The sequence below is a fragment of the Antechinus flavipes genome, chromosome 1, assembly GCF_016432865.1.
Source record: "Antechinus flavipes isolate AdamAnt ecotype Samford, QLD, Australia chromosome 1, AdamAnt_v2, whole genome shotgun sequence".
In the NCBI taxonomy this organism is placed as follows: Eukaryota; Metazoa; Chordata; class Mammalia; order Dasyuromorphia; family Dasyuridae; genus Antechinus; species Antechinus flavipes.
Window position 1 is genome coordinate 669550512 of NC_067398.1, and position 288358 is coordinate 669838869.

A 288358-nucleotide genomic window follows, 5' to 3' on the forward strand; every position below is an offset into this window, starting at 1 on the left:
GTGCTGGCCCTGCTGCTGCCTGCTGAGCTTGGGCCAGGGCCTTCGCTCCCTGATGCAGACCGAGGGGTCGGTGCTGGCTTTGGGAGGGAGATGGAGGGGCAGTCCTTGTCTGGAAGTGAAGTGAAGGTCTCCATGGTGCACCTGGCCGTTCCTGGGCACGGCCTGGCAATGTCCCTCCCAAGGGGTGGCCATCAGCTCTCCCGAAAAGCACTCAGCAAATGAGACTTTAAGAGCGTGGCTACCTGGGGAAGGGTTCTAAGCCAAGCCCGGAGAGACTTAGGATTTATGGACAGTATTAGACACGGGAAAGACCTCCAGGCAAGGTAAAAGATGGGACTGGAACCCAGAAAGGGGCCGTGCTTTCTTGGATTCGGGGTGGTGGGCAGGCCGAGGACCCGCTTCATCCAGGACCCGCCCCACTCACTGCCTCCTGCCCGCATCCCGACCATCTGAGGTGGGAACCTCGGTCCCAGAGGGGCCTGAAGCTTCCTCCAGGCATCTTTCCCAGTCTTTGCACGAGACTACAACGTGAGCCCCATCCGGCTCAGGGGAGCTGATCATGAGACATGATTCACTGACACAGCTCCTCGAGATAACCCGCCTTGCACTCCCTAGGGCTGGGAGTTCGCCACTCCCGGGAAGCTAACGCCTTCTCTTGCAGCAATGTCATGCTTGCTCCTTGCAGGACCTTTTCGCCCTAGATTTCTTCACCACTTCCTCTTGTCAGCGTTATTGGGCAGCATCCTGGCCTTCCGCCGGGCGGCCTGTGCCCCGTCTCCTGCTCCCCATCACCGCCTGGGAGGCGTGGCTCCCGGGATCTCCCCCTTTGTCTCAGACTTGCCTCCATCACTCCCCGTCCCCTCCGTGTCCCTCTGCACTCTCCCCCTCCCGCTGCTTTTCCAGCACACCTTAGCCTCTTCCATTCCCGTGACCGACACTTTGTTCTGGCTCGGTCCTCTAGGGTCGTCCCTCCTCCCCGAAGACCTCACACTTCTGCCTCAGCTGCTCTGAACCTCCTCACCCTCTCGGAGGACCCCCCGACAGAAAATGAAGTGATGGTTCCCCCTTGGCCAGACTCCCACCCCAGAAGCCCTAACCTCATCTATCCTCTCTCCCTCTGTCCCAGTCTTTGAGGGAATGGGGGCAATCCCATCCCACCGGGATTCTACAGGATCTCATCCCCGGGAGCATTCTCTCCTCATTCTTTCAGTCTCTTTGCCAACCCCACTGCCCACAACCAGGCCCAGATCTTCCTATCACTGACAAACAGACTCCCGAAAGAGCCCAGACAGCCCTTATCATCCATTGCTCCCATCCACCCACGTGTTCCTGCTCCCTTCCACTGCCAAGCTCCTCGCCGCCCTGCTTCCTCACCATCGCTTCTCCACCCCTTGCAGTCAGACTTGAGACCCCACGCCCTTCTTGGAGACCACGTTTTCCAACACTGGGAATCTCTTCACCTCTAGATCCGATGGTCTTTCCTTAGCCCTCCTCCTCAGGCTCCTTACAGCTTCTCTCCCATGATCACCCCCCCTCCTGCCCACCTTTCTTCTTCCATGGCTGCCATACCACGGCCTTCCTCTAATTCTGACTTCAGACTTCTTTCCTGATTTGTCAGCCATTTTCCATTGCCAAAATATGGGTGTCCCTCAAGGCTCTGCCTCGTGCCCTGCTCTCACTCGTGACGATTTCCTCAACTCTCGTGGGTCCAATTATCATCTCTGTCAATAATTCCAATATCTATACGTCCAGCCCTAATTTCTCTTCTGAGCGCTAACCTGCCTTACCAACTGGTTCCTATGACGTCTCAAAATAAAACAAGCCCCAAACAAACTCATTGTCTTTTCTGCTACAGCCATCTCTCTCTCAAAGTTTCCTTTTATTCAAGGGTATTTCACGACCTTCCTATTCATCCCTGGCAAACATGGAGTCATTTTGACCGTTCTTAGCCTGATAATGAAGATTCTCCATCATCTGCGGGCAATAGACTTTCCCAGCCTTCTCTCCCATTAATCCCTCTTTCACTCTTCCTGTTCCAACACCTCCCCGTTTTGTCCCGTTCTGTGTTCCAGACTTCCCTCTGGGCAGTTGCTCCTTTGCTTAGGTCTGAAGCGCGCTCCTCCCGCCTCTCAGAAAGCCTTCCACGATCCCTTCTCAGCGTCCCGCCCTTGCTCATTACCTCGCATTCATCAGTCTTGCCGTTCCATCTCCCCAGTGGAACGAACGTAAGCTCACCGAGGGCAGCCCTCCCTGAGTTTTTGTCTCTGCAGCTCTCACACCACAGTGTCCTACACCTGATGGTGCTTTTTTGAAATGAGATGAAAAGATCTACTGTCAGTCACTTTTTTTTTTTTTTTTTGCTGAGACAATTGGGGTTAAGTGACTTGCCCAGGGTCACACAACCAGGAAGTGTTAAGTGTCTGAGGTCTGATTTGAACTCATTTCCTCCTGACTTCAGGGCTGGTGCTCTGTCCACTACGCCCCCTAGCTGCCCCTCCTAGTCACTCTTGTTAAGAAATTCTATCTCTGGCTTGGAGTCTTCCCCACTAACCCTTTATCTTCATACTTGGGAACTTCCGTATCCGTGCTGATGTCTCCTTGAACACTTCAGCCTCCCTATGGATCAGTCTCTTAAACAGCAAGGACTCCATTCTACCCCAGCCATCCACAGAAGGGGGTCCCCCTCTCAACTCCCCCTCTCCCCATCTGTGCCATCTCCATGGCTATAAACTCTGAAATTCCCTTCTGGGATCACAATCACTTGCTCTCCTGGTCTCTTAGGCCCCCATTTTTCCCCATTTCTATCTCTTCCTTCCTCCCTCCCTGTTCTCCTACTCTTTTCATTTCTCTTCTGACCTCATTGTGTTTTCACCACCTTGGACATGTTCAGCTGTCAAAGACCAATTCAGCTGCACATTGTGCTGCCCCCTTCATTCCCTCGTCCCTCCCCCATTTCCTTTGGCCGTTCCACCTGTCGACTCTCAACCCTAGATCCCTTGGCCTTTGCGCCACCAGCTCCAGGACTGTTCGAAACCATCTGGCTCAATCAATCCACTATAGACCGATGTGCCCGAATCTCACCGAATGTTCTCTGCTACAGACTATTTTCATGCACTGGCTGATTTTCCCACGCACTCCCTGCAGTATTTGTTCCAACTCTGCTGCAAGAATCCTTTGCCTTAATTGTGTTGTATTCGTTCTCTGCTACCTCTGACTTCCCGCATCTATACTTATCTTAAAAACCCAGTTGCTTGGTGAGATCCTTGGGTGTCCATCTACCTGGTTCTCTTTTGTTGGAATCCTTACTAACTGCTAAGTAATTAGAGTTGATCTAATCTTACAAGAAGTTGTTTTGGCCAGAACCTGAAACAAGGTACTAAGTAGAACTAATCAAGACAAGGCTTGTGTTCCCACCTTTACTCAAAGTCCACACCTTAAAGCTCTTTGGGCCAGAGAGCACTATGGGAGAAAACCCATAATCCCATTCTCTCAGAAGGTTCACATGTAAGGCGAGACAGCCATTCCAGAATACACTTTTTTCCTCTTGGCTGGCTGATCGCGCTAGACTCGAGAGGAACGACTCTGCTGCAGAGAACACTTTTGACGGACTTCAGTGGAGCTACGCCAGAAGCCCTCTCTCCGCGGCAAATTACAATTGGTCGAGGATTTGACGTCACATACCAGCTGCTTTCGAAAATTTGTCCATTGATGATTTCTCGAAACCACTGTGGCACAGCATCTTATGATTTCTTCTAAAGGAGCATTTTTGTCTAGCCCCCATATAATTCTCTTGCAAATCTCATTGGCATTTTCCTTAGCCAAATGTCTAGTCATTATTTCTGTTGCTGCATTGTCTCCAATGGTTCTTATTACAGCTGTTTGTAAACGTCCCACAAAATCTGTAAAAGGTTCATTGGGACCTTGCTCTATTTTTGTGAAAACATTATTTCCATCTTTCTGTCCAGGGAGAGAATTCCAAGCTTTTATTGCAGCCTTAGAAATTTGCTCATACACTGTTATGGGATAATAAATCTGTTCTGAACTCTCTGCATACTGACCTTCACCAGCTAATTGGTCAAAAGCAACTTGTACGATAGCTCCTGTTTGCCTATTGCGTTGGGCTTGAATCCTACATAATTCATGAAACTCCGAAAGCCACAATAAATTTTGTCCCGGTTCTAGACAAGTTTTCGTTATGGATTTCCAGTCATTCGGGGTTAGGATTTCATAAGACAAATTATCTAGTAACATCTTCACATAAGATGATGTAGCCCCATAAAGAGTGCAACCCTTTTTCAAATCTTTAATTTTTCCCAAATTAAAAGCAGTGTATTTTCTCTCTTTTTGACCTGAGGAGTTGAGCTCTTCAATCACAGGATATGCATTTATAAAATCAGATATATCTTCTTCATTTTTTGCTTTAATTAATGCTTTTTCTAATCTTGTTAAATTCTGCTTTACAGGAGAAACTGACTGTGTTTCTGTCTCTCTCCCTCCCCCTTGTTCCACCCATGAAGGGTTAATTGCGGGGGGAGGGTCATGAGATGTGGAATCACCTAATTCCTCCTGCTGTGAAGTATCATACTCAGAATTGTAATTAACTCCATTCTCATCTGATTCGTCCTCCTTTTCACCTAGTAAAGTTGGCATTTCTTCCTCCTGTACTTTCCTTTTCATCATTCTATCACTTAAATAACTTCTTATAGCCAATTGTATTACATTATATGTATTAATTATTGAGTTAGGCCCATTTTTGTCATAGAATTGACAAAGATCCTCTCCAACCAATTTCCATTCATTTAGATCTAATTCCTTATCAAGAGAGAAACAAGGACATATGTCCTTTACAGTTTGTAAAAGTTCAGTGATTTGCTGTAAACTTATAATTAAACCTTGGCTTTCCATAATTTTGACAATGCTCTCTAAACATTTTCCTTGAACAGAAACAGGCTGTTTTCTAAATATCTGTCCCATCTTAGATGAAATTCTACTTTAACTCTTCTAACAAAATTTCTTTGTTGCACTCACCCTAATTTCTGGGTTGAAGTTTTTTCCACTGGATCAGGATCAGAGGCTTTTCCACTTGAATCAGGATCGGAGCTTTTCCACTGAAATCCACTGAGGGGTCTGTTTGGACATTTCAGCTTTTCCACAGGACTTTCCTGACTGCTCACGCTACAAGTCGAGATTTCAGCGGAATGACATGAAGAGTTGGAGCTGGCTGGAGGCTGAAGAAAGCAGAGGCAGAGGCTGAAGGACCAGACCTTTGGATTTGGTGACATTCGGAGAGAGCTCTTGGAACCAAGCAGAGAGACAGGCCTCTAAGCTAACCGGGCTATATTGGGATAATAAAAGATCTGAACTTTTATCACCTGGTTGCGTTTTGAGAAGAAAAAGCTCACCACACTCTTTGGACATCAGCCTTTTTTTCCTCCTCAAGATCGTTTCCCTTTGTGTTGTCAGAATTTCATAAAGTTCTCCATCCTTCCCGAGTTGAGTTGTTTTTTCTCTTCATTGTTTGAAACCTATCCCCCAAATCTAGGGTGTGCATCAGACCATCTTGCTCAGCTTTTCTGTCAGAAGCTCCAGGCCGGGAGTGAGTGCTTCCTCCCCATTTTGCCAGGTATCTCCTAATTTTCATCATAGTAACAATTTTCTCCTTTAATGGAGAGAGAGAGAGAGAGACAGAGACAGAGACAGAGATGAGAAGAAAGAGGAGAGAGAGATGGAGAAAGAGAGAGAGAGAGATGGAGAGAGAGAGAGAGAGACGGAGAGATGAGAAGAGAGAAAGAGGAGAGAGAAAGAGGAGAGAGAGAGAGAGAGAGAGAGAGAGAGAGAGGAGAGAGAGAGAGAGAGAGAGAGAGAAAGGGAGAGATGAGAAGAGAGAAAGAGGAGTGTTGGAATCCTTACTAACTGCTAACTAATTAGAGTTGATCTAATCTTACAAGAAGATGTTTTGGGCAGAACCTGAAACAAGGTACTAAGTAGAACTAATTAGTACAATGCTTGTGTTTGCACCTTTACTCATTGGAGTTCACAAGTATGCCAGCTTCACAAAGTAAACTTTGTAACTTTGTGAGTTCACACCTCCCTTGAAGCTCTTTGGGCCAGAGAGCACTATGGGAAAAAACCCATAATCCCTCTCTCTCGTATCCCACAATTCCTCCCTCTTGGATAAAAGAAACAGACAGAGGCTCTCGGTCAGATTTCAGCAGAATTACGCCAGAAGCCCTCTCTCCGAGTCGAGGCAAGAAAGAATATATTTTCCACTTGGCTGGCTGGTCGCAGAAGAGAGTTCAGCTGGACTGGAGAGGAGTACTCTGGTACAGACACAGAGCACTTTGAGAGATTTCACCGGAATGACATGAAGAGTGGTGCTGGCTCTGGAGGCTGAAGAAAGCAGAGGCAAAAGCAAAGGACAAAGCTGCAAGAGCTCTTGGAACCAAGCAGAGAGATAGGCCTCTAAGCAAACCGGGCTATATTGGAGATAATAAAAGATCTGAACTTTTATCACCTGGCTGCATTTTGAAAAGAAAAAGCTCACCACAGAGGAGAAAGAGAGATGGAGAGATGAGAAGAAAGAAAGAGGAGAAAGAGAGAGAGACGGAGAGATGAGAAGAAAGAAAGAGGAGAGAGAGAGAGAGAGAGACGGAGAGATGAGAAGAGAGAGAGGCGGAGAGATGAGAAGAAAAAGAGAGAGAGAGAGAGATGGAGAGATGAGAAGAGAGAGAGAGACAGAGAGATGAGAAGAAAGAAAGAGGAGAGAGAGAGAGATGGAGAGATGAGAAGAGAGAGAGAGAGATGGAGAGATGAGGAGAAAGAGAGAGAGAGAGAGAAGAAGGTGGAGGAAGAAGAGGAGGAGGAGGAAGGAGAGAGGGAGGGCGGGATAGGGAGAGACAGACAGACAAATAGAGAGATAGACAGAGACAGAGAGACAGAGCACGAGCTCTCCAGGCAGCAGCAGGTAGCTGAGGTCTCCCACCATCATGCTTTGGCATTAGGCTTCTGAGATGTTTCCTAAGCTCGTTCCCTATTCCCTCCCTCTGACTGGGGGCCTGTGACACCCATCCTTGTGCTCCGACACAGCGGTTTCCTTTGTGATCCTCCGTATTTTATTCTGTGCATTTAAAAACAGTTTTGAGAAGAAACTTGGCCAACCTGACTGCCAGAGAAGGCCTGGGATGCCCACTCTTGGGCGTCTGTCACATACTCTGGGTCTCCATCCACCGATCATGACCCAAACGTCCTCCACACCATCCTCCACCACCTGAAACATGATGAGGTCCCTCCTTTCCCCAAACCCCCTCCCCCCCAAACAGCCATTTCCCCAGGCTACCCCCGTCTCTTCCCGCGTAGAACCAATGTCCCAGAGCGACAGTCTCCGTGACCGGCACTTCCACCCCAGCCACTCTTTGTCCTCAGATTTCTGGTCTCAGTGCTCAAAATGCCGCTTCCAGAGCGACTGATGACATCAACTAGAGCTGGCCCTTTTTCTTATTCTTCAGGCCCCAACTCTGGCCTCTGCAGCTTTGGACGGGACTGACGACCGCTTTCTCCTGCCTCCCCTTTCCCCTGTTGGGTGGCTCTTTATGAATTTTCTCCCCACTGCAATCCACCACTCAGCTGCCAACCGGTCTGAAAGTGCAAGTCTAGCTGTGTCACTCACCTACTCAATAAACTGCAGTGGCTCCCTATCGTCTCCAGTATACAAGACCGGCCTTTCAGGCCCCTCATGATCTGGCTCCTCCCTCTCTTTCCAGTTTTCTTACCCTTTCCTGCCCTCCACAGCTTTGCAGTTCAGCAGCACTGGTTTTTCTTGGTCACTCTCTTCTTCCCTCTCTCCCTCCTTCCCTTTCTCTTTCCATCTCCCTCCCTCCCTCCCTATCTCTGCCTCTCTTCTCTCTGTCTCTCCATCTGTCTCTGTCTGTCTCTTCCCTCTGACTGTTTCACACTCCACACAGAGAACGCTGTCTCTCTAACCTTGGATACTCTCTGTGCTGTGTACCTGCAATGTCCTCTCTCTCTTTACCTCTGCCTCTTTGATTCCCTTCCCCACTTCCAACCCACTAGTGTCTCCTCTCTGACATAATTTCTAACTTATTATAATGTAATATAACATTTATTGTATATAAATAACAATTTAGAATTTATTATAAATACTTATATTTTTATATTCAAATTATATCCCATTTAGCCAATATATCCCGTATATTTAAAATCATATCCCATAATTTTCCCACATGCATCTCATTTGTACACAGCTGTTTGCGTGTTGTTTTTCCTTTTAGTTTGTGATTTCCTTGAGAGCAGACACTATTTCTTGCCTTTCTTTGTATGTCTCACTTAGCACAGTATCTGGTGCATAGTAGGCTCCTAACAAATGTTTGGTGATGGTGATCCATCGATTTCTTGCCTTCTAAGTATGGGGTCTAGGAGGTCTTTAAAAAATATGTATGTGTTATATAAATCGCACATATATATGATGTTCACATAATGATGTTCTTTTTTTTTTGTTATGTGTTGTTTTTTTCTGAGGCAATTGGGGTTAAATGACTTGTCCAGGGTCACACAGCCAGGAAGTGTCTGAGATCAGATTTGAACTCAGGTCCTCCTGACTTCAGGGCTGGTGGTCTATCCCCTGCGCCACTGAGCTGCCCCAATGCTGTTCTTTAAAAAAAAAAAAAAAAAAAAAAATATATATATATATATATATATATATATAGAGAGAGAGAGAGAGAGAGAGAGAGAGAGAGAGAGAGAGAGAGAGAGAGAGTTCCCAGAGATTTCTTCTATCTTCATCCCACAGCTTCCTCTTCTCCCAGTAATCTCTTGATAATCTTTCCTACTTGTACAGGTTCCATGTCTGCGTACAAGTGACTTTCAGACCTGTGACGAGAGCCCTGAGCTCTCTCCTGTGAGCTCCAGTCCAGTTTACTGGGACATTCCCCCCTAGACCTCACATTGGTACCTCAAGCTCAACTTGAGGAGACGTCGTCATCTTTTCTCTCCCCCCCTTCCCATCCGTCCTCCCCTCTGCCCCCTGCCCCACTTCTTCCATACGTCACCGTTTCCATCCAAGGCTGTGAAGTCTCAAGTCACGCAGGTGCCTGGCGTGAGGCTGTTTCCGCTGCTGATTTCAGTGAGATAGTATTTGCAGGTACTCAGCACAGCGTCTGACACACAGCAGGAGCTTAGTGTTTATTCCCTTCCCCTTCCTTATTCCACACCAAATGTATTTCGTTCTCTCTCTCCACTGATGGTGAGGCGGTCCTCGCCTCTCCCTTGGACTACTGTCGCTGCCGCCCCCTGGCCCCCACACTTGTGGGATTCCCCCTCCAATCTATCATCGACAAACTGCTAAAAACAATAATAATCCTCCTTCAGGTCCAGAGCTGGCCTGCTCAAAAACCTTCAGTGGCTCCCTAGTGCCTTGAAGATAAAAGGAAAAGTCCTTGAACTAGACCCAAAGGATTTCTCGGATTTGCCTTTACCTACTTTTCCCCTCAGACTCTGGGGAGCAGCGCTGTGGAAGAGCCATGAGCTAAAGGAGATCCCCCCACAGACTTTTACCCTCCCCGCTGCCTCCTTGTTCCCCAGTTCCCTGCCACTTTTTGTTATTTACGGGAGCCGCGGGGCCTCAGGTCTAACAGCAGCAGCCCCTGCCCCCCAGTTGTGAGCCCCGCAAAGTTTGGAAAGCGCCTGCTATCCCAAGGCTGCAATCATTGTCGCCCTCACATCACTTCCCAGGTCCCCCTCTCCTAGATCAGCGCCGCTCCTGCTCCGGCTTTGGGCGCCTCCTTTTTCACTAGCTCAGTCCTATGTCGCCTTGTATCTTGGAACCCCTCTCCCCACCTCTTCCCCTTCCCTCTAAGGGTTACTTTTCTTCTTTTCTCTCTAATTTTCTTTCTTGCTTAATTTCTTTTTCTTTTTTCCCCTGAGGCAGTTGGGGGTAAGTGCCTTGCCCAGGGTCGCACAGCCGGGAAGGGTTAAGTGTCTGAGGGCAGATTGGACCTCGGGTCCTCCTGACTCCAGGGCCGGGGCTCCGCCCACCGCGCCACAGCTGCCCCTCGTGGACGTCTCCTCTGCCCCGATCATCGGCTGCTGAATGCGCCTGGAGAAAGGCCGCCCCCCAACTGAATGAGCCCACTAAATACTAAGGTTATCTGAAGTGGGCCCTCAGCGCAGCGCGGTGCCCTCTCCTCCGGCCGTCCATCACCTTCCTGCTCGTTCTCCGGCTCTCTCACTCCGGGACTCCTAAAGCCGAGGGGCAGGTTGCGGAGCGCCCCGAGGCTGTCAGCTCCTCCTGCTCTCCCGCCTTCCACTGCAGAACCCGGACTCCGGTTCCTCCTTGGTTCCCGGCCCGCTCCCCCGCGTGGTCCTCCCCGTCTGACTGTCACCGCTGCAGGGCTCTGGCTTGGAAACCTTCCCCGCGGTGTCACACTTAAAGATTTCGGCGCAGAGGACTCGGCCCTCGGTGGGGCCGGGAAGTGGACGCCCGCAGGCGCCTCAAGCTCATGAAGTCCGAGGCAGTCATTGTGGGGGCTCGCCCTCCCCCGCCCGCTCCGGTCCGGCCTCGATCCTTTCTGTGGGGACAAGACGCCCGCGCCCCGCTGGCACAGGCTTTCCAGCTCGGGCTTACTTGGGGCCTTGCTGATTCTGCCTCTCGAACCCATCCCTTGTCTCCACTCACTCTGCGCCCTCCTCCCGACGGCCCCTAAACGGTCTCTTCGCTCTTCAGCCGGTCACCCACACAGCCGAGCTGCCTCCCCCGCGGTTGGGTCCATCTGAGCGACCCCCTTCCCTCCAAGACAAACTCCTCCGCTGCCCGGCGCCTCAGACCGGGCTCCGACTCCCCTGCCCGGTTTTGTTTTCTCCTCCCGCTATTTCCTGGTCTTGCTGCTGTTCCTGCCCCGGCCCTGTCTGTCTCTGGTCCCCGCCGTCTCGCGAGGAACGCCTTCTCTCCCATACCCCTTAGACTCCCTCATTTCCTTCAAGCTCAGCTCAAAACAGCGTTTACAAGTTGCCTTTCTGACTCCCTCTGTTTATTTTTGCTGAGGCAGTTGGGCTAAGTGACTTGCCCGGGGTCGCCCAGTTAGGTGTTTAAGGTCAGATTTGAACTCGGGTCCTTTGGACTTCAGGGCCGGTGCTCTCTCCACCGCGCCCCCTAGCTGCCCCACCTAGTATTTACCCTTTCTTTTCCCCGGCGGGTAAGTTTTCTGACCCCAGGAACTATCGTTTCACTTTGGACTTTGTATTGCCCCCTCCTAACCCCCGGGCTGGCTCACAAGAGCTGCTTAAAGCAGACTGATAGTGCCACCCTTGCCTCCATCTCCCGTGTGTCTAATAAACGTGGAAATGGGGGGAGGGGACGGAGTCGGCAAGGCAGCTGGGTTAAGTTCTTACCGATGGGGTCAGATCCTTTAAAATTCACAGGGGCAGCGAGGGGGCGCTGACGTCGGGAGGGCCCCAGTTCCGAGCTAGTCTCAGACACTTAACACATCCTGGGCGGTCCTGAGCAAGGTACAGTTGCTTCAGGGAGAAAAAAACTAGAGCCTTTCGGACTAAATTTGGAAGACTTGTGGGAAATACCTTTGTACCCCTCCCTTGTAGGTGCCCTTTGCCTCCGGCCAAGAGCCGAGGATGCCTGCACAGTTTCACTGACACAACTGCTGTGAGCCGCCCTCTTTTTAACCAGTCTCCGCCACTGACCCGGATGGGAGGCGGGTCCATCATCCCCTAGTACTGAGGCGATCTAGCCCGAGTTACTGTGATGGCCAAACCCAGCGGCCTTTCCTCAGCCCTCACCCTCTGGCCTGCCTGCCGCCCTTCTCTCCTCCACTTGCTTCTCCCTGGACACGGCTTTTCAGCGCTGGCCACATGGGGGGCCCCCAAAGCTCTGTCCTTGGCCCTCCTCTATGTTGTCTGGAGCCCTGCGTTAGGTGCTGGGGATACAGGACAAAAGGCAGGCCAGACCCTTCACCCCGGCCCAAACCGAACTCGGCGTTGCTCCCCGCTTCCCAACCTCCCATCCCCCGGAGGGCACTGCCCAGTACAGACGCTCACCAGCCCGGTACCCTTCTTGACTCCTCACTCCCCCACCCCCCAATAACAGATACGTTCCAAGTTCTGTTGACTCGTCACATCCCTGTTTGCTCCTCTTCTTCCTGGCCCCCAGGCCGAGCCCTCACCACTCTCTCAGCTAGAACGATCTTGGCGGGGCAGGGCTGAGGGTGCCGCGGCGTTCCCCATCGCCTCCAGGATCGAACGTAGAACCCTGCCTAGCTTCTCATTTATAACCCAGCCCCTTCCTACCTTTCTGGTCTTCTTCACCTTACAGAAAGGTGCCCCCCCCCGACCCATCTAGAGACTTGGGGACCTTCAGACCCTACGCTCTCTCCTCACAACTGCCTCCTGGCTCCTTTCAAGTCCCAGCTAAGACCCCCCCCTCTTCTCCAGGAAGCCTTTCTTGAACCCTTTCAGTTCTGGGGCCTTCCCTCGGCTCCTTATTCCCGATTTATCCGGCTGTAGCTTGTCTGTTCCCCTATTAGAATGAGAGCTTCTTGAGGGCAGGACATCACATGTAAGAGAGCATTGAGAAGGGGAGGGGGAGGCATCTAATTGGTTGTTGCTATTTGGGGAGATTGGAATGGAAGGTTTCTGTTTCCCTGAAATCTCCTGATTTCTGGGAAACAGAAAGTCAGGCCTTCAGGCTTAATCAAGCAGACAGTGGTCCAGCTAATAGACTAAATATCGATAAATGTCAAATACCAATAAATGTCATCAGCTCAGGTAAGTAAATATGTTTCTAGCTGGCCAAGGCTCAAGTAGATATGAGCCTGCACATATTATACAGGTCACAGGGGAGACACAGAAATAATAAAATACAGAAAAAGAATTCATACATTCCTGTAAGTTCTCAAGCCTGCGGCATCCTAGTCCCAACTGCCACTGACCTTCTAGGTGACCTTCAACAAGGCCATTTCCCAACTTCTTTTCCTTCTGTAAAACGGGGACCCGCTAGTCCTTGTGTACTTTGGATTTGGGAAGTTAGGCTGCAGTTGTCCAAAGAAAGCCTCTAACCAATGAAAAAACCAAAGGGACAGGGATCCCCAGACCTGCCCTCTCGCTGTCCCTCCCAGAATCCCTAGCAGGGAAGTTGGGGACAGGAGGGACTCCCGACTGGACAAACAGCACAGGGTGGCCCGAGTTTCCATCTTTACTGAGCAGAATGAATGCAAAATTATTCTTCAAGGTAAGGTACAAGTAGAAAATTTAGGAATTAGTCAAAAGGCACATGTTCTAAAAAAAAATCTTTACATATATACATTTCAATTAATTATAAATACACATAGAAATCCAAGAAGGCCCAACATAACAAGCAGATTCCAAAGTGCACAGAGGGAGGGGTGACACGAGGCGCTCTCGCTCGCACACTCACACGTACACACTCACACACGACACGCCATCAGCAGGACCGAGGCAATAACTTAGGGGCGAGATCCCCAGTGACGGATATTTGACCCTGCCTGTCCTGGGGTCAGGGGATGAAGGTGCTATACGGTTAGAGGAGAGAATTGCATATATTAAAAGGCGGCGGTGGTGGGGTTCACCCATGAAAAGCATCCTGCTCGTGGGGGTGGGGCAGGGCGGAGGCAGTGAGAGGGGGAGAGAGCACCTTCGGTTTTTCCTGAGTTTATAGCTCCCACAGTTCTGGGGGGGTCTGGCGGCCGCGCCAGATTTCCCCAATGCTGGGGAGGGGACATCATAAATAGAGAGGGAGGAGGAAGAGGAGGAGCAGAATGGTGCTGCCCTGGAAGAAAAGAGGAGGCAAGGTCCCTTTGCTACCCTTTGGGCACAAGGGCAGGGGAAGGGGTGGGCACCCAGGGAAGAGAAATCCGGATCAAACCCGGCCACTGCTCCCTGAAACTCATTCACTCAGCACCCCCGGAGGCCGTCCTTCCTCCCCCTGAAAAAGTGAGGAGGAAGCAGTGGTGAAAGTGAGTCAGCCAGGATAAGCCACCTGTCAGCCCTAGAAAATGGGGTGCAGACTAGAAGGGGGATTTGTCATCACTGTCTGCTGTCTGCTTCCTACCCCTTCCTCTCTCTGGGGCCAGCTGGGGTCAGCTGCACCCCGATTCCTCGAGAGAAGGCAAAAATGGAGCAGTTGGTAAAGGGAGGCAGAAAGCCAATCGTGGGGCAGGGAGAGCCCCGAGCCTCAGTTTCCCTGTCTATAAAGGAAGGGGGCCTGATCAGATGATATTTAAGCTCTTTTCTAGCACTGAGATCCCACGATTCTTTTTAGGGAAAATGAGATCCCCTTTAGAAGGGGAGAGAAAACCTGAAGCTCGGCTTCCCTGGCAGACAGTTCCTGACAGCATCCGACCCAGAGATCTCAGGGAATGGGAAGGGGCTCCAGGAACCTGAGGGGACCCTGGGCAGGCAGAGGAGCTGCCAGGATGCCCAGGGGGCAAAAGGAGAGGGGCTGGGGATGATGCTGCCGCTGAGGATGTCCTCCCTCTCCTCTGGCTGATCAAACCCAACCAGAGGGTTCCCTAGCTTTTTGGGGGGCAGGGAATCAGAAAAGTGCCAAGACTCCTGAGTGGGGACACAGGACCCCCAGGTTCTGGCCCTGGCTCCCTCTAGCCTTTCCGAAGAGAGGGAGCTGGGCACGATGGCAGTCCTGCCTCTCAGATCTCTGTTGGGGATTCTCAGCTCTTTCTGCAGAGGGCACACCTGGGAGGAGGGGGGTGAGCCTGGGCTCGGGCCCTGGGAAGTCAGTGTGGGATAACTGGGCGGGATGGCCCTTCCCTGTGCCCCCTGCTCCCAAGTGTTCTGGGGGAGGGGGGGTGTGGGGAGGTGTGAGGGTGCCCTCGCCTTGACCCTTCCCCCTCAGTAGTCTACCTGACAGTGGAGAATGGGATGGGTGGGAGGTCAGGTCATTTATCCCTGCCACCCCAAACCCGGGCAATGACTTAACAACGGCGTGACTGGAGAAGGGGGAGGGGTAATCACAGAGTTGGGAGGCCTCAGCCATTGGATGCCAATCCATCCAGTCCCCTACCCTTAATATATAACATAAAAAATTTATATTTATATAGATGTGTGAATGTATATTATATATAAATAAATTTTTGTTTTGTTTTAAAAGGAACTCTATAGTTTCCTAGTCACCTGTCCACTCCTTCCTGCTCCCGCCCTAACACTCCCGGAGAAGCAGGGCTCCTGCCCCCCTTCAGCCCCCTGGGGGATAAAGGGCTGTCTGGGGAGGGAGGGAGGGCGCCAGCTCCCAGCCCTAGGAGTTTGTGAAGGGAGGGCTGAACTGGATGACACTCTGGCGCTCCAGGCCCAGGGGGGCCTCAGGGGGGACCACGTTCAAGGACCTCAACATGTCTTCCAGGATCTCCTTGAAATTGATGTCCCCCTGGGAGGTGAGGTCATCCGGAGGGGGCCGAAGCTGCAGGAGAGGCAAGGGTTCATGGGGGGGTAGTGGGTGGCTGCTGGGCAGGCTGGGCCCCGATCTGTCCAGAGGCGGGGGGAAGGCGAACCTGGGCGGAGGCAGGCTCAGCTGAGGGGCCTGGGGGGAGAAAGGTAGGCCTGTGGAGTCCAGGCCCAGGAGCCCGCTGGGGAGGCCATCGTCCAGGGGACTGGAGGTCAGGTCCAAGACCTCGGTGGGGTTGGAGTGCATGGAGAGGGGGGGCCAGGAGCCCAGTAGAGCCGCCTGGAAGGGCGGGGGCAGGGGGTCCGGGAGCCCCACGGGCTGGGCGGCGCGGGCCTGTTTCCGCTTCACGTCGGCATCCATCTGCTTCAGCTCCTCCAGCACCTTGGGCACGCAGCTCTCGGGGATCTTGATACCTGCCAGAGACCCGTACCCAGGCTCAGTGCCAGCTGTGCCCAGCTCCGCCCCGGCCCCTCCCTTCCCAGCTCCACCCCGGGCCCCTCCCTATTCAGCTCCGCCCGGGGCCCTTCCCTCCCAGCTCCGCCCCGGGCCCCTCCCCTCCCAGCTCCGCCCCGGGCCCCTCCCCTCCCAGCTCCGCCCCGGGCCCCTCCCCTCCCAGAAGATGCCCGGCTCACCAACTTGCTTCTTCTTGTCCTTGGTCTTGAGCCTCACGATCTGCAGGTAGCTGCTGCTGGTGACCTCTGCGATGATGCTGGCGATGCGGCTCCACACGCGGAGCAGGGCCCCGCATAGCATGTGGTAGTGCCGCAGGCGGGCACCCTGCAGGCACTCCTTGCCCTCCTGGACCACTTTGCAGTGCCGGTTCCTGGTGCGAGCGGGCAGAGTCAGGCGGACGGACAGAGCCCCGTTCTCTGCCCTAAGGATCACCCCCTCCAGCCCTGGCTCATTCTCTGTTCTAAGGGCCCATCACCTACTCTCCCCCAGCCCCAACCTCTCTCACGCCCTCTGAGGCCGCTTTCCTTTTCAGAGATTGCTCTGACCTCGAGCCAGCTTCCCCCTGCTGCTCCTGGGGGGCCCTCTGGGGCCGGGGGGTTTCCTGGAGGAAGGGTCTGCAGGGGGGAGGGGCTCCCATGCCATGTCCCCCTGACTTACCAGACAACATGGCTACAGTGCTTCAGAGAGAAGGTGTAGTTGTTCTCCCAGTGCTCTTTGGCGTCTTCAGCTGTCACCTGCAGAGGAAGGCACGAGGGAGCTTCACTCATGCTCTGGGGATCCCAGGACCGCTCTCAGCATTGTAGGGAAAGCTGTGGCCATTCAAGGAGTCCCAGCCCTGCCCCTGACTCACTGCAGGCCCCTCCCCCTCAGGGTCTCCCCATGCTTTGGGCCCGCCGGCCTCCCAAAGTGAGGGTGTGAATGGCGGAAACACCGCAGTTCCAGTCACCCATATGAGCTGATGACCGAAGGCAGCTTCATTCCGGGCAGGGACCCTGACCCCCTGGCCCTGGCCCTGCCAGCAGGGTGCACAAGGATTTGAACCTGTGGCTTCAGGTCCAGGAGGGGGCAAAGGGTGGGGGGGAGCTGTACCAGCAGCAGAGTGGGGAAGGGGCAGACAGTCTCATCATCCCCCAGTGGGGGACATGGGCCCCTGGAGGCCAAGGAGGTTTCAGCTTTGTCCCTGGCGCTCTGCTGCCCAAGGCTGGGCCTGGCCCGCAGCAGCCATGCTCACTGACTTACGGAATGCAGACTTAAGGCCCTCCCCTCCCCAGGAAGTGATCCTGGCTCTTGCTGCTTCCAACCCACCCAGACCCAGAGACCCAGAACAGGCAGGGCTTTGTGTCTGGGGGGCTCCGAGAGGTCCCCAACCTCTCCTTGCCTGTGAGTATCTCCCCCTTTCTCCTTTCCTTTGGGAAGGCAAGGTGCAGGTCTGGGGACCGGGGCCCTCGGCCCATCACTCACCCGCCGGAACTTCCTGCACAGACTGTCCAGGCTCTCGGGCTGGCTCTGCTTGCCAATGTTGGGTTTGTACAGGATGAAGTGCTTCCCGTGGCTCTGCTCGGCCAGCAGGCAGGTCTTCCTGTTGCCTCGCACCTAGAAGCAGGGAACGTCAAAGGAGGGGGTGGGCAGAGCTCCAGCACTCTTGGGGTAGATAAGCAAACTCAGGCCGAGAGGGAAAAGGAAGTCCTGGCAGAGCCCAGCCAGCCCCAGACAGATTTGGAATGGAAAGGTGCTTGGAGATCACCAAGTTTGGCCCCTTCCCCCATAATTCTACACATGAAGAAACTGAGACCCGGAGAGCCTGGGGGCCCAAGACCCTCTCCCTGGCTGCTCCCATCCCCCTATCTGGTGCAGACGAGGCAGCCCTGAGCTGGGGGCCCTTCCTTCTCTGACCCTCGCTTTCTGGTGAGAGTCCTAAGATGGGCTTTGCCCCACTCTGTGCTGCTGCTGGAAAGCGACATAGCCCACCACCCTCTCTCACTTTGGAAGAAACGGGGGCTCCAATGAGAAGTGACTTGTCTGAGCAAGGGTCCAGGGAGGGGCCCCTGGGGGCCGTGTGTGAGCTGGGGGACCGAGCAGGCCAGGCTGCCTCTGAGCCAGGGGCAGGATGGGCAGGATGGTCTCTGAGAATCGGCCCCGCACGTTCCCCGGGCAGAGAGGTCGGCGTTCCGGCTCACCTTGTAGGACAGGTAAAAGCCATCATAAGGGCCAGTCATCTTGAGCGATTTCCCATAGGCCTCTTCCCACTTCAAGCCCCGGTCGACACTGATCTGTGAGGAGCAGACAGGGCAACAATGACGCCCCATCACCAGCCCGCCACCTTCCACATCACCCTGCCCCTCCCAGGAGCGGCGGTCAGGACTGTCCCAGTCTAGGACACCTAGGGAGGTCGTGGAGTGGAGGCTCGGGGGCTGAAGGCACCTGCCCAAGGTTCATTGGGGGCAGAGCTAAGGAAGCAGGCCAGGCCTCTGGGCTCCGGGGCCTCAGCCTCACCTGTGTGACCTCTAGGTGGAGCTGGACAGCCCTTCAGACAAGGTGGGCAGCACAAAGGGTGCTTTGGGAAAGGCCTTTTTTAAAATTTGTGAAACAACCTGATGAGGTTCTCCACATTTACAAATGAGGAAACTGAGGGTCACAAAGACCACGTGGTCTGCTCTGGCTCACTGATCTGGTGGGACTTGGACCCGGGCCCAGCAGCTGAGCCTCCCCCTGCAGGCTAGGCCCCTCGGATGGGGGGGCCGGCCAGAGCGAGGGGCAGGCGGACTGGAGACAGATGGGGGCTCAGGACATCCCAGCCGAGGCTGTGGGGAAGAGGCCGAGTCTGGGGCTCCTGGGGAGTGGGTGCCCGGGCAGGCCGCAGCTACCTTGTGGTAGTTTAGGCAGTTGGGGTTCAGGGACTTGATCAGGGTCACACAGCTAGGAAGTATTAAGTGCCCACCCGACGGCCCCCTATTACCTTGTAAAACACGACCTGCCCATCCTGGGGGTGGCCAGGGGTTTGGAACTCCTGTTGGCTTTCCTCATAGATCTCATCAATGCCCGGGGCCAGGTCTAAGAGAAGGAGTGAGATACAAATGAGGGCTTTGGGGGTCACAGCGCGGACGTCAGGGCCAGTCCCTGGGCCCCCTCCCCGTGGCTGCCCAGAGAGGCCAGCTCCTCTCAAAGGCCAGGAGCCACAAGACTGGGCTCCTTAACGAGCATGACCCTTAATGAGCATTACCAGCTCACTCCCTGCCCAGTCAGCCTACTGCGCAAACACGCAGGGACGGTTTTATGGCAATGTCTGCTACCGGACACCTCACCTGGCTACTCCTCCCACTGTCCTGGGCTGTGGTTAAGGCAAGAAGGGAAGGGGCCAATGGGGAAAAGCACGCTTGTATCACATTTCTCTAAGAAGGGTTTGGTACTCAAGAAATAAACACAATAAAGAAAGACTACAAGAGTGGTCACAGGATAGGAGCAAATATTGTCTCTCTCTCTCTCTCTTTTTTTTTTTTTTTTTAAAGGAAAAAGATCCCTTATCTAAAGAATGAGATAGAGAGGGAGGTCATGAAGGAAATAAACAAGATCAGAAAACATAGAATTCATAAACAAAGGAAAATCTAAGGTAACAAAAGAGTTTTTTTCTTATTTGTTGCTCTATTTTTTAAAAATTTTAAGACCAGTTTTTTATTTTCAAAATACAGAGTTGTCAAAAGGAAAACTGCAAAGTATTCACAACCACATTGGAAAAAAATGCTCCAAATCACTAAAAATATAAAAAACGCAAATCAAAACAACCCAGAGGTTTTACCTCACATCCTGCAAATCGGTAAAAATGATCCCCAAAAAGGTAATAGTCAATGCTGGAGTGGCTGTGAAAAAACATTGTTGGTGGAGCTATGAAATGCTATAGTTGTTGTGGAAAGTAATTTGGAACTATACAAATTAAGTGACTAAAATGTCCATTACTTTTGAACTAAAAACTTCATTACAAAGCCCAGTATACCAAAAGAAGCCACTGACAAGAAGAAAGTCCCTATACACTACTCTGATATAATCAAAATATTTATCGAAAGAACTGGAAACAAAATGGACATCCATTAACTGGGGAATGACCATCCAAATTGTGGTTTATGAATGTAATGGAACATAAAAGAATGATGCATGTGATAATAGAGAAAACCAGGAAAAGAGCATTCGAACTCCATGCAGTACAAAACAAGCTGAGCTAAGAAAGCAGCATATATAGTGACTACAACAATGTAAATGGAAGGATCTCCGCCCCCCCAAAACACACCCACAGACTCCCAAAGGGAATTCTAATCATCAAACAGAACTGAAATGAGGAGATACATGAGTTTATTCCCAAGCCACCGTCCTCTGGGGAGGTGGAACCTCGACAGGTATTGCATGGTGCTTAGATTTTTCTTAATCACTGGGCTGTTTTTTTTCCTCTTTAAACATATTATCTGTGATATGGGATGGAGAGGGATAAATGAGATAACTATGTTTCTCTGAAGCACAGGCCACATCAAAAATTTGCAAAAATAATAACAATCATAAAATAAACCTACTCAATTTTACCAAATGTAAGATTCTATGTTTATTGCCATTCAGTTTCATCTTATTAGATGTTCTGGCCTGTCAGACTGTCTGGATTGGGACTCTGTAGCTGAATGGGACAGCTATCCCTCCTGGATGGGCAACATTTGTATATTAATGAGTTCACACCGTGGACATCACTCTCCACAGGAGAGCCGTCCCTTGCAGAACAATGCTTCACGAGGTCGTCTACTTTGGGGACTTTTTGTTTTGGCCTGGCCCTGGGATTCAGGGAAGTCCATGACGTTTCTCAGGAAGGTGTGAGTGGGGATATCAGCTATTCCACTGCCTGGATGCTCTTTCCCCATAAAGGGAGGGAAGGTGGGTTGCTCCCCCAGTCCCACCTGCTGGGGCCCCAACAATGCAATCTCTCCCCTTACCCAAGATGCCCATGTCATATTTGCCCTCTTTCTTGTCCTTCTCGATCAGATAGTCAAAGGTGTCGGAGAAGTACTGGAAGAGAGTGTTCTGCTTGTGCACCTCCAAGCCCAGGATGCGGTTCAGAAACTTGGTGATGGAGCAGTCTAAGAGGGGGTGGGCGAGAGGAGGCAGCTCAGACCCAGAGCATGGGGCAGCCATCCCCCTCCAGCCCCTGCTCCATCTGGAGCACTCATGCAGAGCCTGGAAACCCCAGAGACACCCTCCCCCCAGATGTGGTCCGGGCCTCCCACGGGTGCCAGCAAGGATGGGTGGGGTCACTCGGTGGAGGGGGAACGACAGCCATCCCAAAGGCTCTGAGATGGTGAAGGGGCACATCCGCGGGCACCGCCAGGCTCATCTCTTCCTTGGCACTCACCCTTCTCAATAGCGATACAGCCAAACTTCATCTCCCTGCAGCAGATCCCCACGGAGAGCAGGCCCTGTTTCATCTCTGCAACGACAGGCCTGAGGGGATTAGCAGCAGCCCACCCCCACCCCAATGGCGAACGAGGCCCTGACCCAGCCTCGTCCGAGGCCTCTCTGGAAAGAGTCAGAGTCCCGTCCTCTCCTCACCAAGCCCAGCCTCCAGGGCTGTCTCCTCCAGAAGTCTTCCTTGACTATGACCTCATTCTACCTAGGCCAGAACTGAGCCCAGCCTCAGTGCTTCACTGTCCCTGATTCCCCTAGGCTGGAGGAGCCCCTCCAAGAGGCTGCCTTCCAGAGCCGCCGTTCTCCACCCGGGGCCAGCCTCTCTACCCACTAACCAGGCTGGTTCTTGTACAACTCCCCCTCCCCCCCGTCGCCAGACTCTTACCTAAGCTTGGGCTCAACAATCACAGCTCCTTGGGGAGCTCAGAGTCCCCCTCCACACCACAGTGTGACCTCAGAGGGGGACAGTTTTGTGATTGGAAGAACGAAATAAACTCCACCTCTGGTCCTTTTAGTCTCTTGGCTTTGTCTCTTGTCTCCCCTTCTCTGTCTCTGTCTCTCTCTTGCCTCTCAGGCGGAGCTCTAAGTCCCTGGCAGACTGGCCCGGTTCTGGGATTCTCTCCCTGGCCCAGAGGTAGCAGGCCCAGCTCCCCTCTGCCCCTGCCCCGGCCCTCTCCCTACACTAGGCAGAGGGGAGAGTTTTTTTCACCAATACCGCCGGCGGCCCGGCTCCGGGTGGCCCCACAGCCCCCAGGAGCTGCTTTGCTTGGCAAATGAATCCCCACTGACACACACAGCACTTCACAGACACTGTCTCATCCCAGTCTCACAGCAAACCCTGAGGGGGAGGGGCTGGTACTGGCTCCATTTACAGAGGAAACTAAAGCGGGCAGTCAAGACTCCCTGGGTCTTGCCGGCTGCGGGCCTGGCACTGTGGCCCCCCAGTGCCTGACAGTGGAAAGCCCCTGAAGGATGGGAGCGGCTTCTAAGCTGGCTGTGGCCCCCTCCCTGGAGGTTACCCCACAGTGGGAGCTCCACCTGACCCAGTAACGTGAATGTTATACGAACATAGACTGAATAAACTGATCTCTGATATGGGATGGAGAGGGATAAATGAGATAACTATGTTTCTCTGAAGCACAGGCCACATCAAAAATTTGCAAAAATAATAACAATCATAAAATAAACCTACTCAATTTTACCAAATGTAAGATTCTATGTTTATTGCCATTCAGTTTCATCTTATTAGATGTTCTGGCCTGTCAGACTGTCTGGATTGGGACTCTGTAGCTGAATGGGACAGCTATCCCTCCTGGATGGGCAACATTTGTATATTAATGAGTTCACACCGTGGACATCACTCTCCACAGGAGAGCCGTCCCTTGCAGAACAATGCTTCACGAGGTCGTCTACTTTGGGGACTTTTTGTTTTGGCCTGGCCCTGGGATTCAGGGAAGTCCATGACGTTTCTCAGGAAGGTGTGAGTGGGGATATCAGCTATTCCACTGCCTGGATGCTCTTTCCCCATAAAGGGAGGGAAGGTGGGTTGCTCCCCCAGTCCCACCTGCTGGGGCCCCAACAATGCAATCTCTCCCCTTACCCAAGATGCCCATGTCATATTTGCCCTCTTTCTTGTCCTTCTCGATCAGATAGTCAAAGGTGTCGGAGAAGTACTGGAAGAGAGTGTTCTGCTTGTGCACCTCCAAGCCCAGGATGCGGTTCAGAAACTTGGTGATGGAGCAGTCTAAGAGGGGGTGGGCGAGAGGAGGCAGCTCAGACCCAGAGCATGGGGCAGCCATCCCCTTCCAGCCCCTGCTCCATCTGGAGCACTCATGCAGAGCCTGAAAACCCCAGAGACACCCTCCCCCCAGATGTGGTCCGGGCCTCCCACGGGTGCCAGCAAGGATGGGTGGGGTCACTCGGTGGAGGGGGAACGACAGCCATCCCAAAGGCTCTGAGATGGTGAAGGGGCACATCTGCGGGCACCGCCAGGCTCATCTCTTCCTTGGCACTCACCCTTCTCAATAGCGATACAGCCAAACTTCATCTCCCTGCAGCAGATCCCCACGGAGAGCAGGCCCTGTTTCATCTCTGCAACGACAGGCCTGAGGGGATTAGCAGCAGCCCACCCCCACCCCAATGGCGAACGAGGCCCTGACCCAGCCTCGTCCGAGGCCTCTCTGGAAAGAGTCAGAGTCCCGTCCTCTCCTCACCAAGCCCAGCCTCCAGGGCTGTCTCCTCCAGAAGTCTTCCTTGACTGACCTCATTCTACCTAGGCCAGAACTGAGCCCAGCCTCAGTGCTTCACTGTCCCTGATTCCCCTAGGCTGGAGGAGCCCCTCCAAGAGGCTGCCTTCCAGAGCCGCCGTTCTCCACCCGGGGCCAGCCTCTCTACCCACTAACCAGGCTGGTTCTTGTACAACTTCCCCCCCTCCCCCCCGTCGCCAGACTCTTACCTAAGCTTGGGCTCAACAATCACAGCTCCTTGGGGAGCTCAGAGTCCCCCTCCACACCACAGTGTGACCTCAGAGGGGGACAGTTTTGTGATTGGAAGAACGAAATAAACTCCACCTCTGGTCCTTTTAGTCTCTTGGCTTTGTCTCTTGTCTCCCCTTCTCTGTCTCTGTCTCTCTCTTGCCTCTCAGGCGGAGCTCTAAGTCCCTGGCAGACTGGCCCGGTTCTGGGATTCTCTCCCTGGCCCAGAGGTAGCAGGCCCAGCTCCCCTCTGCCCCTGCCCCGCCCTCTCCCTACACTAGGCAGAGGGGAGAGTTTTTTTCACCAATACCGCCGGCGGCCCGGCTCCGGGTGGCCCCACAGCCCCCAGGAGCTGCTTTGCTTGGCAAATGAATCCCCACTGACACACACAGCACTTCAAGACACTGTCTCATCCCAGTCTCACAGCAAACCCTGAGGGGGAGGGGGTGGTACCGGCTCCATTTACAGAGGAAACTAAAGCGGGCAGTCAAGACTCCCTGGGTCTTGCCGGCTGCGGGCCTGGCACTGTGGCCCCCCAGTGCCTGACAGTGGAAAGCCCCTGAAGGATGGGAGCGGCTTCTAAGCTGGCTGTGGCCCCCTCCCTGGAGGTTACCCCACAGTGGGAGCTCCACCTGACCCAGTAACGTGAATGTTATACGAACATAGACTGAATAAACTGATCTCTGGGGGTGGGACACGAACTCTCAGGTCCCCCGGAGGCCCAGGCTGGTCGCCCGCTTTCTGGGGGCCCCCTCTTGAGAGGCAGGCCTTGCACGAAGCCTGGTGTCTCCTGCTCCAGCCCCTTCCTCCCCTCCCCCCAGGCTCACCTCGGAAGAAGGCGGCGTCTCCTCCTGGATAGTGCTTGGGCAGCGGGACTTTGTTCTCGGACTGGTTCAGGATGGCGGACAGGACTCTGTCCAGGGCTCGGGCTCCGTACTGTCGGGAGATGGCAGTGATCAGGCCTCGGCCCCACGGGCAGCAGGAGGGAAGGGGGCTGCAGCTGGGGTGGGGCCCTACTCGAGGGGGGCAGGAAGGGTCAGTCCAGACCCATGTTTGTGAAACATTACAAGCCCACTCTCTGTGGCGGGGGGCCAGAACTAGGAACTTTATTTTATTTTTGTGGAAAATGAGACTTGGGGCTGAAGCGTTTAAGATAAGCCTCCGAGCCATCATCTGGAGGCGACTGCTGTGACTTGAGCCACAGAGGCCTGGGCCACCAGCTGTCCCCCTTTCAAGCCTCCTGCCACGAGACTGCCTGCCTTACCTTGTTCTCAAAGTTGTATTTGCTGAGGTCCCTGGATTCAGTGGCTCTTCTGTCCCCATGGGTCAAGGCCCCCTGTGTGAGAGAGCGGGAGGCTGTTTGTCAAGGGAACCTTCTTCTGGGGGACTACGAGAGGACGGGAGGCTCATGGGACTTCAGAGAAGGGGCTTCCGAGGTGCAGCGGCCAAGGGGACACAGGAGGAGAGCGGTCCCATGACGAGCGGCCGGGCCCAAATTGCCCCGGTCAGTCATTCCGGCCTGAATCGGCCTCCCTGGGTAAGGTGACTCTGGGGAGGGTAGGTGGGGCCCTTACCAGGCTCTCCAGACGCTTGGCCACGATGGAGGCAAACCTCCTCTCGCCCGCGAGTTCTGAGATCAGGAAGACATACTCGGGAGCCGAGATCTGGTTCGATCGGTGTGTGCGACCTGGAAGGGAAACCGCACAGATGGTGGAGGCGAGTATTAGATGGGAAGCCGGTAATAGGCAGGGAGACGTGGGAGGATTTTATTTCCCAAGAATGAGGGGATCATTCCTCTGCTCGGCCGAGGGTAGAGAAAGGGGAAAACGGAGGGAGAGGTGTCGGGCGGCCTGTCTGTCACCCAGGTGAGAGGGTGGGAGAGGTGGACAGTCTTGGGGAGGGAGATCTGACTGCCCAGGCCTTATCCTCTGCTCCCAATCCCCTGGGGGTCCTCATCAACTTTGATCCCCTTTGCCTTATCCAGACCACTGCCCCCTGGGCACTCCAGGTAGTCCCTGAGGCTTGCACACTGCCCCCCCCCCACCCTCGTCACTCTCTGAATTCTTCCTAATTCTCTTTTAAAACCCAATTCAAGTGACAAGAGTCTCCAAAAAGCCTTCCCAGACCCCTCTGGGGATCAGTGACCTTCTCCCAAGACCTCCCACACTGATCTGTCAGCAGAGACACGGTGCCATCCTCCCACAAAGGACGTACTCTGGCTCTGCTTAACGATAAATGTGGAAATATGCATTGAAGAACTGCCCATGTTTAACCTATCTTAGATTACTTGCAGTCTAGGGGAGGAGAGCGACGGAGAAAGGAGGGAACAAAATCTGGAACCCAAGGTTTTGCAAAGGGTGAATGTTGAAAACTATCTCTGCATGTATTTGGAAAATAAAAAGCTATTGTTTAACCCCACCCCACCCCCACCAAAAAAAAAAAAAAAAAAGCAATGCCTGCTGAGTGAACAACTAAACCCTCCCTCATTTTTCTTTCCCAAGCTTACAAATGTCACTAGCATTGCCCCCGTCCCTGCTACGGCCCCAGCCGGCCCCTCTTGACCATCCCTCTGCCTCCTTGTGATTCTGTCCATTACAGGTGCCCATCTTTCTGCCTTAGCCCCGAGACCATGGATTCTAGAGAAGAAGGACCAAGGAGAGAAGCTAGAGATGAGGCTCTCAGGGAAAAGCTGAAAACCAGGGCACAGAGCGGGGACCGAGAGGGAATGCAGACCTCCCTCTCTCCTTTGTCTCCGTCTCTCTCCATGCTCCTGTTTCTCTCAGTCTCTGTTTCTTTCTTTTAAACCACTTAGGCTTATGTCCCCGTTAGGACCAAAAGCAGCCTCTCATGGACTGGAAGCTTCGTGAGAACAGACTCTCTCCTGGCTATCCTGTGTCAAGTCTCCGGCCCTGGGCCCTGTGCTCTGGGCTCTTAATACATCTGAAGTGAAGTCCTCTACCAGACTGCAGGGACCATGGAGTCGTTTTTATTTTCCCAAGCACCAAGCACCGCACACAGCAGATGCTTAATAAATGTCTGAACAAATGAACACAAGAGAAGAGGGAAGCACAAAGGATCACCAAGAAAATCCTAAGATTTCAACTTTAGTAACTGGGAAGAAGATGACGCCATCAACAGAAATGGGGAGGTGAGAGGGGGGCAAGTTTAGGGGGCAGATTATGATCAGCATTTCCCTTCTCTCATAACCAGGAATGAAGTTGGGGACCCCTTCCCGGCACTGCTTCGGCCCCAGGATGTGGGGTCCCTAAGAAGCGTAAGCCTCTCCCCCAGTGCTCACCAAACTGCTGGATGGCCCGGTCAGCGCTCCAGGGTAACTCCAGCGTCATGTGCACGCGGCGCTTCTGATTCTTTACCCGCCTGTCTGCTTGCAGGGAGATCCCTGAACTGGAGGCCTCTGAGATGATGGCAACGAGCTGAGGGAGAGGCAGAGAGGGCACATGAGAAGAAGCCGGGGCAGCGGAGACTCCCCGGGCAGGGCCAGCCTCCACCACAGCCCACCATTCTGGCCCAATAGCAGCTTTCCGGGGTGCTGCCCGCGGAGCCCGCCACCATTGGCCGCCCATGTCATCCGCCCCCTGGGGCTGCAGTACCACAAGTCAGGGTCAGATTCCCAGTGTTAATCATCAGAGATCACAGGGCTCCCTGAGCGCTGAAGGGGATTCCTTAAATTGCCCAAATCACAGAATCTCGTCATGCTCAGAACCCACAAAGTTTGGCCCAGTCCAGACAAAATGACAGATGACCATCCGGCTCATGGTCACCAACTAGGGCCTAGGGCTATCTGTGCAGCCCCGCGTCTGGCTGCTGTCCAGCTCGGGTCCCAGGCCTTGGCCTGCCAGCCCAACTCAAAGCCCTCAAAGAGGATGCATCCCCTCTCCAGGTGCTCGTCCATGTCTGGTTCTTGGGAAGTGATTTTTAACACTGGGACTAAAGCCGTCACTGTCCCCGTTCTGCCCTTGGGGCCAAGGACAGCCGGTGCTCCTTGGGTGTGGCCCCGAGGCCCTTCCCTCTCTGGGCCCCAGACCCTCCTGGCGGCTCCGTGTCATCTTCTCCCTGTCCGCACTCGGACTCTGGGCAGGCGCCTGCAGCCAAAGCCCCCATTTGCTCCTCGGGCCTTCACGCTCTCACTGAGCCTGTGGACACTCAACGGCCCGGTTCTTTTTCTGAACTGCTCTCTAGGCCTGCTCCCCCTTTCTGTCCTTGTGAAGCTGACTTCTCACATTTATCTCTGTCAAACCTCGCCTGCTAGGTCGGACCCAGCCCCACCGGGCACCTTCTGGAGTCTGAGTGAGCCATCCAGGGCTGTGGCCTATTCCCCTTAGCTTCAGGTCACTTCCAAATTCAGAGCATGTCACCACTTCTCACAGATTTAGAGCCGGAAGGGACCGAGAGACCGAAACATGAGTCACTGCTCTTTGGATCCTGGTGTCTAACCAAGCCTGATACATTTCCCCAAAGACTTCATGAGAAATACCATGAAAGGAGCTGAACTACCAGCAGGAGGGTGAGTGGCTATCGGTTAAGTCCAGCTTCCCTGGCCTGCCATCCATCAAGAATGAATGAATGGACAAATCCAATCGTTGGTTAAACACTTATGACCTTTCTCTTAAGGAGATGAATGGTTTGGTGGTAAGAGTAAAGTACTGGCCCTGCCACACCTTTCTCTGTGTCACAGTTTGCTCATCTGGGAAATGGGAATCAATGCAACCACTCTGCTAACTCTTTGAGAGTCAAATAAAGTGAATGCATTGTAAGTATAAAGAAGGTCCTACAGACATCCAAATAGTCATGTTGTCACAAAAAACTGGACACAGTGACTCCCTCCCCCACTGGGGACTGACTGAAGAAATTGCAGTAAATGAGTGTAAAGAGTCACTGTTGTCCTGAGAGAAATGAAAAATATGAAAGATTCAGAAAGCCTGGAAAAACTCATGTGAACTCAAGCAAAGGGAAAGAAAGAAAACCAAAGGAATGAGACACACAGCACCTACGATAATGTAAAGAAAAACACTAATTGGCAGCAGAAATCAGATCATCCCCAATGGCTCAATGAGATTTGAGAGAATAGATGATGAAATAGGATGTCTCTTTTTAGTCAGAGAAGCCCAGGGGCAGAGGGCTTCGATCAGCTGCAGCTGCTGTGCTGTTTGTGGGGCTGAATTATCTTAGTTAGGGCAGCTAGGTGGTTCAGCGCATAGAGCACCAGCCCTGAAGTCAGGAGGACCGTCTAACCTCAGACACTTAACACTTCCTAGCTGTGTGACCCTGGGCAAATCACTTAACCCCAACTGCCTCAGGGAAAAAAAAGAATTATTATCTTGGTTATAAAGGGTTTCTCTGAGAAGTACCCAAGGCATAGAGCCCTCAAAGCACCAACAAAAATCATAACAAGAAAAAAAGAAAGTGTGAAGGGGAGTGAGTGGGTGGAAAAAGTAAAGGCAGTTAGCTCCCGGGGATCAGTGGCCCAGCGAGATGAGGCCTTCAGAATGAAACATAATTCTGTAACAAATGGAGCCACCCAATGATGATGTGGGTCAGCTTGAAGGGGATGGGGATGAGGGACAGCTAGATAATGTGGTAGATACCAGCTCTGGAATCAGGAGGACCTGGGTTCAAATCCAGCCTCAGACACAGAACACCTCCTAGCTTTGTGACCCTGGGCAGGTTACTTAACCTTAATTGCCTGGTCAATAAAATAAACAGAGGGGGAATTGCCATTTGAGCACTGCCCAAGCTTGCCCAGAAGTCTTCTCTAGGCCCTTCTAGCTCGGAGAGTCTTGTAGATCCCACTTCAGAGCTGGAAGGGGCATCCATGGCCATCTAGTCCAGGCCAGCCCTAGATCTGTGCTGACATGGCTGAGAGGTGGTCCTTTCTTCTGGCACAAAGGCCTCCAGGGAGAGAGAACTCAGCATTTCCTGAGACAGCCCCATCAGCAATAATTAGCAGCAAGGTTTCCTTCTATCTCAAGCCTACATTTGCTTCTTTATGACTTCCAGGATCAACTCACCTTCTCCCCACTCATGAAACGCTCCTTCTCCTTCAGGTTCACGTGGTCGATGGAGAGGCCCTGTTCTGCACGGGACTCAAAAGTGACCGTCCCGTCTGGTCTGGACACAACCCGGCCTTTCCTTCCAGTCATCTGTATCCCGGGGGAGGGAAGAGACTGTTAGCAAGGTGGACATGCACACGGTGGGCTAGAGGAGGAAGAGGAGGTCCTGAAACAGCCACCTCTAATGTCGTGCAGGACTTTCTTTCCCCATTGCAAGCTTTCTATAACACCCTTATACAAGTATTACTACAGAGGAGAAACCTGAGGCTGGGGAAGCGGCCCCCTTGGGGCTGACCTCGGGTGTTTTTTCCTGGAGAGACGAGTGGCCCCAGGCTCCGCATCCATTTAGCATGACTTGAGACAGTTGGGAATGCCTGGATTTGAATCCCATCTCTGAAACTTACAGGCAGTGGGACCCGGACAAGGTCCTGAGTGCGAGCCTCAGCTGTGAAAGGCTGGGCTCAGTGGGAGGGAGAGCCCGGGAGCATCGAGGGGCTGACTGTCACCCAACACCCCACCCCACATCCCAAACGCTGCCAGCGCCCAGATGCCTCTAAGGCGGTTCTGAAGCTGGTGGGCTCCCTGACCCCTGGCAGGGCTGGGCTACGTGTGAGGAAGGAGCCGTTCGGCGGGGTCTCCCTCTGACTGCCCACGCGCATTCTTTGTGCACCCCCATGGAGGAGAGGGGGCTGAGTTCCTCCCAGGGAGCTCGTGCCTCATTCGGGAGGCCCTGCAGTGTCGTTCCGGGCCTTGATGCAGCCAGCACGGAGAGCTTTCTGCGTCAGACACTGGGGGTGTGCGTGGGCTCGGGCCCTCGGGGGTCTTGGCCACTCTTGGGGGAGAGGGAGGGGGTGGGGCTGCTGTCTGGCTTTCTCTGGTAGAGGAAGGTCCTCAGCAGGAGCTCCCATAGCTGGTGAAGCCAAAGGTCCGGCCAGTAACGAAATCACCAAATAAAACCAGAGGGTCCACAAGGGCCTTGTCCCGAAATTCTGCCCTTGTGTGAGCCCAGCTGGCTGCCATTCCTGCTTCTCCTGCTGAGCGGAAGGACCGTGCTACAAGGGAAAAGCCGTTTCTGCCCGAGCCTTTGACCGCCTTTTAGAGGCCGGGAGGCTCAGGAGGCAGGGCCATGCGGGTCTCACGCTAAGCTTTTCCTCTGCCCCCCAAGGTGACAGTCACTGGTACTTCGAGCTCCTTGGCTCAGCTGCTCCTGGCCTGGCTCCCCGAAGGCCAGGACTGACCAGCAGAGGGCATCAGCCTTTAGGCCCCTTCAAGCCTGTGGCAGGGCTGGAGCCCCCTCCGCTTTGAAGGCGCCCCTCTGCCTATTGTTTGACCCAAGTGCCCTGCTTTAGCAGCACTGCTGACAGTATGGAGGGCATTCAGGAGCCGACCAGGAAGCAGGGGGCCCAGGAAGTAGGCCTGGAGGAATACTGCAGAAGTAAAGACTTAGGAGGCCATGATGGGACCGATGACTCAGGCCCATCTGATCTGCCTTCTCATTTCCTGAGCCAGCCCTGTGCAGATTCTGGCCAATCAGGCCGAGGTGCCATCAGGAATCCACACCGGGCCGTAGCAGGCTCTTCTTCCCTCCTGGCTAGACCGGAAGGCGTGGCCAGAACCAGCACCCAGCCCAAGCCCTTAAGCTTTAAGCACTGGCTCATGTGATGAATACCATGGGAAGAAATCATTAAGGGGTTACTTAGAACCAGGGACTCTGGTCTGGGCTGGAGCCAGGCGAGGGATCCCCCGTGCAAGAGCCCTGCCACTAACTATGCTGGAGAAGACAGCCCCCAGAGGCAGAGGGTACCAGGCCCGGTCGATGGGATCCTTACCTCTGCTACGTGCTCCGGGCCTCCAAACTTGTGGATGAGTTCATCCAGGGTATTGAGAGGTAGATCTCTGCCCAGTGCTCTGACTTTGGCCAAAAGGTCCTGTTTCAGTTTCTCGACTTTTTCCAGCACGCCAGGGCCATGGATATCCCTCTGGGACCCATAATAGTGCAAAGGACCTGGAGGAGGAACATGTAAAAAGCCAGAGTGAATGAGGCTGGCGGTGAGGGGTAGGAAGCCCAGAGGAGGAAGACTTAGGAGGGATACGACCACTGTTTTCAAATATTTCAAAAGTTATCATTCACAAGATTTAGCTTTAGAAAAGCTTTAAAAGATCATCTCATTGAAGTGCAATAGTGTAAATTATCTGTCATAAAAGAGGCAAGAAAAAGTTTTTACAATGGAAGGGAAGATGGGGAGGGAAGGGAAGGGGGCATGAGTGAAGCTTGCTCTCATCAGAATTGGCTCAAAGAGAAAATAAAGTACACACTCAATACTGGTATAGAAATCTATCTTGTCCTGCAGAAAAGTAGGAGAGGAAGGTAATATGGGAGGGGGGAAGGTGATAGAAGTGAGGGCATATTGGGGGAGGGAGTGGTCAGTAGCAAAACACTTTGGAGGAGGGACACAGTGAAAAGAGAGGGAGAATAAAATAAGTGGAAGGAAATACAGTTAGCAAGAATAATTGTAAAAAGAATTTTGGAGCAAGTTTCTCTTATAAAGGGTCTCATTTCTCAAAAATATAGGGAACCAAGTCAAATTTATAAAAAAGTAAGAGCCTTGTCCCAATTGATAAATGATTAAAAGATATGATCTATGCCCAAAGGACTATAAAATCAAATATGACTTCTGAACTAACAGTAACACTATTAGACATGAATTCCAAAATATTTTTTTAAAAGGAAAAGGATCTATCTATACAAAAATATTCATAGCAGCTCTTTTCTCAGGGCAAAACCTGGAAACCAAGGGGACGACCCTCAATTGTGGAATGGCTGAATAAAATGTGGTAGGTGATTATGATGGAATGTTATTGTTCCATGGAAATGATGAGCAGGATGCTCTCAGAAAAACCTGCCAAGTCCTCCAAGAACTCAAGAAAAGTAAAATGTAATGTGAACAAAGTAATAGCAATGTTTGGGATAATCGGTTTTTCTCAAAAAAACAATGAAAAACAAATGAAAAATGTAATTAGGAAACATGAAAATAATAAATGAATTTTTTAAAATAATAAAAAAATTTGCATCAAATTCCCTCATTTTACAGAGGAGGCAATTGAGGCTAAGAGATGCCAAATGACTTGCCCAAAGTCACAATGCCAGTTACAACATCAACACTGGGATGTACAGCCTCCTCCCTGACTCCAGAGCCAGGGCTCTTTTCCCAGGGTTCAGACCAGAACCACGAAGAGGAAGCTCCAGGAAGGCAGGCCTGGGTCCACCCTCAGAAGGCTGCAGCCAGACACAGGGGGCCCATGAAAGCTAGACGGTCACTGGAGCAGCAGCAGGGACTCACACTTGGGGCAGGGGCAAGGCAAAATGCCCTCTGCAACCCCCGGGATTCCAGGAGGGGGAGGCCCTCTGGCCCAGGACCTGGAGCATCGGGGAAGGGCTCTCTGCTCTCCAGGTTACACAGACAGGAGAACCATTCTAATGGGATGGGGCCATCTCCTGGGGCAAGGCACCAGACCCACGCAGACCCCAGAGGGGAGCAGTCTTTTCCCAGAAGCAAGCTGCAGAGACAAGGATCCCTGGGAGAGGAAAGGTCTGAACTGGGTCTTAAAAGATGTGAGCAGGCTGAGAGACAGAAGGCTGACAGGAGAGCCAGCTGGCTTCCCTATGGCGTTCCGGGCCTGCTGGGTGGGGCAAGGACCCCTAGCTACACTCTGCTGCTGCACTCCTTTGGTGCAGGAGCCAAAAGGACCTCGGAGGTCCTCAAGCCTGACTTCTCCGGGTGACAGAGGAGGAGCCTGAGGCCCCGTGACGGGCACAAAGCCCCCTCCGCGGAGGCCCCTGGGACCCAGGGGAAGGGTCCGGAAGACCGAGGGGTCCCGCCTCCCTCGAGCCTACCTCTGTCATCGGCAGAGGGGTTATCGATGATGACGACGTCGTCATCGATGAGGGACTCCGGGGAGGAGTTGAAGTCGCTATCGAGGCCGAGGTCGGAGTCCGTGCTGCTGTCGTCACTGATCTTGATGACTCCCGGGAACTCGCACACCACCTTGGAGCTCTTGCTGGGCCGGCCTTTGGGCTTCCCTGTGGAGGAACGTGGAGTGACGGTGTCACCAGCGGGCGGGCGGGCCCTCTGGCAGCGGGCAGGGCAGGCGCAGAGGCAGACAGAGAAGTCACCAGAAAGCCAAGGGTTCCCCAAATAAAAAATGGCCAGAGACCGAAGCAGGAAACAGAGAGAGGAAGATCTGCCCGCTGACTCTGCTCCCGGGGGGCCGCAGCCCTCCCTGTGCTCAGCTCCCCGTGGCCCAGGGACAGGAGGAGTGACTGCAGGCCTGTGGGCCCCCTGCTGCCTGGAGAGCGCGGCCCGCTGACGGGGCCCAGGAAGTGCCTGAGCAGGGGCGCAGTGCCAGGCACGCTGCTCACATGCGGTGCTTTCTGGGGGAGCGAGGGCATCTCTGGAGGCTCGGCTCCTGCCCCCTCCCTTGGGGATGGACAGGACCTCCAGAGTTGGGGCCCAGCTGGCAGAAAATGAGCTGAAGTAACACGGGTGGGGATGAGAAACCAGGCTCTTACCTTGCAGGAAGCCAGGCAAAGGGGCTGGAGGGGTGGTGGTAAAACACAGGGGCCTGAGCCTAGCCTCCTGCTCCCGGCACCGGGATCTGCCTCCCCAAGGACTCTAGCAGGCACCCAGTCCCCTCATTTCTGGGCTCTGCTTTGGGAATTCAGATCAGAACCAGGGTAGGAGCCACGGAGGAAAATCTGTTTATGACTTGGCCCCAAGTCCTGAGTGGTGGGCTCTGGTCTGACCCCCCAAAGGTGATTTCAGGGATCTCTAGCTATTTCCCGAAAGAACAAACCCAACACTGCTGGGCTTGACATGTGCAGGGCGTCCTGGGGGAACAGCTCTGTAATGGAGGACGTGTCCTTGGATGTGTGTGTAGGTTCTGGAGGATTTGCCTGTCCAAGAGGGTCTGTCCTCTCCCACTAAAGCCCTCACATCAGCTCAGGGTCCCTGATATCTATATATGAGTCCTGGAGAAGGGATGGCCAGGCCAGGCCAGGCCACTGGTTGTCTGCCCGGGCGAGGAAGGGGGAGCCCTTCCCTCCTCGGATGGGGGCTCTCCCAGGCTAGCCCACCCTAGCACCTGGCTCAGGCAGGTCCAGCCCCCTCAGAGCTGGAGGGAAGGGGAGAGGAGGGAAGGTCAGGGCAAGGGCGGAGAGACAAGGGCTTGGGCGTGGAACAGAAGCAGACTTCTCCGGCAGGCGAGGGGAGGACAGGGAAGCGGGGGGAGGAGGAAATCGGAAGGCAGGTAGGCTCCACATCTCGGTGAACGCTGGCGGATGGTTTCACAAAGAAAAGCTGGCCGAAATCAAGAGGAGGAAGCAGCAGAAGCGTGACAAGGGGGTGCGGCGGGGGCGGGCTGGGGGAGGGGACCAGTCAAGAAAGGCAGAGGTGGTTGGGAGACAGCAAGCAAGCCACAGTCGCTGGGCAGGAGTTCAGAGTTTGCTGGGGAACAGGGTCTTACGTTTTCTTTTAATGCCAGTTCCTTTGTCTCTCTTTCTTTTGGTTGAAGGAAAGTGCTTCTGAATTAGTGATAGAAAGACGCCTCTGAAAGTAAGATGCACAATTTATTCTCCCTGGTAGCAGCAGGAACATCTTCTCAAAGAAGGTAGAGATAAACTCACTGAATCATTTCTTAAAGTGAAAAGGGGGGGATTCTGCCTCCTGCAGCTTGCATGTTGACCATTAGTGAGTCCAAACAACTAGGGATTAGTATGTATTGTAGGAAAGGGATCTAATTAGTTCAGTGGATCCCGAGTCGTTCTCTCTGATTGGGGTATGGGGCAGACGAGGGGTGCATCTGTTAAAACAAAAGTCCCAATTCATGCTACTGTTTGTCTGTGGAGGACAAAATGACATAGGCAACGAGCCATCGCTACATCCATCCCATTCTCCAAAAGTGGGTTGGGGACCTGCCCAGCTGCGGGTCAGCTAAAGGGCAAGGGCCTCCCTCTCCGGTCACCGAGTGACACAAAAAAAGGAACTCACAGAGTCCTGCTGGGAAGGAGGAGAAAGACATTAGGATCTCCTGAGTAGAGAGGGCTAACACGTGGAGAACGCCAGAGAATACTGGGATTTTGGTCCCCATGAGGGGCAAGGCCTTTGGGGAACGGGTGGCAGAGCAAATGACATTTAAGACAAATACTTATAAGGGGCTCCGTGCTTGGCAGAAAGAATTTTAAGGACACACACTTACACCAAGACACAGACACAGACACACAGAATGGGCAAAGGGGCGTCTAATGAATAATAAGAAAAATTAATGATCACAGTTCATGTTTCTCAATGATCAAATGCTGGTTCATAAGGTACTTTCCTCATAACAACTTGGGGAATTTTATAGATGTGGAAACTGAGACCAAGAGAATTAACTGACTTGTCTGTGGCTCCACAGGGGGATTTGAACTCAAGGCTTTTGACGCTAAGTCTAGAATTCCTCCTGCTTCTTTCACAAGCAGGAGGGGTCCTGGGGGTCTTTCTGAAGGAGGAGTTCCTGTTGGGTCTGGGCGCTGAATCTATGTCTTTGGTGACCTCTCCATGGGATATAAGGCCAGAGGCGGTTTAGTTCTCCCCTGGTCGCATGGAAGTGATGGTCTGTGTCCATAAAACAGGAAACACATCACTCTGATCTCGGGCAGAGGACTGCTTGCTTTCAACGTAACAAAGGAAGGATGACAAAACATGGGCAGTGTCACAGAATCGGTCACAGATGGTAACTCAGGAAGGTGAACAGGAGACAGGGCATTACGGCAAACAAAAGAGCAAACACTTCAATGCGGGATGTCTGCAATGGAGCCCTGGTGGGGAGATGAGAAGGCAGGGAAGGACGTGGGGAAAAGCGGCAGCTGAGATTTAGGTTTGGGCTCTCCTGGGACAGGCCGGGTGGGAGGGCTGGAAAAGGAGGTGGCTTTATATAGCCTTTGAGATCATTGGTGCTTTGAGGAATCAGCACATGATGGAGTTAAATATTCCCTAGAAGGAACTGGCTTTTTGGGCTTAAAAAGCCTTTGCCTGACCCTGGGCAAGGAAGAAAGCTCTCTCTATGCCTGTCCCTTCCTGGCCTTGGTGTGGGTTGCCCCAAGCCTTCTGGGGGACCGGAGAAGTCTGAACCAGGATTTGAGTGCTGGGGGCTTCACTAATTGAGTTGCTGCTCCCACCAGAAAGGCCTCCGTGCCATACGACGTGTGGCCCGGGCCCCTGTGGAACTCATTTCTCGGCTCCCTCCCTGAATCTCATGCACTCACCCCTCCTCTGAGCTCAGATAATCTGCCATGGACGCTCAGAGCAAAAATGGAGTCCCACACCCTAGCCGGCCTTCAGTGAAAAATCTGCCTCCTCCAATGAGGCAGGAGAGGGGCCAGCACTGGCGCACTGGGACAAGCCTGCCGGACTCAGCCAGCCTCGGCAGCGGGCTCAGCATTCTGGGAGCACCGCTCACTCCCTGGGAGGGCAGGGAGAAAGGCCGCGGGGAAAGGTAATCCTGAGGCCAAACTAGGTGAGAGCGGCCGGGAGGACCATCTAGAATTAGGGACCACAGTACGGTGAAGCTAAAAGTGGGGAGGAGGAGGCAGAGAGGGAGAAAGATGGAGACCCAAGCCCATCCTCTCCTCCGCCCTTCCCTGCGGTGCACTCTTAGGTAAGCGAGGCCCTGGGCCCTCACAGGGAAGCCAGGTAAGACAGGTGCAGCTCCCAGGCAGGAGGCAGCAGGCACGGAGGGGAGCAGGATGAAGGCGCCGGCCTCCCCTTCCTCTCCTCTTCTATTAAAAAGGGAGGGCTGAGACGTGGAAGGATCTCTAAGGTCTCTTCCAGCTCTGACTGTTGGACTCTGATTCATTCAGTTCAATCCTTTCATTTTGTGGGTAGAAAACAAGATCTAGAGAAGGGGTAACTTGCTGAAACGCATGGTGAGCTGGGAGAGCCGAGCCACCATCCCCAGGGGTACGGGCCTTCTCGACTCCACGCCTTTGTCTGTGGCCTGGGAGGCAGCATGGCAGCCGGAGCCCCCTTTGGATTCAGAGACCTGGAGGGGGATCCTGGCTCAGGGCCTTGGGGGTCCCAGATGACTCCCTTTTCTCTCCCTGGGCCTCAGTTTCCTCATCTGTAAAAGGGGAGTTGGGTTCGAGGACTAAGGGGCCTCCTAGTTGTACCCCAGGATCTACACTCAGTTTTAGACCATAAGCTCCTTGATGGCGGGGACTGGCTTTTGCCTCTCTTCTCTCTAGCACTTGACCCAGCACCTGGCACAGAGGAGGGGCTTGACAATGACTGATTACTTAACCACCTGAATCAGTAGCAATGGATAAAAATTATCCAGTCCTGTGGGTCACATTCCTCCAACCCTAAGTGTCCCAAGCCAGGCCGGAGGTGAAAGCTCATTTCCTTGGATCACTGAGGCAGAGGAGCCGCCAGGCTTTGGGGAAGGGGATTCCAGTTGCAATGGGTACACATGGAGTTCCAGGACCGAGGCTGGGGGAGGGGGGCTTTTACAGATTCCAGTGGCCATGGAATCGGTCACATCAGCCCCACGCAGGCTGCTCTGGGATGACGGCCTGCTGTTGAGCCAAAGAGCCAGAATCCACGTCTGCTTTGAGACTGGGGAGTATGACCTGGAGTATGGGAAAGTCCACCATACGCCCAGGCCTTGATGTTAACAACATTCATATGGATGGTTAAATGTTCTTTAGCTTAAAAATGAAATAGCTTCTTGTTGGCTCAGAACATGGCTCCTTGGTGGGTTGGAGTAAAGGCTCCAGCTCCTGCCCCTCGGCGGCTCCCTGGCCCTGTTCCTCTTTCTCCTCCTCCTCCTCCTCCTCCTCCTCTTCCCCCTTCACTGCCCAACAACTCCTACTCACTCTGCAGCAGAGACAAAGCAGTTCAAGTGCCCATCATTCTCATCCAGGACCTCTCGGGTTCGAGCTTCTCCTGTAGACTGCAGCCCAATGACTATGCACTGTGCAAGAAAGGAAGGGGAGGGTGTGAGCCAGAAGGCAGGGAACCTCAGGGGTACCCTGGGCCAGGTGGCCCCTACGAAATGGCTAACTAGTGGTCAGCCAAGCTCTGCTTGCATACAGCTGACCTGAACCAAGAGCTTGCCAAGAGCTGCCACGGGGGCCGACTTATCCCTCAATAACATTAATAATGATGATAACAGTTAACATCGTATGGCCCTTAGGTTTACAAAGCACTTTCCTCATAAAGAGCTTCAGCGTAATGGGAGAACTATTACACTCATTTTACAGATGAGGAAGCTGAGATCCAAGCAAGTTAAGTGACTGCCCCAGCACTCACAGGGTGGTGGAACTCAGGTGAGCACTTCTTGATTCCTCCTGATTCTGTGTCCGCCCATTCTACAACCTGCACAGAGGGTATCACTGTCCCACAGTCCCCTGCAGCAATCCTACCAACTCTCACTAAGAGAACTAAGAAGTTACCACCAAAAGGTTCATGAGGAAATATACTAAATATCTAATGGCTTCTTTTTACTTAGCAAAACTGCTTTTAATGCAAGTTGGAATCTTTCAGATTCTAAGAGGAAGAAGGATTTTTCTCTCTTGTTCAGGCCGGGGCCCTAAGTATATCCCAGAGACAACTGGTGGCAAGAGAGAGCAAACTGGCTGGACTGGTGCAGATGGACTTCATGTCTATTTTAGAGGAAGCTTGGTCTGAGTGGGTGCCATCTCCATCTCTTCTGGGTTCTTTCTTTCTTTTTCCTTCTTATTTAATATTTTATTTTTTTCCCAATTACAGATAAAGACAATTTTACCTTTTTTTCTCCAAATTTTGAGTTCCAAATTCTTTCCCTCCATCCTCTCCTTCTTTCATTGAGAAGGCAAGCAATTTGACATAGATTATACATGCATAGTCATGCAAATCACATTTCCATTTAAGTCACATTTCATCCCATGAAAGAAAATACAGACAACCCCAAGAAAACCTCTCCTCAAAAATGAAGAAAAAGTATCTTTAATCTGCATATTCTGGGCTTTTCTTTAAAAAGGTCTATCCCTGGAATTGTAAACTGATTTAGCGATCCTGGAGAGTAATTTGGAACTATGCCCAAAAGGCTATCAAACTGTGCATATTTTATGACCCAGGAGTGTCACCACTAGGCCTGTATTCCAAAGAGATCATAAAAAAGGGAAAAGGACCCACAAGTGCAAAAATGTTTCTTTTTGTAGTGGCAGGGTACTGGAAAGTGAGTGGATGCCTATCAGTTGGAAAATGGCTGAATAAGTTATGGTTTATGAAAGTAATGGAATATTATTGAGAAAAAATGAGCAGGCTGATGTCAGAAAGGCCTGGAAAGGCTCACATGAATTGTCACTGAGTAAAGTGAGCAGAAGCAGGAGATCATTGTACATGGCAACAAGAAGATTATATCACGATCATCTGTGTTGGACTTGGTTCTTTTCAACAATGAGGTGATTCAAAACAATTCCTTAGACTTGGGATGGAAAATGCTATCCATATCTGGAGAAAGAACTATGGAAACTAAATGCAAATCAAAGCTTACTATTTTCATCCTCCCCTCCCCTTCTCGTGGTTTTTTCCTTTTGTTTTGAATTTTCTTTCACAACATGACTACTATGAAAATATGTCTCCGTATAACCTATATCAGATTGCTTGTTATCTTGGGAATGGGAGGAGAGGAAGGAAAGGAGAAAAAAACTGGAATTCAAAATCTCATAAAAGTGAATGCTTAATGATAAATGTAGAAATATATAGAGAAGAATTGCACATGTTTAACATATATTGGATTGGTTTGCTGTCTAGGGGAGGGGATAGAAGGAAAGGAGGGAGAAAAATTTGGAACACAAAGTTTTGCAAGGGTGAATGTTGAAAATTATCTATACATGTAATTGGGGGAAAAAAATCCTATTACGTTTAAGAAAAAAAAAAAGGCCAGTCCATTCCATCATCTGAAGGGATAGAAACAGTACAATATTTATAGACAGGAAACCTAGGTTTGAACTGAATTTTCATTTATTACTTATGGAGAAATTATTCTCTACTTGTTTGGGCTTGTTTTCCTATCAATAAAAAAGGCAAAACAGTGACGTCAGCCTGAGAGATGTCTCAAGTCCCTTTCAATCCTAATCCTAAAAATCTGTGACTATACCTTGCCCTTTGCCAGCTCCTCTGTTGCAAGCTCAACCAAGCGACGGACTTTGGCGGCGATGCAGAGATATTTGAAGAAGCGCTGATGGGCGGACCAGAACTGACCCCAGAGGGACTTGCGGGATTCCAGGCCAATCCACTCTGCTGCCCGCTGGAACACCACTAATGCCTCTGCCCACTGAAACAGAGAAGGAAGGTGATAACAGGACATGGCCCCTTGTTCTTAACCACCTCAGGCTGGCTTTTCTCCAGGTCCCAACGGCTATTTAAACAGGGATTCCTTTGAGTGGCTCCTGAGAGCTACCAAATAAAGCTTAGTCTTGCACTCAGGGCACACCATGGTTTGGCACTGACTTGTTTTTGCGGCCTGTCTTATGTCATGGCACTTCATTTATTCCCAGCACAATTAGACCACTAATTGTTTGCTAACTTCCTTCATGCTTTTGGACATCTACCTCTTCCTTTCCCTACACCATATCTGGAATTGATTTTCTAGTTCCACCCCCACCCCGCCTCCAATCTGATAAACACAATTCAATAGACATTTATTAAGCACTAGATGTGCAAAAAAATATCACAGGGGAAGTTGCAGGCTAGGAAGAACTAGTGAAATCCTCTCCTCTATTTTTAGGAATCTTGCCAGGTTCTTCCCTGATCACCTGATCCTTCTTTTTGTCCATGTTATCTTGTTTGGATTTCTCCTTTACACATGCAATAGAGGCTTTTCTGTGAAGGTCTTTGAGCTCTCTTAAGTGCAGAGACCAGGTCTGACCCTTTCCATCCCTAGGGCACGGGTTCTGAATAAACAGAATCTTACTGTTTTTAACTGCTGTAGAAAACTATATCCCATAAGGTGAAGGTAATCCAGTGGGTAAAAGGGGGTAGGGCTTTGGGCCAACCAATTAAGTAGGGGAAATCAAGTTTCATTAGGGAATTCATTTTCATATAAAGCAACCAGAGAAGGAAGAAGACCAGAGAAGAAGGATTTCCTTTTTTTGCCAAGGTGAGGAGAACTGAGGGATGCACCAGGGAGAGATGGATAAGAGAAAGTCTCGCAAGGCTACTGTTTCAGAGGAAATCAGTTTCAGTCTTATTTGGGAATGAAGAAAACTTCCTGGAGATGGCCTGGAGTTTAGAGATATTAAGAGACACACTCAAAGGCTTTCTATTTCCCTGAAATTCATTCCATTGTGACTGAACACAGAAAAATATATGTGTTGTTCTTTGTTAAAGAAAAAAAAATTGCAACAACACAGATGCACAAAGAATTTCCATTCCCTCACACTATTTAATGAGGGATTGTCTTTTGGGTACTGAATTTCTAAATTCTGAAGGGCTAAAATGTGTTCTTTTTTCCTCTTTTAAATCTTTATTCCTATGAAGAACTTGTTTCATATCCTACCTGAAAGTTTACAGAATGATTTACTTATATTATAGTCAAACCTTGATTGGTGCAAATAAAGAATCCTTAAAGTGGTCTCATTGTGTCTGCACTGCATGTTTCCACTGGGCTGGAACCAAAAACCATATTTTACATGATTAAAACTTTAGTGTAAATGTGAACACATGCAAACACACCACTAAACTCTTTATTTGTACTAACCAGGACCAAGCTGTATTTCATTTGATGACTAACAATAGGCAACACTTGCAAGGCAGGTGCCATTATTATCCCCATTTTAGAGAAGAGGAAACGGAGGCTGTGAGAAACAAAATGAGCCATCCAGGCTAGTAAGCGTGTGAGGTAGGGTTCAAATCCAACTGTCTCTTTCTTCATTCTAAGTATTAACTCACCTATTACAATGATTACTGATTTGCCATCTGACTTTTTTCTAAACTAACCATCTTCAATTCCATTCTCTCTCTACACTAAGGGGCCCAGGAAGATAACAAGCCATTCTTACGTCAGAGCCAAAATGTTTAGATGTGAAAGCAGACCACACGTGCACACACACACAGCACGCACACACACACAACAAGCCTATCCTGACTGACTTCCTTGCCGAGTGCAGACAGAAGCCAGTTCTGCCTCCTGTCCTCCTTATCTAAGCCACATTGGCCGGGGCAATCCCTATATCAGTAAAATTGGGAAAAGAAGCACTGGGCCCCACTGCCTGACAGAAAGAACCTGGACGCTAGGGGCAGAAAGCAGAGGGGATTTGGACTGAAAGGACGGGGCTCAAAGCCTGCCTCTGCCTCCTACAAAGGCCTCTGAGCAGGCCTCGAGATGCTCACAGACAAGCACAGTGGGTTGGTCTGGCCGGCCCTCAGTTACAGAAGGGCAGCCTCTGCCTCTCTGCAGGTGCTGAGTCTAAAAAAGGCAGATAACTCCTACCCTGAGGCTGTCAGCGCCTCACAAATCTGGGAAGGCCCAAGGGAAGGGGAGTGACTGTCAGTCTCTGCCTCTGACACCTGGGGCAGCTTCCACAGCGTACCTGCAGGCTGGGAAGTGATGCTGATAGAGGCAGGGGTCGCCTCCCAAGAACCTGCCCGCAGAGAGTTTAGCTTCCAGGGCTCTTGCAGCCTGCTTCGCTCAGCAAGGCTGGAGAGGCGACTGTCTGCACTGGTAGAGGGAAAGAATGACCCTAACCCCACTGGTCACCTTCATGCTCTTGAGGGTCCCGTGCGCTCGTCATGATCGAGTAGCCTCAGTCCAAAAAACCTGGGTTGTTCCTATTTAACTATGGAAGGAATCTTTTAAAACAATTCTCTCTAACGGGAGTTTGTTCAGCTAAGCACCAGACAGACCTGAGCAAGACCCCGGTGATGCAGAAAGGGGAGTCCCAGGGGGCACCCAGCCCACTACCCCTTCAACAAGGAGCAAGGCAAGGGTTGCCCCAGCTTCTCTACCAGCAGAGGAGATTCTGTTGAGAAAGACGGAGCGTAGGGCCTGGGTCCATCTTGTTCGGGGGGGGGAGGGCCGAGGCCCTCACCAGTGCTCACCAGCTGGGCTGCTCTGTTGTAGATGCATTCATATGACGGGTCGAGAGGGATCTCTTCTATCCGGAAGGTGACTCCGGAGAAGCTGAGCTGCCGGGCAATGTACATGCCGCTGACTTTCATGTCCATCGCCACGATCTCCATGGCACCAACACCCCTGCGGGCAACACAGAAGGGGAAGAGAGTTGTCATTGTTTCTAAAGCCAGGGACCCGTCTCTAGAGAAGAGCCCAAGGAGCTGGTCGCTGCCAACGAAGGGCTGGGCATCCCTGCTGCTGATGGGCACCAGAGGGCACTAGCCTCTCACCTATGGGAATCTCAAACTAGGATTCCATGCTCCCGGTCTCAGGAGCATGCAGTTCCAATGCTCCAACACCCACGAAGCCTGCTCCTCAGGGTGCAGACCCTTTCAGCCCAGACTTCCCACATGGTGGTGAGAATGTTAACCAGGCAGAGATGATTTTTTAGTAGTGAAACAAATCAAGACCAGCATGTTTTCCGGATCCCCATTAACAGCACGATAGAGAATTCCTATCTCTAAGAGGGTTAATTCTTTCCACTGTCTCTTCTTAACATGAATCCAATCCCCCAGGTGGTAGGGAAAATGCATCTTACCGCTTTTCAATGGCATGAAGGAACTCCTCAAAAGATCTGAAGGGGGTTCCTTTTCCCCAGATCCCCAGACGGCTCATGTAAATCATATTTTTTGGCTCAGAGGCACCTATGGAGTCAGAAAGCAAACAGCCTTTCTTTCCATCACAGCAAGGAAACTGGGAAGTGGGCTAACAAATTTAGACTGGGCCGGGGATTTGAATGAAATCTGGTGATCCTGACAATCTCACAGAAAAGACCACAAAACACTTTTCAAACCAAATGATAATGAGAGAGAGAGCAGAAGTGGAGACATTTCAGGCACAACTGTTGATTTTAAGAAGACTGACAACAAGAAGGCTACGACCATTTTTCTTGTTTGGACATTTTTGGGGGGAGGGGAACTCCACAAAATCTCCCCTTCAGGGAGCACATGTTTGTATGTGTGAAACACAATATCACTAAATAAGGGTATAAGTCTTGCACTGGCAAAAAAAAAAATTAGCAAAGAGACAGCTAGACAGAGAAGGGCTTGAAAAGAGGAAGTTTCTGGTTCAATTATAAAGGACAATTTTCCAGGCTGGAGCTATCCAAGAATGCAAGAGAATTCCATGAAATGGGAGGCATTCTATAACACAAGGGAGGGGAAGAATCAAGCAGAAGCCTGTTTGATTTTTTTTTTTTTTTTTTTTGGCCACCAATGAGAGATTCTTGGATGGTTACAGAGGCTCTGAAATCCCATCTGCTACTGGGTCACCTTTCTGAGCCTCAATTTCAACTGTGTCAAGGGCAGGCCAAGTTTGATTACTGGGCTGCCTTTCAGTTCTAATGATCATTATATTTACTACCTAAAGCCATCACCAGTGCGAATGCAGGACCAGCCTTCTTGGCTCACTTGCATATTTTCATCACCAGGGGGCACCCAGCTCCTGCTTTCTCTGCCAACCAACTGCAAATGAACTACAACTCTCCCTGTTCTGCTGACGTGACATTTTATTTACCTGAGAATTCACTGACTGTACAAGTGAAGCTCACAAGAGGAAAAAAAATTCCAAACACATGAGTGACATTCAGCAAAGTACAGAGTCTGGTCTTAACCTAATCTTCCAGGGTCCCATTCTGATGCTCTCCCAAATAGAGCCCCAGGCTCAGAGCAAAATAAGCCAATGGAGGTCTTCCACATTTGGAAGACCCTCCTTTCTGTCTCCCTATGTCTGCCAATGTTTTCGTAGCCACGTGTGGCACAGAATTTAGCCTCAAGTGCTTGCTCATACACAAGCTTTCTATCTGGCTTTGTGTGAGCTGCTTCCCACATCCTCTGCCTCGGTCTCCCATTTGTATGATGAGACTGGATCTTGGTCTTTTGTGTCTGTCATGGATCCCCTTCACAATCTGGTGCACAATGAAAAGAAATGCTAAATTCCAGTTTGCAGTTGGGGAAAATACAGATGAATTTTTGTTTTCCTGTATAAGTTCATGAACCTCCTAAAATCTGTTCATGACATCCCACATCAATGCTGTAAGGCCATTTTAGTGGTGAGATTTGGGGTTCTGATGGAGTCTAAGAAACAGGTCTGCCAAAAAAAGATATCAGCTCCATCAGAAACAAGCCACAGTTTCTTTAGCTGGGAAAGGAGGCTCCCAATTTTTCGACCTCCCTTCTCTGGGCTCCTACTAAAAGATAATGTATAAGAAGCTTTAGAAGTCCTCCTGAGCATGAAAGGGCAATGGCACTGTCACAGCTCAGCTTTTCCAAGATGGCACAAGCTTCAAGGTTATCTCATGCTGCTGAGGTTCATGCCGAGGACCTGATGAGGGGCCCTAGGTGGGATTTCTCAGCATCATTTTCACAGGGTGCAGAAATCCTTTATCAGCAGGAAGCTGGTTGAAGGGGATGATATTTTTTTTGCCTTTCTGTGTTGATGGAGAAACTAGCCACATTCGTGAATCAAGGCAGACTATGAGTGCAGGAAGCAACCTTATGAAGGTGAGACTGTGGCCCAGGAAGGGCAGTGACTCCACCAACGGGCACATAGCAAGGAAGCAGTGGAGTCAGGACTCACCCCCAGGGCTTCCAACTCCCATTTCAGTGCTCTTTGAATTGAATAGTACTGACTGGAGACTAGACGTACTGGCATGGCATTCAGGGTCACCAAGGCTTCCATTCTCTCAAACCAAATATTAATAATATTAAGGGAATAGCTGAGGCTCTCCTGGCAAAGTAGCTGTTCTTACCTGTGGCACTGGCATAGACAACCCTGGCAAGGGGCATCTTGTTCTGAAGGTCCAATACTGCTTTGCCCATTTTGGTGGAGCTGGCATTTTTGGCTTTGTGGCATTCATCGAAAATTATCTAAAGGAGTCAAGTCAAGGAGGTATGGATCAAGGTTGAAAGCCATTCATTTTTTCCAAATGCTGCTTAAGCACCGAGTAGGCCTGAGGCCTGTGCTTGGAGCTAGAAGAGATTCAGCCAACTGGCATCATCCCTCCCAGCCCAGGGGAAGCCGAAGTCTAGGAAGCAGGGGTAAAGAGATATGAGAGCAGAGGCAAGTGCAGTTGCCCCGGCCTGAGGAAGATTGGAGCGGGCCTCCTTACTTCAGCTTCTCAGGCATATTTTTGCTCTGTCCTTGCCAGTGCCAGGATGATTCTCCTTGGCAGAGACAACATGCCAAGTTCAAAGAAGTGGGCAGGTTTTCTTTCTAGTCTGTTCTCATCATTCTATCTATCTTGAGAAATGAACCTTCTTTAATTCTTCCTTCTTTTGAATATTCTGAAAATTCTGAATAGACAATAAAAACCAACCTAAATCAAAACAGTGCTCTTAGTCCTTGGGTTTCTGTGGCAGCTGTAGCTCATCCTAATCATTTTTTAATGTTCTCCCCCCAGTCCTAGTCCTGACTTCTAAACCTTCTTATCTTCCTATGAGACTTGCCTTAACTTTATGCCCAGTAATGGCTCTGTCTTTTCCTGTTCAAAACCTAGCAATGGCTTCCTATTACTAAGATGCTCCAGCTATCCTGTACACAACTGCTACTTGGAAAAGAGTCTCCAGTTTTCCTATCTTCACACCTTTGCTTAACTTGCTCCTATACCTGGCCCATCTGTTAAATCCTACTTATACTTTATATCCTAACTTAAATGCCATCTCCTCCAGAAAGTCTTCTCTGATATCCCCTCCATCTGTACTCCCTTTGCCATGAGACCTCACATGGCATTTTTCTTACCCAAATTTTATGCATTTACATATTATTGAATATTATATTTATGTGTGTATGTGTCATATTAGCTTCTGACAGCAGGAAGAATGCTGTACCTAAATATCCCATCTCTGCTCGTGCTAAGCAAATGCTCTATTGATTCAAATTAGGGCAAAAAGAAGGGTTGAACTACATGATAGAGGGCATGGAATGCTAGGAGAAAGACCTTATTTAGGAGACAAGGGGAACCCACTGAAAGTGCTGGAACTCAAAGTTGGCCAATAGGAAACTTAAGTCTGGCACCATGTGAAAAGTGGATCAGAGGGGACCGAGGGCAGAAGCAGGAAGATTATGGAATAAACTGCAGGTGACAGCAATAGGAATGACAATGAGACATACATGACTAAATGTGACTTGATTTCCACAGGGGTGGTTAAGGAAGGGGAGGAGTCCCTGATGATGGTGAAGTTATGGACCTTATGCGTTGGGAGAATAACCTCAAACTATAAAGTCATTTGGTTTAAAGTCAGGACTGTAATACAAAAATGCTAACAGATCTATCAGTTTTCACAAATGTACACAAGGACTGAGAAGAAATGAGAAATTGGCACAACAGGGGGGTAAAAGCTGGGGGAGAGAAGTCACGTCTCAATTCCAGGTACTTTTCTGCTGCACATGGGAAACTTTTGGATTCTGACTGTACTTAGTGCTGTTAGACTAATGAATCACCCCATAAAAGGCTATTTAAAGCAAGTGCCGCCCCCATAGAGCTGCTATTCCAAGCAGTCACATGCAGGTGATCATCCAGAGAGTAGACTCATGGGTAAATGAGGGGAGAGCCTCCCAAAAGACTGCTTTTCCCGACTTCATTTGATTTAATCATTATTGAGTATGTGTTTGGTGGTCCTTTTATGGCAGAAAGCCTTTTTTCAAAGCATTTCCACAGAGGAGGTAAGCCCTCCTATGAAAAGTCCAGATTGTTGGTGGAGGGTGAACTAATCCAACTTTTCTGAAGAGCAATTTGGAACTATGCCCAAAAGGCTATCAAACTATGCATACCCTTTGAATATCACTACTGGGGTATGTATCCCAAAGAGAGCTTAAAAAAGGGAAAAGGACTCACATGTGCAAAAATATTTACAGTAGACCTTTTTGTAGTGGCAAGGAATTAGAAACTAAATGGATGCCCATCAGGTGAGGAATGGCTGAATAAGTTATGGTATTTGCATATAATGAAATATTATTGTTCTACAAGAAATGATGAGCAGACTGATTACAGAAAAGCCTGGAAAGAATTACATGAATTGAGTAGATGCTGAGTGAAGTGAGCAGAACCAAGAGAACCTTGTACCCAGTAACAAGACTATGTGATGATCAACTGTGATGGACTTGGCTCTTCTCAGCAATGCAGTCTTTTAAGACAACTTCAATAGCTGGGATGGTAAATGTCATCTGCATCCAGAGAAAAAACTATGAAATCTCAATGCAGATCGAAGCATATATTCTCTTTTTTCTTTCCCTCTCTCATAAATTTTCTTTTGTTCTGATTCTTCTTTCAAAACATGACTAATATGGAAATATGTTTAGCTAACTGTACGTGTGTAACCTATATCAGACAGCTTACTGTCTTGGGAAGGGAGAAAAATTTGGAACTCAAAGTCTTATAACAATGAATGTTGAAAAAGAAAATGAAAAGTAAACCAGGCACTTAACCTCCAAAGTCATGTAAACAGGAGACAGGAGCAGAGATGCAAACCCAGATCCTCAGACTCCAACTCCAATTCTCCTTCAGATATACCATACCACGACCTGGTTTACCACAATTGAGTGAATAAAATATAACTTCCCTCCACAAAATCAGACAAAGCCTAACTATAGACCAACCAACTTTCTACATATTGGGCACAGCCTGCACTCTCCTTTCTAAGAAAGAGAATGACTAGGAAGGTAGAGAAGCCCAGGAGGCCTGGCCATTGCAGCCTTTGGAACGTACTTTGGACAGACTGTTTCATGACTCAGCACCTCCCCTTTTCCCTACCCTCCTCCCTCTCCCCTCCCAGCTTAGGAGTACCCCGCCCTTCCATTTCCTGGAAGGCTTCTTTCCTGAGCCTGCATTCCTCATCTATTCCAGATAAGATAACCCCTTTTCTGCCTCCTTTGGAGGAGAAAGATGTTTGCAATATCCAGACCACCTCACATTTGCTTTGTGCCTTTGACCATTTATATGTAACATGAATCCAAGAAGTTGGTCCCAATCTGATAGAGCCTACTTGGTGAACTCTCAAGTCTTTGCTCCTTAACTGAAATATCTTCTCCTCTGGAATGGTAATGGAAAAGGCTAATAGCTCCAGTACTTTTGCTGATTCATAATACTAGAAACTATATTAAAACCTACATTCTCAACGAGCCCACCAGTTCACCTCCTCTTGGACAGAAGACTCTGGAGCCAGATAAGGTTAGAGAAGAATCAATAGAAGGCTCTCTGGACTAAGCTATCGGATTCTGCTCAGGGCTGTGGTGTCCCTGAGAACTGTCACCTAGAGCAATAAACACCACCTACCAACTACCCAATTAAGTCTTCTGCCCTTTCCCAGAAGACCAGCTCCAGCTAGAGGCAGTGACACACCCCAGTATGTCCGGGAATCTAGGGGTCAGGAGAGACGCACATGTCCCTGTCAAGTCTCGTTGCCAAGAAATAGCCTTGACCAACCGAGGGGTGAGTGTGGATTCTTTCCTTGGCTCAAAGCCTTTCAAAACTGGAGCAAAAGTCCAATGGGACAAGCATTACTGACCCTGTCAGAATGGGAGAGAGAATCTGTCAAAACAGCAGCTTTCAGAGCAGGGCTTGGAGTCAAGACCAGCTGAATCTAATCGCCTAAATCCCTGACATCTTACATTCTGGGCAGCGGCCATCACTGACATTCAGAATGACGACCAGCTCATGGACCACTCTGAGCTGTCAAATCAGGATTCAGTGAGGCGCCTGCCCTTCTGCCCTCAAGCCCTCCTGGCCTATCAAAAGCTGGGTCAATGGAGTACAATGCTGGCAGATGCTTGCTAGTCTGAAAAATCTTTGTGTTTGGGCCTGGCAGTATCATACAGGGGGCAGTCTAAACACATAAGGACAAGTTCAACCTTGGAGGCAGGCTCTTACACCAAGAACAGGTTTTTTTGGGGGTTGCTTCAGAAACTCCTGAGTAAAGGGGTGGAGGGGTCTTTGAAGTCAGTAACAGTGACTAAAAGAGGATTTGAGAGCATTTACAGAGCTCTTCACTACTAGGGGACATTTCTGCCCTAGGACATCCTTCGAGGAGTGGGATCTCTCCCCTTCTTTCAGTCCCCAAGTGATCTTTTCCCTCTGATCTCAAGGTACTTTCAATTTCTCTTCTTCTAACTAGTATTGAAGCATCCATCTCCCCTAAAAGAACATTAAGGCTTTAAGGACCAGGTCTAAAAGCAGGGCCCCAGCAATCAGTGTTAATTATCCCTTCGTTGACCAAAAGAATCCAATTAGTCAGAGTCTGTTATGGGACCTTATTTCTAGCTCCCACAAACAGTCTATCCATGAAAACCCCAGATGTGTGGTGAGAGGGCCCATGAACAAAAACTGAGATGGCTGAGAGATGACGATATTCTAGGACAGCCTCTGAACTTTCAAACTCCAGACCAGATCACCCACCCCATTCTCAAAGCGTTGGGGGGACTTCCCTGACTCCAGGCCAGCCCTGGGGGCTCACATCAAGGATACAACTCCATCAAAGTTTTCTCCACACCAGTCAAGAATCTGCCTGATTCTGGTCCGGTGTTGTCCGCCTGCTTGGCTCTCCCCAATTAGGGCAGAGTAAGTGGCAAAAAGGACTCCTTCCGAGGTAGTTGTGTCACCATACTTGATCTAGAGGGAGAAAGTCACAAGAGCATAAAGAGGAATATTTATACTCAGCCAAATCTTTCATCTATCCTGTCCCGGGGGGGCTTCCTTCAAAGAAAGAATCTGTGAGCAAGCCCTATCTTCCATGACATTAACTTATAAGGTAAAGGAAGTCAATCTGGACATTCATTTTCCCTTAGGAACATTTCATTGGCTAGAACAATTATCGTTGCCCCATTTTCAGGTGAGGATAACTGAGGTCTAGAAAGGAGAAATAAGTCCAATTTACACACTGAGTAAATAATGGAGCAGAGAAGAGAATTTCTTGAACTCTTCAGTGCTTGCTCTCTTTAGTTAAAAGGAAGAAAAAAATTTTTTTAAAAAAGAGAAAAGGAAGGAAATAAAGAGATGATTATGGTGAGGAGTGGTAGAGAATAATACGGGTGCTTTTCTTTTTTAAAGAAACAAAATCCCATTGCCTAGAGGGCATATCTCAAAGAATTTCCGCTATTCCAAGTAATTCAACAAGAGGCTGCCTGTTGATTGATGAAATTCCCTGTTATCTGAAATGACCAAATATTCTGATAAGAGAACAGATGACTTCATATGCGTGAGCATGTGTATGAATACATACACCCCCCCTGCTCCCCTCCATGTGTATCCCCACTGAACTTTTTTCTCCTCTTAATCCTGATTTTGAGTGAGCTTCTAGGGGATGTCAGAAGCGGCCTGATCTTTAAGACCCCACTCCACTGCTGCTATGTAAGAATGTGGGTGCAGAAATCCAAGTCCCTTTGATTCCCTGGAGCATGGCACCCTTTAAAAAAAATGACCTCTATCCAACAAGGTTTGCTTTGGTTCATCCAAAAATAAACAGACATGCCAGGAATATATATACAACGACTGGAGGATGTGGCCCTGAGTGTGCTGGCCCCGGCTCTACTTGGCACATGAGAGGAGTCAGTAGTCTAATATGAGGAATTAAAAGGACCAGCCCAATTAATCACTGCATAAGAGCCCCTCAACAACACACTGCACGCACAAAGTCATTTGGGAAACAGCCAGTCCTAGGAGGTACGTATGGGACAGTGACAAAAGCAATGGGTTTATTGGCAGAGGCCTGATTTGGCCACTTACTATGAAGTGTGAATTTGAGCAAACCATTTTACTTCTTGGGGACTCATTTTCTCATCTGTAAAATGGGTAAATTCCCAAGACCCTTCCAACTCTCAATCTGTTATCTGATAAGCTACTGGCCGCCCATTCCTCTTGGGGATATTGTGTTAATAGCTAGGAAGATTTTCCTTACATCAAGCCCCTACCTCTTCCAAACTTCCACCCATTACTTCCAGTTTTGGCCCCTCTACCCAAAGGTGGTTATCATATATGTCACACACACAAATATACACCCAGAGCGGGAGAGAGCAGGCGTGTGGAGACACCCAATGGGATGCGGAGATGGTCATTAAGTCTTTCTCTGGCTCAAAGCTAAGGAGTACCTGGCTACGATACAGAGCACGTCTCCTCCTTTCCTCATCCTGGGGCTCCATGACTTCAGGACTACAACAAATAAATAACCACACGTGTGTAGCTGTGTTATGACATCCATATAGGCTGTGGTTTATATGGAGACAATAATGCAAAGTGACTTGCCCTTTGCTTCTTGTGGTGTCCCCAGGGCAGAATCCAGCCCTCGGAGGCTCACCATGTGCTGATGATAATCCCCGAGGGGCGCGCTGCAAGAGCAGCTCTTGTCCGGAGCACTCACCTCTGCTCCCAGCCTCACACTGCCTGGGACATGGGGCAAGGCTGCTGCTAACACGTGCCTGCTAAGAGTGGAAGGGACAGAGCTGGCGACTACTCAGTCAATTTACCTTAGACTTCAAGACAATCAGTCCTGGAATTGAGGCTCCTTGACCCCAACCCATCTGACTCAGTAAGGGCAGAGGAAATGGCCGTAAGAATGCCGGCCGCTTCTGGACAGGCCCTCCTCACCCCAGAGGGATGAGACCTTGAGAGGAGAGCACAATGAGACTTGTTCCCCTTCCGTCACAATGGAGAAAGGGAACCCTGGCTCTCCGGGACTGGAGGAGGGCAACAGCAGAAGCTTCACGGAGGAGCTGGGTCCCTCCGAGGTCGGTGCAGGCCAGCCTCCTCCGGCTCTGCTCACCTTGTTTAAAGCGTGCACTGGAATGTGAGGTGCGTTGATATCCTTCAGGTCTCGCTCAGCATCGTACTTGAGGTCGTTAGAGACGCTGAACCTGCAGGTGCCAATGCAGCAGAGTTACCTTTTCCCAATGGCTCTCCCCTCCCCTGGAGCCACCCTCCCTCTCTGATGGGAGATGGAACGGAGGAGAGACTGGTGGTGACCGGACATCGGCCAAAGCCCACTGCTGGCATAGACAAGAGGCCGCAGCCCAGAAGGATTGCCAGCCAAAGGGAGGATCATAGCCAGGGGACACCCCCCCCCCCCTCACTGAAGGAGGAAGGAGGAATACTAACCACAGGGATTTCTTTCTGCCCTTCAGGAAGTTCTCAAAGATAATCCCGGCCACCGTCCTGCCCTTCCCAACACCGGCACCGTCCCCGATGAGGAAGCCGGCTCGCTGTCCGTTGGGCAGCACGACTTCGTGTTGCTGCCGATCACAAGAAGGGTTAGCACTTGACAACTGCCTGTGACTGGGGCGCATCCGGGCCCGGTGGCCCGGGAACGGCCCTGTCAGGCTAAAGGGTGATGGGGAATGAGGCAGTGGGAGGATGGGGACCACTGTACCCTCCACTCTGAGCGCTGCTTCCCAAGATAAAAAGGAAACTAAAGACACCAGCTGAAAGCTTAGGCTGGTCTCCTGCCTGGAAAATGTCACCAAAGTAGGGGAGGCAAGAGGGAAGAGGACAAGTCTGGAGTCTTCCCAGCGAGTGTTGATCCAAAGCAAGCCTTCAAACTTTTTTGTTTGTACTAAGTTTGTTTTTAATACACATTGCTTTATGAATCATATTGAGAGAGAAAAATCAGAGCAAAAGGGAAAAACCACGAGAGAGACGAGAAAACAGAAAAACGAAGTGAACATAGCATGTTAGAGCTTTTTCTGGATGCACATGGCATTTTCTGTCCAAAGTCTATTGGGATTGCTTCAAACCTGCAAACTTCTGATCGTGACAGTGGGTCTCCAAGCCCAGGCGTACATGCAGGTGAGTCCCCTCCCCCCAACTCCGAGATTCTATGAGTCATTCACACTTCTGGTGTTAAAAACCGGCAAATGACAAACAAGAACTTAAGACCCAGCAGAGACTTTCCCACACCCAAGGGCACGAGAACATGCTCCTACCTGGCAGGCGTAAGTGATGGCTTCTAACTGTAGTGCTGACAAGGACCCGCTGTCGGCCGCGGAGGTGGGCAACGAGAGGGTGTAAGTGATGTCAGGAGGAGGAACGCTGGAGAGAGTGCTCGTCTCAACCACACGGTCTGGATGATGTTTCCCAATCTTAGCTGGAAGGAATACATACGCAGTCAGAAGAAACCATGTGCGCTCTCTCTCAGAGCACCATGTTGTAGCATGGCTTTCCTCTGCCCTCAACCACGAGGTTCCAACTGCCTCTCTACTCAAGGAAAGAAGCAAAGGACAAAGTGGTATCTTGGAAAGCGCACAAGGGATCCCGAGCCAGAGGATGGGGCTGTCAAACACAGGCGTGGCTACGCAATATCTGTATCACTATGGGAAAGCTCTCCAGAGCTCAGTTTACTTATCTGTAACATGAACAAACTGAACTAGGGTTTCCTAGCTAAGACTCTTAAGTCTTATAATCCTATCAAAGTGACAAACACTCTGGATTGGTGATTCAAAATAATCTAATTCTAAAAATGTTACCGCCATGGTTTTAGGGTCTTTCTAAACTCCTGAGTTCTCAAAAACTCCCTTCAAGGTACAGGAAGAGGAAGGAGGGGGGACCCTGGAGGTGTGAGGAGGAGTATAAATTTAGCTGTGTGGGCCCCAACATCCATCAGCAGTACTAATAATGAGCTTTTAACAAGCTCCTACAGACTCCCTTGAATGCTGGAGGCAGAGGATAACAAGCAATGAAAAGAGCCCAGGTGTTGGTATAGAAGACAGACGAGATTGGAAGGCCTAGATACGGGGATACCAATCCTGTTTCTGCCACTTAGGAGTTGTGTGACCTAAAGCAAGCCACGTTACTCTTCTAAACAGGAACAGTGGCTCCATCTCATTGATAAAGGTAAGATGCATATCAAGTGTTTTGTGAATCAGAAGCAGGCTTATTAGTTATCACAACTCAGGCCAGGCCTCCAGAACTGCCTCAGACTCTCTCAACAGCCTCCCTTCCCCTCTCTGACTTCTTCCTGCCTTCCTTTGCTTCTGCTTTGTATGTTTGCTGCGTTTCCTTATCAGTATGTTCCCTGGTCCCCCACCCCTTCCTTCCCCCCGTAAAATGTAAGCAGACTGAGGGCAGGGATAATTTCATTGATAGTTTGTACCCACGTGGCTTAACAGAATGCCTGACACAAAGTGGAAGATGACCTGGGCTTTCCAATATAAGAGTCTATGGAGCCCTCCAAGACCCCCAGCAGAGAGAATGAAAACCAAAGCAAGAGCATCAAGAGGACCAGCCATATAGCAAAGTCCAGGCTCTCCAGGCTGCTCACATTTGGATGGGATGTAATCAGCATAGGTTTCTGCATGGCCCAGCTCTTCTGCCTCCTCTTCATCCCCCTCATCATCATCCTCTGGCTGCGTCTGTGACTGGAAGAAAAGAAAGCCTTGAGGATGGCCAAATGGTATGGCCATGGGACAAGGAGGTAGGAATATAGATTGTCTAGACGGTGTGGTCCTAGACCACATCACAACCCCCCTCTGGATTGCTTTTTTATCACTTGTAAAAATGAGTGAGTTATATTAATCTCTAAAGTCCCTCCTAACTCTGATACCTTGTGTCCTAAGGCACCTCCCAGCTCTGATGTTCTATTCCAAGGGCCCTTCCAGCTGTGACTGAGGTCCCTCTTAGCTCTGAAATTCCATAGTCTAACTATTCATAACGATTTCCACTTCTAATATATTTCCAACTATCACAATGTTCAAAGGTTCCTCTCAGCTCTGATAATGAGACATTAAATTCCATTAGAATTTCCAACAAAGGGGGACAATGAGAAGAAAAATTCACACCATGGATACACTTCTACAATGGATGAGGAATGAGGTTAAGACTCTCTGCTTGAATCTTAATGAACTTTGGGTTGTCTCCCAATAAACGAGATAGCTGAAAGTTGTCTGAACCATAACTGCCACCGAGGATGTCATAATCTTTTAGGGCCGGACTTTCCTAAATCAAGTGTGTTCTCAGGAAATGGAACTGATAGGGAGTTTTCCAGGGTGTGGGTACACATACTCCTCTTAAAAAGAAACATTATGCATCTGTAAAACTCTATACTGGCATAATACCTTGGAACTGGGGGGGGGGGGGGGGAGATGGGAGAAGAAGGGAGGGGAGGAGGGTCAGTGGAGGAAGGAAAGTGTAACTCACCTGGTAGCTCACAAGCAGTGGAGTGTTTGGGATAGCAGCAACTGAGTCATCCAGACCTAGAAACTGTCCTGCAGATGAGAACAGCTGGAAGACAGCAGAAAACAAGCTATTCAAATAAAGGGTGCTTTGCAATCACCCATGTTTCAATTCCCTTATTTAACAACAGCTAAGGACTGCTATGGGATTGGGGCTGATTCTGGAGACAAGAGGCCAAGGCCTTTGGGCAACAGGTCAGCCTAGAGGTTTCTCTGGAGAGTTTCTAAGGTTAAAGAGGCTGATTAGCTTGCCCCAATTTCCAAGAGTTGTCTTGTGAAAAGTAGAGTAGCTGATGCCTCAGTCACATATTCCTATTTTAGCAAAACATAAAGCAACTTATCATGAAAAGATTTCAAAGATGATACAGAGGAAGCCTAAGATATCTCCACTCTGGTGTACCTTTGCATTAAGTATTTAACTATCAATTTCTTCATCTGAAAATTGTCTGTTCATATCCTTTGACCATTTATCAACTGGAGAATGGCTTGATTTCTTATAAATTAGAGTCAATTCTCTGTATGTTTTGGAGATGAGGCCTTTATCAGAACCTTTAGCTATAAAAATGTTTTGCCAGTTTATTGCTTCCCTTCTAATCCTGTCCACATTAGTTTTATTTGTACAAAAGCTTTTTAACTTAATATAATTGAAATTTTCTATTTTGTGGCCAATAGTGATCTCTAGTTCTTCTTTGGTCATAAATTCCTTCCTCTTCCACAGGTCTGCGAGGTAAACTATCCTATGCTCTTCCAATTTATTTATAATCTCATTCTTTATGCCTAGGTCATGAACCCATTTTGACTTTATCTTGGTGTAACAGTGTTAAATGTAGGTCAATGCCTAGTTTCTGCCATACTAATTTCCAATTTTCCCAGCAGTTTTTGTCAAATAATGAATTCTTATCCCAAAGGCTGGGGTCATCTTAAAGGCTTCTTTCTCTACAGAGGGATGGACCAGGTAATCGATAAGGGCCTTCCTAGGGCTGACATTCTGTGTCTTAAGGGCCCTGTCTGTCCTCCCACCCAATTCCGCACCATGGATAGTTCATGTTCTACTCTGAAAAGCTCTTTCCAACTCAGAGAACCAGAGGGTTTTTATAAATGATGAGGTCTGGAGAGATTATCCTTTCATTTTACAGGAGAAACATACCCAGAGAAAGGAACTGACACGCCCCACAACATTATACTGAGAGTAACTAGCAAAGTCAGTATCTGAATCCAGGTCCCTGAAGGCCAAACCCAGTATTTTGTTCCTTTTTCATATGGACTTAAACATTAATATACATGAACATTTCAATCACATAAGAACAGAGGACTGGGGTTTATGAAAGGCCTTCTAAAAGCCTTTGAAGTCTGACAGGAGGCCAGCGGGCCCAGGCTCTCCCCGGCTGGACTCTGGCCACTCTAGGTGATCCTGGTCCCTGACGCTCCCTGACAAAAGAGGAAGAGCAGGTGTGCTGGGGCAGGAAGACTAGGATCCAAGCACATCTGTGGCACACAGTTCACACTGGGAACAGTCACCCAGAGTGACGAGGCTGGAGAATACATGTCTGTGGGTGTGCCCGGCCCCCCAGCGTGTGGCTCCCCCGAGGTTCATTTCTGTGGGGCTCAGAGGTGCCAGGACTTCTCCCAACCACACCAGGAGGCTGGCACCCTCATTTTTACAGGTGAGGAAACTAAGGCTCGAAGCAATCAGTCCACAAGCATTTACTACATGGCTGCTACATGTCAGGAATTGGCATAGAGGCTGGGGACATATGAAATTCTACTATGTCAGAAGAAAGGTGTATTCATGTATCAGAATACAAAATGTATCAGAATATCAAAAAGCCACAGAATAAATTAAAATCCAAGGCCCTTTGAGAGAGGGCATTAGCAGCTGGAGGGTCTGGAAAAAGCTTTGGGTAGAAGCTGAAGGGAAGGAAGGATGTCATGAGACCAAGGTGAGGAGGGAAGACCCAGAGACAAGAGGAAAGTTATGTGTGAGGAAGCAAGAGGAGGCCGGTTTGGCTAGATTGCTGAGTGTGGGAAGAAGAGGGATACACAATGAGAACAGAAAGACTAGTGAAGGCTTGAAAGGAATTTCTACTCGATCCTAGAGACAATGGGGGAATTAGTGGAGTTTTCTGAGAAGAGAGACACGCTCTGATCTAGAATGAAAAGGAGGGAAAAAGGCCTGACTCGTTATCAGGGAGAACACTGAATCACATAGAGGGTTTAGGAGAAGAAGGAGCTCGGGGAGAATGGCTGCCACATCCCATCGGCTGGGGGGAAGGAGGGCTGGGAGGCTGGAGAAAAGAAGAGAATAGTGTCTGTGGAGAGTTAGGTGAGAATCAGCTAAGGAGGACTAAAGGGAATGCTTCATTGCAGTGGAGGCCAGAAGACTCAAGAACATTCACTGGTAGGGTCTCCATGCTTTCCTCAGGCTCTATTGAGCACTGTGAAAGGAGGGGTGGAAGAGGCAGGTGGTGAGAATAATCTGGGTCAGGTTGGACAAAAGATGAGGGTCAAGGTCTTCAAGTGTGAAGCTGAACTAGTTAAGTGTCCAGACTGAGAAAGGGAGAAGTGAATTTGTTGTCTGTTGAATCGCTTCAGTCATGTCTGACTCTTCATGACCCATTTTGGAGTTTTCTTGGCAAAGATACTGGAGTGGTTTGCCCTTACCTTCTCCCAGAGCTCACTTTACAGATGAGGAAACTGAAGCACAGTGCAATGACTTGCCCAGGGTCCCACAGCCAGTGGTTTCCTGATTCTAAGCTTGGCACTGTACCACCCAGCTGCCTTGACATGAATTCAGAGGATGGGCTAATAGTCTGAGACAGTCCTGAGAGGCTGAGGGATTGGAGACCAGGGGGAGAGGAAAGAAGAGACAAAAGAAAAGACTGAACAATAGGAGGCTAGGGTCAGAGAGAGAGGCTTTGGAGGGTCTGATTAGGGGAGGAGGACACTAGTGAGTAAAGATGAGATTCAGGGTGTGATTATCCCAGTGTACAACTGTACTGAAGGAGAAAGTCATGGGGTTTGGGGCAGACAAAAGTCCCACCACTGATATGTACAAAACGGAGCTGGGCCTCCCTTGTTTCTCAGTTCAAGCTATTTCTCAATAAGAGAGAGAAAAAAGACTCCAAGCCTATTCCTCTCTCTTTGTGACTCAGATTCAGGAGAACAGCAACCCTCACTGGCTATTCTGCTGCTAGCTGTCAAGAAACTTGGGCATTCCAAATGAATGGGGATTCTATCAGGGAGCCTCCCTCCCTCAAGCAGACCACGGAGTGCCCCATCTTGCCTCTGCTCATAGCAGTTTCCAAACTAGGTCCCCTGTCCTCAAATCCAGCTCTGTCTGCTTTATTCAAAGTTTCCCTAAGAAACAGGAGCAAGAGGGGACAAGGAGCTGTTTGGAAGATTTCCTTTCTTTACTGAGTACAGCTTCTGGCACCCCATCAAGCCCCTAGAACGGGGATGAGGACAAGGTCCATGTCACATCCAGGAAGCAGCAGGGAGCCTGGCCTCTGGATAAAGGCAAACAGGGAGGACAGTGCTGGGCGGCTTCCCCTTGTCCCAGCTCTTTCAATAAAGGCTCAGAAGAAAGCTACAACATGTGACTGCTCTATGAGCTGCAGACAGCACAATCTATGTCTGGGAGACAGCACAACACCATTTGGATGGGATTACGTGCCAAGATCTGTCTCCCCTATCAAAAGAGGAGTGTGTTAACACTTATAGCTGTGAAGAAGCCTGAAAGGATGAGACTCGGAACTGATGGAATTGGGTTTTCACAAACAAACAGAAATAGGCTCATCTGAATCAGGCAAGGAAGTCAGGTAACATGGCTATTTGGCTATCAAATTCATTTACAGAATCTCAGAGTAAAATAGGACTAAGGAGCTCCAAATCCTGCCTAATATTGGAATATCTCTACAGCATCTACAGGATCTTTTCAAGGGACACCCAGGAGCTTACCATTTCACAAAGCACACTATACATTTTTAGATAGAAAGCTTTTTGAAAGTTGTTCTTCATATGGAGTGAATTAAGATTATAAAGCTTATGCAAAAAATTAAAGCTTTTGGGAACCCGGTAGGCTTTCCTCATTGTTGCCAGCTGAAGATAAGGGCTTCAAAAGACAGAGTCAACTTTGGAATGTAGACAGCTGGTTAAGAAGATGGTATTTGATAGTGAAATTTAGGTTTTTTAATTGTTATATCACAAAGAGAAGTAATTCTGAGGAGGGAGACAAAGAAGAAGGGGAGACAGGTTTAAATAGGTTAATGTGGACATGAATAGAAGGTTCTGCCAATAATAGGGTATGACTGCAAAAGCATCATGGGGCCTGATAAGAACAGCAGAAACATTCAAGCTCAGAATAAGCTGAGGTTAGTGAAAGAAAATTAAAAGTTTAAAAATGACTGAGTGAATAAAGCATTTATTAACCTTTACCACCTCCAAAGCACTGTGCTTAGTGTTGGACATAGAAAAAGACAGTCCCTGAGCCCAGGGGAGCTTACATTCTAATGTTGAGGAGAAGATCTGCTACCCACTGTAGAGGAGATGATAATAAAGTTTGATGGACAGAAGGCAGAATTGCTCAATTCCAATTTTACTTCTGCTGTTTGTGTCAAGGAGAATAACTGATAGACTGGAAAGGTCGGAGCAGAAGTGGCTAATTGCGGGCTGATCCCCAAGAACAGCAGGGAGGTAACTGCTTTAGGGCAGCCCAAGTCACCAGGTCTAGAGGAACAACATTCCTGGAGGCAGAAAAAAAAACAGCAGATGTGACTAACAAGTTAGCCACCTGGGAAAGATCATGGAGAACAGGCAAGACTCCCCAGGACTGGCTACCGGCCAATGCTGCAGAAGGGCAGACACAGGCTTGAAGTAGGGACAAAGTCAGAGCTGTCTTAATGCCTTGAGCCTTTGAGAGAAAAGTGTCCCTTCTGAATCAGCGTTTTGAATCTAGGTCCACTGGCTTCAAATCAAATACCCTTTGTACGATATCATGCTACACTAACTTTTGTCAGAGCTTAACGAACAAGTCTTTCTTCTCCAGAAGAATCTGATCACAGCTCTCTCATTTCATTTTCTTCTTTAGGGAAAACAAGTCCAATTCTTTTAGTGAACCATGAGCCATGATCAGGTTTGATGGAAATCCTCCTGAAAGGCAGGGTTTGGGCCTGAGCACAGTACTCCAGAATGGGGCCAGACCTTGGGAAGTGGGGCTATCATTGTTCTTATCATGGGCACTGGGCTTGTCTTTTCATTCCTACAGCTTAGGGCTAAAAAAAAGGGTGGCTCACTCTAGAGTCATCAACCCTATCAAAAGGCAGGAGAAATATGAGAAGTAAAGTATATATCCAAAAATCTCCTTCTCTCTTAAAAAAAGAAAAACAAACAAACAAAACAAAACAAAACAAAACAAAACAAAACAAAACAAAACAAAAAAAAAAAACCACCCATTACTGGAAGACTGAGTCATGATTACCGGAGCAGCTTACTAGAGGGAAAAAAACTTGTGGGTACTTTTTCTTTGTTTGTTTTAAATGCCATTATATCTGACCATAAGGTTAAAGTGTGGGGCTCTCTGGGCCCTCATGTTAAATCAAGTGGCTCAAATTAGGATGACTTCTAAGGATTGATTCCTTCTGGAATCTCTGGCTCCCTATAAGGGCCATTCCTGAGCCCCCCCCCCTACCCATGCTTAGGAGTCAGTGCCTTCCCAGTTGCATATGAATTTCTTTACACTTCTATTATATACATTTTGTTTTTATTTACTGTCAAGAATGTTATTTTGCCTCAGAAGAATATAAATTTCTTGAGGACAAGCCCTATTTCATGGGTACCCCTGCATTCCTATGGCCTAGCACAGTGCCTGACAAGGTAGCAGGTATTCAATAAATGCCCGTTATTAGGATAAAGGCTCGAGTTGGAAGCCATCATTTTCATTTGATGGATATGGAAAACCTTGGAAGGTGTGTGGGTGCAGAGGTTGGGGAGAATTTGCCCAGGGTCATGAAATATATTATTATACCCATTTTACAGACAAGAAAACAGACATAGAGGGTAAGGAACTTGCCTAGAAATTCTGCCAGGTCAAAACTAAGACTCAGATTTTTTGACTTCATATTACAAAGTTAGCATGTCATAGGTATAAGACTTGAACTCAGGTTTCCTCAGAGTTGAAAGCTTTCCCCAACATGACATGGCTTCTTCTAATACTTATTTCTGACCATACTTAAGAAAATCAACCAATAATATAACAAAAAAGAAAAATGTTGCATGTTGGAGGGGATGGGGGAAAACTGGGACATTAATGAACTGTTGATAGAGTTGTAAACTGATCCAACCATTCAGGAGAGCAATTTGGAACTATGTCCAAAGGGTTACTGTGAATACCCTCTGATCAATCAATACCACTGCTAAGTCTGTATCCCAAAGAGATTATAAAAAAGGGGAAAAGACCCACATGTACAAAAATATTTATAGCAGCTCTTTTTGTGGGGCCTATGAATTTGAAATTGAAGAGATGCTTATCAATTGGAGAACAGCTAAATAAGCTGTGGTATAGGATTGAAATGAAATATTGTATGCTATAAGAAAGGACAAGCAGGATGATTTCAGAAAAAGCTGGAAAAGACATATCAACTGATGCATAATGAAAAGGACCAAGAAAATGTTGTCAAGAGTAACAGCAATATTGCTCAATAAAGAATTGTGAATGACTTAGCTTTTCTCAGCAATACAATGATCTAAGGCAATCCCAAAGGATTAATGATGAACCATACAATCTACTTCCAGATAAAGAACTGACTGAGTACAGATTGAAGCATACTAGTTCCTCCTTTTCATCCTCCCTTCCTCGCTCTCCCTTTCTCCTTCCCTCTCTCACACCCTCCCACCTTTGCCCCACCTCTGGTCTTTTTGTACAAAATGACTAATATGGAAATGTTTTACATAATTGCACATGTATAAGCTACATCTGATTGCTTACTGACTCAGGAAGGGAGGAGAGGAGGCAGGAATAGAGTTTGGAATTCAAAAATTGGGATGGGAAAAGCCAACTAATATCATCAGACAACCTCAAATCTCCACATTTTCTAGGTTCCTCAAGAAAAGCTGAGTAGGTCTGACAAAAACCACAAATGTATTTGCAAAGAGATAAGCCAGTCCTCTAAATAAGTAGCTCAATTCCCCCTCAAGTCCCTAGTGTAGAAAGCGAACAACACGAAGTTACTCATCTGCAAAAGAAAATGGAGGAAAAGGTGAACAAGTGTGGAACAAGTTTCCACACATCAGCAAGAAGTGATCACAATCAAATTCTCAAGTGACCTTGGACAAGTAAACCCTTTCTCTAGGCCTAAGTTTCCTCATCTAATGAGGGGATAAAATTAGATGATCTCAAAAATCTCTTCTTACTCCAAAAAAGTATAAATTTCTAAGTCATTTTGTTACAAAAAAAGATATGACCAAAATAACTATGTTCCATACAGGGAAAAGTGGGAAAGAAATTTGCATCAAGGAACAATTGTGAAAGATGACAATAAAAAAAAAAAAAAAAAGGAACAATTGTGAAAAAGGTCATTAGACTGAGTCTGCACAGCTGTAGAAGCAGAGTTTTTTCAGCGTTCCAAATCTACCCAACTGCACCACTACCCAGCCCCCACTGTGTTCACAAAGAAGCTGTCGATGATGTTGATCAATGCCTTGCTGAAATCCATTCACACTAGGTCTTCTATCATTTTATTCTTGTAATCTATCAATCTGGTGATTGTCAGAATAGAAAACCGGGCTCGCCTGTCTGGCCTTATTTTACGTGATCCCTTGCTAGTTCGCAATGCTCACTCCCCACTAGCCACTGACCTCTTCTTGGTTTTGTGATGGAGTGTTCACATCCCAGAGAGTCTGGTTGAGGTTTTCAGCAGGCTGGAAATCTGTCGAGTCAGCGATATCCGAGAGGGAGCCAACAGGTGATGAGAAAAGGGAAGTGTCATCGAGGTATGAGGAATCCTGGAAAAAAACAACAAAAAAGACATCAGAATGGATCCGATAATTTGCATTCCATATGTGTGCACTTACATTTCACATCAGCCATTCAGTGGGCACCACAAGCACTGGAAGCCTGGCATCACACTGCCTACCACAGGGCACACAGTTCTGCCCTTCGGAAATGTCAATCATGGATGAGGGGAAAGGACAAATATAAAGAAGGCAGGGCGGCTGTAGGTCTCTTTTGGTGGGAAAGAGAGTGGACCTTTTTGGCACAGGATCTCCTAATAAGGAAAATTAGTCTACCAATGCAAGATTTGGGCTCCGAAACTTCCAGGCTTAGAGAGCCACAGTACTTGTCTTCTTTTGTCTAGGGCAAAGCTCATTAAATTGTGGGTTGTGATTCCATGTGAGGTTGTGTGACTGAATGTGGGGGTCATGAAAAATTTGGCAACAGTAAAAGGTTTTCAAATAGTCTTCCAAGATTTAATTTTCTATGTTAAAAATAAGCACATCAATCTTATTAGTATGCAAATTTACTTTTATTTTAAAATAAATTACATGTATACCAAAGAATTTTTAAAATAAATTTCTTTACGATTTATTATCAGTAAATTTTGACTTATATACTTCTTTTATATACTTATACACCTGGGGTCACATAAAAATTGCTCGGGTGAAAAGTGGTACCAAGTAGAAAAAGTTGTCTTGGAGCAATTTGAAGCAAAGACACTTGTGCAAATAGAACGAGTCAGAGGGGGGGCTATGAGGCCCAAAGTCTCTCCACCATGCAATCAAGTCACCCACATGACGGATCTGTACTGAGGGAGATAAAGAAAGGAAATCACCTATCCAGGGAAAGATCAGTGATAGAAGGCTTCTGGGGACAGATGAATTTGAAGCCAAGTCTCAAAGACACTGATAAATAGATTCATGGGGTAGAGAAGAGGGAAATTCTACAGCAGAAGCAAAGAAATTAGAATAATAAGCAATCAACAAGCATTTATTAAGTAAATCATACTTATCAGGACAATTCTCTAGCACATCAACAACCGACAGAACATATTCTTTGCAACAATCCTGGGAGGTAAGGAGGAAGGGTAATATTCTCCTCATTTCAGAAAAGCAAACTGATATTCGGAATTAGTAAATTCAGACAGCTAGGAAGGTGCCGAACCTGGCATTTGCATGTGAGTCTCTGGACTAGACCAAGGCTCTTCCCACCACATATGTTGATAGCTTTTAAGTTTGCGAAGTACTTTACAAATTGTATCTCTTTTGATCTTTGCAACACATTAAGGGACTATTATGTGCTAGATATTATACAAGGGAGGCACTGGGGATATAAAGACAAAAATGGAACCATCTCTACCCTTGAGGAGTTTCGAGGATATGTCTAATAAATAAGAGGCAGCATTTAGATGGCACTTGGGGGCTCTCAATGTGCTTTACATTTCATCTTTGATCTTCACAACCACCATGGAAAGTGTTATTATCCCCATTTTATACATGGGGAAACTGAAGCAGAAAGCAGTAACTGACCCAGGGCCACATGACTCATAAGTACCTGAGGCTGGATCTGAACTCAAGCCTATCTGACTTCATGTTTGGAGTTCTGTCTCTGTGCAGTTCAGAGGCCTACTGTGACTATAAGTATATTTCAAAATGAGGCTGGATAGGGATGGGGAAGGATGGCAGCCCTTGAATGCCAGGCTGAATTTGGTGAGGAGTGCAGCAGGTTTGGAATGAAGATATAAAATGTAAGAGAGAATTGTTCTGTGGGCAATCGGGTTGAGAGGCAGGGACAATTAGGAGAACACTGTGAATTCCTACTGTGGTATTCTCTCTGTGAAGCCTGGGGGGCGCTGGTGGGATTATTCCCATTTTACACTTGAGGATACAAAGACTCACGAATTTAAATGGCTTCTAAGGAAGGACTGCGGGGGCTGGTGTTGATGCAGTGTCGTAAGGGGAACAGGCCGAGCAAGGGAGAACAGCAAACAGTCGGTCTGAAATCCTGAGGACATCCTGAACCAGACCCAAGAAAGCTCTCCCAATGTGTGGAAGGGCCTGGGCCATCAAGCAGTTTGACAGCCGCCCTATCAGCTGTCTGCGATGGGCTAGACACTAGTACACCCACTGGTATTGACTGAAAAGGAAACAAAGCCACACAATCCCTGCCCTGTCCCAGCTGCTCTGGTTAGCCCCGGGGACTCCAACACCACAAAGGCCAGGGTGGGCTACACTGTGACCCTCCTTTCCACGCCAACAGAACTGGCTCCATGGCCTGGGGGACAAGGAGACTCGCCCAGCCCCATCAGGAAGATTAAGAAGCAGGCCCTCTCCCCATCACAGCTCACTCTTCCATAAAGCTTTACACGGCATGAGTCAGGGCACAGAAATCTCTCCATTTTGCAGATAGGCAAACAGACTCAGAGAGGTCACCTGCTTACGTCACTTCCAGAGCCAGGCCACAAAGCTAAGCTCTAGACTCCAATTTCAGCTGCCCTGCCGCTGTTGTCTCAGCCACTCCAGGGAGGTCGGCCTGACCTGAGCTGTTGCCCAATCAATGAGTAGCCCTGGGAAGAATGAGCTTGCCTTTCCCCTTGGTGTGTCTTACAGTAAAAACCCAGTTTCCCAGCAAACGCTTACAGAAAAGGCCCATCACAGCATTTCCAAGGCATCTGCCTTCGGCATAAAGTAATAACCAACCACGCCAGGGAAAGTGAGATCTTCAGTTCTCAGTAAACCCTTGTCAATCAGAGCCCTGGACTCCAGTTGTGCAAATGTCCAGGGAGCTGGATGAATGTGTCTTTAAAATTAGATGAGTTTTCCTTAAGAATTAATTAAAAGCTCCAGCCAACTGCTTTGGAAAGGACAGGTCACTATCTGTTAGGACCGTTAGGACTGAATGGTCCAGGGAGGTATCCTGAACGAAACATGCTCCATCCCCAACCCCTGCACAAACTTGTAGGGGACAAGTCAAAGGCCTACAAAGGTCAAAGAGTTTACATTCTAATGGGGTAGGAGGGCTGCACAAAAACATGCCCATCTATGAAGCACGCGAGGAGCAGACAGAAAAGCCTCATGCAACAGTGACATCTGACCTGGGTCTTAAGGAAGTCAAGGCTTCTAAGAGGCTGAGGTGAGGGAGGGGGGAGAATGTTCCAGAGAGGGGAGAGCCAAGGCAGAGAGATGAGCAATAGAGAGAACTGGGTGTGAAAACCAGCAAGTCCATCTGGCTGGAATGGCAGAGTGCACAGAAAGACACCTTAGAGCTGGGTCACTCAAATGGCCCCACCAGCTCTTGTATGTTTACAATATCCAAAAGGTAACTAATTAAGTGGAGAAAATGGACCTATCCCCTGGGTCTACAAGGCCACCTTCCTGATGGGATGGGATGGATTCTGCAGAAAGGTCTTCTTAACTTCCAAGTGTCTCTCTCCCAAGTCCAGAGCCCTCCCACCAGAGCACCAATCAGCAGGATTATAGGATGAAGAGCTGGGAGAGAACTTAAAGAGACCTTCTAATCCATGGCATCACTTTTGCAGAGGAAGAGGCAGTCACCCAGTGAAGGGAGAAGGAGCGGGGCCAGAATCCAAACCCCACCTTGCTGATTCTAGATTCTGGGTTCTCATACTATCCCATGATGGACTCAGCTTAAAGCAATTTGAACCCGATCTTTATTAAATATCTCCTCTGAAGGGGAAGCTTGGAGAGAGGCAGGGTCATGGGAGTGGCGGGGTGGGAAGAGGCAGGATGATGTGGATTCATCTTTGCTTCTGACAACCTGATTGTGTGACTCTGGGCCAATTAGTTCACCTTTCTGTGCCTCAGGCAACTTTCAGAATATAAATTTTGAAATTACCCATCATCTCCATCAGCAGAGGGAGTTTCCATCTTGATAAAATCTCAGCAAAGCCTCACTCCCCCAATGTGCCTTGAGGAGCTTACAATTAAAAAGAGGGGGAAACCACAGTTACACAGAGGGCAAAGGGATGACCAGACAGAGGTTATCAAAAGCACTTTTTATAAAAAGCTTTAACACTGCTTTTTATTTTTCTATCAGACATTTGGAGATCTACTCTGTGAGTTTTCCCTTCTAAAAAAGGAGAGAGGTACATTATTTCCTTGTCTTATCTTCCTCTTTCCCCCACCCAAAGAGCTATCACTAATAAAAACAAAATTAAAAAGAAAAAAAATTTTCAGCAAAACTAACCAACATATCAACAAAACCTGACATTGTATGTAATGATCCTTTATTCATAATCCCTTATTTCTACAAAGAAGGGAAAAGAATACATTTTATAAATTCTAAAGGGAAAGAGAATTACAACGGGGTTAGTTTTGCTGGATGGAGGGACCAAGTTAGGGAGGAAAGATGGCTAAGTGTGAAGTATGGGGCCCTTGGCAGTGAGTAGCAGACTCTCCATTGGGGTGTTCCATGGATTCAGTGGGAAAGGGTCAAGGGGTTCGCATATAGGGCTCAGAAAAGGGAGATAGGAGGTTCTAAGAATTAAAACATGAACACTGATTTTAAGGAGAGCCAATCTTAGAAACTGAGTCACACATTTCCAGGGAGTTTCTCTCTAATACTGAGACTAGATTTAAAAAAAAAAAAAAAAAAGGCCAAACAATCCCAGTAGTGAGATCTTTCTCAATTTAGTCTCTGACTCTCATCAGTAGCCTTGTCATGAGTGTGGACTGCTCCCCTACCCTGGGCTTTTTCTCATTCTCCCCATAGGCATCTTCTCCTTCAACTTGCCCCCACAATAGCAAGTCAGGGTTCTAGGTAACTCTGATAGGTGACTATCTCCTCCTACTCTATACTGTAGTTTCTAGGGTGTTTCCCATTCAACAACTCAGTGGGTGACTAGATTCTTTAAAACAGATTTAGAAATTTATCTTTCCCACAGAAAAATCCCTTATGACAAATAACTTTTTAAGGGTGAGGAGAGAAGGTAAAGGGAAGAGGATAACAAAAATCCAGCAAAACTGATCAATACTTTGGGGAAAAAAACCCCAGATCTGATATTCTACGCAGTGTTCCACACCTGTGGATCCCCCACTTCTGCTGAAGAGTGGGAGGGGCCCAGGCATCTCCTCATATCTCTTCCTTGGGGTCAACTTTGCTTTTCATAATTCTACAACACTGTTTTTAGATTATTTTATGGGTTTTGTTCTCTTAATTTACATTGATGTGACCACTTTATATTTTTTCCTTGGCTCTGCTTACTTCACACTGAATCAGAACATGTCAATTTTTTAATGCTACATTCATTATATTTGCCATTTCTTACACAGCACAATCAGAAGATCCAAGTTTACATCTAGGCCCAGAAACTTCTTACTTAGGTGATTATGGGCAAGTCATCTTGCCTCTGTTTGCCCCAGTTTCCTCAACTGTAGAATGGGGATAATAACACTTTACCTCCTAGGGTTGTTGTAAGGATCAGAAGAGATAATATTTGTAAAGAGCTTAGGATTATCTATCAATCTATTATTATTCTTATTACCACTTTACATTCACGAAACACAGTCCCAATCAAGAGTCATTTACTTTGTTTCCAAGTCTTTGCTACCACATAAAATGCTGCTCTAAATATCTTGGTGTATGTGGGGACCTTTTAGCACTGGCCTCCCTGGGATACATGGGCAGCAGCAGAACTTTGGGTTAAAGTTTTTAGTCACTTTATTTGCAAACTGAAAGTACTTCTGTCGAGTTGTGTGTGGAGGCTCCCCAGGGTACCAAGGCCCCTCACAGCTCTGACCTGCTGGACTCTGAAGTCCTTTTGTTCCCTCAGGAATGGCTGTCAATGGGCACAAAATGGGTATCAGATGGGTAGCTCTGGGGCAATGCAGTCACTCCCCTGCTAAGCTGGGCATCCCCTCGTCCCCTCTGTGGAGCAAAACTGTAGCAATAGGAAAGGTACATCTCCTAGGGATTCAGAATTGAAGGGGACACTACAACTCAGCTAACAACTTTCTCATTTTTCAGAAATTGAAAAAAGAAGCTGTAAGGGGAGGAAAGCCACCTAACACCAGGCGGGTCGGGCAGTCAGGCTGAATGCCCCAGGCTAGGAAGCTTTCTTGGTGTCATGCCTCAGTGCAATGATTTAATCTTCTCTCAATCCCAAGAATCCTCTGAGAAATCCACTTTTATTCAAATAATTTCTGAACTGGAAGAGCTAGTTAATCTAAACTCTACTCAAAGCAAGACTTTCCTCTAAAAGACACTATACTAGTAGTATCCAACCTCCATCGGAAGACAGCCAGTGGTGGGGATCTCAATCCTGGAATCTCCCATTTCTGCCAAAGAAGGAACTGAAAATAATGTCACTAATAATAAGAGCTAACTTCCAGATGCTGATTGTTAATGTTTTCATAGTATGTACAATATATCATTAGACCTCATAAGAATCTCACAACTTTCTGAATTAAGTTCTACAGACATCCCCAGTTGCAAATACAAAAGTGAGATTCAGGAAAAGGAAGTCTTTTGGGCCTGATCACTTAGTTTAATAAAGGAGTTGGGAGTAGGATTAAAACGCAGTACTTTACTAATTTTAAATCCAGCTTCTTTATACTATACCATGTTGCCGCCATCAAGAACAAAACTACCCAGAGGTAGATGAATGGCTTTTGCCAGGCTGCCAAGTGCTTGAAATAGTTATGAAAGAAAAACATCTCTCTGGACCCACACAAAGCCTTCCTAAGGATGGTGCTGCCCATGCCAGGACAGATGAACAGTCCCCTCCAGCAAGCATTCTGCATAGCTCATGGGAAGCAAAGGGGAGAAGCAGGAAGAAATCAAGGTCTCAGGGAGGTGGGATTCCAGAAGCATCATGCTCTTTAAAAAGGACATGAAAGGTCAGGGTTTGCAACTGGCAACTTTCCCTATTTTCCACAAGTAGGCTGATAACGTGAGAGGCACTAGGGAAGTTTTCAAAAAATAACTCAATAAGCAGGGGCAGCTAGGTGGGGTAGTAGATTAGCACACCAGCCCTGAAGTCGGGAGGACCCGAGTTCAAATGTGACCTCAGACACTTAAGGCATCCCAGCTATGTGACCTTGGTTAAGTCACAACCCCCCAACTGCCTCAGCAAAAAGCAATAATAATAATAATTCAATAAGCACAAATTGGGAAGCACTATGATACAATCTAATAAGGAAGATAACAGAAGGTACCTGGCATGAGGGGCAAGAAATTTTCTGGAAGAGAGACCAAGCCAAGAGAAAATGGAGATTTACCTGCACAATGAAACCCCTGGTCAGAAGACCCTGGTTCTAGAGCTGACTCTGCCTCTTACTAGCCTTCCCATAAAATAAATACTGGAATTGTCTCTATTTCCTAAGGCTGTAATATTCCAATGAAACAGGTCTGTAAGAGCACCATATAAATGAAAATTACTATTATAATAAATAGGACAGCTAGGTGATACAGAGGATGGAGAGCTAGATTTGGAATCAGGAAGACTTGAGTTGAATTCAGCCTTAGACACTTACTAGCTCTTTGAGCCTAGGCAAAACATTTCACCTTATTTGTCTCAGTTTCCTCACATGTAAAATGAGCTGGAGAAGGAAATGGCAAATGACTCCAGTTTCAGAACCAAGAAAACCCCAAATAGGAAGAGTGAGACACAATTAAAATGACTGAACAATACTGTAATAACTATTCACCAAACCTAAAATACCAAAAGAACATAAAAAGTTTCCTCATAATAACACTTATCACAAGTAGTGCAAGGATCATTTTTACCACTTCAAAGATAGAAGACTGAGGCTGAGCGAAGTGAAAAGGTTTGTTCAGGGACAAATAGCTACTAAGCAGCAGAATTGGCAGCAAGCCTCAAGTGGTTCATTCTGATTTGAGGAAGAAGAATATAACCAAAGCCATCCCAAAGATCAGCTCTTCTAATGATGCAGAATGATTGGATAAAGCCCTTTACCTCAGGAGAATCAGAGGGATTATTAGACAGATATGTATCTGTGAGCCCTGATATCAAAATAATTCTATGACTTGTGAATGAGGTACAAAGAGACCGCTTACCATTCACTGATTTCAAAGAGACAAGAATATCCTTTGTCTATCTCTACAGAAAACCAACCAACCCCTAACATCTACCAGAGATCTGCTGGTTGGGCTAACGTTTAGAATGAACCAACTATAAGACATCTGAAGTCAGGGCAGTAAAGTAGAACTGACCATGTCTTCTTTTCCATTAAATTGGTTTGTTTGTCCTCAATAAACTCTATACTCAGAACAACTAAATATGAATTTTGGCTTATGTTCCTAACAATTGCAAACATTTAATCTGCATACCTATATCAAGTACAAATTTTTTTTCTTATAAATTTTTTTCTTAAAGCTTTTTATTTTCAAAACACATGCATAGATAATTTTCAACATTGACCGTTGCAAAACCTTATCAAGTGTAATTTTTAAAAATCATAACTCACATTTATACAATGTTTCCACATCTAAAGACAGGTAGGCCATAACAGTGCAAGGGAGTACTATATGTTCACTGGATTTCATAGGATTTCATAGGATGTCCATAGTTTTTAGAGAAAAAAAATATCGTGAAGTTGTACAGACAAAAGATGTGTTGCACACTTGGATAACTCCCAAACTGATAAGATCACAGAATCATTTGAGCACGGTGGGAAAAGAATGTTGACCTGGAAGTCAAGAGGACAGGTGGAACCCACTTTGCCTTCCCTAACCCACTCTTCATGGTGCTATAGCAACCTGGGTTTGTTCTTTATTCTCCAACTAGACTGAGCTTCAAGGAGGTGGAGACTAATTTTAGCTCACTTTAAATAGCTCTCAGGGACTCAGACAGAAGTCTGAACATAGTAAGTGCCTAGTAAAACTTGGCTAATTCGTTTAAAGACCAGCTCTAACAAAAACTACTTATGCAAGAATAGGCAAGTAACTTGACCTCTTCGGAGTCTGTCTTTTCATCTGGAAAACAGGGGTAATAATACCCTGTAGGTATTGTCCTCACAGAATTATTGAGCAAAGTGCTTTGTAAACTTTAAAGTGTTACAGAAATGGAAATAAAGTTGTTATATTCCCCACAGAGCCCAGACCCACATAGCAGATGATTAGGAAATGGTTGTCCAATGAATGCATGGACATATTCACCACATTTCCGACCAACAACAAGGATCTGGGTAAGACCATGCTTTTTTATCTCAACTCCTTTCTTTGGATGTAGAATTAAAGAACATTAGAGTAGCCAAAAACTAGACATAAAGTAAGGGCCTACTTACTGGGAAATGACTAAATAAACTGTGATGCAGGAATGTAATGCAATATTATAGCACTGTCAGAAGCAACAAATAACGAAGAATTCTGAAAAGCAAAGGAAAACTTGAGCTGATGCAAAACAAAGTAAGAAGAACCAGGAAAACAGTAAACACAAGAGCTCCTATGATGTAAATACAAAGAACACTATCCTTTCTACCTTCCTCTCTCAACACCCCCCCCCCATTTCATGAAAATGATCTTGTGATACTGATGCTAATTAATAAACATTATTAAATGCTACTACTATGCCTAATGTCACCAGGCTTAACCAGCCTTAGTGAAGACGTGAGAAAATGCACTTCCAGCCCCTCTATGCAAAGAGAAGGGGTATACTACATATACTGTTAGACATAGTGAACTCTTGGCTGGTTTTGCTGAACTCTTTTTTCCCCCCATTTTAATCTTTGTTTGGTTTGCTGGGGAGGGGAAAAGGAAAAGGTATATTCCCAAATGAAAATAAACAAAAACTAGAACTCTAAAAAAGAACCAAGAATACTAGAGTTTCCATATACACTTCAAAGATCTGTGATTATGTCATTCAGGTACTACAAGTAGGGGTATAATCAGTCAAAAAACATTTCTCCAAGGGTTCCATGCCAAGCTTTGGATGCAGACACATAGTTCAACACCAGACCCATAACCTAAACTTGTCCAGTTTGGCAGAATCTTGTTCTTCTGTTCTTCTGCCACAGGCACTGAGACCCTTAGGGCTACCTCCACAACACTGTAGTGGAGGGGAAAAGGCTCACCTCAGAGATACTGTAGAGCCAACTTCTCCCTCCTTTTGCAGAAGGGAAACTAAGGCCCATAGAAAAGAGGAGGTTCCAAGGTGACCCAGTAACACTGTGGTGGTGCCAGGACTGGAACATAGATCTCCCCCCTGAGTCTCTAGGGCCCCCTTGGTACCAGGCTATAATTTCCTGGATTCTATCTCTGGGGGAAGTTGAGCAACTTAATTAAGAGACTAGACAGACTCAGACAATCAAATGCTGTAGCATTTACCCAGTTAGTGTTGGGTTAATCGTTCCCCTACAGGGAAAACTCTGTCCAGTTAGGCTAAAAGTGTCTCAAGTGACAGGGCTGGTTCTATTTAAAAATCCCAGTGCAATCTCATAAAACAGTGAGAAATGAGACAAAGGTCAAGTTACCAAGGAAAGGAGCCCTCTGGGACAGACCCTGAATGAATAATGGGTCTAAAAGCCCCTGTTCTCACTTCCCCCAGCTCACTTATTAACCTATCTGGAGACTGAGCATTTCTTCTCATTTTAAATGATGGAGCTGGGTAGAAACAGAATTGAATTTGTAAGGGTGGCAGAGTACCAAGAATACTGGTCTGGGACTTGGGGAAGCTGGGGCTGAATCCTGGCACTGCTATTTATCATTGGGTCATCTCAGGAAAGCTATGTCCCATCCTTAAGCCTTTGTTCGCTCGTCTTTAAAATTAAAGGGTCAGATCAGATAACGACTAAGATCCCTTTCTTAATTATGATCTTAAGAATACTAATTTTGTCACTTTACTAATCTTAACTGGGCAAGTTACTCTCCAGTTTTGTGATCTGTAAAACAGGAAATATAGTCCCTCCCCCCATTTCACAGAGAAAGGGTGAGGATTAAATAATAACAATTAAGCACTTTGGAAGGCCGGGTGCTAGAGAAATGTCAGCTATTATTAACAATCCAGAGATTTTTGCTTTCTTATCTGAGAAAGATCATGAAAAGACTAAGTAGGAGCAGAAATGATCAGAATGGAAGGAATATGATATATGCCCACATAAGACTGACATTTCAACTAATCAATCAATATATATTTATTAAGAGCCTGCTATGTGGCAGATACTGTACCAGGCACTGGGAATATATTGAAAAAAATGAAACAGTCCTTTGCCCTCGAGAAGCTTGCAGTCAATAATTATAGCTAGCACTTATTTAGATAGTTTTCTAAGATTTGCAAAGTGCTGCATAAATATCCCATTTAAGCCTCATGACAACCTTAAGATCCCCATTTTATAAATGAGGACACTAGGGAGCCCATGGTAAAGTGACTTGCTCAGGGTCACACAGCTGAAAGTGTCTATCCATTGCACTAACAAGCTGCCTCATACTGTAATCAGGATAGAGGTTTACTAGAAAAGCTAGAGCTTGGGATGAAGTTTAAAGGAATCGAGGGATTTTGAGAATCAGAGAAGAGGATAGGCACAGAGATGGGAGATGGGGTATCTTATGTGTGAAGAACAGCAAACAACTCAGTTGGACTTAACAGTAATGTGTACGGACTTGGAAAAGACATGGTAACAATAGCAGCACTATATGGGTGGCAGCTATGTGGAAGATGGATTGGGGTGGGGGAAACTGATTCCTTTCTTTCAGAAAGGTTGGGTGCCAAGGATTGCCTTGGCTTACAAGATCAGAATGAAGGGGGTGTGTAACACGAGGCTAAAAAAAAAGGCCAAAAAAACCCATTTTTTTAGAATTGTCCACACCAGATAGGAAAATCCTAAACCTCAACTAAAGATGATAATTAGGAACTCAAGGTTAGAGAGGAGATGTCAGGGTTCAGAATGATTTGATTCCATTTAAATAATATATATGTATGGGTGTATAAAGTACCTACTATAAATATTTGTTAAAAGGGATATCACTAAGCCAAGGTAAGTAGTTTAAAGATACAAGGTACATGTACACAAGAGTACTCAATGACATTATGGAAAGAACCTTAGAATCAGGAACTAATAGTAGAGCTGGCTCCAAAAGCTTTGACTTTGAAAAAGAAAATTGCTCTTTGTCCTGTTTCCTCATCTATAAAATCAGGGAGTTGGACCACAGTCTTTGCCAGTTTTGACAATCTGTGATGCTAGGTGTCTCTGTCCTGAGGAGATTACCTACTGTTTATCCATATAATGTGGTTTCTTAGGTGATGCGCTGCCCCTAAGAGAGCATGAGCTTGGGGTTGTCACTGGTCAAAATGAATTTCCTCCTTGGCCTCATATAGATCAATCTTCAATGCAAAAGAGATTTAGGAAAGCTATTTGGTGTCTATTTTGGGAATTGGTGTTCTACAAAACTCTCTATAGGCACTTGAGGAAAACAGGATATACTTGTTTAGATTCGAGATTCTATGCTCTTTTAAATGGAGGGACCAAACACACTAGGAAGTTAGGAATCCATCAAAATACTCTTTAAGGTTACTTCCAGCTCCAGTAATGGATAACTCTAGGACTTGGTCACAAAACTATGTAGAGCACTTTATAAATCTTAAATGTACTATTCAAATTCAACCCAACTCAACAAACATTTAAAAAATAAAATGTTGTTATCTTTATGTAACCTATATTTCCAAATGTACCCCTCCCTACCCCACAGTCAATGAGTCATTCTTTATAACAAAAAATTTTAAAGGGGGGGAAAAAATCCTAGTTTTGCAAAACCAACAAACATGCAGAAAAAGTCTAACATTATTTAGTCAATAGACCACACCCAATAGTTCTCCACCTTTGCCAAGAGGAACAAAGATGCCTTTTCATACTTCCATTGGCTCAAGCTTTATCATTATACTTTCAAAACATCCAGTTTCTATTACAACAGCAACATTTATTATGGTATGAATTTTATGAGCTCACTATATTGCAGTGTGTAAGATGTTGGTCTGAAGCAACTAGCTCTCAAACTATTCTTCAGTTTTCCTAGAAATTCTTGTCAAATAGAGAATTCTTCCCTCAAGAAATTATTGTTTTGGGGCTTATCAAACACTATGGCAATTGTGGCTGATGTACTTCACACCATATTTTGTTGATCTCCTTTTCTGCTTTTTAGACTTTATTTTTACATATTTTTATAATTTCCCTTGAGATTCTAGACTTTTTGTTCTTCCAAATATAATTTTAGAAATGAAATCTCATTCTATAATTAGATAATATTCCAGTAGTATTCCTGGTTACCCTGACTTAAAGCACTAAATCTTTAAATTGATTTAGGTAGTATTATTGTTATTTGTAGCATATTCATGCATCACAGCCATGAGCAATGAATACCGTTACATTTTTGATATCTGTAAAGAATATTTTGTCATTGTATTGTTTTGAAATTACTTTCCTATATTACCTTCCCAAGGTCTTATACATTCTACAGCCATTTTTAACTTTTTAAGAACTCATTTTGATTTTTAAAAATTCCTTCCTAGATTTGTTGCTGCTATAGAGAAATGCTTCAACAAGCAATTATTGAGTGCATACTGTAGTAGGAATAAAAAGAAAAAAAAATAAAAATAAAAGCCTGTCTTCAAGGAGCTTCCATTTTCTTCTCATGTAAACTATTAATGTTTAGATATATACTCCCCCCATTTATTTATTTTTAGCCTTATTTTTTAAAAATTACAAATTCTTTTCTTGCCTTCAATCCCTTTCCCACCCATTGAGAAGGCAATATGATATCAATTATATATATATATATACATGTGTGTGAAATCACATAAAACATTTCCATATTAGCCATAAATACGGTATATTTTTAATAGATTTATTGCCTTACCATCTACTTAGCAAAAATAAACCTATTAAGCTCAGATTCCAACATACTACAGACATATAATTTGTTAAACTCCCAGCTTACTCAGTGCCATGTGAGTTTAAACCTGATCTCTTTGCACAAATGCAATCCATTGTGTCTCAGAAGACTCATAGATTCTATGAGGTCTACAATACCAGAAGGATGACTCAGTTCAACAGTGACAGGGAAAGAGTAGGACTATCCTAATCTCACCTCTCTCATTCCTAACATGGTACAGTGATACCCACCATCAATTCAGAACATATCTACTTATTCACTGACAGTGTTATAAGATGAGAATTTTTTAAATTTCAGAAATGCATCAGTTATGGCAGCTTAGTCACTCACTCATACAATGACTTCTACTGCTATAGTTCTTTAAGGCTTATAAAGCACTTTGTTCAAATCTGCTTTGTAAGGGCAGACTGTCAACCAGTCAATATTTATTATGTGCCTAGTATGTGACAGGCATTGTGGTAAGTGAGGTCTACAGGTCAGGTCAAGCATTATTATTCTTAATTAGGAGAAGAGGTCATAGGACATGTGCCCTGCCAAGTAAGAGACAGTCTGATAATAGTTAATGCCTAAGTCAGGAATATAACCCAGATCTCCTGTAAGAGGAAGCATGATAATAGAAAGAGCACTTGATTCTAGAATCAGAGAACCTTGGTTCACATGAACCGCTGACCTTTACTAGAAGTGAGAACTTAGGCAAGTGACTTCAATTCTCTGTGCATCAATCAGATTCCTCATTTATAAAATTTCATCTCATTTGAACCTCACAATGCCCTTGGGAAGTAGTAACATAGTTCTTCACATTCTCATCTTGTAGATGAGAGGATAATGAGGTTTGAAGAAGGAAGGCACCTACTGAGACTCACAGACCTTATAAGTAAGTGGTAGGCCCAGGCCTGGATCTCAGGTCTCTCGGCTCTAAGTTCAGGCCTCTACAATACTACAGAACTGCAAGTCTTTTCTAGCTCTAAGATCTGATCATTCCACCCCCTATTAGAGATATTAATAATTAACAAGCAACTAGCAAGGAGATCTGCTTGAGGGAAGAAGAATGCCTCTGCCTATAACACCAAGATAGTATAGAAGAAAGTGTCTTGGCATTTGGACCTTAATAAATAAGACCCAAATTTGGGTTCTGACACCCAGCCACAAAGAGAGGCAACACAGTGTAAGGCGCCGACTCACCTGGGTTCTAATTCTAATATTGCTCCTTATTCCTACAATGTGACTTCGGGCAATTCATTTTAGTTCTCTGGGCCTCGGTTATTCTTCTATGAAAGGAGAGGGCTAGATTATATGACCACTTCAAGATGCTATCTAAAATTTAAAAATAATAACTAAAACCTATGATGCCACAACCTACCTGAACCTCAATTTTAATAAAACAAGGATAACAAATCTCATGAGACTTCCCTGACTCATGGCACTGAGACAGAAATACTTTATTAAAGTGCTCCAGAAATATGGATTATTATTATTTCCTTTGAAAAAAACAAAATACAAGCAACAAAAGGTGAAGTTTTGTGTGTTTCTGGCACAGAAATTTGATGCCAAGATCATTTTTCTTCCAAACTGCAGCTGCTGAAGCTATTTCAGTTTTTCCAAACTAAGCAACATGTTATTCAAAAATAGCATGTGAAAATAAAGAAACACTAAATTTGGAAAGTTTGCACCCTGAAACAAGAAACATTCTTTGGAAAGATGGGGGAAGAAAAGGAGCTGAGATTTCTAACCCACAGTGAGAACTGAGGTAGTTTGATCAACCAATGAACCAACAGGGATTTTCTGAGATCTACTACGTGCCTAGGCTTGGGGGGTGGGAGGGCAGATAAAGAAGAATGTCTTCTGTCTAATGCAGTTTGACAGCTTAGTAGCTGGAAATTTAAGAGGAGACTGTAGCAAATTCATATTATTCTGAGGTTCAGAGAAGCATGAAGAACTTTCTGAGTCCAAGTGCTAATTTCAAAACAGTGGCCCTTACACTTTTTTTTTTTTAAATAGTGCCTTTTGCTTGATAGAGAGATTTCAAATCTTTCAGAATCAGAATATTAGATCCTAAATCCTAAAGGCAACCAAGTCCAATTCTTAGAAGGAATCTCCCTCATGATTTATCTAACAAGTTTTTTTGTGTGCGTCCCCTCAGCTTACCACAGTACCTTGGCACACAATAAGTGCTTGTTGACTTGATCTGACACATTTCTGATAGAAAATGTCTAATGATGAGGACTTCACTATTCCATTTCACTGCTGCAGCTCTGAATAAAACATTTTCCTTTATAATCTCCTCCCTGTGAGAATCCTCAGCCTGAAGTTCCTAATTCTAGAGCCAAGTAAAACAAAGATAATCCTTCTTCTCTGATTTAAAGAGAACAATTGTGGCAGCTTTTTATACCCTCACTTCTTCAAGTGATCCATATTCTATAGTTTAAAGATCCTTTTCTAGGACTTCAGCAGACTAAAATTTGCCAAAGATTCTAACTCAATTCTCAATTTGTGGAGCTCCTCTCAAGCCCCCTACGCTTCTCTCCTTTGGGCTGAAGATGATCCTGCAGTTCTACAATGCTTAGAAAGACCATAGGCCCAGCCACATAATCTGGTAGATGAGGTCAAGTCACATTAAATATAAAAGGGCTCATCACCAAGAAGAATTCAGGGAGAACTGTTCCAGTCACTTGACCTCCTAAATCATGGAAGACCTGCAACAGCAGTTGGGAGAGATGGTAGGTATGTGGATGACTGAGTGTTTATAAAGTGCTTTCAAAAAATCCAATTTGATCCTCACAAAAAGCTCTGTGCCATAGGCAAGAGTAAGAGGCATCATGGTCTGGTAGAAAGTGCTGGCTACCTCTAGAGGCCAAGATTTTGCATTCCCTCCATAGCTTCAAGCAAGCCAATCTCCTGGAAACCTGATTTTCTTCAGCTGTAAAATGAAGGCTTTGAATGAGATGTCCTCTATGTTCCTTTGCAACTTTCTAGCTATATTTTGCGTACACAGGATTATTTGAGATAGATGAGAAAGCTAGACCTGGAGGGAAAGTGATTTATTTCAAGCCACATAACTAGTCCACTAGATCTAAAAAAATGCATGGGATGATGAGTTCTCTTGATTTTTGTGTTCTCTTTCAACTATATCAGGCAGAATCCTTACAAGTCCAGGTACAGTTGGTCCTACAAAGTTCTGTTCTTCCAGATCTATGTGTCTCTTTAAGCTCCTGCCAAACTCAGACAATCTTTTTTAAAGAATCAATTCAAGAGTAATACCATTAATCAAAGGAGTTTGAAAGGCAAGGAAGGGGGCAAAGAGGGATGAAAAGAGCAGAGCAGACTCACAGAACAGTTAGTCAGAAGTAGAGGGTAGCTTAGAACACACAACAAAGAACCTTAGAGACCACCTACTTCAATGACCTCATTTTAGCAAACAGATGTAGAAACTGAGGCACCCACTGAAAGGGAAAGTGATTTGTACAGAGTTGCAAAGCAAAAGCCAGAGGTAGAATCCACGTTTCTAGCCTCCATGTCATCTCACATGCAATCCTGCCTTTTCTGAAAGTTTCTAAGACTAGCAAAAAGGAGTTTCAAGTTGCCACTGTACAGTGTTAAGTGCAGTGGGATACCTTCCAGGGACTGCAACCTTTCTAGCATTGCCAAAATGCCCTGATGGTCCATATCCTACTCCCAGAAACCAAACACTTATTTCCAAGTCCAAGGAGAGACAGGAACATGCACAGGATTACCTGGTTAAGTGCTGAGAACTGTAGCCAAAACTGCATTTGGGCCATGCTACACGGACACTGGGCTCAGAGTAGCCCACAGGACAGGCCCCCCTTTCACAGCCAAGCAGGGGAAAAGATACATTCATGACAGCAGCAGCAACATCAGCCTTCACTTGCCAAGGGCCGGGCAAGCAACAGAGAGAAAACAGACGGGAAGAGAGAGGAGCCTGAGGTGGCAGCCCTGCTTGGGAGGGGACAGAGGCAAGGCTGCTCTCCCACAAGCACGGAGATTTGCATAGGCTGTTTAGTCATGAAGCCTCAGAGCTTACTTCCTCTAAGACCAGGGCTGACTTTCAGGAAATGATGTGTGCTTGGTAAGTCAGTGAAATTACCGGCAGTGTGATGAGAATTACTGTATGTGGTGTAATTGAGCTGCCGAGACACTGTAAACAAAGCTGACCTCTCCAATGGGCTTTGATTTCATGTGGGACAGAAATGAAGCCTCCAGCTACCTGGCCCCTGCTGGCACAGGCAGCCCTTTCCCCTTCATCTTTCTCTTCCAGGTAGTCAACGCCCCAGACTTTGGCCTCCAGTTTCCTTTGGGGGAGAAAGAGAAAGAAAGCCAGAGAGAGCAAGAGAGAGAGAGAGAGAGAGAGAGAGCGCGCGCCAGAGAGGAGGAGGGAGACAGATAGAGACAGAGACATAGAAAGATAGAGAGGAGACAGAAAAAGAGAGAGAGAGACATAGAAAGACACACACAGAGAGAGATACAGACAAACAGACAGAAGAGAGAGCCAGAGAAAAAGAGACAAACTGAGAAACAGAGACAGACCCAGAGAGACAGAGACAGAGATAATGAAAAAGACAGAGAAAGATACAGAGACATAGAGACAGAAACAAAAAAAGAGATAAACTGAAACAGAGAGAGGGAGAGAGACAGAGAGAAACAAAGATACACAAAAAGAGTGTGAAAGTTGGCACTTTTTAAAAAAAAATGAGATCGACAGAAGACAAATATTGAAACAAGCACTTTAAGTGACAGTACAGAAGTGGATGATTTAGAAATCTTACAATCCAATTCTGACAGACATCCCTAACTTAATGCCTGAATTTGAGCTAGTCACATGAATGCTGGAAAGGGACCTTTTATATCTGGGGAAAATGAGGTTCACTAGGGTAATTAAGTGTCAGAGGAGTCCTGGATTCCTAACCTCTATTCCACGTCCCCCTGCCTGCCCACCCCTACTGCTTCCCAGCCTCCCCCTCCTGGCCTCAGTTTCTTTGACCGGATGGATTAGAAGTCTTCTGGAAGGTCACTCTGACTTGAATGTTCAAGGACTCAAAAGCTGCCTGCATACTTCGGCTCTAGGGTGCCACAAGTACCACTCCTATTGTCTTAGTACCATTCCTTCTCTAACCAAACCACAAATACAGAAACAAATCTGGCTATCTAGCTAACCTCTCAAAATCTCTGTGTACAATGAGCTCTTTAAATTCTTCCTTCAAATCAGATCATCTGTCTAATCTCCTAGGGAAGGCAGGAAGCACTTGGACTCATGTTGAGGGAAGGTTAATTCTGAAGTTAATTTCTGGACAATTGAGATAATAAAGTCTTGGTCAAGCTTCTGCCCTTCCCAAAAAAGGGGACATTTGTTTAGTGTGAGGAACAAAGAAAGGTGTGCGCAGCAGGAGACTGGCCATACGTCCCTAAGTCTCAATCTGAATTCTGTAAACCTAGAGTCTTGGAAGTCAAGGGGATCATCTGGTCTTCTTGTTGTTTAGTCATTTTTCAGTAGCGTCCAATTCTTCATGATCCCCTTTGAGAGTTTTCTTAGGAAAAGATACTGGAGTGATTTACTATTTTCTTCTCCAGCTTATTTTACAGATGAGGAAACTGAGGCATTAAGTGACTCAACCAAGGTCTTTCAGCTAGTAAGTATCTGAGATTTGTATTCAGGTCTTCCTGACTCCAGACCTGGTGCTTTATTCAGTCCATCACCTAGCTGGTCTTACTGTCGTTTAATAGAGATGGAAACTGAGGCCCAGAGAGGTGAAACAAGTTGATAATAATTCTCTTCAAATCTTAGCTAAAGTCCCATCTTCACCAAGAAACTTCTCAGGCCTCCTTAATTTTTGTGTCCTCCCCTTGAGATGATCCTCAATTTATTGTCTCTATCTTCTTTGTACATAGTTGTTTGTCTTTCCCACTGTATTGTAATCGCTTACAAAGCAGGGACTGTTTTTTGCCTTTCTTTGTACCCTAGAACTCAGCACAGTGCCTGGTATATAATTAACAATATATGCTTGTTGACTGACTGAAATAGTAAAACTGGATAATTCAAATTTAAATCTTTCACTCTTCTGTAAAATGAGCAGGCTGGACTAATATTGGTATACCATTCTTCCCCTAATAATACAATGGTACTCAGAGATGAGTCATTCTTACTTTCCTAGGGCTGGGCCCATGCAGGGACCCACCCTTAGTGATATTGTCCTACTAGAAGGAAGTTTCCAAGTAGGAAGGTGAAGGAAGGCCCTTAGATTGTGGAGTAAAAAGAATTGGAAGAGATTTCTGAAAGCAATTGGAATAACCCCTTTATCACATCCCCAACAATGGAAAATCCAGTCTTGGCAAGAATACTTCCATAAATAAACAGCTTACTGGCTATAAAATCAATACTTCCACTTTTGCACATTCAAGTTGTTAATAAGTTCTTTCCTAGGCAGTTTAGTGGCCCAGTGAAAAGAGCGCTGGGACTAGAGTCCAGCCTCAGACACTTAATAGCTGTGGGATTCTTGGGCAAGTTATTTAACCTGCCTGCCTTGGTTTTCTCCTATAGAAAATGGGGACCACAGCACCACTTTCCTCGCAGGACTGCTGTGAGGATCAAATGAGATAATATTTCCAAAGTGCCTGCACAAAATAGGCATTTAATAAATGTTTATTCCTTTTTTAATTCTCCATGTTGATCTGAAAATCGACTGCTTTAGACGGGCTCAAAATTCTCCAGGCAAAACCCATGCCAAATGGCAAGAAAACTTGGCTTTGGGCAAAGAAAGCAAAGTGCAAATCAAAAGCTTCTAGTTCTACTGTGCACTGCATTCCCCAGCATAATTCCATGAAACAAGCAAGTACATCATTATCCTCTTTTAACAAATGACTAAAATAAGTGCAGAAAGTTATTAAGACATCTAGACCTGAAAGCAACCCCAAAGGCCGTCTAGTTCAAACCTCTCATTTTACAGATAAGGAAACTGAGATCCAGGGAAGTGAAATGACTTGCTCAGTTATTACATGGGTAAAAAGAACTAAAGGCAAGATTTGAACTTGGCACCAATGAGTCCAGAGCCAGTACTCTTCCCACTGTACCAGACTGTTCCTTGAGAGCCAAATCCTTCTTTCTTCCTTTGGGGAAGTCAGTACTGAGATGCAAGACCACAACCTGTAGAAGCTGACCCAAAGAGCCTCTCCTGCCTTGGTGGGCAGTATGCCTACTGCCATCCCTGTTCATGGTGAGAATGAAGCTGCCAGACTTAAATCAGCAGAGCTTTTGCTCCAAGCCTAGTACCCTCAGATTGCCTCTATAACGGATGCACCCATAATGGCAAATGCTAAGCATGAAACCAAGGAAGAAGTAATTAGGAAAAAAACCCATTTGGACCCAAACTGAAGTTGGGATGTGTTGCAGAATTCTCAAGTCAGGAAATCTGTTGGGTCAGCTTTGTGGAGGCCCCCTGGGATTGGCCAGGACAGCCAGAGCTGGTAGAACAAAGACCACCTTGCAAAAGTCCCCTAAAGTACCATCCAGGAAACTTTTGTAAAACTTTCTTTCCCTGCACCAAAAGCTATCCATCCCATGAAACACAGTCCCACTAAATGTGGAGCAGTTTTTATGGGATGGTCCAATACGGGCTACCCTCGCTTGTCCTTTATATTCTTGTGAGCAAGAACAGCAGGCCCAGAACTAGGGCTCAGGGAGGTCACCACATTACCTTGGTCCAAGCTGCGAAAGCTGCAAGCAGACTGTGGGTTACCCTCCTCTCCATTCCCATCACTCCATAAAGCTCTGAAGAGGAGAAACAGTCAGAAAGAATAAAGCCCTGCAAGTTCAAGCTCAATGCCAGGCCGGGGCCTGCCCTGCAACTCTGCTACAGCTGCTGCTCCTGCAGTAGCCAATAAAGGGGTAGCAAAGGGGAAAAAAAAAAAAAACCCTTGATTTTTTTCTTCCTCTGGCAAGCTGCCACGAGAGACGTCTGTCTTCCCGTCAGGAGGGCTGGCCATCCGAGAACTCAAGGAGGCCAGCTGTCACCGTGGCTTCTGTCTGGGGGATGGGAGGGAGTCCTCCTCCTCCCCGGGCCTCCCGAGACAGCTAATAGAGACTTCTTGGACCACAAAGACCAAGGCTGCTCTGATCCCTGTTCTCAGGATCCTTTTTCTAACAGAATCATACAATTCTGGAATTGGAAGGGATTTCAGAATCCATCTAGTTCAATCCAAGTCTAAAAAGAAGCCCCTCCACAAGAGAGTTGACAAGTATCCAGCCAGTTTTTGCCTGAGGGTCTCCAGGAAGTACCCAAGGAGGCTAGGGATCCCCAGACTACTTACGACGACAGGGTCCAGAGTACTGTGTCCCAGATAAATAAATGACTTAATGGGGTAGGAAGCCCTTCAATGATTTCTTATCTGAAATGGAGATAATCTTCCTAGTTATTTGAGGCTGGTGTTTGGGAATGTGCTTTAGGTTAGGCAACCTTTGGCAGTTTGGCACAGAAAGAACACTGGTCCCAGAGTCAAGATCCCTGCATTTGGGCTTGGTGCCGGCATTCACCAGCTGTGTGACCTCCTGGAACAAGGCACTTAACAGCAAAGATGCTGCTTCGGGGACCTCATTCATAAGATGAATAAATAAAATAATGCTTAACTTCCTCCCTCAAAGGATGGATGTGAGGAAAGCATTTTGTAAACATGGAAGCTTTGTGGGAATGGTTTCGTATTTTTAACTGCTAGTGCAGAGGTCTTTTATCCTCCCCTCCTCAAGTCTAAGAATGGTTGAGTACCACGGCCCTCGTGTTCTTAAGTTACAAATAAACACAAGACAGTCAGGAATCAATCTTGTTTCTTTTTTTTTTAAAGTATTGAAAAGGGCATGTGTATAAAACTCCACTGTAATAGAATGAAAATCTTTTAAAATGAGAGGGTAGTAAAAGTCTTGACATTGGGCTCCCTCACAATGGGCCAGGGAAGGGAAGTGACTTAAGCAGTTTCAGAAGTTAAGATCAGAGCAGGGATCATTTCTGAGAAGACTTTCCTGTATTTAGTAATCATCCTCAGGACTGGGAAATCTTTCCTTAAAACCAGTTGAAATCTCATCTCTTTTACAACAAAATTCCTTATCTTCTCATAGACTCAGGAAACTAATAGTTAAATTAAAAGTTAATCAGAGGAAGTTTCTCACTGGAAACTCATTCTACTTTTGAGACCATACTCTGGGAGAGGAAAATCAGGACTATGAAGGGATTCAGGATGTTAGCTGTAGGGGAGATTTAATCATCACTTTTTAGAATCTGAAAAGCTTTTCATGGGTAAGAAATTTAATTAGCTTTGTTCTGTCTGGCCAGATAGTAGTAGTACTAGTAGTGGTAACTAACATTTATATAGTGCTTACTATTTGCCTGGCACTGTGCTGAGTACTTTACAAATTATTTATATTTATATTACCTGATCCTCACAATAACTCTGGAAGGTAGATGTTATTATTATCCTTATTTTACAAATGAGAAAACTGAGGCAGAATTAAGTGATTTACCTAGGGTCACATAGCTAATAAGCTAGTATGAGACTACACGTGAACTCATATTTCCTGACATCAGGCTCTACCAGCCTCTATCAATGAACATTAAATGTCTAGTGTGTACCAAGCATGGTGCTAGGAGCCCAACTCATAAAAACAGTCTCCAATATCCAAGAGCAGTGGTTCTCAAAGTATGGTCTAGAGAATCCTGGGGATCTCTGAAATCCTTTTAGAGGGTCTACAAATTCAAAAATAGTTTTTATTTCCAATATGGTAAATGTCTATAAATATAATCCAGATAAACAAAAACGCTTTGGAGAGATCCTCAATAATTTTTAATAGGGTAAAGATACTGAAAACAAAAATTTGAGAACCACTGTCTAAGAGCTTGCATTCTATACATGAAAAAGGTAAAGTCACACACAAGTATAGTTGATGGAGGTGAGAAAACCTAACTATTATGAAGAACAATTTGGAATCACATCCCAAAGACATTAAAGTGTAAGCACCACTAAATAGATACTCTAAGGAGGTAAAAAATCACTAAGTACAAAAATTACATATAGATAGATAGTTTGTAGAAACAAACAAAAAATGTAAACGAAGTAAAGGTCTATTGATTGGAGAATGGCTGAATAATTTGGGGTAAAAAAATATGCTCAAATATCGGTGTCTAGTGTATAGCAAGGTCTAATAAATGTTTACTGACTGACCACAGTAGATTCAGAGAAACTTGGCAAGAGTTATATGAAATGAAACAGAGTAAAATAGGCAGAATTAGGACAACAATTTACGTGGTGAAATTAATAGATAAATACCTCAATAACTAATCAAAGCAGTGACCAATCAGAAATTTAAAAGACTAATAATAAAGCATGCAGAAGTGTGGAACTAGAGGGATGTAATAAGATATAAGTCTGCAGATGTGATCTTTATATATTACTTTTATTTTTGACTTTTCTACACTCACTTACTAGAAGGAAAAGTAGAATTGGTTTATTGTGAGAGAGAGGGATGCAATTACATTTTATCTTATTTTGTTTGTTTATCTCATTATCTCATTAAACATTTCCCAACTGCATGTAAAATTTTTCTGAATAATCTTTTTTCCCCCTTTTTTCGAATTTCAAGTTCCAGAACCTCCCTCCTGGAGAAGATAAGCATTAGATTGATTTAGATTATACATGTTTAGTCATATCAAATATATTTCTATATTGTAAAATATTCTAAAAACAAAGAGAACATTGATAAGACATTTTAAAATACATGAAAAAAAAGAAATTCAGGAAGTAGCACAAAAGGAGTAATTTTGCAATTACTTTGTTTAATTTAATATACCTTTTAAAAAATCACATAAGAAATTCAAAACTTTGGAACCATCATCTTTACTATTTTTTTCTGCATCCTAAAATTTTTGTTTCTGTTGATGATTGTGTAGGTTTAAAAAAATTTTTTTAAAGAAAATTATAGGGAGCAGATTTCAGCTAAAAATTAAGGAAAAACATCCTAATAACTGGGGTTCCAAAATATGGATCAGGTTATCTCAACTCCTTCCCTATCAACAACAATATTCGAGAGCAGATGGATGACCACTCCTAGGGGGACTTTAGTAAAGGGTCTGGTTCTGTTAATACACTGGATCAGAAATTTTCTGATCTCAAAGTCCTGTTTAACTAGGATTCTATGATTCCAGAAAAACCCTCCCTGGGATATACTCCCCGAGGGAGTGTATAATTCAAACCTTTGGGAGGGACAGTTTTGTGCCCATGGTAGAGCATCACTGAAACTGATTATTGGACTTAAGAGTCAGAAGCTGTGGGTTCAAATCCCAGGATTCCAACTAACTACTTGTGTAATTATAGGCAAGTCATTGTACTTTTTTATCCTCAGCTTCCTCATCAATAAAATGGGGGTAATAAGGCTACTATCTTACAGGATTGTGAAAAACAACTAAAATAAGTTAAAAAACAAACCCTATAACGAGATGTTCTCTAAACTTGGAAGTCAGTTGTTATTAGCTGTTGGGGACAAATCATCTCACCTCGTTGAACCTAGGGTGGGAAACCCTATGAAAACAGAGATCACACAATCATGACCTAATTCCTCAGAGGTATTTGGAGGGAAGGGCTTGTGCAAACCTTAAAAAGCTATAAAAGGGGGAATTTATTTTTTATTGTTATTACTGGCATTTTTCTCAACCTTTTGGGAAATTTTTAATCTTTTTAAATTCTAAAAAATGTTTCAAAAATTTTAATATTTTTAAATTTTCAAAAATCTTTTAAATTCTTTTCATCTTTAATTTTTAAAAAATTCAATATTTTTGTCATTTTTTTAAAAATTTCTTATAGTAATAGTCTTGGAACAAGTCACTTTCCTGTTAGTAATCCTTTCTATTAATGTCCCGTGAGCTACTGCCCAGTTGAGAAAATAGCTGCTTCCTGAAGTTGAATAAAAGCATTATTAGCTCACTAGCTCATCTGCTGAAGGCTTCTTCAAGGAAGCCAAAAGGCCTGAGCAAGGATAATACAAGTCTCTAGGCCTGTTCTCAGTAATTTTCATCTCCTTAATCATGTCTCTATACAATGAAAGCTTTTTATTCCATGTAAAGTGAAGATTATGAGCATATGGGATGGCACCATCTATCAAAATGTTATTCTTAGGTTTTTATTGATCAATGTGATATCCAGGTGTCTGTGGGAAAGTTTAGTTGGCTAAATTCATGGGAATGTTGCCTGTGCAGGGCTTTTTAATTCTATTCTTGGATTTGGTCTCTGATGATGGTCCAATTCTAGTATAGTTTATTGGTTACCTCAGATATTTTGAGCTCTCTATTTGTAGAATGAGGATTTGCCATGTGTCAGTTCCTAGAAGATGAATATTTTGATGTTGGTCAGTCTAACATTTATTAACAATCTATGTTGTGCTGGGCACTGTACTAAGCACTGACACAAAGAAAGGCATAAACCACATCTGTCTTCAAGAAATCCAATGAAAGGGACCACAGGCAAACAGCTCCATGAATAAGATATGTACATATGATAAACTGGGGGAAATCTGGGAGGGAAAGCACTAAGATTAAGGATGATGGGAAAAGCCTTCTTGCAGAAGCTGAGAATAGCTGAGATTTTCAGGAAGCCAGGAAACTGGGAGGTAAAGAAGAGGAAAAGGGGATGGAGAGAAAATGCTCTGCCTGAGATAAGGAGGTCATTACCTGGGCTGCAGAGTACTAACAGGACACACCTTGCAAGGCCTGTAGTAGGGCCTGAACTTTGGCAGGATAAGGTGACAGATATGTTGCTCTTACTCTTGCTTGTATAATCTATGTACCTCACTAAGGCTGAGTTCCTTATGACAAATCTGCATAGTGTGATCATTTTTTTGATGCTTCCTGGTCAATGTACAATTGGCTCAAGTCATATGCATGTAGCTCACAGCAGGATTTTTGACTCTACTCTTGGATCTTAATGGCTTCACAGGCACCACTAGGAGGAAAGTCATTTAGTACACTTAACCAATCCAAGGGCACGGACCTGTTTTTACCACCAGCCAGGAAGACTCTATCTTCTTGAGTTCCAATACAGCCTCAGACACTGACTAGTTGTTTGATGCAGGACAGGTCACTTGACTCTATTTGTCTCAGTTTTCTCATCTGTAAAATGAGCTGGAAAAGGAAATGGCAGACCACTCCAGCATTTCTGCCAAGAAAACCCCAAAGGAGGTCACAAAGTTTCACAACTGAAATAAGTGTAACAATGTGAAATGATGCCTGCTTATTCAAAAAAGTATTTCACCAATTTTTTTTTAACTTTTCTATCGCACTCTTAAGCACATTTATCAATTTTCCTCCTTTTTAGTAAAGAACAATTCATCTTTCTGTCAGGAGGATGAGCACTATGTTCTGTTAATATTGTAAAGCTTTTTATTAAGTTACTTTCCAAATTTTTTACAATTCATTTTATAGTTCCAAAGAGACAGAGTAAACCTGATTTTGTACAAATTTTGTTTCTTCTTCTTACTGCTATCATCATTATTACTATTATGCCACCTGGAAGAACAGGAAGAACTTGTCAATGATTTCAACCAAATCTAGTCCCCATCTATGGAGGCCAAAGACAGCTGGCACTTAACCCTGCCCTGTTCATTCCATTACTTGCTTACTTCCTTGAAAATATCGCAGCAGTAGAACTTGCTCTTATGCCCTTCCTAAGAGAAGTTTTCCATCCTGTCTCATGATATGGTGAAGGGCAACAAAGCAATAAGCAGCCTAAGCTGAAAGGTGAAGTTCTGTCAGGGCTGGAAAAGAAAAAACAAGATGGGTCTAAATTCCACAACAGCAGCCTCCATGTGAATACTCTGAAGAATCTCAGTCTTAGCTATGTGGGCATTCCCTTTGAGGCAGAGAGGACCTCAGCCAGGGTGACATTGTCCACCTCTTCCTATCAGTCCTCCTGTGGGGGTACCTGTTATGTTGGGTGTTTTTTTCTGAAGCTGACACAATCACAGAAGGACCGACAGAAAGTGTGCGCACGTGCGCACGCACACACACACACACACACACACACACACACACACAGTCTGGGATTGACCCTTGTCCTTTTCCAGTCGTGCCTTATATGATATATTTTGTGGCCATTGCTTGGGCATGATTCTTGGATGGCAGCATGTGGTATACATTTTATGACCATAGTGCATCTCTATTGTCCTTCAGGACAACTTGAAAAAAAAATTTTTTTGGGGGGGGGAGACCAAGGCAATTGGGGTTGCGTGGCTTGCCTAGTATATGTTAAATGTCTGAGGCCATTTTTGAACGCAGGCCCTCTAGCTATTCAAGAAATAGATAGGCACTCATGCATTGGGTGTGGGGGCTGCCATCCACCTGCACTTCACCTTCTGGACAATGGTAGTCTTCGACAGAAGCATGCAAGCTCCTGGAGGACAGAGACCACTTTATTTCTGCTTCTGAATCCCAAGCAAAGTTCTGGCAGAGAGTAAATGACGACTGAATGAATGAATGAATTCCCTAGTTCCAATAAGGTAAGGTGATGAAGAATTCTAAGAGCCCAAATGAGTACTTCACTGATTCATGAAATTTTTAAGAAATTAAAAAACCAAAAGGAAAGGCCTCCATTGTGGGTCATTTATAGAAAAACATGGCCAAGAATCATATAGATAAAAAAGCATGGGTGGATAACCACCAGCATCAGTAATACCCACATGAATGAAATCACACATCTACCAAAAAAAATTTCTGCAATTTTTTTTTTGGGGGGGGGGAAGCACTAGGATAATATCTATAAGTTTGTTTGCATTCTTCCCTCTCTCAAATAGACCTTGTTTGAAGAATAAAGGTTCTGCTTCCTATGTGGGTGGGAACCCACTTAGGATAACTACAATTGCCACATGTAGTTTCTGCTATGAACTCCAATGTAACCTATTCAGCAAAACATTATATTAAAAAAAAAAAAAAGATAAACTTATTTGAGAGAAGCCTCTCATTTCTTTTTCTGAAGGTAGGGAAAATTTAAAAAATAGATTGTACTCGTGTGATCCTCTTTTGCTTCACTGTGGTAGGGAGGTGACCCTAGGTCCTTGAAGGCCAGTCAAGGAATAGACAAGTTCTGCCAGATCCTACCAAGTGGGAGCAGCGAGGATTCTAGGAGTAAGGGCAAGGAGGGCAAAAGGTGTGACAAAAGCCAGGACAAAGGTGCGGAGACAGGATATTGGAGCACTGTGAGTGAGAAAGAGACAGAAGGCAGTGGGCACAATCAAAAAGCTTGTATGGCAGAGGAAGTAACATCCAGTGAAAAAGTAGGTGGCTGGCATTAGGTTGTGAGGAGTTTTAAAAGATAAACAGAGAAGTTTACATGTGATCTTAAGGTTTTACAAATGAGACCATTTTCAGGTGCCATGATGCCAACATAAAGCACCCAATCATACAAAAGAGAACAAGAACTTATCTCATCCTAAGAAGCAACCACACTTTTCAAACTAAAGCAACTAACCACCTCACCTCTGCTTAAATACACCCAGAGAGAAGGAGCTCATTTTCTTCTCCACTGATTTTTTTCCCTGTAATTTCCCCACATTTCTCCAACTCCTGATTTGCAGAGCCACCCAACAAGTTTCCCTCTTAGACATGACAGCATCCCCACCTTATTCTCTTTCCCGGGTTACATAACCCTGACTCCCTGGTGTTCCATCCCTCCTCTCCATCCTGACTGTCCTCTTCTGCCATAAATGATTGAAAGGACCAGTACTGAGGGAGGAGGCAAAAACAAGAACTACAAACTCAAAAGAATGGACTCGTAGGCAGAGGAATAAAGCCCCCAATTAGTTGCTTTTCCTGTTTTTTTTTTTTTAACCTCTTCATCAATTCACACTTAGCTCCTGCTTGGGCATAAGCCTAAATCTTTCTGGGAAATTGCTAGATGGCCTACTGGTCCCAGGAATACCCCCTCTCTCATCCTAACCATAGGGCGTTAGGTGATCTCTAGCGCTATAAATCCCCGGTTCTGAGCAGAGACAAGTCTCTACCACATGCTGGTCCTTCTGACAGGATGCAGCTCCTCCTTCCAGACTGAGACCACCCCTGCATGGAAGGCCGTCTGGAGCAGCCAAAGGGGGACAAAGGGAATGGACCTGAGAATGCTTGAATTGGAGTTTGAAGCCGCGTCAGAGGCATCTAATCCAACCTTCCACCCCATGAAGGAACCCCTGGCACAGGGCTCCAGTTTCTACAGAGCAACTGACATCTATTATTCATCTGAGCTTCGCACCAACTCTATGAGATAAACACTGTATGTAACTGTCTCAAAATCTCCCCCCACCACACGAATTTACCCTGAGACTGAATTTGCTTACCTAGGCCTAGCTGACTCCAATGTGGGCACTCTGAAATGCTTCTTCCAGTTTCCCAAATCTACAGGCTCCCTTACCCAGCAACAACACCCTTGAGATAAGGAATATGTTTATGACTCCCACTTTACAACTGGGGAAACTGAGGCCCAAAGTCAAACAAATAGCTTACATCAGAGCTGGAACTCAAATTCTTGTCTCCTAACTTTAAGACCAATGCTTTTGATGCCATAAAGAAATGCCTTTCCTCTTTTCACCATAGGGTTGAAAGAGCCATGGTTTTTCCACCTTCCCAATATTCGATCCAGGATTCACAGCCCTACAGCCCCTTCTTACCCTATATGTTACCATGCCATCTGATGTTAAGCATCAATGAGTCCAGCAAGATGCTTCCAGCAATGGTTAAACGTGTTGACTTTTCTCCCTCCCACCACTTGCCAGCATTGCCAAGCTCCATGTGCCCTAAATTGAGCAAAGCTATCCCCTCCCTGCTACTCCCTTCTCCTCCAGAATCTGGAGTTCCAGTGCTCGAAGCAGAAATTTCCTGAGCTTGTCTGAAGCAAAGGAATCAAAGACTCTCAAGAATGGAAGGAGAGCTCAGAAATGATTTTTTATTTAAAGAGGAAGAGCTAGATTCAATTCTGGACTTTGACTACTAGATGTATTACTACAGGGCAGTCAATTAGACTCAGTTTCCTCTCCTATAAAATAATATCTGGATAGACTACCTAGTTACCTCACAGGAATACTAAGGCTCAAGTAAAGAAGTGTATGGAAAGCACTTTTGTAAACCATATAAAGGGGGAGAAATGTCCAACAATATTACTGTTATTCAGATTCTCCCAAATTCAATAGACTAACTAGCTGAGGAAGAGGTTAAAAAGGTAAGTCCTAACTGAACCCTTCCCAATTTTCCTACCTTTACTTTTTTCAGTTATTTCCCATTTATCCTGTAGAGAACTTCTTTGTCCATATTCTTTTTGCTTGTTGTCTTCCTCATTAGATTGTGAGCCTCTTCAGCACAAGGACTGTCTTTTGCTTCTATTTTTAACCCCAAAGTTTAATACAGTGTCTGGCAGATAGCAGGTGCTTTTACTAACTGATCAACTAACATCAAAATTGAAAGGGACCCCTTGCCATCATGCAACTAAATAAAAATTCTTTTCATAAGATCCTTAAAAAGAGGTTCTTTAGCCTTTGCTAAAAGACTTCCTGTGAAGGACAGCCCATTACTTTGTAGGGAAATCCATTTCACATGTCAATAGTTCTGATTGTTAGAGAAAGTCTTCCTTAAAATAAACTAGTTGGCCTCTGGCACATAGTAGGTGCCATATAAATGATTATTACTTCCTTCATTCCAACCAGCCCCACACACTCACACTCACTACTTCTGTCTGTCATTTCTACCCTCTAAAGCCAACAAAACAAGTCTTCACTCCAGAGTCAATGTGTTCCAAACCCCTCCTTATCGTGGTGTGTTCTACTGATCACAGTCACTGATCACAGATAAGTAAATGAGTAGCAATTATAGGAAGAAGGGACAGTAAAAACTGGAGGAAATCACCGAGGAAGTGCAACTGAGATGATCCCTGGAGTGAAGTAAGTTAAGGCGAGGAAGAAGTATAATCAAAGCACAGAGGACAGTTTGTGCAGAAGCACAGAAATGAGTGACAGAATGTAGCCTTTAGTCACTCAGTCAACAAGTATTTATTAAGCATTTACTATGTGCCAGGTACTATATTAGGGCAAAAACAGTTCTATTCTCAAGGAGTTTCCTTTCTAAGTGGGAGGATATAAAAAAAGATATACAAGTATATATCGTATACATGAGAGAGAATCTCAGAACTAAGACCTTAGCATTAAGGGAGAATCTGCAACAGCTTTTAGCAGAAAGTAGAATTTTAGTGAAGCCTTCAAGAAGACAGGAAGACCAAGAGGCAGAGCTGAGGAGGAAGAGAATTCCAGGTCCAGAGGAGAGCCGGTAAAAATGCCCCTGACTCAAGAGATGGAGTGCTACGTGTGGGGAGGAGGCCAGTGTCTCTAGACCTTCAAGCACGTGTGCAAGGGAAGAAGTAGGAAGGTTGATGAGAGATATTAAAAGGCAGACTGGGAAAGAGTTAGTAGAACCACATGAAATGAGTTTAGAAAGTACAGTGGGGTCAGGTTGTGGTGGCCCATGCCTACATAGCTAAGAAATTTGTATCCTCGTCTAGAGAATAATGCTCCACTGATTATTTTTGAGTTAGGGATGGAAAATGGTCAGCTCTATGGGCGACCTCTGAAATGACCCCCACTCCCAGTAGGAGCTATGGGGAAGAGAGTTAAATCTATGTAGGAAACAAAAAAGAAGACAGAAAGGAAAGGCCATAGATGCAAGGGATGACAGACAGACAGTCTTTTCCATTGAAGTTGAAAGCTCTCTGATCTAAGATCTGGATGCAGGCTAGCATTCCCCCTAACCCAGCAGAAGCAAGTATATTTGGCCTTGGAAAAATAGCCCTAGGCTAAAAAGCAGAGCAAAAACAATCTTTGAAAGCTGAAGCCATTTTCATTGCAATTACATAATTCAGCTGGCTATATTTTCACAAGGCTGTGAACCTACCAGTAAACAGCCCAAGCCTGTTTGCATTCCAGGTTGGGCTTTTTAAAATTATTATTATCATTATTCCCTCAGAGGGATTCATGGACATTTCACACAATATGACTGCCACAATCAGATTCAAGCCACATCATTCACTCCAACTAGTTTGAGAAAAAAGGAGGTCAATTACAATCATCAAAATCCAAAAGCAGGACACAACAAGGATGGGGAGGGAATGGAAAAGGGAAGGAGCAATGATGGCGTGGAAGGCAGGTCTAGGCTCTACATTTGGGTCAGCCACTAACTCACTATGTGCCTTTCAGCACCAAGTCCCACATATCCTTTCCATTTATACCCTCAGTTTAGTCCAAGTTCAAGTCCTTGTCTTAAAGACCCTTGACTGGGTTTCACCAACAGTGTCAAAGGGAGAAGAGATAATCCTTCCCATCTCCACCAGTCAGAGGTGACCAGCTGCCCCACAAATTTCCATCCTCCATCCCTCTAAGAAGTTCCCAACAACTGAGATTTCATTTCTCAACTAGAGGCCAAATAAGCAAGAGGAGTTCAAGAGGGGGCCAGGTACCCAGTGGAATGTATTCTTGCTGCCAGGGGGCAAGCCTTCTAACCCTGCAGCATCTTTATTTGTTTCAATTCATCAAGCCTTCTTGGGGAACTGTCAGGAAGGAAAATCGGCCCTACCAGAGAGAAGACCTGTATAAGATGATTCCATGGCAAGCTATCCACCCACTGGCAGAGTGGGTCACTGCCACTGTTCCTGATGTTGCTCTATGGAGGATTCATGCCTAACTCTTCCCTATGCCAGGGTTGAGGAGCTCACAATTTAAGGAGGCAGCTCTTCCCCGCTTTGGATGACCTTCCCAGGTCATGGGATTGCAAGTTAGGGGAAATAGGTTCAAATTGTAGCCCTGCTACTTCATGATATGTCACTTTGGCCAAGTCACTGACCTTGATGAGAATCAGCTCTGCTATAAGATGATAGGAACAGACAAGGATCACAAATCTTGAGCTGGAGGACCCCCTGAAGCCATCTACAACAACCCCGATGTTTCAGAGAAACAAACCCAAGTTCCACAAGGTTACAGCAGCCCGTGGTCATGCAGTGGAACTAAAAGCCGGGCACACAGTTGGCCTTAGGGCCAGCATTCCTTTGGCTGGACCAGGCTGCTCACCTTAGATGAGAGTTAGCTTTGACAACATCCACTGGGCGACCTGCAAACTCCCGGTTCCAGATCCAATCCAACCAGCATTTGTTAAGTAGTTGGGCCCCAGGCAAGAGCAAGAGGAAAGACAGACCTTGCCTTCAGAGAGACCTTGGGAAGGTCCTCTGCCAAAGGAAGGGTTTGGACCTGACAATCTCTCGAGATCTCGCCAGCTGGACCATGACATGAGTACGTCTAGTTGGTGAAGCACATAATTCAGAGTGAGCAAGAGAGGAAGGTGGCCAGAAGTCACTTGGGGGAGAGCAAAGAGGCTGACCACAGGCTCTGTAGGCATCTGAAGACCTGAAACCCACTTCTTTTCTACTTCCGATCATTTACAGCTCAACCTTGGCGGGACCAAGTGATTAAGGCACAGCTCACTATCAAAACATAGCAACGTGCAGCACACTATGCAAGAAAGCAAACTGTGGGTCCAGTGGGGGGGTGGGGGTGGGGGGCTCGTTCTCTGGGGAGCGTGTCTGCTCTGCATCTGCAGGAGGCTGGGCCTCTTCTCCCAGCTGTGTGCTCTGTGGCTCTGGACACCCCGTGTGGCCACCACCAACTCCAGCCTGGTTTTTGTCCCAGAACTTCCAGCACCAGCAGTGCCCGGCGCACAGGACGCACTCACTGGTGTTTGCCGAATTGAACCAAATCTTTTAAAGCCTTCCTAAGACACATTGCCTATGCATTCCCTCAACAGAATTTATCACCAGCATCTCTGGACAGAGAGTCACGCTCGTTGCAGCAGGCGAATCCAAAACAAGGGCTCGCTCACTTCTGGCCTTCAGGAAGCTCATGGTTTAGTTACATCCAAAGTCACCAAGGTAAGGAAACACTTCTTAGTTCCTTTGATCAGGGGCTGAAAGGAAAGGTGGCTGTAACTGCTCCAGACCCTTCAGCCACAACATGCCTCTTTTTCCCTCATCTGGGGAAGACACAGCTGCTCTCCATCCCTGAAGAGAGACAGCCCCCAAAAGAGAAGTGACTGGAAGTCAAGCCTTCCTGCCTTCAGAACCATCTTGCTGGCCCCTATTCCATACTGCTCTTTCTATCTAGGGTCAGGCAGCTGGTAAATGGCAAGATTTGAACCCAGGCTTTCTGACCTGCCAATACAATGGTAAGTAGAAGGAATGGAGAATGTCGATCCTAGAGAAGGGAAAGAAGAGACCAATCCTTGGGTTCCAATTTTCACACAGAGGAGGAATTCTGCTTGTTTGGCCTGACTTCAAAGGGCAGAGCTAAAAGGGAGAGCTAGGTGACTCAGGGAGACAAAACTAGACTTTATGGGAAAAACAAGAGTCCTATCCCAAATAGGCAGGAGCTCCTCCTCCTCCTCAGCGGTCCACACAGAGGCCAGAGGACCTGGGGGATAGGAAGGAGACCACAGAGAAGCCTCTGGCTCAGCCACGGGACGGGTCAGATGGTTTCCTCATTGAGAGTCTGCAGTGCCAAAGCCAGTTCTCTTAGTACAATATTAATAAGGCTGCCTCTTGAAGCCAAAATCTGCTTTCCATGCAGATACTTCCCTCGAGGGATGGTTCTTTTCTGCCTGTCATTTAGGGCAAACCTCAGGACTAGAGTGGGGCCCAGAGTCCAGAAAAAACTGTTTTAAAAAGAGATGCCAATCTAGTGATCTGGTTACAAATGGATTTCAACTGATATCTGTGACCCCTCAGACCTTGGGGGCTCAGAACAGCCTCAGAAAATAACTGCTTCCAGGAAGCCCTTTGATTCATACAACTGCAGGGCCAGGAGAGTCTGCAAACAAATCCATTGATCTGCTTCAAGTTGCAATGATTCCAAAGAGGGGAAGGGAGGAATGAGACAGGAGGGAAAAGGTATTTTTGAGCCTTTGGCTAAGGCACAATGGCATATTACTCAAATATTAGTATAAGTGACAAGTATTAGAGTTAGAAGGACCCAAGTTCAAATCCTAGCCTACCCATTAATATCTATTTAAGCCAGGATAAGTCACTTTCACCTGTCTAGGTCCCACTTTCCTTGTCCATAAGATGAATAAACTATGGCAGATGATCCCTAAGAAGTCTGCCAGCTCTAAAGTCTCATAGCTATAGCTCTATTTTTAAAGGCAATACAGCAAACTGAAATGCAGCAATTAGTGAACAACACTGGATCAATTTCATTTATGAACAAACACTTATCAAGCACCGTATCACCTAGTGATAGGGAGACAAAGATAAAAAATGATAGTACCCACCTTCGAGATACTTACAATCTGCTAAAAGGGAAATGACAGATACAAAAAATAATTAAGACACAAGATAGAGAATGATAGAGGCAAAGGAGAGAACCACTTAAAATTCAGTGGAATTCTTAAAAGGAGAATTAGAAATGGTGAATAAGAACATGAAAGAATGCTCCACATCACTGAAAAGAAAAACACATCAAAATAATCTTGAGATTTTATCTTATGCTCTGCAAATTGGGAAAAAGATGAAAGATGGGAATAGAAAATGCTGAAGGAGTTGTGGGAATATAAGCACACCAGTGCATTGCTGGTGGAACTGTGAACCAGTACAACCATTCTACAGATTATAAACCATATTCTTTGACCTAGAGACTCTACTGTTAATTTTATGCCTCAAGGAGACTAATGATAAAAAGAAAGTCCCCATATAAACCAAAATTTTTATCAAAACGTTTATCTTTTTTTATCATAGGAAATAATAGGAAAAAGTAGATCCCCATCAAATGACAAGTGGCTAAACTATGACATAAGAATGTAATGGAATATTCCTGTGCTGTAAAAAATGATGAATAAGATAAAAGAGCATATAAAAAGAACTACATGAGATGATGCAGAATGAAGCAAGAAGTATCAATAAAATTACATATGCAAAGAATACAATTAAAAGGAAAAACCACAAAAAAAATCAGAAGCGAATGTTGTAAAATTATAAAGAAGCATGGCTCCATGTACCTAGACAGAGAGAGGTAGCAGAGTGAGTAAAAGCACTGTTATTGTTTTTGTTGTTTGTTTTTCATTCTCCAAGATGACCATGACATCAGGAAGGTGATGTTATGACTTGAAAGTGAGTTGAATTTAAGTGAGGGAGGGCTGTGCAAGGTCACTTGTCTCACTTTCTCCTATAGAATCATCTGGGTCCAGCAGCCAGATATAGATCAGGATGAGTGGAGATGGCCTTGGATACAGAGGGAGACCTTGGCCTTTTAAAATTAAGGTCTTCAATAGGTTTCAGAGTGACAGAGACAACACCTATTCAATGATACAAGCTAGGTAAGAAATAAAGCAAAGAATGGTCTCTGACCTAATTTTTTAAAAAAATCAGTCTTAGAAGGGAAAACCCTCAGGGTTTCTGGTCCAAAGAGAAACAATTGCTATTTACATTCATTCTGAGCCAATCAGGGCCCAAACAATGACCAAGTGAGGCAACAGGGTAAAACATAAAGCCTGAAGAAAGCCCCGAGTTCAAATCAGACACTGACCAAATGTATGTCCAACATAAGTCATTTAGCCTCTGTCAGTCTCAGTTTTTTCAATTGTAAGAAGGAAATAATAATAATAACTGCCCAGGTTGAGCATCAAGTGAAATAATATTTACAAAAGGCACTTAGCACAGTTCCCATCACATAGCAGGCACTTAATAAATGTCTGTTTGCCCCTTCCCCCCCCCCCCAAAAAAAAAGAAGAGATAAGAGAAGAAACACTGATTCCATCCCTTCACAGAGGTAGAAGACCTTGGGAATCTTTTCAGTCTTTCCCCGCCCCTGATTATTTTTCCCATGAGGAGAAGAGTCTTTAAAAATATTATTTGCTATAAGATGATGGGGGGGAGGGAGGGTAGATTAAAAAAAATAAGAGACATCAATAAAAATTAACATATTTCTTTAAAGTGCTATGGGAAAATTAGAGGAGGGAGAAATTGCTTGGCTTTGAGTGACAAAAAGCAAGAACACTGACTTTGTTTTAATCCCAGCTGTCCTACTTTAGGCAGCCCAGTGCAGATTCCTAACCTTCTCTACCTTTTGGCTTCATTTGTAAAATATGGGGTTTGGATTTCTATGGGACTATTTCCATCTCCAAATTAAGGGGAAAAATAAGGAAAGATTTCCTGCAGAATGAGCTGTCCAGGTGGGACCCTCAAAGAAAGACTGTTGCTAACAACTTTAGTATTTGCATCTGCAGTGCCTAAGACAGTGCCTGACACCTAATAGGTATTTTAAAAAATACTTGCTGATTGAGAACTTCAATAGGTAGAGAGAGAAGGAAGAAAAGCAGGGCCTAATTAAATTAATTAATTTGAATTGCATCAATTACCTCTCTAAATTCTATCAATTTATAACCCTATACATGTTTAATGAATTGAATTACATGATGCCGAGCACAGCTTCATCACTAAAAAAGTAGGAAATTAGTCTAGGACTTGTCTTGGAAAACAAAGCTAAGGGGGATGGTGAGGCAGAAGAAGACTCAGGGGCCTGGGGAAACAGGAATCATGAAAGTCTGGCACTGTCAAAGTATGCTGTGTGAAGTTGAGCAAGTCATTCCTTCCTGCTGAGCCTGTTCCCACATCTGTAAAATGATCAATAAGGTCATTCCTAGCTCCAACATTCTGTATTTTATGAGAGGTAATTCAGTATAGTAGCTGGTTCTGCACCTAGGGGCATCTTTCTAGCTTTTAGGCAAATCTCTTACTACGCTTGTCCTCATCTGTATCGTGAGGATAATAATAATACCCATCTCCCAAGGATTACATATGGAAAATGTTTGGGGGGAAAGTGTTATATAAATGTTTCCTGTTGCTGTGTTCTGTCCAGCTCTGAGATTATGATTGAACATAATTTATGGTACTACCAAGAAGGCCAGTACTGCTGAGCCATGTCTGGTTCACCTGCTGTCCTAGAGGTATCTATGTGATGTCAAGAGTAAGGGGCAGAGAGCCAAACACCCTTGCCCATCAGCAGATTCTGCTGCTACTGAAAGACTGACACTTCTTTCCTCCTTCAGAACTTGTTTTTTCAAGAAGCACTGACTTCACAGCTCCTCTGGACTTGTATTGAGCGAAATCAAACCTATTTGTACCCAAGGGGTTGAAAATCCAGTTGGAGTGAGAGCACAAAGTAACTAGTCAAACATATAAATTTAAAGAAAATTGGAATGTCCCAAGCATATAAGCTCCTCCTCCATAACTTCAAGACATTTGGGGAATTTGCAAACTGTTGCTGAAGTTTAATTGTACCAACCATTCCAGAATTTACACAACTGATTAGGGGAGTGCACATAAACACACAAATACAAGGAAATCAGAAGCAGCTTTAAAAACAGAGGTAGTAACCTACTTTTCTTTATATGTATAGATTCCTAGCAAGAAAGAAGTTTTAAACAAAATCCAGATTTAGAGCTGCAAGGGACTTAGTTTAAATTCTTCGATTTGTAGATGAAGAAAGGGAACATAAGAATCCTGCCCTAAAGACATATACACAGCTAGTCCCTGGCAGTCATGATTTGAACACAAACTCACCATATTCAAACAGTGCCCTGTTCTGTTAGTCACACTGTCTCTCCAAAACAACTGGGATACATGTGTCACACATGCAGACACACAGACACACACAAATATTCTTTGGTAGGAGATTAACATAGAAAAAAGACAAGGCACAATGCTATCTGAAGGCAGGAATTCTGCACAGAATATTGCATTAGACTTTTTAACTATTGCAAGAAGGAAGTAAACAGTTTTTAAAAAGTATATGTCAATCCCCAAAAGGATTCAATAGAATTTCTGATCAATTTCCCATACAGACAAAACCCAGTGGTTGGTATTTCCATCAATAGCTGGCAAGAAGAAATTCTTAGGTGGGCAGCAGCAGGGAGCAAGGGCAGCACACTTTCAAACTGGGCCCAGACTGGCTCTGCTGACCCCACTCTGGATCACTTGTGCAGCCTCCTAGCTGGTTTATCTGCCTCTCCTAGATTATGCCCAGGCCAACAGAGATACCTTTCCACAATCCAGCTCTTCTGTTCAAGAGTTCTGCTCCCTTCCTGTGTCTCAGCTCTGTTTCCCAGAATGGGAAGAACAGCCCCTTTCCCTTCTCCCCTATTCATCCTCCTCATCCAAACTCTTACAGAGAAGCATCCCTTTAGCATCCTGACGCAGGGTTAGCACCCCGGGTAGATCCTTTAAGATCTATTATTTATGTTCTACTCAGCCTCAGAGGAAGAAACAGGACTAGGTAAAGGAAGTCATGGTCAGTCTGTAATCAGCATTTGTGACATGTTTACTAAGTGCCAAAGACTGTGCTAAGTACTAGTGGTACTTCAGTTGTTCAGCCATTTTCAATCAAGTCAGTCTTTTTAATCCCATTTGGGATTTTCTTACCAAAGATATTGGAGTAGCTTGTTATCTCCTTCTCCAGCTCATTCACGAATGAGGAAACTGAGGTAAACTGCATTAAGTGACTTATAATCAGGGTCACACAGCCAGTAAGTGTCTGGTGATAGTCCTGGCCTTCAAGGAATTCCATTCTAACTGAGTTCACAACAGACAAATAACTTGGTACATAAAAGAAAATGCTGAGCAAATGAAAGGTCACTCTGAAAGGAAAACACTGGGAGCAGTTGGGACTGGAGCTGAGTCTTGAAGGACACTAAAAGACAGGGGTAAGAAGTAAGGGATTTCCAGATATGGGGACAGCTTGCTCTTTAAAAGTATATGGTAGAAATAATCCACACTTTTAGCAAAGATGCAAGATATAAAATAAACCCACATAAGTCTTATATTTCACTAACAAAATCCAACAGAGTTATAAAGAGAAATTCCATTTAAAGTAACTGCAGATAGTATAAATTATTTGGGAATCTATCTGCCAAGGGAAAGTCAGGAACTATATGAGCATAAAAACTACAAAACAACTTTCCACACAAATAAAGTCAGGTCTAACCAATTGGAAAAATATTAAATGTTCTTGGATAGGTCGAGCAAATATAATAATGATGACATTACCTAAACTAATATATTTATTTAGTGCTATACCAATCAGACTCCCAAAAAACTATTTTAATGACCTAGAAAAAATAACAATAAAATTCACCTGGAAGAACAAAAGGCAAGACTTTCAAGGGAATTAAAAAAAAAAATCAAATGAAGGTGGCCTACCTGGACCAGATCTAAAACTATATTATAAAGCAGTGGTCACCAAAACCATTTGGTATTGGCTAAGAAATAGACTATTTGATCAGTGGAATAGGTTAGGTTCAAAGGACAAAACAGTCAATAACTTTAATAATCTAGTATTTAACAAACCCAAAGATCCCAACTTTTGGGATAAGTATTCACTGTTTGACAAAAATTGCTGGGAAAATTGGAAACTAGTATGGCAGAAACTAGGCATTGACCCACACTTAACACTGTACACCAGAATAAAGTCAAAATGGGTTAGGGTTAGGGTTAGAATGAGATTATAAATAAATTAGAAGAACATAGGATAGTTTACCTCTCAGACCTATGGAGGAGGAAGGAATCTGTGATCAAAGAAGAATTAAAGATCATTATTAATCACAAAATAAAATATTTTGATTATGTCAAATTGAAAAGCTTTTGTACAAACAAAACTAATGCAGATAAGATTAGAAAGGAAACAATAAAATGGGAAAATATTTTTACAGTCAAAGGTTCTAACAAAGGCCTCATCTCCAAAATATATAGAGAATGAATTAAGCCATTCTTCAATTGATGAATGGTCAAAGGATATGAACAGACAATTCTCAGATGAAGAAATTGAAACTATTTCTAGCCATATGAAAAGATGCTCCAAAACATTATTAATCAGAGAAATGCAAATTAAGATCACTCTGAGATATCACACACACCTGTCAGATTGGTTAGAGTGACAGGGAAAGATAATGCAGAATGTTGGAGGGGATGTGGGAAAAATGGGACACTGATGCATTGTTGGTGGAATTGTGAATATATCCAGCCATTCTGGAGAGCAATTTGGAACTATGCTCAAAAAGTTATCAAACTGTGCATACCCTTTGACCCAGCAGAATATACTAGGCTTTGTAATGTTCTCTTCTCTAAAATATAATGTTCTCCAGGAGCTAGTTTCTTGGGGAGTTTCTGGAGGCAGCCTTAGTTTCAGTTCAGTATAATAACCCCAAATGCAGGCAGGGATTAAAAGTTCAATCCTTTATTGTCTCCTTTAAAATGTTGCAGTTAGCTTTCTTAGAGGCCTATCTCTCCCCTTGGTTCGGATAGCTCTTGCCACTAATCCTCTCCAGCCAGCACAAAGGTCGAATATGGAATGATTCTGTCTTGCTCCTCCTTTATTGGGCGTGTCCTTCTGACTTGTGAGTCTCCTGGACTTGTGAATCTCACACTGAATCCTGGCTCTGAATCTCCCAAAAGTCTCTAATGAGCTTGTCCTTTTATATGCTCTCTTAAAGGTGTGAACTCTAAAGGTGTGAACTAAGTACATAAGCAGTGTCTCTATCCATTCCAGTGACTTAGCATCTTATTTCAAGTTCTGACCCATAACAAGGTTTATATCCCAAAGAGATTTTAAAGAAGGGAAAGGGGCCTATATGTACAAAAATGTTTGTGGCAGCCCTGTTTGTAGTGGCCAGAAACTGGAAACTGAGTGGATGCCCATCAATGAGAGAATGGCTGAATAAATTGTGGTATATGAATGTGATGGAATATTATTGTTCTGTAAGAAACGATCAGTAGGAAGATTTCAGAGAGGCCTGGAGAGACTTACATGAACTGATGCTGAGTGAAATGAGCAAGGCCAGGAGATCCTTATATACTTCAACAACAATACTATATGATGATCAATTCTGATGGACATGGCCCTCTTCAATAATGAGATGAACCAAATCAGTTCCATTTGTTCAGTAATGAATAGAACCAGCTACACCCAGGGAAAGAACACTGGGAGATGACTATGAACCACTACATAGAATTCCCAATCCCTCTATTTTTGTCTGCTTGCATTTTTTATTTCCTTCACAGGTTAATTGTTTCACTATTTCACTATTTCAAAGTCTGATTCTGTTTGAGCAGCAAAATAACTATTTAGACATGTATATATATTGTATTTAATTTATACTTTAATATATTTAACATGTATTGGTCTACCTGCCGTCTGGGGGAGGGGATGGGAAGGAGGGGAAAAATTGGAACAGAAGGTTTTGCAATTGTCAATGCTGAAAAATTACCCATGCATATAACTTGTAAATAAAAACCTATAATAATAAAAATAAATAAATAAAAGGATATGGAATCACTGTGTGCCAAGACCAGGAAGTGGGCCAGAGCCTCTGAAATTTAAAGCTTAGGGATCAGGCATAGAGAAAAGGTAGAAAAGGGCTGGGCTGTGTGAGGAGGCTGATATTGACTGGCTAGGTAGAAGGAAAAGCATCCTAAGAGGAGAGTCATCCAAGAGAAAATCAACTACTCTGGCAGCTGGTATACTAACACTAATACAACAACTCACATCTTTATACAAAAAGGCTTTTTTAAAGGATATAACTTACAACAGCCCGGTAGGGTAGCTAGAATAACTACTGCCACACCTATTTCACAGGTGAGGAAAGTGAATCTAGCTCAGTAAAGAGGCATGGCTACAAGTCAGGCCACGCTAACTGCAAGGGCAGCCTGGCCCCACTCCTCCCATGGCTCCCAAATCCAATGCTCCTCCATCACACACTATGCCTTCCAGGACAAGAGAAGCACCCTCATAGAGGCGGGAGTGCAGAAGAACGAGCAGGGGGCAGGGCGAATGTAAGGAAGGAAGCTGGATGAAACAACTTCTTATATTCCTCAAGTTTTGGATGGTCTAAGGGTGCACAAATAGGTAATAAGAATTAACATTTTTCTCATGCTTTAAGATCGGCAAATATTACTCTATCTTATTTTAGCTATAAGTATAGAGAAGGAAACTAAGACTCAGAGGGGTCCCTTACTCTGATCACAGAGCATTTGAACTGAGGACTCCAGGTCCGGTTCTTAGTGCGCACAAGGTCACTATTTAATAAATATTTCTTGATTGATTTCAGCAGAACAGGAGCATTTTGGACATTGTCACCAGTGACAAATGAGGGGGCAGGAAGGCCACTGGTATCACAATCACTTAATAGGTGACAGACCAAGATGAATAATGTAGTGCCGCACCCCCCCCCCCCCCCCCCCCCCCCCCCCCCCCGAGAAGCTGGTGTCATAATGCTGGCTTATGAAAAGCAGGCTTGTTCTGGCAGGGGCCGAGCATAGCAGTGGAGACTGCCTGGTGGAGAAAGGGCAAACGGAGAGGAACACAATGTGTTATGAGAGGTGGCAGGGTGGTGGGTGAGGCAAGAAAATACAGTGTTATCTTACCTTCTGTGACATATAAAACAGAGCTTTGTCAATATTTTCAAAGAGCAAAAGCACAGGCAAAGCCTCCAGACAGCTGGTCAGCTCCTCCCAATGGTACCCAGGTCATGTCACAGAGTGGGAAAAAAAGTCAGAACTGGAGCCCTCTATAGCTTGATGTTCATTTTCTTGGACCTTCCTCTAAACTGCCCAATGTTTAATCTCCTTAGGACTCAGGGACATGCATTTTCTGGTCTCTGTACAAATAGTGTTTGTCTCCAGGGAATCTACAGAGAAGGGAATCTTTACCTAGAGTAAACTTTCATACAAGAGAATTAGAAAGCAAGACAGTTGCTGCCGCTTTGAAGATTTTGGGGACAGAAAGCCTAGGACCTAAAGGGGATAAAGCCTAGGAAAGGCTCAAGAAATGGCTCCTGGACTATTAATCATATAAAAGCAAGAAATGAATCAGAATTTCAAAAGCAAACAACACCACAGTCTCACTGAGATGCAGACAGACAGACCCTCCAGAAGAACCAGAGCTATAAGGTACCTGATCATGGAGCTGGAAAAGGCCTGAAAACACAAAACCCAAGATTTCAGAGCTGGAAGGAATACAGATAGCCTGTTGTCTCTGGACTGCACGCTAGCAATCATTTCATCCTGTACGCTCATTTTACAGAGTTGGAAAACTTTGCCCCAGAGGTTCTGTGGGATTAGCCCAAGGTCACAGAGTGAACTAATGGTAGAGCCAAAACTAGTCCCCAATCCAGGGTTATTTCCATTATCCCTAGGGATGCCTTATCTGCATTTCCCACAAAGCCTAGCATAGGATCTGAACAGAAAAGCTACTCAGGAAATACCTGTCAAATACAATTCATCCTATGCCAATGCAGAGCGTCCCAAACCCACACTCTCTAATCACAAAGTTCTAGATTTAGCCTTAAGACTGAACAGGGAGCTGTTGCCCAAAAAATAGGGGGAGCCTGCACAAAAACCCTTTGGGCCTCAGTCCACAATGCTGGGCAATGCAACAAGACCCCGGAGAAAGCAGAATGAATCACCCAGTTTTCTCAGCACTCTCGAGGCTTCCCTTTTTGATGAAAAGTTCTTTTTGTCCACACCCTCTAGGGGATTCTAGCCCCTGAGTCAGCTAAAACCAAGCATTCTAACCAGGCCTCAACAACAGCATGGGGAGAGTTGGTTGGAAAGTTGGTTTATGGGAAGGTCAGTGATTCGTACTTTTAAATTCCACCAAGAGTAGCGATTATTTCTCTAGGCTACTGACATTTCCCACAGTTCAGAAAGGCCACTTTAATTCTGGATAAAATGGAATTTCATCGTCTCCCAGAGCCCACAGCTCTTGAGTAAAATACATGATGGGAGCTGATGAGTCATTCATTCCTGTTCTTGGAAAAAGAAGGAATGAGAAACAACAGTAAGGCAATGAGAAATGCAAACATAGAGAGAGGAGAGAAGGAAAAAGGGGGGAGAAAGAAATACATGCTCAAATGGGAAGACACAAAGATTAAAGGAGAGAGATGCCCAAAAAGGAGAATCATTAGAGTATTATTAAGCACTTAGGGTATGTTAGGACCTCAGCTAAGCAGTAGGAATGCAAATATAAGCAAGTCCCTGCTCTCAAGAAGCCTACATCTTAATGGGGGAGAGGTGCCAGAAGATAGGCAAGGAGGACAAGGAGATAAGCAAGAAGTGACTTTAGAGGCTTGGGCTCCAGCAAGATGAGGTGAAAGAGGAAGTTTAAGTGGATCAGACTGGATCAAATCCTGTAAGGATCTTTTCTGGTTCTCAGCTCTGTCATCAAGGATGTTGAGCATCCTTCCTCCCAATTGGGTGGACTTGCACATCTGAGACCATACAGGCCACTCATACCTTTGTCTAAGTCACTAAAAATACTTGACAGTCTATAAGCAAAGACAGAGGCTTTCCATTAGAGACACTTTGCTAAGATAACATCAAATTATTAACCATTCTTTGGGTCCAGTTATTCAAACAAATCAATCTAATGGAATCACTGTCTAATTAGCTCAGATATGAACTTTTTAAAAATTTTAATGATATATTAAATTTCCAATTACAAATAAAAATGGTTTTCAATATACATTTTTGTAAAATTTTGAGTTCCAATTTTTTTCTCTCCCTCCTTTACCTTCCTCAGTCCTAAGAAAGCAAACAATCTGACTTATTATACATATACAATCAATTTCTAACATGTTTTCATACAAGTCATGGTGGGGAAAAAAAAATCAAAACAAAAGGGAAAAATTACGACAGGAAAAAAAAAGTGTGAAAATAGTGTATTTTGATCCACATTCAGTTTCCAGAACTTTTCTTCTGGCTGCAGATAGCATTTACCACCCAAAGTTCATTAGAACTGTCTTGGATCACTTTAAAGCTGAGAAGAGCTAAGTCTCATCATAGTTGATTATCACACAATATGACCTGCTCTTGAGGAACCAGCAAAAACCGATGGTCTTTTTTTTTTTTTAAACCACTTTTTATAGATGGTGAGAAACTATCACTTTAAGAAGGGACTGGGATTTCAAAAACAGAAAACTCCTGAGATGAGAATTCCCAGTCATCTAGAACCTGGTGGACAGGACCTGCTGACTGACCTGAGGGAAGGACACAGAGTTTATTTTTTTCTATTTGTTTTAAAATGCCTTTATCTACAAATGTTTATTATTCCATTTTTCACATCCTACCAGTCAATCAGGTTTGTAATCTTGGTTTTATTCTGACCTCCTCATTCTTCATCATTCTACATATTTAATCAGTTTCTAAATCTTGATGTTCCTCTTCCCATGAGTTCTTTCAAACCTGTGTCCTTCTCTCCTCTCATAAACTACCACCATGAGCATTCATTCATATGAGATGAGATTGCAGACTCTCACCACCCTATTATTTATACTACTGCATTAGCTTTTAAACTGGTCCTCCTCTTTGAAATCTCCCTCCTCTTTTTTTTTTTCTTTTATCTTTTTTCTTTTGTGAAGCATTTGGGATTAAATGACTAGATCACACAGACAGGAAATGTTAAGTCTCTGAGGCTGCACTTGAACTCAGGACCAGTGTTCTATCCATTGTGCCCTCTAACTGCCCTGATCTCCTTCCTCTTTAATCCATCCTCTGCACAGCTGTCAAGTGATGTTCCTATAGGGCAGGGACCATGAACCTCTGCTTCTCAATTAACTCTCACAAAGAAAATGGAGCGATAATGTCCCTACTAATTTTTCCAAGGTTTGATAAAGGGAAAACAGCCCTCTTCAAAACAGTGGGGCTGTCTGAAATAGATCACCTCCTCTTGTCACAAGAGCAGCACACAACACCTAGGAAGTGACATTTTAGCTCTGCGCCTCATCCCATAAGCAATGCACAGAGAAGCACTGCTCCCTATGGGCTTCAGTTTCCCACTCATAAAATGAGTCTGATCCTTTCTAGTTTGATCACACTCATGACAAAGAAGTAGGGATGAAATCAGGGGTGACACCAGAGGGTCAGTTCTTAAGATTTAAAAGTGACCCCTCCCCCCCTTAATCCTGTCATTGATGTACTTTCATTATTGCTATTATATCACAGATCAAAAAGACATTGCCATCTATCTATCCCCACATCCTTATTCTGCTGGGCCCAGAGAGGGAAGAGAGGACTTTTATAATATCCACACAAGCAAGAACTTCAGACCAAAAGAATACGAACAGACAATTTTCAGGTGAAAAAATTGAAACTATTTCTACTCATATGAAAAGGTGCTCTGAATCACTATTGATCGGAGAAATACAAATTAAGACAACTTTGAGACACACCTCTCAGATTGGCTAAAATGACAGGAAAAGATAATGACTAATGTTGGAGGGGATGTGGGGAAACTGGGACACTGATACATTGTTGGTGGAGCTGTGAACAATTCTGGAGAGCAATTTGGAACTATGCTCAAAGGGATAGCAAACTGTGATACCCTTTGATCCAGCAGTGTTTCTACTGGACCTTTATCCCAAGGAAATCATAAAAAAGTGAAAGAGACCCACATGTACAAAAATGTTTGTGGCAGTGCTTTTTGTAGTGGCAAGTAACTGGAAACTGAATGGACGGATCACCACTCAACTGGAGAATGGCTGAATAAATTATGGTATATGAATGTTATGGAATATTATTGTTCTGTAATAAAGGACCAGCAGGATGATTTCAGAGAGATCTGGAGAGACCTACATGAACTGATGCTGAGTGAAGTGAGCTGGACCAGATCATTATACACGGCAACAATAAGACTATATGATGATGAATTCTGATGGACATGGCCCTCTTCAACAATGAATTGATTCAGGCCAGTCCTAATTGTTTATCAATGAAGAGAGCCATCAACATCCAGGGAGAGGACTATGGGAATGGAATGTGAGCATAACATAGCATTTTCACTCTTTTTGTTGTTGTTTGCTTGCATTTTACTTTGCTTCTCTTTTATTTCTTGTGAGCCATGGTAATTGTATAAACACGTATGTATATATTTGATTTAACATATATTTCTACCATGTTTAACATGTATTATACTACTTGCCATCTAAGAGAGGGCATAGAGGAAGGGGGTGGAAATTGGAACATAGGGTTTTGCAAGGGCTAATGTTGAAGAATTGTCCATGTATATGTTTTGAAAAATAAAAAGCTTTAATAAAAAATGTTTTTAAATGAACTTCAAAACAAATGGAAGAGATAGGATTCACTATATTGGCCATGGGGTGCCCAGTCAATGGGAATTAATGAGGGAAGGATGGAAGCCAGGACTGGTACCAAAGGAAAAAGTGGTTGGACTATTCCTAGAACAAGACTCTCCATCTCTGGGCTCAGGGCTGTCCCCAGACCTGGAAGGCCTTCCCTCTGCTTCTCTATCCCTGGCTTCCTTCAAGTCCCAGCTAACTTCTCACCTTCTACAGGAAGGGTCCAGCTCTGCTTAGTTCTAGTGCTTCCTCTCGCTGATTATTTCCAATCTGTCCTGAAAATAGCTTGCTTGCTTGCTTATCTATCTATCTATCTATCTATCTATTCATTCATTCATTCATTCATTTATTTAAATAACTTTTTATTGATAGAACCCATGCCAGGGTAATTTTTTACAACATTATCCCTTGCACTCACTTCTATTGCGATTTTTCCCCTCCCTTCCTCCACCCTCTCCCCCAGATGGCAAGCATCCTATGCATGTTAAATAGGTTACAGTATATCCTAGATACAATATATGTGTGCAGAACTGAACAGTTTTCTTGTTGCACAGGGAGAATTGAATTCAGAAGGTATAAATAACCGGGGAAGAAAAACAAAAATGCAAGCAGTTTATATTCATTTCCCAGTGTTCTTTCTCTGGGTGTAGCTGCTTCTGTCCATCTTTGATCAATTAAGGCTCTCTTTATCGAAGAGATCCACTTCCATCAGAATACATCCTCAAACAGTATCATTGTTGAGGTATATAATGATCTCCTGGTTCTGCTCACTTCACTCAGCATCAGTTCATGTAAGTCTCACCAGTCCTCTCTATATTCATCCTGCTGGTCATTTCTTATAGAATATTCCATAACATTCATATACCACAATTTACCCAGCCATTCTCCAATTGATAGGCATCCTTTCATTTTCCAGCTTCTAGCCACTACAAACAGGGCTGCCACAAACATTTTGGCACATACAGGTCCCTTTCCCTTCTTTAGTGTCTCTTTAGGATTTAAGCCCAATAGAAACACTGCTGGATCAAAGGGTATGCACAGTTTGATAACTTTTTGAGCATAGTTCCAGATTGCTCTCCAGAATGGCTGGATGTGTTCACAATTCCACCAACAATGCATCAGTGTCCCAGTTTTCCCACATCCCCTCCAACATTCTGCATTATCTTTCCCTGTCACTCTAGCCAATCTGACAGGTGTGTGTGTGATATCTCAGAGTTGTTTTAATTTGCATTCTCTGATTAATAATGATTTGGAGCATATTTTCATATGTCTATAAATAGTTTCAATTTCTTCATCTGAGAATTGTCTGTTCATATCCTTTGACCATTTATCCATTGGAGAATGGCTTGATTTCTTATAAATTAGAGTCAATTCTCTATATGTTTTGGAAATGAGGCCTTTATAAGAACCTTTGACTGTAAAAATGTTTTCCCAGTTTATTGTTTCCCTTCTAATCTTGTCTGCAGAAAATAGCTTTAGACGTTATTATTTGCATGTTGTTTCCCTCAATAGATTGTGAGCTACTCCAGTACTTAGCAGTGCCTGGCACACAGCAGGTGCTTAATAAATGCTTTCTTGGTTTGTTTTTTGCTGTTATGCCAAACTTTAAGATGGAGAAAGGGGATAGTGGAAAGGGAAATACATGGTGATGACATCTAAAGTAAAGAAAGACAAATTTAGTTGAAGTTAAAGATAGCTGACCTGTGACACTAGTGAAAAGAAGTAGGAATCTAGGTCTGTGCATGGGCCTGGGCAATAGGACTCAGAACACAGATAAAAAAGTTTAAAGGGAACTGAAAGTCCCAAAAGAAGATGAAATGAATCAGTTTGGTGTTCGTGGTATAGACACTAGCAAGGCAGGGGGCTCCCCCTCATTGAGGCATTACAAGAAGCAGCTAAAAGCTACTCAGTGGGCTTGCTGGAGCGACAATTGTAGCTCAGGACACTGAGAGGTCTGTACTGTCCAGGAGGCCCCTGAGCTCAGCCTCCCTTTACCGCTCACTCAGCTGGGCCACAGCTAATCTTTCTCATTCCATGATCCAGAAACATTAAGCAACCAGGAAATTAATGAATGTTCAGAAAATTATCCCGCTTTTACTCCCTGATGTTTTCCACAGTCCTGCTGTAGCATTCCGCCCCACGACCTCCTGCAGCAGGGGATTACCTTACTAATCTCAAATGACCCAATAGACTGCCTGACTTCTATTCTGGTCTGTCTGTCACTTGAGGGAGGACCCTCCGTCTGTGGGCCTTGCTGGTGGACTCTATTCCAAGGCAAACCTCAGGATTCAGAGGAAGGAGGACTACAGCGAGAGTCCTGTAAAACAGGGACCAGAATGCTTATACTTCCTAGCTCACATGGATGCACTTTAAGGCCGAAGGTATTATACTTGCAAGGGATCTTGGAAAAACAGTTCAACCCCCTTTATTTAACGGAGCAGGAAGATCCCAGGAAGCAAAATGTTTGCCAAAGTCTTGAATCTTGGTCTTGTGCCTGGCCCCATGGAAGCACCTCCAACTGTCTGGTGGCTATCTGGGAATAGTTCTGGGCAGGGCATATAACTGCTCTGGTCCTTAGGATCCTTAGGGACTGGATGTCCTGGAAGGACCTTTCCCAGCTGCAGTTGGGACTGACTGATGCCAATAGATAGAACAATGACCTTCAATCTTATTCCTCTGCTCATTCTGGGCAAAGGAGTCCTAGGCCAGTTGTGAAGAGAGCAGTACGCAGTCAGAGGTGAGAGTACCAGTGCTCTGAGAGGAGTCCTCCTGCGTCCCCACAACTGACACACCTCCCTTCACACGCAAAAAGCGAAGCTTTCCAAAATGAATTTAACCAATAAGGGGTGGGGGAGGAGAGAAGAGCTGACAGACAGCACACTTCAGAGAAGAGGAGAATGATAAATTACAAAACCAAGAAATCTGATGCTAAGATAGTTCAAGTGCACTCAAAGGAACCATATTCCCAGGTCCCTTTTCCATGAGCATTTACAACCAGCCTCATCAGGGCCACCATCCCCTGACCACATTCCCTTAAAGGAGGAAACTCCCCTTAAGTCAGATCCAGAGTAAAGTCTCTATCCTACCTACATCAGGCAGGCAGGTGCTAGGATTTTAGGGAAGAAGGGAATAAACATGTATATAGAGCTACTATGTGCTGGGCACTGTGCTAAGAGCCCTCTACAAACAGAATCTACTTGGTCCTCACAACAATCCTACAAACTAAGTGCTGTAAAGTGTCAATAAATCCCCATTTTACAGTTGAACCAACTGAGACGGATAGAAGTTAAATGTTGTCAGGTCCCTGCCAAGTCACAACCAGCAAGTGTCTGAGGCCACCTCTGACCCCAGGCCTTCCTCCCCGTAGCACACTGCCCACTGGACCCGCTATTTGCCTATCAGGGCCAAGCATATGAGGTGGAGGTCAGGGAGCGTTAACGAGGAGGTCAGGAGTGGGAACGCCCAAAGGCACAGGAACCCCTGGGATCAGGAGCCAGAGCTCAGTCAGGACAAGCCAATGGGTCAAGGAAGCAGAGAGCAAAAGACGCCACGCAGCGTGTGGCCTGACGGCAGGACGACAGTTGGACAAGCCCGACGCACCGGCGCGAAGTCCGCTCCCCATCCCCTTCGGCCCCAAAAGGGAAGTGCCGTCTGGAGCCGGTTCACCCACAGCTAGGCCCTTCTGCCGATAGGCAGCTGAATAAACGGCAGGGGCGACGTGATGGTGGGACCCGACTCACAGCAAAACAACTACGGGGGTGAGGAAGACGCTGGTAACCCAGCGCAAAAGGGACCGGCCGGGGAGACAGGAAGCTCTCTGCAGGATGAACTGAATAGACTCCACAAGGGGAAGGCGCTGGAACAGAGGGGCATGGGGAAAGGCTTCCTGGAGAGGAAGGAGGCTGGGGAAGCCAGGAGCAGAGGTGAGGAGGGAGAGCATTCCAGGCATAGGGGCAACCCAGGAAAAGGCAGGGAGAAAAAAGAAAGGTCAAGAAAACGACACAATAACTGACACAGACTGGCTACTGTGGGGGTAACAGAGAGCGGGAGCTTGGGAAGGAGCTGAGGGACCTCTCTACCTTGTGGTTTACAGCCTTGTGGATCGAGAACTGGAAGAGACCTCAGAGATCACCTTGCTGTTCCATCTAGAATAGAAGCTCCTTGAAGACAGGGCTTGTTTTGCCTTTGCATTGCCCAGTAAAATACATACCCCTCCATATAAAACTGACAGGGGAACTGAAATGTGCTCTTGTCCGAAGTCACCGAGGCAATATGGAAAAGAGCCAGTCTGCAATCTAGTCCTTTTAAGCGAAACCCAGCACACCGTCTCTCAGGGTTGTTGGTGCGACTCCAATGAGAGAAGTATTTCAACATTTTGCAAGCTTTCAAGCACTATAAAAATGTCTGCTCCTATGATTGTCGCTATTATTAGCCCAACCTGATTTTACAGATGAGCAAACACAGTCTCAGAGAGGTTATGTGAGTTGCCAATTGATTGTCACAGAACTATTAAGTGTCAGAGCAGTCATTCAAATCCATGCATCCTGGATGAGTACCTCGTTGAAAACACCCTGCTGCCACTTCACTGGCTCAGAAGAAAGGCAAAAGGAACTGACAAACAATTAAGTATTATGGAAATGTATGAATTAAATGAATGAATGAAAAAGCATTTGTTTATTAAGTGCTTTCTATGTGCCCAGCATTGTGCTAAAAATAGAGGATCCAGAGAAAAAAGGGTACACACTGTTCTTCTCAAGAAATACTCTAATTCAGATTAAATTGGGAAATGTTTGACAAAATAAATAAAAATATAAAACAACAAAAATAATGTTATTATCATCATGTTAAGATAAAGTCTGCAAGGTTGATACCACTAGAAGGGAGGAATAACTTGTCAGATGCTAGAGATACAAGATTTTTAAAAATGATACAATTCTTGCTCCAAAGAAGCTTATACTAGGAGGAGAGTGAATATGTGTACAAATAGCTATGATAACCTCACATAGAAAAAGTCAAATAGAGAAGGGAAAGGGAAAACTTCTGAGAAGGATTCAAGGAAGGCTTTATGGGAGCGGTATCACTTGAGCTGGGCCATGAAAGTAGACAAAGGGAAGAGGGGCTCTCCTCACAAGGGAAATGTAGGAGATGTCAAAATAACTAATTCTAGATTTGGAAGCAGTCCATTTTAGGCATGCACAAATGAAGGCAAAATAGGAAACAATGAAGTAATCAGCTTGGCTAATGTATATAGGACATAAATAGGAGTAGTTTGAGAAAAATCTAGATAGTATGGAGACAAATTACAGAGGACCTTGAATGCCGACTAAGGAACTTATAGCTGAAATTATAGTCATCATAGAATTATTGAAGGTTTCTGAGCTGGAAAGCAAGGTATTAAGAAGATTCCTTTGACAGAATTTGGAAGATGGATTGAACAGAGAAGAAACTAGTGGTATGAAGATCCATGTCGCAGTTTTCAGTCCAGGCTAGATAGATGTCACGAGGTGTTAAAATACAATGACAGTGAGAATGAACAGGGAGAGAAATGAGATATATTATAGAGAGAAACCTTAGGAAATCATGGAATTAAACCTTCAGTTGGCCAAGAAAACTCCAAAGGGATAAGTGATTTGTTAAATGTCACATAACTGATAAGGCAGAGAAGTTTTTTATATTCTACAGGCAGTACTCTTCCCAGAAAAGTGCCCTCCCAATTCTAAGTGTTGGGATGGGACACTGGGGCCTTGATTCAAAATTCCAAGTTCAGTTACCACGACAACGTGAAACTACGTGATACTCCTCTGGGTCTAGCCTATAGCACGGGCTTCCAGAGAAGATTTCACAACTGGGAAAAGCCATTTCCTCCATCTAAAACTAGAGGACTTTGAACTCTCTGAAGGACTTTGACAAGCAAAACAATCACTTCAGGACATGACTAGGTAATGGAGGTCATGCTGATGTCTTGCCCAGGCACCCTACAAAGTCGACCAAACCAGGCCTCTGCATATGGAAGCCATGGTACTCTGACAGAAGAGGAAAGCTTCAGAAGCAGCTAAAGCCTGCTGAACACCCTAGCTACAGGATCTCTGCTGAAGAAAATGTCTCATATACCCTTTCAAAAGCATCACCACCAACTAAAATCACCCAGCAAAGAGTAAAAAAAAACAAGATCCCAAAAGACAAGTTGGTAAAGGGAATGGTTGAGGGTGCCTTCAGGTTCCCTAGGAGGCATTCCAAAAAGACCATTCAAATCTGTTCCAAAAGCAAGTCTGGTTTAAAGCCCCAAATAATCCTGGGGCATACATATTAGGGCAGGAGGAACTTACCTGAGGAAAATCACCATTTTTTGGTAAGAAGCTGGCAGAGCCCACAGGTGCATAGTTGGTGTCCAGGCAATGTTGTCTGTTGATGGAATCTGGGTAAGGGTAGGAAGGGGCAGTCATATATGGCCTGGGAAAAGAAAAGAAAACAGGTGACTATGATGGCCTCCCTGAAGGTCCTCCTTTCAGAATTACCAGAGACCAAGGCACTCTATATACAATGAGCAATGCCCAATACTGCTTTAAAGGGGACATACACAAGTTAAGGTGAATTCAAAAGGGTGACCAGCATGGGAAAGATCAGCTGGGATCACCAACTCAAAGCCTAGAGTAGAAATTATTTAACCTTCCTATTTTGCCACCCATATCCAGCTACAAAAGTCTATCAATTTTACTGTCTGTTGTTTAGTTGTTTTTTGCTCATGCCCAATTCTTTATGCCCTATTTGGTGTTTTTTAAACAGAGATACTGTAATGGTTTGCCATTTCCTTCTCCAGCTTATTTTACAGATGAGGAAATTGAGACAAAGAGGGTTAAAGGACTTGCTCAGGAGAAACCAATTAGTAAGTATCTGATGGAAGTTCTGGAGTCAGGCTTAGCACTTTACCCACTGTGCCACCTAGCTGCCCATTATCAATTCTCCCTACAAAACAAAACTTATCTTACACTGCAATTCATCCTACTTTGAGTTTTTACTTCTCCTAAAGAACTGAAACCACATCCTAATGAATATTCCAGGCTCCAATCTCTTCCTCAGCAAATCCATCCTCCCTATGCTGCTTGATTAATCTTCAGGAAGAACAAGTCCTCTGAATACATCCTCTTCTATTCAAAAATATCCAGTGGCTTTCCAATGTCTATCAAATACAAGATAAACTCCCAATCCCAGAATTCAAGGTTCTCTACAATCTGACAACCAGCTCCCCTTGCCTACTTCTACAATCTGGTTCCTTTAAAGAATCACCTCTAAAGGCTCCAAAAACAGAAACATTCCTTGTCCCTGATTTCTGGTCTTGCCCTTTCCAATTTCTATACCTTTGCTCACATGATTTGAGCAACCAATTAGTCAAAAAACATTGACAAACTGTTTATGTGCCATACGCTAAATTGAGTACTAGGGAATATTTAAAAATGATCTTGTGATGACGAGAGCCATCTACACCCAGAGAGAGGGCTGTGGGAACTGAAGGTGGATCATAACATAACATTTTCACCCTTTTTGTTGTGGTTTGCTTGAATTTTATTCTTTCTCTCTCTTACTTTTTGATCTGATTTTTCTTGTGCAGCAAGATAGTTGTATGCCTACATTGGATTTAACACATATTTTTACCTCGTCTAACATATATTGGATTACATGCCATATAGGGGAGGCGATGGGGGAAAAGGGCGGGGGGTGGGGGGCGGGAATTGGAACACAAAGTTTTTCAAGGGTCAATGTTGAAAATTTATCCTTGCATATGTTTTGAAAACAAAAAACTTCAATTAAAAAAAAGAAAGTCCAATTTCCCCATCAATGAAAAAATATTGTATTATATATAAATATTATAATATAAATATTATATATTATATTGTATTATAAAATATAATCAAAATTTTCTATTTTGTGATCAGTAATGGTCTCTAGTTCCTCTTGGGTCACAAATTTCTTTCTCCTTCACAAGTCTGAGAGATAAACTATCCTATGTTCCTCTAATTTATTTATAATCTTGTTCTTTATGCCTAGATTATGGACCCATTTTGATCTTATCTTGGTATATGGTGTTAAGTGTGGGTCTATGCCTAATTTCTGCCATACTAATTTCCAGTTATCCCAGCAGTTTTTATGAAATTATGAATTCTTATCCCAAAAGTTAGGATCTTTGGGTTTGTCAAACAACTAGATTGTTATAGTTGACTATTCTGTCTTGTGAACCTAACCTATTCCACTGATCATCTAATCTATTTCTTAGCCAATACCAAATGATTTTGGTGACTGCTGCTTTATAATATAGTTTTAGATCAGGTACAGCAAGGCCACCTTCATTTGATTTTTTTTCATTATATTTATTATATTTATATTTATAAATATAAATATAAAATATTATATTATATTTGATTATATCAAATTAAAAAGACTTTGTACAAACAAAACTAATGCAAACAAGATTAGAAGGGAAGCAACGAACTGGGAAAACATCTTCACAGTTAAAGGTTCTGATAAAGGCCTCATTTCCAAAATATATAGAGAATTGACTCTAATTTATAAGAAATCAAGCCATTCTCCAATTGATAAATGGTCAAAGGATATGAACAGACAATTTTAGATGATGAAATTGAAACTATTACCACTCATATGAAAGAGTGTTCCAAATCACTACTGATCAGAGAGCAAATTAAGACAACTCTGAGATACCACTACACACCTGTCAGATTGGCTAAGATGACAGAAAAAAATAATGATGAATGTTGGAGGGGATACGGGAAAACTAGGACACTGATGCATTGTTGGTGGAATAGTGAACAGATCCAACTATTCTGGAGAGCAATCTGGAATTATGCCCAAAAAGTTATCAAACTGTGCATACCCTTTGATCCAGCAGTGTTACTTCTGGGCTTATATCCCAAAGAAATACTAAAGAAGGGAAAGGGACCTGTATGTGCCAAAATGTTTGTGGCAGCCCTGTTTGTAGTGGCTAGAAACTGGAAAATGAATGGATGCCCATCAATTGGAGAATGGCTGGGTAAATTGTGGTATATGAATATTATGGAATATTATTGTTCTGTAAGAAATGACCAGCAAGATGAATACAGAGAGGACTGGCGAGACTTACATGAACTGATGCTGAGTGAAATGAGCAGAACCAGGAGATCATTATATACATCAACAATGATACTGTATGAGGATGTATTCTGATGGAAGTGGATTTCTTTGACAAAGAGACCTAACTCAGTTTCAATTGATAAATAATGGACAGAAGCAGCTACACCCAAAGAAAGAACACTGGGAAATGAATGTGAACTATTTGCATTTTTGTTTTTCTTCCCAGGTTATTTTTACCTTCTGAATCCAATTCTCCCTGTGCAACAAGAGAACTGTTCGGTTCTGCAAACATATATTGTATCTAGGATATACTGCAACATATTTAACATATATAGGACTGCTTGCCATCTAGGGGAAAGGGTGGAGGGAGGGAGGGGAAAATCGGAACAGAAGCAAGTGCAAGGGATAATGTAAAAAATTATTCTGGAATGGGTTCTGTCAATAAAAAGTTGTTATAAAATAAAGGAAAAGGAAAAAAAAAAAGAAAAAACAACAGCAACAACAACAAAAAGAAGTGAACACAGCATGTATTGATTTACATTGAGTCTCCTTAATTCTTGGGCTGGCTGCAGATGACATTTTCTGTCCAAAGTCTATTGGAATTGTTTTGGATCACTGAACTACTGAGAAGAACCAAGCTTTTCATAGTTTATCATTGCACCTTCTTGCTGTTATTGTGTTCAATGTATTCCTGGTTCTGCTTGTTTTGATATTTTTCATATTTGGTATGTATTAGAAGAGCATATAAACAGAGGAAAAAATGAGGGTAGCAGAGGTATAAGATAAGCCCATTCATCTGACATAGACAAAGGAAGACTAAACAACACACACAGAAATACACATTTAATTTGATGTGAAAACACATCAAATGGGGAAAGAGCGGGGAATGGTTCCCAACAAAAATAAAAATACCTAGGAGGAAAAAATTGAAAAACAGCAACAATATTGTTTCTACAACCTGATCTTAAAAAGAAATTAAAAGAAAAGGAAAAGAACTGGAAGGTATAAAGTGTCAATCAATTGGGGAATGGCTAAATAAATCATGGTATAAAAATATAATGGAAATTTATTGCTCTTTAGTAACTGATGAGACCTTTTCAAAGACTCCTGGGGAGTAGGAACTGAAACTGAGAGAAGTAAGCAGAGCCAGAAGTATAATTTATACATTGACAACATAGTCAAGAAAAACAACTTTGAAAGATTTAAGAACTCTGAACAAAGTTAAAACAAATCTTACCTCCATGGGACCTAAAATGAAGCATAGTATCTTTTCCCAGACAAAGATTTATGATGCAGAAAGAAACATACACTTTTGTGAATGGTTACTATGTGAATGAATTTTGCTTAACTATGCTTATTTATTACCAGGAATTTTTCTTCTGTTTTGTTTCGGGAGAAAGCAAGTTAGCAATAGCAATACTGCTCCCAAACAAATTTCAAAAGATGAACAGAGAGTACAAAGTTATGAAAATAATGTATGGGGTATATAACTTTTTTCCAAACACATTTCCCTTTTTTTCGATTCCACTGTGTGAATGGAAATGTTCATTGTGAGGACTGTCAACTTGATCAGAACTGGCCCCTAAACTATGGTTGGCCAGAATCGAAGAGAGCGGACTAGAGATGGGAGAGTCAGGGATCCAACAGATGTTTAATTAATTTCAAAATGAAGAAAGCACTTACTAGTAGAAGTACCCCTTCCTAAGGAGGAGAGCTTATCTTGAGGCAGAGCCAGTGCCTTATAGACATGCCCCGTGACCCAATCATTCTCAGGCCTTGAGTAGCATTTCCTATAGCAGACTCATACATGGACAATGCAGGCATTCCTGAGTCCTGCCTTTGTTTATTGTCCACAGTGAGTACAGAAGCAGTGGGAATAGGAGTGATACCTGGTATGGTTCCCTTAGAAGTTACAAAGAACAGGGATTGTGAGCATGTCAAGAGGTATGACAGAGGTTGGCTCTCAGGCTCCTGGGAAATAGGGGGAGCTAAAATCACGAATCCTTCAGTGAACACCAAGTACTGGTCAAAGCAATACATCTCATAGGGCACGATCATCCAGAGTGCAGATTGTTTTTATGCCCAACTCAGGGCACAGCCAGCTTGCTGGGCCTTAGCTCTGGGGAAAAGGATGTACCTAAAATATTTTGACAGGGCATGTAAATTCAGAATTAATAAAATAAATTTAAAAGACAAAAGGGAAATAGCCGTCAATTAGGGAATCGTTAAATAAATTTTTACTTGTTACTTCTGTGTAACAAAATAGCATTATGCAATAACAATTAATGAAAATGAAAACTACAAAGAAGCACAGGAAGTTATACAACAAATACAAAGAAAAGAAAGTTAAAAACAGTATGCATGAGGATTATAAAAATGGAAATGGTAAGAAAAACAACAAAAATCCTAAAACCGAGCGCTGTAAAATTATACTAAGAAAAGCTATGAGAATGCACCTCTCTCAGTTTTCTGAAAGAGTGCTGACAATGGATGTGAAATGCAACACCTTATATGGAGAACTTGTTATCAGTTACTGACTGATATTGCCAAAAATCCTTCTCTGCTCCCACCCCTAATCCCACTTCAGTCTTTGTTATAAAAGTTGTTTTCTGAAAGGGAGGGATAAACTGAGAAATGAAGGTTATGTAAAAACAAAAGACATCAGTAAAAATTGACATTTAAAAAGATAAAATCCTGGAGACAAAAATTGGTGTTTTGGTTTTTAGCTAGCAAAAAAAAAAAAAAAAAAAAAGGCATTTAATAAAGGGACAGAATTGTCTTGTCTTTCAATATACAAAATCCCTTTATGTGAATGACAAATTACAGCTTTATAAGGTTCTTATATTTGCACGGGCAGGATCTGAAACAATGGATATAAGCCAAATGCTTTTTTCATAATAAAAAATGCTGTGTTAAAACCTAATAGGATCATGTATTGTCTACACCTCTAAGGCTAATGTGTAATAGAGAAGGTGTAGTAGGCTGTGGAATCACTTTGAAAGCAGGTGTGTGGGTCCTCTCCAAACCAGTAAATATCCTTTTGATAAAAAATTAGAAAAATGAAAAAGCAGAGATATCAATTAGTTGATCCTGCTGTTTTCTTAGGTTTTGTTCTGGGGTAGAAGGTTGAGGTTATTAATAACATCCATGCATAAGGTAGATTTGTAATAGGGAAGCCAGGAAGTAGAAGAGGGGGACCATTCTAGACATGGGGAATAGTTAGTGAAAAAGCATCAAGTCAGGAGGATGGATTGTGTGATGAAGTGAGGAATCATGTCAACCTAAAATAAAAAAGATTACAAAAGCAGCAAGAACAGAATCTTTACCCAGGGCAGGAGACTTTCCATTCGGAACACCACATAGCACAGAAGTCCCTAGAATGCCCAAGAAGGGCAAAGGGGGCAGGGTTTAAATAGTCTCAAGGAAAGCCCAGTCCTGCCAAGCTGTAACATAAATTGCTTTGCATACCAACAGAAGGAGGCTGGGGATGGTGAATCTGGTCAGAAAGCAGAATCCAAATGTAGCAACAAGGAGTTTCCAGAGATATCCCAAGACTGGCTGCAACCAGAGGGTCAGTGTCAGGTTGTCCCTGGTAGCTACATTCAACAGCAGCAATTCTCATATCCCTAATACTTAGCATCGTGCCTGATTGGCACACAAATAGTGCTTGATAAATGCTGACTGACTTACTCCCCAAGAACAAAGCCTAATCATGGAAAAACAGGAAGGGACAAGATTATGAAAAGAGCATTGAATGCTGGAGTATTTAATATGTGATCTTGTAATTAACAGGGAATCACTGACATTAACTGAGTAGGTCAGACATGTTACAGAAATGCTGATAGGTCCATTCCATTTTGTGTCCACTTGCTGTCCTTCCAGGTTCTTCTTCAAATCCTTTTAGGGTTAAAACAACAAAACTAAATCTTATGTCAAGTTTTTTGAGGTTGATTTCCTTATTATTGCTTTTCACTGTTTCTGAGGCCAGACCACTGTAATCCTCCACAAATCACCTCTTGAACACTTGACAAATAAGCTTGCATACTAAATTGATTTTTTCCCTAATTCTCCTTTGGGTGAGGTAGTGATAATCAGAATCAATGTCTTTAGTTTTACCCAGTTAGCAACTTGTTTAAAGAGACAGAATTTCAGCTTTTAACTATTCCAGTATTATCATTTCAACCCTATCCTTCTCTGATATTGATTTTGGCCTTTGATCTAACAGGTCAACATTGCAAGTATACAGAGATAGCTGATTCTGAAATGGCTCCCACATAATAATCTTACATTTTCTATCTTTTAAAACAATCAATTTTATTTTTTATGACGCTATTCAGGCTCAGTATGTTTAAGACTTCCTAATTATCCTCTGGAAAAAAGTAGAAGGCCATCACACTGGGCTGGGCCACTTTGTAATTTTATCTTTTTAATGGATTGCTATGGCCAAAGAATGAATCACCCAACTGACCACTATAGTGGTATGTGCCCTGTAATAAGCTAGACTCAAACCTTTTAGCCAACAGAACAGTATCCTAAGTCTTGACCATGTGGTGTGAATAAATGAATAAAAAGTATATTAAACTTCTAAGTAGTAAGCTATAGTAGAGACACAAATACAAAAGCTAAATAATTCTTGCCCTAAAGGATCACATCTTTTATTGGGAAAGGCAATACTCCGGGAATGGGAGAATTCACCATAGAACAACAGGGCAGTCAACAGTTGTGTCTTTCCCAGAGGCAATGGTAGTGCTTATGACTAATACACACAAATACAAACCTTTGTTTTGGTATACGTCACTAAATGACAGGCTTATAAGGGTATTATTATACTTACATGTTATATAAAAATTATTTAAATTACGTAATAAAATGTTTGTAATTGCATAATAAAGTTTCCCAATTTTATATTAAGCAATGAATTATTCCAAACTGTCGAACAGTTCATATCTTGATATGAAATAACATTCCATATCTTTTATATAGTTATGCCAGCATGGCAGTATACTTTCGTCAAAAGTTGTTTTTTTTTTTTTTTAATCTTTTTAATCTAAACATTATAACATATAGTAGAAAATCATATAAATTTGATGGAATTATAACTATAAATACAGTTTAAAGGAAATAAAATTGTAACAGTTATGAAGCTTAATGTTTAAAAAAGTAAAACTAAAAATTTTTTTAGTTTTTTGGATATTACATGATTTAGCAAACTAAAACATGTCACCTTGCTATGTACATCAATCAGTAGCACCTTTAAAACTACTCTCCAAATTAAAGGCCACTTAGTGATCCATTTTCCACATAAGGATGACCTTTTTTTTTTCATTGACAATTTCTTCAACAAATTCAGTAAGAATTGTTATGGGGGGGGGGAATGGATACCCCTTCAAATAAAAAACATCACAAAACAAAAGAAAATCCTACTGTGTGATTAAAGACTCTGCCTTAGCATACTGGTATCAAAACATAGTCACACAATATTTTGAAAATCCTACAAATGCTTGCTTATCAGAGCCATAGCCTTAAAACTTAACAATATACCAGTATCTCCTTAGGATCAAAAATAAAAGTGAAAATCCAGTTTAAAAAAAGTCTCTTCCACTGAACAATTTATTCCTGAAGCTATGGAAAAGATAGAAATCAAGGAAAGTTTACATTCATGCTCCCTGGGTATAAAATAGCTAGGGAAAAGGGCTCTTGGGAGGATAGAGATGCAAAGTACTAGAGAGAACAGTCAAATGGATTAGTTCTTCCTTAGCATGGTCTTCTGGTGGTCCCATGTGGATCCCTGAGCAACAACAGCAGGAGAGAAAATGACCAGAGGGAAAATAATGACTCAAATTCTCAGAGAGTGCCAAGATGAATGGCTTAAGGTCTTTCAAGTTACACTTGCGTAAAAATATCCTAGTCTCTCATCTAAGCAACTTGCAGGGATAGCAAATTTTCCTGAGCAAGGGATAAAAAAAGATGTTTCCCTTTCAAACTGTCAAATCTGTAAGCTATGACAACAGAAGCAAATAAACAGAGACCACAAGATGAGGAACTTTTAGATTTATGTGGATAATTTTGCATCTTATAAAGATACTATATGAGGGATATGATACTATGAGATTTCATTTGCAAATGAAAAGGGCCAGGAAAGTAGCTGAGTAGCCAGGAGAGATTACCAATTTACCCCCAGACAGAGATTGGCACAAAAATTTACTTACTCATTTACACGGATCACTAGGAGACACCAGTTAGTAATTAGGGCAAATGACCAGTGTCTATTTATGGTTAACAGCAATCAAACTTTGAAAAATATAGTTAATAACCCCCATAAATTTAGGGTTAGGCATCTCAGTGCGGGGACTCAAGCCTTATACTAGAAAAAGTTGTGGAAAGCAAAGCCTAACACTGTCCTACTTCCTTCCTGAGAGGTGACAAACCAGAAGTGAGACCCTGAACTAGCAAAACTAAGGGACGCTTTTGCCAGTTATAAGTGAAGGTCTTTACCCTTTCTGAAAGAACAGTAACCCAGCAGAGGATTACGGATGAGGCTGCAATCAAAGACAATGGAGTATACTGCTAACCAGTGAAAAGTAAGCCCAGGATATCCAGTGCACAGACTTGCTGAGAAAAATAAGCAAACAAAGAAAAACAGCATGTCCTAGGAAGAACAAGTCCAGTCTAGCAGCGGAGGAAACCATACAGCAGAGAAGTAGCATGGGGGAAAAAAGTAAAAAAGCTGATAAAAATTTTAAAAAGTAGGAAGATCTTGAATTCCTGCAATACCAGAATTATGAATTGTCTTATATGTGAGTTGCATATATGTTCTTTTCAGGGATCCCTCACATTAGCTGTATTTTAAGTTTGGTGCCCATTCTCCCCACGGATGCTAAATTTATAGGAAAGTATGTTCAGATTTTTCAGAATGATTTTTAGCTACTCTTTGACTATGACATTTTAGGAAAAGTCTTTCTTTAAGTTCATTAATTCTACAGTGTCTGATGTTAATGGAAAGCATACTGGTGGGGGCTTACAAACCTGTGCACACCATGTTGAAGAGGTATCCCAAAGTGGGTATTACATTTCCCAGGGCTCACCCTCCACTAGTATAGCCTTCAAGAATCCTGAATCATTTTCATGCCTCAATGAGACATCAGCAATATTTTGAGATGAAATTAAAAACAACCACCACCACCCTGAAAAAAGAACACTTGCATCAGCACAGATCAGATTCTACAACAAAAGCAGCTAGTACCAGACTAAAACTTTTGATTAGCTTTAGTTTCACACATCATTCAGATATCCAGTTATCCAGGCAGGCCCTCTCAGCTCTTCTTGCTGCTGCTGACCTGCTCCTCTCACCTGGCCCATACCAAGGTCTTCCTGAATCCACACCCTCACAATGGAGAAGTTATTTCACTCACTGGAGAGCTCCCTTTCTACAATCTATTTCAGATGATTGCTGAGCATATATGTATAAACTAGCTCACTTAGCCCACTATATTTGGCTGACCCTAAACATCAGTCTATGTTTCAGTTTCCCATCCCATCAGCTCTCCTGGCCACATGCTACCTAATAAGGGCATATTCAACCCCACATCACTCCAGCTTGCTATTTCCCCAAACAAAAGTGCCTTCCCTGGTTACCTCTTGCCTGTATGTGGTCTTTCCTTACTAGAATAAGCTCTTTGAGGACAAATACTGTCTTTAAAAACACTTGACACTTAAGAACACTTGACAGTGCATAGCATAAAGTAAAGTGTATAATAAATGCTTTTTCATTCACTCATCAATTCATTCAATAAAATTAAATCGATAATCCAGTACTGGAACAAAACCAGGAGAACAAAAACATGCAATTCTTGGGTCTGATCAACTCCATATTGTAAATCACTAGGGAAAAGCATCATTATTCATGTTCCAACCCTCTAAGCTATCTGCAAGTAACATCAGCTAATAAAATAAACCAGCTAAGCACTCCTGTGAACTAGCAATGTACACACCCAGAAATAAGTTCAAGAAATGGTTAATACTATAAGCACTCTGAGGTAAGATAGCTTGACTTCTTTCTCCCAACGACAGTCTTCAACTCAAGACCAAGAAACAGATCCTTTCAGTTTCAATTACCAGAAAACACCTATTAACTCTTTACCTGACAGAAAGAAAATCTACATGGATATTTTGCAGCAAGTCTAAATATTTGCACGTTAACCAAAAGCTTATGTTATAATTATGAGTGGAAAAGCTCTTGGAAGAATATCCTAGGGACAGATGTTTGTTATAGCTCAAAATCACATAGTAAATTTACAATTGACGAAGCAGTTTTCTCCTATCCACATTACAAAGGACACAGCCCTAGGATTACTAACTCCATTTTACAGAGATTAAAAGAAGTGAAATGACTAGTCCATATTGCTAATAAATAGCCATCCGAGGTCTAGAACTCCAAGGCTTCCTAGATTCCAAGGCTACTGCTGTTTCTTTCCTTTGCAGTGAGAAGCCAAGGCCAAAGACTTCAAAAACCTCATAAATTTTCCAGATTGACACTATGGAAGGCCAAGCAAACAGCTCAGTTTCCCCTATAACATGGTAATAGCACCCACCTCCCAGAACCACTATGAAGACAGTACTTATAAACTGTGAGGCATTCTACCATCACAAGCTGCCATTATTGCTATTTGTCCCCCAGGATTCCTTCTTATGGGATCTTAATCTTAAAAGCAAAACACAGCTGATAGCTGTGAAGATGAGCCTTTTTAAATCTTGAAGCTAAAAAAGAAATATTATTATGTGAGAACCATTAACAATGCTTTATAGGTAAGGCAGAGAAATAAGAATGACCTCAGAGGCAATTGGGTCCAACTGCAGATCTAAGAGCTGAATCCCCTCTATAAAGAGATTGAATGCTTACCAATAAAAAGCTTGAAATCCTAGGCTGCAAGTAATCCCCACCCAACTTAGTAATTATCAAGTTCTTGATCACACTTAAGGAAAATCAGCTACTGCAATCAACCCCATCCGTCCTAGACCTGTCCTCCAGAAGCCCCCACAACTAATCCTGCTCTCTTTCCTCTGACTTGTCTTCAAATATCCTTCACACAGACACTGGAAGACCCAGCTTATACTCTTCCACCCCAAGTCAAATCTGTGCAAGGATAAATCTTGCAAGGGAAAATGGGACACACCTACAGGTCTTGAGCACACTAGAAAATTCTGATTCAAGCAGATTTGAGGAAGAGATAGCTTACACCACAGTGGGATCTCCCAACAAGACACTGCAAAGCAACAACTTCTTAAGGTTGTTTTTGACCAAAGCCCATTGTAAGACATAGGGAACAAGGAAAAGCTACAAAATGAACACTAAGATATGATAGGCAAATATGATAGATAGATAGATATGAATAGCTGAATGTGAGAACAGGTAACATATTACTAATGTTCATTTCCTAAAAAGAATCATCAGACCAAGACATTGTTATGCCATTTTAAGGGTGGCATCTAAAGCTGCAGCTGTGTGACCTTAGGGAAGTCACCCCAATCAGTGAAACATGGAACACATATGGGGCAGGTGCTGGAGAACATCATCTGTGACATTCTCTGTTTGAAGGATCCTCCCTACTCTAGAATCCTATAGCATTTATTTTTTTATTTTCTTTTTTTTTTTATTTTTTGTAACTTTTTATTGACAGAGCCCATGCCTGGGTAATTTTTTTACAACATTATCCCTTGCACTCACTTCTATTCTGACTTTGCCCCTCCCTCCCTTCATCCCCTCCCCCTGAAGACAAGCAGTCCTATACATGTTGAATATGTCACCGTATATCCTAGATACAATAGTGTGCAGAACTGAACAGTTCTCTTGTTGCACAAGACCTATTGCATTTAAATAAAGAAATTCTAACACTCTCATACTTGTGGCAACAGAAAAGTTGGCATGCTTAATAGTGACATGGCAGGTCTTTCTGTAATATTACCTCCAAAATATTATTACCAAAATTCAAATTATTCATGATGGTTTTTATTGAGAGGAGTGCAGCACAACAGAAAGTACATTGGGGACCTGGCATCAGAAGACCTAGGATGGAGTATTGCTACTACCATTTCCTCACTATGTGGCTCTGGACAAGCCATTAACTTCTCTTGGCCTCCATTTCCTCCCTTGTACAATGGGTACAATGACCATGCTCTACCTGATACATCATATTAGAGTGGATCTGGAGTCAAAGGAGAGTCGTTCACGGACTCATTCTACCTTGATGTACCTTTTGGCAGAGCACTTAAATTCTCAGAGTCTCAATTTCCTCATCCATAAAATAAGGAAGTTGAACTTCTAAGGTTGTTTCAATCTAACAAACCATTCATTAACTGACTACCACATACAAAACATTGTACAAAACTACATTTTAGAAATATAAACACAAAAGGAGTAACAGTCCCTACCCTCAAGGGCTTTACATTCTCTGGGAAGAGTACAGTATGCAAACAGATAAATACATACAAGATTTTTGAGAAATAGAAAAAGGAGAAGTAGATAAATTTTCCCATAGAGGATGGCACACGATCTAGGCCTTAAAGGAAGTCAGAAATTCTAAGAGTGTGAGGCAAGGGTCATTTTGAGGGAAGCATTTTGTAAGATGCAATGCAAAAATGTCCCAACATGATTCATAAAGCAATGTGAATTAAAAATAAATAAATATTTTTTTTTTAAATGGGAGCCATGTGCCAGTTAGTCTGGAACAGCCTGAGAGTTTCTTCTCGGAATCACGCTATTAAACACATAAAATAAAATAGAGAATTGTAAAGGAAAAATGATATTAAAATACAATAACTATAATATTTTAAAAAACAAGTTCATGAATGATGAGCAGGCAGATTTCAGGAAAACCTGGGGAAAAAAAGACTGACATGAACTGGAACAAAGTGAAATGAGCAGAATCAGGAAAACACTGTATATGGAAACAACATCATGATGTTATTGATGTGTGATGATAAATTATGAATGATTTTGCTCTTCTCAGCAATACAATGATACAAGACAATAACAAAGGGCTCATGATAGAAAATACTATCCATAATAAGGGAAAGAAATGATAGACTAAATGCAAATGGAAGCATTCTACTTGCACTTTTTTTTTTGGTGGGCTTTTTCTTTTAGCCTGTTTCTTCTTTTACAATTACAAAAACTTACAATTTTACAACAGAAATACATTTTACATGATTGCACATGTAAAATCTGGATCAAATTGCTTAGTCATTTTAAGAACAGGGGAGAGGAGGCAGAAAAGTTTGTAACTCAAAATTTTGCAAAAATGAATGTTAAACATATATTGGTCAACCTGCCATCTGGGGAAGGGGGAAGAGGGAAAAAGTTGGAACAAAAGGATTTGCAACTGTCAATGTTGAAAAATTACCTATGCATATATCTTGTAAATAAAAAGCTATAATAAAAAAAGAATGAAAAAATGCATGTTAAAAATTGTTTTAATAGTTGAGAAAAAAATAAAATACTATTAAAACTTTTTTTTTTTTTAAGTTCACACAGGACCCCTGAAATCTATCCATGAACACCAGTTTAGGAAGTCCTGTCCTAGACACAAAGGACAGAAAACTGCAGGCCTATTTTCTATGGCTGATCTTTCAGCTTCACAAAAGGGCTCAGATGATGAGCTTAGATGAGCGCAAAGAAACAAGGGATCTCTGTTTTCCAACACTGTGCTGGACAATTTGGACATAGATTGTCAAAGTCCATCAGAGTTTAGAGAAGACTCTAAACTTGTGTAAGCTCTAATGTGTACTGTACTCTTCCCCCTGTTTTACCTCTGAATGCCTAGAGCCAGGAAGCTGATCCAGCTCCTATAGGTGGAATCAGTCTCCTCCCTGCCCAGCACTCCTGTCGGCAGTGTCACAAAAAAATCAACAACAACAAGCCAGTAAGAAAGAATAAAATGAATGCTGGTCATCTGCCAAGAAGAAAAGGCAGAAGCTTGTTCCCGCAGTTGGCTGGCTCCCAATCCTTAGAAGCTACTAGGGCAAACCTGGTAAGCCATGCCTGCTAAGGATGCCCAAATCTCTTAATTGAAGCTTACTACCCTGCCTACACCTGGGATGCTGAAGTGTGTACAATGGCACATTGTAAATATGAACCCTCTGACAAAAAAATTAGTGTTTCTTGAAAAAAGGAAATTGTATGTTAGAAAAGTTGCACCTCTAGTAAGCCAGGGAAGGACAAAGACAAAAGACTTGAGAAGCTTAAATTCTCACTTCCTAAATTCTTCCTTCCCCAAACAAACCTCTGGTGATGGTTATAAATTCATTCATTCATTCATCCATTCAATTCATTCTACAAAAATTCACCAAGGACCTACTAAGTGCAGAGGGCTGGTCTTGGCCTTGGAGGATGTAAGAGACAAGTCAGACACAGTCCTTGTTCTCAAATCAGCCAATAAATAAGCTTTTATTAAGTGCCTACTATATACATGGTATTGTGCTAAGCAAAAGGAAGGTAAAAGACAGCCCCAGTTCTCAAGGATCTCACAGGCTTATAAGGGAGGGAGCATGCAAAAAATCACATATAAACAAGCTGTACACAAGATAGGATGGAAATGATGACTAGAGGGAAAGCCCTAGAATTAAAGTGGATTGGGGGAAAAGTTTCTGGAGAAGGTGAAATTGTAGCTGGAGCTGAAGAAGCTAGGAGGTGGGGATGAGCAAGGAGAGCTTTCCAGTCATGAGGGATGGCCAGAGGAAGGCCTGGAATGAGGATATATGTGGAAAGTCTAATGGAAGGTATAATAAAGAGGGCAGGTCATTCAAACAGCTCCCAGACTGAGAAGGGAATCAGGCACATACATGCATAGGCAAGGAGAGTAGCCTAGTACCTAAGAGGAACTATATTGTTAAGCAAACTGGACTTGAGTCAGAAGACCTGGATTTGAACTCCACTTCGGCCACTGTGCTCAATGACACCAGAAAGTCAGTTCTTACTGGGTCTCATTTACTCCTCTGTAAAATGAGATTAGACAAGAAGACCTCTTAGTCTCTCAAAATCTTTTTACTCCAGAAGTCCAAAATGAGTATTGTGAGATCAGGTGAGAATGAGACAGTGCTGCCAAAGGCAGAGCCCTTTGGTGGAGGTTTTCAGGTAGCTCACTCCCCATGGATCTCATAGAATACATAGCATTCTGAACCTCCAAGATCATTAGAGCTATAAGAGGACAGGGAAAGCTTCATGGAAGACATACCATTTAATCAGAATCCTTGAAGAACAAGGAACACATCCACAGGTAAGATTGTAAGGGAGGATGTGGAGGAATCAGAAGAGTAAAGATGCAAGGGTGAAAAAATAGAGAGCATGCTCACAAGGAAAGCAGTTAGTCTAGGAGACAAAAAAAAAAAAAAAAAAAAAACAAAAAGCCACATTCTTAAAGCCAGCATGGACTTACAAGGTCCAGTCCAATTCTCATTTTCCTAATGAAGAAATAGAGGGCCAGACCAGTGAAATGCCCTGCCTCCAGATCCCATTTGAGTGAGTGGTGGAGCAAATTACAAAAAAGTTTTCTGACTCCATATCCAGGAAGCAGGAAGTGAGAAGCTATCTGTGCCCTGGAAGGAGGCTGCCAGCATGAGAACTTGCATTTCATGAGTCAGGACAGACCATCTACTCCCTGACTGAGGAGAGTGGAGGAAATGTGAGTGTACAGAATCTCCAGCTGGCACTCAGTGACTTCCCAATCAGCTGCCAGTGACTTCCCAATCAGCTGCCAGGTTTCCTCCATCTATCTCCCCTCTATGTGCTTTCCATTCCAGCCAAACGGAACTGACAAGCTCAACCTCAAACAGAACACCTCCCTGCCTCCCTGCCTCCCTGCCTCCCTGCTTCCCTGCCTTCCCACATCTCTAGAATTGCAAGGGAATCTCTCGGTCACCTCCAGTAATGAAACACAGCATTGAACCTGCACTGAGGAGACAGCTCAGATCCTCATTCTCAAACTAACTAGCATAGGAACCTAGGCAAGTCACTTAATCTGAGTATTAAGTACTCAGTACCTTCATCTGTAAAATGGGAATATTTTCATTTCCTACCTACCAGGGTTGCTGGGAGGTTCAAATGAGAATTGTGTGAATTGCTCTACAAGGTGATAAGCTCTCTATAAATATAAACTATTATTTTATGTCTTTGATTGTTATTCAAGGTACAACTCAGGCCCCTTTTTCTTTATGAAATACTTCCTAGTTTCCTTAACCAAAGATAAGCTATCCCAATTGCTCCAATTACATTCTCCAGCATGCTCACTGTGTATATACAAATTCCTTGAAGACAGAGTCTGTGACATCTTTGGCACCCTCAGCTCCAAATGAGACACTGCACAGAGTAGATGCCCAATAAGTGAATGAAGTTATACGAGGAGGGGGAATTTTGAACAAGTAGGATAAGTTTTCTGTATTTAAGATACGGAGTCAAACTATGAAGAATTTCAGCAGGTTTTACAGAGTTTGATCAATGGATTAATGCCAGCCTGGCCTGGGCCTCGTGCTATTTAGTGTCTACGTGTAAAACAGAATAAGTAGGTGTGTTTATCAAACCTGCCAATGAATTGAAACTAATAAGACTGGTGAGACTTGAGATTTCAAAAGATCTTCCTTAACAGGTTGAAATAACTTCCCCTAAAAAGGGCAAAATGAAACAATCAGGGTATGTAAAATTCTATATTTTGATTTAAAGCCAACAAACAAAAACCAGGGATTTGATTTTAAGATATAGAAGGCATGGGTTACCATGAATTGATCTTAGAATAGCCCAGAAGGAAAAGATCCTAGGCTCTCTAATGCAGGAAGGTGTAGACAAAGGAGGCCATCTTGGTCCTCCATTCTTATTGAGCCTCTCATTACTGAATGGTTATTGTCTCAGACAAACTGAGGCCTGAAAAAGAACTTAGTTTAAGAAGGCTCCCACTGCATCCAGGGCCATCTCCAGTTGTCTTGATTTATGTCTTGCCACTGGACTTGGACTGACCGTGAAAGAGAGAGGGAGGCTGATGACCTTGCACTGCCTCCCTCACTTAAATCCAATTCACTCAAGTCAAGACATCGTCTTCCTGATGTCATTGAAAACAAAGAACAAATAATAACAGATTATTGTCCATGGAGTGGACATGGCCATCAATCACCTATAATCAGGCTGCTTTGGGGAGGACATCAAGGAAGTTAGTGGGAAAGCAGGTCGGGGAAAACAATGTGAGACCACCTCCCCACAAGTAACTATGTTAATGTGCTTTCCCAAACTAACAGAGCTGCAGTTAGGAGACATGACTGCAGTTCATGGGCAGGTAGAAAAGCAATTGCAGGCATTTTGTTATTGTGGTGGTTTCTCATGGTTGAGAGGGATGTTAAAGGCATTAATGGAAGCAGGAAGGAATTAACTGTAACCTGAATCTGGTGGTAAAAGAAAGGACCATACCTGCTGCTGATCTTCCTGCCCCACCCCGCCCCACCAAAAAAAGCCCTAACAACTAGAAAACAGGAAGGGAAGACAACTGAGTATATCATTCACCAGAGATCACAGAGGTGAGGCTGAAACTTGGAACATATCAGGAACTACCTTTAACAGTAAAAAGGGAAGGAGGAGACAGAGAAAACAGAATGAAAAGAAAAGTGAACAATGAAACCAAAGCAAAAACACAATCCCCAAGATCAATAAATCCCACTCTCAACCTGTGGTTCAATAAAAAGAAGGCAAAACTCTCAAGGCTCTCTGGGGATACCACATTTCTGATCAGAAAGGGCAATTTCCAGGAATCTTTGCCTGAAAGCACACCCTTGTACCCTCTTCCTCCATCCTCCCCATCAGTCCAGAAAAACAGAAGGCTCAGCAAAAGCAAGAGAAACTCTATAGAGAAACCAATTAAAATCATTTTCAATTCAATTCTACTAATAAGAATTAAATATCTATTGCATGCCTAGCACAAAACTAAAATTAGACTCACTCTTTTCCCTCATGGAGCTCACAGTCCAAAAGAGGGCAAATCACGTTCACAAATAAATATAAAGCAAAATGGTGTTTTAGCACCCAAGAGAAGGGTCAGAAGGGCATAAAAGGGAAAAGCCTGAAAAATGGGGGGACAAGAACCAAAAAGCATTCCGTTAGGCCAGAGCAAAGAAAGGGGTCACAAGACACGAGGCAAGAAAGAGAGGTCAGATGAAGGAATTTAGCAGTGATCTTGGAGACACTGAGGAGCTTGGGAAGAGTTTGGGGCAAAGCAGTAACTGATCAGACAATGAAAGGGGAAGGGCCTGGAGACCTAAAAACCAATGAGCGGATCACTGCTGCCCACTGGGCAAGTGGCAATAAAGCCTGAACTAGAGCAGTGGATTTGGGGGCAGAAAGAGAAAGACTGATGTAAAAGATGCTGGGAAGGGTGAATCAAAGAGAATTTACTACAAAGCCCAGCATCCCAGAAGAGAACCAGATCTCAGTGTAGACAGAGAAGCTGAATTCAGGTGTTGGTGCTGCTACAAACTCTTCATGTCAGTTCAGGTAAGACACTGATCTGCAGAGGGGAGGGAGAGGGAGGAGGAGGAAGAGAACAACAATAGCTAAGATTTATATAGTGCCTCTTATGTGCCAGGCAGTATGCTGAGCCCTTATTTGAGCCTTACAACAACCCGGGAGAGAGGTTATGATCCCTATTTTACAGCTGGGAAACTGAGACAGAAGTTAAGTGACATGCTGGGTCTCACACCTAGTAAGTGTCTGAGCCTGGATTTGAACTCTGGTATTCCTGACTCCAGGCCAGGGACTCTAGCCACTGAATTACCTATTTGCCTTGAGAGAGTTGACCTACATAAGGACTAAGGTTCCTTCCAGCATTAAATCCCACAATTGAAGCATTGGGAAGAGTTCCATAGCATAATGAGGTTTCCACCCTCGGTGACTGGCACTAGGCAGCCAGATGTTGGGAATAAGGAGAGGAATTCTCTTTAGAAGTTCTTTGTGGTATTGACTTGACAGCTGGCCCAGGGCACATCCGTTTGGGGTTCAGAAAGGTAAGATCTATATACCTCATTCCCCAAAGAGTTCTCCCAGGGAGCATTCAAAGGGCAGCTCAAATGCTTACTTTCCTACCAGAAAGAAATGAAAGCCCAGAGCTGGGGGAGACCTCCCCACTTCAAAGCTGAGTTCATGCAGGGAAAGGGAGGTTAACAGCATCCACCAGGTACTTTCATAATTGTACTTATCACTGAGCTTTTTTTGGGAGCGGGGTGGGGGAGGGGGGGTGGGGGTGGGGAACGAAGGCTCTGAAAATAACCCATTCAAAATAATGCCTGAGACAGCCTCAGAAATAGGCAATGTCAGAGAGAATGTTGCCCCATAATACCTGACAACAATAGCCTTAAAAACCTGAGCGTACAATGGAAACATAAGGGGGGGGGGGGGGGGGAAGGAGAGGAGTATTTTGATTGAAACAGTGAATCTCATTCCCACCCAGTTTGGAGTGTTTTTATTTTCATGCTTGTAAAAATAGTTCAAAAAGCTTCCCTGCTTCTCTTTTTCATCTACATTTCCTTTTGTTCTCTCCTGTGCATTAAAAAAAAATACTTCCCTGGGCTATTTCCTTGAAGCATGATTATATCTCTGCACCCCTAATTCTTCCTCCCCATCAAGATAAAACACACTTCCCTACAGCAAGCCAACACAGTCAATGTGAGTTATGGCCACATTTCCTGCCTTATCCCCAGAGAAGATCAAGGGAGGTGCAATGCACAGAACACAGCCTCTTGTCAGACCTGGCTCAAAGGTGCTGTCCGGTCTGGAACAAGCCGCCCTCCAAGGTCCGATTTCTTATCTGAAGTCTGAGAGTCTGTGTTAACATGTGCCTTCTTCTAGTACATGGGACTGAATACAACTTGCACCTTGCATCTAGTTCCCCAACACAGCTCCTCCCCTGGCAGAGATGGAAAAAAGGTTAAGGACAGGGCTCCACAGATGCTGCATCCAAGGCAGGCTTGGAACTCGTGCCTTCCTGACTTCAGGTCTATGCTCTGCACGCAGCCCCTCCCACACCTCCCCCGGAACGGGCCCACGGTTCCAGAGCCTGTGGAACCCTTTGGGAATCTCTGCCATCCACCTCTTCCTTTAGTCCTGTCCCCTGCCTGGGGCACACCGTGGCAGAGTCCTTTCCAAGCTGGTGTGGAAGCATCATGCTGTCGTCCAGTTGTCGCACCGCCATCTCAACCACACAAATGTCACTAGAGTCTACCACATGCTTTGCTAATTTCCCTGATCTACTGAGTACAGTAATGTGCCAAAATAAGAAGTAGCATCAGTCTGAGTAAGATCTGCTTTCTAATTTAATCACTTTGAAGGTCTGGGATTCACAAATTCCTTTACTAGATGCTAACCAACTTTTAAAATACATTCTAAAATTTTGCCAGGGACTGAAATCAAGATTACTTCCATAATTTGGGGGGGGGAAATGGGATAATATCTGTTCTTCCTGAATTGGGGGGTACCTCTCCTGTTTTCTAGAATCTTTCAAAGACAAGAGCTCAGTTATCAATCGCATCTCTTAAGTTCTCTCAGAACTTTAAGAAGGAACTCATCTGGGTCTGGCTTTGTAAACTAAAAGGGCAGAGAAGTGCTTTCTTATGACAGACATCCTTACTTCTCTCTCACAACTCCCTCCATACCAATTCTGTTTCAACATTATTAACCCAAAGAACACTGTCCTGGAGAAAGAAAATAAAAGAAAAGGACGAGTGGAGCAGCTAATGTTTTAATATCATTCCACTGTCCCAAGCAGAAATCCTCTCTCTCTGATACTATTTCTCTAAATATAGCTTCAAAATTAAAAAAAAAAAAAAAACCACCTCTTTTGTGATCCTTCCTTGTCTCTGCTCATCTTAGATCACTCTGAGAATCAGTTCTCCTGACACATCTTAAGCAATTGTGCTAGGTTCTAGCATTTAGCATCTGTTGCCTGCCCTTGTCTTTTTAAAATCTAAGTTAGTTGGTAACTTCTCTGTGCAGTCAAATCTAATCTCTTTTCCATCTTTTCATCTCTTTAGAATGACTATTTTTTCCGTTTACATCCCTCATGGACTGACTTTTTTCCCCTTTACAATTTCCCTTTACAATTCTATGAGGTCATAGCAATCCTTTCATTGAATGCTTTGAAATCTGCTCCCCCCAAATTTAGGATGCTATCAGCCTGTATTTGGCTTTCCTCAACTCTATCACAAATTCTATGATGAAATGGTTATTTTCTCCCAAAGTTCCTAGCATTTCCATTCCAACTAGAAGTGTTTTTTTGATGGAGAAAAATGTATCCAGTAGAATGCTCCTCTCATTGGTTCCTCCATCTCTGGAAGTATGAAATGATCAGTAAAGAAAACAATTATCAGCTGACACTTTGCTTTTGAAGCATCTGTCCAGCTAAGTCAAGTCCCCAAATGCACCCAAAGGTGCATTCACACCTCTGTGGCTGGACTGATATATCCAAACCGATGAAATCACAACTTGATCGTCTCATAGATTCCTAAAGCTCACTGCTGAGGAGGGCCTTGGCACTTTTCCATTCTAACCCCCTCATTTGATGGATTCAGGGAGCGCAAAGAACTTGACCAAGTTTCCACTGACAAGTAAGGTCTGGAATTCAAATATAAGTAGTGACTCTAAATCAGGGTTTTTTTTTCCCTCTCTCTCCCAACTGATTCTCCTTCTATACACATGCCTTACTGGGCTAGATTTTCCTTTCAAAAAAAAGATCATGTCTTATTTTATATTTTCCTCTAACAATCACCATGGTACCTAGTAACAATACGCTAAACAAGTTTTTGTGGAACTGAGTTGAATAGCAGCCATTCTCTCAATTACCCTTTCAGGATTTTCTCAGAATGCCCTGGGAAAAAATTTAATTTATCATCTATAGCAGGACTTCTTAAACTTTCTTCACTTTCAATCCCTTTTTACCAGAGAAAGTTTTACATAACCCTGGGTATACAGATACAAATCAAACATTTACTGATAATACATCATAAAGAAATTTATTTCAAAACAATTTTGGTGCATATATAATTTTATCGTTTATTAAAGATGAAAATAAATTTGCATGCAATGAGATATCTGGGGTTGTTTATTTTTACATAAAGAATTAAATCTTGTGGATGCCCATCAACTGGAGAATGGCTGGGTAAATTGTGGTATATGAATGTTATGGAATATTATTGTTCTGTAAGAAATGACCAGCAGGATGAATCCAGAGAGGCTTGGAGAGACTTACATGAACTGATGCTAAGTGAAATGAGCAGAACCAGGAGATCACTTTACACTTCGACAATGATATTGTATGAGGATGTACTCTGATGGAAGTAGATTTCTTTGACAAAGACTCAGTTTCAATTGATAAATGATGGACAGAAGCAGCTACACCCAAAGAAAGAACACTGGGAAACAAATGTGAACTATTTGCATTTTTGTTTTTCTTTCCGAGTTGTTTTTACCTTCTGAATCCAATTCTCCCTGTGCAACAAGAGAACGCTCAGTTCTGCAAACATATTGTATCTAGGATATACTGCAACATATCTAACATATATAGGACTGCTTGCCATCTAGGGGAGGGGGTGGAGGGAGGGAAGGGAAAAATCGGAACAGAAGCGAGTGCAAGGGATAATGTTGTAAAAAAAAACTACCCTGGCATGGATTCTGTCAATATAAAGTTATTATAAAATAAAAGAAAACATTAAAAAAAAAAGAAAAAGAAATGACCAGCAGGATGAATACAGAGAGGCTTGGAGAGACTTACATGAACTGATGCTAAGTGAAATGAGCAGAACCAGGAGATCATTATACACTTGGACAACAATATTGTATAAGGATGTATTCTGATGGACGTGGATTTCTTTGACAAAGAGACCTAACCGAGTTTCAATTGATAAATGATGGACAGAAGCGGCTACATCCAAAGAAAGAACACTGGGGAAACAAATGTGAACTATTTGCATTTTTGTTTTTCTTCCTGGGTTATTTTTACCTTCTGAATCCAATTCTCCCTGTGTAACAAGAGAACTGTTCGGTTCTGCACACATATATTGTATCTAGGATATACTGCAACATATCTAACATATATAGGACTGCTTGCCATCTAGGGGAGGGGGTGAAGGGAGGGGAAAAATCGGAACAGAAGCAAGTGCAAAGGATAATGTTGTAAAAAAATTACCCTGGCATGGATTCTGTCAATATAAAGTTATTATTAAATAAAATTAAATTAAAAAAAAAGAATTAAATCTTGGCAGAGTATCTGATACCTTTTACTGTGGCCAAATTTTTTACAATCTCCCATTCAATTTACACAACCCACAGTTTAAGAAGCCTTCATTTATAACACTTTCTAGCTCTTGTACTGTCATTTACTTTCTCAATGAGCTGCCCTTTCATCATAAAGGGCTCACACATGTATGTATGTCCGCAGACTAGAGAAGTCTGCTTCAGAGGTCCACAGAGTTGTGCTCCCTTCTGATCCCACTATAAAAAGCATTCCAGGACTCCGGAGACCTGAGCTGTCTTCCCAACTCCTATTGCCACCTCAGTGTGAATGTCCAGGGAAGGAACTTCTCTTCTCTGGGACTTGGGGAATTAATCTTTGTGGCGACAATTATATTTTAGGAGAATTTCCAAGATGTCCATTATTCCATGAGATTCACGCAACCTTGTGAGACAGATACTACTTTCAAGCTCTCTCATGGTTCTAAGTCTAAGGCAGCTTGGAGGCACCATGGTGCACAAAACATCCCACCTGGAGTCAGGAAGACCCAAGTTCAACACCAATTAGGTGTATGACCTGGGCAAACCACCTTGCCTCTACCTGGCTATGTTTACTTCAGTCACAAAATGGGTATAATAACCGACCTCCCAGAGTGGTTGTGAGGCTCCAATGAGATAAAGCGCTTAGCAGAGTGCCTAACATGGTCAGTGCTATATAAATACTGATGCCCTCCTTTCCCCTAAGGTCTCTATTTTACAGTAGGGGAGTTGGGAAAGTTATTGCCCGTGACCACACAGCCAGAAGAAGAGAGAGAAGTTAAGCCCAGGACCCTTATGATTCTGAGTCTAATAGTCCAAAAGGAAGAAGCTAGTTAAGATGGCCTCAGAGTCCCTTGCAAATGAAATTCTGTGACTAGATGATAATTGTGGTTCTTAACAGCTCTACAATCTATGAATTTCTACTGTCACCCACAATGCATGACTTCCAAATTCCATTTAGTAATTTAAATGCCTACCACAATAAGATCTATTTTTAGACCCAGTTTAAGAACATGAAGTTGGAGAAACCTCCATTTCCGGCCTCTTCTCCAAGGGCCATTATTATTCCAACACAGAAGAGTTTGTAGAATGCTACAACAGGATATTTCTGTTTCATTCCCATCAGGTAGTGAACTATGTGCCTGCTCAATGGTGTGGGCCGGCAACAAACAAACCAAGGAAAGCAAGGACAGGTCCAGAGGAGAAGGGCACTTACTGGTTTTCACTGGTCAAGGATGGGTAAGATGCGGATGAATAGGCATAAGTATTCCACCAAGAATAATGCAGCATCGAGTTCTGAAAATACAGCAAAACCAAGAGTTAGATCTTCAGTGGAAATTTAAGGTATCAACCTGATTCAACAGACAACAAAGCTAATTGTGTTAGGAGATTAGAGATGAGAGCATAGGGGCAAGGTGCAAATACAGACTCTCTGGCCTGGGAGGAACTTCAGTAATGACTTAGGGCAGCCTCCAACCCAATGCCTGAAATCCCTAACAAAAAACCACTCCCAGTACCAGGAACCCTCACCCTATGAGGGGATTCATTCCAATGCTAGACAGCTCAGAGCTCTAGAAAGCTATTTCTTCCACAAACATAAAATCTGCTTCCTTGTAGCTTCCTCACAAGCCTTCCTTCACTATTAATTTGAAATCAATCTCTTTAATTCACTGACATTCATTCATTAAATGACCATTTCTTATGAGCCTATTCTTTTTAACCCTATGTTGAGTACAAATAATGAACAAGATACCAGAATTTTGCTTCTCTTAGATACAAGAGCTCAGAGTTTAGTGGTAGACATTCAAACCAAAGATGTTTAAAAGGAGAATATGATTGACCTATTAGAAAGTTACAGTGGTATGGGAGCTCAGAGGAAGAAGAGATCAGTCCTAATTTGGACAGTTGTGACGGATATGACCTCACATAAAGCACATAAACCATTAAAAGATATTCATAGGTGATAACAAAGATGAGACCCGCCCCCAACTCAGACAATCAAGAAAACCCAAAATATGAAATATAAGAACTGGAAGAGACATGAGAAAACAGAATAGATACCACAACAGAAAAGGACCTGAAAATATACAGAATATTCTAAGAAATGTTGTTTTATTGAATAGATTATTTCACTATATAAGTGCTTCATGCCACAGGCAAACTGCCTGTTTAAAAAAATTAATAAACAATCTTGGCTTTAAAAAAACAGTACCTGGCACATAGTAGGTACTTAATAATTTTAAATGCATTATATTATATTGAACTATAAATTGTCTCAGGAATCTTTTCTCATCAGCTCCTTAAGGGTAGGGAACATATTTTTGGAACCCATGAATTTTAGAACTGAAAGGGACTTTACTTAGGGAGCTCAAGTTCAATGCTTGTGTAAATCACGAATTCTACCTACAACTTTCCCAACAAGTACTCACCCAGCCTCCACTTGAATAATTCCACTAAATAACAGCAGCAATGAAGTTCTCAATACCTTGATTCCATATTTATATTTAGATACTGTCATCAAAGCTGAGTACAGAGTCTGTACCCAAAAACTCCTCGCTGACTGATACATTGATCATTTTGGAAGCATTAAATGACTAATATCTTGCCACAAAATTTTACCAACTTCCCCAAATTCCTTCTCAAGCTCCTGTCAGATCTGGAATCTCTCTTTGGCTCCACTTTATAGATGAGGTCAAAAGAAATCCCCAGCCTTCGCAGGTTAACCCCTAGAAAAGTCTGCTTCCTGGTAGAGCTGGCATCCTTATTCCTCTCAGTTCTAATCATTCAATTATATTTCACTAAGAAACTGTTAGAGAAGAATCATAACCCAACCTGCATCTCTCTTTGACACAGGCTGAAAACTTCAGACCTGTTCAGTAAATCACCCTCAGGAAAGGGAGATTGATCTCTCTGTCAGATGGGCCCACAGTCCTATTGATAAATAGCCCTCTGAACTCCAGCAAAGAAACACACATATGATTTACAGTAAATACTGCTTATCGAGTTGACTAATCATATCCCCAGTGATTCAGTGAGGAATAATGAGTTCCTTTCCTTATCCATGACAACATATTAGGTAAATACTAATAGATTCAGGAGAAAAACTGCAAAAACCCTCAGCCTGTCAATTAAAGCTCTCCAAAACCCAATCCAATACAACAAACATTTAAGTGCCTAATAAAGGCAAGGAAGTAAGCTTTAACTTACCTTCTAGTCTGATTTCATATTATTCCCTTCAAGCACTCTGCCAGTCGCTCCGCACATATAGAATTTCTTATGTATTCATCTCAGTTCTTAGAGTTTTCCCCCAGCAAATATATAAGAGCCCTGACAAAAGGGATATTTTTCCATAAAACTCCAGCCCTCTGCACCAGGAACACTTAAATGGGGGTCTGTTAGACTAAAATCAAAGTGACCCAAAAATTAAAAATGATTTGGGGGTCAGTTGGTCATTCCTTTTTCCTACTTTCTTTTCAGTCAAGTTTTTGAAAGGGGGGAAGGGAGAGCTGCTAAAATATTATCTGACCACTCATTTCAATACACATTTTTGAACCTTACATGTAGGCTGTACTCTATGAAATAAAATACCCCAATCCCTGTGGAAAATATGATGTCAGAGTGAAAAGGGATCTTAGAACACTGAATATCAGAGCCTTTAGAGAGGATTTAAGAAGACAGTTCAGAATTTGGCAGGTCTTAGATTTAGACTGGAGATTTTATCAGCAAAACTCCCCAGCTAGATTAAAATATAATTTGAAAATGTTTGACAAAAGAAATAAAAATACAATACAGACATTAATTCATAGTTTTCCAAGTCAATAACTGACAGAAAGGATTCATGTCTATTTGAACATCTTACACAGCTTATGACAAAATGAGCTCCAAATTAATATATGGCCTGAATATAAAAGTTGGATTGTAAACTAGCAAAGGAGAAGAAAAGGCAATATCCTTCACAATAATGAGTAAGGAAAGAATTCTTGACCAAATAAGGTACAGAGATGATCACAGAAGAGAAAGGGAACAGTTTTGACTACATAAAAATTGAAAAGTTTCTACACAAATAATATCAATGCAGTTAGACTAGAAGGCAAACAAGCAACTGGGGGGAAAAAAATCTTTGTAGTAAATTTCTCTAGGAAAAAAAGGCTCATATCCATAATATATGTTGAATTGATCCAAATATATTAGAAGAAGAGATATTCCTCAATTGATAAATGGTTAAAGGATATTAACATACAGTTCTCATATGAAGAAATGCAAATTAACAATAATTATATAAAGATATATTAAAAAGTCATTAATAAGAGCAAGTCTGAGGTTCTACTTGGCACCAAAAAAGAAAAATGACAACTGTTGGCTGGAGAGGCTGTGAGAGGCCGGCACCCTAATGCACGGTGGGTGGAAGTGTGAACTGGTGCAGTCATTCAGAAGAATGATTTAGAATTTTGCTTCCCCACACATCACTGAACTGTGCACAGTGCTATACACTGTGAGAACTGTCCCAGTGATACTACCACTAAAGTGGTACCACAAAAAGATCAAAGACCAAGTGAAAGGACCCATATAGTTATGAAGCATTTATTAAGCACTTAGCTATGTGCCAAGCCCTGCTGCTAGGAGCACAGAAATATTTATAATAGCACTTTTTATAGTGACAAAAAACTGGAAACAAAAGGGGTACCTATCAATTGGGGAATAGCTGAGTTGTGACATAGAAATATAATTAAATATTATTGCACTGTAAAAAGTCATGAAAGAGACAGATTTGATGATACCTGGAAGACTTATATGACCTAATATGAGAGAAAAGTGCCAGAACAATTTATATAATGACTATTATGCTTTAAGACAAATAACTTGGAAAGCCTTCAGAACTCTGTTCAATGCAATGACAATTATAACTCCAGAAGGCTAATGATAAAGCATGCTTTTCATCTTTTAGCAGAAAGGTGACAGGACTATAGTAACAGAAAAAGTCTAATATTTTCAAACAAAGGTCAATGTGTGGTTTTTGTTTATTTCCTTGCTTAACAATAATTGTTAAAAGAATTTTAATTTGGGTTGGGGGGAATTTTTAGGGATAAACAGAAGAGGTACTAATAGTGATATCTCCCCACCCCACCCCACCCAAAAAAAAGGAAGGAAAGAAAAGAGTATTAATGAAACATTTTAGAATATATTGAGAAAACTAGCAGGAGGTTCAGAAGGAGATCAAAAAAGCAGGGCAATATGAGTGTTCAATTTACTATATACTTTAAAAAAAAACTGTATAGAACAGAGATTTGTGATTTTATATACAATCAATCTTCTCTCTGCTCATCTTGGCTAATGAAAATTCAAGTTTGTTGTTATCTGTCTATGTCTTAACAAATTGTAAAAGAAATACATTAAAAACATAACAAAGATCAAGCTAAAAGGGACCTTAAAAATAGACTATCAGAACTTGGAGGAAATTAGAACATAGAATGTCTAAGATGAAAAGAAATTTCAATTATCTATTTCAAATCCCCCATCCCAAGGGCCAAAAGAGAAACATGGGAAAAGCACGGAGTGAAGCCTGTCTGGGGCTGGTACAGAGTGCAGTCACTGCTGAGTTAGGGACCATGAAGAGAGGTCACTAAGCTTCTGCAACTGTGAGCTGCTAGGACATTGATTAGGGCATACTCCAAAATGCATGAGCTAGGAAAAGACCATTCACAACTCACTTGTACATGTGGCAACGGCCCCACAAAATCTGAAAGGCTCCACTATAACTTACTGATGGAAAATAAAATTAAATTAGCCCTCCCTCTTCCATCTGGAACACACTTACTCATCTCTGGCCCTTGGATTCCCCGCTTTCTCCCAGAGGTCTCCCCTGCGTGACCAGCTCCAGCCTTTTCTATCCTCAGCTTGTTTGTGCGTAATTGCTAGCACGCTGTCTCCCCTCACAGACTGGAAGCTCCTCAAGGTAGGGCCTGGCTTCTGCCTTTCTTTAGAGCCCCATGACTTGGCACAGTTCTAGACGCTGAAGAGATGGCTAATAAATGTTTGCTGAGTAATTAACTTGACCATTATTTTCTCATTGCTTCTGAAAGGTCCGATTCTCTTTTATGCCTTCCTTGGGGACATGGTTGCCAAGAAGCACAAAGAGAGTAAATCTTGGCTGGGATCTGAACTCAGATTCTAAATTCTGACTCGAAGGCTGCTTCCTTGCCCTAAGTAAGCTGTGTCACAGACTTACCTGTACAGAAGACAAAATCATGTTATCTCCAAAGTGCTTCAGTTCTTCACAAAGAAACATGAAGAAATGAATTAAAGCCTGTGCATATGGTTGATACAAAAGAGAGCCCAGAGCTTTAAAGGGGATTTTATATTAAAAAAAACTAAATTGCCATCATTAATAATCTATATTCACATAGCACTTTACAAATTACAAAGCACTTACACAGTCATATCTACTCACAAACACATTCTGAAATAAACAGAGCAATGTGTACAATGCCCATTTTGCAGATGGGAAAGTTAAGGCAGGAGAGGTCCCACAGCTTGTTCAATTTCAGAAGCCTAGCAGTGGCAGAACCTAGCTTTAAACCTAAGCGTCTATACTGAAAAAGTCAGTGCTTTCCACTAGCATCCCTTTTCCCGTCTTGCCACCTTGCAGAAGGGATATGCAATACTGCACATACTCTCACATAGCTGAAGTGTTGGCCAGTTTTGCTAAGTTGCTTTCCCCCCTCCTTTTTAAAAAATTTCTGATACAAAGAATGGCTCACTGGATTGAGCAAAGGGAAGGAAAGATTCAGAAATCAAGATGATATAAAAAGAAGATAGCAGTTAAAAAAGATGCTAAAAATCTTCCCCAATACGGTGCTGAAAGTTATGAGTTGTGTGGGAGAGATCCCAACCATAGCATCCTACCTCAGACTCTTATGGAAGCAGCGTGACTCATTTCTTCTCTTGCAGACTATTTTCCTATGCTGTCAATGGGGAAGGGGAAAATAATGCTGGCTTTACATACCTCACATGCTTCTATAGATTTTTAAAAAATACTTTGAAAGTCTTCTTATGCTTACTAAAGAATCATAATAACTACTATTATTAAAGTACTCTAAAAAGATCAATCACTAGGATCAATTAATATGAATAATGTTACACAGATATCTGCATGTCTCTGGTCAAAACATTTTTCTCTAAGTCTCAAGTTTCCATAAAAAGGGGACACGAGCTGCAGCACCAGCCTCCCAGAATAGCTGGGAGGCTCAAATATGATAAGGTACATAAGGCACTCTATTTCGATACTGTTCCCAAGAACAGGTGTTGTGAGATTTGTATTCAAATGCTCTTTGTCCCTTACTAAATAACTTGATGAAGTCAGCACCTCTTCCATCTATGGCTTTCTCCTCTAGACAATGAAAGGCTTGGCTATAGCCTCTGTTCTCTCTGTCATGGGGCTAGGGATCCCCCAGTTTTCCAGGATCACACATGCCATCGAGAATGGATATTCATGGACTGCCAGCTCTGAATCACAGCAGGGCATAAAGCTCTGTCAGCTTTATGGGTCAGGTGGCTCACTGAAATTAGGAGGAGACTTTGCACCCACAAACTATAAGACTCACCTGCAGTAGAAAGATGAATATGCAACAACCACCCCAAAAATGAGGCTCAGCCTGATTTAGCAGATGGAAAACTGGATCTAGATTTGAGACTTGGATATGAATTCTTGAGCTGCTGCTTAAATGCCTGTAAGATTCTAAGTCACCATCCCTACCCAGGCTTCACATTGCCTACCCATAAAATGAGGTCTAGTACAGATGAACACTAAGTCCTTTCCAGTTCTATATCTTATAAAATTATAAAGTGATAAATTCACTAGTGTATCATCCAGACATCTGCTGGAGCTCTCTCTGACAAAAACAGGGCAGCTAATAATTTCCTGACTTGCTTTAATGATCATTCCAACCTTCAGAAGATTTGAGGAATTAATGAGTCTAACAGCTGCTCTCAACCTGAATTTTACCATCAGGAAAGAGCTGATTGCTGGGACAGAAAAGGGGAAAGGGGAGTCAAACAGCCAAATGAGTGCTCCATATTAGAACAGGTAATAGGATAGGAGCAGAGCTGGGTGGCCATCTTACCATAAGCAGTACTCTTACCTTAAGGAGATTTAAAAAGCTCAGAGGAAAGTCAGGGAAGTTGGTGGGGGCCTGCAATTCCAAAGAGAATGTCAGACCAGGAGAGATGGGATGCTTCCCAAAATATAATTCTAAAGAGGAACAATTATGATAAGAAGGAGGAATAAATGTTGCAGTCGCATGAGGAAGTTCCCCAACAACTTAGATTTTAAAAAGAGCAGGGGGAGAAGATGATAAGAGTAACAGCAGATAGTGGAGTTCCATCTCTTTAAGATGGTGGCGAGGGAACAAGGGCAAGTAACAAAAAGGGGTTTCAGAGTGACATTAGAGGATCCAGTAAGATCAGAGAAGGGTTGGAAAGGAGAATGAACACAAACAACAGAGACAAAGCTGCTGACCCCATGTTTCCCTCCTCCCCTCTCCCCCTCTTTCTTCCCCTCTCCACTTTTCCTCTCTCCCTTTTTTCCTTTTCCCCCTCTCCCTTTTCTCTCTCTGTCTCCTTCTTCCCTTTTCCCCCCTCTTCCCCTTTCCTCCTCTCCCTGTCTCTAACAAAGATTTTAACACTTTTTTCATGGAAAATGATGTCGAGGTGAGAGTCCAATTAAATGAGTGAAAGCTGAGTGGTCAGATCCCAAGAAAGTCATGAATGGGCTCTGTGACTCTTTGAAAGAAAACCTCCAATGAACTGAATACCCCAGAGATCTAAGCCAAGCCCTTTGTGAGTATTTGTTAGCAATAACATGAATAAAGGCAGAGATGGCACCTTAACTAAATACCAAGTGGCAAAAAAAAGGGAGGAAAGAGAGTTAATGTACAAGATGGCAGAATCAGGATCCAACGAGATTTCAACAGCCTAAAACATTGGGCCAAATTTATGAAGATGAAACTTAATAGGAATTAACGTAAAGTCTTACACTTGTATGCACAAAACTGTCCTCTCAGATACCAAAACAGAGACAAGGACTAAAATGCAAGTAGAGCATTGAAAATGATCAGAAGGTTTCAGTGGACTCCAAGCTCATTTTAATCAAAATGTGATGCAGCAGCTGCGTGTCTGAATGCAATCACTTCTATCAAACCTCAGTTTCCCTGTCTGTAGCTTTGACTCATTGCTCCAGTTCTGCCCCCTGAGGTCAAGAATATATTTCATCAATTGAAACTATTACCACTCATATGAAAGAGTGTTCCAAATCATTATTGATCAGAGAAATGCAAATTAAGACAACTCTGAGATACCACTACACATCTGTCAGATTGGCTAAGACGACAGGAAAAAATAATGATGAATGTTGGAGGGGATGCGGGAAAACTGGGACACTGATACATTGCTGGTGGAGTTGTGAACGAATCCAACCATTCTGGAGAGCAATCTGGAATTATGCCCAAAAAGTTATCAAACTGTGCATACCCTTTGATCCAGCAGTGTTTCTATTGGGCTTATATCCCAAAAAAATACTAAAGAAGGGAAAGGGACCTGTATGTGCCAAAATGTTTGTGGCAGCCCTGTTTGTAGTGGCTAGAAACTGGAAAATGAATGGATGCCCATCAACTGGAGAATGGCTGGGTAAATTGTGGTATATGAATGTTATGGAATATTATAGTACTGTAAGAAATGACCAGCAGGATGAATACAGAGAGGACTGGTGAGACCTACATGGACTGATGCTAAGTGAGATGAGCAGAACCAGGAGATCATTATATACCTCAACAATGATACTGTTTGAGGATGTATTCTGATGGAAGTGGATCTCTTCGATAAAGAGAGCTAATTCACTTTCAATTGATAAATGATGGACAGAAGCAGCTACATCCAAAGAAAGGACACTGGGAAACGAATGTGAACTACTTGCATTTTTGCTTTTCTTCCCGGGTTATTTTTACCTTCTGAATCCAATTCTCCCTGTGCAACAAGAGAACTGTTCAGTTCTGCAAACATATATTGTATCTAGGATATACTATGACATATCTAACATATATAGGACTGCTTGTCATCTGGGGGAGGGGGTGCAGGGAGGGCGGGCGGAGAAAAATCGGAACAGAAGCGAGTGCAAGGGATAATGTTGTAAAAAAAATTACCCTGGCATGGATTCTGTCAATATAAAGTTATTATTAAATAAAATAAAATTTAAAAAAAAAAGAATATATTTCATCATCCCTTTTCTCCATTACAGCCTTGAAATGTCTGAAGACAACTCTCATGCTCTCCTTAAATATTCTCTTTTTTCAGGATAAATATCTGTAGATTTGGGGCCCCCCTTCGTGCTGGTTGGTTTCCTCTGGGCTCTGATCACTGTCCCTCCTACAATGTGGCACCCAGAGTAAAAGCAGGAGCAGATGCCACAGGAGAACCTCCGGACACTGTCTTTTAACAGAGACGACAGAATGAGCTATCTTTTTTCCATTGTGCAGAGGAGGACACTGAGAAGGCAACTCAGAGAGGCAGCTGAGAGGAAACTGTGCTGAGGAGCTGATGGAAGGCTTGTCGCACACCCCAGCTCTCCATCCCTAAGAAGAAAGTGATCTCAGAGCAGAGCTATCGGTTCTTCTGAGGGAGCCACTTATGATGCTGTTCCACAAGATGCCTGATTAGAAAGCAGGCCTTCTTCTGTTACTGCCCCAGCACCGTGTCCACAGGGCCCCTGGGCCAGCCCCGTCAGGCAGCACATGCTACAAGACAAATGGCACAGGACGGCCATTGAGGAGCCAAGTGAGCAGAGGAGCATCCCATGGCCCTCTGGGGCGTTTAAAGAGAAGGAAACAAAGCCCTTTGTAAGCTATCAGGTAGTCTGCAGAGGCAAGAGATATGTACCAGGAGGGCCACCATAAAATGAGCAATGGATCGTGAGGCAGGAAAGAATCACAAATGGCCAACGGCTTTTCGACTTGTAGATGCACACAGAAATGTTTGTGGGCACAAACATGCATGCAGACACATAATATACAGCTACATATACACATTCGTGCACCGCCTCTGTGCATAGCAAGGGCTATTTCATTTGTTGTTTTTGAATTCCCCAGAAGGAAGAGAAATTTGGAGCTGAAATTTGTTTTTAAATGTTAGAAATTGTCCTTTCAAATAATTGAGGAAAACAAATTGTGTGTGTGTGTGTGTGTGTTTGTGTGTATAAGTAAATATGTGTGTGTGTGTATATTTTTTTTAAAGCCATTTCTTCCTGACAGCCCCAGGAGGAAGGTGGGCCAACCATTTCCCATTTTCCAAATGAATCCAAGCCCTGGAAAAGAGAAGTGAGTCGCCCAGAGTCACCCACAGGGCACCACAGCACAAGCCTGTCATGAGAGGACCCGATGGTTACTGCCAGGGACCGTTCCCAGGCTACAATTTCCTCCCTTTTCGGGTGCAGACTGGGCTGCATGGCTAGCCCGAGATCAAGCAGGCTGCCTCCCAAAGAGAGGCGCTCGGCACTTGACTCACCTCGAGGCTGGGCCCGCAGAGAGGGCCTTGGAGGTGGGGCAGACTGTACAGTATGTTTCCTGCCTGCGGGGGGTCGTGTGGTGCATAGTCCCCGTCCATGGCAGGATGCACTGCGGGCATCAGTCAAGGTCCTCCTGCGCGCGGTCTCTGGGGCACACCACCAGGACCAGGTTGCCACCACGGTGCCTATCTCTGCTCTTCAATTTGCACCATGTCCTAGGAGAAAAACAAAGGCAAATTCAGCAATCACTTTCAGAAAACAAAGACTCTGGCTGGCTTCTTGATGGCCCAGAAGCAGGAAGTCCAGGATTTAGAAGTCTGGGCCTATCTCCTCTGCGCTTGGTTTCCTTTCTCACTGAAGTGACTAGGACAGACTAGTATCTGTGTTTGGATTTCTTCCTGGTCTATTGCTAATTCACTGGGGGATTTAGGGCAAGTTAGATCATCAGTACAATGGAGAGTGTGAATGAGGCTGCCGCATGAGCAGGGCTACATTTTAATGAGACAAAATGCACATCCTTATTGACAGTCAAAAAGGGGAGGGGGCACTCCTGCTTGGTCCACGCTCAAAACTCAAGGTGTCAGATGTTACCTTTGATGTCAGAAAACATGTATCTCAATCTCAGAATCCCTACATATTCCCCACCACAAAGTCAGCTAGTGATGTACTAAGTCGGCACGATCTCTGATTTGGACCTAATGAACAAACTGAATATAGCACCCTAGCATAAATTAGATGCAGTGAATACTTTGATCATTCCCTAAGTCTCTTTCCACTGTAAGAATGGTACGGCCCACCCAAGAGTAGCCCAGCCCTTGGATACAACAACTGGAAAGAATGTAAGAGATGACTGTCCCTCTCTTAAAGAGCCAAGTTTGAACCCTTGTATCTCCCCTATGAAAAGGAGAGGGGCGGGGGTTTGCTGGCACTAAGTATGGTGGTGGATACTGGACAGGTGACATTGGACAGGGTGAGGTTACAGGCCTCAGTGGATCTGAATCAGCTTTCTCACCATCTCCTTAGAAAGAAACAGAATGAGGTGTGACCTTCAGTCAGTAGACCTTGTCACTTATTTGAATGATTCTAAGGAGGAGTTTGGCAATGAGGAAGTAGCATCCAAAATACAGGCAGCCTCTAGCCCATTGTCCACAAAGATTCAAACAATGCTTGGCCAATAGTGTGCTATAACTTGAAGATTTAATGGGAGTGGAGTTTAATTAGAAGTAGTGGAGTTTTTATAGCAAATGAGGACAGAGTGGGGGGAAAGAAGGGGAAGCTTTAAAACTTATATTTTTATAAATAATGACCACATCAGCACAAGATGTATTCTTTCACCTGCGTGGCTCTAGCCTTTACACGTTTTTAGGAATGACAGATCCTTTACCCAGTTTGCAGATGGGCGTTTTATCCTCAGAGTCAGGTTCAACTATGTCTCATTAAATGGGGCCAAGGAATTTGGTTCTGTAGACAAGGCGGCTGTCAGTGCATACGTGAAATATTCCCCTCTGCCTTCTGCCAACGCAATCATCGTTAAAGCAGGGCTGTCACCTAAGAGCACAACGCCATCCTAAACAGACTAGTGATGGACCAGGAGCTGCCAAGATCCAGGGGAATCTGACTGTCCCAGTCCTGGGGGGAGAACTTGGACTAAACCTAGTAATTCTTTTATCAGAAGAACCACACCACCACTTCTCAAATACATCACCATACCCTTTAAGAAAAGATAGATTGTTTTTGATTAATACAGAACAGTCTAAATTTTAATGTATCAAATGGCATGCCATTTGACCTAGGAAAGCTATAAAATATACAATAATGTGATTTGTGAATAGTTGAGGCTCTAGAAAACTGGAAACCAGGCAATAACTCTGTACTATCTAAATGAAAAAACAGAGGTAAGATAATCTTATGAGAAAATAAATGGCACAAAACTTGATCAAAAGGGACAAATGTACACATATTGAGCATATTACTGAGGTAAAATTATATACAGAATGAACACAAACTAAGGAAAGTGAGTCATTTCAACAGGGCAAAAATGTTTTTTTTCCTTAATTAAAAGGAGCCATAATTTTTCTTTTTGAATTATGAACAGAGTTTTGTTTTCACAATATTGAAATAAAATAAGTATTTTATATTTATATCGTCTTCTAAATAGGACTAAATACATTTATATTAATAAATATGGCTAATGTATACAATATATATGTTACATATATTCTATATTTATATAAAATTTATTACATATATATTTATATGATGAAGAGAGGGGAGAGGGAAGATAACAAGAATGAGCTAGTATTGGATTTTAAATTTGTGTTATCTATCACATCTTATTTTGTTAGTCTCACAGTAACACTTAAAAAAGCTATTACAAATATTATTATCCCCACTTTACAGATGAAGAAACTAAAGCTCAGAAAAATAGGTTAAATTGCCCATAGTCAAGCCATTGAGGACTGATCTTGGAACACAAAGTTCAGTAAAGTCTCCACTACCACCTAATGCCTCTAACTTTGTGTCCTGAAGTCCTTCCCAACTCTGACATTCTCTATTCTAAGGTCCCTCACAGCTCTGACATTCTAGGTTCTGTGACCAAGACTCAAGCAGAGGCTGAAGGATCACAGGCCAGTGATTTTATGGAAGGAAGGAAAGAATTCTTGCATCCCACAGAGGATTGGAATAGACATTCCTAGAGGTCCCTTTCAGTTAGAATCTTCTTTGATTTTAGTCTATAGGTCAGGAAGCACTGGCATGGGTTATCAAGGGAAGTAAGATATTTCCTACTCTAAAGACTTATGGAGGAAAGAGATAACTTTATCTGAGCTAATCTGGGTCCAAGCTTGCTAAAGAAAAGGCCTAAAAAAGCTGGCAAAGTGCCATCCAGGCATCTGACTCTGAAAACAAAATAATAATCTGGAGGACTTAGAGAAAAGGCTCCCACCAATAGAGGTTAGTTAATGCAAACTGTAAATTCCTGAAACCGGTTTCCCTGATAAACTGTAAAAGATTTGAAAACATTAGGAGGCCAAACTAACCCTCCTAGGTTTTCAATTCTGGAACACCACACTGCTCTCTACCCAATGGTGGGCTCTCTAACATAACAACCATTAATACCTGCCTATTTAGCTCACAGGGGATTAAGTGGGCACAGTGGCTGGAATGCTGAAGACCTTAGGAGAAAATCCAGAATGTCAGCACCAAGAGGGGCCTTGGAACACAGAACACAAAAGCAAAGCTGAGAGAGGCCTTAAAGCTTACAACATTAAGACTGTGAAAGGGCCCTTTGGAATTCAGAATAGAAAAAGAATATAAAATATGAGAGCTGTCTCCAACAGTCTTTTCTCCCACTATAAAAGTAAAAACCATTAAAGTCTTATCTAAACTTTGTTTCCTTCTCTTGGCTCTTGTCGACATAGAGGTGCAAAATGGTGGGAGCAGCCCTGTTTAGAGCTCTTAAGGATCTCAGAACACAGGATGTCACAGCTGAGAGGTGCCTCATATATCATCTAATTCAATCTCTTTTATTGGCAGATGAGAAAATGAAGCCCAGAGAAGGGAAGACTTGGTTAAGTTAGTGGCAGTTATCAAAAAAGTTCACCCACACTCAACTAGATTATATTTAAGTGGAAAAGAAAAAAAAAAAAGAATGTAAACTAAAAACAAAACAAAAAAAATTCTGATTTGAGTTCAGGTCAAAGGGCACAGTTTGTGGTACCTTTTGGACAGAAGTTCAAAGCTGCGGCTCCCTAGGAAATCTAGATGACAAGCTCAGCACAAGTATCCTTCACTTACGCTGTCAGGCCCGAAGCAAACAGAGCCATGTCAAGTGTGACAAGGTGCTGGCTCAGCCTCCAAAGGAAGGCTGCTTCAGAGTCAATGGTCAATGTAGCCGTCAGGCAGGGTGACTTACTCATCTGGCTGACAAAATCCAACCAGGAGAGCTTCCACTCCCACATTAAACCATGAAATGAAGAAATCCACGGCATTTCCAGTAATCCGCCCCCCCCTTTACTGAAGCTTTGTGCAACTGCATCTGAGCAGCCCAGGCCAGTGTCTCCAGTTCTCAACAGCACATGGTCCTTTTTCGGTGGCAGACCCAAATAGGCTCCAGCCTTCTCACCTCTGCTTCGGGACCTGAAGCAGAACATGTCCTCACCAAGGGGGCCTGCACACGAGCAGAGCAGACCCACATGAATGTCCCCCGGCAGAGGCAACTGCACTCGATGGGGTGAGGATGACCCGGGGGTGCCAGCACAAAATGGGCCGTGCTCAGGCTTCAGGGTGAGCAGATCAAAGTCAGGGGCACCTCAGGGAGGTGTGGGGCTGAGCACTAGGCGACACAAGATCTTAGACTAAGAGCTGGAAGGATCCACAGGGATGACCAATTTCATTTTTAGATCATAGATCTGGAGCAAAAAGGAACACATGTGCGCATGCACACACACACACTGCTTCTGTCTCTCCATCTGTCTCTATCTTTCTCTCCCCTCCCTTTTCTCCCCCCTCTCTCCCTCTCTCCCCTTCTTTTCCTTCTCTATCTCCCCTCTCTGTTTCTCCCCTTTCTATATCCCTCTCGGCCCCCATCCTCCTGATGAGGAAACTTAAGATCCAGGGAATGAAATGCTGTGCCAGAGTAGGGACTTGAGGCCCCTCAGACTTCAAACCCCAAAAACCTACTCTAAATCAGTTAGCCCAACTAAGAAAACAGAGGCCCAGGGAAGTTAAAAGGCTTGGTCAAGTCACACAGGTAATGAATGGCAAATAAAGATTTCAACCCCATTCTTCTCTACACCACCACTGACAATAAATGGTTATTCAACATTTGAAGACCAAAAGGGAAGAAGAATTCATTATTTCCTGAGGTAGCATAAGTAATTCACTTCTAAAAACTCCCATCACTGAGACCTTTCAAAGCTATAAATGAAGATTCCTCCATTTGGTTGGACCCACCAGAGTTTATGTTCCATGGGCCTAGCTTTTGCCATAATAAGGCAAAAAAAAAAAAAAAAAGGAAGGACCAATAACAATAATACCCACAATTAAGTGGAAAAATGTTCATGTTTCACGTTATTTGGACTGTTTTATTTCTTTGTTCCTGGCAAGATCACATAAGATGTCAGTTACAGAATCAATCAAGCAATTATTAAACACCTACCTACTATATGTAGGTAACCCTTATGCTAGGGTCACAAAGACAAAGCACAATTTCTTCTCTCCAAGTTCTTGATATTCTATCCAGGGAAATAAAATATTCACATATAAGAGAATATCCAATAAATACAAATCAATCAACAAGCATTTATTGAGCCGTATTACTATATATACTAACTGCAGGGGGATACAGAAAAAAGGTAAAAAATACTCCCTGTCTCAAGGAACTTTCATTTTTGTGGGGAAAACCTGTACAAAAATAAGTATATATAAGTTACATATAGATTAGATAGAAAGTAACAGAAAATGGAAGGCACCAACAGCTGAGGGACAGGGAAAGGTCTCCTATACAAGGCTGTGCTGAGAAATTAAGCAACAGAGGTGTATAATCCAGAAATCGGGTTTGGCTTGTGCAAAGACAGAACTACAGCGTAGAGTATTTGCGAGATAGAAGGCAAACATGGATGGACCAGAGTCGAGGAAAGCCATTTAGTCTATATTGAGTCTGAAGAGGTGGGACAGAGCCTGAAGGGCAAAGCAGAGAAATCTGTATTTTAGCCTCAAGGCAAAAAGGAATCACTGAAGCTTCTTCACCAGAAGAGTGAAGCTTTAGCACCATTAATTTGACAGTTATATACAGACTGGAGAGGGGAAAGACAAAACTAAGAAACCAAGCCCAGAGATTCTTGAAGGACGTAAATTAGTCTAAGAAGAGGCAATGAGGATACCGAACAATGATGGTGATCCAGGCAAATGGAGAGAAGGGAAGGGAATCTTCAAGGGAAAAAGAATGAAGCATTGAAAAGACTGTTGGATTTGCTATGGAAGAATCTGAATTCAAAATTCACGCCTGATGATCACTATAAGTGTGATCCTGGGCAAGCCACCGAAACTCAATGGCCATATTTTCTCATCTGTAATTGGCAATGGAGGTGAGGCTCAGGGGTTTGGATTAGATGAACTCTTAAGGTTCTTTGTAGGTTCTAGATCTATGATCTTGTGAAAGATGTTGTGGAAGTAACAATCTACAGCAATTGGCAACTTTTTGGATATATGGGCTGAGTGAAAAACAGTCATGGATGACTACAAGACTGTGTACTTTTGTGACTAGAAGGATGAAGGGGTCATTTAATTGAAATAAGGAAACTAAGCCTGGCATGGAAATACTCCTGCTATTGAAGGAGGGTAAGGCTAACAGCTAGCTTGAGCTTGGGAGTCCAGTACCAATATGGTGAGCTTCCACTAGTGGGGGGTCCATCAGTCTGCTTAAGGAGATGCAAACTGGCCCAGGTTGAAAATGGAGATAAAAGCTTCTATGCTAATGAGCAGTAGAGACATGCCCCAGAATGGTCACTGTATTTCCAGCCTGATGAGAAAGAGATCCAGGCTCCCTATCTATCCACCGGAAAAAAATAAAGGGGTGACATTTAGAATAGTAGTGAGTTTGCTGGAAAAAAAATAATAAGCTCTCTTTTGGACTTGTTGAATTTGAGATGCCTCTAGGGCATCCGATAGAAATATCCAATAAGCAGTTGAAGATATGGAACTGTAATTTAAGAAAGCCTAAGGCTGGAGTCATCTACTTGGAAATGAAAGCTGAACCAATAAGGATAGAAGAAATCACTCAGAGAGAGAGAATGAGAAGACCCAGAACAGAGCCTTAGGGTACGTCCACAGTTAGGTTGATGATCCAGTAAAGAAGAGTGAGAAGTAATAGCCAGACAGATAGAAGAAATCAAATAGGTGTAGATAAAATTCACAGAGGAAAGAAGCCATAGGAGAATAGTGATGAATATTCAAATGTAACATAGTGGTCAGGAAGAACAAAGACAAAAAAAGTCCACCGAGTACAGCAATTAAAAGACTATCAGTAGTTCTAGAAACAGCCATTGACTGATAAGGTCTATATAGCCCGACAGCAAGGGATTAAAAAATCACTGGAAAAAAAAAAAAAAGAAAAAGAAAAAGAAGTGAATATACTATGAGGAGTCTGGTTAAAAATAATAATAAACAATGATGATAATAATCATACCTAGCATTTATATAATGTGTGGTGTGCAAAATACTTTACAAACACAACCTTAGTTTATTTCCCAAGAATCTTAGGAGGTGGGTGCTACTATTATCCTCATTTTACAAGGAAGGAAACTGAGGCACACAAAAGTCTGAGGCCCAGAGTCACTTTGCTAGTCAGTCTCTGAGAATTGATTTGGAGTCTGGTCTAAGTCAGGGTCCAACTTCAACCAAGCATTCTATCTACTGAGATATCAAGCCACACAAACATGGGAAAAGGGACTCTGGATGATCATTTAAGGAGATAGCAGAGTCAAATAAATGATTTTTAAGGATGGGAAGAAGTGCCATGCTCATAGAAAGCACAGAGAAATTAAAGATTAGGAAGAATGATTTCAGGAGCAGTGTGTCAGAGGAAATAAGGTCAAAATTACAAGTCGAGGAGACTAGCCAACTTCTTCATCAGAGATTAAGGCAGGAGAAAATGAATGATGGATGCCAAGGGATTTTGAGATGGAAAGTGAGGAGACCATGGAAATCATGCCCAACAGCTTCTACTTTCTCTGTCAAGTGTGAGAAAAGATCATCTGCCAAGAGACCTAGCGAAGAAGAGAACTCTCAATCACACAATCTCAGACTTGAAAGGTATCTTTGGAGGTCCTTCTAACCAAGCCTTCTGTCTCAGTAGAAACTCCCTGTATGGCAACCCAGTTCGCAAAACCTTTCACATTCATTCTCTCATTTGATCCTCACAATAACCCCAAGAGATAGTATCTATCTGTCCCCTTCCTCTGCGTGTTGTGTCTGTGTGTCTGTCTCTCCCTTTCCTTCTCTTCCTTTTGCCCCCAATTCCTCAGGCTTATCAGAAGATCCAGTGGGAGGAAAACTAACATTCAAAAACAGGTGTTCAGGATCATACTTGAGCAAGAAGGCAAGAGTTCCAATCAGTGCTGGTGACCTAAAAATCAACTCTTACCCTTGTCTCCTTAATAAAACTAACAGTAGAATCTTCTTAGTTCAAATTCCTCCCACTACTTCCCTTCCTCCTCCAAAAAAATTCCACATTTGATTCCTAGTCAAAATCACATATAAATTCCTCATTTTGGAAGCAATCTACACCTAAGCATCCACAATAGGAACTTTTGTACCTTTAAGTGAACTCTGATGACACTCTTACTGATAAAGAATAAAGTTCAGCAGAATTATCCTGTAGGGTTTGCCTGTTCTAATATCCTGTTTATAAACTAAATATCTAAGAGATTCACTCAGCCAGAAAATATTTACTGGGGAACGAGGCTCCTTCAAAGAGAAATTCAATCATGCAAACCACAGTTAAAAGAGCACAGACTTCAGGTTTAATGACATGAATTAACTCCTTGCTCAGCGGAGTTTTCAGCACTTTGGGAATCTAGCTTAACTTCTCAATCTCATTCTCCTCCAAGGCTTAAGCATTTTGCCCTTTTGCTTTTTGTTGTTGTTTTGTTTTGTTTTGAAAGAATAAAACCGATCTATCCTGAAGCAAGCCATTCCCTGAAATGCTAATAAAAAATCCCAGCAGAAGATAGTCACTAGGGAAGGGAAAGTAAACACAGGTTTGATGTAAGGAAAAACACTTGAAAATTTTGAGCTGTCCCAAAGTGAAATGGGACTTCTCAGGAGGTGATGGCTTCTCCCCCCTTCTTGAAGGCCTTCAAACAAAGAGTGGATGTCACTTGACAGATATGTTATAGGAGGAATTCTTGAGTGCCATGCTAAATTGTAAAGCCTCTGTCATTGTGATGCTGAGAACAGACATCATTGTTCTAGTCCTTGATGTCACTGTCCTAGAACAGATGTTCTAGGACCTGGAACTCTAGGAAGGGCCCTTCTATGGTCCAAGGCCCTTCAAACTCAGATGATCCAGATTGTACATTTCACGGTCCTCTCTCCATCCATGTTGCAAAGTCTCTTTCATCTGATTCCTCCCGTTTCCTTTGTTCTCTACTAGAATCTCTGCTCCTTGTGGGCAGTGACTCTGTTTAATGTCTTTCCCATTAGATTTCTAGCTCCTTAAGGCCAGAGGCTGTCTTTTGCTTCTTTTTGTATCTTCAATGCTCATTAGAGTGCCTGGCACATAGGCAATGCTTAATTAAGTGTTTACTGACTACCTGCCAAAGATAACAGAGGTCAATAGGCTGCAGCAGAGCATAGTTTTGAACTAAGGTCCTATACCTACAATTTCAGCATTTTCAAAGAATGTCATGACAGGGGAAAGAGAAGAAAGTAGTTTTACCCACTCTGAGATTGTATCTTAATTCAATCCAAAAAAACATTTGTTAAGGGCCTACACCCAGCCAGGTGCTAAGAATATAAAACAAAAATTAAACAATCTTTGCCCCTAAAAAATTTATATCCATTGCCCCAGTGAGGCTCATCCAATAGCTATGTAAAAACTAACAATAAAGAGAACTTACCACCTCCAGACAGAGGCTATTCACTTGTGAAAAACTCTTATTTAATAGATTTTTACCTTCCACTGTATTTCATTTTGCTTCTGCAATGTCGGACAATAATCATATCCCTCCAAAACTAAATATCAACAGTTTCTTTAATGAATCCTCAGAGGTCGTGCCTTAAGTCCCCTTTCCATCCTGGTTGTGATCCCTTGAACACTTTCAAATTTGTTAGTATCTAATATAAACAAATCCCCAGAATTGAAATACTAATTATAATGATAGTTCTCATTTAAAGAATGTAGTATATGTGACAATATATTTTACAACTTTTATCTCATTTGATCTTCATAACATCTTCGTGAGTTTGGTGCCATTTCCATTTTATAGAAGCTTAGAAAGTTAAATGACCTACCCAGGATCACAGAAGGCTAGACCTAAATGATTAATCTTTAAAACTGAGAGATCTTCCCATCCCGTCCTACTTTGCTTCCCACCCCCCACATTTATTTTTCCCAGTAGAAAAAAATAACAAAAGTATTCACGCTTTTACATCAGGACAAAAACATATTAAGAATAATTTTGCTGACACCGATTGAAAACACAAAAGTGACTTAGTGTGTTGTGATGAAACTGGAAGAGAAGTGAATAAATGGACCAGATGATCTAAAATGGCTGGGCAGTAAATATCTGAGGCATGAGTTGAATCTGAACTCTGAACACAACCCCGAATCCTGCATTCTCTCTACTACCAGGACAGAAGGCAGCAAGCTTAACTATTGCCTTTATTCTGTATACTCTTTTCTAATGAACTTAAAATCATATTACCATTTGGCTGCCAAGCTACACTATTAACTTAGCTAAATTTACAATCCACTAAAATCCCCAAATCTTTTAGATATGAAATACTTCGTCATATCTTCATTTTGCTGTATTTGTAAGCTTCATTTTTTTAAAATGCAAAGATAGGTCTTTACATTTCTTAAATTTTATCTTATTCAATTAAACCCAAGATTCCAGCTTTTGCTGGAATTTTGCTGGAAAATTGTTGATGATCCAACTCTGTCATCTAAAAACTTAATAAAGGTGCCAAATCATTAACTAAAAATACTGAAAAGCACAAGACCAAGGGCAAATCTATGGACAAATCCCAGGACACTATCAACTGCCCTCTAGCATGTGACTTCTTAACCTTTTCATTTCCTGGACCCCTTTGGTAGTTGGTCTGGTGAAGTCTATGGACTTCTCAGAATCATGCTAAAGTGCATAAAAGAAAATGAATAAAGAAAATGAATTTTGTTGAAACAGTTATTCAAAAAAAATTTTTTTAAGTTCATGGGTCACAGGTTAAGACTCTTCCCCTGCTATGGGTTGAGAGCAAACCTTTAATTACTTCTTTTTGGGTTTAATCATTCAAAGAGTTTGCAGCTGCAAATATCAGAGTTGTGGGAACTTTCTAATTCAGGACTTAAGAATTGGCCCCATCCTGCATCTTCAGCCTCATCCCCTTCTGCTTCCCTTTCCACACTTAACATTCCAGGTAACATTCTGACTCTGGAAAATGCATTGAGAGCTTACTTCTATGTCTTTAAATTCCTCTCTATCATTCAAAACCCAACTCAAATACCACTACCATTCTTCCAAGCTGATAAAGCTTGCTCCCTTTAAAGCTAATAAGAGTCTTTTCTTTGTTCTTCCTTTAGACACAGATGTATTATTATTACATATAGTCTTCTAGTGGACTAAAAACTCCATGAAGGCAGGGGTCATGTCTTATTCAAACTTTATACTGCCACCCCTATTCCCAATTCCTCCAAAGCCTAGCATAAGATATTGCCTTAAGTGGGAATTTAATAAATCAACCAACAAATCAATGCTGAAATCAGGCTTTGTCCCATTTAGGGAAAGCCCCCAAGAGCAGGAACAGCTCAGTGTTTCTGTTAAGTCCCCAAGATGAAGAAGCGGACATTCTAGAGCTGTTAACTGTCCATTATGTCAATGACCTGTACATTAAAGACCATTAAGCTATGAACAGTTCCTTTGGGAATCATTACAGTTTCAGGGGAAGAACTTTAATGAAATGCATAATCAATGGAAAGCTGGACCCAAATGATTACTCTTTAAAACTGAGAGACCTTCCCACCCCATCCTATTTTGCTTCCCACCCCCCACATTTACTTTTCCCAGTGGAAAAAACAACAAAAGTATTCACGCTTTTATATCAGGCCAAAAACATATTAAGAATAATTTTGCTGACACCAACTGGCTTGAAACACAAAAGTGACTTAGTGTGTTGTGATGGAGCTGAAAGAGAAGTGAATAAAAGGAACTTGCTCATAAGACAGGACCAAATGATCTAAAATGGCTGGGCAGTTAAGCAGAATTAAGTCCATGCACAAGTAATTAGAAGAGGTTTGGAAAGTAAAATTGAGATTAATCTGGTGACTTGTCTGTGTATGTTTGTGTCTGGTAAAGACAACTATATGGTATAAGATTTTAGGAATTCCTAGCCTGCTAGGCTGATGCTATTCATGAGATAATTGAAATCAATATCTCTTTTTCTCTCCCTCTCTGTTTCTGTCTCTTTCTGTTTGTCCCTCTGTCTGTTTCTCTCTTTTTCACTTCACTCATTCACATGGATCTCAGTCTCTTCTCTGAAATGGAAGTATTAAACCAAATGATTGTGAAATCCCAGCCCTAAGGTCCCTTCCAGCTCTGATATCACAGAACCAAGGAATTTTAAGAGTTGGAAGGAACTTCAGTGTCTGTCCATTCCAATCTGTGCCCAAAAAGGAATCTCCAACTTGAACATAGTCTACAAGTCATCCAACCTCTACATAAAGACTTCATATGAAAAAAAGCCTACTATTAACTATAGTGTTCCATCCCAATTTTGAATAGTTCCCCTTGTTTGGGAGTTTTTCTTGACATTAAGATTATATTTGCTTCTTTGCAACATCTACCCATCATTCCTGATTCTGTCCTTTGGAGGCAATAGAATAATTCTAATAACCCCACTTCCACATGACACCCCGCAAACACTTAAATAATTATGTTCCCCTTGAATCTCCTCCAGGATACCACCACCACAACCACCAGGTGCTTCATTTCAAATGAGTGAACTGAAAGCCCTTCCTGCTTAGCATATTCTCAGGCTTAACTCCTTCCTAGCCTATGGTGACTAGAACCAAACAAATTACTCTTTGCCTAGGCTAGAGAAGAATGAGATTATCATCTCTTTGTCCAATATCACATTTGCTTTTTTTTTTGTTATCATATCACATCAATGACTCATCTTGAGCTTGCAGGCCCCAAGAATTACCAGATCTTTTTTTAGACAACTGAAACCTATATGACAATCCATCCTATACTTGTGAGGTTCATTTTTCTGAACTCAAGTGTAAGATTTTGCATTTAAGCCTACAAAATTTCACTTCATTTGATACAGCCCAAGTTTCTAGTTTGGAGTCTTATGTACCTCTTCTGTCCGATGAGCTCAGGATAAATACAATAGTCTTTATGATCCCAAAATCTGTGACCCTGGGGTTCCTAAGGAAATCAGAGAGAGGACCTAAATTCAAAGGATTTTAAATAAAAAACCAGGAAGACCATGGACCCGATGTGGCTCAAACCCTCCACCTTCCCCCTTTAGAGAATAAAATGAGGCACTAGAGGGAGGGCTCTAGAGGTCACCATGATATCAAGGAACAGAACCAAGAATTTAGGCTCCAAATCCAGCACTCTTTCCCACCTCCCACCTGAGTCTGACATCCTTCCACCCCAGCCTGGTCACTCTGCCTTAAATCTCTCCCACTCCGGTCCATCTGCCCCTGCTGCCAGTCATTTTCCTTAAACAAACATCTAACCATGGAACACCTCTACTCAATCAACTCCAGATGCTCCCTAGGATAAAATATAAAACTCCTCGGTTTAGCTTTTAAAAATCCTACACAAGCAGGCTGCCCAAGCTATCTTTCCAACCTCACAGGACATTGCTCTATATTAGGGAGTCCCTTTCTCCTTGAGATGCAGGTGCATGAAGCCTTCCTTGATTTTCCACCACTAACTGCAGTAACACAACACCCCCCCCACTTCCTTGTATTTTACACACACATACACACACACACACACACACACACACACACACACTTTTATGTATTCTATTATGCTCATAATAAATGCCATATAAATGCTAGCTGCTATGATGATGGTGATGTCATATGAAGACTTTGCTTCCTCCCATAAGCTCACGAGGGCAAGCCAGTCTGAGGTCACGGGCTCATGGGGGTGGCTATGGCAAGTTGTGCTGAGTAAAGGCAGTTTCTTCATAGCAATATTGCCCTCACCAAGTTTTTCAGAATGAGTCTTTTCTTCCTCTGTCCTTGTCAAGAAAATCTGAAAAAACCCAAACATCTGACTGTCTTCTCCATTTGACAGACCTGGCTCTGGGTCACCCCCAAATTTAAACAAATGCTCTTTCACACACCAACACCTCCCACATAGTGGGCAACTTAAGAGTCAAAAATAAACCCTCTTAAGTAAGCAGGTCCATAGAACAAAGAAATTTTTTGCCAACCCACAAACATCTCCTTTCCATTGCCCCTTTTCCCAGAAAGGCACGAGGCTACAGAGACAGACCAAATGAGTTTAATAACTCTGGGTGTAGTGGGGGATCAAGAGGCCCATAAGACCTAAATCTTCAGGCCAGAGGTAGCATTCAAAGGTATGTGACACCTCAAGAGTGCCTAGAAAAAATGGTAAGGATCAATGGGCTGCGCCTCCAACTCTGCTTCTTAGATGTAGCTCTGGCCAAGTCACTTTCCTCTCTCGGAGTCTCACTTTCCCATGGGTAAAATGGAGGGATTAGTCTAGATCCCAATGTTCCTACAGTCACAAAAACTCATCATTTCAGAGGCTGAAGGGATCTCATTCAGTCCCCTCAAAATCAAATCTCAGCAAATGTTCAGAATCTCAGCAAAGGAAAACCTGCTTGCCTCCCACTGAAACCCATGCCACTCCTGGATTGTTCAGACTGGCATCTACTATATCCTCCTTTTAAGTCTCAATGTGCCTCTTTGTAGCTTCTCTCCATCACTGTTTGTTAAGCCCTCTGGTTTAACAAAGCAAATTTAATCCACCTTGCTAGTGATGACCCTTCACCCCCTGAATCTTGTCTTCTCTTAAGCTTTCTCTTCTCCAGATCCTCTACTGCTCCTCATATGGTACAAGCTCAAGGGCCCAGCATCCTCACCAAGAGAAAATAAGCCACTTATTTCACTTTCTGCCTTAAATTCTAGCACCCAACAAAATGCCTGACTCAAAGTAAGCACTTTAAAAAGCTTATGAAATTAATTTAATCGTGAAGATTGCCTTTTTAACATGTATCCATAAAAGTTTCTAAAGTTTCTTCTAAAAATACTTCCAATTCTATCCAAGAATCAAATATGATATAACGATCCTGGGAATAAATAACAACTGTAAATGCCCCCTGCTTGCTGTGTGTTGTAGGAGGGACTAAGGAGAGAAAACACAGAGCTCAGAAGCAATAAGGATTCTGCTTTTAGTTATCCAATTCAATAGGATGTAATTAGTCAGAGATGTAGAAATTCCAGCCTAATGGGCTAAATCAAGGATTCTTAATCTGGGGTCCATGAACTTATTGTTGGGTTATAATACTATAAAATTTTTTCAACAGAATTAATTTCCTTTTTAATTCCTTGTATTTCATTTTATGTTGCTAAAAATATTGGAGCAGACTGATTATGGTCCTCTTTTAGTTCAGGTACTAGGATAAATCAAGCACTTGTATATCCTGGAACAGTTAATTAAAGACTTAATACCAACATGGCAAGGACATGAAGCAAGGATATAGTAGTCCTCAGCTTCTATGGGCTTACTTGCTGCCTGCCAGCCCACCCACCTTCATGGAATCCCATTTGCTCAGCAGAGGAAAGTGTAATTAACTCACAACTTCTGTTATTCACCAAATATAAAGTAGTTTGGACTTCTTGTGCTCCTAAAGTGACCAAAGTGACATCTCAAAAAAGTCAGAGGCCACCAGGAAGCTGAATCAAGAGAGACACCACTCTAGTCTTAACTCACCTGGAGAGTAGGAAGAATAATTTCCATCACAAGCTAATAGACTTTAGTAGACTGACACAGGGTTCCAATACAAAGGTTAAGAACTCTAGGTTTAAAGGGAAATGATCTTGTTGAATTCCTTCATTTCACAATTGAGGGGATCAAGACTTAGAAAGAATAAATGACTTGCCTATGGTCACAGGACAATTTCGTGGTCCAGAATGGTCTAGAACCAACTCTAGAATCTAGTTATCCTGATCCAGTCTAGGGTTCACTTCACTACAAAGACTGCAAAGGGTTACCAAAACCCTCATTTATCAAAGGTAATGATTTTTTCCACTCACTACCTCTTTTACCTGAGATATTTTTGTGACTCTGGGTATATAAATATATAATATAGATATACAAATCAAACATTTACTGATAATAAATCATAATGTTGTAACCCCCATATTCAGTTATGAGATCCCAAAAGGGGTTTGGCACCATAGTTTAAAAAGCTGGAAGTTGGAAGACAATGCAATTATATATTTTGGAACCAGCTGACAGGCACATTCCGAGAATAAGTGCTACCAGTTTCCTATTAAGTTGGCTTAGAGATCTTGGTATAGTCCCTCAAGGATCTGTGGGACCCAGAGCTTGGACCAGTGTGTGCAAGTTAATGTTTTCAACAATTCTCTAGAAAAAGGTATTAATGGCATCATTGTCAAATATGCAGATGATACCTAGCTAGAAGGATAAAAGCTAATACACTTCCCAGAAATCAATCAGTCCCATTCACAGAATGAGGGACAGTGTTCAGAGTACTACCTTATCCAAATTACATTTTAGTAAAAAGTTGATTCTGCTAATTACAGCATCAACTCTCATTTACTTTTTATATTTGGAGGATCAGAGAGAACCAAGCTTCAGATTATGTATAAGCAGGCCTAAATTAATTTAGAGAGTAAGAGACTCCTTCATTAATCCAGAACATCTTCCATATCTTTAGAAAGCCTCCAAGAATACCACCTAAACTTGCATTAGAGATGTTCTGCTAAAAAATAATTTGATGGGGACAAGAGTAATGAAGCCACACCAATGAAATTTTCATCACTATTATATTCCAGCATCTATATTGAGTCAGGTATCTTGTGAAGGAAAGGGAGAGGCCAGGAGTCATTAAACTGGTAAAACAGGGAAATGCCATAGCCACAGTTTACCTAGATTTTACTAAATTAAAACACTTCACAATAATGGGAAAAAGAAGGATTGAAGGGTGAGTCAGTGGAAAGTAAAAGATCCTAAGAAAGAAAAGGGGCAGCAATAAAACAAACAAAAAATACACAAAAGCAAACCAAAAGAATGTCAGGAGACAGAAACAAACAGGGCAATTTCGTTACTACCTTGTTACAATTAATATATATTTTTCTAAACAAATTGTACATAACAAAAGCAGTTTCATACACAATCCTCTTTTTTAGTGACCTATTATTTATTTGTGTTTTTTAAACTGCCAAGACAAACAGTGTGACTAAAAGAATTTCCCTTTTATTAAATCCAACAATGTCATGAAGCTAAATTCACAACAAAAGGAAAAATCTAAAGGGGCGGGGGGGGGGGGGGGGGGGGGGGGGAGGGGAGGGGGAGAGGGAAGAGCTCCAGAAACATGAATTAGATCAGGGTTTCTTAAACTTTTTCCCCTCACGACCCCTTTTTGCCTAAGAAATTTTTACATGACCCCAGATATACAGACATGTAAAATAAGTATACAAATCAAACATTTACTGATAATAAATCATAGTACTGTGATCCCCACATTCAGTTATGAGACCCCAATAGGAGGTTTAAACCACAGTTTAAAAAGCTGTAAGTTGGAAGATAATGCAGTCATATACCAGCTGAATGGAGCACTCTTTAAGAGTAGGTGCTACCAGTTCCTTATTAAGTTGGCTTAGAGGTCTTGGTATAACCCCAAAAGGATGTATGGGCCCCAGAGTTTATACCCTTCCTAATGTGCAGATGATATCTAGCTAGGAGGATAAGAACTAACACACTTAGAGGGACAGATTAAGGATCCCAAAACATTGTAGAAGGCTGAAAACCACGTCTGAAGCTGAAGAGAGGAAAATATTGAGTTAAAATGTAGTCTTAAATTTGTGTCCAAGAAACTGACTTTATGAGTACAAGATAAATTTATCTGAAAGAGAACTGTAAGTTTTAGTAACTTCAAGAATACTGAGTCGGAAGTTTGATGTAACCATCAAAAAAGCTCCAGGAATCCTGGGTTGCATTGAGCTGAATTGGAAAGTGATAGTATCTGTTCAGCTATCTGGGGTATCATTTTCAGTTCTGAAAGGACATTGCTAAACTAGAGAGTGACCAAAATACCAGAATATATCAACCATGAAACAATTAGATGGCTCAGTGCAGATAGGGCTGGGTCTAGAGTCAGGAGGACCCAAGTTCAAACTATAGTGTCAGACATTTATTGACTGTATGACACTGAACAAGTCTGTCTGCCTCAGTTTCCTCAACTGTAAAATGTGGATAATAATAGTACTAACCTCCCAAGCCTATTTGTGAGGATCATATGAGATAATAATTGCAAAATGCTTAACACAGTGTCTGGGACATAGTGGATGCTACAGAAATTTATTATTATTAGCCAAGCATTCTGTAAGTGCTGGGACAAATACAAAGAATGAAACAACTCCTAAACACAAGAAGCTTACCTTACATTCTAATGGAATTATCAACAGATTTCAGTTCATGATACGTAACGCTTGGAAGAAAGAATTGGGAATATTTAGCCTGAAGAAATGACAGACGTCAAGGAGTGAAAGGCACACTACAAGAATTATACTTCTTTTGTTTCTCCCGGAGGACAAAATCAGAAACAGTGAGTGGATGCTGCAAAGAAGCAAATTTAGACTTTTTTATTACAAGAGAGAACTTCCCAACAAAGAAAAGTCTCCCCAATTCTCCCTCATCAGAGGTTCTCACACTGAAGTGGATGACCATAATAGAAATTCTCTGAGAAATAGGGACTGGACTGGAGGGCTACAGAAGTCCCTTCTAACTAATTAAACATGAAAAATATTTCTGCTGTCTAAATTTATCACTCATTTACTTTAGAAGGGGTCTGTGATTAACAAAAGCATATGGAAATAGTGTAACACAATTTCTGAAAGGCAGGCAGAGCCCTAGTGATGTTTCAAAAAGAACATCTTGCACTTGACTAGATTAGCTTCAAACAGCCTGTCTCCCAGTAAGAGATAGACATCCAATCTGTAGAGCAAGTACAAAGCAAGCAGTAAGTTCAAACTATTTTCATAATTACTTGTCTTGATCAATTGAGAAAAAAAAAATGCTTTGTGGATTACTAAACATTTGAAAGTAGAATGCAAACTACCTGAGAACAGAAACTATTTTTGTTTTGGTAAACAAAGTGCCTAGCAAATAGGTATTTTATGAAAGTTAATGGTTCCAAGATTGTCAAGTGTTAATAAACTGTAATAGATTATTAATCCAGTAAAAAAAATCTTTTCTGGAAAAAATTACTTTAGCAATTTACTATTTATATAATAACAAAGGAGATTGTAATAGAGAAATTTTCTCACAGAGTAGTTCTTCTTTCTCATATGCAATTCTAATTACAGCTCTAGCTTGGCTACCTTCTACTCTGTGACCTTGGATAGGTCACTTAACCTGATTAGGTCTCACTTCTCCACATCTGGAAAATTAGAGGGAAGAACAAGCTGATCTTTACTTTACCCCTTCAATTCTGATTTCAATAAGAGCTCTGAGCAGGAAATGAAGATGGAATAACATAGCAATCTCTGTTTCTAGCAGAACTCAAACTCAAAGCTCCTGCTCTCAAAGATGCTGGTGAAAAAACAGCAGCAGAGGTTATTCTGCTGACCCTTTAAGCTTCAGAAAACCCTTCATCCTAAAGGAAGTTAGTATAAGTGTTGTAATTGCCATCTTCAAAATCAGGTTCTCAAAGCTAGAAGGAAGCTCAAAAGGTATCATGTCTAAGCAGGGATTTCCCTTCTACAATAATCCTGACAAGTAGACAGAATGAATCTTCTTGAAGATTCTCCTTGAAGGCTTCCAAATAGTTGGGCAGCCTGAAGTAGTTTCCCAATAGAGTTTCTCAATTGACCATGACAGATAATTTTTTAAATTGTTTAAATTCTTGAACCCCTAATAGAGGAGGAAACTAAGGCTCAGAGATGTAAAGAGAATTGTCCATAGTCACGTGGCTTAATTAAGTTTCAAAGATTAATTTCAGAGCTGAGTGATTCAAATCCAGAACTATTTTTATTATACAATGGTGCATTACAGCGGTACAAGAATGACTCATCAGAAAAAAAGAAAGTTAAAAAAAAAAAAGACAAACATACTTGAAACGATTTTACCTGTCCTTTCTATCCACATAAAACCCACAATCACTGATACCCCCAAGGTTCATACTTGAAACGATTTTACCTGTCCTTTCTATCCACATAAAACCCACAATCACTGATACCCCCAAGGTTCATACTTGAAACGATTTTACCTGTCCTTTCTATCCACATAAAACCCACAATCACTGATACCCCCAAGGTTCAAGAGAGTCCAAATAAGTTCATGAAGAGGAAAGATAAACTTGTGTTGATGTGATAGGCTCCAAGGTGCTCAGAAGTATTAAATTTTCAATCAAGATACAAAGCCCAATCAAAGAGATACGGTTGGAAAGTCACATTTGAGCAGCCATGACAAGGGTGTCATGGAAAACTGGAAGGTGCTGACAAGTCCCAAGCATCTTATTTCCCCATCGGTGTCATCAGGAGACCTAGCAGTCTCCCAGCCCTCCATGAAAAGATACAAAGCAAAGCATCAAATTTCTTCCGGAGCTGCTGCCTCTGTCCTATATACTTCTCTGTTCTTCTGAGACAAAAGAAAACCTCCCTGTTCAAGGCAGCCCTCCATCTTGAATCCCAGACCCCATCATCCCTTTCTGAAACTCCTCCTTTACTTGCAATGCCTCTTTCAGAAAGCTTTCTCTTATGCCTCTTTAAAGGGATCCCTTCATATCCAATTTATGTATCGAACACTTTCTACAATCCCAGGGCTCCAAGAGGAAAGAATTTCCAGTATTACCTCGGCATGATCGTCACCTGCCAACACTCTGCTCTGCAGACATAATTCAGACTGAAATAAAGGCAGCTTGTTTCAAATATGAGTAGTTAAAAATCAATTATACAGACATGTATAAAGTACTTACTATGTGTAAAGCACGGGCTTTTTTTTTTTTTTTTTTTTTAAGGGTTTTAGGGATATAAAAAGGGGAAAATTGTTCCTGCCCTCCAAGCAGCTTATATCCTATTAGAAAGACAGAACTGTTAAGTAGTTTGTTTGACTTTCTATCCATAGTTCCTAATTCTGCATTCTTGTTCAACCAGAACCATTTCCTCTGCCATGATAACAGGCTTTCAAATATTAAGGAAAGCTGCTAAATATCTTAAGTACTTTTCTTCTGGTCCCAAGATCTTTCCATTTGCACACAGTGAGGCAGGGGAGGATGAGGAGACATTCTTGATCCTTTTCTTCTAGATATCCTTCAGCTTACCCACATTCTTCCTAAAATGTGTAAGCCAAAAATGAACGAGACATTCTAGATGTTGCGTGGCCCGGCCAGGATACCTCCTTAGTCCTAGGTCCTATGCCTTTCCCATTGTGGTTCAAGGCTATGTGAGCTTTCTTGGATGCCAAGTCACACTGCTGATTCACAATGAGCTTGCAATCTACTCACACTTCCTGAAGTTCTCTCAATGGCCAGCTAGTTGATTTTGCCTCTTCCTTTTTGTACATGAGTTCACGACATTTAGTCCTATAAAACGTCATCTTAGTAGATTTGGTTACAATGTTCCAATCCAACAGACTTATAAGTGACAATTATATGCCAGTGAAAATCCTGAGGATACAAAGGCAGAACACAAAACAGTCCTTGCCTTCAAAGAGCTTATGGTCTGGTAAGGATACAAGATGTAAATTAATGACCACTTTCAGGAACGCACACTAACATCAAGGAGGATCAGGACACAATGCTGGCCAGAGGAGGCCTGTGGCAGCTGAACCTTGAAGGAAATTGGAGAGACAGAGTGTGCCCCAAGCAGGAGGGAAGAAGGCAAGGGGGGCAGGGGATGGAGGGCGGTCAGAAAACAAGCCAGTGTAGCTGGCCTCAGGATGTATGAAGGGAAATATGGTCAAATGGGCCTTGGCCAGGAAGGCTGGAGTCAGATTGGGCAAGGCTTGCAATGGCAGGCTAAGAATTCAGATGTTATCCTAGAGGCAGTAGGGCCTGGGAAAGCTCTCTCACCTACAGCCCTTCCTCTCTACTCATATTGCCATTCACCACCAAGCTCAGGCTAACCTTGACACGTTGCCGAAGTATCACAATCTTCCTAAAAGGACAGGTTTGATAACATCATTCCTCTGTTTTTGTGTTCTTTACCTGTAGGCATTCAAGAATCTCTGCAATCTGGGTCCAGGCCTGGTGCTCTATCTACTATGGTGCCTCCTGGCTGCCCCAGGAGGGCCCTTTCCAATTCAACCGCTAAGTTTACTGATTAGGAACCTGAACTTTGGAGGATGTTTACCCAACTTCATAAAACCAGTAAATGGTAGAGCTACAATTTAAATCAAGTCAACAAGTACTTCTGAATGCTTCCTACTAGCCAGACACTGTACTAAGCACAGGGAATACAAATAAAAGCCAGAAAAAAAAATGTTTTTCTTTTAAAAGAAAATTTCTCCCCTCAAAGAGTTTATGGCCAAATGGGGCAAAACTCAATACATTTTATAAGGATGTAGCAAGACAAGGTAGGGGGGAGAGTGAGGGGGGAGAGAAAGAGTCCCAGAGGAAATAGGGGAAACAGGCAATCAGAAGAAGGGGCCCCAGAGACAGAGTGAATTTCGATAAGATAGTGCCATGCTCCTGGTGAAGAAAGGTTCAGAGTCAGGAGTGAGCCTGAGAGAGGACTTCATTTTTTTCTTTCCCAGTGATTCACTTTCTTCCACCAAAATCAATCCAAACATTTATCATGTGCCTGCTAGCACCTGACTTTCTCACCCTGAACCTTATGATCATCCAATCGGAGATTTAGAATTGGAAGAGACCTTAAAGGTCCTTTACACAAAAGAACAGCTCTTGTTCAGTGCTTTCTAAATATTATCTTATTTAATGGTTTTAAAGCAACTGCTTAGTCCAGCTTTGTTTTACAATTGAGAAAACAGAGAGGTTAAATGAAGTGTCCTAGGTTACACAATAATTCTCTAGGCTGGGATTTGAATCCAGGCCTTCCTGATTCTAAATCCAGTAACTCTATCCCCTGTAACATTATGGGAAAGATTCCTTGGGGTAAGAGATGAAGACAAAAATAAATGAGTTCCTGTCCTCAGAAAACTTATATTCTAACCTGTAATATAAGCTTTCTGATCTTGAACCAATTTCTTCCCCTTTCTACAAAAAGCAGCTAGATGAACCTGGAGATAAGAAGACCATAGTTCAAATCTGGCCCCTGTACACTTCTCAGATGGGTGACTCTGGCCAAGTCACTAACCTCTGTGGGTCTTGGCTTCCCCACCTGTAAAATGGGGATAATAACAGCACCCACTTCCTAGGCTTGTTGTGATGATCAAATAAGATTATAAACCTTAAAATTCTAAAAACTCTAGGTATAATTATGATTAAAATGGGAATAATAAAGATAATACTGCTGAAGCATGCTTCTTTCTATAGGCATGGGATAGATAATAGGTATGGAATGGAATGTATATCTGACAGATACAGCTGCAGGCCTCATTATTTCTGCTTACCTGGGTTTTTTTCTGTAACAAAAAGAGTATTCAGTTTTGTTGGGAGGGGATTTTGGGGGGATGGAGAGAAGCAATACTGTAATGATTATAATATAAAAGGCAAAAAAGAGCAATAAAACATCTCAACATGCATCTAAAATCAGAAGAGAAGCACAAGTCCACTGCCAATCCCCCCTTAGCACTTAACCAGCACCCCACCATCTTTCAAGATCAGCTCTGGTCTTAACTCTTCGACTGACCCTTATATTACCCTTGCCTGATGCTCCATGCCAAGAGTGATCACTTTCACCTACAAAGCCTTCTGATCACTTTGCCTAGCCCTCTTTAGTCACTTCATACATTCTAAGAATGTAGATTCAAATCTTAACTCTGCATCCTACCTCTATGACAGTGGCCACGGTTCTGGGTCTCAGTCTGAACATTCTTATGATGAGGGATTTGGCAGAGAAAAATCAATGTCTAGGTTTCTTCCATCTCTTCATCTAATGGTCCCTATGATTCCAATCAGATTTGGCCAGGACCACACAGACCATCTTGTCTACCTTCAACTGAAATCCATTCATCAAATTTTGGCTTAAAAATCTCTAAAAAGGAGGATCAACTTCCTCAGAAAGGCCCAATTTTAAACGATTCAAATTGTTAAGAAATTTTGTCTTTCATGAAGCCCAAATCTGTTCTTCTTCAATTCCCCACCCCAGCCCTCACTGAATTTAGTTCTATTCTCTAGGGCAGAATAAGATTAATGAAACTGAGGTGATACAGTTTCTCTTCTTCAAGCTAAACACCAAGCCACCCATGGTATGAGTGGGTTCCAGCTTCCTCTGTGTCAAGGTCACCCTCACTCCTTCCTGTCTGTCAACTTCCTTCCCAAAATATGAGCTCTGGAACCAAACTCAACACTCCAGATGTGATCTGGCCAGGGCAAAGACAGTCGTTCCCCTGCTCTGGGTAGAACACAGATGATGGTCAGATCGTTTTTTTTTGTTTGTTTGTTTTTTAAACTGCCATCACAAGGGAGTGAGTATCTAGAGAGCAGGATTTAGATGTCAAGGCCATTCCTGATACATACTGGCCATGTGAGTCTGAGCAAGTCATTAAATTTCTGAGCACTCCAGGGATCTCTCCAAGACCATCAATAGCAGAAAAAAGTACAAAGGAGGGGTCTGGGGAGCAATGAGGGCAGCAAATGGGGAAAATCTGTGTCACTTCATTCTTCTAGACTCTAAGTATCTTGTCTAAATGGTTCTGAACTAATGGATGCAAATCCAACATCACAAAATCATATTGTGGTAGCAGCTAGATATGGCAGAAGGGAAATGAGACTGAATATCTCAGAGAGAAGCCTTCGTTGTTCTACCTCCAGCTACCACACTGTCAATTGTAGATGATATTTTGCTAGACTGATTATATTGTGACCTATATATTATGTGGAAAAACTAGTGAATTGGGATTCAGAGGATCTGGCACGGTTCCTCATTCCTTCAAGGTGTAGCCAGGAACCTCAGGTTCTCATTTGTAAAGTAACAGGGCTGGACAAGATGGTCTTCTGAGTCCAAATCTATGGCCTAGGATTATCAAAAATTTGTCCTTTTTACAAAAAAAGTAGTCATAGATTTCATCCTATTTTTCCAGTCTCTAAAATCTGTATCACTAGATAAAAGAAATCTCACTATGTAACCTGAAAATAAACAGGCTACCATTGTGACCTAAAAAAAATTAACTCTGTGTGTGTGTGTGTGTGTGTGTGTGTGTGTGTGTGTGTGTGTGTTACTCTAAGATATGCATTTTCCTTTGAATGGGGGTTGGGAAGAAAGGAGAGGAAAGGGAGCAGTAGTCAAGTACAGGACTCTAATAACATGTCCACTACAGCTCAAGTTATTCTCAACTGGCACAGCTATTACTTCCTCTAGCTAAACATCTCCAAGGGGCTTCTTCCCAAGGTAATTTTCCATTGAATTTCACCTTGAAGAAGGTAGAAAAGGTCAGGGGTCTCAAAATCTGGCCTATAGCATTCGTATGAAAAGTGCTGCCTACAGTTACAGAATAAATAAGTAGCTGAGCTAGAATTAGAATGTAAAAAGACTTCTCAAAAGAGCAGTAATTAACCCCAGAACCAGGGTTAGAAACCAATAAAAAAACCTTTTAGTTTGTCATTTAAACCCCTGAACAATTGAGCTCCTATCTATCTTTACTGACTCAGTTCACTTTAATTCCCTACTGGAATAGTAATGGCCTATTGGCTGGTCCCCAAATTCCAACTCTTCATCTCCTGCCTCCATGTTGTTGCTCGGTATATCCACGCTCTTCACCTCTTAAAAACTAGCTACCTTTAAAGATAAAATTCAGAGGTTGCCTCCTGATATCACTACTCTCTCCCTCTTCAAATTACTGTGTATTTACTTAACTGAGTACATATTCATTATCTTTTCCCCAATAAGAATATAAGTTCCAAAGGAAAAGATTAGTTTTTCCCTTTGTACTCCCCAGAGTCTCTCATATATAACTGATGCCTAATAACTGCTTCAAGCCAAACTGAGGAAAGAACCCAGAGTTCCTAATGCAGCTCTACCTACCATGTTTAGTCTTCTTGACTTTTGTCCTGCCACCGGACTTGGATGACTCTGGAAGAAAGAATGAGGCTGATGACTTTGTGCAACTCTGCCTCACTTAAATCCAATTCACCAGGGAGTCAAGCCATAACTTCATGATGTCATCAGTCCTCTTCAAAAACAAAGGACAAACAACTACAGCCAGCATGTTTTAAGGAAAGGGAACAGTGAATAAAGGGGAGGCCCATCCACTGGGGAATGGTTGAATAAATTAAGGCATTTGTATGTAAAAAGAATGTTATTGCAACATCAGAAATATGGAATTGCTCATTTCAAAGACTTTAATGAACTGATGAAGAGTGAAGTGAGGAAAACCACTGACAGTGACAACATAATAAAAACACAAGAACTCTGATCAGAGGACCAATGATGTTGCATGCTGTCCATGTGTCCTAACCTTGAGCCTAAAAAGGCTCAAGGTGTTCCACTATTTGCTTTGCTTGACTATGCATCTTTCAAAAGAAAAAAGGAGAGGGGGAGAACTTGAGGAAGGTGCAAGGAGTTGTAACAAGATAAACAAAAAGGAATTTTAAAAAAGAGGATCATTAAAGCACTTTTTAAATGAATAGAAGAGAACAAAAGATCACAAAAGGAAACAGATAAGCAGAGCATTTTGGAAAATCAAATCACATTTTGAATTTATTATATAATTTTTTAAAAATAATATAGGTTATACAAGTCCATAGCTCACTTTCTATTCTATATTGTATTTTTTTAAATAACTTTTTATTGACAGAACCCATGCCAGGGTAATTTTTTACATCATTATCCCTTGCATTCATTTCTGTTCCGATTTTTCCCCTCCCTCCCTCCACCCCCTCCCCCAGATGGCAAGCAGTCCTTTACATGTTGAATAGGTTACAGTTCTATTGTTGGGAGTTCAAATGTTGGAGTTCTTGTTCTTCTCAAAACACAGCCGGTTTAGCTTAGAGCCCTCCGGATGTCTCCAAATCCAAAGGTTCTGTCCTTCAGCCTCTGCCTCTGCTTTCTTCAGCCTCCGACCAACACAGAGATGGAATGAATCTCTTGTCTCCTTCTCTTGGGGCTCGGCTAGCTTTCTGGTGAGTCTTTCAGACCAGCTTGGTCTCAGTGGGGGATGTGCAGGAGACCAGCCACCAGCTACAGTGGTGTGAGATGAAGATGAATCTGGTTGTCCACTGAACTCTCCACTCGTAGCTTTATCCTCTGAAAACTCTTTGTCTGCCACCAGCCAGCCAAGTGGAATATATTCTGCCTTGCCTCGGAAAGAGGGCTTCTGGCGTGATTCCGCTGAAATCCGTCAAAGTGCTCTCTGCACCAGAGTCGTTCCTCTCGAGTCCAGCTGAACTCTCCTCTGCGACCAGCCAGCCAAGAGGAAAAAATGTATTCTGGAATGGCTCTCTCGCCTTATATGTGAATCTTCTGAGAGAATGGGATTATGGGTTTTCTCCCATAGTGCTCTCTGGCCCAAAGAGCTTTAAGGGAGGTGTGAACTCCCTTGAAGTTAGAAAGTTTACTTTGTGAAGCTGGCATACTTGCGAACTCCAATGAGTAAAGGTGTGAACACAAGCCTTGTATTAATTAGTTCTACTTAGTACCTTGTTTCAGGTTCTGGCCAAAATCTTCTTGTAAGATTAGATCAACTCTAATTAGTTAGCAGTTAGTAAGGATTCCAACATTCTATATTGCATTTCTAAATGCTGCTATTTGGTGTTTGAGTTGTAAATTTGATTTAAAAAAAAAAAAAGGTTAAAAATTAGAAAAAATTAGAAAAAGAAAAAAGAAAAATCATCGAACTCAATGTTCTATCTCAAACAATTGTAAGCAAGTTAATTCCTCTTCTCTAGGGCTCTCACTTGTAAAATGAGGGATGCTAGAAAACTTCACCTCGGACATTCGATGCTCTAACTTTGACATTACTTACACTCTGATTGACACAATGCTTCCTAGTACCAACCTATAATAAACCTAGACATTAAAAAAATAAATAAATAAAGGCTTGATCTCTTCTAATCATTTATACGAACCAACAGACAAGTGACTAATGATGGCTCTCTCCTGGGACTAGGAATTCTCTGCCATTTCAATGAAATCACTCTCCAAAGCTTCAGAAGTAGTCTAATTATATCACAAGTCAATCCAGATTGAAATCTATTAAGAGTTTCAGGATAGACTTTCATTTAAACAATCCATTCCAACCAAGGGAACATCACTAGCAAATCAAGGTTTCTCATTATAAGACCAGGGCACAGATTGTGTGTTCACTCCCAAAACAAAATGTGCATTCATTTATTCATTTGATCTGTTTTAGCCACCAAATTTTTTTAAGCACAGTCTACCTAGATTTTAACAAAACCTTTGACAAAGTCTTGATTCCTATGGAAAAAAGATGTGGAGATGAGGACTAGGCAAAGTTCAATTAAGCAGGTTCATAATGGTTGAATGGCCACAATAATGCTTTAGAAGGATTGGGGTGGGGGAGGGGGCAGGGAGATGACCTTGGCCCTTTGCTGCTCAAGCCTGTCACAGAGGCCCATACGCTATGCTCCTCGACAAAGCTGGGAGCAAAGCCAACCCTATGGAAGTCAAACAGGCTATGACATTGGGCCAAATCTAAGGAGATGGCATTCAGAAGGGATAAAGGTAGCCTTGCGCTTATATACCAGTACAAAACGAGGGAGGGACACATGGCAGAGAGCAGTTCTAAAAAACATTCTGGGCATTTTAGTGGGCAACATAAAGCATCAACATGAGGTAGTAAGACAACTAAGTGTCCACGGCCAGCAAAATAATAGTCCCCATATACTCTGTCCTCGGCACTTACAAATCTGTAAGTCTAATGGACAAATGAAAAAACAGTCAGAGATGGGCAACCAAGGCAACAGAGGGTCTCAGGATCATAATACAAGAGAAAATGGGCACGATGCTTATCCTGTAGAAGGGAAGACTGAAGGAGATATGACAGCTATCCTCAATCAATTAACCTTCAATAAGTGCGCACTATTGCCATGCCCTGTGCTTAGTATATGAACAACTACCCCATAGGAAAAGTTCAGATACTCTTCACTCTCCCCAGCTGTGAAGTCAGTTTTAGTTAACAGTTGCAAAATAAACAACTGCATCTTACACTTGATGTGGAAAAAACAAAAACTTCCTAAAAATGGTTCTCCTAAGATGGCTCAGGATCCCTTAGGAAGTATAGCAGATAGAAGAATCCTTGTCAGGTCCCCAGGAGACCAAATGACTCCTCAGGCTCCTTCTATCCTGAGAGTGTATAGTTCAAAGGAAGACTTGTGCCCTGCACTTAGAGCTAGAAGCTCTGAAGTGAGTTCTAGCTTCACCACTTAAAGGACAATCATTTGGGTTCTATAAACCTCAGGATTTTTATATAAAATATAAGTTCCAGGATACAGATGTGTTTATATCCCCCAAACCTGGTAGAGAATAAGTGCTTCATGAAGGTGTTTTCATTAATTCTTTCAATCACTGAATGGAGAAGAAAGTTAGTTCTTACAAGGAAAGAGATTGCTAGTTTTTGCCTTTCAATTTTTGGAACAGTCTACTTTACCTGGCATACAGTAGATGCTAAATAATTGTTGAATGAAAACCATCAGGCTTCTATGAGGCTCAAATAAGACTTATGGGAGAAAAAAAAAAACTCTGAAATCATAAAGCTGCATTGAGAAGGAGAGAGCTTAAATTGGAAAAGGAGTTTGAACTGGAAAAGACTTTAGGGTTCACCTAGTCCAGCTTCCTCCTTTAAAAGCTGAAGAAACAGAATCAGAAAGGTTCTTTGACTTGCCCAAGGAGCTAATGCACAGTAGTTTGCCTGGAACCTTAAATATAGGCTATTTTAATTTTTACTGTCAAATTCTTAAAGTTGGAAGGAAATAGCTGCCATTTAGTCCTACCCTCATTTTCCACACATAAGCAAACTGAGACCAGAAGACAAGAAGGGTCAGTCAACTATTCAAGGTGACCTAACAAGTTAGGGGCAAATAGACAGCAGCATCCAGTTTCTCAGCTTTTATAGAACCCAGATGACCAGGAAATATTTTTGTTATTTTAGTTGTCAGCTACAAATCCATCAAACTCCAGCCAGCCTTCAGCTTATGGATTCAGAGGCAGTGGTTTTGTTAAAAGCAGAATTGTCTTATTTTAATCAAGACTAGTACCAACAATAAAGGACTCACCTAAAAGCTCAGTAATGCTTATTATGATTTTAAGCAGTGCAAAGCATTTGTACTGCACCTTCTAGCTATGGAAATATTTTACCCCATTCCTATTGTGTGTCTCCCTTGCTTATACAAAAGGAACTTACCTGAAAAACCACAGGTATGTCTTTCTTGCCCAGGGCCAAATCCAGTCTCCTCCACTGCTCAATCTCTGACTCACACACATCTAGGGCCTGAAACTGCCTGGAGAGCCCGATTAAGTTTTCTCAGCTTAAATCAAAAATCTACTGCTAGAAAGTTTTAGTATCAGGATTTCAGAACCAGCAGAGCAGGGCAAGATCATCCCCTCACTTTACAGAAGCCCAAAAGAGGGTACACAACTTGCAGATCCCCCTTTCCCAGTCTAGAGTTCTTTCTCCTATCCTACAGGACTCCAGTTATGGTTATAGGGTTCCCTTTTTACCCACCCATGTTCACATGCCTGACTCATAGAGATGCTAAAAACTCACTATGTTCATGTAGCTTCATTTCCACATGCTGACAAATTCAGCAAGGCCCCAGCCTTGCTAGTGATGATCACGGGGATATTACAAATGGAAGTCGGAGGCAACGTGGCATGTTGGGAAAAGCGTTGGACTCACACCAAGAAAAGTGACATCTAATCCCAGGTCTGGCTTTCAATCCCACCTGGGGTCCTTGCTATTCTAAAACATTTAACACAGCTCATTCTTTCAGGTTTATTGCCCAAACTACACACGTGGTATTATGAGAAAATAGTTAAATATAAGTCAACTTTGTCTTTAGGGAGTTCACAAGAGCGAGCTACCCCCAAAAAGCAAGAGTACACTAGATAAAGTGAGAGGCACAAAATTACATAGGAGACTGAAAAAGAAACAGGATCCAGCCAGAAGACGCAGGTAACAAGAGGAAATTAGGGAATGTTTTACTGAAAAAGTAGCCTTTGCCTTGGGCTTCTAAAGATGCATATAAACCACAGACAGATAGCACAGGGGTCAAGATGGTAGAGTACAGGCTGCAACTCAATAGAACTCTCCTAGCATTGCTCTCCAAAGAACTTTAAAATAAAATCTCAAAATTGCTTCTAGAGAAGCAGAACCAACAAAAGGTCAAGATGAGACATTTTTACAGCCTAAGGCAACTTAGGAGGTGTGCAAAAGTGATCTGTGACACAGGGGTAAGGGTTGGCACAGGGAACTTCCCCAGGCTGAAGAAATACCAGCAGCAAGCCTTTTGGAGACAGCTGCAACAGCTTCAGGAGCTCTCAGCACAGAAACTGTAAGGGGGGAGAGGAGTCAGACAACAATTGGTGAAAAAAGGAATCCTTTACTGGCACTTGAAACATACATACACACATACATACAACAAGAAGGCTAAGAGAAAAAAATTAGAATTGGACAACTAGAAGCTAATGATTCCATGGGACATCAAGAAACAACAAAACAATGTTTAAAAAATGAAAAAAACAAAACAAATTGTAAACAATCTCTTGAAAAAACAATTGACCTAGAAAATAGATCAAGGAGATCCAATTTAGGCATTACTGGAATATCTGAAAGTAATGATCAAAGAAAAGAGCCTAGACATCATATTTTTTAAAATTATCAAGGAAAACTGCCCTGAAATCCCAAAACCAGAGAGTAAACTAGAAATTAAAAATATCTACTGATTACTTTCTGAAGGAGATCTCAAAATGACAATAACCAAGGACATTATAGTCAAATTCCAGAGCTTCTAGGTCAAGGAGAAAATATTGCAAACATCAAGAAACAATTCAAATATAATGCAGCCTTCAGTAATGAAGAGAGCCATCTATACCCAGAGATTGAATCATGGGAAAAGAGTGTGGAACACAACAGAGCAGTCTCACTCTCTCTGTTGTTATTTGCTTGAATTTTGTTTTCTTTCTCAGTTTTTCTTTTTCTTCTTGATCTGATTTTTCTTGTGCAGCAAGATAACTGTATAAATATGTATACATATATTGGATTTAACATGTATTTCAACATATTAAATATGTATTGGACTACCTGAAAGCTAGGAGAGGAGGGGAGGGAAAGAAAAAAATTTGGAACAAAATGTTTTGCAAGGGTCAATGTTGGAGAAATTACCTATGCATATGCTTTATAAATAAAAAGCTTTAATGTATATATCATGCACAACCACATTCATACAAAATTTGGCAGTTTCCACATTAAAGGAACAGAGGGCCTGTAATATGATACAACAGAAAAGAGCTGGCACTACAACCAAGAATAACCTGAATATAATCCTATGATGGGAAAAATGGGCATTTATTGAAATAGGGACTAGCAAGAATTCCTGATAGAATGATAGAACTCAGAGACCTGAATAGGATATTTGACATTTAAAAACAAGATCCAAGAGAAGTGAAAAGAGAAATATGAAAGAGAAATTATAAAGGATTCAAGAGGTTAAGCAGTCTATATTCCTATGTGGGAAGATGATATTTACAATTTCCAAGAACTTTTATTGTTATTAGGGCAGCTAGAAATAGAATACATAAAGAGAAGGCATGAGTGTGAGTTAGCTATAACAGGATGAACATAACAGGATGAACTTTTTAAAAAAGGCAAAGAATGAGAAAAGGCAATGCATTGGGACAAGAGGAAAGAAAAAGGAATAATACTGGAAATAATCTTACATAAAAGGTACACAAGGAAAAATTTTTTACAGAGGAAGAGAAAATGGGGAGTGAGGGAGAGACAATGTTTGAATCTCATTTTCACTCTCTTCAAAGAGAGAATAAATTATGTTCAATTGGATGTAGAAATCTATCTTACCCAACAGGGAAATAGGCTGGGAAAAAGACAAAAGAGGAGCGGGGAGGGTTGATAGAAAGGAAGGTAGATTAAGGGAAGCAATCATCAGAAGCAAAACAGATTTCTGAGGAAAAACAGGGCAAAAAAAGAGACACAGAAGGATAGATGGGGAAAACAGAATGGATGGAAATATACATTTAATCATAATTGGGGGATAGCTAGGTGATGCACTGGATAGAGTACTTTCTGGAATCAGGAAGTCCTGATATTGGCTATATGACCCTGGACAAGTTATTTAATCTTGTTGGTCTCAGTTTTCTCATCTGTAAAATAAGCTGGGGAAAGAAATGGCAAAGCACTCTAGTATCTCTGCCAAGGAAACCCCAAATGTGATCATGAAGAATCAAAAATGACTTAAATGACTGAAAAACAACAATCATAACTATGAATGTAAATGGGATGAATGCAACCATAAAATGAAGTAGAAAGCAGAATTCATCAATATGTCATTTTAAAAAAGCACACCAGAAACAGAGAGACACACAGAATAAAAATTAGGTGCTAGAGAAGAATTATTATATTTCAGCTGAGATTAAAAAAGGCAAAGGTAAAAATCATGGTCTTAGACCAGAGGTGGGGAACCTTTCTTCTGCCAAGGGCCATTTGGATATTTATAACATCATTTTTAGGCCATACAAAATTATCAACTTATAGAACTCAAGCAGTGGGAAGTTATTATATATCTAGCTTTCAGCTCATTATCATCTGCAGTTGCAAATGATTTAGAAAATGGGCTGGACATTCCCCACTCCTGTCTTAGACAAAGCAAAGTTTAAAAGAAAAAACTAATTAAAAGAAATAATTCAGAGAAACTACATTTTGCTAAAAGGTACCATAAATAATGAAGTAATATCAATAGTAAACACAGAATGCCCAAGCATCTAAATTCTTAAAAGAAAAGTTAAATGAGTTATAAGGGAAAATAGACAATAAACTGTACTAGCAGGGAATATCAACTTTTTCCTATCAGAACTAGACAAATCTAATCATAAAATAAATGAGAAAAATTTTAAGGGAATGAATAGAATTTTTGAAAAAGTTAGATATGATAAGACCTTTGGAGAAATCTGAATGAAAACAGAAAGAAGTATACTTTTTTCTAGCTAAACATGGCATCTTCACAAAAATAAAGCATATATTAAGATATTAAATATCTCACAGATACAGAAAAGCAGAAATATTAAATGCATACTTTTCATATCATAATGCAATAAAAATTGCACTCAATAAAGGATCATAGAAACAAAGGTAATTAAAAGTTAATTGGATAAATTAACTCATTAGATTAAATAATTCATTGACTTGAATCAACACTTTTATAGCACAAATATGATGCTGATAACTAAGTAAGGAGCAGCAAAAACAGAAAGGACACTATAGACCAATTTCTCTAATAAATACTAATCCAAAAATCTTAAGCAAAATATGAGCAAAGAGCTAATAGCAATATATCATAGAGATCCTACCAGGATGGATTTACATAGGAATGCAAAGTTGGTTCAATATTTTTTGTTTGTTTGTTTGTTTTTTTAATAATTATAACTTTTTATTGACAGAACCCATGCCTGGGTAATTTTTTTACAACATTATTCCTTGCACTCACTTCTGTTCTGACTTTTCCCCACCCTCCCTCTACCCCCTCCCCCAGATGGCAGGCAGTCCTATACATATTAAATATGTTATAGTATATCCTAGATACAATATATGTGTGCAGAACCGAACAGTTCTCTTGTTGCACAGGAAGAGTTGGATTCAGAAGGCAAAAATAAGCCGGGAAGAAAAACAAAAATGCAAACAGTTTACATTCATTTCCCAGTATTCGTTCTTTGGGTGTAGCTGCTTCTGTCCATCTTTGATCAATTGAAACTGAATTACATCTTCTCTTTGTCGAAGAAATCCACTTCCATCAGAATATATCCTCATACAGTATTGTTGTTGAAGTATATAATGATCTCCTGGTTCTGCTCATTTCACTTAGCATCAGTTCATGTAAGTCTCTCCAAGCCTCTCTGTATTCATCCTGCTGGTCATTTCTTACACAGCAATAATATTTCATAACATTCATATACCACAATTTACCCAACCATTCTCCAATTGATGGGCATCCATTCATTTTCCAGTTTCTAGCCACTACAAACAGGGCTGCCACAAACATTTTGGCACATACAGGTCCCTTTCCCTTCTTTAGTATCTCTTTGGGGTATAAGCCCAGTAGTAGCACTGCTGGATCAAAGGGTATGCACAGCTTGATAACTTTTTGGGCATAATTCCAGATTGCTCTCCAGAATGGTTGGATCTGTTCACAATTCCACCAACAATGCATCAGTGTCCTAGTTTTCCCGCATCCCCTCCAACATTCATCATTATTTTTTCCTGTCATCTTAGCCAATCTGACAGGTGTGTAGTGGTATCTCAGAGTTGTCTTAATTTGCTCTCTGATCAGTAATGATTTGGAACACTCTTTCATATGAGTGGGAATAGTTTCAATTTCATCATATGAAAATTGTTCATATCCTTTGACAATTTATCAATTGGAGAATGGCTTGATTTCTTATAAATTAGATTGAAGTTTGTTGCTTCCCTTCTAATCTTGTTTGCATTAGTTTTGTTTGTACAAAGGCTTTTTAATTTGATATAATCAAAATTTTCTATTTTGTGATCAATAATGACCTCTAGTTCATCTTTGGTTACAAATTTCTTACTCCTCCACAAATCTGAGAGATAAACTATCCCATGTTCCTCTAATTTATTTGTAATCTCATTCTTTATGCCTAAATCATGGACCCATTTTGATCTTTTCTTGGTATACGGTGTTAAGTGTGGGTCCATGCCTAATTTCTGCCATACTAATTTCCAGTTTTCCCAGCAGTTTTTTGTCAAATAATAAGTTCCTATCCCAAAAGTTAGGATCCAAATTTGGGTTTGTCAAACACTAGATTGCCATAGCTGACTATTTTGTCTTGTGAACCTAACCTATTCCACTGATCCACTAATCTATTTCTTAGCCAATACCAAATGGTTTTGGTGACTGCTGCTTTATAATATAGTTTTAGATCAGGTACAGCTAGGCCACCTTCATTTGATTTTTTTTTTTCATTAATTCCCTTGAGATTCTTGACCTTTTGTTCTTCCATATGAATTTGGTTGTTATTTTTTCTAGATCATTAAAATATTTTCTTGGGAGTCTGATTGGTATAGCACTAAATAGATTAGTTTAGGGAATATTGTCCTCTTTATTATAGTCGCTCAGCCTATCCAAGAACATTTAATATTTTTCCAATTATTTAAATCTGATTTTATTTGTGTGTAAAGTTTTTTGTAATTTTGCTCAAATAATTCCTGATTTTCCTTTGGTAGATAGATTCCCAAATATTTTATGCTATTGACAGTTATTTTGAATGGAATTTCTCTTTGTATCTCTTGCTGTTGGATTTTGTTAGTGATGTATAAAAATGCTGAGGATTCATGTGGATTTATTTTGTATCCTGCAACTTTGCTAAAGTTATGACTTATTTCTAAAAGCTTTTTAGCAGAATCTCTGGGATTCTCTAAGTATACCATCATATCATCTGCAAAAAGTGATAGTTTGGACTTTTCTATCTTCTCAAGTGTTTTTATTAGGAATGGATATTGGATTTTATCAAATGCTTTTTCTGTATCTATTGAGATGATCATATGGTTTTTGTTAATTTGGTTATTGATATAGTCAATTATGCTAATAGTTTTCCTAATATTGTACCAGCCCTGCATTCCTGGTATAAATCCTACTTGGTCATATAGTATATTATTCTAGGGATGATTTTCTGTAATCTTTTTGCTAATATTTTATTTAAGATTTTAGCATCAATATTCATTAGGGAGATTGATCTATAATTTTCTTTCTCTGTTTTCAACCTACCTGGTTTAGGTATCAGTACCATGTCTGTGTCATAAAAGGAATTTGATAGGACTCCTTCAATCCCTATTTTTTCAAATAGTTTACATAAGGTTGATTCAATATTAAGAAAACTATTAGCAAAACTGGCCACATCAATAACAAAAACCATATGATTATCTCAATATATGTAGAAAAAGCTTTTGACAAAAATATATTCCTAATAAAAAATACTATAAAGCACAGAATAAATGAAACTCTCCTTAAAATGAAAATATCTATCTAAAACCACCAGCAAGTATTATGAGTAAGGAAGATATACTAGAAGTCTTCTCAGTAAAATCAGGAGTGAAGAAAAAACACCCACTATGATGACTATTATTAAATATTGAAACTATAGCAATAAAAAGGAAAAAGCTTTTACAGTAGAAAAATGGGAGAAGTTGTGAGGAATGCTTGAACTTTAATCTCATCAAAACTGGCTCAAAGAAGGAGTAACATACATACTTATTTGGTATAGAAATCTATATTACTCTATAGGAAAGTAGGAGGGAAAGAAACTAAAAGAAGGGAGGGGTACTCATAGAAGGTAGAATAGAGTAGGGCTCCAATAAAAGCAAAACACTTTTGAAGGGCAAGGTGAAAGGAAAGAGAGAATACTATAAACAGGAGGGAATGGGATGGAGAGAAAGTTGGCAATAATGTATGAAAAAAAATTTCTGAAGCAAGTTTCTCTGATAAAGGCCTCATTTCTCAAATAAATAGAGAAACGAATCAAAAGTTTAAAAACGTGAGCCATTCACAAATAGACAAATGACCACAAAATATGAAGTCAATTTTCAGTTGAAATATCAAAGCTATATAAAAAGAAATACTCTAAACCACTACTGATTGGAGAAACACAGATTAAAACAATTCACATCTATTAGATTAGCTAGTAGGCAGAAAAAGAAAATGACAAATGTTTATTATTCAGAGAAATGCAAATTAAGACAACTCTGAGATACCACTACACACCTGTCAGATTGGCTAGAGTGACAGGGAAAGATAATGTGGAATGTTGGAGGGGATGTGGGAAAACAGGGACACTGATACATTGTTGGTGGAATTGTGAATACATCCAGCCATTCTGGAGAGCAATTTGGAACTATGCTCAAAAAGTTATCAAACTGTGCATACCCTTTGATCCAGCAGTGCTACTACTGGGCTTATACCCCAAAGAGATACTAAAGAAAGGAAAGGGACCTGTATGTGCCAAAATGTTTGTGGCAGCCCTGTTTGTAGTGGCTAGAAGCTGGAAAATGAAAAGATGCCCATCAATTGGAGAATGGCTGGGTAAATTGTGGTATATGAACGTTATGGAATATTATTGTTCTGTAAGGAATGACCAGCAGGATGAATACAGAGAGGACTGGAGAGACTTACATGAACTGATGCTAAGTGAAATGAGCAGAACCAGGAGATCATTATATACCTCAACAACGATACTGTTTGAGGATGTATTCTGATGGAAGTGGATCTCTTCGTTACAGAGAGCTTTAATTGATCAAAGATGGACAGAAGCAGCTACACCCAAAGAAAGAACACTGGGAAATGAATATAAACTGCTTGCATTTTTGTTTTTCTTCCGGGTTATTTATACCTTCTGAATCCAATTCTCCCTGTGCAACAAGAAAACTGTTCGGTTCTGCACACATATATTGTATCTAGGATATACTGTAATCTATTCAACATGTAAAGGACTGCTTGCCATCTGAGGGAGGGGGTGGAGGGAGGGAGGGGAAAAATCGGAACAAAAGTGAGTGCAAGGGATAATGCTGTAAAAAATTACCCTGGCATGGGTTCTGTCAATAAAAAGTTATTTAAAGAATTAAAAAAAAAAAAAGAAAATGACAAATGTTGGAAGGGATGTGGAAAAACTGGGACACTAATGCACTGTTGGTGAATTAATCCAATCATTCTGAAAAGCATGAACTATGCTCAAAGGGCTATAAAGCTATAGATACCCTATGACCCAGCAATACACTACTAGGTCTGTACCCCAAAGAGATCAAAGAAAAGAAAAAGGACCTGTATGTAGAAAAATATTTATAATACCTTTTTTTGTGATGACAAAGAATTGGAAATTGAGGGCATGTCCATCAATAGGGGATTGGCTGAACATTGTGGTTTATAATTGTGATAGAATACTTTTGTACTATAAGAAATGAAGGAGTAGTTTCAGAACAACATGGTCTTACATGAAGTGATATAGAGTGAAGTCAGTGGAACTAGGAGAATATTGTGTACAATTATAGTAATATCACATGATGATCAACTATGAATGATAATTATTTGCAACAGCACAATAATCCAAGACAATTTTATTTTCCTTGTCTGTTTTTTTTGCAACATGACTAATATAGAAATATATTTTGCAGGATATCACATGTATAATTGACATCACATTTATTTCCTTCTCAATGGAAGGGAAACAGAGAATTTGGAACTCAAAAAAATTTTTTAATTAAAAGTTAAACATAAATAATAAAACAATGTTGTTTTAAAGAACTAGATACAGAGCTGAAGGAAAAGGGCACTCCAAAGACCCAAAAAGGCCAACTTGACAGGCCAATCAGAAGCATGGGGGCATCAAAGGCAATAGAAGGAGATAAGGTTAAAAGGAAAGGGAAAGGTCAAAATGAAGAAGGCCTCAAAGGCCAGGCTGAAGATTGTGGACTTTGTCCTAAAGAAATGTTGAGTCAATGACTTCACGCTGCACTTGGACAGCAAAGCAACATAACTAGAGCTCTATTTAATAAAGGTTAGTCCAGCCATAACATATAATAAAGCTATTCAAGATGACGACTGAGCTTTGTAACCTCAATCTATTACTGCCAGACAACTATGAAAAGATGTAAAGTGTTTCCAAATGATACCCTGGCAAACTGGACTCCTCTAGAATGCAGTAATAGGACTAAGTGTGGGTTCTGTCCTAGACAGCCTAATAATCATTCATGTGTGATCTTGAACGTGTTTTTTCCCTCATAAGTTTCAATTTATACTTGTAAGAAAAAAAAAGGAGCTAAACTAAATGATTTCCAGGCTCCCTCCCTACTTTGATATTCAATGTTCTACATATAATAAGTAGTACCTTTTCAGGGCAGCCAGGTACAGGGGATCCAGTGTCAGGCTTGGAATCAAAAGGGCTTGGATTCAAATCCTGCTTCTGACATTTACTAGTTGGGAGTTTAAACCTCAGTTTCCACATCTATAAAATTGGTTTAAGACCTATAAAACTCACTTCACAGAATGATTATAAGGCTCAGATAAGAAAATGTATTTAAAGCATTTTTCAGATTCTAAGAGATTTCTATAAATATCAAATCCTATTAGAATATTAAGGTCTCCTAACTCAGTTTCAATTGATAAATGGATAGAAGCAGCTACATCCAAAGAAAGAATACTGGGAAATGAATGTAAACTATTTGCATTTTTGTTTTTCTTCCTGGGTTATTTTTACCTTCTGAATCCAATTTTCCCTGTGCAACAAGAGAACTGTTCGATTCTGCAAACATATATTGTATCTAGGATATACTGCAACATATTTAACATATATAGGACTGCTTGCCATCTAGGGGAGGGGATGGAGGGAGGGAGGGGAAAAATCAGAACAGAAGCGAGTGCAAGGGATAATGTTGTAAAAAAAATTACCCTGGCATGGGTTCTGTCAATAAAAAGTTATTATAAAATTAAATTAAATTTTAAAAAAGAATATTAAGGTCTCACTCAATGTTCTATGATCAAAAATCTCTTCTAGTTCTGACACTGCTTTGAGAATGGTACAAAAAATATTATACTTAAATTCAATTGAAACCTGGGTTTGAATTCCATTTCTGAAACTTAATAGTATTGTGATAATGGGCAAGTCACAACTGTTCTGATTTCTATTTTCTCACTAATAAAAAAATGGGGACACGTAGTGGAAGTACGCTACATATGAGAGCATATGTATGAGCACTCTGAAAACCACAAAGGCATCTATAAAATGCAAATTATCTTCATCATTTTGTCCTCCTCACCTTTTTCAAGGACATTCTGATAGAAACAATATTAGAAAAGGTCATTATTCCACTATATTTCTACAGTCAAATGTTCTACAGACAACTGCTTCTTGCAATTGAATAAAAGCATTAGAAGCAAATTCATCCTTTGAGCACTCAATGAAAGCATTCTCAAAACAACTCCAGAGGAGGCAGGACCTATAGGAGATAACAGAAACTCCACCCCATTTCCTCAGTCAGGCTCCAAATTTTGAAGCTTTTTGCTTAACATCATAAAGAGAACAAAGTATGTAAGATACGAACAACTGTTATAAAAAAAAAAAAAATTATCCTTATATTTTTAATGAATCAGCGTCACATCCAGGTGACTGTGGGCTACATCCATGTAGCTGATTGGGTAAGTCCTACAGGATATTTTGAGATCTGTATTTAGAATGTGAGGGTAGGCTTATAATTTAAGATTTATCCTTTCAGGTCTTACAGTAAAGGGGGAGTGAGGGGGAGAGGGGAAGGGAGAGAGAGAGAGAGATGATGATGAAGGAAGCCAGGACAAGAGGCTTGTAATTCCATCTAGATGGCATTCCAAGATCATAGGCCTCAGAGTCAAGAGATCTGAGTTGGAGGGGGTCAAACCATGTCACTTACTTGCAAGGTTTCCTCGAGCCATTCATTTCTCCTTTCTGTTTCAGTGCCAATCTATTAAACTGGAGAAGGTCATCCCAACCCTGTCTGCAAATCACTATGTGCAAAGTACACACAGATATAAAATCATTAATATTGTAATCCAAAGAAAGTCCCAAGAGCTTTTTAGTGGAATGAATATTTCATTTTCTTTTTCTTTTTTTTGGAACCAGGTGAAAGAGGAAATCCTTCGTCAATTGCTACCTAACCTAAATCACTGAATGAGTGTGGCCTCAGTCAAATTGAGACCTATTAGAGACCTCAGCTTAAAAAAGGCTAAAGTCTCCCATTTCATCCAGGGCTATCTCCAGTCATCCTGACCTACATCTGGCACTGCACCAGGTGGTTCGAAGGGAAAGTGAGGCTGGTGAGCTTGCACAGTCCTGCCTCACTTAACCCCAATTCAGGTTCAAGTCATGGCATCAACTCTCTGATGCCCTGGTCCTCTTCAAGAACCAAGGACAAACAGCAGCTTGCTCTATCGATATTTATTTGCATGCTATTTCCTCATCATTCTATAAGCTACAGGAATTGTCTTTTGCCTTTCTTTTGTATTCTCAATGCTTAGTACGATGCCCAAAACATAGTAAATGTTTAATAAATGTTTACTATTGACTGACTGAATAAAGATTTTCAGTGGCATTACTTAAATGAAAGATTATGAAATCTTCTTGAGATCTTGAAAGCAGAGATGTTTTCAATACCTCAGCTGACTGAAAACAATGGTCTCAGAACAGAAAGGCAGATTGGCAAAGTGAACAGCTGAGTAAGATAGTATTTGAGAGAAGCTCCCTGTTCCAGTGCAGGGATGAAGGAGACCTAACAAGAGCTATAATAATGATATATTCATTTAGAATCTCTCAAATCTCGTCAAAAGAGTTTTATGTTTAAAAAAGGAAACTGCCTAGGTAATTCACCCAGCTAGACATTGTGACATAACTATCATGGGCAGAAGGAATGCCCAGAAATTAATAGGCCATAAAATCCATTAAAAGAGCTAGCAATAAAACCTAGACTCAAATATCTTTGCACACTCATGGAATTCCAACCTCTGCAAAAGGGAATGGCGGGAATGTTTTCTCATATCTCCTCTGTGAAACCAAGTTTTGTAGTTTCACAACATTGTTTTGTGTGTGTACATGGTTGTTCTTTCTACTGACAATACAAAAATCCCACCTGCTAAGAAGTCTTCCCAGTCCACAAAGACGTTAGGTCTTTTCCTCTGTCATCTCCAATTTATGTTATATAAATTTTGCTCATATAAATATTTGTACATTGTCTCACATTATATTGTGGACCCCTTAAAGGCAGAGACCAACTTTGCTTTTCTTTGTATCCCCAGCATTTAGCATAGTGCCCAGAACAGAGTAAATATTTCATATAAATAGAAGTTTATTGGTGTGCGCGCTCTCTCTCTCTTTCTCTCTCTCTCTCTCTCTCTCTCTCTCTCTCTCTCCCCTCTCTTCTCTAGTTCCCTCTCTCTTTTTCTCTCTCCTTTCCACACCTCCCACCACACTCTCTCCTTTCAAAGCAGCAAAATTGTCCTTTTTTTTTTTTTTTTTTTTTTTTTTTTTTAAACTCTTCAAAAGACTTCCAATAGGAGGCTTGAACAGTAGAAGAAGCCTATATTCTGGATCTGACTCTCGCCAAAAAGGAGGTATAAGCTGCTGGGGTGGGAAGGAGTCACCTTGTGACTACTACTTCATCTTAGAATTTGTGACAGAGAAGAGGAAGTATGGGAATAGTGTGACTTGCATCCTAGATTTGAAGAAAGTAGATTTCAAAGGATTCAGACAAAGGAGAAGTAAAATCCCATAGGCTCTAATCCTTCAAGGAAATGAGCCAACAGGAAACTCCCAAGAATGAATTCTCAAGACAGCTACCAAAAAACTAGCTCTGATGACAAAGAAATGGGGAGTTGCCTAAAGTACTGATATGGATACAAAAGTAACTCACCAAACAACTTAGGGTTTTTTGAAAGCATGAATGGAAGGTGGAAGCTTCCAAAGCATGGCTCAGCAAGAGTTTTATCCAGGAATGCCCTTCAAGACCTGGGGTCACTCACCCCAGATCACCCAATGGTCCCTTCCATCTTCTCACTGTGGGATATAGCACTGCTCCCTTGAATTCCTCCTAGAACCTCCTCTTTGTGGAAGGGTCCAATCTTTATTCCCCTCCTGCTTTTTCACAAGATTTTCTGGACTTCTCCCCCACCTCCAGCTTTGCCAACTTCCTTCTATGTGATATCTTCCCTCAATAGAGGATAAGTTCCTTGAGTCCAGGGACTTTCTAATATTTGTAGTCCCAGTGCTTAGCACAGTGCCTGGCACATGATAAGCACTTAATGCTTGTTTCCTTCCTTTCTATTACCATGGTTCTATAAGAATAATGTCAGCAGTGCCTAAATTGATGATGATGTGAGTTTGGCAAGAAAGTTAAAGCTAAGAAAAAAAGATTTGGCTTTCTGTCCTTTTAAGTCCTATTGATAAAACAGAAGAAATGGCATGGATGGAATGGTGTTAAACAGACAATGCAGTTTGGAAAGCAGAGTTAAGTGTCTTATTTTGCTTGTTTTTCTTGCCAAGGAAAATAAGACATAGCCTAGAAAGGACAGTCACAAAAATAAGATTTGATCCCTTTTCGTGAGTTCCACTGCCTGGGTCCATGATGCAGTGATAAGTGAGTTAGCAGATAAGATTTTTGGGCTGATATAAGTGATCTTTGAATTATTATACAGAACAGAAGAGGTGTCATTTTCCCAGAAAAGCCAAGTGCCATCCCCGTACTCAAAAAAGGCAAGAGAATGACGTCTACAAGCTACAGATCAGGCAAAACTAAAGATATTTGAGGAATGGACTTTGAACATGAAAGCAGCAATCAAAAAAAGTGAGCCTGCAGGGTCTCATCAAGACTAGCTAATGAGTTGCATGGCCTAGTGGAGAAAGAGTAGCCCAGGATCAGGAGGACCTAGCTGGATGTGTGAGCATTTACCCTTGCAGGATCTCAGGCAACTCTCTAAAATTATCTGGGGCAAAGCAGGAGCTCATCTTAATAAGAGGATTTCCTACAAGAAGTTCCTTATGACAATGAAATAAAAAAAATCTGGTTTTTAAAAAAAAAAAAGTACTCACAGTACTGTGAGTGTATGCAGTAGTATAGGCAGTATGGTACTGCAGAGAAAGCTAGCCACACAGAAAGTGAAGTCCAGCTTTGAACATGTATTGGCTGTATGACCCTGCACAAGTCATGTCACATCTGCATCCCTCAGGCAACTCTTTAAGAAATTACACAACAGATCCCTATCTGAATTATATGAAGGGGTTCCCTACACCAAGGAAATCACAGGCCAGAATAAAAATAAATGAATAAATAAATAGGTCATATCAAAATGAGTTACAAACCAGGGAAATGCTGGAGCTGACCTAGATTTTAGAAAGCATTTAACAGAAACGCTCTTGCTATTCTTACAGAAAAGATAGAGAGTTATGGGCTAGATGACAGTACAGATGCTCACAGAGAAATGGGTAAATAGCCAACCCCAAAGGAGACAATACAGATCCAATGTCAATCTGGAAGGACATTTTGAGCAGTTGAGTTCTGCTCCCAAGGGCAAGGGGTCCTTCCTACCATGGGTTCTGCAAGAATAGTATCAGCTTTGCTTAAATTCATAATATGAGACTGGCAAGAAAGCTGAAGGAAAAGGGATTTGAATCTTCAAATCATTAACTGTATTCAGTTCAATTCAACCTTGCTATCTTTAAAGGTATAGGGAGAAAAAAAGATATAGGAGAAAGTTTATCAAATGTGTATCTAACACAAACCAGGGACAGATGCCAAGATTGACAACATCAGGATCCAAGCTCATTGTGACAGTCTAGGACAGTGGGCCTGTCTATGGAATGAAACAAGGATAAATGTAAAGTCTTAACACTTGGACTCAATGTCACAAGTATAAGTATGAAAAAGCTAGCATAGCTAGATAGCAGGTAACCTGAAAAAGATCTGTGGCTATTGGTAGAACACAAGTTCAACATGCATCAACAATGTGCTATATCAGTCAAGAAAACTCACATAATCTTTGACTACTTGAAGAAAAACTCTATATCCAGGACTGGGGAGGTGATATCCCAATCATACTCTGGCCCAGGCAAACCGTTTCTAGAAAATGTGTTAGGTTCTGATAGCCACATTTTAGGAAATACAATGATAAGCTGTGGGTTCTCCAGATATGAAAGAATCATTTCACTATCACATATCACCTCACTATCATTTCATGAGGATCAGCTGAAGGAACTAAGAGTAATTAAGCCTAGGGAAGAGCAATCCTAAATCAGGCCGTCAAGTTAGGATTTATATGGTTCAATGGCTATCACGTGCCAATGGTATAGATTGTTTCTGTTTGAATCACAGGGCCACAATTAGCTGGAATGGGTGGAAATTCCCAAGAGACAAATTTAGGGTTCTCATTCTAGGATTATCCAAAACTAGAATGGGCTCCCTTGGAAAGCAGTATTTACCCCTCCCTAGAAAGCTTCAAGCAGAGGTAGCTGACTCATTTGCAAATTTATGGAGGGAATATTTCAAGGTTCAGGTTACACTAGAGAGCTCCTGATGTCCCTTCAACTCTGAACTTTTGGGGGTTTTGAGCTTATATGAGCCTATTTTGAGCCTTTTTGACCCTAGTCCTAAAGCTTTGACCAGTGATCTATGTCTACTTCACTTTTTTTCCTCACGATCTGCTCACTGCCTCTTTTGCATCTGTCAGTGGGACACTCCAACTTGCTTCTAACTTGGCTGGTTGCATTTCCTGTCACACAAGGCAGTGAGAAAAGAAGGGGGGGAAAGCACTCAAAGGTCAATGGGATGGAACAGCTTTTAAAAAACTTCACTGAACAAAGCAGGCATTTTGTTTTTAAATATAGTTCCTGAACCACCAAAGAGTATTCACTTCAAAAATAGAAAGTGGTCAGTTCTTGAGAATGGTAAGCAACTTACAAATATGCCTTTAAATGGATGGCACAAGCAGTGCTTCAGAAAGATTAATCACAAAATATAAGAAAGGAAATGCCCTTAGAACACAAAACACTTAGAGCTAACATGTCCTCAGAACAACTAATAAGAATAGAAAAGCCAGGAGGGAACTTAAAACACAGAATATGTAACACAGGAAACAAAGTCCCTAGGTTACATGGGCTAGCCCATATTAAAGACAACAGCATCAGACATTTATGTAGTAAGTCCATTTCTATCTCCAGCCTCACATCTGCCTTCTTGCCTCTCTGCCTTTTGGAATGCCAGATCCCTCCAAGGTGAGTTCAGCTCAAGGTCCTTTCAGATTCCCCAGCCTTGTCCTCCCCAAATTAGTTTTTGAGGGGAGGAAAGTCCAGACTTATGACTCTGCTGAAATAAAGAAATTCCCTTTGCCAAGGCAGATTGGCAGCTGTCCAGCAACTCAGTTTCAGGGAGCCAGAGTTGGCTTGTACATTAACTGGTTGGATGAGTTGTCCCAGGATCAGTCAGTCAATATCTATCAGGGAAAGGCTGGAGATTCTATCCTTCAGGATAGGTTGCCTCTCACTTCCTATTTACTATGTATACATTCTGTGTTTCATAATAAAAACATGTTGTTTTCCCCACTCTAAAAATAAGCCCCTTGATTCTAAGTCTAGCACCATGTTGCCTTTTCAGGAACAAACTAACTCTATGCTAAATCTGATTACTAATTTCAAAAAAAATCACTGTAGAATTTAACACATTCCAAGGGTAAGATAAGGGAAAGCTATTTGGATGCTAATCAGGAAGCAAAACAGAGTCTTGAAGAGTTTTGAATTTAGACAACACAAAGCATTTCAAATTCCTGAAAAAAGGGCTCATAGAATCATAAAATTTCAGATTTCAAGGGCTATGTGACCCAACTTGCCATCATATGCAAGAATCATCTAGTCCACTTAAGGCTATTTGGAACTAAATGGGGATTGTGGTGTGAAGAGTACAGAACACTGTATCAGGAGCTGGAAGGCAGAAAGAATATCTATCTGCTAACGTTCAGGGTATTACCACTCTGCAAATCGAATGCCCTAACTTGTTTTAAAGCTCAGTTCAGATGCCTCCAGTTTCCTCTTAATTAGTTCAACGGTTGGTGCTCTATGCCATTTTAAATGTTTCTAAAGCATAGTCTGATCTTTCCTTTTCAAACCCCTCCATATTCAAAACAATGTCTTTCCAGTTCCACAATCTCTCTCTCATACATATTCTCTCCTCTCCATTCCTTCTGCATCAGCTTTTCATTGCTTCTCATCTGGACTAGAGCTTCCCAATTGGTCTGCCCATCTCAAGCCACTCCCCATTGCAACCCATCAATTCATCACCAAAGTTCTTTCTCTAAAGCATAAAGCTCCCCATGTCACAACAATAAATGCTCATGGACCTTCTAGGATGAAACATAATATCCTGTTTGGTATTTCAAGTCCTTCCCCACCCACTATCTTTTCAGCCCAGTGCCCCTCATTCTGGCTTCCTTCCCATCAAACTGGTCTCTAACAGTTCCTTAGTCACAATACTTCCTCTCTAAGCCCCAAGACTGGCAAACAGTCCCCATTCATAGAATCCTTCCTTCTTTTAAGACTCAAATCCAAGGCTACTTTTTCTCAAAAACCTTTCTAGATTCCTCCAAGGCTTGTGCCTTTCCACCCCCATATACCTGTCACATTTTCTGTATATGTGGGGGGGGGGGGGGAGGAGGAGGGGAGAAACGGAAGGAGAGAACACAAGCACACCATGAGAGTACTTTTAGTTAGAGCACCGAACACCCCGTAAGCACTTAATATTTACAGACTGTTTGAGACCCTGTTAGAGGCTTGTGGATTCTAAGATACAAAGGATTTCAAAACTAAGACATTAGAGGCTATCTGGTCTAAACCTTTAATTTCACAAAAAGCAAAATGGGGCTTTGTCCAAACTAGGAACCAGGTTCTCTGACTCAGAATCCTATGTTCTTGTCACTGTATCCCTAGCCTTTCCCTATTTGCAACTCCTCTAATTTCCTAGTTTAGCTTCACAATCTAGCTCGTGGAGGGCAGGCTCTGCTTTATTTTATTTTTTTGTTTGTTTGTTTATATATTTGTTTCTCCAGTATCTACAATAGTTGATCAGTCAACAAGCCTTTTTTCCAAATGCCAGACAGTGTGCTTAAAAACTCTGGTGATGTCAATACAAAGTTATTATTAAATAAAATAAAATTAAAAAAAAAAAAACTCTGGGGATACAGAGAAAGGCAAAAGACAGTCCTGCCCTGAAAGAGCTCAAGTCTAAAGGCAGAGTCAAACAAGCAAAGCACTGGGGTACAAACAAGATACAGACCGGAGACACTGGAGCTAATCTCAGAGTGAAGACACTCACATTAAGGAGGACTGGAAAAGGCATCTTGTAGAAAGCAGGCTCTTTTTTTGAGCCTGAAGCCAGGTAAACCAGGAAGAGCAAGAGATGGAAGCATGGGAGCTGGCCAGGGAGCAAGAGATGGAAGCATGGGAGCCAGCTAAAGACATGTCCAAAGTAGGAGAAATGTAGTATCCTTCTGGGAGAACAATGTCACTGCTCAAGTAGGATATGGCATCCCAAGATCTGCTTGCAGTGTCTCATGAAGTATCATCCCAGGCTCTGCCTGAACATCAACAATCCTCAGGAAGCTCCCTACATCCCCAGGCAGCTATAGCTGGACACTTCTGCCCAAGATAAAGCCCTTCTTTCTATTAGTCAGCTGTCTGTCTCCTTGGTAACTTCTGTTATCCACTGTTCTGGGTTCTGCTTCCTCTTCTCTTAGACAGCCCTTCAAACATGGGCAACATGGAGAATGGGGAGAAAGCTATTATTTCCCCTAGACTTAAGCTTTTTCCAGAATTAACATCCTCAGTTCCTTTAACCAATTCCGGTAGAAGGTTCCTTTGCCATAATAATTATTTTCCCTTGGAAACTGTCCCAGTTTCCATGTACTCCTAAAATGTGGCAGCAAGGACTGAATGGCCATAATGATCCAGTTGCAGCACTTAATAAACTCATGCTGAACTGAATGGAATGAGAGGCTAAGCTACAACTTATCTTCCTTCCTCTCACAAGAAAGTCCCTTGTGTTCTAGGGACCCTTTCAGCATCAACATTCTATGTGCTAACTCAAACTCAAACAGAAACTGATCCCTGCCTACTGTATCAACTTAGAAAACTACAAATTAGCACTACCTAAATTTTATTGTATTTTTTATTTGTTTTGTCAAACATTTCCAGATTGTATTTTACTCTGGTTCTCCCTCAATCATTTTGCCAATTTGACACCTCTCTCCAGAGATCCCTCCCAGTTCTGACATCCTATGCTCTATGCAGCTAGCTTTAATGTCTATGATTTCCCAAATACAAATAGAAAGAACTCAAATCTATAGGGAGGTCTGGACCGAATTTTTCAATGAAATGTTAAAATTCCAGCCTAGCACACCCAAGTTCTGGGCTGAGTGCTGAGATGGGACTAGGTAAAAGATTTCTTTTATTTAGCTTGGCTTCAAAAATGATTGCTATAGAATTTCACAACAGGGCTGGAGCAGATATGAATACATTTAAGAAATCAAACCAATGAAAAGGAAGTCTAGCACTAAGTAATAGCCAAAACGAATAGGCAAGACGCTCTGGGGGCCTAGGGTTTTTTTTTTTTTTTTTAAGAAAGCCCTGAGACAAAAAGCTTACTGATGAAAACTTGCAGGTAGTTATGTCTATAGGCAGAGAGACCCTTGGGGGCTGCAGATGGGGCCAAACCCCCCATCAGTAACCCAGCTCACTTATGCAGCCTTGATTGCCATCACTCTACTGTAGTTTCTCCCGATTTTTTGCTCAAGCTTTTAAGCTCACCTAATCCCAATGCCATTCTCACTTCTCCTTCCCAACTCCCAGATCCCACAATTCCTTCACCTACAATCCCACCTCCTGTAGCTCATGATGTCTAAAACATATATCCTGTCGCTTAATTATATGAAGTCCTTGTATTTTTCTGTTTTTTTTTTTTTTCATATACTTAGGTCATGGTCTAATTAGTCTACTACCAACTAGTTCTGTGACCCGAGGCATGTAACATAACATACTTGCGCATTGATTTCTCCATCTGTAAAATGATGGGGGGGGGGGGGGGGAGGGAGAAGGGATCATGCAATAAAAACAAGATCCCTTCCAATTCTAACACAGTATATCCTACTTCATTCCCAGTTGGAATATTCTATGTTGTAAGGTCTCCCCCAATTGAGATTATTTGTTCTAAGGGCCTTATCTACATTAATATTTTCCAAAGTCTGTTCCAATTCTGAAACTCTATATTCTCAAGTCCCTCCCAGCTCTGACATTTTGTGATTTTATAGATTGTAAATTACCTTTAGGCTGCCTTTTAATACTTTTCTATTCCCCACCCCCGCCCCACCAGGGCACTTAGTACTTGGGCACACAAAGCCTAAGAGTGTTCAGTGATCTGAATGTGCAAGAAAGAAAACATGAAATATCCAATGGGGAACTCCTAGAATGGAGTAAGACGGGGGGAATTCTCTAACACTACCAAAGATGGCTGCAGTGCTCAGAAGGGACAACAACAGTATGTGTGCCTGAACTTGTGGAATTCTGCCTTGCAAAATCTCCAATCCTGCCAGAGTAGTCATTAAGACATCCCCAATTCTACAGGCAGATAGTCATCAGGGTGGAAACAGCCAATGTCTCAGATTCTCCACGTCCCTGGGGAATCAAACTGCTTTTGCTCTCACCAACTTGGAAAATCAGGAGAATCATAACAGAGGAGGTCTGCTTTTCCATGATCTTTTTTGGTTAGGCTCACTCTCAATCCTATGGCCTATGTTTTTAGCAAGCCTGGACCTCCTCCACTAAAGAGGAAAGTTCACATAAAACACCAAATGATTTTGGGAAACTAAGGCCCAAAAATTAGAATCTCGGAGCTAAAAGAGACCTTAACAAATCACTCAATTAGATAATCTCCCAGAGCTACAGAGCCCTGGGCACATGGTGTATTAGAACTGAAAGGACATTTTGCCAAAGCCCTTGATTTTACAGATTAGGAAACCGAGGAAGGGACAAGGTTGGCCTAAGATCATCCAGCAGCTGGTGGCAACACAAACCCTAGTACTCGGGCCATACTGAATTGGAGTCAAGGGAGTGCTCTACTCTGGCATTTGGCAGCAGGAGGAGGCTACCCTTCCCTAGCAAAGTCTTGACACCGGGTTTCTCTCTCAATATCTCCCCAATACCTTCCAAAGCAGCTCATTCTATCTTTTAAACAAATCTGATGGTTAGGAAATTCTTCCTTATATAGTGCCAAAAATATGCTCAATGTGCATGGCGTTACCCCAGGGTCCTAGATTTGTCATGTTCCTCCTAATAGTCCTTAATGTCATGACCTCTGCTCCACTGATTTCTCCTCCAAGACCAGTTACCAAAATCTGGGTCCTCTGGCTCCAAATTAATCAGTCCTTCTATAATCACCACATGATCTAGATTGCTTTGCATTTACAAAACACATTAGAGCCACTGCCTCCTTGGATGAACTTTGTGTGACAGGTAAGAAGGGTAATTTGGCAGCTAAAGAAACTAAGACTGACAAACTTTAAATAATTTCCCCAAGGCTAGTAAATTCCAGAACTAGACTTTCACCATGGGCTTCTGGCCTTAGAAGTGCCAAAGGTTCTCCTCCTAAACCACAGCTGCTTTGGGGTTTTCAACTCATCCCGACATAAAACAATCTCAAGTCACACTCACAAATCAGAGATTGGAAGGCCTCCCTTTTCCGTAGTACATGGCCCTACAATCCAACCACCGGAATATCACAGCCACACTGGAAAGGCAGGCGCTGGTGGTGAAGGAAATGCCACTTTCAAAAGGCAAGTTCTGCCTCCCAACATTTGAGACAAACCAACGGATCCATTCAAAGTGGATGTAAGTGAGTGGTGTGACATTTAAGTGAGTGGTTTGACACTTAACTATCATGGCCAGAAGGCTACCAGGATGTAAATCTATACAGCTGTGACAACTGTCTAGAAACAAACACTGACAAATGCAACTCTGGATGTGTCTGTTCCCTAACGTTCAGAACTGGACCAACAGAAACAGAAAGCAAGCCAGATAGGTGCGTGAGCACACACACACACACGCACACACAAGCAAACGCACACACACGCACACGCGCACACACACACACACACCCACCACAAGACAGGTTCCCCCCTCTACAATGCAGGCACAGCTACTCAGTCTCTGCCTAGGATAGCCAGCTTCTTGTTGGGCAGTGCTGGGAAGGATCCAATCCTGCTCCATACTGTAACTTGGTGAGGCAATAGGCAATGCTTTTATAAAACAAGGAAAATGAAACTCTCAGAGCCAGGCAACTTGAGAAGGACAGTGTGGGCTGCTGCCAAATTTCAGGAGGAGTAATTAAGTGGGACCTCAGCACTGTGCTACCTGTGCTACCTGAGGATGACATGAGGGCGTCCTTCCACTGCTCTGAAGCTTTCCTCTTAGGACAGGGGACCTCAGTTGCTCTTAAGATACAGCTGATGATTCCCATTTCTCTTCTGGGGGAGGGTGACCTGAAGCCAGGAATGACTGGCTTTGGTATGAAAGGGAGCTAGGAAACACAGTGCACTGAGGTCATTAATATTCTATCACATACCCAGTGGTAACTCTGAAGAAGTTGCAGAATCCTGCTAATGAGGAAATTACACTAAGTAAAAGATCAACCCTGGTCAATGTAAAGGAAAAAAAATTTTTAAATACCACAAAACTAAACAAAGTTGTGGTTTGAAGCTGATGGGAATGAAAGGGAGAACTTCAAAGTTTGAGTTTCTTCCTTATTTTCTAGATAATTAATAGCTACTATTTTGATAACCTTTCATGGCTTCTGGATCTGTCCCAAATCATAAGGGACTTGGGTGCTCATCTCCTATCAGACCTGAAATCCCCCACAGTAGTGGTGTCCTCTCTCAACAGGGAATATGGAAGGGGCCAATTATGCATACAGAAGGGTCCCTGCAGGCCCCAGATTGGCAGTTTTAAAAAATGCAATGTTAACAAAAAAGTTCTTTTTAATTTTGTTAAGTATTTCCCAATTACATTTTAATCTGATTGGGCTACATTCACCTACAAGTGAGTGTGGCCGGTCAAGTGGCTAACACCACTTCAGTCCAATAAAGCCCCATCTCTTTACAAAGCACTTTATGAATTCATCCCCTATTACCCACCTCCACCCCCATATCCTAACGACAGCCCTCTAAGAGTAGGCAGTGCCCATATCCCAGATCCTAACTGTGAAGCCCCACTAAAACCAGAAGGCTACCAGGAAGTAAATCTATATAGCTGTGACAACTATCTAGAAACAAACAGTGACAATGGGAGTCTGGATGTGTCCTTTCAAATTCAGAACCAGACCAACAGAAACCAAAAGGAAGACAAGCGGGCGCGCGCGCACATACACACACACACACACACACACACACACACACGCACGCACACAGCCACTATAAGACAGGATTGTCAGTTCTTCCCATTCCAAGCATGGGTACCTCCCAGTAGATTATGCTTAGTTTCTCTTTTTGATCCAGAAGGCCGGGTTTCATTCTGTGGGTCTGGCTTTTCAAAAAATTCAATAAGAAAAAGCCATCCCCTCAAAAACAGGAGATGTCCAAGAAACGTCTATCAGCCAAAGTCGAGAGTTCCTTTCAGAGCAACAATGAATTATAAACACATTTTTTGCCCATAAATTTGGGGCAGGAAAGCACTAATAAATTCAGAATTTGTGATTCCCCTGTAGGTTAACAAAATTCAATTGTTATACAACATACAATGGGGCTAAATTAAGAGTCATGGGTATGCTTCATGCTCTTCAGGACATTCTTAAATTCCTTATCATATCACCAAGCTGTTGTTTGTTATTATTCAGTCCATGTCCAAGTTTTTATGACCCCATGTAGGATTTTCTTGGCAAAGATACCAGAGTTGGTTGGCTATTTCCTTCTCCAGCTCATTTTACAGAGGAGGAAACTGAGGCAGACAAGGTTAGTGACTTGCCCAGGATCACACATCTAATAAGTGTCCAAGGACAGAATTGAACTTAGGTCTTACTGACTCCAGGCCTGACGTTTTACCCACTGAGCTAGCCAGATGCTCAATCCCATTTATGGGACTTTATAGCCTCTGAGGTGAAAGAGGCCTCAGGTTTCGCTGGTTCAACTTCCTATGGAGGAAAATCCCATGTATATAATCTAAGAGTCTTTTTGCGTGTCTGTACTGATGGAGAACTCTCTTACCTCTTGAGGCAATGCACCACCCCTTGCTGGACAGTTCTACCCATTAAGAGGGGCTTTCTCATATTAACCAGAAATAGGACCCTCTGCAATTTCTACTGCTTATACCTGCTTCTTCCTTCTGGAGCAAAGTAGGATGACGGTTCCCTCTTATCTAAGGACCTTTTAAAGCCAGTGATGGTATCCCCATCAAGTCTTCTCCTCCACAGGATTAACAGGCCCAGTATTCCTGAGATGCTTCTTTAACCCAAATAATCTCTACCCTTTGAAAACACTGATTGCCCTTGTCCACATCCACCCAGAAGCATCTGTACATTAATCCAGATCTTGATCCGGATACCATATATTTCTGTTGGTGGTACTGCTGATATCCCAGCTCTTCTGGCATTCACAGCGTTGTCACTCTACTCTGCACACAGTATAGGTTATATAAATGTTTAAACTGTCAAACAGAGAACTCCACACATTTAGAATATCTGAAGGCTCACACTTAGCAAGATTCCAGATCTTGGATAGGATTTGGGGCAGCCCTATCCGCTCCATTTCTCAGCTTGAACCCCTTTTACCAAAGAGTTCTGGAAACCCCCAGACACAACACATTCAAGTCACTTCTCAACTTCAAAGTCTTAAAAACAACAACAATAACAAAAAGACTCATTTAGTGTTTCACATAACCCTCACCAAGGCAAGACCAGCCTAAGAAACACAAAGAAACTATGGAAAGCTGGACAAAAAGCATTTGGAAGAGAGTTGGGTGCAATTCTGAGCTGCAAGTTTCTTCATTTACAAAATGAGGACAGTAATATTTGCTCTGCAGATCTTACAGGATTATGAAGAAATCTTCCAGGTGCTATAGAAATGTACTTTGATTATTCCTACCTGAATACCCCAAGAGTTCCTTTTTTAAGATGCCAGCCTCCCCACTCATTCAGATAGACAGGAGGTACCTCAATTACCTGGTACATCTTCCTACTGGAAGAAAAGACACTGCTTCCATGGTCTTTGGAACTATCTTGAGATCTGGCTGTTTTACAATGAGCTAGCAGAGAGGCCAGTGAATTTTCTTCATTAACCCTCCATAATCTGTTTCCCAGTGGGTCTTACAATATAACCACTTTAAGGGAGTTCAATTAAACTTTATTGTTGCCATTATCTATGCTGTGATCCCTATTACTCAGCACATTTACAAAGCATTAAGTCTCCAAATAGTAAACATCCTTCCCTAGGATTCAATTTCAAAGAAATCACACGATTGGCGGTAGAAAGGGACTTTAGGCATCATCTAGTCCACCCCAGCATTTTACAGAGTAGTAAAGTGGGTAGCAAAATAAAATGATTGAATTGAATTTGAACCCAAGTTTTCTGCCTCTATATCTAGTGTTCTTTCAATTACTAATGGCTTTGCAGGCTTGAAATTAGAGTCAGGGCTTACTTGAATAACAGAATAGCAGGAAAGGATCTTGGAAGTCATGTCATCTCACCCTCTCATTTTCCTGAAGAAGCAGCTAAGCTGCAGCAGTTAAGTGATTTATAAAGAGTACACAGAAGCTTAATGATAGAACTATCAGTAGGTAAACTACCCATGGGGTGACAAGTGCTTTCCCACAATGACTCTGTAAGAGAAGTCATATAAAAATTCTTGTTAATTTCAAGGTAAGGAATTTAAGACTCAGAAGTTGAAGTAATAATCTGATGGTCTAGTAACACAATTGAGATTTGAAGGTCTCAACTCTGGGTTCAAGACAATCCAATGTGAATTTATATTATCATAAAAATTTTAAGAACTGGAAGCCTCTTCAAATACAAATGATAGAGCACTTTCTCAATAGTGAAATGGAACCTAAGATGAAATCAAGAAATCAATCTTTTTTCTATTTCACTTATAGATTCATTCATTCATCCCATGCTTAATCAACACCTAGGTAACAGTATACTGGGAAATGCTTTTGAAAATCCAAAAAGTTCTAAACAAACTGTAATGATGAGCAGAAACTAAATGCAAGGGGCAGCTGGATGGCACAGTGGATAGAGCACTGGTCCTGGAGTCAGAAGGACCCGAGTTCAAATTGAGACTCAGACACTTAACACTTACTAGTTGTATGACTGAGAAAGTCACTTAACCTCAAATGCCTCATTCCCCTCCACCACCACCTCCCTCCCCCCCCAAAAAAAATAAGAAGTAGTAATGCAGATACTCTTTAGCTTAGCAATACCAGTACTAGGTCTGTATCCCAAAAGAGATAAGAAAACAAAACAAAAAAAGACTTTCATGTACAAAAATATATCTAGCAGGTCTTTTCTAGGGGCAAAGCATCAGAAACTGAAGGAATTCCCACCAAATGGGCAATGGTTAAATCAATTATGGTACAATAGAATCTTACTGTACTATAAGAAATAATGAGCAGGATGCTCTCAGAAAAACCTGGAAAGACTTAAATGAGTTAAAGCAAAGTAAAATGTATACAAAGTACACACTGTACATGAACAAATGTACAAAGTAACAGCAATATTATAAGATCATTTGTGAATGACTTCGCTATTCTCAGCAATACAATGATCCAAGATAACTCTGAAGGATTTATGATGAAAAATACAATCTATACCCAGAGAAATAACTGATGGAATCTGACTACATTTTTTTTTTACTTAAAAAAAAGAAGAAGAAATAGTCTTGGATTCAAAAAAATCAATTGCACAAGTACATGATACATGATTGGGGAGGGAAATTTAGTGAGAGAACAATTCTTATGAAAAACACCTGGGGATTTTCATGGCTGCAAGCTCAATATTAGTCAAGAGTGTGACCTGGCAACTAATGAAGCAAAAGCAACTACATCTGGAATGAATAGAAAAGGTCAATATCCCAAAGTAGGAAGACATTAGTCACACCATCCATAAGCATGGGCAGACTACATCTGGTGTACAAGTTCAGTTCTAGGTACATTTTAGGAGTGACAACAACAACCTGAAGCCAATTTAGAAAATGTAACCAAGAAAAACCACAGGCAATTAGCCTTGGAGAAGTGAAGACTTAGAGTAGGCATTCCTGAATCCTTTTTCTAGCAGGCTGTCAGAAAAATGTAGTCCCAGAAGATAAAAGTAAAAAGAAAGGATAGAAGTTACAAGAAAGTAGATTTCTGCTCCCAACCCAAGGAGAAACTTCAGAACAAGTAGACCTGTCCTACTATGGAACAGACCGCTTCAAAATTTGTAGTGAGCATCCCACCATTAAGGAGATTTAAGTAGTCATGAAGGACTACTTGAAGATGCTTAGTTAAATTCTCACAACCCTTCCAATGCTGAGATCCTCTGATTTTGCCTTAAAAATGAAGATTAAGAATTGATCAATGATGGACAGAAGCAGCTACACCCAAAGAAAGAACACTGGGAAATGAATATAAACTGCTTGCATTTTTGTTTTTCTTCCTGGGTTATTTCTACCTTCTGAATCCAGTTCTCCCTGTGCAACAAGAGAACTGTTTGGTTCTGCACACATATACTGTATCTAGGATATACTGCGACATATTTAACATATATAGGACTGCTTGCCATCTGGGGGAGGGAGTGGAGGGAGGGAAAGGAAAAATCGGAACAGAAGTGAGTGCAAGGGATAATGTTATAAAAAATTACCCTGGCATGGGTTCTGTTAATAAAAAGCTATTTTAAAAAATGAAGATTAAGATAAGTTTTCTAAAAACAAACAAACAAACAACAACAAAACTCTAGAACCAAAACAGAGCATAAAAACTATTCTCCCAATAATCCTTCATTTTGTTATGCTTAATTCAGTGTAATCCTGTGACTTGCCTCTAGTAAATTCAACCCTTTTACACCAAGGTAATCTAAATATCAAACTATGCTTCCTTTTTTTTTCTCATTTTTTCCCCTTTTGATCTGATTTTTCTTGTGCAGCATGATAAATGTGGAAATATGTTTAGAAGAATTGCACATTTTAACCTATGTTGGATTACTTGTTGTCTAGGGGAGGGGAATGGAGAGAAAAGGGAGAAAAAAATGAAAAACAAGGTTTTCCAAGCTTAATAAAAACTATCTTTGCATGTATTTTGAAAATAAAAAGCTATTATTTTTTTAAAAATCAAACTAAAGATTTCCAAGCAATTGTGAGAAGCAGGTCAACACAGCCCTTAAATTATACAAAAAGGGCAGAAGAAAGGGATAGTGAAACGATCCCTGGATTTGCAGTTAGAAAACTTCAAATCCTCACTGCCACTTATTATCTGGGCCCTCAGTTTCCTAAACTATAAAAAATGAGGGGGCTAGAATTGAGGTTCTCTGTGGCCCTGTGCAGCTGTTGTTTCAAGGATGCTTTTTCAGCCAAAGCATAGCCATGGCACTTAACAAATTGTCCAAGTGTTTTTCTATCAGGAGAGTAAGATTTACATGAGGGGGGAAAAAAAGCAACAGGATCTAACATCCAATGGAGAAAAAGAAGGAGGAGGGAGAGGGGGTGTGTCTAACCACACTATCTCATTCCATTCCTCAAGTTTCTAACTTCCCCCCTCTAGCCCTAGAAGAAAAGTCCTGAATGTGCTGTCTAACCACACCACACTCACTATGGAAAAAGTTATTCAATGTAGATCAAAGCTCATCCCTATTAGCAATCACACACATAAATGTGCTACTTTAAAGGCACTGGATTGGGAAAGAGTCATACATGACTCCACAATGTCAGCCTTTTCTCAATTCATTTCAATTTTTTAAGATTAAGCTGCATCACCCCCCCCCAGGAAAAAAAAAAAAAAAACTAGGCAGACAAGCTAATTCCTGTCCCTCCTCCCCAAAGGAGAGCATAAAAGCCTTCTTAATTAGGTCTAAGAAGGCCTTCCGGAGAGATTCAGTCTCTGGTGATTACAATCCCAACTCCGTATTCAATGACTGCACAGTAGCTCTTTATTAGCACATCTCAGTTCATAAAGACAAAGTTAAAAGTCATGTCAGCACTTCTATTACAGACCCCTTGTCTTCTGAGGGAAGGGCTCAAATTCTAGGAGAGAGACAGTATACACTTGATTTAAAAAAAAAAAAAATTTTAGCTGCATGGGAATGAGGCAATATGAAGAAGTGGAAATCTATCAAAACTGAGGTGTTGCATGTGACCTTAGACAATCCAGAACTCTTATCTCAGAACTCCAGAGAAGATAGCCTATCTTTGCTGGATAATATTCAGGCATTCGGGACAATACCCCCACTTTACAGAGGGGAAAACAGGTCTATTGCTCTAAGGAAAATGGTCAGGTTCCCTAGCTCCAGGTTCCTAAAATTATAAGAGGGGTGGGGAGTGGAGGCTGTCACATCTAGTTTTTTTCATCTCTCCCCCCATCCCCAAAGGCCAAGCATAGTAGTAAGAACTCAACAGATGTCGCTGGGATTGACTACATTTATCTTCACAGCTTGAAGCCTCCGTTTCCTCATCTGTGGACTAGTTCATAATCTTAATCTTAATCGATTCCAACATTCTTTGCTTTAAAGTCCCTTCCTAGATCCAATTCCAATTCTACAATTCTTTATTTGAAGAAGTGTTTTTTTTCCTGTTTATCCAGAACAAAAACAAATGACATCCACACTATGTATGGCTGCTCCGACTTGTTTAAATAGCACTGAGTGCCCAGTGAATTCCAAGGAAGGAATAGAACAGAAGACTGAATAGATTCCTTCCTTTCTCCAGCTTCCTCAAGGTTGAAAAAGACAGTAATCCTAAATATTGGGACCTAGTTCTGACATAAAAGCAGAAATGACCTTGGAGGTCATCTAGTACAATCCCTGCCTTTCAGATATGAGGAAAATGAGAAGTGAAAGGACCAGCCCAAGATGACATTGCTCTTTAGTGAAAGAATGGAGGTTTGAACCCCTAGTTCAAGGTTGAATTTTAGGAAACCTAATCAGGGCTGTCTTCATTGCACCACAAAGGGAACAAGCAATTTTCAAAGAACAAGTGAAGAACTCTCCATCCAACAGAGATCTTCAGGGCCTGGGGCCCCAAATCTTGCTTTCACACCTCATTTCAAACAGGTCTAGAGACTGAGAAGCAAGTGAAGCTTATTCATTCAGGAGAAAGGGGCACACTGGCTAACTCCTTCCTTGGGAATCCAAAGAGTTTACAGTGATATAGGGTAGTCCAAGAATACTCTGTTGTGGCTGTTCAGTCATGTCCAACTTTCTGTGAGCCCACTTGGGGTTTTCTTGGCCAAGATATTGGAGTGCTTTCCCGTTTTCTTCTTCAGTTCATTTTACAGATGAAGAAACTAAGGCAAACAGGATGATGTGACTTGCCCAGGTTTACATACAGTAAGTAACTGAGGTCAAATCTGAACTCAAGAAGACAAGTCCTTCTGACTCCCAACCTGGCATTCTATCCACTGTGCCACCTAGCTGTCCCTAAGAGTAATCTACTTTCCTCTAAAATCACCAGGAAGTGTGGAAGAGCAAGGGAGTGGAAAGAGCTCAAGGTTCTGACTGAATCCTGTGAAACAAGCAAACAAACAAAAAGACTGTATCTTCTACTACATCAATTCTTGAAGGATATTTTTCCTCTTTGCAAACCTTTAAATCTTCATGTATTTTTTTCTCAGAAAAATGATGTCAGGACAAAGAGGAACAGAAACCTGGAGGGGAGTGGGGCTACTCAAAAGGAGTAGAGTCAAAGACAGGAATTTTAAAACCACTGCTTAAGGAAGGGCAAACCCTTCCAACAATGAAAGTCAATGAATATTTCCTCTTAAGGACAAGGACACTGGGATATAAGTTAACAGCTAGACTATTGGGACTTGCCTGGCAGGCCCACCAATGCATCTGTTAACTTGCATGCAGTCTGCCTTATGCCAAGAAAACCGCAGGAAAGGCAGTTTCCACAAATGGAGAACATGTATTACCAAAACATTGACAGGGTTACAGGATTTTGAGCGAGGACAGCAAGACATGGAAGAAAGAGTGAAAAGCTGGGAGCTACAGTCTAGTTGGATAGAATCAAAACCTGGCGGCAAGTCCCACCCTTTAGCAAATTCCATAGGATGGCGGCAGCAATACTGGCATTAGAAATTTCACAGGGTTTTTAGGAGAGAAAAGTACTTGGAGAGTGAGGAATGGGAAATTTAGAGCTAGAAAGAATGATGATCCTGAGGTCTGGGGAGGCCAGTATATATACTGGTGGCATATAGGAGGTGGCAAAGCTAGGATCCCAAAGAAATATGACCTATGCTATAATTTATCTGTCAAACAGACGTAATGATGTTTGTTTGCACTACCCACCTCAAAGGGTTGCTGTGAGGTTAATTCAAGATAGTAGCTGTTTTAAAATTCCAGTTATTATAGAAGGGTCTCTACACTAGCTTTAAGAGTAGCAAACAAAGCTTAGACCCTGGCTGAGGACTTCTTTTCAAAGATGGTCCGTCAAGCACAGCAAAATCTCAACCTTAGACAGTCTTGGTATTAAAGAGCTTACAGAAACAGGAAGGGCATATCTGTGAAGCTGATAATAGGCACTCTAAATGCAGATCTTACTGTTCATTTACAGTAAGCGCTAAAGCAAACAGCACCTTCTGAGTCAATGCAATTATCATCTAATTTTTTTTCTTCCAAACCACCTAAAAATAATCACAGCCCCAGTTCTCCGCACTGAACATCACCTAGTGAGATACTAAATTCTTTAAAGTTCAACTTTCTATCAAATACACTCATCGAGTTTAAACACCTACACTCTGTGCCAAGCAATGCCAGGCAAACTAAAACAGAACTGCTCTTTTAGGCTTTGGGATACCCCATCTGTTTCCCTATCACTTTCTCCACCTTGTTTCCAGTTCTATTTTACATCAAGCAATATTCTCTTTTCCTGCCCTCTACTAAGTGGCACAATAGAAAGGCTGGTCCTGGAGTCAGGATGCCAAGAGTTCAAATCCAGCCTCAGCCGCTAGCTAAGTGACTCTAGGTAAGTCATTTCATCTGTTTGCACCAGTTTCTTCAACTGTAAAATGGGGATAACAACAGCCCTTACTTCCCAGGGAGGTTGTGAGATCAAAGGTGATAATATTTGTAAAGGGTATGGCACACAGTAGGCACTATATAAATGTTTACTCCCTTCCCCATCCCTTTCCAGTGAAAGTGAAAAACCCACTAGCCCTCTCCAAAAACAAAACAAAACTATGGAGAGCTGAGAGAAGAAAAAGAGGGAGCTGTTCTGGGGAGAAGTAGCCAGGACAGATTCTGTGAGACAGACTTGAAACTTTGGTAGCTAGAAGGGTTCTTAAAGTACATCGGAACGGGCCTCCTCCTTTTATGGACTGGGAAGTATTGGCCCAGAACAGGGTTAGAGACTTACCCAGGGCCCCACAGAGAGTTAGGGAGGGTGTGTCCCTGGGGGTCTGTCTGCACCACAGCACAGGTAGGAGCAAGGGGGAAGGGGGGAGAGAATGGGACAAAAGAAAAGGGCGTGGGGATGCCAGGAGGGAGCCCAGGAACTCTTTCTGCAGAGGACTGAGGAGCCCCAACTTCCCTTCTGCGCTGGGAAGCGGGGGAGGGGTCAAGGAGGGAAGTCATCTGCCCTCTTTCCCACCCAACCCCCAACTTTAGGGAGGCAGGCATCAGTGCACTAAAGGGATCCTAAAACTTCAGGTGGGTCTTTAAGACCTCACAGCTTCAGGGCAGTCTCACCTCCAGAAGGAAACACCAACCGCACCCGATTCAAAGCAACTCCGGTTTCTAAAAGTGACCCCACACTTCCAAGAAGTCCTGGTTCCCAAAAGTGACCCCATAGCTCCGGGGAGCCCCAAATGCTCGAAGCCAGTCCTAGATCCTGAAAGGAACACTCACCGCACCCCGATTCAAAGAGAGTCCGGTTTCTAAAAGTGATCCCACAATTTCAGGGAGTCCTGGTTCCCGAAAATGATCCCACGGCTCCGGGACGCCCCAGATCTCGAAGGAAAAGCCAACCACACCCCGATTCAGAGCGGTTCCGGTTTCTAAAAGTGACCCTCACAATTCCCGGGAGTCCTGGTTTCCGAAAGTGACCCCCGCAGCTCCGGGGAGACTCAGATCGCGAAGGGAATACCAGCCGCACCCCGATTCAGAGCGACTCCAGTTTCTAAGTGACCCCACAAGTCCGGGGAACCCTGGCTCCCTAAAGTGGCCCCGCAGCTCCGCGGACCCCCAGATCCGCAGGAAAAAGCAACCGCACTCCGATTCAGAGCAACTCTGGTTCCCAAAAATGACCCCACAATTCCGGAGAGTCCCTCACAGCTCCGGATCCCTAAGGGAACACCAACCGCACCCCGATTCAGGGCAGTCCCCGTCCCCGAGACCCCAGAGCTCCAAGACAGCGTTGGTCCCCAAGAAAAAACCCACAGCTGCAGGATGGCCCCGGTTCCCGACAGTGACCCCAGGGCTTCAGGGCAGCCCCGGTTCCCGAAAAAGTGACCCCACAACTCCAAGGTGGTCCGGGCTCCCGAAAGTCGCGGGAGTCTCGAATGAGGGGACGGAGAGGAAGAGGGGTAGCCCCGACGGGGATACCAAAGAGGGTTAAAAAGGGAAGGAGGGAGGAGGACAGGGGTGAAGGGGGGGGCCGCGATATGGCGCCTCACCTCGGGCCCGGGTCCGAAGCCGACAGAGGTGGGGACGGGAGCTGGGGGTGCCGCGGCGCGCCCTGGGAGCCCGAGCGGCGCCTCCGCTTCGCGGTGCCTCACAGCGGCGGCGGCGGCGGCGGCTCACTTCCGGGTTTCAGGCGCCATCTTGGTGCTGAACACGAACTTCCGGGAGACGTCATGGGAGGGACGAAGAGGGGGCGGGGAAAGACAAGAGTGCGGAGGAAAGGAGAAGGGAGGGCAGCGGGAGGGAAGAAGAGGGGAGAGGAGAGGTGAGGGAAAGGGAAGGAAAGGGGAGATAGGAAAAGGAGGGAGACGGGATGGGGCGGAGAATAGAAAAAGGAGAGGAGGGGAAGGGAAGGGGGGATGGGAAAGGGAGAGAAAAGGGAAGAAATAAAAAAAGGAGGGGAGGGAAAAGAAAAGGAAAGGGGAGGCAGGGGAAAAAAGAGAGGGATCTTAACCTGGGGCTCTGTAACCCCTTGTATTTTCTTTTATGCTGACAAGGGGTCCGTGGGCTTCGTCAAAGTAACCGCTAGAGGATCCGGGAAATAAAATAGCTGAAGAGCTCTTACTCTTGAAAGACAAGAAGGAAGAGGGAGAGAGGGATGGATGGAAAAGACAGCAGCTCTCGCTCAGTTTCCCCAGATTCAGCTAAATTCCCACCTCCTGAGGGCTTTTTGTCAGGTCTCTTCCGCCTCACCTCCCCTGCGCCTTGCTACTTGTTTCCTAGGAGGATTACATTGAATCTACTATGTGTCTATTTCCTCTGTACCTGTAGATTGCCTTGTCAACTCCCCCATTACAATGTATGTTCCTTGGACTGTAGTTTCTGGTTTTTGCTTTTCTTAGTATCACGGGCGATCAGCACGGAGCCTGGCCCGTAATAAACTTTTATAAATTCTTGTTGACTAAGGACTCAATTACCCTCCTAGAAACGCAAGTGCCGCGCCAAGAGTCTGGCTCCTAGATTATGGATCGACCGAAGGAGAAATAGAAAGAAAAGCCCATTTCCAGGGCTTCGGAGCAGTGGCCTTTCCCTAGACCAAATCAGGCTTTTGCATACCTTAAAGCTTTATGAAATATTAGCTATTATTGTTGTTGTTGCTGTTATTGTGTTACAACATCCCTTCTTTTAGACACTTCCTATTTGTCTTTTTCTTCACCTACTCCTCTGCTGCTAAATTTCTTTTTTAAGGACCAAGTCTTAAACCAAAAACAAACTGATTCTAATTGGCCACTAAGAGATCCCAGGAAAAGCCCCACTTGGTCATTCTTGGGTCCTGATTGACTCAGATTGAATATAAATAGCAGTCATTTCTGCTTTGGCCAGAAACATGGAGAGTCTTCCCCTCCCGGATTCATTCTTTCATTTTTTTACTTATTTAGATTTGTGGGGAGGGGGTGAAAGAGGAGATTCTTTGCTGGATTGCTACCTAGCTTTAATCACTGAAGGGTGCAGCATCAGTCAAATTGAAAGCTGTCAAAGACCTAAACTTAAAAGGCTGTTTCATCTAGGACCATCTCTAGTCTTAATCTATATCTTGCCACTGCGCCTTGATGGCTCTAGAGGGAAAAGTGAGGCAGGTGACCTTGCCCAGCCCTCCCTCACTTAAATCCAATTCACTTTCATGCCATGGCATCACCTCCTTGAGGTCATGGTCCTTTTGGAGAAAAAGGACAAACAACAAGGATAGCTTCCCACTCACCAATCCACCCAATTTGTTCTCAATACCAACCGCATCCAGTTGAGTGGACCTTTAGGACAGATTTACTGAAAGTTTCTGACTAGGGTAACACAAGATAGGCAGGCTCTAATGCTTGGAGATAAGCTGTTTTAGAGGGAATACCCAAGTGAATCAGGGAAAAAAAAAAAAAAAACATAGATTTAGAGTTGGGAGGGAATTCAGAAGCTAGCCTAGAGATTTGAAAGAGAAAGAGGGAGAGGGAGGAAATGGAGGGGGGAAGAGAGGGAGGAACAGAGACAAAGAAAAGGAGAGGGTGAGGGAGAGGGAGAGGGGGAAAGGAGAAAGAGAGGGACAGGTGGAAAGGAGAGAGAGGGGGAAGGAAAGAGAGAGGGAGAGGGAGAAAGGAGAGGATGAAGGGGAGAAGGAGGGAGAGGGGGAGAAGGGGAAGGGAGAGGGTTAGGGAGGGAAAAAGGGAGAGGGGGAAGGGAGGGAGAGGTAAAAAAGGAAAAGAAAGGAAGAAGGAAGAGAAAGAAAGGAAGGAAGAAAAGAAAGAAAGCATTCCAGCAGCTTACAATCCATTAGAGAAAACAACATGTACTCATACTGCTAAGTAAATACAAAATATATGTCAACTGTTGTTTGTCCTTCGTTTTCAAAGAAGACAATTACGTCATGATGTTGGGGTCATGGGACAGTGTGTTTGGCTGTGGTTATGTCAACTAATTGGGATGGGAAATGTTGCTAGCAATTGGAAGCTCAGAGAGTCCTTGTTTAGGAGGTAGCCCTTAAGTTGAGCTATATAGAAAAAAGATCTATGTGAGGAAAGAGGACACTCCAAGCATGGGGGACAACTCAGACTGGACAAAGAATCATGGGTTCACAGACTTAACACTGGAAAAGATCTTAGAATGTCATCTAGTCCAGCCCCTTCAAATAAGGGAACAGGCCTAGAGAAGGTGCTAATTCTACAGCCTTCTTTCTTTCCATTCAGCCAAACTGCTTCACCAAAACATAAAGCATGAGACTAGAATGTTTGTCAAGAGGAACAGCTAGAAGACCCATTTGGCTCTAATATGTAACAAGCCTGGAAAAGTGGACTAGAGCCTAATCGTAAAGGTTTTTAAATGCCAAATGGGAAGAGATTGGAGTTTGTATTTTATCTTGGAGGCACTAGCAGCCACTGGTGCATTTTGATCAGGGTCATGATGTGGTTAGGAAAATCATTTTGGCAACTATGTAGAAGCTGGATTAGAAAAGGAATAGCAGACCAATTAGGAGGCAAGTCCACTGGTCCAGACAAGATGTTATAAGATCATAGATCCAGAAGATGAGAGCCTGAACCAGGATGATGGCTAAGCAAGTGGAAAGAAGAAGACCAATGGGAAAGAAAATGAAGAAATAGAATATAGAAGACTTGGTCATTGACTCTGAGGAAGAGAGAGGGAAGGAGAGGGAAAATCTGAAGATGACTGGAAGATGGTAATAGTCTTGATAGAAATGAAGAAGATAGGAAGAAAGACCTCTCCTAGATCACATCTGCTGGATCACCATCCGTCTCCTGTGCAATAACAGTAGGTGCCCCTCAAGACTCTGGCCTGAACCCTCTTCTGTTCCTTCTCCATCCTCTCCCTCTTACCCACTATCATGAATTCAAGTATTTTCTCTGTCTCTACATAAGCATTCAAATTCTACTGCAAAGAGCACAACTTCACTAGGCTGTGCCAAACATACATTTGCCAAAAAGACTATTTTATGGAGAAATCACAGAGGGCAAATGCTCACAAGGCAGTCAGAAAAAGCGATACAAGCGATTAAGATGTCTCAAGAACTTTAGAACTGATTGTATGACATGAGAGACACTTTTACAGGACTGCCCAGCTTGGCATGCCCTCATCAAAGAAGGGGCTGTGCATGCAGTTAGAAAATCTACCTCAAATATTTATTTTATTTTTGCTGAGTCAATTGAGGTTAAGTGACTTGCCCAGGGTCACACAGCTAGTGTTAACCATCTGAGACCACATTTGAATTCAGGTCCTCCTGACTTCAGTGCTCTCTCCACTGCACAATCTAGCCACCTTATCCCAAGTGTTTATAGAGACTATTTGTGTCAGATCTTTGGCCAAGCATTTGGAATTTATATTGGTCTGATCAACCACAGTAGGCAATATAACTCTAACATAGTGATATCATTTTGGTCCTCTTCGAGAATGGACAACAATACACACACACACACACACACACACACATATACATATATACATACACATCTAATAGTATTTGTATAGTATTTTAAGATTTGTGAAGTATTTTATGAATATTTTGTTTAAACCTCACAACAATTCTGCAAAATAGGTGTTTTATCCCTCTCATACAGATGAGCAAACTGAGACAAGTTAAATAACTTGCCCAGATTCACAGAGTTAAGTGTCTGAGGTCAAATTTGAATTCAAATCTTCCAGTTATCTCCACCTAAAACTCCAAAAATCAACATATCCAAAAGGAAAGTCATCATCATTGCCCAAAGCTTCTCTCTCTCCCTCAGCGTTTCTGTCCTTGTAGATGCAGCCTCCTCCTCATTTAGGCTCAAAATCCTTTGGACTTTCTTTTACCACCCTCCCCCACCACTACCATAAGCAAGCATTTGGCAAGAACTTCTTAAACTTCCACAATGTCTCTATAATTCATCTTCTTCCTCACACACCTATTTCTTGTTCTCACCACCTCCCATCTGTGGACAAAGTCCTCCTGCCTATTTTAATACTGTAATTGTTCAGTCTTGTTCTACTCTTCTTGAGCCTGTATGGAGTTTTTTCGGCAAAGATGCTGGAATGGTTTGCAATTTCTTTCTCTAATATAGTAAGACCAGAACAGATGAAGTGACTTGACCAGGTTCACATAGCTAGTGAGTGTTTGAGGCCATATTTGAACTCATATCTTCTTAATTCCTGCCTTGAGGCAACTAAGTAGTACAGTGCCAAGCTTAGAATCCAGAAGACCTGAGTTCAAATGTGATCTCATCTGTAAAATATGCTGGAGAAGGAAATGGCAAATCATTCCAGTATCTCTGCAAAGAAATCCCAAAAGGTGGTCATGAAGAGTCAGATTGGAATGAAAATGACTAAACAAATTTCCCAACTCCAGGACCCAATGCTCTATTTATTGGGTCATCTGCTTCCTCCATCTCTAACATGCCTGCCACAATAATCTTTCTAAAACACAAATTTGATCATTTTACTCACCAGCTCCAAAAATCTTTGATGACTTCCTGATGCCTTCAAGTTAAAATACAAACTAAGCCTTGTTTCAAGGTCCTCCAAAAACTAGTTCAAGCTTTCCAGATTTATTTGACATTATTCTTCTTCAAACATCAAATAATTCTTTTTAAGTTGTATATAATATATATTATATATAATTATTATTTTATTTTTTGTTACATTTTAAATTCCAAACTGTCTCCTTACCTCTCCATCCCACACTTTCAGGCAGATTTATAAATATATGCAAAACCAAATTATGTGTGATTCTATTTATCAGTTCTTCTTCCTTCAAAGGTCCTTTCTAATTAAGTTGAGTGTTCATAATACTCAAAATAACTTGATTGTTCACAATTATCCTTCAAACAAAAGTGCTGTTACTGTATACAACATTCTCTTGGCTCTGCTTACTTCACTTTTCATTATTTTACACAAGTTTTTCCATGTTTTTCTAAAATCCACCAGCTCATCATTTCTTATAGCACAGCAGTATTCTATAACAACCATATATCATAACTTGTTCTGCCATTTCCCAATTGATGGGCATCCCTTCAATTTCCAATACTTTGCCACTAGAAAGAGAGCTGCCATAAATATTTTAGAACTTATAGATTCTTTTCCTTTTTCCCTGATCACCTTAAGAAACAGACCCAATTGCTGGATCAAAGTTAAAAAAAAAAAAAAGATCTTTGGACATAACACATTCTATGATTCAATTAGTCAACAAGCATTTATTAATCACCTCTATGTTTGAAAAACTGTGCCAAGTATTGGGGAAACAAAGAAAGGTGTAATCCGGTCCAGGCTCTCAAGGAGCTCATAATCTCATCCTGGAGAGAACATACAAACTACTATGCACAAACAAATTATAAATAGGATAAATTTGAGAAAATTGAAAGAGAAAAGATACTAGATTTCAGGAAAATCAGGAAGAGTGGACTAATAACTGTTCATAGATCTCTTCCTTCCATGTCCTAAATCTGTGCATTTTTGTCTTTTATTTATGCCTAAATAGCACTCCCTCTTGCTTGCTAAAATCCTCTCCTGCTTTCAAAGGCTCCCTTCCTCAGTGAAGTCTTCCCTGATTCTCTCCCAGCAGCTTTATTCCCAAATTACTTTTTTTTTTTCCTTCTTTCTCCAATGTTTGGATAATGCATATTACTGTATAATTTCCTAGGTCTTTCCTTTCCCCTCTCACTCAGTTATCACATTTGATCTATTGACCTGTTGTTGCTCTTTAGTCATGTCTGACCCTTCATCACCACGTTTGAGGTTGGGTTTTTGTTTTGTTTTGTTTTGTTTTTAGCAAAGATGCTAGAGCAATTTGTTATTTTCTTTTCCAGTTCATTTTTCAAAAGAGGAAACTGAGGGAAATAGAGTTTTGCCCAGGGCAACAGCTTGGTTGGTTGATTGTTGTCCTTGAGTTACAATGTATCTGCATATGGCAATGTATGTGTCAGCCTCATTATCAATGTGGACATCCCTGGAAAGTATATTGCCAAGGTAAGTGAATTTATCCACAGCATCCCAAACTTCCCCACTCCACTCCACTCCAAAGTGTTATAACTGATGTATCTAAGACAGGATTTGAACTCATGAAGATGAGTCTTTTTGATTCCAAGCTCAGAGTTCTATCCACTGAAGCTGTCTTAGTTTATTCCCCTAGAACACAATCAATTCTTTGAAGGCAGAAAATGTACTGGGTTTTTTTTTCATGCTAACATCTCTAGCAGTGAACAAAGGACCCTATCAATAGGTTGTTAAATTTGAATTAGAATTAAAGGAGAGAAGGAAGGAGAGCCAGGTCTCTAGGAATAAAATGGCTACAGACCCATAGATTACAGACCACAAGATCCATAGATCAAAGAAGTCAATTGCCTAGACCTAGAGGGAAAGTACAGCCTGCCTCCATCTAGATGATGTCCTCAAAATACGCAATTAGATGTTTTTAAATTCGGACAATCTGGCAATCCAGTTTGCATATTTGTTACAAGGGCTTTGTTTTTCTTTTATTTTTTTCCCCAATTGAGAGTAAGGACAGAAACAGGATAGCCAAAGAAAAAAAGAAAAAAGAAAAAAGAAAGAAAAGAAAAGAAAAATAAAACGAAAGAAAGAAAGAAAAGAAAAGAAAAAAAGAAAAAGAAAGAAAAGAAAGTCATTGAGCAAGCAACAAATATTTAAGTTGGAGGCAATTAGGTGGTGCAGAACATAGAGCACCGATTCTAGAGTCATGAGTTCAAATCTAATCTGAGACACTTACTGGTTGTGTGATCCTGAACAAGTCACTTAACTTCTGCTTGCCTCAGGTTCCTTGTCTGTAAAATAGGGATCATGATAGCACCTATCTCCCGGAGTTGTTCAGATCAAATGAGATAATATTTGTAAAGTACTTAGCAGTGTCTGGCACAACTATAAAAAAGGTTACCTGTTATTATGTTGTTGTTATTGTAAAGTCTTCCCAGATCTGAAGTTTTATGTTCCAGATACCCTTCCAGCTCTGATATCCTGTTTTGTAAAGGCCCTCCCAGCTCTCATATTCTATGTTTTCAGGACCCTCCCAGATCTCCAATTCTGTTTTATGTTTTTCTATCAGATCTGACAAAGTGATTTCCCTTAAGCTTTGGTTTGACCGTGTGATCCCTCCCCTATTCAAACTTCAGTGGCTCCCTATTACCTCCAAGATCAAATATAAAAATTTTTGTAAGGTTTTTCAAGCCCTTCACAACCTGATCGTTCTCGTCTAATACCTTACTTCTTTATACTCTTTTTTCTATTATGGAACAAAACCCTCCATCCGTAGACAGTATTTTTTCACTGAACTACTCTTCCTCTTCTCAGCTTCCCCGGCTTCCTTCAAATCCCAGCAAAAATGCCACAGGAGGCCTTTCCCCAGTCTCCTACAAGACTAGAGTCTTATCTCTGAAATTAGCTCCAATTTAAACAGGTTTTTGCAACAGTTTTCTCCAGTAGATTGTGACCTCCCTGAGGGCAAGTACCTCGCTTTTGCCTGTCAGTCTATCTCAAGATAGTGTGCTATCAGCACAGTGCAGGCACATAGCTGGTCCTTGACCAATGCGTGTAGACTTGTCAAGAGCTGCCTATGTTTGCAGGGGCCTTGGATAAGGAGCCAGAAGCAGCAGCTTCCCTGGTGCCTCAGCTGTCCCAGGTCAGTGAAAAAAGGGTGTCAGGGTTCCCAGCAGGACCACTGCAGCCCCCTCCACAGGAATCGGAGATAAAGGCTTCCGGGAGTAGCTTCCACACTGAGCCAAATGCAAATCATTCCCGGACGTGTCCCATTTCCGGGAGGTGGGTGGGACTCAACTGCTTCTCCAAAGGGGCGGGGAGGAAACTAATAGAGGGAAGGTTTCTTCTTCTTTATCTCCTAGCCTGCAGCCCAATCCCAGAGTTTAGCTCCACCCTGGAGGTTTTCTTGGGAAATCAAAATATCAAATGACCAGATTTAAGAGTTGGAACTGTTCCTAGAATTCATCTTCTGGCTCAACTCCTTCATTTTGCAGATTAGGAAACTGAGGCTCCGGGAATGGCAGAGGCCAAATGTGAACTCAGATCCCCTGATTTTAAATCCCGTGCTTGTTGCACCACATACCATTTCATTTTGCGGTCTCCACATTACACTGACATCACTGGCACTTTTTTTTCTTTCCCAAATTCTTTTCAATCTTAGCTTCATAAAATTATAATTCTGAGATTTGATGAAAATCCTCATTCTGTTCCACACAAGCTAAGAGACACTTGAGCAAGTCATTTCCATTCCCTCAGTTTCCTCAACTGTAACATTTCAGTCTTTTTTTAGTCATGTCCAACTCTTCATGACCCCACTGGGGATTATCTTGGCAAAGATAAGGGAGTGCTTTACCATTTCCTTCTCCAGCTTGTTTTCCAGATGAGGAAACTGAGGTAAACAGGATGCCTTGCTCAGGGTCACATAGCTTAGTAAGTATCTGAGGCCAGATTTGAAGCCCAAAGAGGGACCTTCCCAATTCCAAGCCTGGCACTCTATCCACTTCACCACTCCACTGTCCATCTATAAAATAAAACAATAATATTTATACTTGAGAATTAATGCCCAATGCTCCATAGCCAAAAAAGCTATAAGTACTTTCTTTGCAACTTTGCTGAAGATGGAGTCCTCCTTCCACTAATGAGGTGCCATCCATGCTTCTTATCAAGCAACTCAGATCTGTGTCTTTCCATGAAATCCTTAGTAGAGAATGTTCCCCAAAATTATGAAGGCATTTCTCTGGCTTTGGACTATTTTTTTGAATGCTGATGTAACACTTGGACCGTGTCATCCAGGTTAGCTTTTTGTTATTTCTCCTTCTTTCTCCTCCATATTACAAAGACTGTGGCTCCCATGCCTGGAATATACTCACTTCTTCTTCACTTCTGTCTCTATAAATCTCTGGTTTCCTTCAAAACTCATTTCAAGTCCCACCTCTTACATGAGACATTGTCCTCTCTCTCTCTCTAAATTATCTTACATTTTATTTTGTTTTCTATGGATATAGCTGTCTTCTTCCCTAGAATATAAGCTCTTTGAGAATAGGAAAGTTTGGGGTTTTGGGTTTTTTTGGGTATCATCAGGAGCACAGAGCTGAGTCTATTATTGGCATTTCATAAATGCTTAAAGATTAATCTATTATCCTTCCTTTTCCTTAACTAAGTAGCCCACCTCCTTGTCCAGTCAAATATTAATGAATGAATAAATGAAGCATTTATTAAGTGCTTACTATATACAAAACATCATGGTAAGTATTGACTATGTACAAAGTTCTGTACCCAAGGTGGGGATATATATAGAAAAGGAAAACAGTCCCTGATCTCCAGGAGCTCACATCATAATGAGGAAGACAACACATATAAAAAGTTTTCAACAGTCCCATGGTCCTTAGGGTACAGCAATAAAGCAGATCATAGTGCTTCTTCTGTAATATCATCTCCACAGACGAAACCATATCATTTGAACCATTTGATGATCCCAAGTTCTTTGAGAGCAAAAACTTTCTTTTCTGAATCTTCCTTAACTTTGGCAGTAACCCCCGCAGGAACGCTTGCTAGGCTGTATCTCGGCAGGGTTGACATCCCAGGTGGATGACTGGGGCCACTGGATTGGAAGCCTTGCTATTCCCAAGATTCTTGAGTTCAAGGTTTTGGGCTTTCTCTATTGGGGTTTGAGGAAGGTCATGGTCAGGGTGATCTTGGTTTAACTTGACTGACACATACTGTCTCCTCCCTCTCCCTGGAGGTGCTTTGATGATTTAGCTAGGTACAAACTTGCTCTGTGGGTGGCATTTGGTGGGATGGCTGGTCCCTTCTCTAAGGGGGTTGTTTCCCCAGAAGATGATATCAGAGGCTAAGCTGATAATGCCTTTTACACTAAATAAGTGTGAGGTATTATTAATAATTACGTTTTTCTCTCATAACCTAATGGCCAATTTTCTGATGACAAATGTCTCCATAGTTAGCTAGCTGACAATAGACACTACCCATTACCAGGCTAAGATTCAAAGCTTTTCTAGCTTGGCTTGATCTGTTGGAACTTGCCTTACCCCAGCTTAGCTTTCAAAAACCCAAAAGAAGGTTGGCTGCCAGGTGATAAATTTTTTTCAGCCAAGGTAATTCATGAAAACCATTTATTTAGGGACAGAGAGGCTGCAGGCTATATCAGTGACAGCATCATTGATCTTTGAAGTAAATACAATTTTATTCATAATATGTTAAAATTGTATGTCTCCAAAGGAGTTCTTCCTCCCATGTCTCAACATGAATGAATAAATAAATGAATTAATGAGAAACATTTATTAAAGAGTTTACTAAGCAGTAAGCCCTGTACTAAGTGCTAATAATTCAAATGCAAAAGCCAAGGCAAGCAGTCCCAGTCCCTGCCCATAAGGTACTCATTCTAATGAAGGAGATCCCACAAACAGGGGAGTGATGGCCAAGGTAAGGTACTTTGGTCCTGAACATTTCTGGGATTGAACCCAAATCCAATTGGACCAAGCACAGATGGAAAGTTTCAGCAGCAAATCAAATGGAAAAGTCCCATGGTCCTTAGGGTACAGCAACAAAGCAGATGATAATGCCTCTTCTGTAATGTCATTTCCATAAATGAAACTATATCATTTAAACCATTTGATGATACCAAGCATTGTGAACTAGACCAAAGTGGAGTTAGGAAGGCCTGAATTTGAATATTGCATGATCCTAAGCAAGTTACTTAACTGCCCCTCAGTTTGCCTAATTGCAAAATGGAGATAAGGATAGCACCAAATTCACATGGTTGCTGTGATGTTCAAAAGAGATAATATTTGTAAAGCAATATGTAAATCTTAAGGCACTATACAGATGGTCCCAAAAGTCTGTTTGTCAGCTAGCTATTAGATTGACATACTCTTTTCCAGGGGGCAATTTAATGTATCCTTGAAGTATTGAGTAAAATGTGATTAAAAATAATACAGCAACAAGATTGGCTAAAATCCTCCTGGCCTCTTCCACAAGAGCAAGAATTCTGTAGGAGTCATAGTGTTTGGTTGGAGCATGAGAAAGATTTCAAAACACCAAGGGCAGCCCGAAGACAAAAGACTTGATGGAAGGAAGTTCTTGGGAGGAAGATGTCTACTAGATACCAGAAAAAACTTCCCAACAATCAGCTGTCCAATAACACAAACTGCCTTATCGGATGGACAGACTGTTATCACTCCAAGTCATGGGATCCCAGGAATCCATTTAGAGGTCATTCTAATCCTTCCCTTTACAGATGAGAAAATTTAAGTATCAAAGAAGTGTATGGTTTGCCCAAGATTAAGAAGTGGTAAGTGTAGAGCCAGAATTTCGATCCAGATCCCCAGACATTCTTGCCCTGTCTCTCCCCAGTTCATTATGCTCTCCAGTCTATGCTGTGCTGTTCCAGCAAAAGTTGATAATTGCCTATCAGGGACACTATGAAAGAAAAGAGAAAGTTGAAATAGATGATCCCAGAGGTCCCATAGAATCTGTGAGTCTGTGAAACAAGATTATATATGTTGAATGACCTTTTAAAAAACATAAATGTGTTTTACTTGATTGCACATGTATAACATATATCAAATTGCTTGCCTTCTCAGTGGTGGGGAAGGAGAGGGAGAAATGGAGAGATTTTGGAACTCCAATTTTTTTTAAATGTAAAAATTGTTTTTTTAATTTGGAGGAAATAAAATATTAAAATTTTAAAAGTAATAAGAATGCTTCTAGAGCAAATTAGAAACAGCATGAAGATCAATAGAACATTGGCCTTGGAGTCTGAAAGACCTGAATGTCATTTCTAACATTTATCTGACTATATGACCACGGGTAAGCCATTTCATTTTTCTAAGCCTCAGTTTCTCCATGTGTAAAATTCTGATGATCATAGCATTCACACTTCAGAGTTGTGAGAATCAAATGAGGGATAGGTAAGACAAAACAAAATAAAATACTTTGTCAATTCTGCAACTTGCTATAGATGTGTGCAGTTATTATTAGATAATTATTAGGTAATGGAAAGAACAGATAATAACTCAGTGTCTGCAGGACCCTGACCCAGTTTTGGTGGACTTTGTTCTGGCTCAGTGTTGAAAGCTTTGTTGCTTCACTATATCTCCTTTTCTCCCTCTCCTCCTCCCTCCCATTGAGAAGGCAAGCAATTTGATATATGTTATGCATGTGCAGCCATTAAAATATATTTATATGTTTTCTGAAAGTGCATTCAACATATATCATCTCATTTCATAGAATCACAGCAAGCTCTGGGTGGTCCCCTGTCCTGTGGTCACCTGCTTCCTTCCCATCCTTCCTCCTCAGGAGGAAAAGAGAGATGCTGTGACTATTTCAAATGGAGACCCAGTTGGAAGGGCTTCATCTAATCAAATGCCATCATTTATCAGCTGAAGACAACAGATTCAGAGAGACTAAGGAAAATACAATGACGGAAATGAGCACTTGAATTTCAATCACTTAGTAAGTAAAGAATTGTTATTTAAATTGAGGAAAAAAATGCTTAGAGAAAGAAAGCCCTAGGCTTGAGCAGATTAGTCCCATCCTCCACTCTCCAAAAATATATTCCCCCAGGCTGTCTAAAATTCTACTATTAGCAGTTCATTCCTTTGGGTCAATCATTGCTCCTTCTCTGTTGTGCTCTTTTGAAAGCAGATATCACCGGCATGATGGATCACACATAATAAGAAACTATAACTAGTATGAGAATGAAATAACCAATATCACTTTCAATTTAACAGATGGTTTAGTAAAAATATTGATGTCTAGACCTGTGATTTCATCTTCCAATGCCTGTGGTTGTTGTTCTTCTTTCTCAAAGAGAACTAAAATGACACCATTACATCAGTATGGAAACTCCCTCAGTCAAAACAGGTACACAACTCATCTAAAACAGTCTTAAGTCATCTGCCTGGAGGCACTAAGAAGTCAGTCAACAAGCATTTATCAGATGGTTACAGTGTGCTGAGTACTGTATTAAGCTGTGGAGCTACAAAAACAAATGTGAAGGAAAACTGTTCCTGCCTTCAAGGAGATTACTTTCTCATTTTGGTACCTGGTAGGTTCATGATAGCTAAGAACAAGGGAAGGATCTCTCTTCCCCCAAATGGAGGTTCCTGTAAACAGGACTTAAACTTTTTCCACTCCTTTTCAGCCAAGAAATTTTTATGTGCCTGGGTATATAGATATATAAAATCAGTATACAAATCAAGCATTTGTTGAAAATAAATTATAATTTCATGACTCCCACGTTCAGTTAAAAACTCTATATGAGGTCAAGAACCACAGTTGGGCTTTTAAGAACTTATCAGTTTTATTTCAGAAAGACCCGGAGAGACTTACCTGAACCAATACTAAGTAAACAGAACCAAGAGAACATTGTATACAGCAACAATAAGATTATATAATGATTAATTTTGATGAATACGGTTCTTTTCACCATAGGCTTGTGATGAAGAGAGCCATCTACATCCAGACAAAGGACTATGGGGACTAAATGTGGATCACAACATAGTATTTTCACCTTTTTTGTTGTTTGCTTTTTTGGTTTTTTCTCATTTTTTTTTAAATTTTTTGATCTGATTTTTCTTTATCCAGCATAAATGTGGAAATATGGATAGAAGAATTGTACATGTTTAATATATTGAATTACTTGGTATCTAAGGGAGGGAATGGGAGAAGGGAGAAAAAAAAATTGTAACAAGATTTTGCAAGGATGAATGTTGAAAACTATGCATATATTTCGACAATAAAAATCTCAACAACAACAACACAAAAAGAACTCCTCAATATGAGAAGGGGTTCAGAGAAGCCAGTCAGTTTGAGGCATAGTGGCAAAGTCCTGGAAATAAGGCAAAAATTGAATTTAGATCTTCTTAACTCCAAGATCAACCTTTCCTCTACTATATCATACTGTCCCTCAAATATCAATTAAGCAGTTACATAAAAGACTCTTTATGTAGAGCTAGAGCTCCAAGGCTGAAAAAGAAAAAATACAGATTTAGCCCTCAAAGAACTTAACATATAATGATTTTTTTTAAGAGTTAAGGAGGGGAAGGTGAAAAGAATATGGCACATAAATAATTCAAGATGATAAAAGGAAGGTGATGAGGGCAAAGGAGAATGCAACAAAGTAGTATGAAAACTGCAAAAGAAGAGAGTATTTTCATTTGGTAGGATCTGAGAAGGCTTCACATTATTTCCTAACTAGAGGATGGATAGTAGACCCTAGAACAGGGTAGCAGAGGACTTTGGAAGCAAAGATAGAGAGAAGAGAGCCCTTTAAGTAACCTTAATTTGGCAGTGAGCCTAAGGGTAGAATCTGGCTTCATCCATCATCACAGAATTGGAGAAAGGTCGGAATTTCATAGGAACTCGTCAGACCTGGAGTATGGAGGAATGAATTTATCCCAAGGTGGAAAGAAAAGGGATTTTCATTTCCAGAAGTCTCTCTCTTCAATATCTAAAACAAGTGCAAGCAGAACAGGGTTGAGCGGTTCTGGGGAAATATGGACCCAACCTTCCGCAAAGAGCTGTTTGTCTTCCCCATACCTTAAAATGAAATGAGCCCAACTCCAAGATGCTAGATTTCTGGGATGTTTCCAGAGGCTCAAACTACAGCTTCTTCTCCTATCAGAAATATAAAGTTCTCTCTAGACTCTTCCAAATCACAAGGAAAAACCTGGTTTTCCTCTGGAAGGAGAGTCATAATAGCTCACATAATAAATTGTAACACTTAATTTTTTTTTTCTCTATGAAATGAGAGTGCTGACCTTTGATGGATCTTCTAATGGTCCATTTAGATATAAAGATTTGGGGTTATAATTTTTATAATGCTGGGAGCTGATTGGGAAGTGAGGAGCAAATGATTGTTGTTGCTCAGTCATGTCAGTAATGTCGAACTGTTCATGGTCCCATTTCCTTGACAAAAATACATGGTTTTCCTATTTTCTTTTCCAGCTCATTTTACAGATGAGGAAACTGAGGCAAACAGGATGAATTGATTTAAGAAGGGTCACATAAGTGTCTGAGGCCAAATTTCCAAAGATGAGTCTTTCTGACTCCAGAACAGATACTATCCTCTATGCCCACCAGAATCAGAGGACCAAAGTTCAAATTCTACTTCTGACATTTAGAAACTATGTGATCTTGGGGGAGGAAACATGCATTCCAACACTCCCCTCCCACAGCCCCACACCAAGTCTTTCTCCTTTTTGTCAATAGAATATCTTGTATCCTACTTTACTGAGGTCATAGGTAATAAGTTCAGTCATCTCTCCCACCAAAAAAAGATTGCCCATCCTCTCCTCATCTCCCCCCAAGGGAGAGCTTTTCTCCATGCCAAGGCCAACCCTTTCATTATACTTGATCCTCATCTTTCCTGGATCCTTTTTGAGCTTACCTCATCAACCATTCCTTTTTCCTCACTCATACCACTCTCCCTGTCTTTCATTGTTTCCTCTTATCTGCAAACATTCCCAGTTCCCTCATGCTAAACCTTCCCTTGACCCTGTCATTCCCTCAAGATATCATCTCTCTCACATTCAGACATCTAGAAAGTTTTGATAACTTCCACCTTCTCAACAACCACTCATTTCTCAGTCTCTTGAACTCTGACTTCAGACCCTCCCATTCTGCTCTTTCTGCAAGGTAATCAACTGTCCCTATTAACTGTTAAATGATTTCTCACTCTTTATCCGACTTGGTCTCTATGCAGCTTTTGAAACTACTGACCACTTCTGGGTTCTCTTACTATCTCTTGGTTCTCTTATCTGGCTGACCACTTCATCTTGAGCTATTTTGCTAGATCTTAGAGCTAGAAGAGACTTTAACTGAATGTGAATCAAAGCATAGTATTTTCACCTTTATGTTGTTCGTTCATTTGCTTCCCCTCCTTCTCATGTTTCTTTCCCTTTTGAACTAAATTTTCTTGCACAGCATGATGAAAATGGAAATATATTTAGAAGAATTGCACATGTTTAACCTACAGTGGATTGCTTACTGTCTAGAGGAGGAAGTATGAGAGAGGGAGAAAAATTTGGAACATAAGGTTTTGCAAAGGTTTGAATGTTGAAACTTATCTTTCCATGTATTTAGAAAAATACTATTTTAAAAAAGGAAGAGATTTTAGAAGTCATCTAATCCAATCTCATCATTTTCTAGCTAAAGAAGCCGAGGTTCTGAGAGTTTGTGACTTCCCCAAAATCATCCAGAAGTAAGTGAAAAAGGCAGAATTTACTGTTAATAAAAAGTTATTTTTAAAAAAAGGCAGAATTTGAATATAGTTCCTCTGACTAAAATTGGGGCTCTTCCCACTGTATCATACTGCCTTATTACTAGATAGATCCCCACCAACTAAGTAGGACTGTGTTAGAATTCTCACAAAGTGCTAAATCAGTGGAGTTGAGGAGACAATGGTTAAATCTAGTTTAGCATTGATTTAATCCCACAACAAATAATGGATTCCTAGTGATGTAATGATTGGTGTATACTCAATGTACAGCATATAAGCAAGAAACTCTCAGGGCCAAAGAGCACTCTGGGAGATTGAGAAGCCAGGATTCATTTAGGCAGAACAAAGGAAGACAGAGAAGAGGTGGCAGGCTGTCCTGTGGAGAACACTGAAACCAAGATCAGGAAGGGCTCTAGAAAGCTAGCCAAGCTCCAAGTGAAGGAAAGAGAAAATAAAGGATCTGGACTTTAACAGCTGGCTGCATTTGAGAGAAGAGAACACTACAGGAACTGATCCTATTTAATCCTCCCCACCTGATTTTTGAGTCATCTCTTTCCATCTCCATTCTCTCTTTTGTCTATATCATCTGTTTCCATGGGCTCGGTTATTACCCCAGATCCATGTTTCTAACCCTCATCTTTCTGTTGAACTCCAGTCCCACCTTACCAAACGTCTGCTGAACATCTCATTCTGCATGTTTTGTAGACGATCGGAACTCATCAGGTCAAAAAAATAGAACTCATTATATCCACACACCCCAACCCATATCTAAACTTTCCTATCTCTCTCTACAGGCACTCCAATCCTTCAAGTCACCCAGGTTCCTTGTCTCAGAGTCAGCTTTGACTCATCCTTCTCCCACACCACCCAAGTCTATTCAGTTGATTGCTAAACTGTTCTGCCTGCTTATCACCTCTCCTATCTCTTTTTTTCCATGGCCACCACCCTAGAGCAGACACTCATTACCTTTCACCTGGATTTTTGAAATAGCCTAATTGGCTTCCTGCTTCCCATCTTTTTCCTTCCCTAATTCATCTACACAGTTGCCAAAATTATTTGAAGGCAGATGGATTCACTATCCTGTCAAGAGCCTGCTGTGGTTCCCTATTTCTTATAGGATGAAATGTAACTCAATTCTCCAGGCAGCTTTTAAAGCCTTCTGCAGTCTGGCTCCAACCAACCTTCCTATCATTATTTCTTATGGTAACTATTCACACACTTCCTTCTGGCTAAACAGGACACTAGACTGCTAGGTGACCTTTGAAGGTAACATTTGATCTTCTGTCCAGGTTGTTTCTCATGTCTGAAATTCACTCTTTTCTTATCTCTACAATTGATGGTTCTTAACTGAGAGGCAGAGAGAAAAGAGGAATTGTGATAAAGATAGGGAAAGAGAGGAACAAATAGAGAATATAAGGAAGATAAAAACAGATAAAGAATGAGAGGAAATGAGAGAGAATGAAAAAGACAATGAAAGAGAAAAAAGAAAAGAGAGAGAGAAACCCAGAAACAGATGGAGAAAAAGCGATAAAGCTGGGAAATGGGAGAAGGGAGGAAAGTGAAAGAGACAGAGAATGAAAAAACGAGAGCATATTTATAAACATGATATTTTAGACTTACAATGCAAACACAAGAAAGCAAATTCTATCTAATATCTAAAAGGGCACTGGAAAAGGAGAGAAAGGGAGCAGGAAATGGAGCACAGTGAGGAGACAACTAGGAAGTGTCCTGAAGGCCCAAACCCAAGAAAGACAAAACAAAAACTCAACTAGCAGAGAGGGAAAACCCAAGGGTAGAATTCAAGTTTCCAGTGGAATGGAATGGTAAAAGAGCAAGATCAACATCCTCCAAGTCATAGATAAGCTAGCTTATTTTATGTGAATCCTTGTATCCTCCCTCCCTTAAGAAGTGATTCCACCTGCACCACTACAGTCTTCTTGAATTTGGCCTAATCTATCCATTTAACCCATTTGTGGGGCAGAGGAGCCCAGATGGTTACCTACAACATATAGCCTGTTATGGCATGGACTGGCCTCAGATACTAATAATAGAGCTGGGAGGGCCCTGAGAATACAGGATATCAGAGCTGGGAGGGCCCTTAGATCCCAGGATGTCAGAGCTGGGAGGAGCTTTAGAACCCAGAATATCAGAGCTGGGAGGGCCCTTAGAACACAGGATGTCAGAGCTGGGAGGGCCCTTAGGTCCCAGGATGTCAGAGCTGGGAGGGCCCTTAGATCCCAGGATGTCAGAGCTGGGAGGAGTTTAGAACCTAGAATGTTAGATTTGAGAGGTTCCTTAGAATGTAGGATGTCAGAGCTGGGAGGGCCCTGAGAATACAGGATGTCAGGGCTGAAGTCATCCTTAGAGATTAGAGTCCAACACCTTTATTGTATATAAGAAACTGAAGTACAGAGAATGGAAAAGACTTAACTCAGTCACACCTTGGTGAGTCATAGACTGAGAGATTCAAACACAGAGTCCTGATTATTTCCAACCCATATTCCATTTATAATTTGACCTGGGATTGGGGTTTTTCCCACCAAGGCAATTCAACAGAGAGAGGCTCTTCTGATAGAGAAATACCCAGAGCATCCCTGTTCACAGGAGAGGGTGGGAGAGATCAGAGCAAGAGTAGTAGAAAGGGTCCAAGGAACACTTTCCAGTGGAGTTAGATGGGAGAACTTCCCCCACTTCCCATAGGCCCTGCCACTGACTTCTGGGACAGGCTGGAGAGAAAGAGCCCTTGGGGATGATTCCCGTGGGGATTTCCACCCACTGATCCAAGCAGGAAGAGCTCCTTAGGCTGAGCTGGCTGGCAGGTGCTTCTCCCATGTAGTGACTCCTCCACCTCAGCCCTGCATCCAGCTAGAGGTCTGATTCCTAAACCTGGCCCAGGACTGGACCGGCTAAAAAGACCTGCCAAGCTGAGCAGGGGAACCACTTCCTGGTTTTTTTTAATATGTGGGTTTTTTTTTTTTCACAAGTCGGAAACCCCCTAAATTCCCAGCTGACTGTGAAACCTTCCCAATCTAAAACCAGTCTCTCTTCTTTCTTTCCTTCTTCTTCTTTCTACCTCTCTCTCATTTAGCTTCCTTTTTCCTCATTTCACTTCTTCTACCCCTTTCCTGTTGGCTTTCTTTCTTTTTCAGCTTATCGCTTTCTCTTTTGTTTTCAAAAATCTCCATTTTCCTAACTCTCTTTAGCTGAATTTCCTGGTCTAGCTGTTTTCCCCTTCCCTACACCCCCAACAGATTTTGGAACCAAGATCCAAAGAAAAAATGATTTGACCGATGTTATGGAGTAAGAGGAGGTTGCTGGGGTCAAAGGAAAGGGGGTTGGATTTGGAGTCAGAGTTCAAACCTCCCTCTGACATACCATAACCAAGTAACCAAGTAACCAAGTCAAGTCATTTCCACCATATGCTCACTCACTTTTCCCATCTGTAAAATAAAAACAATAAACTAGATGAGATTTAATCAATCAATCAATACTATGTTTATTAAGCATCTATTATGTGCTGTGCTAGGTATTGGTTATATAAAGCTCTAAATTAGTGACTTATGAGTAAGGAGAAGAGCTGGAATCCCTATCTTCAGATTCCCAGTTCTGGATCTTTTCTCATTGGTTCTGTCTTCTCTCCTGTGAACCTTTTTCCTTTGATCTTCTTCATGATTTCTGTCTAGTTCTCAGTTTTTCTTTCTCTTAATTTATCTTCTTCCCTCCCTTTGCCTTTTCTTTTGTTTTTACTTTGATTTCTAAGTCTCTGTTCTACCATGCCCCATCCTCTAACCTACCTTCTCTTCCTCTCTCCCTTCTTTTTTCTTTCTTTCCCTGCCTCCTTTTCTCTCACTCTCCTTGCTTTTCTCTCTCCCTCTCTTTCCTCTCTCTCTTTTCCCTCTCCCCTTCTCTCTTTCTCCTTTCCTCTTTTTCTTTTTCCCTCCCTCTCTTTCTTCCCTTCCCTTTCTCTCTCCCTCTCTTTCTCTTTGTCTCTCTCTTCTCCTTTTATCCTTTCTTTTCTCCCTCTCTCTACCCTTCTCTCTTTCTCCTTTCCTCTTTCTCTTTCTCCCTCTCATTTTTTCTTCCCTTCTCTTTCTCCCTCCCTTTCTCTCTCTTTCCTCTCTCTCACAGACCCTTCTCTCTCTTTCTCCCTTCCTCTTTTTCTTTCTCCCTCTCTCTCTCCCCTCCCTTCTCTTCCTCTCTCTTTCTCCCTCCCTTCCTTTCTCCTCCATCCTCTCTCTTTCCTCTTATTCTCTGTATCACTCTTTGCCTGACTCAGTCATTTCTTGATAATGACTCACTTTTATATCTTGCTTTACAAAATGCTTTCCCTAAGAGATCAGCATTGTGAGGATGTAATAATTTTATATTTATTACAGTTTCCGATGGAAGTAACTTGATCCATGTGGGCAGACCTGATATTTAGGATCAAAGGTTCATGAAATTTCTCACTGGAAAGGCAATGTGAGCTCCCCTAGCCTTTGTCCTGCCTCTTCCCCAGGCCTAGATTGAACATCTAGTATAACTCCCAGCTTCCTTTGGAGCTTAGCCCTTCGTACAGGAAGGAGACTTTTCTCGATTGTTTTTTTCTGGTTCTAAAGCCTCCCCCTCTTTAAAAAAAAAAAAAAAAGTTATTTGTATTTACTTTGTATTTCTTGATGTGTATATTGTTTCCCAGGACAGATTGTCAACACCTTGAGGACAAGAACTGTTTCACTTTTGGTTTTATATCCTCAGGGCTTGACACTCACTGATATAAGTGGCACTTGACCAAGACTAGTTGGTTAACCACCAACAGTTTCATTTTATAGGTAAGAAACTGAGTCTGAGGGAGAGAACTGATTCGCTGAGGCAGAAAGCAGCACAGAGCAATTTGAACCCAGGCTCTCTGCTCTGAGATGCTTTTTCTACCATTTTCTTCCCCTCCCTTCCCCATCCCTCCCCCACCCACACAGTCTCTTTCTCTCTCTCACCTTATTCTTCCTGGGAAATCCTCTTTCTCTGTTCTCCTCCCAGCTACAACCCACTTTTATTACCTTTCTCTGCCCGCCTTTATGGCTCAGTGGAATGAATTCTGGCTCTGGAGTCAGAGGAAGTGGGTTTCTATCCCCTCTTTGACTGTTTAGTACCCCTGTGTGATTTAAATACACTCTTGCTTTCCTCATCTGTAGAAATGAGGGGGGTTGGGAGACCTGACCACTTCCCTGTGTCTCCTCTTCCACCTGCCCTACTGAGGAAACCCGCCAAACTTGCTGCTCCCAGCAACCTCTGGGACTGCTGACAGGTCTCCTGTTCCAGCTGGGCAGGGAGGGCCCTTCTCTAACCTGTTCCTTGGAATCTACTGGAGGGGGTCCCCTCCTCTCCCCACCTCAGCCTCTCCCCTTCTGATAGACCTGAAGGCATTTTCCTGCACTGTCTGAACAGAAGAAAGAAAGAAAGAAAGAAAAACAATAACAACAATTTAGTCAGAAACCTGGGCCTCTTCCTCCAGGGCCACTTCCTCCACCCAGCCCAGATCCAGCTAGTTAGCAGACTAGAGGACGAAAGCAAACCAGTCCAGCAAGTTTCTGTCCCCAGAACCTTGGATAAAGGGAAGGCCCTCTAGCTCTGGGGGCTTTGAACCCATTTTGATTGAAAAGATATTGCCCTTGTAATTTGTGGGGGGAGGTGTGCCCTGGCAGATACTGAGCCAAGTCACTGGGGAAGCTGCCCCATCAGCCCCTGTGGAGCCTCCTGAGCACCTGAGCAGAGTAGTGTTCAGACCATGGCATTTACCTCACCGTCCAAGAGTCTGACAGCTTCAAGAAACTACAGAGATTGCCCAGACAATGGAAAGTCACTGCCCAACTTAGAGCACATGGTGTTTCTTACTCTAAAAAAACTTTAGAGCAAAATTATAGAATGGAAGGACTGGGGCTGGGGAGGGAAGTGCCTGAGAACCGTCAGACAGCAAACTTTTATTTGAGGGAAAGAGAGAGGTTTTCCTCAGAATCCCACAACAATGAGGTGAAGTGAACTCTCCAGCCAGTGTCTGAGGCTGGATTTGAACTCAAGACCTCCTGAGCCCCTGCTGATACTCTACCTGCTCCTCAACAAGCATTTATTAAGCATTTACTGTATCCTAGATGCTATATTAAGGGCTGGGAATACAAATAAAAGTAAAAAGAAAACAATCCTTGCTTAAAGAAGTTTAACTTCTTTTTTTTTTTTTAAATTTTATTTTATTTAGTAATAACTTTGTATTGACAGAATCCATGCCAGGATAATTTTTACATGACATTATCCCTTGCAATCACTTATGTTTCGTTTTTTCCCCTCCCTCCCTCCTCCCCCCCCCAAGATGGCAAGCAGTCCTATATATAGTTTAACTTCTTTAAATAAGAAATTTTTGTTTTGTTTTCTTGTTCATTTGCTTCAGTTCTATTTGATTCTTTATGACCCATTCTTTATGGGATTTTCCTGGAAAAGATACTGGAATAGTTTGCCATTTCCTTTTTCCAGCTCATTTTACAAAGGAGGAAACTGAGGCAAATAGGGTTAAGTGACTTGCCCAGGGTCACATGGCTAATAACAGCTTGAGGCTGGACTTGGAACTCAGGTCTGCTTGATTCCAGGCCTGGTGTTCCCCCTGGCCCTTCTATGGACATGTGATGGAGAAATCCAAAAGAGTATAGCCCAGAGGGAAATGAAAAGATGATTGAGCTGGGAGCCCTCCTTACATGGACTTTCTGGGACAATAGAAAGGACATAATTAATTGGGAGAACCCTCCAGGACAGAGAAGGTCAGAGCTGAGAGGGAACTTATGACATAGTATGTGGAGCAAGGAGAGGTTCTCCTAAAGTTCCAATTTTCAGGTGCCACAGTACTAATTATATTGAAACATAGAATAACAGTAGCTAACAAGAGCTAATATTTATATATTATTTCAAGGTTTTCAAAGTTCTTTTCATAAAGCATTTTATTTAATCCTTATAATCATGTGAAGGTTTTAATTATCCCCATTATTCAGATGAGGAAACCAAGCCTGAGAAAAGTTAAATGATTTAATCATGACTCTACAGTAAATGGGTAGTGTCTGAGGCAGGATTGAACCTTAGGTTTTCCTCACTACTAGTCTGCTGCTCTAACCATTATACCTTTTTGTTTTAAAAGCTTTTTGTTTTCAAAATATATGTATAGATAATTTTCAACATTCAGCCTTGCAAAATCTTGTGTTCCAAAAATTTTCCCCTTCTTTCCCTCATTCCTCTTCCCTATACAGCAAGTAATCCAATATATGTTAAACATGTGCAATTCTTCTATACATAGTTCCACATTTATCATGCTGCACAAGAAAAATCAGATCAAAAGGGGAAAAGTGAGAAAGAAAACAAAAGAAAAGTAAACAATAACAAAAAACTGAAATATACTCAAACACCACTGTCCTCTCTCTGGATACAGATAGGCTCTCTTCATCGAAATTCTTTTGGAATTGACCTGAATCACCTCATTGTTGAAAAGAGCCACCAGGTACATCAGTTAGTCATCATATAATCTTGTTGTTGCTGTCTATATCGTTCTCTTGATTCTACTCACTTCATTTAGCAACAGTTCTTATAAGTCTCTCCAGATCTTTCTGAAATCATCCTGCTCATCATTTCTTGTAGAACAATAATATTCTATAATATTCATATATCATAACTTATTCAGTCATTCCCCAACTGATGGGCATCTACTCAGTTTCCAGTTCCTGGTTGCTACAAAAAGGCTACTATAAACATTTTTGCACATGTGGGTCCTTTTTCCTTTTTTATGATGTCTTTCTAACCATTATATCTAAAGAGCCATGTTTTCCTAATGGGGTCCAGGCCACTCATCAGAGATTAACCTAGCAGAACATGCAAAAACAAACAAACAAATAAGGAGAAGAAGGCATGTTTCCCAGATAGTAATAAAAAAAAAAAACTGAATGAACAGCCCATTGAATTAGTTCAAAAGCACATGTATCTCAGTCAAGCACCAAAATTGAAGAGTTAGACCAGAGTTAAAAATGTTGAAGGGATTGAGTAGAGCAAGTTTCTGGAATTCTTCAACATTTTCAATAATCTCAAGCTTCTCTCTACCTCATCACTCCATATTTTAAATAATAAAATATTAATATATTAATACACAGATTATTTATGACATATAAATATATATTTATGCATAATATACATTTATACAAATATGTTTATAATTACTATATTATATATAATGAATATATATTTTATATATAATGAATATAATAAAATAAAATAACATTTATTATTATATTAGCTATATAAATAATACATTATATTATAACTATATTTAACACAAGCCCATATTCTTAAGATATATTTAATATCCTGGCAATTCACTTTTTGGAGATTTATCATGTGCAAGAGTGATCAGCCTCTTTCTGCTGGGCTTTGGAGGGCAGAAGCAGGATATAAATTGCAGAGAGGGTGAGTGAGGCTTTACATAAGGAAAAACTTTCTAATAATTGAATAAATACTAGTTGTTTTGAATTGAGTTAGTGCTGCCTAAAAACTGTCTTGGGTAGTAATGGATTTTCCATCATTTGAATTATTTTTGTGCCATATTATCAAATGAGATAATATTTGTAAAGAACTTAGCATAGTACCTGGCACATAGTATTTGTTTAATAAATGCTTGTTCCCTTTCCTTTCCACTAAGATTGGATGAATATTTGTTGGAGATTTAAAATTTTTTTAATTTAATTTTTTCCCAATTACATGTAAAAACAATTATTTTTTTTGTTTTGTTTTGAATTCCAAATTCTCTGTCACCCTCTCATTGTTGAGAAAGCAATTTGATAAATATAATACATGTGCAGTCATGCAAAACACATTTCCATATTAGTCATGTTGGAAAAGAAAACAAAGACAAAAAAAAAAAACCCAAGAAAAATAAAGTAAAAAAAAAAAAGTATGCTTTGATCCGCATTCAGATTCCTTCAGTTCTTTCTCTGAAAGTAGATAGCATTTTCCATCATAGTTTCTTCAGAATTGTGTTTGATCTTTGTATTATTGGGAATAGCTGTCATTCAGTATTGATCATTATACAACATTACTGTTACTGTGTACTGTGTACAGGAGTACAGTGTGTGTGTGTGTATGTGTGTGTGTGTGTGTGTGTGTGTGTGTATTCACATTAAATAGTTTTATTTTGTCCCCAATTACTAGTAAAGGTAGTTTTCGACATTTGCTTTTATAAGATTTTGAGTTCTACATTTTTTCTTTCTTCCCTCTTTTCTCTAAAATGTCAAGTAATCTGATATGTTATATATGCACAATCATATCAACCATATTTCCATATTAGTTATGTCGTGAAAGAAGAATCAGAACAAAAGGGAAAAGACATAAGAAAGGGGAAAAATGAAAATAACTTACTTTCATCTGCATTTAGACTCCATAGTTCTTTCTCTGGATGGAAATGGCATTTTCCATCATGGGTCTTTTGGCATTGTCTTTTATCATTGCATTGCTCATAAGAGCTAAGTATACTAGGAGCTTATATTCTTTTTTATTATTGTTGTTAATTTTTTTTATTCTTCAAAACATATGCATGGACAATTCTTCAACATTAGCCCTTGCAAAATCCTGTGTTCCAATTTCCCCCCCTTCCCTCATATCCTCCCTTAGATGGCAAGCAGTCCAATATGTGTTAAACAAGGTAGAAATATATGTTAAATCCTATATACGCATACATATTTATACAATTATTGTGTCGCATGAGAAAAAAGGGAAGCAAAATAAAATGCAACAAACAACAGCAAAAAGGGCAAAAATTCTATGCTGTGATCCACACTCAGTTCCCACTCTCTCTGGGTGTAGATGGCTCTCTTCATCACTGAACAATTGGAACTGATTTGGTTCATCCATTGTTGAAGAGAGCCACGTCTATCAGAATTGATTATCATATAGTATCGTTGTTGAAGTATATAATGATCTCCTGGTCCTGCTCATTTCACTCAGCATCAGTTCGTATAAGTCTCTCCAGACCTTTCTGAAATCATCCTTCGGTCATTTCTTACAGAACAATAATATCCCATAACATTCATATACCCCAACTTATTCAGACATTCTCCAACTGACACTCATCCACTCAGTTTCCAGTTTCTGGCCACCACAAAGAGGGCTGCCACAAACATTCTTGCACATGTGGGTCCCTTTCCCTAGAAGCTTATATTCTAATAGGGGAAGACAACATATAAAAGGGAACTAGAAAAGGGAGGGGTGTGGCATAAGGTGTATCCTTGGGGGACATGATAGCAAAGTCTTTATAGTCAGAAGCATAGCCAGGAAGGGAATGAATATGACTACTCTGGGCTTGTCCCCAAAGGGCAGGTCCTGAAAGAAACCCATCAATGGAAGAAGGGGACCCAGCATTACAGGGGGATATTTCAGGATGAGAAGTCTCTGGGCACTAAGGGAAGTTCCAGGATGAGAAGGGTGAGTCATAGTGGCAAAGTTCTCAGAGTCAGAAGTACTGTTGGCAGGGGAATCAAGGCAAATGGGGCAGATATTCTATCAAAAATGTCTAGAAAAGAAATGGACCAAGACATAGTATGCAGGATGAAAAGTCATGGAGGGCTAGGTGCTATACTTCCAGGAGCTCTATCTGGAATTCAAGGAGGACCTGGATTCAAATCCCAACTCAGAATGTACTTGAAGTAATGTTGAGCAAGTCATGTCACTTCTTTGGGCCTCAGTTTCCTTATCTATAAAATGAGAGTGTTGGATTAGAGGAGCTCTAAGCCTTCTTTTCATTTTACATCCCTGGTTATGATTGACAGTAGGTTAAAGTATGCTCATGAATGAGATCACAGATCCTTTCAGGTAGGGAAAGAGAGCCAGCTCCGGTGCTATTTATTGTGTCTGTCTCGATTCCTGATTTTTCCAGAGCCATGAACTAATCAATTCTCCCTTCTGTTTTTTCACCGCAGGCCACCCAGACTCTCAGGGGAGACCTCTCTTCCCAGAGGATTCATTTGATGGGGCAGTGCCCACTACCCAATCTGCCTTGGGTTGGGAGTCTCATTTCTGCTTTTTGTTTCACTTCTCCAACCAACTCCTTCTCCAATTGACCAACCTCCTTCACCTTTGGACCAGTCTGGGTCCAGGACAAGGGAATTTCCAAGGGAGGGAAGAAGAGAAGGGCAGAGGCTGAATCAGTGATTTCTGTTAAACTTGATTTCCCCTGAATCAGCCGGATTCTGCCTTTCAGTATCAGATCAAGTATCACCTGGAGGGTGGAGATGGTTTCTGCTGGCTCTAAGTCTACTCAGGAAATCAGGTGACTCAGTGGTTAATGTTGGGCAAGGAGTTAGGAAGTCCTCGATTCAAATTCAGACTCAAATATTTACCAGCTGTGTGATCCTGGGCAAATCACTATATCTGCCTATTTTCAATAATAGTACTGACCTCCCAGGGTTGTTGTGAGGACAAAATGACATCATATTTGTAAAGTGCTTTGCAAATCCTAAATGATTATATAAATGCCATCTGCTATTATTATCTACCCATCCCAGGTCGTGGTGAGCTTACCTTCCATTTAAGATCTGAAGCTTATAGAGACCTCCAAGGCTACTGGGACATAAGATCATAGGAATTAGAGATGGAAGAGACCTTAAATACCTTCTAATACACGTTCTTCATTTTAATGAAAAAGAAATTAATTCTCAGAGAGAGGGAGTCACTCCTGAGGTGGGACAAAGGGCTCTTTCCATTACCTCCTCCACTCCACCTCACCCCATCCAACAAAATCATTTAGTCTGACTTCTCAGCCTAGATAGCTATTTCTACTACAATTCTGTTTTTACAAAGTAATTACTATGCATAATGCTACCATGATGGGTGCTGGGGATGCCAAAATAAAACTGGAAATGGCTCCTGCCCTAAAGGAGCTTGCATTCTGCTGAGTAGAAGCAACATTTACATGGATAAGAAAATATGATGCAACTGGAGAATGGAGACCATGCTATAGAAAGTAGCATCTGAGATGATTCCAAGAGGAACCAAAGGGATCTAAGAAATAAAAATGAAGAGGGAGGATCTCCCATCATGGGGGACAGTTTGTGAAAGATATAGGAATGGGAGATAGAATAGCTAGTAGTAAAACTCTATGGAGGGCCTTACACAATGGGCTGAGAAATTTGCATCTTATCCTAAAGACTTATAGGGAGCCACTGGAAATAGTTTAGTTATTTTTTTAACCTTTAAAAATACTTATTATGATTACAATCATTATAATGCTCATTAGAAAATATGTAATCAAAGAAATGCAAAATAAGGAACAAAATATTACATGAGACTTAACATTTTACAAAATAGAAGAAGGAACTTAACAGACGACAAGCAAGAAATGGCTTTGGTCCATATCCCCTTTCTAGTCAGTTTGAAATTACATTACTTTTCTTAACTAGATGAAAGATAGATGGAAGACTATGATAGAGAGGTAGATGGATAGATAGAGAGATAGATGAATAGGGAGATGGGTAAATGGAGAGGGAGATAGGTAGATGGATAGATAGATGGATATAATAAGTAAGCAAATGATTGAATGGATGAATGAATGGATGGGGATGGGTGGGTATGACAAATATAAAGAGATAGATATGAAAGGTGGATGGATGGATGGTTGGATGAATGGACATCATAATTGGATGAATAGTTGGATGGCTATGATGGGTAGATGGATAGATGGATGGTTGGATGAATAGATGGATGGATGGCTATGATAGATTGATGTGGGTGAGTAGGTGGATGGATTCATATGACACATAGACATATGGACAGATAGTTGGATAGGATAGGTGGTTGGATGAATAAATTTGATGAGTAACTAGATGATAGATCAATAGATAGATATAATCATTTGTTGGATGGATAATTGATATGATATAATAGATATTATTTGTTTGATGGATGATAGATGATAGGTGATGGATGGATGGTAATATTGGATGGATGATTGGACGGAGAGACAAACAGATTAATATATAATACTCATTCTGGGCTACTCACCTGGCTCCAAGGAGGGAATCCCAAGTTTAAAAGTTTTTAGTAGACTTAGCACATTGAGCATTAGAAATACAGAGAAAGGTCTTGAGTACCAAAGGTACGATTCAATTCAAATCAACATTTATTAAGTAAGGCATCGTGGGTAAGGCACAGTGCTAGGAATATAACACTGTAACCCCTTCTGCAATGGTTCCTGCCATTAAGGAGCTTATATACTACAAATATAATTCCAGTGTAATCTCTGTCTTAGACTCAATTCCCTGTCATTACCACTGGGCTTCCAATTCAAACAAACCATAGATCCCTGGCCTCTTTCCTTTAAATAAAGCTTTTTATTTTCAAAACACATACACAGATAGTCTTCAACATTCACCTTTGCAAAACTTTGTCTTCCAAATTTTTTTTCCCCTCCTTTCCCCCCACCCCCTCCTTTAGATGGCAAGTAACCCAGTATATATTAAACATGTGCAATTCTTCTATACATATTTCCACAAATATCATGCTGCACAAGAAAAATCAGATCAAAAGGGAAAAAATGAGAAAGAAAACAAAATGCAAGCAAACAACAACAACCACAAAGCAAAAATGCTAAGTTGTGATTCACATTCGGTCCCCAGAATCTTCTCTCTAGGTATAGATGGCTCTTTCCATCACAAGACCATTGGAACTGGCCTGGCCTCTTTTCTACATCGGGCACAGTCCTGACAGAACATCTGAATCCCAAATGTCATGTTCAGGAAAGACTAGTGCCTATACAGAAAATAAATACTAAGCACCAATAAATGAATAACAATTATTTATTAAGCACCTACCATGTACCAGGCACTGTGCTGGGGAAGACAAAAGTCAGATACACTGTGTCTGAAAAAGCTTACATTCCATTAGCAGAGATTGTGTGTATGTATATATAAGGACAGGGATAACTCTTGGTATTTCATCAGTATAAGAAACTCCCAGGAGAGGAAACTTCCTTTACTAAACAATTTATAGTTTTTTATATATATAATATTTTCCTCCAGTTACATTTTTAAAACTTTTTTTTTACATTTGCTTTTAAAACTTTTAGGTTTCAGATCCTCTCCCTTATTCCTACTTCTAGTCCCCATCAAGAAGCCACATGTAAAGTTATGCAAAGCATTTACATAAAAGTCATGTTGTGAAAGAAAATATAGATATCCCACCCTAAATAAAGAAAATCCTCACGAAAAATATAGAGGGGGGGAAGGGAGGGAGAGAAAAGAGGAGATCAGAAGAGAAAGTATGCTTTAATCCGTATTCAGAGACAATCAATTTCTTCTCTGGATATGAATAGGATTTTTTTTTCTCTCTTTTCACTTTGTTCATCCTCAAAAGTGTTTTGCTACTGACTAATCCCTTCCCCAATGTGTCCTCTTTTTCTTATCAACCTCCTCTCTTCCCATATCTCTTTCTCCTCTCCCGCTTCTCCTCCACTCTAAAAGCTTTTTCTTGTCTCTTTTTTATGGCAGATATTTTACACCATTTCACTTCTCCCTTTCCCTTTTTCTTGATACATTCTCTCTCACCCTTTAATTTCATCAATTTTTTAGATATTATTCCTTCATAGTCTACTCACAGCTGTGCCCTCTGTCTATATACTACTTCAAACTGTCATAATAATGAGAAAGTTCTAATGAGTTGCAAGTGTCATTTTCCCATGTGGCAATGTACACAGATAAACTTTATTAAGTCCCTTATAATATTACATTTCTGGTTACCTCCTTATGCTTCTCTTGAGACCTGTATTTGAAAATCAAATTTTCCTTTCAGCTCTGGTCTTTTCATCATGAATGTTTGAAAATCCTCTATTTCATTGAATGACCACCTTTCCCCCTGAAGGATTATACTTAAGTTTTGCTTAGGAGGCGATGCTTGGTCGTAATCCTAGTGTCATTGCTCTACTGGAATATCATATTCCAGATCCTCCTGTCCTTTAATGTAGAAGCTGCTAAATCATTTATTTTTCTGACTGTGGCTCCATTTTACTTGAATTGTTTCTTTCTGGATGTTTGCAATACTTTTTTCTTGACCTGAGAGTTCTGGAAGTTGTCTACAATATTCCTGGGATCTTTCATTTTTGGATCTCTGGTCCTAGAAGATCAGAATAGTTGCCCTTGATAATTTCTTAAAAGATGATGTCCAGGCTCTTTTTTTGATCATGAGTTTCAGGTAGACCAATAATTTTAAAATTATCTCTCCTGGATTAATTTTCTAGGTCAGTTGCTTTTCCAATGAGGTATTTCACATTTTCCCCCTATTTTTTCCTATTTTTGGTTTTGCTTTATTGTATCTTGATTTCTCATGAAATCATTAACTTCCATATACTGAATTCTAATTTTTAAGGAACTATTTTCCCCTGTGAGCTTTTGTACTTCCTCTCCTAATTGGCCAATTTTGTTTTCTAAGGCATACTTCTCATTAGCTTTTTGTATTTCCTTTTGCAACCCTCTCAATTCTTTTCCTAATTTTTCCTCTATCTCTCTTATTTGATTTTCAAAATCCCTTCAGAGCTCTCCTATACTCTGAGTTCAATTCATATTTTTCTTGTGGCTTTGGATGTAGGTACTTTGACTTTGTTATCTTCTTTTGAATGTATGTTTTGGCCTTCTTTTTCATCATAGTAATTTTCTATGTTCAGAAACTTTGTTTGTTGTCTGCTCATTTTTCTAGCCTATTACTTGGCTTTGAACTCTTTGCTAAAGTAAGGATCTGTTTCCAGTTTGGAAAGTACACTGTTTCAAGCTTCAGGAATTTTGTGCAGCTGTTTTCAGAGATTCTTCTAAGGATCTGACCATAAGCACTTTTTTCTTTACTGGAACAGGAGTGACCCAGCCCTTCTATAGCTGTAAGATCTAGTATGCTAAAGCAACAGTCCTGCCTTGCTGGCACTAGGGCTGGGGCCAGGGCTGCACTGGGATAGCCTGTACTGGGATTGCACACTGTGCTCCCATCCTGCTTCCAAAGACCTTTTCTGCTGACCTTCCAAGGTATCTTTGAGTTGAGAGGTCCAGAAACTGCCAGATTGATTCAGAGGTTCCTAGACCAGTTTCTGCTTTACTGGTGTGGGGCCTGGGCTGGGACTATGTTGGCAATGCCTGCACTGGGACTGTAAGCCAAACTCCCACTCCTGGTGTCACACCTTTCCTGGTAACCTTCTAAATAGCCTGTGACTGGGAAATGTTCTACTCCTTTTTGGGGGGATGATCTGGCACTCTAAAATTTGTTTACAGTCATTATTTAAAGGAGTTGGAGCGTTTGGGGGAGAGGTTGGATGAGTTCTTGCCTTTATTTTACCATGTTAGTTCCACCTCCCAATTTATAATTTTAAAGGGTTTCCTAGAGCACTGAATAAACTGTCTAGGATTATATAGCTAGTATATGTCTGCTTGAAACTTGAAACCGAGTCTTCCTAGCTCCAAGGTAAGTATATCCAAAATGAATTAAAAATAAATATAAGGCAGTTATTGAGGGGACACTAGCAACGGAAGGGGTCATGAAAGAAATTATGCAGATCGTAATGCCTGAATTGAATCTTAAGGAAATGAGCATTAAGGATCTTAGTCTTGAGGCAAAGGTGAGGAGTGAGTTCATATCAGGTATGGAGAATGTCCAGAGCAAAAGCAGCTGGGCCTGGAGTCAGGAAGACTCGTCTCCATGAGTTTAAATTTATCTTTAGACACTTACTGGCTGTATGAACCTGGGCAAATCACTTAATCCAATTTGCCTCAGTTTCCTTGTCTGTAAAAAAAGAAGAGAAAGAAAAGGCAAATCATTCTAGTGTCTTTGCCAATAAAACCAAAATGGGTTCACAAAGAATCAGGCATGGCTGGAAATGACTGAATAACAACAAACAACAAGGCAAAGACACAGAGACAGACCACAATGCATTCAGAACAGAGAGAAGGCCAGTTTCCCTGAAGCAGATGGAGAATCATATATAAGGAGACTGTAAAGATAAATTGGACCTGGTTAATATGGGAATTTGTTTTGCCTGTTGTTATATATTTGTAATGGGTTTTTCTTTTTCTTCTTAATGGGTGGGACTGAGGAGGAAAAGAATTTGGAGCTAAAAATCAAATAAAACTGAATTTTAGAAAAGAAAACAAAAGATAAGTTAGGGACAAGATATGAATGGCAGAAGAGTGTGGGTTTTTTTATTGTTAATACTAAAGGAATTAGAGAACAACTGGAATTAATGAGTGAGATCTGTGCTTTAGAAATATCCCTTTGTCAATCATCTAAAAGACTATTGGAGAGAGGAGGGATTTGAGTCTAGGAGAACAATAAGAGGCTGTTATAATAGTCTAGGTGAAAGGGGATAAAGATTTAGTTGCTATGTGAGTGGAGGGAAGGAGTGTATATGAGAGATATTGTGGAGGAAAAAACAAGAGTTGGCAAGCGAACAGAGCTGTGGGTGAGGAGAGAGAAGAATCAAGAGTATAATTGAGCTAGCATAGCAAAAGAGGGGGTATAGTTTGGACTTCTCTTTTCCTAAATGGACAGGAAATAGGACTCTCTTTCCAGTTTGGAGAAAGGTAAGTTGATAAGCCAAATTTAAGTTTTCTTCTATACGCAACATGTGCAATTCACTTTGACCACCTTCAGCCTTTTCCAAAGGGCATCGTGGTCCTAGAAAATTCCTTCATTGGAGTTGAAAGGGATCCATTAATACCTGAAGAAGCTGATGGTCACCAGAATTTTCACAGAGGATCATAATCCATATGTCTCACCATTCAGGGAGTTTACAATGCCCTGGATTGTCCATTAGTCAGCCACTGATATTCAAAGCTGGATCCAAGAATGAATATAATTGCATTCTAATGGCAAAAGATGATTAAAAAAAAAGAATGCTTTCTTCTACCCATTTGCTACCAATGTGAGCAAACCCTAGTAAAGGATTTCTGGAGACCCTCTTGGGGAGAGGAACATTTACCAGGCAGGGTCTCTGGAATGTGGGCTAAGCTAGTGCTTTTCTTTTTTCTTTTAAAAATTGTGATTTATTTTAACATTCTTTTAAAAAATGTAGTTCCAAATTCATTCCACCCTTCCCTGCCCCCTGCATTGAGAAGTCAAGCAATATGATATCAATTATTCATGCAAAATCAAACAAAACATTTCCACATTAGCCATGTTGCAAAACCACCACAAAAGCAAGAAAAACAAGTGAAAAAATTATGCTTTAATCAGCTTTCAGAATTCATCAGCTCTCTCTCTCTGGAGGTAGATAGCTTTTTCTATCAAGTATATTGTCTCGTATCATTGTACTGATCAGATTAACTATGTTATTCACAGTTGATCATTATATAGTATTGCTGTCCCAATGTTCTCCTGATTCTGCTCAATTCAGTTTGCATCAGTACATATAAGTCTTTCCAGGTTTTTCTGAATCTGTCACAATCATACAGTATAAATTGTTCAGTCATTCCCCAATTGACATGTTCCCTTCAATTGCCACCATACTACTATAATTTTTTTTTTTTTTTTTTTGGATACACATAGGTTCTCTTTCTAGGCTAGTTCTCTTCTTGAGGACTTGAAACTATCCTTGAAATTTGATTGGCTTAAGGAAACAGAGGCTTGGGCCAATGACTTTGCTTCCTAGTTGCCTGAAGGTGGGGAAAAGGTTTTCCCTTGCTCTGAAAGTCCCTCCCTTCCTATAGCTAAGCAAATAAACACACACACACCTTTGCCTCCTTTCTTACCTAGCCTTAATCATTGATTGGATATTAGATTAGATCTGTGCTTTAGATTGGTCATTAATCAATCTGAGTCCCGTTAAAGATCTTAGCTTAGAAAGGTCAAGCTCTCCCCCATTGCATTCAGGCCATCTCCAGTTGTTCTGATCAATATCTAGCCACCAGACCTGGATGGTTCCAGAGGCTGGTGACCTTGCACACTTAAATTCAATTCACTCATATGTCATGACATCCCCTCCTTGATGTCATAGTCAAGGGATAAACAACAACATAGCTAAGTAAAGCTCTTTTTGTTCAGTAATTAGACGGGATATGAATCCTTAACCCGAGGTCCCAGACCATCCCAAAGGAAGCCTGGCTTACTACAACTCTCCACCCTTGCTTTTGGAGGTGCAGTGGATAGAGCAAAACTTCTCAAACTTTGGGTCAAGACCCCATATGAGATCACGTACCTGCATGTGGGGGTCATTAAAAATTTGGCAATAGTAAAAGTTTCTAAATGCGACAACCAAAAATTAATTAAAAATCAAATGCATAATGAATCCATGGTGTTTCTGGCAGAGCTTGCTTACGTTGCATTGTGAGACTTCATCACAGCCCTGGTTCTGAACATATAAAATGCTTGCTTTGCCCTTCATATGCACAAACGCTGCCAGAAACACTCAAATTTGTGGGTCACTTAATAAATTTCTTTGGCGTGGGGCAGTTCGGTGGGGCAGTGGATAGAGCATTAACCCAGAAGTCAAAACTGACTCAGTTCAAATACAGCCTCAGACACCTAACACTTCCTAGCTGAGTGAGCCTGGACAATGGAGCTCAGATTCACCTGGAGCTCACTGGAGTGAGCCACATGGGGAGACAGCCCATCCTCTTCTCTCCCCTCCCTCTTTTTGTGACTCCAGGGAACCAAATGCCACAAAATATCAAGGTGGCCTTGGGCTGGACTTGCCTCAATATTGTAGTTTGAAGCTACGTTCAAGAAGACAAAGGTGGGAATTGGAAAGTTCAGATTAACCCAAATAGCTCTGGTTTACATAGTCAGAACTTTAATGTTATAGTTTTCTTTTTCTGTTTTCATCAGTAAATGTCCTTTGTTCCCTATGTAGGAGCAACTATAGCCCTGGATCTGGGGTCAAACAACCGTGAGTTCAAAGCCAGCCTCAGATTCAAAAACAAGCCTCTGAACTTCTATTTTCCTCAGTTTCCTCAGTTGTAAAATGGGGATAATAATTGTACTTACCTCCCAGGGTTGTTGTGGGAATCAAAAGAGATGATAACTGTAAAGAATTTAGCACAGTGTGTGGCACATAGTAAGCACTATGTAAATGTTAGCGATTATTATTATTATACATAAAGTATGTAATATATGTAAAGAAAACTTTGTTTTTCTTCCCTGCAATTGCTGGATTCCTTAGATACCAAGCAAGGATGAGAAACACAATTGAATTGCTTGGGGCATTCACTGTGAAAAGATTTACTAAAGGTGGCTTAAGGTTGGTCTGTAATAGGACATTTCAAACAGGAAAATGGACCCTCTATATTTCACAAAAACATTCCAGAAACAGCAGAATGAAGGTCGGTAGCATGGATAAGCTTCATGCGAAAGGGAAGGAGTCAGTCTGTCTTTTAAATAAACAAACTGCCCCCCTCTTGATGTGATTGAGGTTTAGGTACTGATTGTGATTTAAGAGAGCAATTGCTGCTTCCAAATGATGTGTATGGGATTTAGCACCAAATATTGAGGTTTGGTTATGTGAAGAACTCACAATGGCCATTCTCTTTGGCAGAAGGGAGAAAGGAGAAAAGGTCATAAACAAAATGAAAAGATACAATAGACACCAGGAATGGTAAATATGAAATAGAGTTGGGAGAGCATATAAGTAGCAAGGAAAGAATTTTTAAACTTATTTTTTTTCTAATAGTATAACTTTTTTTTATTAAAGCCTTTTATTTTCAAAACATAGGCATAGATAATTTTCAACATTCACCCTTGCAAAACCTTGTGTTCTAAATTTTTCCCACCTTTTCCCCCATCTTCTAACCTTGATGGCAAGTAATCTAATATATGTTAAACATGTGCAATTCTTCTATACATATTTCCATAAATATCATGTTATGCAAGAAAAATCAGATTAAAAAGGAAAAAAATGAGAAAGAAAACAAAATGCAAGCAAGCAACAAAAATGGTGAAAATTACTCAGTTCCCAAGTTCTCTCTCTGGGTGTAGATGGCTTTCTTCATCACAAGATCATTGGAACTGGCCTGAATCATCTCATTGTCAAAAAGTACCACATCCATCAGAATTGATTTTCATAATCATAATCTTGCTGTTGCAGTGTACAATGTTCTCCTGGTTCTGCTCATTTCACTTAGCATCAGTTCCTATAAGTCTCCCCAGGCCTTTCTGAAATCATCTTGCTGCTCATTCCTTATAGAATTATAATCTTCCATAACATTCATATTCATAAAATATGTATGCATACATTGGATTTAAAATATTTTTAGCATGTTTTATTTATATTTAACATATATTGCTCTACTTGTCATCTAGGGAAGGGGATGGGAGAAGGGGAGAAATTGGAACACAAGGTTTTGCAAGTGTTAATGTTGAAGAATCATCCATGCATATGTTTGAAAAATAAAAAACTTTAATAAAAAATTTCATATACATAACTTATTTGGCCATTCCACAACTGATGAGCATCTACTCAGTTTCCATTTCCTTGAACTACAAAAAGGGCTGCCACAAACATTTTTGCACAAGTGGATCCCTTCAAGGAAAAGAGTTTTGACAATTAACATAGAAAAGACAAGTTCCCTAGTGGAACTCACAATAAGCCAGGAGAAAGGGAACATCCCATGAGGTTTGACTATGGTATTGACTGTCAGGCTAAATCCTCAAAAGGATTTAGCTTCCTAAAGGAGTTAGTTATAAGAAGGAGAGACACCAGAAGGCATGGTGAGGGATGAGAGGAGAGATACTTTGTGGCATGAGAGAGGGATGAGGAGAAAGGCACCAGGAGGCAGAGTGCCGGCTATTCAGCAAAGTTGGTATGAACACGGACAGATAGATTTATAGAGGAAATCTCTATTTTATAGAGGATTTAATATAATTCGAATTTCTGACCTGACATAGCAAGGATGGGCTACCCATGAGCTCCACAGAGGATGAGACTATGTGGCTAAACTGATCCCTATCAGTGCCCTTCCCTGCTTGTCTCAGGGAATAATTCCATCAATACTTTGGTCTTTCTCTTCCAACTTCACCGAGTTACTGAGAACTTCATCACTCTCTCCTGGGCATTCGTGGATCAGACATAAACTTCATTGTTGGGTACCTGGATGTCAAAGGCATTGTGGAAAGCAGAAAAAAAGAAGGTGGAGGAGTTCTCAGCAGTGATCTGGGCAGGAGGAGGGCTTCATTGAGGTGACATGGCAGCCCCTGAGAGATGATGATGAAATTTTCCGATCTTGGGTCCTCCAGTCTGCTGCCTACCATAATCCTAAAGCAGGAGGCTTTTGTTTGGCCAGCTGACTAGGCTGATTGTCAGGGAGACATTCCTCACTGATTCCTTGTGCAGAAGACTTTGATCCTGGAGCCTGGGGGCACTGCTGCCTTAGCTAAAGCATTCGAGCACGCCAATAAAGGCAGTTGTGCCCAAGAGACGGGAAGCTGGGAATACTCATCTTCCTGCAGCAGGCAGCCCCTGGAAAGCAGAAGTTTTAAACTCTTCCAAGAGTGACCAGGATTCACTGACTTGGAAGTTTGAATGAACATCTTTCTCTTTTGATTCCATTTGGCAAATGTACTTTGTCCTGTAATATAAATGGGTAGCCTGGATCTGATCTCCAGAATGCCTCTGGCAGCCAGGTATCCACTTTTGGGGGGTGCATGAGGTTAGCAAAGAGGGAAGAGTTAAAGGAAAATGAGGGTGTAACACTCTTGCACAGATGTCTTGCAGCCGGACCCCTGAACAAAGAGAGGGAGCTGGGATGCCACCTGGTGGTCATGCTCTAAGTAGCCACTACCACACTGGAGCATGAGGCTCACTTGTTTCATTCATTCATTATTTCCATGAAGCTGGTGGTGTTCAGTTATTTCAGTCATGTCCCACTTTTCATGACCCCATTGGGGAGTTTTCTTGGTGAAGATATTAGAGAGGTGGCCGTGTTCTTCTCCAGTTCATTTTACAGATGAGTAAACTGAGGCAAACAAGGTGAAGTGACTTGCCCAAGATCACACAGCTAGTGAGTGTCTGAGGCTGGGTTTGTGGTGGGCCCTGCCCCCCCTTCCTTTCCTTGCCATTAAGACTGGAAATTGAGCCTTTGGTACCACTGTGACACAATGAAGGATAGAAAAGAATGATCCAGGTGCCCGCCACTGACTCCATCCTCGTCCAAAACTACCCTGCAATAGAAATATGTTATCTCGATTCCTGCCGATGCGCTCGTCAGAAGTCGCTATCCATCCAAGAATGGTCCTTCTCCCTTCTCGGACAGGAACTGAGCCACGATCCAAGCAGTAAATACTAAGTTGACTCCTGTCTTTGGGCTCTCTCTCTGAAGTAAAGACAACAGCTGTAAAATGTTAGGCTAATTGCCCTCTCAGTTTCTATATCCTGCTTGTAAATGCTAATTAGCTAAGGACCCTTTAAAGTTCCCTGAGGGTCAAATGGTTTTTGGACAGGCGTCTCATTCAACTGGCTAAACTCTCCACAATTAAAATAGTAAAAACCATTCTCTGTCTTGCGTCCGTTTCTCCAGCATTACATTTGAACTCAGTTTTTCCTGAGTCCAGGCCCAGAGCTCCATCCACTGAGCTATCTAGCCATTCTCTCTATGAAGTATAGAGGTCTCATATTCTTGTTTAAAATGCCCTACTGCAGATTCAGTGCAAAGGAGGGGAAAGTGAGGCTGGTGAGTGGAACAACCTTTAATAATAATCTTTTTTAAATTTAAATTTATTTTTTAAAAAAATTTTTTGCTGAGGCAGTTGGGGTTAAATGACTTGCCCAGGGTCTCACAGCTAGGAAGTGTTAAGTGTCTGAGGCCAGATTTTAACTCAACCTTCCTTTGACTTCAGGGCTGGTGCTCTATCCACTCCATCAATAACTATCCCCCTTCAATAATCTTAAATCCAATTCATTTGCAAATAATTACATCATCTTCCTGCTACCTTGGTGCTCTTTAAGAAGGAAGGACAAACAACAATGCAAAGGTAAGCAGGGGGATTCCTGTGTATAGGAAAAATTTCCTACAAAAATAAATAAATATTCACCTTCATATAAACATACATGTATACTCATTATATGTAGACACATTGTCACACATGTGTATTATATACACTTATATGTTTATCACACAATGAATGCTGTAGAGACAGACATGTACAATGCACATGTGCATATACATCTATAAACATGCAGAATACACAAATGTATTTGTATGTGAATAATTAAGGCCACACAAAGTTGGGAAAGATTCCAAAATCCTGAACATGCAGCTAGATTGCCCATTGGATAGAACACCGAATTTGGAATTCAAATGTAGTCTCAGACATTTACTATCTGTGTGGCTTTGCCAAATTACTTAATTTCAATTTCTTCATCTATAAAATGAAGATAATAACTGCACCTATCTCCCAAGATTGTTGTATCAAGTAAGATAATAATTATAAAACACTAAGCAGAGCACTCTTTATAGCAAAGATTAATTCAGAAAGCAATACAAATATCATTATGTAGAAAACCACCATAACAAAAACCAAAAAACACATGGTAAATGCTCTATAAATTATATATGATTATTTTTATTGTAGCAGTGAGATGGCACAATGGATAGAATGCCAGGCCTGGAGTCAGGAAGACTGACTTTTCTGAGTTCAAGTTTCCTCCTGCCTCAGTTTCCTCCTCTGTAAAATGAGCTGGAGAAGGAAATGACAAACCACTCCAGTATCTTTGCCAAGAAAACCCCAAATGGGATCACAAAAAGCCTGACATGACTAAAATGACTCGATCACATTATTATTATTGGTCCAAACATGAACCGAGTGAATTATAAATTTTGATGAGATTACATACACCTTCATACTAGATAAAACACCTGGGAGGCGTTGTAAGGGGGAAAAAAATCCCTATCTTATTCATACATGCTCACCTTCAGTTTATACCTGCAAAGTTAGTGAAGCTGAAAGCTCAGGGTTTGAAGCACCATCTGGTGGCATGTTCAGCTATGGCACTCTGAGTAGTTACCATCTCTCTTAGTGTCAAAAGCAAGTGCTCTTATCTGAGCACATAGCCATTATATAAGTTGATTTTTAAAAATTTATATGATTATCTTGTTGCACAAGAAAAATCAGATCAAAAAGTAAAAAAATGAGAAAGAAAATAAAATTCAAAACAAAAAGAGTGAAAATGCTATGTTGTGATCCACCCTCAGTTCTTACAGTCCTCTCTCTGGGTGCAGATGGCTCTCTCCATCACAAGATCATTGGAAATGGCCTGAATCATCTCATTGTTGGAAAGACTCTTGTCCATCAGAATTGATCATTGTATAACATTGTTGTTGCCATGTACAATGACCTCTTGGTTCTGCTCATTTTACTCAGCTTCAGTTCATGTAAGTCTCCCTAGACCTCTCTGAAATCATCTTTTTTTAAAATAACTTTTTATTGACAGAACCCAACCCTGGGTAATTTTTTTACAGCATTATCCCTTGTACTCATTTCTGTTCCGACTTTTCCCCTCCCTCCCTCCACCCCCTCCCCTAGATGGCAAGCAGTCCTATATATGTTAAATATGTTGCAGTATATCCTAGATACAATATATGTTTGCAGAACCGAACAGTTCTCTTGTTGCACAGGGAGAATTGGATTCAGAAGGCAAAAATAACCCGGGAAGAAAAGCAAAAATGCAAACAGTTTATATTCATTTCCCAGTGTTCCTTCTCTGGGTGTAGCTGCTTCGTCCATCACTGATCTACTGAAACTGAGTTAGATCTTTTGTTTGTCAAAGAAATCCACTTCCATAAGCATACATCCTCATACAGTTTCATTGTTGAAGTGTATAACGATCTCCTGATTCTGCTCATTTCACTCAGTATCAGTTCATGTAAGTCTCCCCAGACTCCTCTGAAATCATCTTGTTGGTCATTTCTTACAGAACAATAATATTCCGTAACATTCATATACCATAACTTATTCAGCCATTCTCCACCTGATGGGCATCCACTCAGTTTCCAATATACCCATTGCATATTGACTTTGCTTTATCTTATCTACTGATACCAGCTTTCAGGGCTTTGGGGGAGGTTTTATGCCAGAAAAATAATGACCATCAGGAGTCAGTGGTATTTGTCAACAGAGAACTCAATAATAGTAAGTTTACTATCCATAACAAATAAGATTTTTTTGGCTCTAGAATTAACTGTAACTGATAAGTTCTGTTACTATTTTAATGACTTTTCATTCCAAATATGGCTGGATGACAACTCACCAGTTTATATTCTGTAAAGTGCTATGTTAGATGCCATCAACCAGAAATGGGAAGCCAAGCTAGCCAACTCTGAGTTCTGTAATGTAAGCATTACCAGTCAGAGAAAACCATTGTGGATTCTGCAGAACTCCTATTGCAGGGATCCTTGGTGATATCCAAGAAGAGATGTGATCTGTGGGCCAAAAGGAAGAGATTATTTGCTTTAAAAAGTACAGCAGAGAGCATGGGGCTTCCTCCCAATGATGTATTGCTTTAAAAAGTACAGCAGAGAGCATGGGGCTTCCTCCCAATGATGTAGCAGGGGGCCAGTGTTCTCTTTCCTCGTGGTTTTTGTTTGATTGGCAGCAAGAGCAGCTGCAGGACAAAGCTCTGTGAGAAAAGATACAAGCCAACAAACAAATGTGGTGTGATTCTCCAGAGTTTGAGAAGTGGAAGGTGGAATGTATGCAGACTCATTATGGACAGAAGATGAGTTCATGAAAGGAAATAGAATAAGCAAATCTGGAAACACAGATTAGGGACAGATTTTGAATGCTGACCAGAGGAGTTTGTATTTTATCCTAAGCAGAAATTGGAGCTTTCTGAGTGGAGAGAGGAATTGGTCAGACCTGTATATTAGTAATATTACTGTACTTTGACAGCTGTCTTCAGAAGGGGAGAAAAGAGAGAGAATAAGCAGTTTTAAGTACTAACTATGTGCCAGATATTATGCTGAGTAATTTATAAATATTATCTCGTTTGATCATCATTGATTATTTCATTGGACTAAGAGGGAAGATACTTGAGAAAGGAAGATCAATCAGATGATGACTGCAGTAATTTAATTAATCTGGAAGAACAATAGGTCAAAGTTATCAAGGGAATCAATGAAAGAAAAAATGAGAAAGAAGGTAGTATGGTCATACCAGATCTCAAATTCTATTATGTAGTGGTAATTATCAAAACAATTTGGTACTGGTTAAGGAATAGAGTAGTAGATCAATGGAGTAGATTAAATACACTTTATATTATAGCAAATGACCATAGAAATCTAGTGTTTCATAACTTCCCAAATCCAAATTTTGGGAACAAAAATTCATTATTTGATAAAAACTACCGGGAAAACTGAAAAACAATATGGCAGAAATAAAATATATTTCACACCATATACCAACATAAGGTCCAAATGGGTACATGATTTATACATAAAGCATGATTTCTTTCTTTATTTATTTTTAGTAAAGTTTTTAAATTTTCAAAACATATGCATGAATAATTTTTCAACATTAACCTTTGCAAAACCTTGTGTTCCAATTTTCCTCTCTTCTCCCTGCCCCTTCCCTAGATGGCAAGTAACCCAACATATGTTAAATATGGCAAAAACATATATTAAATTCAATATATAAAGCATGATTTCTTAAGCAAATTAGGAGAGGATGGAATAATTTATTTATCACATCTATAGCTAAGAGAAAAATTTAGAACCCCCCCAAAATAAAGAGAGCATTATAAAAATAAAATAGATAATTTTTATTACATAAAAATTATAATAGTCTAAATGGTTTGGGATGAAAAAGACAGAATCAACAAGATTTGGTAATTCACTGAATGCAGAGTGAAGAAGAGTTAGGAATGAATTTGAAGTTGTGAACTTATATGACTAAATGGATGGTGATTACTCTTTTTTTTATTATTATTATAGCTTTTTATTTACAAGTTATATGCATGGGTAATTTTACAGTATTGACAATCTTTTGTTCCAATTTTTCCCCTCCTTCCCCCCATCCCCTCCCCCAGATGGCAGGTTGACCAATACATGTTAAATATGTTAAAGTATAAATTAATTACAATATAAGTATACATATCCAAACAGTTATTTTGCTGTACAAAAAGAATCGGACTTTGAAATAGTGTACAATTAGCCTGTGAAGGAATCAAAAATGCAGGTGGACAAAAATATAGGGATTGGGAATTCTATGTAGTGGTTCATAGTCATCTCCCAGAATTCTTTTGCTGGATGTAGCTAGTTCAATTCATTACTGCTCTATTGGAACTGATTTGGTTCATCTCATTGCTGGAGAGGGCCATGTGATGGTGATTACTCTTAATGGAGACAGAGAAATCAGGGGCAAATATAGGGAATTTCGGGGAAAGACAATGAGTTCTGTTTTGGACATGTTTTGTTTGAAATACATACAGAATATCCAGCTGGAAAGGTCTGATTGGCAGTTGGTGATTGCCAGCTCAGAAAAGAGACTAGGACTAGATAAAAGGATCTGGGAATTGTCTGAATAGGGATGATTGTTGAATTCATAGGAGTTGATGAACTTGCCCGGGGAAAGAGTATAGAGAGGAAAGAGAGCTCAGGACAAAGCTTGTGGGTACATCCACAGTTAGAGACAGAATAGGGCATAGATGATCCAATGAAGAAAAATAACAAAGAGCAGCCAGAAATATAGGAAGAGAACTGAAAGAGTGTCACGGAAATTTGTAGAATATAAGCTTGTTTATAGTGTCAAATACTATTAACAGATCAAAAAGACTGGGAACTGAGAAAAGATCCTTGGATTGGGCGACTAAACACTCATGGTCACTTGGGAGAGAGCAGTTCAGTTTTGAGTGATGAGGCTAGAAGCTTTATCCAAACCTTAATTCCTTGCTTCTTCACTAAGCAGTCAAAGCTCTAATGGTTTGGAAGGGGAAGAAGCATATATTGAATATCTATTACATATCAAGTACTGTGCTAAGTGTTTTTATAAATATGATCTCCTTTGACCTTCACAACAACCTCCCAGGGGAGGTAGGTGCTGATATGATTTCTTTTATAGTTAAGGAAACTAAGACAGACAGTGGTTAGGTGGGTTACCCAGGGTTACACAACTAGTAAGTGAATGAGACTGGATTTGAATCCAATCCTTCCTGACTCCAGGCCCACAACTATTTATTCATTGTGCTATCTGCTGCTTTTAGAAAGAGAGATATCATAATCACAGACAGCCATCATGTTCTCTTCCCAAACTAAATATCTCTAGTTCTCTTCCCCATATGGCATGAGACGTACCACTATTTTGGTTGTTTTTCTATGGATATTTTCCAGCTTATCAATGTTCTTTCTAAATTGTGGCATTCAGAACTGAGCAATGTGCTGCCAGTAGTCTGAGCAGAACACAACAAAACTTGACTATCAGCTCCCAACCTATGGTTACCATATTTCTCTTAATGGACTCTGAAATTACATTCACTTTATTGGCAGACAGATTCCACTAATGATCCATATTGAGTCTGTACTTCCTTAAAACTTTCACATCACTTTTAGATAAATGGTTTCTGAGTCAAGTTAAGTCATGTCAATAAGGTATTTACCACCTGTCAGGCACATTGGCTATGTGTCTTCCATCTTGAACTTGTGATTTTGATAATTCCAAAATTTATTGGAATTGTTTTGGATCATTTGCTGAGAAGAGCTAAGGAATTTCCCTTACTTCCCCTCTCCCCAAGATAGCAAACAATCCAATATATGCTATATATTTACCATCATATTAAACATATTTCCACATTAGTCATATTGTAAAAGAAGAATCAGAACAAAAGGGAAAAAAACCTGAGAAAGAAGAAACAAATGAAATTAGTATGCTTCAATCTATACCCAGCTGGCACACTTCTTTCCCTGATTGTGGATAGCATTTTCCATCATCAATCTTTTGGAAGTGGCTTGGATCATTGTATTGCTGAGAAGAACTAAATCTATCAAAGTTAGTCTTTGTACACAATGTTACTGTTAATGTATATAATGTTCTCATAGTTCTCACTTCACTCAACATCAGTTCATATAAGTCTTTGCAAGTTTTTCTGAAATCAGCCAGCTTATCATTTCTTACAGAACAATAGTATTCCATTACATTCATATATCACAATTTGTTCAGCCATTCTCCAATTAATGGATATCCCCTCAATTTCTAATTTTTTTGCTACCACAAAAAAACTGCTATAAACATCTTTGTACATTTGGAAGGCAATAAATACTTCTTAATTGAAAAAAATTTAAATATTCTTCTTAAATATTTTTGAGGAGGGAATGACTTCATTTTTGCCTAGGTATCCCCAATGTCTAGAGCAGTGTGTGGTGCAATGATGTTTAGCAAATGCTAGCTAAAATGCTTGCTAGAGTGAATTGGCTCTAAATAAAAGTTCCTTACAAACCTTAATCTGCTAAATGTAAATGACAGCAAGTAGCATTAGAAGGTTCTTTCCAGGTCTGACATTTTCTGAGCTCTATGATTCATAGTTTCAAGAGAAATTTATGAATAAGAATATGAGTTAGAATGAGTCTTAGAACATAAAATGTCAGAGTGGGAAGGAAATTTGAAGGGCTCATTAGGTCCTCCCTTCTCATTCTACAGATTAGAATACTGAGGCCCAGAGAGGGGAGGTACCTTTCAGAAGGTCATATGGTAACACTGACAGAATCAATCAATCAACAAACTTTTAACTGGTTCTGTCATTCAGTTATGTGCAATTCTTTGTGACCTCATTTGGGGTTCTCTTGGCAGTGATCTTGGAATGGTTTTCCCTTTCCTTTTCTAGCTCAATTTACAGATGAGGAAACTGAGGCAAACAGGGTTAAGTGACATGGCTAGGGTCTCATATCTAGTCTGAGGCTGAATTTGGACACAGGAATATGAGCTTCTTGGCTCTGGACTCAGAGCCACCTAGCTGCCTTGACTAAATTCCAAACTCTGTGATTGATACTGGAGAAAAAAGATAAAAAGGAAATTATCTCTGCTATCAAAGGACTCAGGTTCTATAAAGAAAACAACCCTGGTACCTATAAATAAATACAAAAGATATAGAAATTAATAGGAAGGGGTCTAGGGGCTAAATGAATTAGGAAAGGATTCTGGGTAGGTGATGACTCAAACAGAGCTTTGAAGAGAATTAGAGATCCTAAGAAAGAGGTGAGGAGGATATATATTACCAGCATGGGGAAGAGCAGGTACAAAGGAAGAATTGGAGATGAAATAGTGTGTGCCGGGAATAGCAAATAGGTCTACTTTACTGGAATGTAGATTGAGATAGGGGCTGGACCAGACGAAGGAATTTCCTCTACCAAGGCTGGTCAGTCCCTTCTCTGAACTTTATGATCTCAGAGAGTGGCCTGAAATGTCAATACACAGTCAGCTGATCCCAGCTGGCCCATAATACTCTTCAGAGTGCAGCCTGAACCAGGGGGAAATGTAATTGGGAAATATTTAGCAAAATAAGTAAAACACATTAAGACTTCGATAACATTGTGTGACCCAGTCTCAAAGTCTCTTTATATGGGATTCTCTTCTCATTGGTTGAGGGAGATGAATGCCCTTTTACTCAAGGGAAAGGGGAGGTCAATCTTCAGAATCTCTTCCAACTTTGGGTGCTTCCAGCTTTTTTGAGGAAAGAGACCAACCACACTTCAGGTTACTGAAGGAAGATTCTGGGAAGAAAAAAAGAGTTAACAGCCTCCATCATGCCTCTGTCCCCAGCTTGCTACATTAGAGACTTTGGAAAAATTCCTCTGGGGTGAGAGCCGGGACTCTCTTTCATCTGAGATGGGTTCCTCACTCTTCAGGGGAGAGCTCCTTCACTTTTTATTGTCCGGCATGCTTTCTCCTATGTATATCTTCTCTGATTTCTGTTTTGTGGCTGATTTGGATAAATGGGTTTTCTTGGATGAGTGCTATGTGAATTCATTGTGAAATTGCTATTTGCTGGGGAAGGGTCAAGCCTTGGTTATAACTAAAGCTTGAGGTCCTGCTTTGCCTAAAATGAAACAGTGATGAGAAGTTAGATTGAACTTGAAAATCCTATCTCCTGGACTAATAATAATTAAGAGAGTAAAGAGAGATATATTTCTAGTTTGCTGCCATCTCTGAGAAGAACAGAGACCATTTTTGCCGCCTCCTCCTGATTCTATTTCTAGCGGGAATTAAAATTTCCCTTGGAGGAAGATGGAGGGAAAAGAGGCTAGCAATGTCAAGTCCATCTCCCTTCAAGCCACAAATGACACTCTGTGCTATCTATGGAGAACAAACCTTCACTACGCATAAGATCTTGTCACACAGTGGAGCTTTGTCCACAGGAATAGTAAGAAACTTATAAATTTAATGAATGGAAAGAAATCCATCCCTATTTAATGGGTTAATAGGAATTCATTAAAACTAAATCAATTTCATGAAGCCCTAAGGGACGTTTATGTCCAGATTAGGGGTCCTAGTTTCTATTTGACTCACACAGCCAGAGGGATGAGGGACTATGGGCCTTCCTGATGCCTAAGTCAGCTCTTTTCTATCCATTATAGCACGCTATGTCTATGGTGGGTAGAATACATGAAAAGGAGAAATGTGTTTTGAACTGGACAGGTTGGTTAGAGCCTGGCTATGGTGGGATTTAAATGCCCAACACAGGCTGGCTGTGGTGGTGCACTCCTGGCATCCCTGATACCAGAGGAGACTGAGGCTAGTGGATTCCTTGTGTTAGAGAGTTCTGGGAAGTCAACAGCCAGAGATCCAAGTCTCCTGGAGTATAGTGAACTCCTGGAAGTGGAGGGCCACCAGGCTGCCTAGAAAAGGGCAAAATAATCCAGGTTGGAAACAGAGTGAGTTAAGCAGACATCCTGAGCAGGAGTGAGGTCAGGCCTATGAGTGGACTCAGCACTCGCAGCCTAGGTAAAACAGGGAGACCAGCCAACTATCCCCACCAAGGGGATTTTGGATTTTGTTCAAGAGGCAATGGGACCCCTAAAGCTTGTTGAGCATGGGAAAGACATTGCCATACCACTTTAGACATTTTACTTTGACACCTGGGATTGGAGATGAGAGTGACTTGAAGAAGGGAGACCAAATAAAAGGTTATTGAAAGATCCCAGTGATAGGGTTTGAGGGTCTGAACTAGGGTGGTAACTGTGTGGATGCAGAGAAAGGATCCATGGGAGAAAGTCTTTGGAGCTAGAATTGACAGCCACCAGGCATTGGTTTGGATATGTGAGAAGAAAACCATTTGGGTCATTCCCTACCAGGGGCAACCTGAATAGGGTGGGGGTTGGTTGAAAAGGGAGGGGAAGGGGGTGGGGGCAGGTTGGCAGTCAGATCTGCCTTCTCACAAAAGAACAGCTTTCTCCTGCTCTGCATGTGACAGTCCCCACAATCACCAGAGCAAATCACCAGAGCAGGCCACAGCTCCTCCCAGGGGAAGTAGGGGGTTTCTTGGCTGTTGGCTTTGTCTTTCGCAAACACTGCAGAGCTGGGAAGAGTTGGGGTGGGGCAGCTGCTGGGAAATGGGAAAAGCTGGGGACACCTCCCCCAAAGGGAGGTCACCAGGCCAACTCCCATTCAGAGGGCCCCCGCGTAGGGAAGGCGGGATTCCCATCTTTGCTGTAAAATTCCTCAAGGGTAGGTCTGGTAATGTCTCTCCCATGTTCAAAAACCTCTATGACTCCCCATTGCCTCTAGGATAAAATCCAAACCACTGACTTCTCTGGGGACACTCATATTTCCCCTAGGTTGAGATGGGGTTCCCATCATTTCCCCCACTCTCTGCCATTACTCTCCAAGCTCATTTCTGGATTCTTCAGGGCTTCCTCAAGCTTTTCATTTCAAACATGTTTCCACCCTGGCGGAACTAGCCTATTTCAGTGAATTTCTCAGGTTCCATAGCATCTTGGGTATATGAGTCTTCCAGAGAGAAACCCTTGGTAGTGAAAAAGAATTTAATTAACTTTGAATCTAAACAACTTCATTTTACTTTTAAGAATTGTAGCTTTCTGAGTAAGTAAAATTGGTAACAATGGTATTTTTCCAAAACTTCCTATATTCTAGATCATATTTTACATCAGAGCAGGGGAGAGAGGTTCTTTTGGAGAAGGTACTCTGCCCCACCACCTCTACCTCCCTCCTCAACCAGCTCTACTCTATTCAAATTGTTCCCAGTTGGTAATGATCCTAATTGTCTTTTTGTCACATATCTAGTCTATAGTTTGATCAGTTTGAATAGATATTTCTTTCTTTCTTTTCTTTTTTTAAATAGTATTTTATTTTTCCAAATACATGCAAAGATAGTTTATAACATTCACCTTTGCAAAACCTTGTGTTCCAAATTTTTCACCCTCCTTTCCCTACTTCCTCCCTCCTCAAAACAGAAATCAATTCAATTTATGTTAAACATGTGTAATTCTTCTAAACATATTTCCATATTCATCATGGCTGTGCATGACAAATCAAATCAAAAGGGAAAATATCACACAAAAGGAAAAAAACCAAGCAAACAACAATAACAAAAAAGATGAAAATACTATCCTTTGATCCATATTCAGTCTTCATAGTTCTCTCTCTGGATGTGGATGGTACTTAATATAACAACTCTCTTTTCTTTCCTAACTCATTTTACAGATAAGGAAACTAAGGCAACAGAGTTAAGGGCTTTGCCCAGTGTCATACAGCTAGTTAATTTGAACTTAGATCCTTCTGACTGCAGAGCCAGAGTTCTATCTACTTTGCCACCTAGTCCATGCTGGACTACCTCTAGTCATCCTGATCTTTTTTCTGGTCACTGGACACAGATGACTATGGAGGGGAAAGAGAGGCTGGTGACTTTACACAGCCCTTCCTCACTTAAATCCAATTCTCAACCCTCCCTGATCTGAGAACAAAAGACAAACAACAACAGGTGCTTAATAAATGTTTGCTTCTTTCCTTTAGCTATATTATGTATCAAGCATCTTGTACCACATATCACCTATATCTTTTACATTGATTTTCTTTCTTTTCTTTTTTTTTTGGGGGGGTGGGTGGGTGGGTGGGATGGTGGTGAGGCAATTGGGATTAAGTGACTTGTTCAAACAAGCTAGATAGAATTAAGTATCTCGGGCCAAATTTGAACTCAAATTTGAAGGGCCTTCTGATTCTAGGGCCAGCACTCTTTTAAAAGGAGACATTTCTTAACTTGAGTTTTTTCCTCCACATTCCAATGTATTCCTATATTACATTAGTATAGCTAATAAAAATAGAGTATGCATTTCCTTTTTTTTCCTGTGTAAAAGAAGACCTATACGAAAATCAGGTTGAGTTTGTATACAATATGTATTCAAATGTATTCAAATACATTACAGCTTTCCTATCTTAGGTTCAATATATGGCAGGCCAGCATAAAAAATTAAACGAGGATTTTGGGGAGTTTTGCAGAAGGACATGAGAAGATCAGCAGATGGCACAGAAAAAAGTTTAGAAATTCAGAAATGTATAAAATATAAGTATAATACTAGATAATATCAACATATTTTATCTTTTAATACCATAATAATTCAATAATTTTTCTCTGGTATGAAGGGAAGATAAAAACATTTTAGATGATTTTTCCAGATTACTTCTCCCTAAATCCTAAGATGTGGAATCGGATAATTATATCTCTATATGTTCATCTCCCTTGTAGTATGCTTTTAAAATCTGTTGTAGGGTTTTTTAAAGATATTAGTATAGTACAATTTTATTATCTTCATGAAAGTCTCCTGGAGAAAGTGTGTTAAAGTCAAGGGAGTAATGGAATGGAAGATTAGGTCAATGGAATTGGAGGAGAGGAGCATCTTCCCACAAGGTAAACGGACTAAATCATCAGTCTGGAACCCTGTGTTGATTAGGGAAACCATGAAACTATCTAGGGAATTTTGTGATATCTCTTAACTCCCAGGCCAAAGTGAATTGCAAAGGATATAGAAATGGCAACAGGGAGTAGGAGACCAAGAGACAGGGAAACTTCCCTCCATGTCAAAGTGGCCAGAGATCCTCTGAAACTACTGAATGAGGGTGGGACTTGATTGGCAACCTTCACCCCAGACTTTCTCTTAACCATCAGCCCTTAGTCTCTACCAAGATATCAATCAAAGAACACCCAGAAGCTATTCATTCATTCAGAGACTATGCACTGGGAAGGAGCCTTTAAATATTGAATGTCACTCCCAGAGGCATTTTTAGAACATAGATTATCAAAGCTAAAAGGGACACTAGAACATAGTATGTTAAAGCCTGAAGAATTAAGCAATCAACACATATATATTAGATGCATTCTATATGCTGTACACTGCAGAGACGGGATATAAGAACAAAATATGAAATCATATTGAACTTGACATTCTTACGGGATGGACAACCAGTTTAGAGAACTACATACAAGATACTACATAAGCATAAAGTCAACAATACAAAGCAATTTAGCTGAGAGGGAGCTAGCGAGGGGGAGAGGGTGGAATTGGGAAAGTTTCATGCAGAAGATGGTGTGTGAGCTACATCTTATCAGGAGAGAGGGACCCTGTAAGTTAGAGGAAAAGAGGAAATGCATTCCAGACATGCGGGTGGCCTAATGCATTTTAGAATTTGGAATATTAGAAAATAGAAAGTTAGCAGTAACAGCAATATTGTATGATGATGAACTGTGAATGACTGAGCTCTTCCCGGTCATACAATGATCCAAGACAATCCCAAAGGACTAATGATAATGATAATGATAAAGCATGCTATCTGCCTCTAGAGAACAAATTGATATTGTTTGAATATAGATTTGAATATACATTGAAGCATACTTAAAAGAAAAAAAGAAAAGAAAATAGACTAAAAAGGGACTTTAGAATATAATATATCATAGACCTTAAACAAGGAACACTAGAGTCCCTGAAATTAGAACATGATCCTCATTTTCCAGAGGAAGAAACCAAGACTCAGAAGGGCAATTAATTTGCCTGAGGCACACAATGAGTACTAGGGGAACATGAAATTAGAATGCAGGTCTTCTGAGTCATTGCCCAATGTTCTTGTCTCCCCAGCATGCTGATGATTCACTATCCTTGGTCTTGAAATCCTGGAGAAAATGAGATATGTCCCCAGCCACCTCTAACGACAGAAAAGGTCCTCCGTGAGTTGCCTAATCTGAGATCTGGATTCTTAGTTCTTCTAGTTCTTCCATTGATGGGCTGTGTGATTTGGAGCCACCCACTAATCCTCCCTGGGCCTCAGTTTCCTTTTCTGCAAAATGGAGCAGTAGTATGAGATGACTTCCAGCATCATTTCAAGCTATTCTTTTCTCTGAAATTATGATTGTCCAGGGATAGGAGGCAGAATCACATAATGGGATGGATCCAGGAAATGGAATGGAGTGACCTGGGTTCAAATTTCAGCTCACATATTTACTAGTGGTGGGACCTTGGGTAATTTTACTCCAATGCTATGGCAGATCAAAGGAAGATGTCAGTAGAGCAATACTTGTACATAGTATTAATAATAGCCTAAAAAATGAGTAAGAGTAATGTGATTTCAGTTAAATTGTCTTCCCTGTTATTGTGCTTGATGATTTAAGATCTGTAAAGCACATTTGATCCTCACAACAACACTGGGAGATGAGAAAGAAGGAAGGATATGAGCTTTTATTAAGTGCTTACTTACTATGTGTCAGGCAGTGTGCTAAATATTTTACAAATTTGATTCTCACATCAACCTTGGGAGATAGGTACTATTATCATTACCATTTAACACTTGAGGAAACTAAGGGAGACAGGCGTTAAGTGACAGAGCCAGTGGGGTACACTATCCACTGCACCATCTGGCTGGTGATAAAAAGAAATCTTGTTAGGCATTGTGCGGCACATGACATATCTGAGACTCAGCCTATCTATAAAATGAGCATGATAATACTTTTATTGTCTACTTCCCTGTAATTACTGAGTCCCACACATAGATACACACCCCCTCCATATAAGTGAACTATTATTTTTATTATCACTGTAATTATTATTATTGGGTCCTTTCCAGGGACTGCCCAACAATTCACGCAGGACTTGCTGCTGATTTGGTTTTCTTTCCCTGGCACCAACTCTAGAATATTGGAGAGAACTCTCCCCAATTCTGGTAAGTACTTGGAGACTTCCCTGGCAGGGGGGTAGTTCCCAGCAGTAGGCAGGAGGATCAATTGGAGGCCAATTGTTCCCGAAGAGGAGCTGAAAATCCTGCAGCAGGAAGAAAGAGGCAGGAGAGCCATCTCTTCTAAGGCCTGTGTAAAAGCTCCTAAAAGTTCAAGGTTCTTGATGAAATTCCAGGTGACAGTTTACTCCCTCCAACCTGCCTTGTACTGAATAAATGTATATTTAATGGAGGCAGGACAGTGACAAGAGGGGAAAAGCAGTAAAGAAATGGGAACTCGGGGTCTTGGGTTCCATTGGTGCTACCATTTACTGGTCATAAGACCCCAGGTGAGTAATTCATTATCCTTTCTCATCACACTTTCCTTATTTGTCAATAAGGAGATTAGACCAGACAATCTCAAAGGCCCTTCTAGTTCCAATATTCCATGTTCTGTTTTGTGAAGGCTCTCATAGAACTGATATTCTATGTTCTAGGCTCTTCCCCAGATCACATATATTCTACATTCTAAATAGCCCTCCTGACTCTGATAGCCTTCATTTCCTATATTTCTTTTTATAAGGGCGTTTTCTAGCTCTAATATTCTGTGCTCTATGGACTGACTCTCCCTGAGTCAGACATTATATATTTTGCCATAAAATGCCCTCTCTAGGCTACTCCCTCAACTTAGCAATAATTGGGTAGTGATTACTCTAGTTAGGGGCAACCCTATGGATGTCAACTTCTATCACTGTAACTCTTAAACCCCAAATAGTGCTTCCTATTAACAATAAGTCACTAGAAAATGCAAAGTCAAAATAGAGTAGAAGGAAGAAGTATAATGAGCTTCCTTCTCCATCATTCTCCCACCCTTTCTTATCAAAGTCCTCCAAACAGATCTACAAAATATACTAGGATAAAACCTAATTGGGAAATCTAAGGGAAAAAAAAATCACAGTATGTCATTCCCCCCCTCCCCCAGTCCAAATTAGCATTGGAAGACAGATAAGGGGGCTGTGTGAACACTGGCGATTAGGTCTGTCCAGGAGCAATCCATTCAGGACACTCCAATGTAGGGAGAGACTGGATATTAGGGCAAGAATAGCTCTCCGATCTGTACCAGATTCATAGCTTTCAGCATCATTAGCACTACCAAGGGTCCCAGACCTAACATAGAGCACTCTTTTCAGAGTGTGGGAATAGGTGCCAACTGGCAGCTCAGGGTCACAGGTCTAAGGTGGATTAAAGAAGCCCCTGCACCAGCTCCCTCTCCAGAGGGAGCATTCTGGGATAAGGAGCAGCCTCAGAGCCTAAGCCATGTACCTAGAAAAAAAGAAAGCTCAGAAGCAAGCAGTAATGGTGCGGTTCAGACCCTCAGGCACCCTTACCCAGAGGGAAACAGGGTCTCAGTTCCAGCTTCTAACCTAGTCAGCAGAGGAATAAACAGAAATCTCAGACCAAAGTGGAGCGTGTAATTTTCTTGCTCTGAAATAACAGAACTTCCCAGCTGACTGCCAGTGGCTGAGTCCAGTAGCATTTTCTAATTGCTCAGGCCAGGAACTTGCAGAATTTAGACCACAAGGGCAACAATCAGTCTTTTCTCTGGATCAGACCACTTGGAGAGTACTGAAAGCCCTGAATTTGAGCTGTTCTTGAGATCCTGGAATAACACAATAATACCCCAAGAAAATAGCATCAGGACAAGCCCAGAACTTTTCTCCAGAAGTGTTGCACTATTCAATCTAATATCAGATTTGGAGTTAGGAAGTAGACTAGAAGAATGAGCAAACAAAAAAATCCCACCATAAAAAGTCATTGTGGTGATAGGACACTCAAGACACAAACACAGAAGAAGAAAATGACTCTAAAACATCTATAAAACCTCAGGGAAAAAAAAAAAAAAACATAGTATGGGCACATATTCAACTAGAATTCCTGGAAGAGATAATGAAGCATGATGACGAAACATTTTTTCTCAATAAAATGAGAATGCTAGAAGGGAAAAAAAATGGAAAAAAAATGAGAGCCATGAAAGAAAGAAGTAAAATAAAAATGAACAGTTTGGCACAGAAGGTGCAAAACCTTGGCCAACTAACAAACTCCCTGAAAATTAGAACGGAATAAATAGAAACCAATGATTCTGTGAGGCAACAAGAAATATTAAAACAAAGTCAAAAGACTAGAAAAATAGATGAAAATATAAGGTATCTTATAGCAAAACCTGGAAAACATATTGAGAGGAAAAAAAAGTTTAAGATCCGTGTAACTACCTGAACACCATGGCCAAGGTAAGAACTTAGACATCATATTTAAAGAAATCTTAAAAGGAAACAGCCTAATTTTTAATTTCCCTCACAGATTAATTGTACACTATTTCAAAGTCCAATTCTTCTTGTGCAGCAAAATAACTGTATGGACATGTATACTTATATTGTACTTAACTTATACTTTAACATATTTAACGTGTATTGATCAACCTGCCATCTAGGGGAGGAGATGGGAGGAAGGAGGGGAAAAGTTGCAACAAAAGGTTTTGCAATTGTCAATGCTGAAAAATTACCCATGCATATATCTTGTAAATAAAAAACTATAATAAAAAAAGGAAACTGCCTAGCTCTCTTAGAACCAGAGGACAAAATGGAAATAGAAACAAAATATTGATATGTGATCACTAAAGCTATTTAAACAAAATCACAGACAAATAAATACAGAATGCATTCAAAATGAATGTACAGTGATTTAGGGGCATGGAGTTACAATTGGGTCGATTGAGAAGGATCTCTTGAAGAAGGAGGCATTTTAATGAAGAAAGATAGGGGTTGAAAGAGGCAGAGATGAAGGGACAGGACAGTCCAACATAGGAGGTGGTCTGTAAGAGTTAGAACTATAGTTAGGGTTAGAGCTAAAATCAGATACACATAGTAGTCTACAAATAGAATAATAAATAGGACAATTTGGCTAGATTTAAGAGTTGGAAAGTTGTAGGTGAGATGGATATTGAATTGAACTGAATTGGAAGGAGAAGAGGCTGAGGGTAGAAATGAGGATTATGGTAAAAGCAAGGCCTAAAAGGAATCAAGATTAATTCTCCAATTTAATCTTTTCTTTCTTTTAAACAGAGATAAGAGAATAGTTTGTCATTTCCTTTCTAGATCACTTTACAGAAGAGAAAACGGAGACAGACAGGTTAAGTGACTTGCCTATGGTCACACAAATAATAAGAATCTGAGTCAGATTTGAACTCAGGAAAGTGAGTCTTTCTGACTCCAGATCCAGCAGGTTATTCACTGTATCAATTAGCTGCCTCTCAAATCTAGCTTTCTTGCCTGGCATAGGGTAGGTGCTTAATAAGCATTCTGCTTCCTCTCCAAAATATTAGTGTCTAGTATTTTATTTTTCATCTGCATATAAATTGACCTAGGATCTTTGTCAGATTTTTAAGGCTGCAGGGCTATAGAATATCAACCCCAAGTGCTTAATCTCCTCTTAGAAGCCTCACACTTGTCCAAGGCTTAACTGATCCTGTTTCTTTAATCTCTAACTGAGCCTCCTTGTCCTATTCTTGGTTGAGGCTGGGATTTCACTTGGATTGTTTAGGCAGTGGCAAGATTCCATAGAAAAAACTGGTTGACACATGCTGTTGCAGGGACTCAGAGGAATTTTAATGTGGAAAGACCCATGTGGAAAGACTCACGTAGAGATTTTGTTCATAGCTTCAGTTCCATTCTCTATGTGTTTCAGGAATTGTAGGAAAAAATGATAGATGTACTTTGTTGTTTTAGGTACCCAAAGGAATTAAATATTAAACCTGCTATGTGAGTGGGAGTCCACGATGGGAGAGAAGTAGGACAAGAGCCTTAGTGAAAGAAGGAAAGGATCAAGTGTCTCTTCCCTCCTCTTCAATCAATGATAGTTACTTAACTTAGAGGTACGGTGGGATTCTCTCTTGTAGACCCCAGTTTCTAAATCCCTTCTGGGAGAGCTCCACATAGACCAGAGAGCTCTATAAGAATCATTTTATGATGAGATAAGAAAATGGGTTGTTTAAAAAAATCTTTTTTTGTTGTGGCTTTTTTGAGCCCCAGGTCAGGGACATTATCCAGTGCTAGGCAAGTGGTAACTAGTAAACTTTCTTGTTCCTTATTGATTCAGCATGGCAGTAGAGAAGTGGAGATTTTCACCTTTTTACATGGGACTGGCTGATATCTGTGTCACATGGATGATTTTGCGATTCTTTCTTGTGTGATATTGGGGAAAGAGATGAAAGGATGGGACTTACACCTTCCTGGAACCCTTGGGAATTGTTGTGGATTGGGATGCAACATGGACAACATGTTCAAGATGCACTCCAGTTGATTTGCTGGGGATGGTAAATTTTCTTTTTTTTTTTATTAAAGCTTTTTATTAACAAAGCATATGCTTGGGTAATTTTTCCAATATTGAACCTTGCATAACCTTTTGTTCCAAAATTTCCCTTCCTTCTCCTCTCCTCTCCCCTAGCTGGCAGGTAGTACAATACATGTTAAATATGTTGAAATACATGTTAGATCCATTATATGTATACGTAGTTATACAGTTATCTTGTTGCATAAGAAAAATCAGATCAAGAAGGAAGAAAAAGAAAAACTGAGAAAAAAATGCAAACAAATAACAAGAGAGAGAGAGTGAGAATGCTATGTTGTGTTCCACACTCTGTTCCCATGGTTCTCTCTCTGGCTGTAGATGGCTCTCTTCATCACTGAACAAGTGGAACTGGTTTGAATCATCTCATTGTTGAAGAGAGCCACGTCCATCAGAATTGATCATCATATAGTCTTCTTGTTGCTGTGTACAGTGGTTCTGCTCACTTCACTCAGCATTAGTTCATGTAAGTCTCTCCAGGTCTTTCTGAAATCTTCCTGCTGGTCATTTCTTACAGAACGATAATATTCCATAGCATTCATATACCACAATTTACCCAGCCATTCTCCAATTGATGGGCATCTATTCAGTTTCCAGTTTCTGGCCACTACAAATAGGGCTGCTACAAACATTTTGGCACATACAGGTCCCTTTCCCTTCTTTAGTATCTCTTTGGGATATAAGCCCAGTAGACCCACTGCTGGATCAAAGGGTATGCACAGTTTGATAACTTTTTGAGCACAGTTCCAAATTGCTCTCCAGAATGGTTGGATCCATTCACAGTTCCACCAACAATGTATCAGTGTCCCAGTTTTCCCACAGGGGATGGTAAATTTTCAAACAGTGTGGGGAATGTAGTGGGTCACTAGCCAATGGGAATGCCATCCAATCCTTTGAGCAGATGAAGTTTCCTGCTAGCTAGCCAGGTGGGATGGATGGCGTACTGGACTTCCAGTCTCAAATCCTTCCTAACCATGTAGCCATGGGTAATCTCTGTATGCCTCAGTTTCTTCATCTCTAAAATGAGAATAAATAATATCTCCTACCTCCCAAGATACTTGTGAAGATCAAGTGAGACAATATTTGTAACGCATATGCAAATCTTAAGGCACTATATAAATACTAACTATTCATTATTATTATTATTTTGGCCTGGGCCATTCCCATGCAGAAAGAGGATAATTCTACTTCTGGGCATGAGTAATGGAATGATCCTGCTCCCCACTTTCTGAACATGTCCAAAGATTCTATTTTTAGACTACTTACTATATGCCTTTTGAATTGAATGCTTAGCTAGAAGTGCTCACAAAAGATACCCACAGGGGCAACTCACTTCTTTCTAAATTAACTACATTGCTATGGGAAGGTGGGGAGGTAAGAGGGGTGGGAAGAGAAAGCTGGTATTAGTGGTACTATTCCTTATGGAGTTGGCATAAAAATCATAAGTATATGTTTCTATCCCTATTTTGTCCATTCTTTCTTGACTTAGGTGAAGGAATATTAGAGACATCCATCCCTTCAATGTCATGAGCTTCTAAAGGTTGGGAGAGATACCAATGTCCAGAAATTAGAATTCATGCTAGAGTTTGCAGATAACCAAGGGCTAGTCCATCAGCACAACACTGAGGATCAACTGGGACTAGTCCAGCAGTGGGTTGACCCCAAAGCAGAGATGCTGGGTCCTGTGTTCAAGGGAATGACTCTGTTCATTGGCTATACTAAATTCAGAAGTGAACTTGGTGGTATGAATGCTTCCTAGCAAATGCTTTAAGATTGAGCCCATTTTCCCCAGGGATTGAGATAGTATAAGGAAGAATTTGCTCTGGAGTACTGGGGAGAAGTGTTTGTACTTCTGTTCTTGCTGTATCTTATCAGTAAATCTCTTTTTAAAAGCTAAGTAAATTGTGTGACCCTGGGCAAGTCACTTAACCCCAATTAACTCAGGAAAAAAAAAAAGCTAAGTAATGTTAATTGGTTAAATAATACTAGTGCTCTAATTATTGGTGATTGATTTTAGAGAAATCATAGAATGGGGGTTCAAGCTCATAATATTACAGAAGAGCTCCATAATGTTTCAGAGGTACCTCTAGAACCTTGAGAGGATAGCATAAAAGCCACCACTAGAATCAGAAAAACAAATGGAATTTGAGATAAAGACCTGTAAAAATTACACTGTGAATATATTAGATTTAACATATATTTTTTACCATGTTTAACTTATATTGAACTACTTGCCATCTAGGGGAAGAGGTTGGGAGAAGGGGGGAACTAGAACACAAGGTTTTGCAATAGCTAATGCTGAATTGTCCACGCGTATGTTTTGAAAATAAAAAGCTTTAATAAAAAAAAATTATACTGATGAGGTGAAGCAGAAATATTAAGTGACTTGCCTAGTCACACAGCTAATAAGTAACATAGTCTTGAACCTTTTTTTAAACTAAAGCTTTTAATTTTCAAAACACACGCATAGATAATTTTCAACATTCACCCTTGCAAAATTTTGTGTTCCAAAATTTTCCCTCCCTTTCCCTGTCCCCCCTTAGATAATAAGTAATCCAATATATGTTAAACATGTGCAATTCTTCTAAGCATATTTCTACAATTATCATGTTGCGCAAGAAAAATCAGATTAAAAAGAAAAAAAATGAGAAAAAAACCAAAATGCAAGCAAACAACAACAAAAAAGTGAAAATACTATGTTGTGATCCACACTCAAAGCCCACAATTCTTTCTCTGGGTACGGATGGCTCTCTCTGTCACAAGATCATTGGAAATGAAAGCCTTGAATCTTGATTCTAGAATCATATATTCAGATTCTGAAGAGACAGAAGTGGCCATCTAATCCAACCCCTTCATTTTACAGAAGAGGAAAGTGAGGTCTAGGATGGCTAAGTGATTACTCTGAATCCAGTGTTCTTTCTTATGTAATCTCCTGTCTGTTTATTCCTCTTCTTCCCCTCCCTGACATCCCCAGTTTGGGGGAATCTTTTAACCCATTATATTTTTGAGGTTCTCAAGAACAGGGTCTTTTGTTTTTCTTTGTATGTAGCCCTAGAGCTTAGTACAGTGTCTGGCACATAATAGATGCTTAATACATGCTTGCTAATTAGCTCTCTCTCTCTCCTAGCAGTGTGTCCCTACCTGGCCACACACCTATGCTGGAAGCTGTATGCTTAGCCTGCCATCTCGTGGTTTCTGTAGTCAACAGCAGCTCAGGTCCAGAAAAATGCTGACTGACCTAGAGCCTGAGGCTGGCTTTTGGATTGCTCTAAGTGGGCAGGAATCAGTGAATTTTCTGAGCTCTGGACCCTCTTCTGCAACCCAGAAGGTCTGAAGTAAAAGTGGGAAGTGGGAAAAGGGAATCCCTCAGTGCTGATCATACACAGTGTTATTTTGGATACGTTCGCATCTATTCACCTGCAGGAGTACTGGTTCTTTATTGTGAAATTGGGTCAGGATGAGGGCCAGGTGATGCCTCCAGCAGCTTTTTTCTCAATACCTCTAGAAGAAAGTCCTTAGCTGTCAATCTGGCATTTAAGGTTTTTGTTTCCCTGAAAAAAATTCTCTCAGCAGCTAGATTGATCTTCTGGCATTCATTCATTCATTCACTTATTTATCCATTCATGTATGTATATATTTACACACATATTCATTTATTAAAGCTTGAAAGAAGGAGAAAATACTTGAAGGTGGAAAGGAACTGATCTTGCTGGGAAATGAGAAGATCCAATTAAAATCTAGTATCCTCTTCTACCCAACCGTATGTCCTTTCTCTGATCACTCAGTCTGTCCTCCTTTATCTCTGCTATTCCTCTGGATTTCTATCTGTATGTGTCTCTATCTTTTCCTTTCACTATAGTTTTCTTGTTTTTTCCTTTCTTCAGTTTCTTTCTCTTTGTCTCTGAATCTCTCTACCTCTCACTTTTTCTCTCACTCCCTCTCCTCCTTCAGTCCTCTGTCCATTGCCTTTTGCCATCATCCCCTCATGTCTTTCTTTATCTCTTTTTTCCCCCTTCTCTTTCTCCTTTGTGATCTTAACTCCTTGTGATTCTTTTTCTCTGTTATCTCAGTTCTTTTATTATCTGTCACTTTCTCTCTCAGCTCTTTTTGGACATTAGCAGTTTCACCCTCAGCCTCAGTCTCTTTAGGGAGTTTGTGACTCCATCACAATGAGCCTCACTTCTTCCCTTTTTGCATTCACTCCTTTTTTTCATTCTCTCTCATTTTGTCTTTCTTTCTTTCCTTTCTTCTCTGTCCCTGCCTTCTTTCTGTCTCTCTATCTCTGTCTGTTTCTATTTCTGTCTCTTCTTTTTTCTCTCTTTCCTCTTTATCTCTGTCTCTAGTCTTGTCTTTGTCTCTAGTCTTTTCTTTGTCTCTCTCTTTTCTCTGTCTCTACCTTCTCTCTGTCTTTGTTTCTGTCTCTCTGTTTCTATTTCTGTCTTTTCTTTTTTCTCTCTCTTTCCTCTCTCTGTCTCTGTCTCTACTCTTTTCTCTGTCTCTCCCCTCTGTCTCTCTCTTGTTTCTGCCTCTGCTCCCTCGATCTCCCTGTCTTTATCTCTCTTTCTCTAAAAAGGGCAAAAGCCTACAGAAAAGCAGAAGACCTCTGGAGTCTGGCATCCATAATCTAACAGTGGCCCTGGTTTCCCAGTGGCAGCACACTTGTTAAATTTAGGGCCTAAGGCAGACCAGGTTCCGGGAAGCAGCAGCAGCCAGACTCAAAGGCACTGGCCTTATACACAGAACAGATGGCACCACATGTGGATGATCCCTTCGAGTGGGCCCTGGGGCCAGACAAGGCTGGGGAGGGCTCAGTTCTGTCCTGCAGCGACAACAGTGGCAATCAGTCAATCAGCAACACTTATTGAGCTCCTACTCTGTGCCAGACACTACACAAAAACAAAAAACAGTCCCTGCTCTCCAGCTGACATTGCATCTCCTGGCTAGCTCTAGCTCAGGCCTTCATTACCATCTGCCTGGACTGGAGCCATAGCTTCCTAAAACATGTTGCCTCCACCTTCTCCATCTCCCAACTATCCTGTTGGCACTGAATGCCAATCACTGTTAATATAGATCTGAGCCCTTCCAGTCAGAAATCTGTAGTCTCCTTATTATCTCCTGATTAAAGTCCAAATGCCTTTGCCTGGCACCCAAGGCCCTCCTCCATCCAGCATCAATCATTTTTCCTACTTTATGCTTCTCATACACTACATTACAATCAAAGTGGACCACTTGTGCCTCCCTTCCACCCCACAGCTTTTTGTTCTATTCTCTATGATAAAAAGCTCCTCCTTCTTCCTCATTTTTGAATTTTGAAATCCTATTGCTACTTTTTAAAAATGTTTTTTCTTGATAGTATTTTATTTTTTCAAAACACATATAGTTCAAATACTCATTTTTGTAAGATATCGTGTTCCAAATTTTTCTCCCTCCCCCAAACAGCAATCAATCTGATATAAGCTAAATATGTACATATATTTACATATTTAAATATATTTATCATATTGTATAAGAAAAATCAGACAAAAAGGGAAAAAACCATGAGAAAGAAAAAGCAAACAAGCAAAAAAAAAAAAGGTGAAAACACTATTGATCTCCATTCAGTCTCCATAGTTTTCTCTTTGGATATGAATGGTATTTTCCATCTCAAGTCTACTGAAATTATTTTGGATCACCACATTGCTGAGAAGAGCTAAATCTATCATAGTTGGTCATCCCATAATCTTGCTGTTACTGTATACAATGTTCTCTTAATCTGCTGCTATTTTAAGAATATCAGTTGGTTGTTGTCCTTTGCTCTAGAAGAGGACCAAAATGACATTACTATGTTAGAGCTGAATTACAGTGTGTCCATCTATGACTGATCAGCCTACACAAGCTCCAAACGATCTATCACAGGTCGGACATAAATAGTCCCTATGAACATTTGGCGTAAACTCCCCAGCCTTGCATATCTTGAGTTTTTCCGAGACAATTCAGTTCTGTTTTGCTCATAAAGTACATCCTTTCTGATGAGGGAGGGAATGCCATACTGGGTAGTCTTGTGCCAGTGTCATAGCACACAATCAATTCTAAAGTTCTTAGGAGAGACCTTTAGAGTGTCCTTGTATCGCATTTTCTAACCACGTTGTGAGCACTCACCCTATGTGAGTTCTCCATAAAATAATCTTTTTCTTGAGTGCACATTTGGCATTCAAACAGCATGAGTTTTGTTCTCTGTAGTAGAGTTTGAATGCTTGGCAGTTTAGTTCAAGAAAAGACCTTAATGAATGGCATCTTATCCTGCCAGATAGTCAGAATTTTCCTAAGACTATTCAAATGGAAGCACTTTCACTTTTCAGATTCACTTTGAGGACATCAAAACTGCAATGACTATATTTGATTGAGATGGGCATTCCTTCTAACCATACAGACCACATGCATCCATGCTTGCCCATCCAATGCAGCTCTTATCCCAGTCTTCCCATAAGTTCACCACAGAGTGGTTGAAATGCAAAACATTTATATATTATCCATGTTGCAAAGGAAAACACATACACAAAAAACATTTTAAAGCATGTTTTGATCTGCATTAAGATTCCATCAGCTCTTTCTCTGGAGGTGGGTGATATTTTTCATCATGAGTCTGTCAAAGTTGTCTTAGGTCACTGCATTGCTGAGAATAGCTAAGTCATCTACAGTTGATCATCATACTGTATTTGTTGTCACTATATACAATGTTCTCTTGGTTCTGTTTACTTCACTGGGCATCAGGTTTTTCTGAAATTTGCTCATTTCTTACAGCACATTAGTTTTTCAAGACAGTCATACACCACAACCAGTTCAACCATTCCCCAATTGATGAGCATCCCCTCAATTTTCAGTTCTTTGCCACTGCAAAAAGAGCTGCTATAAATATTTTTGTACACATAGGTTTCCTTTTTTCTTGGATCTTTTTTGGGATACAGAGCTAGTAGTGGTATTGCTTGGTCAAAGAGTATGCACAATTTTATATCCCTTGGGGTATAGTTCCAAACTGCTCTCCAGAATGATTGGGTCAGTTCATAGCTCTACCAACAGTGCAGGCAAGCCTTGTAAAAGGACACACAGGATCCGTAGAAAACTGCCTTGCTAGTTTCACCAAGGAAAACTCTTTTACATTTGGCTTATGTCTCAACTCGAAATCCCATTTAGTAATCCCTCTTAATTCTAGTGCCTTCCCTCTGTGAATTATTTTTTATTGATCTTGTACATAGCTAATTTTATATATATTTGTTTGCAAGTTGTCTCCCCCATTAGACTATAAGCTCCTTGAGGGCAGTAGCCCTAGCATGTGCCTAGCACATAGTAGACCCTTAATAAATGTCTATTGATTGATTGTTTAAAAGAAGAGGGCATAAATTCATGTTTGTACTTTGTTTTAGCATATTACCATCTTAGTTCCTTACTTTGTCTGAACATATCATAGTGATAATACCAACTGATTTGGGGAATAAAACAAACTCCTTGCTTGTACATTCCTGCAAATATAATCAAAGAGAGGAAAGTTTATTTTTTTCTTTCTTTTTCTTTGAGGCAGTTGGGGTTAAGTGACTTGCCCAGGGTCCCACAGCCAGGAAGTGTGAAGTGTTTGAAGTCGGATTTGAATTCAGGTCCTCCTGACTTCAGGACTGGTGCTCTGTCCACTGTGCCACCTGTTCTCTTTTTTCTTAGCCATGAAAACTCTGAATTGCCTTGGAAATGGCAGAGTAAATATGGCCAACCAGACACATGAGAAATAAGAGAGTGAGAAGGCTCCCAGCTACCTCATGATGAATGAAGTCACTAGGTCCAGGTGAATTATAAGTTTGGAGTCTAAAACAACTGACAGATAAGATTGCTGAACCATCATTGGTGTTATTAGAAAGATTGTGGGGAAAGGAGTGACAGCACAATATTGGACAAGGTCAAAAGTTGTTCTAGCTTTCAAAAACAGAAATGATGATCCACAGGTTACAGACCAGTCACCTTGGTTTCAGTTTCTCTGGTGAATTCTTGAAGGGTCTTTGGAATGATGTTTAGTTAATACTTTAAAAAAAAAAGCTGGGAAAGACAGCTAGTTCGTGTAGTGGATAGAGTACCAGCCCTGAAGTCAGGAGGACCTGAGTTCAAATCCAACTTCAAACACTTCACACTTCCTGGCTGTGGGACCCTGAGCAAGTCACTTAACCCTAATTGCCTCAGAAAAA

The 288358-nt window shown here is 42.1% G+C and overlaps 1 protein-coding gene across 6 annotated transcripts; it reads right to left on the reverse strand.

Moving 5' to 3' along the window:
- Positions 1 to 13202: 13202 nt before the first annotated feature.
- On the reverse strand, positions 13203 to 221066 carry SBNO2 (strawberry notch homolog 2). Of its 6 annotated transcripts, none has more exons than XM_051972158.1 (32): positions 220909 to 221066; positions 156247 to 156462; positions 145913 to 145992; positions 120617 to 120740; positions 65064 to 65210; positions 57178 to 57261; positions 56303 to 56399; positions 54969 to 55129; positions 54145 to 54278; positions 53813 to 53903; positions 51523 to 51666; positions 46813 to 46930; positions 44602 to 44707; positions 43991 to 44144; positions 41049 to 41225; positions 38782 to 38879; positions 35394 to 35476; positions 33766 to 33951; positions 31700 to 31875; positions 29829 to 29960; positions 27098 to 27233; positions 25374 to 25486; positions 25064 to 25135; positions 24627 to 24735; positions 21273 to 21347; positions 20857 to 21000; positions 18849 to 18943; positions 18070 to 18162; positions 17354 to 17485; positions 16550 to 16626; positions 16072 to 16262; positions 13203 to 15852 (listed from the first exon to the last, which is right to left on the reverse strand). In XM_051972158.1, the coding sequence occupies exons 2-32, from the start codon at positions 156364 to 156366 to the stop codon at positions 15293 to 15295; spliced, it is 4209 nt and encodes a 1402-aa protein (XP_051828118.1). In that variant the 5' UTR covers positions 156367 to 156462; positions 220909 to 221066; the 3' UTR covers positions 13203 to 15292. The 6 variants fall into 6 exon arrangements, with proteins under 6 accessions (XP_051828118.1, XP_051828117.1, XP_051828116.1 ...); XM_051972157.1 differs by lacking the exon at positions 21273 to 21347 and adding an exon at positions 23342 to 23416; XM_051972156.1 differs by lacking the exons at positions 20857 to 21000; positions 21273 to 21347 and adding exons at positions 22926 to 23069; positions 23342 to 23416.
- Positions 221067 to 288358: the final 67292 nt, after the last annotated feature.

Bases quoted from the DNA above. Each gene is read 5' to 3' on its own strand.
- SBNO2 (XM_051972158.1), bottom strand. From the start codon at position 156,366: ATGCCCGCAGTGCATCCTGCCATGGACGGGGACTATGCACCACACGAC. The intron at 31,876-33,765 runs GTAGGCTCGAGG...TTCCTCCTCCAG, and splicing joins CCCCTCTGCCGATGACAGAG to GTCCTTTGCACTATTATGGG. The intron at 18,944-20,856 runs GTAAGGGGAGAG...TCCTTCTCTTAG, and splicing joins ATATGACATGGGCATCTTGG to ACCTGGCCCCGGGCATTGAT.